General features: G+C 38.5%; 7 protein-coding genes across 19 annotated transcripts in view; 2 read left to right on the top strand and 5 right to left on the bottom strand.

Annotated features, from left to right (window-relative positions):
- The window catches only part of ERCC6L2 (ERCC excision repair 6 like 2), a 67,255-nt gene extending 57,252 nt beyond the window's left edge, over nt 1-10,003 (top strand). For both annotated transcript variants that reach the window (XM_088129860.1, XM_088129861.1), the window contains exons 19-20: nt 4,663-4,850; nt 7,307-10,003. In XM_088129860.1, coding sequence (XP_087985986.1) covers nt 4,663-4,850; nt 7,307-8,237 — 1,119 coding nt within the window. In that variant the 3' untranslated portion in view covers nt 8,238-10,003. The remainder of the gene's footprint in view (nt 1-4,662; nt 4,851-7,306) is intronic.
- A 93,783-nt stretch (nt 10,004-103,786) lies between these two features.
- HSD17B3 (hydroxysteroid 17-beta dehydrogenase 3) lies at nt 103,787-122,786 on the bottom strand. Its single transcript, XM_007439145.2, has 11 exons — nt 122,636-122,786; nt 120,442-120,488; nt 117,580-117,655; nt 116,005-116,112; nt 113,396-113,463; nt 112,476-112,511; nt 107,575-107,609; nt 106,900-106,981; nt 105,634-105,699; nt 105,246-105,395; nt 103,787-103,952 (listed from the first exon to the last, which is right to left on the bottom strand). The coding sequence occupies exons 1-11, from the start codon at nt 122,784-122,786 to the stop codon at nt 103,854-103,856; spliced, it is 918 nt and encodes a 305-aa protein (XP_007439207.2). The 3' UTR covers nt 103,787-103,853.
- Nucleotides 122,787-130,728: 7,942 nt separating this feature from the next.
- Nucleotides 130,729-149,836, bottom strand: SLC35D2 (solute carrier family 35 member D2). Of its 2 annotated transcripts, XR_001560128.3 has the most exons (13): nt 149,582-149,836; nt 147,059-147,092; nt 146,401-146,487; nt 144,099-144,166; nt 142,602-142,673; nt 141,424-141,492; nt 139,732-139,834; nt 138,659-138,751; nt 136,888-136,955; nt 136,207-136,285; nt 133,236-133,318; nt 132,906-133,151; nt 130,729-131,039 (listed from the first exon to the last, which is right to left on the bottom strand). XR_001560128.3 is itself a non-coding variant. In XM_015890032.3 (12 exons), the coding sequence occupies exons 1-12, from the start codon at nt 149,734-149,736 to the stop codon at nt 133,049-133,051; spliced, it is 1,014 nt and encodes a 337-aa protein (XP_015745518.1). In that variant the 5' UTR covers nt 149,737-149,836; the 3' UTR covers nt 130,729-133,048. The 2 variants fall into 2 exon arrangements, 1 of the variants encoding a protein (XP_015745518.1); XM_015890032.3 differs by having other exon boundaries at nt 130,729-133,151.
- A 2,980-nt stretch (nt 149,837-152,816) lies between these two features.
- Nucleotides 152,817-159,237, bottom strand: ZNF367 (zinc finger protein 367). Of its 2 annotated transcripts, XM_088130037.1 has the most exons (5): nt 158,616-159,230; nt 157,624-157,774; nt 156,717-156,836; nt 155,212-155,350; nt 152,827-154,994 (listed from the first exon to the last, which is right to left on the bottom strand). In XM_088130037.1, exons 1-5 carry the CDS (start codon nt 158,985-158,987, stop codon nt 154,757-154,759), a joined length of 1,020 nt encoding a protein of 339 aa, XP_087986163.1. In that variant the 5' UTR covers nt 158,988-159,230; the 3' UTR covers nt 152,827-154,756. The 2 variants fall into 2 exon arrangements, with proteins under 2 accessions (XP_087986164.1, XP_087986163.1); XM_088130038.1 differs by lacking the exon at nt 156,717-156,836 and having other exon boundaries at nt 152,817-154,994; nt 158,616-159,237.
- A 3,955-nt stretch (nt 159,238-163,192) lies between these two features.
- On the top strand, nt 163,193-186,550 carry HABP4 (hyaluronan binding protein 4). Its single transcript, XM_088130022.1, has 8 exons — nt 163,193-163,609; nt 171,018-171,165; nt 176,190-176,351; nt 176,934-177,005; nt 178,283-178,366; nt 182,065-182,233; nt 184,369-184,551; nt 184,984-186,550. The coding sequence occupies exons 1-8, from the start codon at nt 163,315-163,317 to the stop codon at nt 185,038-185,040; spliced, it is 1,170 nt and encodes a 389-aa protein (XP_087986148.1). The 5' UTR covers nt 163,193-163,314; the 3' UTR covers nt 185,041-186,550.
- A 67-nt stretch (nt 186,551-186,617) lies between these two features.
- Nucleotides 186,618-248,568, bottom strand: CDC14B (cell division cycle 14B). 9 transcript variants are annotated; one of them, XM_007429485.4, is made up of 15 exons: nt 248,129-248,567; nt 234,974-235,067; nt 230,219-230,294; nt 227,996-228,088; nt 217,681-217,757; nt 216,448-216,514; nt 215,815-215,877; nt 215,358-215,445; nt 214,883-215,113; nt 213,169-213,307; nt 211,522-211,675; nt 210,990-211,087; nt 200,382-200,498; nt 193,159-193,215; nt 186,618-192,892 (listed from the first exon to the last, which is right to left on the bottom strand). In XM_007429485.4, the coding sequence occupies exons 1-15, from the start codon at nt 248,304-248,306 to the stop codon at nt 192,853-192,855; spliced, it is 1,572 nt and encodes a 523-aa protein (XP_007429547.3). In that variant the 5' UTR covers nt 248,307-248,567; the 3' UTR covers nt 186,618-192,852. The 9 variants fall into 9 exon arrangements, with proteins under 9 accessions (XP_007429547.3, XP_087986147.1, XP_087986146.1 ...); XM_088130021.1 differs by having other exon boundaries at nt 230,219-230,283; nt 248,129-248,268; XM_088130020.1 differs by lacking the exon at nt 248,129-248,567 and adding an exon at nt 236,672-237,431 and having other exon boundaries at nt 230,219-230,283.
- A 1,872-nt stretch (nt 248,569-250,440) lies between these two features.
- Nucleotides 250,441-268,084, bottom strand: PRXL2C (peroxiredoxin like 2C). Of its 2 annotated transcripts, none has more exons than XM_025167473.2 (6): nt 267,696-268,084; nt 266,871-266,939; nt 264,373-264,426; nt 262,288-262,393; nt 260,243-260,374; nt 250,441-250,729 (listed from the first exon to the last, which is right to left on the bottom strand). In XM_025167473.2, the coding sequence occupies exons 1-6, from the start codon at nt 267,867-267,869 to the stop codon at nt 250,698-250,700; spliced, it is 567 nt and encodes a 188-aa protein (XP_025023241.2). In that variant the 5' UTR covers nt 267,870-268,084; the 3' UTR covers nt 250,441-250,697. The 2 variants fall into 2 exon arrangements, with proteins under 2 accessions (XP_025023241.2, XP_007429555.2); XM_007429493.3 differs by lacking the exon at nt 250,441-250,729 and adding an exon at nt 253,728-255,922 and having other exon boundaries at nt 267,696-267,990.
- Nucleotides 268,085-288,358: the final 20,274 nt, after the last annotated feature.

Raw genomic sequence — 288,358 nt, 5'->3', positions numbered from 1 at the left:
GGTTTGAGACCGTCAGCATTTCATACAAGAGGCTCAGCTGTTTTGCTACAGTAAGATAAGCATCTAGAAATTAATTAAAATGATTTTGGAAAGGCATTGACATTCAAGATGTCGATCTCAAATTAATTATCCTTTAGCAAAGGTTCAAACAGCTTGGACAGCTTTTTTTTCCCCCTGATTTGAACTATCAATGTTGCTCTGAAATTTGCTGATTTCAAGCCCTGTTTAAAATAACATCAACAAATTGTTACCTAATATTTTCACTCTTATATAATACTATTTGAAATGTTTGAAAATGTGTTGATCTTTATTTCTTGAAAGTCATTTGTGAACACTTTGCAGATGTTAGCTTGATAGGCTGTCTTTCTTTCAATGTTTGACAAATTCAAATGAACCCAGTATCCCTGCATAGCAGACACAGTTAGTGGGTTTGTTTATCTAGCTGTTTTTTTCTCCCTCCCTTCCAATACTACTTCAGGGATAATTTATGATTGCTTAAGCTTATTCTGCCTTTAGTCTGAAATATATTCTGTTTACAACTTTATTATTTAGCCTTCGGGGAGAAATCTAACAGTTAATTTTGAGAAGTGTCTTTCAAGAAAATACCAGCTTTGCAAGCACATTTGGCAGTCTTTTTTTCCCCCTTCAATTTACAGATCCCATCTGTAATAATTTATTTGTACTAAAAAGAACAGCATTAGTTTTAACAATTTTATTCCCTTAAAGACAAGAAAGATTGTGGCTTCTAGTCTACTTACAAAACTTGGCTATTTTCCAAAAAAATTTTTAAATGCTACTTTTCTGTTTAACAGATGTGTGGGTTGGTAGTGTTTAATGAATAAGGTAAATAAATGACCATTCTGAGGTTTCAGAATTCTTTTAAGAAAGATATGATTATTTAGTATATTTGCTTTCCATTAATTCAGCAATGAGATATTAATATACTTTTACATTCCTCAATGGCTTATCTAAGACTGTAGGAATGAGGAATTGCTATCCTAGTAAAATAGGATTTTGCTCACTAATACCTTTTGATCTACAGAAAATCAGGGTTATAGAACCAACATCCAGCCTAATCAGATTAGTTAGGTTTTCCCATTGTGCCATCTTGCTGATTTTATCATTCTTCTTCTCTGCCTCCAGGAGAGGCAGTACTGGACCAGATGGATCAATAATGCAACTTGTTGTAAGACAGTTTCACATGAACTATTTTAATGATATAAGCCCCTTTCAGCATCTGTGAAATGATAACTGAGGTCCCAAACAAGATAATCAGGGTACTAGTATATTCACAGAAATTTCCTTTGGAACTCACCATGCTTCTTCCTCCACTGGCTTTTTACAGATTTAAAAAGATTTTTTTTAAAAAAAATGGGTTAGCTGGCATGTTGCAAAGCAGAGTTCCAACCTCCTGCACTATCTTTATTTTCATTAATGCCTTTAGGTCCCAAATGGAGCCCACTTGCTTTCTTTAAAAATAAAAATGATATTGTCTGCTAGTTTGTTTTGCCCATCTGCCCAGAAAAAGTGTAAAGGTGTATAGTAAAAGTAAAAAGGTAAAAGACCATCCTGGAAGAGGGAGTGGGACTAGAGATGGTGGGAAGCAGCATTTTGTTAGTGCCCACCTCCATCTGCCATTTTTCATAGCGCCTGCCCTATGGAACAGCCTATCCCCTGCACAGATCTGAAGGGCCCCTACCATCCAGAAGGCCATTAAGACCTGACTGTTCTCCCTGGAATTGGGCCAGGATGGGAGTTGAGCCCAGCATGTGTATATTTGGGATAGAAATGTTATGGTGCCCTGTTTGTGTTAAATGGTTTATTTTTTTGTGTTTTGTTATTTTTGTATGTTGTGAACCACCCAGAGTTATGTTGTATAAGATGGACAGCCCTAAACATCTTTTAAATAAATAAATGCACTTCACAGAAAGATATACTAAGGGGCAGAGATAAGAAAGAACTAAATGATCAGAAACAAATACAAAATAAATGCAAGTAATATATTGAGCAATCATATATAATGTTTGTTACATGGGTGACACAGGATGACAGAAATCTGAAGCAGAGCCAGATTAGAAGACAAGGTAGCATGAGCATGACACGGCTGTCAGAAAGAAAAGGTTCTGAAACTAATTAAATCAGTATCAACAGTAGTAATTACAAAATTATGTAAAAAAATATGGGATCCCAATGAATGGACAAAAGATTGGAAAATGCCAAATACCACCTAATAGTCCTGATACTACATGCTAGCAAAATTTAGTTGGAAATTATGCAACAGCGAGTGGGCCTAATTATGAAAAGTTAGCTGCCTGAAGTACAGGCTGGTTTTAAAAGAGGAAGAAAGACCATGTTGCAAATCTTTGATGGACCATGCAACAAATGTGAATTTCAAAAGTATGTATATTTATTCTACACCATCTATAGCAAAGCTTTTGTGTTGAACATGAAAAATTATGGAAAAGAAATGGGAGTTCCAGAACTGATTCAGTTAATAAAATAATTATATAACCACCAAAAAACCACTATCAGAATAAATTTTGGAGTCACAGTCCAGATCAAAATTGAAAAAAGTGTGTGGCTAGGCTGTATCCTATCCCTATTTCTATTCAATTTCTATTCAGATGCAGTTTTGAAGATTATTCTCCTGGCAGATAAAGAAGAAGATATAAAGCAGCTTATCTTAAAAGTCAAAGCAAAAAGTGAAAAGGCTAGATTTCAACATCAATAAGATTAAAGTAATGACAGCAGTTTGAAATGGTGGCATCAAGATAAAAATTGACACAAAAGGAAATTGAATCAGCCCAGGATTTTATCTCCTCTGGTTCCAAAATCGACAAAACAGGAGGCACTGGACCCAGAATTAAATATGGAATATCACTTGGGTACACTGCAATAACTAGCATGGAAAAGATCTGGAGAAGAATAGGCAGTATATATTAAAAATCAATATATACCAACTGCAGAAAAGCAAATGCTATTGTTTCATTGCCTGTGGCTATGAAAGTTGGACAATAAAAAAGAAAAGTAGACTCCTTCAGATTATGAGTTTGGAGACAGCTATTGCATATACCCTGAAAAGCAAAAATAACAAAAGAGGAGAGTTTAGATTGCATCAAGCCAGAAATCCTACTGCAAACTAAGATTACTAAGCTAAGATTGCCTTCTTTAGGTCATGTCCCCAGTTTCTGGGAAATAGGATAAAGATGCCCTTGAGTGAAGCCCAACCTTTGGTGACTACTTCTATACAGTTCTATTTTATTTTATTCCATACAGTTTTATCTTATTATTAAAAGAGATTTACTACTGCCTTCTTTTACGATGCTTTTTCAACTTTACAGTTTGATCAGCGGCCCCCCAATTTCCCAGATAGTCTACCATCAAATACTAACCAGGCCTAATCCTACTTAACATTTAAAATCAGCTAGGTGTCAACAAGGTCTAGTGTAGATAAGTATTGAAGTCTAAATTGGGTTGGTGTTAGTTGAAAGTAGTTGGGGTGAAAGGCTAGAAACCAGGAGACTATGAGTTCTAGCCCTACCTTAGGCACGAAGCCAACTGGGTGACCTTGGGCCAGTCATTCTCTCTCAACCCTAGGAAAGAGGCAATGTCAAACCACATCTTGCCAAGAAAACTGCAGGGACTTATCCAAGCAGTTGATACTGACTCGAAGCGGGGGAAAATGAAACTAACCTAGACAAGATGTGTTACTCTGGATTCCTACAGGTTCTTTAAAGATGCAGTTTAAGAAGAAACTTCAGTTGGTCTAAAATGTAGCAGGAAAAATATTTCTTCAGAATGTCTATTAGTTTATATTTGCCAATTTTGTTCCTTCTGTTTCTTGCTTGTTTCAGAGATCAGTTTAAAAAGCTGATATTAAAATAGACCGATTAAATGTTGGTCCATTTAAAGTCTTAAGTTGTATGAAAAATGACTTTCTTCATATGGACCAGCCCAAATCCTAAATTTCTATACCACTACCATTGAAAGTATAATGAGCGGGGAAAAGGAATGTTCTCTTTCCAATGGAAGTGGCAAACTGAAATGTTCACAGATCAATTGGGCATCTCGTGATGTAAGGTAGATTTTGGAATTGGCAATCATTCCTGTTTCATCTTCAAATGTCTTTATGATAATTTTAGTTTAATTTTACTTTTTGTGTTTAATGCTACTATTTACTTTTTTGTTTACTATTACTATTCTTGTCTTTTTAAGGTAAGTTTTATTCTATTGTATTGGTTATTGTTTACTGTTGGTATGCTTTATGAGTAGCACTTGCAAAAAAAAGTGGGATATAATTGTACATAACTGATTTCTCAAAAGCTACCTATTTCTTTTTCTTCCCCCTTTGTATATGAGTTTGGGGAACAGCTCTGCTCAGTTTCATTGCAAAGTAAACATTAAGTTCTCATAATTGAAAGTGATAACTTTTCAGAGTGGCTAAGGTTTAGGTGACATGTTAACACCGATTAAAAGTCAATAGTCCAACTTCCCAATAGAAACATCAAACAGATGTTGGTGAATCCTGTGGTAATAAGCTCAAAATCATTTTGTCCTCTGATAAGAAAATTTATAAGGAAAAAAGCAAGCATAATATGAGAAATAGTGCAGGATAAAATAAGATGACAACTATTAAAATATTTTATTTCAAATTTGGTTTAGAAAAGCAGAGAGAGTCCTGAAGACGTTTCATCAAGGAGAAAAAATGTGAAGAAGGATCATTTAGCAAGTAAAACCAGCAGGCCTTCTCTTCTTTATATTACACATCCAGTACACCAGAAGCAGAAGGGGATCCACCAGATAGACTCAATTACCTTCCTGCTTGGAAAGACACCTAGACAAATCCGCAGGTGAGATTACAATGCTGGGTTGTAAAGTTTTAAGTGACCTCAGATTTTCTGAGTTCTGTTTAAATTGTATTGAACAAGATTTTATTCCTGTTCAAGTTTTATTTGGAATCATCACTCATTATATTTTGCAAAGTGTTTAGAAATATTTGTCGTTACAATTATAGCTTTTTGCAAAATAATGCAAGCACCACCAATAGTTTATATCGCTTAATTTCTGGTGATCTTGCTTAACATGCAGGTGCATCCTGAAATTATTCTGTAATAGTTTAGTGTAACAGAATTTTGTCTTTATTGAAACGAATTTAATGTTGATGTTTGGAATTGAAAAATTTTAGAGATTCCTTTATTCCCTCACACATTGTTAATAATATGAATTTATGGCTGTGGCATTGTTTAGTATCCCTTCTCCATTGGTAATAGCTGCAAAGTCTTCTACCAGCAGTATGTAGGAAAAATTCCAGAGATTGAGCTGAGTGAAAAGCCTGCGCTCTAACCCTGAGCAATCGCAGTATAGATATTTAATTATAGCATTTGATCTACCTTTTGGAAAGTGACTGTTGAGAGAAGGCTAGGAAATGGAACACCTCTATTTCATTTATGCTGACCTCATGTGGATTTGGAAGAAACTTCTTATGAAGTCTGCATTGGCTGAGAATGTTGTAGTTCATTTCAGAATCACTGCATCATAAATTTATTAGCCTGATCACTAATGTCTTCTTTTCCTGAAGTGAATTATTCCCGTCCCATCTGAAAATCTCCAAAATTGTTAGGGTAGAAAACAAAGCAAAGTGGTAGCCTTGGAATACTTTCTTTGATGTGGAGATTTTCATATGGGGCAGATTTAGGTTAATGTCCTCCTGTATGGGGCCTTTGTCATTTCAGAAATACAAGTAAGAAATAGCCTTTAGAGGCTTTGTACCTCTCTTCAGCCTTCCATATTCAGGAATCCAGACTGATGCTAGTCTACATAATTGACGGAGATGTTCTTAGCATTCACTGCAGTCAGTAACCTAGTTAAGGAAACATAAGCATTTGAGATCATTAGGTCTTAATGACACTTCTGTAATGAAATAAATTTCTTTCTTGAATTGGACCAATTATATTTTAAAAAGCAATTTGTTTTGTGCAAATTAGGGCGCAAATCATACTTTATTTACTATAAAGTAAATATAGGGCACAAACACTACTAAATTTACTATAATAAATTTAGTAAAAGCAGAATTGTTAAAGTTACAATCAGTATAAATGGTAATAAGATAAAGATAGAAACCAGGTGGAGGGGGAAAAGGCATTTTAGCAGGCGCTTTGATATGCTCTGTGAAACAAATTTGCTGCCAGAAGGCTAGTGGTTGAAAAAAAATTGGCTTGTGTTTCCCTGGGAAAAGTTCTGGAGCTTGGGTTTGCAGAAAATTAGGGAGCTTTTTCATGATATTATTTTAATAAGAAGCAAGAGGAAGATTGTATACTGAGAGATGGGTAAATAAGTTTAAACAAATAGCTCTGTGGTATTTTTGTTCAGCCTGTAGGCTCTAACCACAGAACAGGTATTTTTATATTTCCTAAAAAAGTCTCCCTCCATCTCTCCCCAGTCATTGTTTGAAAGCTGGTTAAAGTTTTGAAATAAGGAAGAAAACTTTTTTCCCCCTCATCTCTTTGACAATTGCAGATCCATATATCATTATTTTTCAGGGCCTGAAAATTTCTGTTCATCATAAGAAAGTTAGTAAAAAAATTCTGCACCAGTTCAAATGCAGCCCCAAACCTCAGCGATCTCACGGCATCACAAAATTTCCCTTGTCGGCCAATTCATGGTATGGTTCTAGCATTTTGCCTAAAACTGATACAGATTTTGGCAGCGTTTACTTACCTACTTGCCAAATCCATTTAGAGTTGTTTTAGGTAATTTGCACAAACATTAGTTTAAATTCCAAACACCAATCTCTAAAGTATAAGCAGTGGCCCAACCCATTTCATTTTTTGTTTTTATTTAAGCAAAATTCCAAAACAATATTTGCTGATTCTAAATTTCAAAGAATGATTTTAAAATTCATCATTTAGTAGCCATTCACACACCTTGGTTTAACACTTAGCATTGCATCTGAATTCTCTATATGATTTTTTTTTATTTTTGGACCAGTCAAGAGAAGTCTTTCCCTTACCTGTTTAATATTAATATCTTTCACTTGACTAGTCTCATAAGTGGAATGATAAAATCACTGAATGATAAATCAAGGAATTCAGACCGTGTTGTTAACTGTATCTCAACCTTTCTCTCTTCCAAAACAACTCACTGACCTAGATATAGTCATAACATCAGCCTATTTACTTTGAGACTATTTTCACTACCCAGTCCTAACCTAGTTTTGAAAGAAGTGTCATTGATTAACCTTGATAATGGTTATCTGGTTTCCCTGCTTTTTGAACGAATTAACTTTTCTTTTCATCAATTGTTGCAGGAAGCAGTTTGGGGAGATGGCAAATCTTTTTCATAAAGCTCCTGTGGAAGAATTTGCAAAGTACATCACTCAAGCTACATCAGAAGAAAGGCAGAAAATGTTGAAAGAATTTTACAGTGCAAAATATCCAGAGTTAAAAGATCTATTAAAAGTTGATGTCCCAGCTTCTGTTTCAAAAGGAAGTAAGAAAGGCAGTGTGTATAAAACCAAGTTCAGGAAAAAAAACTCCATTTGTAACCATGGGCAACTGAAGCCTGATCCTTCCACAGATCTGGGTGATCCAGGTACATCTGATGCAGAAGAAAAACAATTTCAGTATAAGCTTTCTGTACAGACTGCTGGGGGTCAAAATGAGGAAGATAAACAATTGCCGGTTGACACTCTCAAAGACAGCATTAGTGGGAGAAACAGTCAGGCATCCAAAGACTTTATGGCATCTGAGTCACTAATCAGTAAATCAAGAATAATTGAGAGGCTGTCTGCAAGTAGTACTAAAGGACAGCCGAATTTGAAGGGGACACTGTCGCCCAAAAAACTCTTTATGTCTGAGTCAGAAAGCAGACAGGCTCAAATCTGCAAGAAAAATGCTGTTGCAGACTTGCTAGGAGACACCTCTATTTTAAATGACCTCTTCAAAAGTAATGAAAATAGTCCAGCCGAGATACCCAGGAGGCCTCTTAATGGGCCTGCCGAAAAAGCAGCAACCCGATCAAAAGATTTCTGGGACATGCTGAATGAAGAGAATGAGGAGTGTCTCCAAAGACTCACAGATGTGACAGCCATAGAGAAACTGTGTGAAAGAGTGCCTTTTGCTTCTTTGTCCAAAGAGAAAGAAGAGGGTGAGAAATCGCTTTGGAAGGAAAATGACAGTTTTTTATGGAAAATAGATAAGAAACCTGACACAGCTGATGAATCTTTTTCTGGTATATAATGTGGAATTTAAATATTGGGAAAACAAGACAAAAATGTTCACAGGTGTCCTGAAGTTAAGTTTTATTCCCAGAACTGACTTAATGCATTTAATTAATTTAACTTAATTAAATAACTTAATTAATTTCAAGCTTTTTTTAACTTTTTCTTTTTCAAGGATCCCTTCCTTTCAGAAATCTTTCAAAAGAAGATGTATTTACTTATTTTTGAGCCATTTTCTATCTGTTTTGAGGAAGTTGCAAGAAAGAAAAAGAAAAATATTTAAAAAGAATTGAAGAAGCTCCAAAGACATTGAGTGAGGGCATTTCCCCCCCTGTTTTTTGTTTTTTGCATGTGAGCTGGATCAAGTCGATCTGATTTGAAAAGGCAGTTCAATGAACACCCTTTCTGCACATTTGCAGAAAGTGAGTGAATCCCTGGATCAGTTTGAAGGGAATCAATTTCATTTGATTCAAATTGGCAATCCAGTTTCAAAAGTTTATTCTACTTGGAGATTGTACCAAATTGTCTTGTAATTAAGTCTCCACATTGAAATTTTCCCTTGTCTACAAAGTATTAACCTTCCCTGTATGAAAAAGCAGCATCATGAGCAGGCTAAGCAGAATCTCATTTTCTTTGCATGCAAGCTCTGAGGTCGCCCACATTCCTCCCTTTGTACTTGGTTAAGTTACGTGTATTTTGATCATGTATTTAGTGTGGTCAGGACACAACATGAAGAGCAGATATTATAATCTCATGCAATGAGAAACTATATTCTTTTAAATTTGTCATGCTCTGTTGATCTTTGGACCGTAGGGGTTTCTGTTACATTTCTGAAGTTGTCTGCTGCAGTTGAAAATTAGATTGGAACTGCATTGAAAACAATATAGGATGTGTTTGGACTTGAAAATAAAAGCAAAGTTATCTGTAAATACCTGGGAATCAGTGGTTATATATCAACTGAATCTTACTTAGAATAGATTCATCAAAATAATGGGACTTTTACATTTAAATCTGAGCATTGTTAAGTTTGGATACAACTCAAAATGTTTTGAAAGTACTCAGTGAATAATAGGAGATAGTTGTACCCTACAACTCTGAGAATATTTGGATAGACAGAAATTCCACTGCAGTGACTTTCATAGCAGTACAGGGCTGCAGTGCATGAATTACTATTTTTATCTGCTTAAAACTAAAAATTACCAATGTATGAAAGTACAAAGATGGTAACTAGACCCTTGTCACCTTTTATGAAAAAATTGAAGTGTTGTGTTTTAATCAAATTAATTTAAAAGACCTCTTTAAAAAATAAAGTATTTTAATATCTGAAAGGAATAACTATTATTTATGTGAGGGATATCTTCTTGAGCCCATAAGAAATCTGGATGTTAGAGTTTAAAGCATCTTTAAAAGACAAATCTGTCATAAAGTTCTACTATTCATCAAATTTTTATTATTTGAAATATTTGGTAACAGTATGCTTCAATGTCTCATTGAAGTAAATGAAAATCTCTCAGCAACCTTTGCTCAGTGGAGTTCATCCTTTTACCACAATACAGAATTTTTACAAATCAGCAAAAGTCACATTATGACATTGGCTATTTTACTTGTGTGTAAAGTATTTTAAATTTACTTTAAAAATTGCATAACTGCATTTCACCATAGCTGGTACCTGAATTGCCAGGTGGTTGTGACAGGTAAATAAAAGATGATTAGGAAACTTTAACTTGGATAACATTGTTGTAAATCATCTGTTTGAAAATAAAAATATTTCTTGCTTAAAGCCTTTTAAAGTGTAATTGTGTGTCCCCATGAAGTCTGTAAAATGTTTGATTCTTGCATGGTTATTCTTCCACACTATATGATAAAACTGTTTAAAAATATCACTTTTTGCCATTTATAGGCATATAGTCTTCCTTGGGGGAAATAAATTGCACTAAGCTATATACGCATTGAGAGAAGATACATTAAAATACATTGGAATCATCAAATCATATAACTACATCAGGGACTGGCAGCCTAGAGACAACTCTGCATGAGATCTTGCAGATTGCTAAAATCTCTGTGGGAAGAAGTTGAAAGCAGCCTTTGTGTGGGATTGCATGAAGGCACCCAGAACTTCAGGTTGATGAAGTTCAAGATTGGTGATCCCTGGAATACATTCAAAGCTTCCATGTGGAAGATGTGCATGCTAGTTATTTTACTCCCCTAATACTGTGTATGTATATAAGTACATATACATTATATGTAAATATAGTTTGTGTCTCCTTAATTCTGTGGCACAAATAGATTGGTAAATGAAATACAATATACATTACTTGACTCATGAAAATAAATTAATGACACATGGGGAAAAAGTGGAAATTGGGACCAAATTGCTAGAGCACCCCCAATTTTGCAAGTGCCCACCCCAGTTTTTCAGCTGCCATTTCAGGTCTGGAAGAGAAAAGATGCCCAGGGCATGATAACTTACCCAATCATTCAATTTGGGTGCAAAGCATGGTTGAGGGGCCTTAATCACATTTTGTCAAAGGTTCTGTGTTCAAATGGCGCAGTAAATTAAATGGCCTACTATGCAGATGAATGTAGCCCTGTTGTTGGCTGAAGATATAAAGCTCATCAGTACCCAGTCCTCTGAGTAAAGTTCAGTATGAACACAACTCATATCTTTCTATGACACAGAATCTGTTTCACTTTGCCCAGCTTCTGTAGCAGAAAGCTGAATAGACAAAGATGTTCCTTGAAACCAGGAAACTGGCAAACCAATGAGCTATCAAACCTCTAACCTTCCATCATTTTTGAATAACAGAGGAAGAATAATAACCCAACCAACGTGTTTATAAGTTCATATACTACACAAATTTATCTGAGACTACCATCTTATACCCAAGGTATTGTTTGTAATACATTTGCCTAGTTAGAAATAACTGTATTTGACTGATTATGGTATTAAGTGCCACAATGCCCTATTTACTTCAATATTCATTGTGCAGCATAGATCTTAATGGACCGTGTCATGGAAAGACTTCCCTAATGCATAGTTTCTTGAAAGGAAACTGTTTTGATTTATATGGCTCCTGAATGTTTGGCAATTTCAGATTTAATGCTATATTAATACAGGGATTTGTGTGTGTTCTTGTCTTTGAGTTATTTTATGCTAGGGGAAGTTGTTCTGATCCCTGGACATGAAGCTGAACACAACAATACTGTATGAGATTTGCAGTGGATTTTGTGGTCTGGATGAGTGCCCAATTGAAAATATGCTTCAATTTGATCTGTAGCAGATTCTCTTCCAGGTCCTGGGAAGATTTCCTTTTGTCTCTTCATTAACCAGGATGCATTAAAGTTTGCTAAAAATGGAAGAGGTTTAATCCAGGGAAATATTTTCCATATAGTTCAGCCATACCAGGAATTGGGTATATATACTATATATGTAATGAGAAGAAAGCCGTGATGGAGCACTGTTTCTCTGCACAAACGTATTTGCATTTGCTGCATGTAGTAAAATTCATGTGGGACTTAGGTTATTTCCTCATTGGGAGTGAATCGTGACTGGACATGTCTTTGTATATGGTTGCCATTAAATATAGTCAGGCCCGGTGACCCAACTTTACCTTCTCCTTCATAGGAAGGAGAGGATGAGGAGAGAACAAGGGTTCATGGGGACAAGTCTGCCACTGTTACCCCATGGTACGTATAATCACATGCCTATGTTGCTCTGGCCCAGTAGTCTGGCTTAACATGAATAACTTCTGCTGTGTCAATCAAGCTGAAAGAAAAATAGCACTTATGAGGATTAATTCACACTTCCAACTGCTGTTACAACTACTAATTAGTATTTCATTAGAGCAGAGGCTTTTAGCCCTGGCTTATGGCCAGCCAGTAGAAATTATCCTATCCTACCTATGAATTATTCAGAGTGATGGTTTATTTAGGCCTTTGCTGGAAACCCAGTTGGGATTCCTAGCCTCCCAGAAGAGAAAGTAGATAATTAGAGCAAATGGCATCAAGGTTGTTTTATGTGCTAGGGATATTTGTAGAGGTTAAAAAAAAGAAAATAAATCCATATATTGAAATGAAAATTATATGTACGCAGTCATTTTTCTGACACTTATAGCCAGTTTTTGGCAGCTTAAAGGTAGACTACATGGCTCTCCCCTTGCTGCTCCAATTTATCTTCACATGGTTTGGGTTTAAAGGTAGATTAGCCAAAAAAATAGCAATGAGCCATAAACTACCTAATAAGCTACATGGCTGAGTGGGATTCGAATCTGGGTTTCCCCAGTCATCCAACTGCATATACAGTGTATGCTATAGACTGGATGGATAAGATATATTTTTAAACCCAACTAATTTCTTCTCCAAGTTAGAAGAGTCATTATCACCATGAATAACATTAAGATGGGCTATTTGAAGTTACCGTATTTTTCCGACTATAAGACGATACTTTTTTCTAAAATCCTTACCCTAAAAACTGAAGGGTGTCTTATTCAAGGAAGTCAGCCGAGAATCGCGGTTGCAAAACTGTCAAACTTTGTTTCTGCAGAGAGGCTTCTTCCTATTGCTAGCCCCCAATCCCGAGTGAAATAGCTTGTCTCCCAAACAGACTTCCTCCAATCACGAGTCTGATGTAACTGACGTCAGCTGATGCTGAACAAACCAGTTAGAGGAAGGCTGTTTGCAGAGACAAGCTATCGGCAGTTTCACTCGTGCTTGAATGTAATCAGTTATGCAAAAGAGCATGGAAATAGAGCTGCAGAGAGACGGTTTGGACCTCCTCCCACCGAGTGTATCAGGTAAATGTTAACTAATTACTAAATAAAAATGTGTTCTGCACTATCTTTAAAATACTAATTTTTTAATTTTGGGCTGGAAAAGTGGGGGGCGTCTTGTACATGGGGGCGTCTTATTGTTGGAAAAATACGGTATGTAAAATAACCTCTAATGTTTAATTTTGAACTTGTCAGCCCTCTGTGAGTTTCACCAGTAGGAATAACATATAGACCGAGCCCAATGCTGGAAACATATTTATCTTTTCATTGGCTAAGGGAATATTTGTTATTAGTTTCTGCCAAGTCTTGTTTGCCTCACAAACCTAAGTATTGTAATGCTTGTGTTCTGTTGCTGTTCTGTAGTGCTTTAACCCTGATAGGGTCGATTTCTTCCTTGTTTCCTTGTGGGAAGATGTGCTTAAAAAATTGAATTTGACCCACAAGGCTTTTCCTGAAGTCTTTATTCATTCCTGTTTTTTAAAAAATTAATTATAATAATTGGATTAAGAAATGGACTAAAAGTTGATGAAGCTATTACATTTTTTAAAATAGAAACACTTCTCACCCCAAAGACTAAAATTAAATGTCTATGACATTCTGAATAACTCACACATTTTGCTCAGTGTTTGTTTTAGGTGTGGGCCTGAGCCATAAATGGTCCCCAGGACCTCTCTAAATGTCATTACCAAACCATAATTTTAATTACACCCTGTGTACTTTATATTAAATAGGCAGCCATCAGTTAACTGTCATTAATTCATTTTAAATTAAATTAAATTAAATTAAACTAAATTTAGATTTTCTTATGGCAGTAGGATTCAAGATTGGTCTGTAAAAACTAGTCCCCCTCTTTCCTTTATGTGTCTTTTTAGTTTTCAAGCCAGATACCATTATATACCATGTGTCAGGTAGGATACTTTAATACAAAGGTTCTCAAAGTTTGTGATACCAGGACCCCCTAAAGTGATAAAATGAATTTGTATGACCCTTCCAATAAAGCTAATTATTTAAATGGGATTAGGGTTGGGCAAGAAATACACCACTTTTAATCATTAATTTTTTTATCAATATAGCAAATAAAGTTATTATTGTATTTTATTGGAAATAAGCAAATAAAATGTATATTGTTCAATAATAGGAAGAATGAAACAACCATTCTCATTCACCAAAGTTAGGAAAACAAGGAAGAAACAGCTGCTTCCTTACCTTACTCTAAATCAACTTCTCTTCAACTGCTCATAAATGCTGTACTTGCAAAACACAGGCAGTATTTAAGCAGCTTTTAGCACTTTTTCTCCAAGCACAGCCACAGTGAAACAACAGTCATAGCCTCTATGTTCTTCCCCTTCCAACTTGGTGCTTGTGAATCCATCCCTACACACTTGCAATTTCCTCCATTCAGTAGCAATTCTGTTTGCAGACTGAGGGTCAGAGAACCTCCATGCTGTCCAGTCATGATAAATACGGTATGTTACAAACACACACACATTCACACACAAAACAAACACTCAGATTTTATACTGGAACTGGAATGTTGCTTTCCATTCAGCATACGTTTGCATCCAATTTCTAAGGGTGCTCAGAAAGGCACCCTGTGTTGACCCTCTGGCATTTATGATCCATGCTTTTAAGCAATGCTGCTTTAATAGACAATTGCAGTATTCTTTACTAGATCAGTTAAAGCTCCATTGGATTGTGTGACCCTGTTAACCCAGTCAATACTGGAGCAAGATAAGAATTTTTAATCCAAAATTGTACTGGGACTGGTGTAAGTGTATGAACTTAACCCAATCAAATGTAGAGTACTGTAGTGCTTAGGCCTACTTGGTGAGTCCTCTGAAGGAATGAGATGGAGGTGTACCACAGATTAAAAAGACAAGGTGCTCCATTAAAAAAGTCATCGCCAAGGCTTGAGACGCACAGTCTGTTTCCCAAACACTGATCAGATGCAGTGCCTAAGCCACTTCCAATGCTGCCTACCCGGCCAGTGGGGGAAGAGGCATCAATATAATGAAGCCTTACCAATTCTTTTTTGGTTCAAAGGCTCATGAGATACCAGACAAGACTTTAACTATCCTTTGTCTCAGTTTGATTGTGTGCTATCATCTCCAAAAGTTAAGTCATACTAGCTAGTTAGTGCCTAATTAAGCATGTTGTGTGAACCAGGTTTAATTGTCTAAAAAGTGGAATTAAAATATAGCAAATAAATAAATGGGGTTCCAGGAAAAAAAAAAAGAATGGTTCCAGAAAAAAAAAAAGGAAAGAACAGTTCCAGAAAAAGAAAATACACCACCACTTGTTTCCCCCCTGCATATCCCAAGAATGTGAGACTACCTCTAAGAGTCCATAACTGTTCTAACTTAGCTGGTAGCAAATAAGATGGATCATAGCTTAGTTATACAGCAGATGCTGAAAGTCCTAAGTCCAGTCTCCTATTAAAAGGATTAGATAACTGATGCTGAGAAATAATATTAATCTGAATATTGGAATACCTCCTGCCATTTAGAATACACAATACTGAGTAGGTGGTCTAATACCTTGATCCAGCATAAGACAGCTAGCATCTTATTTTCTTACCAGAACTATCCATTTTTCTCCAACTTGAGCTTAACAATACGTCAGAGAAAGGATTTCAGGGGAGGGAGAGGGAGGGAGGGGACTGAATCTTAGAATAGTTAGCACTTCCAGACAATCAGATTCTATTTCCCAGCCCTTCTGAATCCAGTGTAAATGCGTCTGAAATTGATCCAGACAGCTTTACCATTTTCAAAACTATTCAGACACCAGGATACCATAAAGCATGGGCAAGTTAGTTTGTAGAACTTGCAGAGAACCACCAGCTAATCAATGCTTGCAATTTTTGGCCAATCACAGAACAATTAGTCCTCACTTGCTGGCCAGTATATGTTAACTCATAAATAGCCTCCCCCTCTTTACATGAACTAAAGAAAATAAGTTATTAGCATTTCAACTCGTTTTTGTGTTTGCCATAGTCACAAGAGGGCAGTTGCCTTCAAAACTCTTAATGGTGGCAGTTCTGCGTGTGAGTTCCTGCATCTCATCGTGCCAACGTAGTGCTATGTTTGAATCCTGGAATCAGGAGGTGGAGGGAGAACCAAGAATGTCCTCCAGCGAGAGGGCAGAGCGCTCTCCAAACACAAGACAGCAGTAGAATGCCTTTTGGAAAGCATTCTTCACTGCTTTGAAAGAGTGCTTCCCCATCTACGGGTAGAATGCCACCCATTGGGATATATTAAAATTGTTCACAATTGCAAGTCTTCTGGTGATGTAATCATATGATCAGTGGGGGCTTATCTCATGTAAGTGCTGTGCCTTCATTTAAAAGACTTCAGTGATTTAAAAACAATAACATAATACTGAAGGTTACCTTTCTCACCCACTTTTAATTTAGCTTTTGAGAATCTTTTTGTACCTACCTCCAATCCCAACAATGCAGTCTTTCCCTTGCCAGATGATCTTGCCAATGTCATTGAATGCCTTTTTTAAAAAAAAATGTCTATTGTGGAACAAAGTTTCTACATATGGTAATACGATTAGAAAATCCCAGCTTTCCAACACTTGTTTTTACATCTGATAACAGACCACCAAAAGAGAAGGTTGCCTGCTTCTGTTGATTACATCTTGCCCTGAGGGTAAAGAACTGTATTTTTAGAGCAAAACAAGTGGTTATGTATAGTGATAACAGCCTTTTTGTTTTGTTTTCTTTTTTTTTTTCTGGCATGCTTTTTCAATATTCTCATTATTCATAAAATGGTGCAGCTGGAAGAAGGTGACAAAGGTCTATCAAGTAGAAGTGCAGATAAAAACTTCATGTTAGAGCAGCATGTGTTCTCCACGTGCTACATATGGTACAGATCCCATCTTTTAAAAATGCCTTTGAGAGTAGAGCTAAGTCATGTTAGGAGAAGACCTCATTTCTGTGTGCTTCCCATAACCACTGATTTTATTGTCTGCCTGTAGAACTCAGCATTCCCTCAGAATGGCTAAAAACCAACATAAGGAAAGGTTTCTTTTTAGTTTAGTCACCCCTTGACATCAAAGCTGAATCCAAATATCCACTCTTACCTTAACATAAATTTGTCAAGGGAGTATTTAATATGATAATTACACATAGCCAAATTAAATGTGCTTGAAAGCCACCACCACCACCTGCATATAATGCACTTCATTTCCACAATTCTAAAGTTCTCACTATGATACATCCCATAACTCTTTGAAGGGCTGCAGGTTGTTGGGACATTGCCATCAGACTCTGAAGTCATAGGTGACCTGATATTTCAGCATCTTCTTCAACACTGTACAGTTTCTCAACCTCAGCAACTTTAAGAAGTGTGGACTTCAACTCCCAGAATACCCTAGCCAGCATATGCTGGCTGGAGAATTCTGGGAGTTGAAGTCTACATCTCTTAAAGTTGCTGAGGTTGAGAAACACTGTTGTAGGAGGTAGCAAAGGACAGTAAGGACATACAATATACAATATAGGGCTTTGCCTGGGAAATAAATTATCTCCAGTAGAAACCTTACCAGTATGTTGTGAATGGCAAAGTTTGAACTCAAAGATAACTCAATGCTTAGTGAATCTTAAGATGAGTTATGCACTCAGGGAGGCATTCAAATGATAATGTTTTATAGTTATAGGTGATTTCAATAAGTTGAAAGAAAGTTGAAGAAAGCACTAGCATGATCACCAGTGTAATATGTCAAAATAATATTACAAAAGACATGTGAAGGTGTCAAAGGGGTAAATGATCCCATGTCTTTAGGTTTTTAAATGAAGGGATTAGGTATAATTCTCCTCATTTATATATTTTCTATCACTCCTTTTGACAGGAAATGTAGCAAAATCATGAAAGACTTGTATGTGTGTGTGTAGATAGATAGATAGGTATAGGTAGAAAAATAGCCATCTTAGCCACTTTATTGGGGAAAATAGCTTACAAAGTGATAACTTGTAAGACTAGATTGCACTAGTGTGAAGCATGCCTTTCTCCTAGTCTTCTGTGTTGCCCCTTTGTACTGTCAATTTTTCAAGGAGGGAAAAATAGCATTGTCTGGAAAGGGCAAATGACACAAACAGCAGCACCACCTTGAAAGAATAAAACTAGGGAGCACATTGAGTACGTTTTTTAAAGCTATAAGACAAAGGCATTGAGTACCAGGGGAAGCCATTTTCAAACTTGGATTTCTTCTAGGTTGCCTTTACAAATAACCACAAGAAAAGTGCCTGGGTCTCTCCCGTCAACCCCTCCCCTAGCAGTGGATGTACACTTTAAAAGACAACAACAATATACAGATCAGCTGCCTTTTCTTTTGGAAAAAAAAAAGCATGCGGTGGGGAAAGGATTTTGGTGACTTTCCTCTTCACCGTGGCAAGCACATACTGTAGTAATCCATTTTTTCATCAGCTCATTGCTAACAATCAGCCGCCTAAGCTCTGAAAACCTCCTTCTGCCATTCATTGTAGTCGGATGCTTAAAGGATTTAATGTCAGTCATCATCTTGTTTTGTAGGAGAAGCGGGGAGGGAGAATGCAGGGCGGTGGCAGGGAGGTGGAGAGAAGGGCAAAGGGAGTGAGCTGGAGTTCAGCAATTGCCGTGTGTGTGTGTGTGTGTGTGTGTGTGTGTGTGTGTGTGTGGTCTGAGGCCAGTTCCCCATTTTTTACAGAGCAGGATTCGTTCTGAGCTCAAGCAAAACTTGTGCGTTGCTGAATGTATTTCCAGACACTGAAATACTGAAAACGGTTCTGTGGTGGACTGCTACTATCACCCAAAGCGAATAAATAAACTAAGTTATTTAATTCAGGCAGGGTCCCCCCCCCCCTTCCTGGAATGCTTAGATACAATAACTTGAAAGCAACAAATGGTCAGGAAGGAATAAACCTGAATGTTTATTCTAGAAAGGCCAGTTGCGCTTTAAACGTCAGATTACATGGCGTTGGTATCTATAGGAGACTATGAATCATGGTCAGAAAGGAAAGCAGAGGGGAAAGTAGTGTCTGTTAGGAATGAGCTACCTGTATCCAGGAATTCTGGGAGTTGAAGTCCACACATCTTCAAGTGGCCAAGGTTTAGAAACATTGATTTAAACAGACCTTTGACCAAAAGGCTTGGGTGACAAGCCAGTCAGTCAATTTCTCTCACAACCAAACAGATCAACATTTGGTTGATCCAAAAAAAAAAGAAGCAGACCGTGCACCTGTGGGAAAAACGCTAGGAAAAAAAAAGTCTAATAATTTCTTCCTTCTGCTGTACTTAAAACTACAATTTCATGGGAACATCTGGAGGGATAACACCAAAAGCTTTAGAATGCTGCTTCTGGCCACATGGCCTTAGGTTGTACACCACTAATTTGGAGTAACCAAAAGGGAAGACTAAATTATTCAAACTGGGATCAACCTTTGTTTTGTATGTGTGGCATGGAGGAAGGGGAGGTTTAGCAAGAATATTATACTAGGGGAAAGTATTGTAACCCATTCTTCCATTAACTGGGAACTCAGTGTGGACAGGAACATCTTTTTGTTGAAAATTAGCAAGCCTTGGGGTGTTTGAACATGAGTTCAAAAGTTACTGGTGGTGCAACACTCATTGATGGTGCTAACTTCAGTGTGCCAAATAGAAAAATAATGGCCATAAGTTCCAACAAACACTTAAGAAATGCTGTGCATTAAAAAAAAAATACAGCTAGGTTTTTAAGGCACTGACCCTTTTAAAAAATCAGGTTAAGGCCACTAGAGAGCTCAGTGTGATTTTCAGTTTATCCCAGCAAAGCCTTCCTATGATACTCTCCACATGTGTGAAAACTTAAATATATTTAAGATGCATACCTGTTAGAAGTAACGTGACCCTATCATTTAAGCAGTATTGCTTCATTATCATTTGGTGGCATGCATGATGCTCTGGATCTGCTTGAATCAGAATAAATGTTGGTCCAGATATTTAAAGAATTCTAAATTTGGCTGCTTCCCAGAGTATTTCAAGAAACCATAAAGGTGTTTAGAGAGTTTAAAATTTATGTAAATGCTTGAGGGAGAATAAAAATCAGGACAGAAAATAAAGTTTGCTGGGAATCACCAGCCTACCCAGATTTTGCACTTGGATCCTCTCTTTTCTTTTTCTCTTTCTCTCACTCACTCTGTCATATACCCACCTGCATCAGTACATCCTGGTCCTCAAAGGAATGGAAAAAGTTTACCTTGACCAAAATGGGGTGGCAGGCTGGTGCATCTCCATCAGCAATGTTCCCCTCTGTCTTTCTGTAATCTGAAGAAGATGCTGCCCTGCCAAAACTTTCTTCAAGGAAATTGGGAAAATAGGAGAAATCCAGATGTGCTTCTTCTGTCCAAGAAGCAGCCATTGAAGAAGTTGCACTTTGCTTCCTTTGTCCTAATCTTTTGTCTTGGAAGTAAGGTCAAATGGATCTGGAAAGAATCAGGACTGATTGTGCATTCTTCCAAATAATGAACCTCTATTCCAAGGATTTTGCTACTCAGGTGGATGCTTAAGGAAATCATTTTGATTTTGGGACCAGCAGGTGGGAACTGACTTTCTATGGTGCATCCAAGTAGTGAACAGTTTTAATGCAGAATCTCTGCAAAGACCTGAATGGGATCCTTCTGGGCTCCTTGTCATGTACCATGACAAGCTGCACATGATAAGGAACCATTAGCCAAAAATTATGGGGATGTCCATTCAGGGCAACTGTGATTGTGATCTCTTTAGTAATGACTGTCATTGCTGTGAATGTTATTATGTTGATTGCTCCCCTTCCTTACAAATGGAAAATGGGACTGGGCAAATGCTCAGTGTTCAATTAAAAGATGCCTTGTAAGTCCATGCTCATGTTGGGATTTGAACTCTGCTCTCCAGCATGTTATCATACACTAATAATCATAGGCTAGGAACCTAACTTTCTCTTTTTGTAAGCTTATTCTCAATGTAGTTAGTCATGAATGCAAAGGCCACATTCCTTGGCCTTTTTAGGAGAGAATTCAAATGATCAGTCTGTGTGACCATGAGGCACTTTTATCCTGATCATTTGTACCTTTCTTGACCATGAAGGAAACCCTACAGCCAAGCAAAGGGGTTTTATTCATTGCCTGGCTTCTTTAATGTCCAGCTACCAGGTGCCAGACAGTAGTGCCAGACAACCATGGCTCCATCCAAATGAGGTTTTTCAAAGTTGGATGGGTCCCCACATCAATTTCTCCTGTATATAAGTTGTGCCAATTGGAAAGGGAGAAAGAAGGAGAGAATAGCCTCCCTTGTTATAAAATGATTCCACTTCTGAAACCAGCAATCAGCAAAACCTCTCCTTGGAAAAAGATCCGCAATGCTGTTCCTATTATAGCACCTGCAGAGCTGAGCTTAGAGTAGTCAATGACCACAGCCTCTCTCCAGGGAGATTGGGAGCTGAGGCAAAGATGCATGTGAGAAAACACACTGGCACATGTTTTTGAATGCTAGAGGTATTTTAGTAGCCAGTGCCTGGTTCTGATTAATATCCCAGTCCTTCAGATGAATGGAATGTAAACCACATAACAATTATTGGAAACCCATGGAGGAAACTCCCTTTTCTGTCTGTCTGTCTGTCCATCCATCCTTCTTTCTGCCCACCCACAGGACTCTGGCCTCTTTGAAAATGCCTTTGGATGAAAAAGTAGAAAAATCTTCTAGACCCCAAGTTACACTGAGTCCTCAAGACTACAATAAAACCAAAAAGATAGAACTGCAAGTGGAACATTTTATGTTATTTAAAAGTAATCAGAGAGACTTGTTAATTGAAGTAAGGGTCATTTCCCCCCTCTCATGAATAAAAATACAAGGAATAGAATCTTGAAATCTTTAGTTATGTTTTTTTTTTAATCTCCCAAGAAATAGTTTTAATGAATTAGGATCAATGAGATTGATTGCAAAATGAATCTTCACATGAAGTTGTCCCAAATCCAAATTTTCCCAAAATCCTGCTACCACACTGTTCACATCAATTAGAAAAAGCAAAAATGCAAACATCTTTATTCATGTCACCAAAGTATTTTAATGCTGCTACATCATCACGAAGAGCATCCTCATGAACAAAGAAGTCAGCAGGAAGAAATTTTCTTAAGAACTGGGTGATTGTGTGAATGACGTCACAGATCTGTACAATCCTGTTGAATAGGAGCTGTTTCTCATAGTTAAAACTCTGTTCTTAATCTCTGAATGCTTATGGGAGGAAAGATCAGCCAAAAAGGGCTGATAATATCTTACCCTTCCTAGTCTGGGTGTTCCTTATTCTGGCATGAATTTAACCAGATACTTAATTTGAGATAATTTTCCAAGTCCAAATTCATTAGGCTTAGGAGAGTATTATACTTACTTATTTTATATTTACTATAAAGAAGTAAAGTTGCATTCACCTTTGGGGTTCTCCATTGTATCAGTCATAGCAATCTGACCTGATATTCTCTTGTGCAGCTGAAGAAGATGGTGTCTCCTTCAGTGTTCCATTTACAGAAACTGACCAGATGACCGGTTGGTTCTTAGTTCTTTAGTACAGCTGAAATACCATCTTCAGCCACAACATAGGGCAGCAAGCCAGTTTAGGGCATTAGGGCAGGCTATATAGCACACAGAAGACTGTTTTCCAAAAGAGGGAAATGGCAAAGGGCCTTAGGGTTTCATCAGTCCCCCTACTGCCCCATCAGCACCTCTCACTTGAAGTAGAGTACCATTCTGCCTAATGGTACAAGCAGACAGTCCATATTTATTTGTCCATAATCATTGGACCAATAAGCAATGCAAATAATTGATAGTCATAACCAATGCTTGATTATAAATCAGAAATTTGTGCAAGGCCCTAATTTTTTTAAATCAAAGACACCTTACTTATCTACCATCACAAGCTTCCTGGGATCACCACAGATATGGTCCACTAACAATAAATTGCCAGGGTTGCCTGCAGGGAGAAAAAAAAAAAGTCAAGATGGAAGACACGACTGTGTGATCAAAGCCCTGTTCCCTTTCTATATGCACTTGCTCTTGGATGCCCATTTTATCAACGGTTTATTTTATTTCTGTTGCTGAAAATGTGATCCTTTCGCAGCCAGTTAAGGGCAACCTGATCATGGTTAAATAATAGCCTGAGCTGCCTCCCACTGCAGTTTCATGCTAGTTATTCCCTCTGTTGCCAGGACTTTGGGGCTTTATTATTTGTTTGAACAATGGCTAAGAAGAGAGCAGAAAGATTTGTGAATGACCCTCGCTATCTTTGGCATGTAACATAAACCACACATTATAAACATGTTTTCCTTGATGATATTTTGTTTAGATATTATCTAGTGGTCAGAAGGAGGGGAGGAGATTAAAGTGGAGAAATGCAAGCAATGCTATCTGATTTGGGGTCATTAAATTGGGTTTAAGAAGGCTGCAATTCTGCTACATCTTGCCTGAAAATATGTTTTATGAATTATATTGGACTTGCATTTGATATGTGTAACATTGTACTCTGTGAATAACAATTTATCCAAACATTTCAGAGCGGGAAATGTTTCTTTAGATGGTTTTATATTGGCCAGAAAATAAAGAAGTTGGAAGAACCTGCTGCTGTGTTAATTTGTATGTTTTGTATAAGTATTTGTATAAGTTTCTTGTATAGGTTTTCTGAGCCACATCCCCTTCCAAATGATCTGTGAGCCTCTGGCAAGGTACTTTATAACCAGTCTGCTTTTTCTCCAACTTATTCTCATTTGCTTTCAGGAAAATGCATGCCTTCCAATATGGAGATGCAAATGGAGAAATTCTGGCTTCCAGGCATTGCAGAGCACCTGGAATTTTTGTCTGTTTGTGTTGCACCAATACCTAATGCTCCCGTGTGATAGATTTCATTGCTTCACCCTCTGGGAGGATGAGAAAAAGCCATGCTGAACGTAGTGAGGCTCATTTCTAAACAGGCATGAAGAAGAACACCTCTTTCAAATGATGCCCTTGCTTCTCCTGAGTGGATATGAAGGAGAAGGAAGGTAGCTGATGACCTTTCTTCTTTCTGGCAGGATTTTATCCACTTACATTTTGGCTGTAGCAAAACTGCAATTGGGCTGAAAATAATTCTTTATGAAATCATTACTTGAATGCTTTATTTGGTTGCACCCGTGAGAAGAATAACTCTAGAGAGACTAAGAGACAGAATAGGTATTGGAAACAGAGGAGAAAAAGATTTTTATTTGGCATACAAGTGCTTGAGGCACATTGAAATAGTCATGCCCATATTTCTGATTCTGAAATTTGCAGATTATGAGACATCGCTTCTACAAAGCTCTGTTTTCGGTTCATTCTGGACAGATCCCAACAGATCCATCTGCAAGAATCAATGAAGGAAGACCAAACAGAGCATTTCATTTCTAACATCTGTGGCCCTAACAAGGAATAGGATGGTTTTAAATTGCAGCAGTAAGTGCTGTACAAACCAGACAAAAATAAAAACTTAAAAAAGATAAAAACAGGCAGGCCAATCTTGGATAGCTGGCAGAAGCTTGTAATGTAATAAACTGAGTGCAGCAATTCAGGGTTTGCACAGCAGCCATCCCACCTTTCACTGCAGCTGTTTTCTGATACTCTGCTGGCCTCTAGAGGCATATGTAGCATACAGACTGAAGTAGAACTCTGCTAATAGAGTAATAAAATTTAAGTAGCCTGTTTTGTCCTTATATAAGAAACATTACATATGGAGAGTTTAAGTGTAATACTGGGAAATCCTTTAGGAAGCAGGAAGGGAACAGACTTCCAAGGCAATGGGAATTGTTTTTTTCTTAAGCTGTTTTGACTGGGAAAAACTACATGTTCCATTCTCCAAGTTGCCTCACCAGCCCAGGTCATGTTCTTCCCAATGGACCAAAACTGAACAAGGTTGAGAAATATATGACTATTCAAATGTGGTAGAACTGTAGATCTTAGCGTCCCTCATCATTAGTTTGCTAGGAATGTTGGGAATTGTAATTCAGTAGCTTTCAAGGGCCGCAGGGATAAAAAACTGGAGTATTCATACTTGGAATCCATGGTGAAAACTGTGGTACTTAAGGGTAATCTGTCCTAACTTATAGTAACTTCACCATCTGTAGAATAATAAGTTTTCCCCTCATATACACAAGTGCAATCCATTGAGATGTGCAACTTAATGGTGGTCTCCTACCACCTGAATGGGCTGGGTTCTCAGAATAAATGCTGTTCAGGCTCCATTAAGTATTCTGAAAAAATGTGATACATTGGATGATGATTCATTATTGCTTGTTCATCTTACTGATCCACACTGCTGAATTCTGTGATTCAGACCATTAAGCAGCAAGCATTTCAGAGATGAAGAATGGAGGGCCTTGCTCAAAACAACATGGTGAATTCAGCCTTACCCACCTTGGCACCTTCAGCTCCCCTCAAATAAATGCTGGTTGGAAATTTTGGGAGCTGTAGTCCAAATACATCCCAACATGTTAAGAAGGCAGGTTTTGTTCTTCTCATGGGAAAGAGCCCTCAAGCCCTTTACAAAATGGGATGAAAACAGTATGTTTTGAACCTATTCTGGATTGTGCAGAAAAAATGAATTATAAGACTGCTTTATTCCTATAATATTTCCATTCAATGGCTGCAAATAAAATATCCTTTTAAGTAAGAGCTAAAGAAGACATTCATTTGTTAACAATGCAACAATCTTGTATATGTTTACTCAGAAGTAGATTTATATCCCATGTATATTCCCAATTACATTGCAGCTTCTGTGTTCTGGTAAAATAGGCAATCTAAATAAAAGGTATACATTTATTGTTATGTTGTTTTACGCATGATCTTTAAAGTAGCTTTAAGTAACAAAGAATTTCATTAGATCACTACTACGCTGATATCTACATTGGTTCCATTATTGGATAAAAGTGTTCCCCATAACATTGAAGACTCAAAACTTCTTTCAGCAGTTTTAAAAAGAGTTCCTAGTATAGACCTTTTTGGGCATCTTGTGAAGCCATGGTTTGTTAGATAAATCACAATTGGCTGAGTTAGCACAACATGCTAAAAAACCAACCAACCAAATTAAATAATTTAGTCCAATGTTTGAAGAATATCAAATAATCATGCAGTTTCTTTTAATCGGTGTTTTAACATAACTGGTGTAAGGTTATTATTATAGTAATTCAAAGTTTGACAGTCTTCTCAAGAGCTAGGCATCATCTTCATCTTCATCTTCATCTTCATCTTCATCATTATCACCACCATCCAAAAGGAGAAGAAAGCATTTGAGGGTTTAAGCCAAACATGATAGGATGCTTACTCATTTGGGGGGTGGGGAAGAGGGGGGTGGACTTAGTATATACATTTCTCAAGCTTGAGCCTACCTATCTAGGTAAATCTGCTGTTGTTGCACAAGCTGCTTAGTTCCCAGAATTACCAGGAATGTCTCATGTTCTTGAGCTGGTTTTTTTCTTAAATGTGAAACGGCATAAGAGCTACAACTCCTGGAACAATGTACAGTTCAGAGAATGTTTGTGCACTAGAAAATTAAAATCCCTCAGCTTTTCTACCAACACACACACCAACAATCCCATCCCTCACAAGAAGTTTGAAGCTGACTTATGACTATCTGCACCTCTGCTGGCCACAGAACGCAGAGGACACTATTAGCCAATCAGTGCTCTCTCCAGCCAACCAATGGACGAGGGCAATAATCATAATCTAATGAGTGTCCTACACTCTGAGTTACTGCCAACGTCCTTGCCACTGCTCCACACAAAAGGGAAATAAAATACTCTACACAAAAGGGAAATAAAATTGCTAGCAACCACTTCAACCACACATATAAGTTTGACTGGTGGTTTGTAGGTGAAAAGAATTGAGCTGCTTCCACCATTCCTCTATTTCATTTAAAAGCCCCCCAGAATTATAAAAGTAAAATGAAAGCATTGTCAGCAATTATGCAACCAGACAATTTCCCCTGTAACTGTAACCATGATTATATGTTGCTAAAATGACTGGATTGAGGGAGAGAAGAGAGATGTTCTAAATAATACATACAGATAGGCTTCAAGAAAGTTGGGCATGGAGCTTAAGATTTGAGCACTGAAATTTCTAAGAGACAGGAGACTGAAAATAGATGCCTAAGTATTTAAAGGCCTTTACTTGCTCAATTTGGACATTGTTGTTGTCCTAATATGGGGAATGTTAGCATTCTGCTTAGTAAATACAACCATCTTAGCTTTTGCAAAGTTCATTTCCAGTGGTTTAGCTTAATGATGAAATGCTAGCATGTGAAGTCTTTGTCACAACCTCACTTGAGATACAGAAAGAATGACAGCATCACCAGTATGTGTGTGTGTGTGTGCGTGTGTATAAAAATGGAAATTGGGTTGTGAGCTAAAGATGGAGGTGGGATGTGGCTCTAATAAGGGCCTGTATGATGTGATTAATATAGAAGTTAAATAATGGGATGGAGGGCAAGATATATCCCATGGAGGTTTGGAATATTACAAAAAATAGTCAATTTTTTGTAATAACCAGACACACAAGCTGTAAAGGCAACAACTGTGTGCCTGAAGCAATTTTCAGAGCTAAAGTAGTAAGTCTTTGCTATATGGCATGCAGTGCTGTGTGTATGAAGATATCTTTGCACTAGGAGCACTTCAGTCCAAATTTCTGAGATCTTTGCTTCAAGTTCCTTGCTTTACCATTAATGTACTTTTGGAAATAACATTATAACTTGTATTAAATATTTAGTTACTGAACAACAGATCTACAATACTGAACTGTGTTTCATTTTATCAGCTTTTAAATTAATTTAATCCATTTCAGGAATTTCTCTTCCAGAATCACCATGAAACATCAAAACTGATCGAGGGCTGGGGTTAGGGGATTTCTGCATCTCTTCCCTATCACCAAGCGATTGTCCAGATTTTTGCAACCCAGTTCATGCAGTTCTGAACTAGTAAGCAGTTCTAGTAAACAGAACTAGCAAACTAGCAGACTCAACTATATCCATTCCATTTGGAGTATGCATCTAGCTGAATTATGAACACATAAAGGCAAAAAAAAAAAAATTGGGCAGGCAATATGCTATCTATTATATCACTTAATAACTGTTATAGCATTTACATGGCCTCGCATCAAAACACAAATGCTAGGATGTACCTTTTGCCACAAATCTTAGAGGGCTTTCCTCATACAAAAACACTTCTGTCTGTATGAAACTAGATGATAATAACAGCACTCTGAGTAGAAAGTGCAAAAGCTTATCTGTCAGGGCTGCCAGGAATAATCTATGACTTGGGGCTCATTCACACAACAGCCTGCAGCTGTTTATCTCCCATGCTAAATCTAGCTGGAAGTGAATCCAGCTTAAGAAACTGCTGCCTGGATTTCAATCCATTTCTTGGATGTGGCAATGATGCCAGCCAAGTGTTCCACCTGGGCTGTGGTTGCCACAGACCCTGATTGATGGGTACCCCTGTTTTTTTCCCCAATTACATTCCTTTCTGTAGGCAGGTCCTTGTACACAGGTGATTTCTGTTTATTAATGTTTTCTCTGAGGCCCCCATCTGTTCTGGACAGAGGTTTACCAGTGACAGAAGCATATAGATAGTTGTACCATTCTTGCTGTCTCTTGAGTTAGAAGGGGCAACTGACCGAACCCTGGTCAGGTTCACCTCAGGATTTCACTGGTCCACCCCTGTTGTGGGAGAAGTGCAGCTGCAACTTACTAGTCCTCTATGACCAGCTATCGCTTGTCTGGAATGCAATCAGGGTTTATGAGGGAAGGTCCTTTCAGAAGGGAGCCGTCAGCCCAGGTGAAATGGCTCTGGAGGGCAATGACCAATCAGCAGAGGGGAAGAGGCAGGCCTGCTGCTGGACACACTAGACAACTGGCAAAGGTATTTGCCTAAAATGAAATGAAGCAGACTGCACAGCTTTGCTCAAACCAGCAGAAGTGGGGAAATACTTTTTTTGGCATGGAGTAAAAGAAGACAAATAGAGGTCATGTTCACAGCAAGCTTGGGGGAGGGTGACATGTATTCCTGTCACCAGGAATGACAGAGTGACATGTATTCCTGTCCTCAAGAAACAGTTGTCCTCATGTTGGGGCACACAGGACATGCAAGTGAAAACTCAATGCCACCTGCTGTGGATACTATTTTTGCCTAGAACTTCTTCTCTTCCAAATGCATTCAGAAAATGATAGAGAGATGGGGTGATGACACACCCCTGATTTGTTTTTGTGTCCAGTTTTTGTAATGGACATGAAAATGCATGAAAAAAGAGACAGATTTTGGAGAGATACCAAACAGAAGAATGGGAAGGCATGGCGTGGGGAGAGATGAAGAGAAAAGAAAAAGTTAGAGGGAGAAATTTGACCATTTACACTTTGTAACTGTAAAGTTTCTTAAATCTGGCTTTGCTTAAAAACTATATCAGAGACATTTGAATTCTTCTCCCCCCACCACATGTACAGTTTTCACAATTTAAATCACCCAGACTATCTCTAAAAACTCTGAAGTGGTGGTTTTAGAGGAGATTTAATTTTTTTTTAAATGTATCCCAAATAGAAGGTTCAACCTTGTGTGTGTTAACATGATTTGCTTTGTTCACAAAAGGGCTAATTCAGTCTCCTCTTGCTCCTTCATCTTTCTCTAATACATGTCAAGTGATTTCCATGTATTTCCAAACCCTTTTTGTAGGTGCTTAAGCAGCAAAGTCTTTGGAGATGATCTGTCATCAGTACTCTCCTGAGTTCTGTCTTCTATTTTTCAGAAATAGGAAGACTCTAGTACCTCCCAACCTTTTAGCTCCAATCCATCCCCCCTCAACTACACCTGATTTTAAATGCACAGATATTTCACAATACAACCACTCTGAGTTACAGAAAGCCTTTGGTGATTGGCACAAGATGGGCTCTTATGGAACTTTACTTAGTCTCCACCACCCAACCCATATCTTTGCATCAGGATCTGCTCACCTAGTTTACAGGAGTAAAGATTACATTGCATTAATACATTCTCCATTATCCTTACCTGTCAAACAAAAACTCAGAGTTTCAATGACACTGGTACCCTAAAAAGAAATCTAATATTTCAGTCACATAGAAATTAAAAATGGATCAAGGCTTAATTTTCAGGATGCAATTTCAGTCTCCATGAACAGTAAACAAATGGGCACAAAAAGATCGTGAATGAACTTCAATCAAGTGTTGTTGTAAACTCAGTAAATGAAAAAAAAAGTTAGTTTTCTTTTATTGCTAACAACCTGGTAATATCTTAATTTCTAAGAAAAAAACCCCTGCCATCTATCTATCTATCTATCTATCTATCTATCTATCTATCTATCTATCTATCTATCTATCTATCAGATTGTGAAAGAAGACATTAAACATCAAGGGGGGAAAAAGTCAAGATCCCTTGAAAAGGGAATTTCAACCTTATTACAAATTTGGGCTCATTATTTCAGGTAAAATTGCCACTAATTCTCTGGAAGATCCTGTTTAATTTCCAAACTGAGATTGACACCCCACCAGTGTATCCTCAGTATGCTGTGAAGCTTCCAGAGGTCCTTGCAAGCTAAGTTGGTCAACTTTCAGCTTGCTTGCTGCCACAAAGAAAATGCTATGAAGACAGGTTTTGCAGCATTTTTTCTGGAGCTACGGGGTTTGGTTTCACAGTGATGGGAATGATCCACCTCATTCCATTTCTTGGCTCCTGGGAGTTCTACTGTATTTTCCCTCTTGAAGACAAGGCAGAAGGAAGTGTCAGACAGGGAAAGAGGGGGAAATGGGAATGTCAGAAAAGGAAGAAAAAATGGGTTGCAGCAGTATCTTCCCTTACATATTATTCCTAAGAGTGTGTGTGTCTTGAAAGCAACAACGTTTGACCGCCCAGTTGTAGGAGGTGCTGGGTGAGAAAGTTTTGAATGACAGCAACATAGCTTCTCTAAAAAGCCAAGAGTAATTAATACCCTGGAAACGCCCCAGGATTTGTCACTAGAAAGTTCAATAGCAACATCCAACATAAGCACAGCCTCCAAATGAAGCTGAAAAGAAAATCAGTGCTGGCCAGAGGCCAGCTTTTCACACTGTGAACTCTCTGTGACAGAACATGGAGCAAGTTTGTGTCGTTCATTTCATGGCATTGAAGGAGGAAATTGCCATTATCCATCTTAAGCCTTTGGGGATAGAGTAAAGGATATATCAGAACAAATTAGCAATAACCTTTGTTATCTCCTCTGCCACTCTATTTCATCCTGCTTTGCCATCTGCTAACATTCCCCCAAATCAATCCTGCTTCTAGTCCATTTTAGTTTACTCTTGTGACACCTGTCTGTCTTCATGCATTTGAAAAATCACCCTTAATCTTTTTCCATTCTTTTCACACAGGTAACATAATGTGAACCAGAACCAGCTATATGCATTTCAGTTAACCCATTTGTGAAATGAGGTTTTCCAAGATATAATACTCACCCAGGAATTGCACTGTGATATAGTCTGCAGAGCTGTATGTCAACACTGAAATAGAAAGCTGATTCACACTTCCAGCTTGCCCCAGTGTGAGGCTGGGCCACCCACCATCTGGGGCTGGCAGGAATGGAAGACATTAGCTGCCTGGGAAGTGATCTCCACCTGAATTTTCTTGCTGCATATCAAAAATAGTGTTTTCCCCCCCAGCCACTGTGCCAGCAGGGCAGCCCAGCCCACCTATTGCTCTCCCTTCCTGCTCTGGTGGGTGCCCCAGTCCCTGCTCCCTGCCTTGGTCACCCATTCCATACTAGGCTGCTGGGCTGCCTGTCATGCAGGTTGGACCTTGGCTCTTTGTGTTCTGTTCACATTAAGCACCTGTAGTGGAAGCATGAACTACTGGCTGTTTCTGTTTTTTTGTTTTTGACAGGATCAGCAAACTAAAGGTGAAATGGTGGCCATTTCTTTGTTTTTTGCTTTTAGCTGGATAGAATTGACAAGATGTATGCCAGTTTTCCCTTCTAGCCTAAATGACTTGAAGGACTACAGGTGGTCCTTGTTTAACGACCACTCATTCAGCAACTGTTCGAAATTACAACAGCACTGAACAAGTGGTAGTTACAACCAGACCTCAGTGTCCAACAGTCACATGATTGCGATTTGTGATCTTCTGTGCTGGCTCTCCACAAGCAAAGTCAATGGGGAAGCCAGCAGGAAGATGGAAGTCATGGTCACCTGAGATCTTTGCTTAACGACCCATATGTCCTCGTTTAATGATGGCAACTAGGACTGCTGGAGCTGCCATCACTAAGCAGTGTGGTCACATGATTTTTTGACTTATGATCGTGTTGCTTAATGAGTTTCCAGTCCTAATTAGTGTCATTAAACAAGGACTGCTTGTATAAAATTGAGGCTTTTTTGTTGTTTTTTAAACTGGATGAAATTAACAAGAATTCTGCCAAGTTTCCCTTTCTCGTGAAGTGACAGGAAGAACTGTAAAACTAATGTCCTCCCACCCACCCCCAGCCCCCGCCAGATCTCAAAAGACATACCTCATAAAAAGGAAGGCAATTGGAGCTTGCTTTCCTGGCAGAGGTGGGAGGAAAGAAGAAACAAGGGAGTCCACTAGTTGGGGGCCATGTTAACTATGGTCTGGACAGAACACCTGGCCATCACTGTGGCCAGAGTGGAGAACTGGATTCATTTCCAGCTGGTTCACTCACCAGGGACAAACAGCTGAAAGTTGCAATATGGAAAACCCAGGGATGGTCCTATATAGGACACAGAGAAAGGAGCAGAGAGGATTTTCCAATCCTGGACCAATCTATCCTTTGAACAGCTTTCTGATGCCACAAATCCTGTACACGGGCATAGTTAGGGAAACATATTGATAGTCACCAAAACTGACATTAATAACATTCATAATTTAAACAATAGAGAAATCTCAGAAGATTGCAATTCCCATAAAATATCAGTGAACTTGTCTGCAATGCCATGAAACAATGCTGAAATCTCTCAGGAGCTGACTAAAACCTTATGAAATCTCAGTAAAATATTGCAAGGTTTTGTCAATCTCATATGAACTCTGATGAAAATTGAGCTATTCTATGCAAGATCATGAGATTACCAAAATCTTATGAGATTTTGCTATCTTGTGATCAAACAAGACTTTGGAGTATGATCCTTGGTAAGAACAACAGTGTCAACAGAAACCACTGGATCAGTGTGCATATCACTTACGTTGCTGGGAAACCACTTTCATTGAAAAAGCATGGGAAAAAGAGCTTGTAGAAAATAGATTATGTAGGAAGAAATAATGCTAAGGGAATGGGTTGGGAAGTGTGCTGTACATTGCATGAGTGAGCCAACATCTTAATAGTGAGATAAAATGCTCGTATATATTGGACCCAACAAAAAATGCAAAGGGATAGACTTAAAGTCATGAGACCCACGGGATCACTAAAGAGACAAGCTCTGAATTATTTGGGACAGTATGATGCACAGACTTGTTTTTCTCATTTGAAGCAGAGTCGACTGGACTGGATTTCACTGTGTATTAATCAAAGCAATACATGTCTTTATTTTTCTATTTCTCTTTCCAGCTTATTTTACATGGCATTTTCAACAACACCATTCTCTTTTTGACTGTTAATAGTTATTCCACTGTGCCTCTGAAGAACTGGTTCCTTGGTTTTTTTTTTTTTTTTTCCTGTTCCTGTCATTCTTTTATTTACACTGTAATTCTTTGTAAAGTACTACATTAATTTATGGCTCTCATAATTTATACCCATATTTATAGGATATATTTCAATATGGCCCTCAGTGTTATGTTTTTATAGTAGTTAATATCATTCTTATGTCTGTTCTCAGGCATTTTCTTTTTAACTGCTTTTTTTTTTAACTTGATTTTAAAAAAAACATCTCAAAGGAATTTTAAATGGCTTTCTCTCTGCAGTTTGGAAAGTGAGAGATTGAAAAACATTTGTTGTACAGTAGTCCCTGGGTTAAGAACAACTGGCTTAAGGATGACCCACAGTTAAGAACGGAGCCTGTTATAGCAAAATTTGAGTTAAATACACAATGGTTTGAGTTGATTACACAATACTACTTATACAGTATTATAAAATAATACTGCTCCAGCTTACATGCAAATTTAAGTTAAGGACAGACCTTGGGAATGGAACTGGTTCTTAAACAGGAGACTACCTGTATTTTTTTGAATTTGTATTTTGTATTTGTAGCCAGTGGACTGCCTACAGCATTTTGCTTGAGGCGAGACAGAATCTCATACCTAAAGGGACAAAAAACATCATTCTTGCAAGCAACTTTTTGAGTTGTTTGATACAGAATGGGCAGAGCATGAATGTTTTTCCTTAGAAAAGTATTTCAGCACAGCTGCTGCTCTTAACTGTCCCATATGGTTGTATTTTTAAGTATGGCTTGAACTTGAAGCAGTTTCCATTTCTAAAAATTCTTCAGCAAAATCATCTTTCCAATAATAATATTCATATGTGTGCCTTTGCTTCTCATGTTTTCCCCCCTAATTAATTAATCTCTTAAAACATCTTGCCCTTACCCTCCTGCTTTTCTGCACTGGCATTTTTTCTGCCATGATTCTTAATGGCCTTAAGAGTGTGGAAAGGTTAGGCTACCTTGTTTTTATTTCAGAGAACTTAGACCTGTGTTATTATGACAATGTGTATAAAATGTCATGCACCAGATGTGGTGTCTCTCTGCATTACATACTCAGCCTGATTGCTGTATGTTTAATGCACTCATTGAAAGAGATTCCTGGTCTGCTCCATGGCTCTTTGGTTCTCATTGCAAGGTTTAATAAATGGCTGAATGATTAGTGAGTGTTATCATTTGCACAGCTGCCAAGGAATGAAACATATGCTATGCATGGAGGGGTATTCAGGTATATATGATCATCTCCTTTCTCCTTTACCCTCCTTCCTGCCAGAAAACAGAAGTCCATGACACCGTGTGGTTCCCCACCATACTGCTGGCCTGAAACAGGATTGAGAAGGTCCTCCATGCTTTCTGAGCAACCAGTACACATTCTTTACAGAAAAGCTGCTCCCTATATTCAATTTGCACTTCAGCCAGTCAAGATCACATCTGACTTGGGAATGTATGTTCTTAAGAGGGTTGAGATTATTTTCAAGGAAGTTTTCCTCTGCAGCTTCCTCAACTACAGCTGTTAGTAAGAACTGCCATTAAATGTTGTAGGGTGAGATTGTTATGTGCAAGGTGCCAGCCAGCCTTCAACCAAGCCCTCCACCAATAAACTTCCTTGAATTTTCCCTTTTCTGTTTTTGATTCCACTCCCCTTGAGGTTTTTCCTGTCCCTGAAATCTTACTACATTTGCAAGTGCTGGTTTTCCCCTGGACTTGCTGATATCTCTTTCTTGGACATGGATGGTAATGTTTTGGTTATATAAATGCTCACAGATAATTAACAGGTGGCATAGAATTGTTTCCTACAGCATTTCTAGTATAAGGCAGAATATGCTGTAAAATAACAACAAACAGGATATATCATTTTGTTATAAACTTCTCAATAACCCTGCTGACTGGAGAAGAGAAAGAACCACAAATTAATTTGAAGCAACAGGGAAGAGAGAACTCTTTTAACTGTACTAACTTAATCATATCCCAAGTAGAAGGTCCAACCCTGTGTGTGTTAACATGTGCTGCCTCTGTTCACAAAAAGGCTAAATCGGACTGCTTTCGCTCCTCCATCTTTCCCCAGTACATATCAAGCAATTAGCTGCAAATAATTGGGAGGAAAATTTGGTTTGGGGGTGATGGCTTATTTTACCAAATGCTGAAAATGAGAAAGAGCCTGGTAGAACTTTTTAAGAACAACCCATTTTGGTTTTAAGGTATAAAGTCTTAAAATGTGCTACCAGATTTTTTCTGATCTTTGGCTACCCTAGACTAACATAGGTCTCTTTGTTCAATGTCCACCCAATACTGGTAAAAAGTTGCTTTGGTGTTTTTTTTTAGTAAGATGGGTTGCTATTTTCTCTTCTGGTAGATGGGTGTTTTATGACTGTTCATGGCTATCATGGCAGTCATTTTGTGAATAGCCAAGCCATCCTTCAGGACAGACATTTTGTCTATGTGTGAGAGAAATCTCTTAAGATTTAAATATAACAATGTTGAAACCTCTTGCAGTGATGGGCTATTGTACTTATGGCAAATAGTGACAAAGTTTCTCTGCTTAATCAGAGTTAGGGCAGGCAAAGACACAGGATTAAGGAAGCATGGTTAAAGGAGGTAAAGACCTGAGTGGTGGGGCTGATACAGAGCAAAAGACCAGGTAAGATGTGATCAGAGACATTGTGAGATACAACAGATAAACATTACATATGTGTGATGGTGAGGAATTCCTGACACGTTCATGTTGATCTGAAATATGGTATCAGTGGTAAATGAAGGACTGAAAACAAAAGGATTTCTCTCTTTTCTGGAACAAGACAAAAGCGGTCTTCAGAGCCATACTATTTGTCTTAACATGCTGCCTGCACATTTTGTTCATTTTTCTGGGTTCACACAGGGACACAGCAACCATTTCCATAATTTAGTGCCAGCCATTCTCCCCTTGATGCCTTTTAAATATACTGGGTGACAACTCTCACTATCCCCAGCAAACACAGCGGTGATGGGAACTGTAATCCAACATATCTGGAAGGTACCTATATGAAGCTGAAAATTAAAAAGTAACTTATTGGTGAGAATTTAATAGAATGAATTTATCCCATCAAATACATAAGACGAGTTCTTTCTGCTACAAAATTCTGGAAGCACATTGCCGATACAAAGCCAAAACTGCCTAGGGCAGTATATCAGCTACCCTTAAATTCTTTTATTAAGCAGGAGGCCAATTTATGCCTTTGGTTCTAAAACTATTTCAGGCAAGGTATGTGAACCAGTTGCTTTATGTCTTTCAGTTAGGTATTTAAAGACTGTAGATAACTAGAAAGGATGCAATCCAATTTTTTAAAGAAGTATACTATTTCTGCCATGATGCCTGCCAGTTGTAGCCCTCAAAGTGTGCCAAATGAAGCCAAGATTTCATAAACTGAGATGAGGCTATGAGCTAATGTTTTCAGCTTTGCATTCAGATTATTGCTTTCCCCACTGGGGCTTGAATCCTTCAATACATTGGAACAATTTTCAGTATATCTGGGAAGCAACACAGGAGACCAGTGTGATTTTGCAAAGTGAAAGAGATTATTAGTCAGCATATAAAATCTGTTGATATGCAATCCAATTAAAGTAAGCTACCTAGACAATAAAGTCAATATGTGCCCTTTAATAAGGAGAGCTTCACTGAAGCGTTTCACTGATCTTATACTGTCACCTATAGAAAACAGGGCTGTTCAGTGCTTCAGATTCAGTTTAGGAAAGGAGCTTCTGAACACATGGAAACACAAATGTAGCAACTCTCTGTGAGTCATTAAAGCAGCCACATCTATTTTCAGGATTTCAGGCTAGTGGCTACTACTAACAGGAAAGCATTTATAGAAGCAGGTGTTAATATCTTCTGTTGATCCTTTTAGATAGAAGATTCCAGTGCGTTCCATACTCATATAAGACCTGCCCACTTGGAGTAAAAGGTTAATCTCTATCATTCATGTATTGTTTCACTTCACTTATTACAGAGAATTTCATTTAGAAGTTATTGTTCCCTCTTTTAAGATATTAGATAGGACTGAAGATTATCACACTTGCTTTCTTTTAGGAAATTAGGGTTTGAAAGATGAGAGAAAGAAACAAATATTGTGGTTGAGATTATTCAGTTCATAAGGTGATTATACAGATATATACTGTAGTGGCTATTTCTACTGCAGAACAAGATTGGTTGAATTCTGTACTGCATACTGTTTTCCTTCTCTTTTTACATGCTGATCAATGATTGCAAATAAAGTTACCCACTTACCCATCCTTTAGTACAGGGTTCCTCAAGCTCAGCAACTTTAAGATGGGTGGACTTCAACTCCCAGAATTCCCGAGCCACCCATGCTGGCTGGGGAATTCTGGGAGTTGAAGTCCACCCATCTTAAAGTTGCTGAGCTTGAGGAACCCTGCTTTAGTACTGTATATTTGTTCTTCTTTATTCCATTGTGGTAGCTGGCTCTTGTCATTGATTCCATGGAATAAGCATTCTACCATTTCCTAATTTAATCCTTTATGAGACTTGAGTTAATCATTTTATTAAATCGTGGCATCTTTCACAGAATCACAGCTGTATAAGGTATTAGGTGGTCCTCTAGTCTTTGAAACAAACATTTCTTCCCTCATTCCTTATTGAGTTAAAGTGTCTGTGAGATGCATAGTGTTCCCACAGAAGTTAAGAAGTACAAGGCTTATCAAAACCAGTTAGCACTTAATTTCTATGATTTATATCCTCTGTACTTGTTATCCTGTCATTTTAAAGCATGTGGAATCTGTTTTCATGGTCAGTCTTTTCCATAAAAATACAGAATTGTCTTCCATATGCCTTCTGTATATTCTCCTATATATATCACATGTGTTTTAACCTCAAGCCTGGCTTTGAAGAGAGAACCCTGGTTGTTTGCGCAATTGTTCCCTCACCAATGCACAGATGTATGGATATGTTTGTCAGGGCGGCTCTCTCCCTGGAATGTTGCTGTGGACCTCCCAAGGTGTCACTTCTGTGGTCTGTGTGCAAGCCAGGAAACTGAACTGCATGGACAAGTAGCTACAAGCAGCTATATAGGATGGGTACAACTACAGAGACAGCAGCAGCCGCACTGGAAAATATGCTAAGAAACTAAGCCATGCCAATATCCTTGACCGAAATGGGAACAACCACAAAAGCAGTGGCTGTACTTAGAATAATATGCATAAAGGAGGCTTAATTCCAGTATAAACTGTGGCCTGTCCAAGGAACATTTAGAGGAGAAAGTGCTAGGTCAGGTGCGGGAAGTTTGTCCTCCCTATGTTGCTGAACAATAATTCTCAGTAGTGCTGGCCTGCATGACCAATTAAGAATTGTAATTCTGCCATATCTGGAGAGTCACAGATTCCCTTCTCTTCTTCAAAATGATCCAAGAATGACAATAAATAAAGAACTGAAACCTGCCTAAGAATGGAAGACTACCAAGCTAACTGCAAACAGAGGCACTTTTGATATTGTGCTTGCTGATGTTTACACAAGAGGTGGGGAAGCTATTCTTCATATTGTCTTGAACTGCAGCTATCAGCAGTACCAGTCATCATGGTCGATAGTGAGGGTGCTGTGGTCCAACATCTGGAGATTCTTAAGGTTCTCAACCTTGATTTACATCGTCGGACTAATAGCACTTTTGAAGCAGGATATTTTTATGAGGGCTGTGGGGTTAATAGAAAAGTTTAACTCTTTCATCCATACCATGGTCCAGATCCAAATCTAGATCTTTGATTTTGCTTTGATTTTTTTTGAGGGGGGGTGATAATACGATAGGGGAAAGAAAGAAAGAAAGAAAGAAAGAAAGAAAGAAAGAAAGAAAGAAAGAAAGAAAGAAAGAAAGAAAGAAAGAAAGAAAGAAGGCAGGCAGGCAGGCAGGCAGGCAGGAAGGACGGAAGGAAGGAAGGACGGAAGGAAGGAAGGAAGGAAGGAAGGAAGGAAGGAAGGAAGGAAGGAAGGAAGGAAGGAAGGAAGGAAGGAAGGAAGATGTACACATTTAACATTAACTGTTCTTTGCTCCAGAACTATGTTGAGGTTTTGGGACTAATCTAAATTATTCCATAGGCAAACTTGCAACATTTGAGTTTTAAGATTTCTTTGACTTATCATTATGCATATCCTGAAACAATATTTCTTAAGCTATATTGATGAACAATGGATGATTATGACTGTGCTTCATGGTAAAAAAAAAATAGAGGTGATGAATGAAAGATGAACCACCTTTTGACTTACTAAACTAAGGAAAGGGAGCTGGTCTTTGCTGGAATTGTCATTAAAAAGAAGGCAAAGAGCTAATGTTGTTTTCTGCAGGAAATCTTATAGCATTTTAGATTCCTTAGGCAATTAGATGGGGAGCAGGAATCCCCTGGAGCATGGATTCTTTGCAGCTTTCATCAGCCCCTGTGAGCGTAAAATATTCTCACCACTTGGAACGTGGGTATATTTGCCTAAAAAGAATAAATCAGGTGGATGGTTTCATGTGTATAGGTTGGGATGTTCTTTCAGAAGTTATCATTATTCATCCTGCTATAACTTCAGGCATCTTTCTGGGATCACCTAGCCAAACTACATTTTAAAAAGACCACTAAAAATGGCATCTTCAACACATACACACATCTATATCTGTCAAAAGATCATCTACTCCAGTATTAACATCTAATAATCTTTCTCTTCCCAAAGCCTCATGTACATCCAACAAATGTTATGTCTTAAATTCTTCTTTCTTTTCTCAATGACTTCATGTGCTAGCTATCTGACTTCATGAATAACTACAATAAATGTGCAGTGTGGAAATACTGTTATAAGTCTACAAGGGCATTCCCGGGCTTTGTAAAGCATTGCATTGAAAGTAAGTAAAAGGTGTAATTATTCTGAGACATTGAACACAATCCTGTTTTGAACATATTTACCCTGTTGGGTTTTTTTAAACTTTGCTTGGACAGTTATAAGAAAGCGACTCCAAAGATGAAGCACCTTCTATATCATGCTCCGGTGCTTTGAGGGGAAATTCTGATTATCACTGTACATATTGTATATTATTTTTATTACATTTAGCTCATCGTATTTAATTCATTATTTATATAAGATTGAGCTGAGTGGCTTATGTATTATCATCATCATCATCATCATCTTGGCCTCATCGGTTTGCCTAATCTAGTTCTGAACAAATGAATAACGTTCACCATGGTTAAACAACATCATAATTGAAATAATCCAACAAGGACAATACAGATGAGGAAGGGGAAAGACTTTATAAAGCTTTTATGTGCAGTTTTATTGCTGTCATATGACAATCTAAATATTTTTCACACAGCTTCTGCACAAAAATGCTTTTCTGTGTAGGAGTGTTTTCAAAACCCCCACAAGTTTCTCTTTCTGTATCAGGTTATCAACAGCCTGGTCACTTTGCTTGATTCCCTCCCTGACCAAGGGATATAATCTGACTTTTGCAAGCATCAAACTTCTCTCCTTGTTTATTTTGTTGGGAATGCTGCCTTTACAAAATTTCATATATGCATCCTCATAATTGCATTTGGAAATTCAATTTGCTTGGATGCAGCAAACAAGCTGAAGTCAGAGTGAAATGCAAGGAGATTTCCTTCCCTAAATATTTACTTCAATTAGACAGTCTGTTAAATTTGCCTTCCATCCGCTTTGGTGCCAGTCTGTTGCCAATTTGTTTCTCATTATTCAACACAGTGGAAAATTATTACAGTGAGATAAATGTGGAATCCGCAAGTCAGTGATGTATCTGTCATCAATTATAGTTGTTTTCCACAAAATCTAAGCTTTTATGATTTAAAGGGATAAAGAATGAACTGTGCTAGTTTGTACCCCCTAGGAAAAAGAAAAAGGGGGTAGGGGGAGCTAGTCTCTGTTTATTTGCAATGAAGACTGAAATACGGAGTAGTTTTTATATCGGGCAGTAGAGTTTAATGCCATAACATCTGATATGGCAGAATGCTGGAGAAATAGTTAAGAGGCAATCAAATTAGACGAGAGTCACTACCACCCTCTTGACCTTTTGGACCCCCCTGCAGATGCCCCCGGGTGGACATGTGGTTTTGTTATGCATTGATTGCACAGTGATCAACAACCACCTAAGGCACATTGCTCATGTTTAATGTGTGGATCAGGCAGTAGCCTGCATCTATGAAACCAGTCCTTTAAGGTTTCATACATACCTTTTTATTCTTCCCAACCCAACAGAATGTTGGAAAGAAATTATGTAGAGGGGCTAAGTTTCTGCTGTCCATTTGTCAGAAAAAAATTGAATTGAAAGGGACCAAATTTGATATGGAGTGAGAAGCTAGCAAATTCTGCAGAGAGGAAAACAAAGCCAAGCCCAAGAAAAAAAAATCTTTATGCATCTTTATGAGAGAGGCAATCGGGCAATGGCTTGGAATGTTGCCGACTGCTCCATTCTTAAGTCCCCTCCCTCCTTGGATTTACTATGAAGGGGGTGGACAGAATTCCAGAGGCCGTGTGTTGCAGCTTTCCCCACTGTATTTCCCCTGGAGTAAATGGCAATTTTCATAACATGTGATCAAGTCTAAGATCTCAGGGAAGGAATGGAATTCTTTTCATGCATCTAATGCTCCTTTCTGCTCCTTCTCAGCAGAGGGAAGTTACTGTGAGTGCCAATAGGAACAAAACTCCTTTGCCAAATAGCAGGCTTTAATAATGGTGGTGGATTATCATCAGGATTATAAGCAAAAAGAAATGATTGTCCTACTTTCCTGTTGGAATCCTCAGCAATTCCTAATTGCAGGTTTAAAAATGAAAGAAGTGTAATATTAAACCATGTATTTAATGTTGCATGTAATTCAGTGTTAAAATGTGGGGCACATACTACTTTCAAAATGGTGACCTGTAGGCGTTTTCACTGAACTCACAGTGGATGTCATGAGAATTAAAATCTTGAAGGATTTCTTGCTTTTTTAGGGGCTTTAATCAGGGCTGGAACAAGAGGCCAGGATCGCTGAAAAAGATCCAGCTCTCTCAAAAAGCTCATCAACCAAGACTCAACATTGCCAATTTTATTCTCATTTGAGCTACATTCCACAAAATAGCCTTCTTCCACCAGCTTCCTTTTGGACATGTTTGGTGACCATTTCTATCAACCCCACCAGCATGACTTTGCTTTGTGAGTGATGGGAATTTTAGACCAACAGATGTGAATGGCACCAGGTTGGGGAAAGGCGCCATACAATTTTTTTTAATTGACTTTTTTTAAAAAAATGGAATTTCCAGAGTGCTAAGTAAAAGTAGCTTATTTATACTCTTAACAATTGAATGCATTTTAATTAAGGTATTTTAATGTTTTAATATCAGCAGTAAACAACGTGGGCAGTCAACGATAAATATCTATTTAGAATTGTCTTTAACAGTTGGACAGTTTAGTTTCATTGATCTGAGACCAAAGGCCGTGCATACATTTTCCTCTAATTGAAGCAAAAATGGCAAAACTGCAAGAATTTTATTCCCCTTCTCTGGAAGATACAAGCAGTTCTCACAGTTTTTCTCCTCAGTATAAGCATGTATGGTGGGCGGGGGAAGAAAGGAGTTCTGTGTGTCTATGTACATACTGTATAATAGGCTATATCTTTATGTCTGCATATGTAAAGTCCCAGTCACTGTATTTACATGTTGTTAGTTGTAATTCCCAAAGACCTGGCCTTGTACTTGGTGTAGTCTTGGCCCCAAAGTTTGCACATTCTTTCTCTACACAGATCATTATATATGTGATGAAATATATATAACGTGCTTATGGAAGAAATGCTTTCTATTCAAGAAACATATGACAAATGGAAAGACACTGAGTTATGTTCTCAGGGCTGGGAGAAAGGTCTATTGTCTACTGTCCAAAAAGGTTTGTTCTTTTCCCCTGATTCTTTTGTTCCCTGTTAGTGTATTAATGTGGCTTTTCTGTTATTTACCTCTTTGACTCCTGATTGTTCAGAATATTAGTGTTTGAAAAAGTTCCCATTCCAACATATAAGTTACATTTGCACTGGATATTTTCTTCTGATATATCTTTTGACATGTCAGATCACAGCATGACTTTCTGTTCAGAAGACTCAATGGACTTTTTTTAATGCAATTTGTGATAGATTGAGATTTAACATATTAGGTATCCATTGATGCAGATTCAGCTTTGAAATATCATGTTTCCAGATTTGCTAGTCAAATGTTACATTCACATTAAAGAGACCCAGACCCTTTTAGGGAAGGATGGGCCAATAGAACTACTAAAAGGCTATTGTGATATATTAGCTGAGCATGTTGCAGATAAAATCGCTCATATTCACTCAAGGTTAGAAGTTGGCTGGACAGAGTCCCAAAGAGGTGCTCTCTACTTGAGATCACCTTTGCTATCTGTAGACTAAAGGCACTCAAGGCCCTGCCCCACGTGGCCTTGAGTGCAGCCAGAATAGGGATTGGAGGCTGGATCCAGGCTATAATAAACACCATGCTCTGGGAGGGGGGATGGCAATGTTGATGGACTCCCTCCTTAAGGGGCTGATCATGAACCCAGCTAGAGTGGACAACTATGGATCGGTCTACAACCTTTCCCTGTGCAGGTTGTTGAAAAGGTGGTGGGGGAGCAGTCACAAAGGACTCTGAAAGAAGCAGAATACCTAGATCCTTTTCAGTCAAGGTTCAGGTCTGGGCATGAAACAGAAACAGCTTTGCTTCCCCTCATCAGTAATAATGATGATACCCAGTTATATATCTCCAGGCAAATCATGAGATGTGATGAGGAGTCTTGACCTTGTGCATGGCAGCTGCAAGGGACTAAATGAGGAGAAACAGGCTCAAATGTAGCTCAAATAAAATGGAGTGGCTGTTAACTCAAAAGTTGATTGAGTCTGGGATAATATCAACTTTAGCTCTTGAAGGAGTTGTGTACCCCTAGAAAGAGCTGGTGTGGAATTTGGGGGTGCTCCTGAACTATATGCCTCTGCTAGAACAGCAGATTGAGCCTGTTGCCAGAAGAACTTTTGCTAAGCTATGGCTGCTGCCATAGGAGGTGGCTATTCCTGGAACAGGAAGTGCAATGGTCACTTATGTTTGGACTACTGTAATGTGCTCTACATGGGACTACTCTCAAAGGCCATCTAGAAACTACAATTAGTGAGCAATGCAGCAGGCAAAGCAATAACCAGAACTACTTAGTATAGCCAAATAACACCAGTATTGTGGAGAAGAAGTTGAAGTAGTAACAAATTTTGGACTAAGACAACAAATAATTCAATACTAGGAGTAAAGCCAAACTGCTCACAGGAGACATTAATGATGAAGCTAAAGCTTAGTTATTTTGGATATATAATGGAAAGGCAAGAGTCATTTAAAAGACTCTAATGCCTGGAAAAATTGAAGGTAATTGGAAAAGAGGGCAAGCTGGTTAGATGCTATCATTGATGACAGAAGTGTGAACTTACAAGAATTCAAAGAACCAGTTACTGACAGACAATCCTGGCAGAAGTGACTGAACTATAGAGTAATAGAAACTTTAGCTCCAAATTAAAAAAAAAAAAAAAAAGCATTAAAATTCCTGCTGCAGAAACCAGCAGGAACCAAATCTTGATCAAGACATTCTTGAATTATTTGATGGCTGGAATTTTGGAATGGTTTTCATATAAAATTTTACCCTCCATTGCTTATCTTTTCCTGTTAAAGAGCTACTCTATTTTTGTGTGAAAAAATAATAAACCAAAGTTCTGTCACAGCTGTGTCATGCTGTTTTACAAGGTCATAACTTGATCCCCTTGCTGGAATAACATATGAAGTCTTTATTTTTGAAGTCCCTCCATTTGGGGTTTAGATTACTGCTATATAAAACAGCATGATGGTACAGTTCCTCCTAAAAAGTGTTAAGTCACTCAAATATTTATTGTCCAACACTCTGATTTCATGTGATGTAATATTTATATTCTGCAAGTCACCATATAAATGGGTTTGCAATTGTAGCACCTAATAATTTACACGTGTGGAGCAACTACGAATCCTTTAAAAAAATTCTATTGTCTTAATTTATTGCCCACCCCCCCAGCTTATATGGTCTGTCACCTTGTTGGTATTTTAAGCCAAATGCTTACACTGAGAGTTTTAAAGTCTAACAATAGTTTCCAATGGAATCACCTTAGGAAAATGCTGATGCTAAATATTGGCCTGGGAGTTAGTATCACAAGGTTTTCCTGGTGTATTCTTTCTGTAAACTATTGATATTCCACTGGTGAACAGGACAATGAATGGCTGCTTGTTTCCATTCCCACTCAGGAATGAGAACATCTGTTATGATCCTTGGCAATTTCAGTGTTGCATCAGTGAGTGGCTGAACAAAGCAGGCAGGTGTATGTAGAATCTCCCTTGGTTGAGGAGTGAGAGAGCAGAGGACTTGCATACTCTGCCCCTTGGCCATCCATTTCAACAACCATTCTCTTTTGCTTGTTGTTTAAACATGGGAAAGATAAACAGTTACAAGATGAGATGGGACAAGAGAAGTTGATGGAAAAAAATATGAACAAATTATTTAAAAAATACATTGATCTCATGTAGCAAATTGGCTTTAAAAGTAAGATATCTCCCACACTAGCAAAAAGGCATCAAATCTGATATCACCTGCATATAAGTATAGAGGACACCTAGGATATGATGATGGCTTATGAAAACCCATTGTAAAAATCATGAGGATTCATTCATCCATGCATTGAATACAGTTTTGTGCTATGGTAATGCTTTAAATCATAGCTGTGATTTAATCCATAGAAATAAAAGTGATCTATGATTTGATGACACTTTTCAGGGAATCTCCTTTGAAAATTATACAACTCTCAATTATAGAAAATCCAGCTGTGCCTTTTCATTTCCCTGTGTTCCCTGTTTCACCCCTTTCTTCTGCTTTACCTCTTCCTCATTCTGCTTCTCCCCATCACTTTGTTCTCCTCCCATTCTTCTGGCATTTTCACTCCTGCCATCTAGTACTGGAAAAGGTGGACCACGTTTCTGTAGCAAAGGAGCTTGGGTCCTACTAGATGACAGAAATTTTATAATATCATCATGCACTGTTCCATTAAATAAGATTGGACCACAGTAGCTATCACATCTCTATGTGTATAGCAAAAATATTTCTGGAAGAAGGGGATTATTAGGAGTAGTAATGGCAAATTCTTTCACGTTAAACTTCTCTTTTCCAATAATGAGAGAATAAACCCAATGATCTAATTTCTATTTTGTTCCCTCCCTCCCTCCAAGGCTGTGTAATACTCATAGTTTTAAGAGTTGAATTAGAACAAGGATAAGGAGAGTTTGAAGCAAGGTGCAGATTTGGAATTGTGAGGGCACTCACAAAATGGCTTTAATGAGAGAAATGGCAAGTGACAAAACACCCTTTTACCAAAAACTGAAGTAGACTCCAGGATGTTCTCTAGCACTCTAGTGGCACAGTTATGAGGCCCAAAGGCATTACTGTAAATAAATATATTAGGGACTAATGCTTTGTTTTGTAGCTTCCAATTTATTGGTTGATGATTATCTACGATAATGTTTTCAAAAGTTCAGGTGGGATGAAAAGCTTGGTGAGCACCAGAAGAGTTTTCTGGAGGAACATTAGTGTCTGTGAACACCACATTGCCTACACCTGAATTCTGTTCTTTAAACAAAGGTTAGAAATTCTATGTGTTGAAATCCATCATATTTGGGGAGCATGGAGGAAAACTATATCTCTCTAGGTTTGTTTCATGGTAGTTCAGACTGAACAGATTTCTTTCCTGAATTTGACCTTAGTGGTTAATATTCATCATGGAGATTATACTTTGAAAAATGAATTGTGTAACAAAAAGAATTGCAGATGCCATATAACTTTCTGTTGCAGGTCTCTCCAACATTTTGTGGGCACATTTGAGACCATGACACAGATAACCTTGCAAAATGTCTTCTATGGAGTCTCCCTGACCATTTAGAAATTGCTGCCATGAGGGGTGAGACCAGTCATAATTGGCCCAGAAGACAAATAGGTAAGGAAGTCCATCTTGCCTAGTCTTTTCAATAATTTCCAGTTTTCTTTTTCTTTCATGGACAAGGGGGCCTACTTCCAAACAAAGCCATAGACTGTTGCCATCCTCCATTTTTATTTCTAATAATATCTATGGGTCTTATGTGGGGCCCACAGTCTTGAAATGAAAAATAATGCTGGAGGCTGGTACTTTCCTTGCAACGTACAAATTTCCCAATAATGTGTTTTTTGAAAAATCAAAAGAATCTTAAAAAACTGTTGGACAAAGAATATGGTGGAAGCCAAGGGATATATTCATGGACACAGATGTCCATGAGAACCAGGCTGGGGATCCCAGTTATTCTATGCCTGAAAAATGTTTTGTTTTTGTTTTTAATATGAACAACCTGTTTCACATTTCATGTTTTATTTAATTTTTGCATTATTCATAATTGATTTCAGAATACAGCTCAGGTGTGTATGTGCGTGTGTGTGTGCATGTGTGCGTGAGAGGGAGAGATGCTGGAATTAATAATTCTGGGTGAGAGATTGGGGTAGATTTCTCATATTGCTTGTGTTGTGTTGCTTCCATACTGTAATCTGGCTCTCTGCCCTAGAAGGCTCTCTTCCAACAGACAGAATCTTATAGACATGGTGATTCAACTTAAAGCTTCCCACAGCCACTTCTAGCTGACTTGGGAAAAGGAGGCTGAATGCTTTCGCCAGGAAAATATACACAGCTACATTTCCCACATGTGTATTATTATGACATCACATCAATCTGCAAAAGTTTACAACTGATTGGCAATTACAAGAGTTCTTAGACTTCTGCAAAGGACTTGTGCTAGTCTAGTGGAATTTGGGGTGTGTCCTCCTTCAATTTCCTAATCAGTTTGCTATCTAGCATGTGAGGGCTGGATCCAAAAGCATATTTTTGCCAGAAGAATGAATACCAGTGGTGTATTTAACTTTCTACCACTGCAGTCAACCATATATCCCCAAAATTGCTCCAGAGGACACTGTGGAGTAGATTTGGGGAGCATCTATGGGGGGTGGAAATGGGAGAGGCTAGAAAGGGAAACTACTCTTGTGCAAACCTGAATTCCTTCTCACAACACTGTAGTTTGTCCAACAACAACTCTTTAATAAGGGTGAGGAAGTAGCTACCACCCACACAATGGCTCATTTTTAATTTTTTAATATTTGCAAATGCACAATCCGTGCACCAAAAAGATGATGACAGCAGGCTAACACAGCATCTTCTTTTTCTGTGTGTGGGAGTGGGGGCGCAGGGGGATTTGTGTTACTCCAGAAGCTGTAGCAACTTAGGGGTTGGGATACTGAATCTTGTTTTTGGAACTCGCCTGTTGGTCGACTGGAGAGAGAACTCAATAGCTTATAAAGCTCCTTGCCCATTCTCAATTTTTCAAGGCCAGCATAATTATGAGGGGTGGAACAAAAAAAGAAAACTGCAATGTGGAATTGGCTCCAAGGTGAGAGCACCCAACATTTCTGGGTGTAGAGGGCAGAGGGAAAGGCATTGAGGGGCAGGAAGAAGAGCCACTATGAAGACAATGGTCAGATAAAAGAGGATAGAATCTCGGGCAGGGATGTAACCTGAATAAACATCTCAGACAAGCCCCTTCCTAATTCTCACAAAGATAAAGGGAGGGAGAGGGGAAGCACATTTAGACCTGCAAGATTCTGTTACTATAGCTTTACCATAAAAGTAGTACTGACGTACATGACATTGGATTCCTAGTCTGTTCTACCTTGAAGGGCTGACAGAATCACTATTAGAAATAGGGTTTCCCCCCCCTCAGTTTAGCCAGTTGACATGTAATCCGTTGTGTAAATAGCCTTACAATATTTCAAGAGGGAAGGTTTGCTTACTGTGATCTCTTGGGCCCACCTACTGTGATCCTTTGGCTTCATCTGCTATAAAATACTTTCTATGCCTTTAAGATGAATGAGCTTCTCTGGCCATCTCCTTAGTCTATCACTAAAACAATGTTGAAGTGCCATCAGGCTAATGGTTATATATTGGCTGCTACCTGCTATTTCATTGTATGCCTGTGGAACCCCACTGCCCACCCCAAATAGAGATTCTACAGCAGTGTTTCTTAACCTTAGCAACTTTAAGATGTGTGGACTTCAACTCCCAGAGTTCCCCAACCAGCATGCTAAGGTTGAGAGACACTGTTCTAGAAGATTAGTGTTTCTCAGGATTACAGCAGAGACAAGGTGACATAAATTATTGGCACTTCAACAGTACTAGTACTCCATCCTCCAAAGTAGGTTTGAAGAAAACTATGCACAACAATTATCTTTAAACCTACCAACTCTTGGGCATTTGACTCAAACTGAAAATCATCCGTTCCCCAGAAACAAATCACACAGAATCTTTTAAACAAGATTCATTGAAATGAAAGGAATAGGGTTACAAGAAATTTGGTAATGAAAATATTTCCCTCAAGAACCAATTTATCTCCTAATTCATTAGAGCAGGGACTTTGATCATGTCTTTCTCATCATGCCTTTATTATGAACCAGCAAGGAAGCAGGTCTCCTTACTGATAATGGATGAGCCTGCAAGGGCCTATTTACAAAAACGTTTCCAGAATTCTTATCAACATGATAATTCTTACATAGTCTCAAATTGCTGAGAAATGGGAGTGGATAATGCTGCTTTACTCATGTGCCACAGGTTTCATCGTAATAAAATCTCTTCATGTACCCCCTACCCCCTTCATGCAAAAGGGAAATAAAATAAATTGCCTGCACCCTTTTTCCAGGTCCTTCATGTAGTATTTATTTGTCTGGTTTTATGCAAAAAATCCCCCATGATTCTTATGAGTGTGAACTGAAACGGTATCAAAACTCCTTTTCCCTTGAAAGATTAGAAGCTCTGGAGGCAGGAGTTCCTACACACAGAAAAATGGACTGTCCACAGTACTCCATAAAGTTAATTTTTTTTAAAAAAGACTAGTTTTACTAATTTCTAATACTCTGCAGCTGAGCCAGAAATAATTTGGTTCAGTTCTCAAATGCAATTCTCAACCATTTTCTAGGATCACAGAGGTCAAGGGCTACTTACAAATCAGTGCAAAAACTTTATGTGGACATGCCTGCCCTCTATTTTATTGGCCTGGCCCCAGAAAATACTATTTGCAGTTAAAGCAAATATGTGTGGTTTAACATCTCATGTAATTTAGCCTTAGCATATGGCTTTGCTGACACATCTTGGATTTTCTTCTTTTAAAAAATGGAAGGCCTGGGCAGCAAACAGAATGACATTTAACTCCTCCCCAAACCATGCTCATAATACTTTCCCAATTCTTTTTTCAAGAGAAATTGCAGATCACTTGAAACAAATCCACCATTTTTAAAAAAGCTATTTTATTGCATTGAGTGCTCTTCATCCTTCCCTCCCTGCCTTCCTTTTCATTAGCTGTGGCATCAGCCTACTATGGACTGTTTCTTGATGCTCATATACACCAGAGCCATTTATACACTTCTGAGCAGCTAGTAAAAACTGGCTTCAGCACACTCCGCGGCTGCTGGAATCCAGGGGAGTGAGGAAGTTATATTTATGTTATATTTGCATTCCCCCCAAATTGGCATCAGTTCTGAACATTTCATTTCACAAATGAAGATCTGGCCACTGGGTTTGCTTCACTTCCCTCCCCCTTCCCTTTTGATATTTAATGCACCATGATGACAGTAATTACTAAAGCCAAAGGAACATTTGCAAGCTATCAAGAGGGGAAGAGCCACTCATACAATTAAATGGGAAACACTGTTGGGTCTCGGATATTTATAGAAGGCTAACCTGAGTGTCATTTGACTTTACCGGGAGGTCCGCTTGATTACTGATGCTGTGTGCTTAGGCCATGTGGTGCTGTCTATTGCATGCAGTCCTGAGAATCACAGCTTTCCTGCCCCATTTTCTTTTAACTTTATAGCTCACCACAGTAAGTGCAGCCCACCCAGAAAGCTGCTGAATGGTGGTTTTCTGTGTGTGTCCACATGCATATGAAGGTGAATGTTTGGGGAAAGCTCTTATCCATTTCTTTAGGAACCACTGCTATAGCACACAAGAAAGCTAGTTCTCCTTCAATCCATTCCTTCTGTCCTGCTTTCTATAGCTGACATCTGCAAATGTACCGTCTATGATGCTAACAGATTGCTATTTGAAACCAGGAGGCCTTTTTTTGAGGGAGCCACCAGGATGTGCACTATCAATTTTTGTGATCTTTACTTGGAACCTAGTGTGGATTAGTTTGTGTCTGGCTTTTTTTCTCCATACCACATGTTAAGCCACAGTTTGTTTTCTCCACTTGTTTAAAAAATCAAACAAAATGGCTGATCGGACATTGCCACCAAAGAAGGCAATATGTGTCAGTTTGCTTACAACCCACCAACAAAATCTGGAAAGACTACAATTTATACGATGCAATTTTGTTAGGCTGTAAGAGTCAGTTATGTATTATCATCATGGCCAGTGCTAATATACATTTTAAAGGAGTTCTAACCTATAAGGAGTTGCAATGAGATTCATCAGGTTCAAAGTCCAAGTTATTTCCCAAGAATTTTTGAAGAGTTTCAAGAGATCCTACCATGTTTAGCATAAGACTTTAACACTGATGAGATTTTTCTTGCTATAAAATGAAATAGATATGCACCATTCTTCAAATATTATAAATTGTCAGCTGATGAGACTAGATGTTTTTGAAGGGATCACTGAATTGATTCATTTGAAACTAAATTGGTATTTGTTACCATTCCTTTTGGAAAGAACATATTTATTGTTAAGTTTCTAATTCTATCTTCCCATTCCTTGTATTGAATGTATTAATCCCCATGATTAAAAATTACAAGGGTTGGGAAAAGAGGAGCAAGATAAGGGCCAAAAATGGTTTCTTCCTTTTCCAAATTCCTAAAGTAAACTTTGAATGTGGATTTGAGATAAAAGATACAAATTTCTTATTGTCAGGGAGGAATGAACTAACATGAAATTCTGTATAGATTATGCAATATAGTTTGCCAATAGTTATGCATAAATGAAACAGAAAAATTATCCGGCTAATGAAACCAAGTAATAGGCAATGGAACTGGGTGACTAAAGAAATTTAGTCACTTGAAATGCATCAATTTCAACAAGCAATGATAATGAAAAATCTTGCCATGACTTAAATTTTGTTTTTAATATTGGTTTCTTAAAGTAAAAGCTAGGTACATTGGAATTCTGTGTGGGATGAAGGAGAATATTCCAAGACAGGAGACTCAAAGTCTCTACGTTCTATTCAGAAATAAGACTTGCTGAAGTCAGTGGACTATTCAAGGTAAATAGGTATAAGATTACAATATTTATAAAAGAAAGGTGAATTTTAAAAAAATTAAGAAAAAAGAGACATAGAAACATTACAGTAGAAAGACTTACAGTTAGTTGTTTTTAAGGGTAGCCAGGTCTCCTTTCACAGGATCAACCCTCATCCCCAAGTGAAAGAGGAGAAATATTTGGTGAACTTTGGAGGATGAATTTGAATGTCTAAGAACTAGGCTGTGTCAGAAGCCTCGCAATCAATTAAACAGTTAATCAGTTTGCTTGCTTCGTTTCTGCCATTATGGAAAAGGGGGAGAGGGAGAGGACCGTTAAGCGCAGGTAGACTGTTATCGGGTTCTCAGAGACAACCAAGCTCGTACCAGCCTGAGACCCAGGAAGAGCTGAGATCACCAACAAGAAAGGGACAGACTGGGAAAAGGGGGGCAGAAGAAAAGGGAAATAAAGCACGTAGGCTTTTAGTCTTGGCAATGACCTAGAACTGTAGACTGCTCTTAATAAGGAATTCTTCTGTTTTGAAACCAGCCCATGGTTCAGCTGAGAATTTCTTTCATTGGGATCTGAGCCTGGCAGATTCTTACAGGCTGCATCCCACAGTTCAGGGCAGGGGGGAAGAGTCACTGTGGCCACTAGGATCCTGCACTGTGCCATGGGAAAGAGGATATGGAGCATCATCACAGACAGTGCGGACATTGAAGGCACACCTCACGGGATGCCAAAATCTGTTCTATTTTCCAAGACAAGGAGAGGAAAGTTCTTCATTGTTTTCAGTATTACATATGTAATTTGGAACATGGAGCCCAATGGAAATGTTGGTGAAGCTACGGTGAAATACTGTCCCTCACTTGGCCATTCTTAGGTCTCATTACCCATCCTCTGAGGTTTCATTGAGTTTTCAGGTATACTTTCATTGCTCACTTCATGAACTGTTGAACACATAAGCCAGTGATACTTGATCATCGAATGTCAGGGATCTCGGAGATCTTCTAGGACAACCTCCTGCCAATGTAGGAATCCACCACTGCTACATTAACTATGGAATAATATGAAAAAGTTTGGTGTCTGATCTTAAGTATTTTGTTCCTTTTTTCCTATTCCTTTCTTCTTTTGTATCATGGGTCTTTATTAGGAAATGTAAAATTTTTCAGAAATCTGGGAGTTAGTTAATATTTAAATTGTTATTTAGGTTATCTCTGATGATGTCTTTTCTGTACTATATGTCCCTAAAGTAGCTGCTGTTAGGATAGGGGACAGCAACTATTTATCATGAATGCTATCTTCTCTCTGTGTTAGTAATATAAAAGTAAATATAAGAGTAAGTTAGTTATAACAGAGAATGGGTTTATACTGTTAACCAAATCCCCCTTTTTCCAGTATAATTGTTTACTTTTCTATTAACCTCTTGAAGTTCCATAGTTTTTAGAAATTTTGGAGGAATCAGTAAAGGCTTCTAAGCCATTGACTTATTTTTATAAGAAGTAAAAGGAAGTTGATGAAACTCATATTAACTATTTATGGAACCTTTGGAATAATAAGCTTAAATAATTCATTCTTGTAAACCAGTGGGAAGTTACTTTAAAGTAAGTGAAATTAGTTTCTTTTGACCTTAAAATGAGGTTAATATCACAGATAATTCTATTTCAGGGCACCTCAGAGAATATTTAATAAGGGTCAGTTGGAATTGTCATGTTGTTGGAGATGTACATAGAAACTGAAACATTACCTCACAATGGCTGCTGGGTTTGTCTTATTGCATTTTGGCCTGAAATCCTCAAGTCTGATAACATAATGTTAAAGCAATTGTGGATTATTAAGACTTTTTAAGATATCAAGAACTGTGGACCTTTCATGCATTTGGATATGGTCCAAATAATTAACATTTAAGACTGAACTGTTGCCATGTGCTCGCTATCAATACATTTTTATTAGGTTTTTTCCAACAAAGGAACAAGGAGTTATTGATATTTTCCAAGCATTTTCTCCCCCCCCTCCCTCTCTCCCTCCCTCTCTCTGTATATATTTTGTTAATTTGTTTCTTATAAGAAATTAATTTTTAAAAAATAACTTGTTCTTGATAATATATGTATCATAATGAAAAATTATTGCTTTGTGGGAAGGGGGACATTTCCAATATTTTTGGGATACAATTTCTGATTATTATTAAAGTGCATGAATTGCAGACTACCTAAGTTCATTTTACCTATATCCATTGTTAAAGAATGCCAGTATCAAGCTTTCTGTACATATTAAAGGCATACACATCAGAAAATTGCATGGTACAATAGGAGTAGACTACAGTCAGTCAACTATTCTTGCTTAGAGATTTCTGTCATCTGATATCTTTTGGCCTGGTAAGCACATCTGTAATTTTAGGAGCAAGCGGTGGATGCGCCTAAAAAAAAAAAATCACTAAAATGGTGGTTGGGTGTTGTTCCTTCAGAGAAATGGCTGCCAAGATTTGCAGAAAATGGAAAACCACCAATTAGTTAGGTAGGGAGTGTGTCAATTCCAGAGGAAATGAGGGTGGATATAGTACAAGGACCATAGCTGTGTCACCTTCCCCCCCAAAGGAAAATTAAATTATGGTAAATGCAGTTGAATAAGTCTGAAGAGTACCAGCTTGGGGAAGGATGGACTACACCTCTCTCTCTCTTACACACACATACACATACACATTATATAATAAATTTGCCATTAAATTAGTTCTGTTGAATTGGAAATGGGTGGTACAGTAGTGTTACCAAAAGTAGGAATAAAAGGAATTGAAAGTGATAAATATGCCTTTCAATCCTCAAAATTTAAAATAATAGTTGTTCAGCCAGAGTACAGATAATTGTAGACTGATATGGATACCTTTTAGAGATCAGATACAGCCAGATTCATCATTCTCTCTTTTTGTACCTATATCTATATCTTGTTTGTAAACTTTAAACAGCCCCTAGTGCCATAATAAGATTCCAGATAACTGCCTCAGTATTGGTGCATGCTAGCCATCTTTCAAAGGCCCCACCAGATAAATTGACATTCAGATCACTGTGGCTGATATAGATAAATAAAAGACATTGCAATCACCTGTCATAATATCCTACATTGTTACAGGTCAACATGAGAGGCCCCTCTGTGAGGGTGGCTAACTTGCTGTGAGAATTCAAAGGCTGTTTATCTCCATTAGTTAAAGACCTATAATTGCAGCCATTTGACCTCCAGTAAGGTAATTACTCTACAAAAGCGCTCTCCAGGAAACCAGGCATTAGTCTTGGCTAATTAGGCCAACACTGATGTGCTGTCCTTATCGGAAGGCAGTTGGTTGGAAAAAGCATCTATAAATGCTGCATGAGCTGTTTACATAAAACAGTGGTGGTTAAGAGTGGAGTTATTTTCTCCCAGAGAAGGGAGGGAAGGAGGAAGGAAGGAAGGAAGGAAGGAAGGAAGGAAGGAAGGAAGGAAGGAAGGAAGGCAGGCAGGCAGGCAGGCAGGCAGGCAGGCAGGCAGGCAGGCAGGCAGGCAGGCAGGCAGGCAGGCTGACAACCAGAGATCGTAGCTATTTTATATGAAGTTGCATGACTCCATGACAGCCTAAGACTGGAAAAGTCTTCATCTTCTTCATCTATTGTTGTATGCCACCCAGAGTCACTTTTTTTGTGAGATGGGTGGCCATACAAATTTGTTAAATAAATAAATAAATATAAATATTGATATATCAGTGATATTCTAATACATTGTGGAATTGTTCTTAATTTTATTACATTACTTTATGGATGGCCACATGTACATACTGGTACAAACTATATTCATGTCTGTATATTTAGGAAATTCAATTATTTTTTCTTTAGTAATCATGGATGAGTAACTTTAGGAGGACTTACATTCAGAAGACTTTTTTTGCTACATCAGACAGCTAATAAAAAGAACCCATCATTGGTGCTTATGAGTATTGTATTGTCTGAACACAGGAGATATTCCCTTACAGGAATTAACACCAAAGGCACCATACTACTTTGGTAACTGTTTGTACAAATTGTCTTACTTTTTAATTTTTTTTTTCATATTTTCAACTTTCTCATAAATATCTAAAGATAGCTTATCAAAATGGCCAAACAAGTAAGGAAATAAACAGTGCTTTCCATCCTTACACTTTCCAGATGCGTTATCTTTGAACTTCTAGAACTCCTAGCCAGCTTGGCCGACTGGCTGGGAATTCTGGGATGTAAAGACCAACACATTTGGCAAAGAACTAGACTGAGAAAGGTTGATAGAATATCAACATTTATGATAGTGATAAAGTACATAAGTCTCCACGGAGCACAGGGAAGGGGCAATTGACAAAAGGTGCATGATGGTGTCATGATGCCAAATCCATGATCCACATACTTGTGTTGGGCTTTGGAACCCAAGTGAAAAAAGGCAGAGTTTGCATCCTGATGTCATTATGCGTGTGTCATCTTTTTGACTGAATCTTGGTTTGCTGTGGACATCTATGGTTATGTAAAAGTAGCCCAAATACTGCTTGGCCTGTTCTTATGTGGCTGCTCCCTTCATCTTAGTGATTACTGAGCACCTTCAACCATACAAATGCTCTCCTGCAGTCCACCACACAAGTACTATAGTTAAGCTGTTGCTACATCTTTTGGGGACATAGAGAGAAACAGATAGTGGTATTTGAAGTTAATATCGACAGGCTATCCAAAGTACACACCAGGAATATTAGCAGTATCCCCTCAAATGATTTTCAGCAATATGTATATATTTGGGAATATCTATCTATCTATCTATCTATCTATCTATCTATCTATCTATCTATCTATCTATCTATCTCCCCACCCCCAAAAGGACTTTGATGACTACAGGCTGTTGCAACATTGAGCTGCAATGACACTAATACCCAAATTATATTCAAGACACCCACGCATTGCCATTTGTACAATGGTATTTTAAAAAAAATGTTTTTGCCAGAATGCTGGCTCCTCGTGACAGATTCTGAGCAATTTTTAAAATATTCTTCTACTTTATAAGATCATTCCTACATAGCTTATCCACAGCAAACTTTATCCACAAGCAGAATTGATCCTCTTATCCACATACATATGAGACTACCTAAGCAATCTGCACATTGCCAATTTTTTTTAATCCCCCTTGTTAAATACAGGTGGTAGGGAAAACAGAAATAGTGGCTTCTACCTGCTGGAGACAGATATAGGGGTTTATATTGCAACATGTCATATGAGCCCCAGAAGCTGAATCTGTAGTAAATGTTATCTTGGCTAAATTATAGGGTGGGTTTCATAAGAAACCTTTCCACAGCTAGTGCCTTGCTTTCAAAGTGTCTCTGGGCTAATATTTGCCCAAGACTCCTAATTGTTTTGCTCTTTCCCACCATCTCAGTGCCACTGACAAACTGGTTTTGTATGCAAGGTTCCCCAAATCAGTCTGTCATAAAGATACAAGGAGGTCTTCTGCTCCGGGAAAATAACTCAGACATTCACTGGGCATGCCAAGCCTGAAGTAGCTGTTTGGATTCCAGGCATGGTACGTTAAAAGACCCGTAGTCCTGTTTCTTCATCAGAAGTTATTGTATATTAGAAGTCATATTCCTTGTATATTTGACCCAATGTCAGTCCTTTAACAAACATCAGATCCAGCCCATAAAAGACTACTTTACACAGTTTAATTAAGATATTTTATTGAAACCTGGTATATTTATGAGTTCATTTTTGTAAAGGGAGCATGATGTAATCTTGAAAATGTATCAGTTGGTTCATAATGCCATAAGTATATATTAAGAAGATTTATTTAAAGAGGGAGAAGCATGAGTGGGATAAAGATGAATCAAGAATGAGAAATATTAATATCCCCCAGATAAAAGTTTGTTTCAATCCTGCTTTTTTCCTAAAAACAGCAAATAAGGAAAAACCCTCTTTCTTTCTCTAAAAAAATGGTGCCAAACTGAAATTAATATCATTTCTGAACTTGACACAGGAAAAGCGTAAAGAATCACACTCTGCTTTCAAAATGAGATACAGATGGAAGAAAAATGGAGAAGAATAATCTTCTCATCATTTTCTGTAGACTCAATTTCATCTATAATACAATGAACAACAGAGAACTAGATATATGAAGTATGACATTGTGATAGTATAACAATAGTTACATGAATTTATCATTTTTCAGGCTCAAAATATCTTGATGTCTAATCAGATAGGCACCATAGAATCTTATTAGACATCTGGGATTCTTAGTCTAAGAAACATAAATGGAAATGGAAAATATGGTAATGCTGCTTTTTAAAAATAATATGTTTATTTAAATATCATGGTTTACTAGAATGTGGACAAAAATCAGGAGGAGTCTGGTATGACTTTTTTAGACTAACAAATATTATTAAAATGCTTAAGTTTCTATGAAGTACAGCTCAGTTCATCAGCTGCATGGAACAGCTAAATTGATATAGGTGGCAGGGAGGGAAGAGAGAGTAAGACAAGTTGGTTATTTGGGTGCAGGTTACATGTAGAACAGATTACAAGTACCTTATAATTAACAACTGTAATGTGTTTAAAACCATGCTGTTTGTTGAGACCTTCCGAGATAGTTAGAAACTTTTTAACATATATGAGTTCAGCAATCTCTCCCTCAGTCGTGCTGATAGATTTCTTGTTACCAAAATGTCCTGGGAAGTTAAAATGTTCTGATATTATTTTGTCATTGATTTGAGTCCTGATGTTAAACTTGTGTCCATTAATTATTTTGTGCAAATGTTGGTCTGTTTGTCCTATGTAAAGTCTAGAGGGCCATTGTTGGCAGATGATGTCATATATCACATTAGAGGACATGAAGGTTCCTCTGATATTGTGTATGAAGTTGCTGTGGAATGTAATAATATTGTTGATGTTAATTTGGGGGCAAAGTAGATATCTGGGTTTGTTTCAAAGTCTGGTTCCCATACTTTGTTCAGTTGTTTGTTGTTGCTTATGAGAATCTGCAGGCCGAAGATGACAACCAGTAGCGTTCTGTTGTTCTGTTTTCATAGCCTCTCTCTTAATAGATCATCCTTGGGAATTGATCTGGCTCTACTGATTTGTCTATTGATCTCATAGGGTGGCAGCTAGGTCTCCTAAATGCCTGGTTTAATTCCATCAATTAAGCATCTCTGTTAAGTGGGTCAGAACAAATGTGGGTGTGGCGTAGTGCTGGCTATAGATGATCGATTTGGTGGTGTGTTCTGAATGGAAGCTGGAAGCATGTAGGTATGCATAGTAATATGTGGGTGTCCTGTGTAAGGCAGTGTTTATGTGTCTGCTGTGTAATTTTATCATGAATGAGGATGAGAATGAGTATGAGGACAATTTACAGAATGCAAGTTTGTATATAACCTGAAGATGTCTTAGCTGTCATAGCTGAATAAGGCATGTCAGCAATAAAGTGGTGCCAAAAAGAGAGAGAGATTGAGAGATAGCTGGATGCCCATTTTAAAGGCAGATGTTATGCTAATACATCTGAAGGAGCAGGAGCAATGACATAAGTTAAGAAAGCAAAGTAAATGTATCATAATAAGGTATGGCACTTGCATTCAAATCCATGCATAAATCCTAAAGTTTTGTTACCGTACATCAGTTATCTTCTTTGAGATGTATCAAAGTAGTCACCATAGTTTCATATCATTTGTCCTGACTTAGAACAAACCACATGGTTTAATCAGGGCACTTTAGAGGCACCCTCTCACTTTCAGGAGCTCAAACAGTCATCGCTGACTTAAAAGGAGTTCTAAATGTCTTTGAAAAGAAAGAGGGCTTGGTAAAAAAATTAAATTTTATCTTTGTTATGCTAGTATTTTATTTCATCTATTTTATTTTATTTTTGTGTTGTATTTTTTCAAATGTTGTTAGTCATTGACTGAATAAACATTATTTTGAAAGAGTTGGTCAAAAATCTCTATAAAAAGCAAACTGTTGTAGATTCAATCTGAAGAAGGAGCACAACACTGAGGAGAAGAATCATGCTTATTGCAACAATCGTTGGGTGCCTGCTTTACAAGAAAGAGGGAGCATGAACAATGGAAAAGCAAAGATTTTTATAGAAGTTGAGAGCTACAAGGTGGGAAATCCTAGGGATCTGATTTACTGGCCAGTTTGGGGAAGCTGGGTAGGTCCTTGTCAGTGTACTTGGGTTAGTTCTATTGTTAGACAAAATGGACCTCTCAGGAGGGCAGCAGTGCTGAGGAGGTTCATTGTTAAAGGAGGTGGAATGTTGGGGTCATCAGCTGATAGAGGATGGAAGGTTGGGGTTTCTCTAGGTTGCAATTTCCTTATAAGGGCGAGGCTTGGGCTGTACTGTGAGCTGATGAGGAGGCTTTTATTCTTTGGTTCAGATGGGATTGCAGGGGGGCTTTGTCTGGGTCAAGGAGGGTCAGTTTGGGTCTGATGGGATTAGGCAAAGAGATGAACTAGATTTTGACCCTGGTCATATCTAAAAGATAGGGATGAGGTGCAGTCTCCATTTCGTTTGTTAGATTTATTTTTTTCACTACAATATGCATACTTGTCATAAACTGAGTTTGAATTATATCCATTGAAAAAACAACCAGAAAGAAAAATCTTGGATGTAATATTTGATCAAATAATCAGTTTGCTTAATTTAAAAGGTTGTTGATATAAGATTCTAATGCACTGTTACAAAAAGAAACAGCATACATGTACTTACTTTACAGCATCCTCACTGTTTCTCCTCTTTCACTTAAGGTCTAGAGAAGTCTTTCATTAGGAAAGACATCGATCACATGAACCTGTGGTCAGGGGTAAGGTCCTCTTCAAAATTCCTGCCATCTTTCCACACCCAGATTACTGGAGTGGACAGCTCTTCAAACAGATAGCTGGGTGGCATTAAAACTGCCAATCAAAGCATGGCAACGCAGGGACCTCCTCCCAGTTTCTATTCTGGTGGGAGGAGGAAACTAAGGGAAGAGGAATTTGGAAGGAGTAGGTTGAAGGATGGGCCTGGAGGAAGCTTAGAGTCCAAGGCCTAAGAAAACTGCCATTTGTCTGAGGGTCAGGTTTATAAATGTATATTGAGTGCCAGTGAAGGCAAGGATTGATAGCTTATAGAAATTTGCAATATTAAAGGAACCTGTTTAGAACCCAAGTTAAGATATGTAATAAAAGTTAATTCAATTCCTGATTTAAATTGGTTAATTCATTTCCTGGTGCTGTTTTTAACTTTCTCAACTTCCAATTAGTCATGTTACCTCAGAGGTAATAGAAGAGAAGAAAAGAATACATTCTTTAGAGACAAAGAGAAAATCAAAGGAAGGGCACCCTCAACAAGGAGCGTCCCTGAAAGGCTGCTCTTGGCCAAGAAGGAGAGACACCTTATCCAACCAAGCAGCTCTTGAAGATGAAACTCCCGTATCATGCTAGTAGTTTGCAGAGCTTCCACTTCTCATCCCAATCCGAACGTGCAAAAGCATTGTATGATGAATGTGGAAAACTATAATCGGACAAACATATGTTTTAAAAAGGTAAATATTTAAACAACCAAGAAACAGCATCACCAAATGCATTTGTTTCCATTTCCACTCTCAGCTGTTGCCAAGGATGCCTTAGATTTGTACTCATCTGACTTTCAATATGCCATATGTTTTCAAAGCAGCGGAGGACAGTTTCACCATGCGTGTGAAAAAAAAAAGAATCCTTGCAATCGTCCTGGCCGTTTTCCTTCAGCATTTGTTGTTAATTTACAAGTTTCTCGCATCCCTCTGATGATTTCTGTCAGCCTGTTTACATGTTTTGAATTTCCGATGGAATGTACATTGGCCTTGCTGGATCTGCTGCAGATTTTCCATAGGAAGAGTTGATTGAGCACAACTGTACTTTGCTGAACATTACAGAGCACTGACAACATATACCTGGAGTGTTGATGAATGTAGCTTTCCCAAGACAAGGGGCTGGTAGTGTACATCCCCATATCACCAGCAAATATTCAGATAGTGGTACTATTATAAATCTTCTGGAGAATTAAGAATCAAAAAGACTAACAAACTGATTGTGTGAAAAATAAAATCACAAGACCACCTATGTCATTTTTCAATATAACTTTTGAATATATTGTGCACTTTGAGGCTGTTAAGGAGTAAATTTTTTTAGATTTTTTTTATCCTGCCTTTATTATTTTTTATAAATAACTCAAGGCGGCGAACATACCTAATACTCCTTCCTCCTCCTATTTTCCCCATAAAAACAACTCTGTGAGGTGGGTTGGGCTGAGAGACAGTGACTGACTCAAAGTCACCCAGCCGGCTTTATTTCATGCCTAAAGCGGAACTAGAACTCACAGTCTCCTGCTTTCTAGCCTGGTGCCTTAACCACTAGACCAAACTGGCTCCAAACGTTACTTGACATTCAGACTCGGCCATATCCAAATTATGAACCAGACTCAGCTATATCAGATTATATGAACAATCAATTTAGTTGATATTGGTTGAGGAAATATGCTTCCAATGTGCTTATGTTCTTTCATTTTTTATTTGCACCATTTGGACCCTCTATTTTCTCCAAAGGGCTCAAAAGAATTTCCATCAATTAAGTGAGATGACATACAGAAAAAAAAAATCCATGAAACAGCTCACTACTATATTGTCCTCAGGTCCCAATAATAGAAAAAGGAGCAGAAGGAAAAATAAAGACTCTACCTTTGAAAATCTGATTTATTTATTTATTTTACTTTCATTCAATCTCCTTCCCATGGAGCAAATCTATCTATCTATGTAGCCACTAGGAGTAAAAAAATGACTTGATGGCACATAATCAATCAATCAATCAATCAATCAATCAATCTATTTCTTGAAAAATCTTCAGCTGTATTTGTTGTGGATAGATAATAAGGAGAGGGGGGGTTAGATACCTGAAAGAAGTACCAATTCCAGTTGTATGCACAGATATTTCTTTTATTCTACTTTCAGTCCTGGTCAAACAAATTTAGCATGTTGGAAGCAATGCTACAATTTACAGAGCTTGTTTATTAGGGTAAATGCATGATAAGTTTCTACTGCACTTTCAGCAATCTCTTTCTTGCTTTCAACAGTCTGAAAAATATTATCTACGCCAAAAATGTCCTAATCACATTTGCCCCCTCATATATATATATATATATTTACATTCATCTCTTTATTGCTAATGCTTGAATGTCTTAAGAGGCCAGACAATTATGTCAGTGCCATAAAAAATCCATATAATTATATCTTTGATACCACCTAAGAATACATAAGATTCCAAAATAAAATTTGTAGCATGGCCTCATTATTGGCAAATCATTTTTATAATACAATTTTTCAAACTGGCTGCATTATGAGAGCCAGTTTGGTCTAGTGGTTAAGGTTCCAAGCTAGAAACCAGGAGACTGTGAATTCTAGTCCTGCCTTAGGCATGAGATAAAGCTGGCTGGCTGGCTGACTTTGAGCCAGTCACTCTCTCTCAGCCCATGAGGTCAAGCTTGGGCAACAAGCTGGTTGGTCAATTCCTGTTGCAACCAATGGAACAACATTTGGTTGATCTGAAAAAAGTGGACCCTGCACATGCGGGAAAAATGCTAGAAAGAAAAAAAAAAAAGCAGCAACAAGCTTAGACTTTCAGATCTTAGTTTTATGCTGGTGTGATTATTTTATAAATATATGTATATATATACACAGCCTGATAATGGAGTATAATGCCAGTCAGGATAGTCAGTGTGATGGTAGTGGGTGGGGTTTAAAAAAAAAAAAAATAGCTATGACTATGTGATGTACAATGCACATAAAAAAGAGGGGGGCTCAGTTTCTCAGCCATCATCTTGACCCTACCCCACCCTTCTGTGCATGCCTTGCTACTAGTAGTTATTCTGTAATTTACTGTTCTGACTAGGACACAATTAGGACACAAACTAATTAAAATTGCAAAGCCTGTAGTGAACTGTTTCTGGAGTTCTAAATTGAGGAGCAGGTATCCTCCAAAGGCTTGCAAGGCTGTTATAATTTTGATTATGCAAAGTTTTTGAAATAGTATTTTCTCTTCAGTGCCTATCAATCTTCAGACTATTTTTGTAATAACTTGAATTTCTACAGTCGTCATGCTGTTCCTTTTCAGTGTAAGCAACTTTATGCAATGTAGAGAAAAAGACTAAAAAGTAGTGAACTCAATTAATGAAAAGCAAGAGATAAGAGAAAATAAAAGAAAATCTAATTAAACCTAGTTAACAGAAAAACTATTTGCTATACCTTTTCTTACTTTTCTGTCCTTGCAAACCATCCTTATTTTTGTCCATACACCGATTCATATATTGCTTTAAATTATTTAAGGTTGTCACCTCTCTCTTTTAGAGGATCTCACCAACTCCTCTCAGCCACAACTTTCTTATTCTTCCTCTTGCTCCATTCACTTGTCCTACATATACGTGTTTTCTGATTTGATCTTCATTCAAATAACTCATTTGCCAAGAAATGTTTGTTCCAAATAACAATCCAATATTTCACTATCAATTTGGTTATGTATGGAGTTGCAATTTGAATTATTCTTCCCATGTATATCAGGAGAGAATAAAATTACAATTTGATTGTACTGTCATAGTTACAAATCAATCAATCAAACAAATGTAACCACAAATTGTCTTCTAAAATCCCCCCCCCCCAAAGAAATCCTTATTCCAAATGTGACTATTTCCGATTTGACTGAAATGGGTTGCAGGACTAAAAATTCATGCCCTAAAAAGTAAAACAGTTGTCATTTTTTAAAGGAAGTGAATATTGACGTGTGTGTGTGTGTATGCTTCATGGAAGAGAAGGTACTGGCTTTTTGGGAACCAGGCTGCACTCAGTAAGCGCTCTGCTGACGTATTTCTAAAAATACAGTTCTGCAAAAATGTAGACATTGTTATAATAATGCAAGTGGTACCTGTTCAAAATGTTATCCAGAGAAATGGCTGGCATTTGTTGTCATGAGTTCTCTTCATGTCATGGGTCATCTGAATATCAAAAGAGATCATTGGAGGGTAAGGGGTTGAAGAACGGGTCCCAATGACGTTGTCCTTCTTTTCTTTGTTCTCTTAAAACAGAACAGCTAGAGTCAAACCTGCACCCTCAACATAGAAGGAAGCCAAAGGGCGTGCTTGGGAACCAGTCTGGAACTAGTGTAATGTTAATTAAATTGGACTGAGCTCACAAGCACACTCTGCCTTTGCTTGCTATTTGCTTTCTTACATTCAGTTTTCAGAAACTTTTTCCCCCTAATATTTTCCAAAGGCTTTAAAGCCTGAAATCTATTATTGAAGTATCCCAGCTTAAAGATAATGGGTATGATTATTTGGGGGCCATGCCCCATCATCATCTAACTTGCAATCTATTATACTTTTGAAATACAAGTTGGAGTTGTGAAAGGGAAATGCTGGGTAATAGGGCAAAAATGAGGGCCCTGACATGTTATTTCAACACATACTTTGAATTAATAAGAAGTTACATGGGTGTATAGCACTTAGCAAAATTTTGGTTTCATTTTCCAGGAGGTTCTTGGGGGCATATTCATTTTTTTTTAACATTACCATATGAAACAGTCTGTATTTTTAATATTACAATTATACAATTAAATGGGTTGTCCAGTGGTGGAGGTAGAAGTTAAATGTTCTAAGAGATAGTCAAGTCTGCTGTTCTCATATCAGATGTCCTATGAAATTGGCGGCACCAGGAGCACTATAATTAGGGCTACCAAATCAGATCCACCAATATCTGGAGACCCATAGATGGTAGCGAAAATGCACAAAATGATCTTTGTTGCAATCTAGAGATCATCAGAATTTTTCCAAACCATATCTAGTAGCCTTATTATAACCCAAATGTAGCTCCCATCCCCACCCCAGCCATTCTACCCAGGAATTCTGGAAGGTGCAATTGCAAAATATCTGGAGGCCATGAGGGCAGAGGAGACTGTCTCAGGAGCATTTATATGTATCCTCCAATTCAAAGAAATCTGACAAGAACCACCTAGTACTATGGTCCATTTGGCACAGTTTCCAGTAACATGGATTGCATTAAAAAGTGCATTATGATGCTCAGTCACAAAGTGCAGTTCTGAAGTGAGTGCAAGAAAGGTAAGGTTGGAACTTAAAATGTAAGACTGGTGTTCGCAGCATTAATGTTTGAAAGAATTAAATTTATGGTGACAGATGTAAGACGTATCCCTTCCTTGGTAAGCACTGTAAATATATTCTTTTTTTTATATATATAATTTTTATTAAGAAAGAATTTTACATAAGATTAAAAACTACAGAAACATAAAGAGAAAACAAGAAGGAAAAAAAGATATGAAAAGATAAAAGAAAAAGTGAAAACAGTAAAAGTCAAAGAGAGAGAGAGAAAGAGAGAAGGAAAAATCTAAAGAAGCGACTTCTGATCTTTGCAGCAGTTACAAACTGCAAATATATTCTCATGATTCTAGGAGACTCTAGAAACCATTGCACATGCTTATGTTAACATTCATATTCTGAATGTTCTCTCAGAGTGGCTTCTGGAAGCTGTCCTCTCCTTGGTTACAAGGGAAAGAAACCAGGGAACTTTGGCCTGAAAATCTCTGGCCTTTTCATGCCAAAATTTGAAATCTGTTTTGCATTGATGTGGATTATGCATAATGTTCAGTCCAAAATGGATTTTAGAGATAAATTCCAAAAATGTAATGCTTGAACATTCATTCCTCTTCTGATTCTTCTCCACAAGAAATTAAATAGTATTTAATCATGATATGTCCCTAATGGAGGCACTTCAGAGAAGCCAGAAGGCTTGAAAGAAGGAAGACCTAAATTGTTTCCCAGCACCGTCAATCAATGCCTGTGTGGAGGGATTCTGGGTAACTTGCTGGTTCTCTTCTGGATTTCAGTAATCTTTTGGATATCAGGAGTGGAGACAGAAGGCAGGCTTCTAGTTCTTACCTTCAACTCAACATTTCTGTCTTGCCATCTGTTGGACCATGGCTTTGCTGGTTTAGGGGATACTTGGAGTTATACTATATATTACTTGAAGATACTGGGTTGAGGCTGCTTCATAGATTCACTAAACTTTGGTGCAGGACTTAACCTCTGCCTTTTACTATAGCCTAGAGAGTGAATGCTTGATTTCACCAGAATGTTTTTTGGTCTGGAACTCTACCTTCTGCTAAGACAATAAGAATGAGTGAAAGAATGGAGGGCGGAGCTGGCGTCGCGGCGATACGGCGGGCGATCCTGGGCTCCCAGGATCGCAGCCGATATCTCCCCCCCCAGATGGTCCCGATGGACCTAAGCCATCCCGTAGAGACGGTGATCGCAAAGGGCGCGTCCTGCGGATCTCAGGGACACCGCAAGTCCCAGATTGATCCCAGGAGAAGCTCTTGAAGCCGGCGGAGGAGAGGCAGCCATTTAATGACTGCGAAAGCTGGGACAGCTCCAAAGGAAGAAGAAAGAGAGGGGTGTCAACCGGGTGAGATGGACCTTTACTACTCAACTATTCTTAGAGAACACCTTAAGTAACTTAAAGAGATTTTTAAAAGTGAAGAAAAGTGGATTAAGCGGCGAGATTGAGCCTTATAAAAAAAAAGGGGGAAAAAATCTTTGTTTTTTAACTTTCCCTTTTTAGTGGAATTGGCAAGATGTTTTTCTTTTAAAAAAATATATTTTTAACTGGATTGGCTTTTTCTTTTCAATACTCAATAATCTTTTATCTCAAGCTTCTTTTTTGATTAAGATTTTTTTATTGTTATAAGAAACTTATATTTTTTGATTTGGAAATGGGGAAAGTGGAGTTAAGAGAAAGTAAATGAAAGAAAGTTGCACTGCCATCTAGAGGCTTGATATAGTGTTTTTTTTTTTCATTGTGACGTATGCTCAAGGACCTTGGGCTTTCTAAAAAGATAGTGGGATGTGCATGTTTATACAGGTGCCATCGAATAACTATAAATAAGAAAGCGGAGTTGAAAGTGATTTTGAAAATATTCAAGATGGAAAGTTTGAGTTAGTCACAAGAGCCTTGTTTAGTGGCAGTAGCTCTTCTTTCTGGTAGAAGCTTTGCTTTGCTCTCTATCCCCCCTCCAGTTGGACTTTTAAAGAGACCTAGCCTTTCCCCTCCTCTTCTTTTTTTTTTTTCTTTTGCTCTTTTTTTTTCTTTCTCTTGGCAAGAACAAAGATAAAGAATCCTTTGACTTAATGAAGGTCTATACAAGGGGTTTGATAATAGACTATAAGAGAAACACAATGCAGAAAAAGATTTTTAAACTATCGAGGATGACTATAAAAATCTGGAAGAAGAGCTGCAGAAATTCCCGCAAGAAAAAAAAAAAATATCAAAGCTAAAATGGACTTAATTAAACATAAAACGGGATCAATGGAAAAGGAAGAAATAGCACAAGAAATCAGAAACACTAAACAGAACTATTTTGAGGCTTATAAACTGAGAACCAAAAAGGGTTAATCAATTGATAAATGAAGAGGGACAGACTTGTTCTTGGTACTGAGGGTGAGAAAAAGATTATACAAGATTATAATGGAAAATCGTACTAAGAGAATATTTAAAAAGAAGAAGTAAAAAATATTGAAAGAAACTACTCCAGATGCCTAAAGAAAAAACCAGGGGAATACAACAATGATGGAACTGACAGAAGCTTCAAAAAGCAGAATGTTTGAAAGGACATTTATTATTGCTTTCTCTTATCCAATAATATAGAAAAAGGAATAAACAGTTAGATATTTTGGGATATTGAATGAAAAGGGTGAACTTAAAACTATGCAAGCGTTTGAATAAGGTATAAAACTGAGATATACAGTAAAGAATTGTACTTGATTGTAAATGTTTTAAGATATTAGACTAAAATTTATACATGGTTGGACATAGTAACATATAGATTTTAAACTAGAGATATTTTTGTTGAAACATGTAGTGAAGAATTAAGTATGTTTTGATAGTGGTTAGAACTGTAACTTTTAAGAATTGGAAGAATGAAAAAGTACCTATGCAGGAGGAAGTTATTGAAATTATGGAATGTGCAGAGATGAGTTAAATTGATATCTGAAATTAGAGTAAGAAGATAAGCAATTTTATATGACACGGGATTTGTTTTATTAATGGTTGGATGAGAAAATATAGTAATGTAATGGATTAGGAAATTTTATAATAGAAATTTGATATTAATTACTATATATATATATATACATATATAATCGATGGATAAAAATGTATTACTAATCCTATAATGAAAGCTAAAATTTCTTGTAATAAATGATTTTATAGACTAGCTACAAATGATTAATAACTGATAATTGATAAGTATACAAGTATATTTTGAATAGATGATATGAGAATTTATATAAATGAGTGAAGATTATGAAAGGGGCACCAATGATTTGGTAACTGGTTGACACACAGTATAAAATGGAAGATGTTTTTTTTATGCCTTTGTATGTTCTTGTTTGTTTATGTATGTTTTGTGTTTGTTGTAAAGAATAAAAAATTTTATTAAAAAAAAAAGAATGAGTGAAAGAATAATGTGTGTGTGTGTATGTGAACTTGCAACAAAGTCAACAACAAGAGCATGCAAAGCCATCCTTCTCCAATGTAAAGTATTGCTGATGTGTTGGACTGCAACTCCCATAATGTGAAACCAGTCTGCAAAATACAGATAATGTAAGAAGATCACTGGAATTACAGTTCAATACATTTCGAGGCTGCTAGGTCAGAGAAGATTGTGTACGTATCAACTTCATGCCTGTTGTGCGGATTTGATTCATACATGCCATGCTGTATTTAGGACACAAAGTTCCAACAAACTTGCCTCATAATACTGTTCAAAGTAGACCAAAACCAAGATTGCAGCCAACAGTGGTAAGCATGGATTTTTGTGGGGAAATGGATAATCCACGAGAAAGAAAGCTTAGAGTTCAGCTGAATGAACTTTGTACGGGTTAAACTCAATAATTAATAATAATCGCTATTCATTAATGCTTGGAGATAGTGGACCAAGTCTCATTTGAAACCATTCCAACTGTTTGATGGGAATTCACTTTTTTTCTTTTTCTTTTTTAAAGCAAGATACTTTCAAAGTCGTCCTGTGTCTGCCCTGCCTATTAGAAAAGCCAAGCGCTAACAGGACACTGCTGGAACACTACTGACACCATTTGGTCACAAATTGTTTGAAGGTTAGAGCTTAGTGGGTGGCATTGATTCTTTGATTTTTTTTTAGTCATCTTGTAAATCTCCCCCCCCCCTTTTTTTTTACTCTGAAAAAAAAAACAATAACAAATCCCTGGGGATAGTCGGAATGGAGCGTATGTGGTAGGAGGAAAAAGCATTCACAGCTAGCCTGAGATACTGACTGGTTTATTTACTCAAACAGCAAACACTCAGCCATCCAGGAGTGCGGTGACAGAGGGCAGTTCCTGAATTGGGATGAGATAGTGTGTCTTCACAGGCGCCCACCCACATCGGACAGGGCTCGTTCCTTGCCAGGAAATGACAGCTTGAGTCATTTTGTGTGTGTGTGTGTGTGTGTTTGTGTGTAATGCAAAGGATCTCACAGGCTGTTTGCTAATAGCCAAAGCAAAACTCTGCTCCTTATATTCCTCTCCCTCCTCCCTCCCCTGCCTCTCCTCATTCTTCTCACTCTTCTTTGTGCAGCTGGCACAAAGGCCAGAGTGGTCTGGTGGTGGGGAGAAGGGAGAGGGCGGGAGACGCTGGGTAAACAAACATAACAATGAGCTTTCTAAGAGCTGGGCCTAAAAGTGACCTTTTGTTTTATATGGGGGCCACTGGGAACAAAGGACTTCCAGGGCAGCAGGAATTAGGAAGAGGAAAACAACCCCTTGAATATGCGAAACAAAATGTTGAAAGCAAATGGAAAGATGAAAACAAGAAATGGTTTGCTGCTAAGCCCAATTCCTTGATTAGCACTGGGAGACTTTGACTAGTTGCTGGTTGCCAGTCAGGCCCCATCAATTAAGGAAGCTGAAATGTTAGAAAATGCAACATGGACTTAAGAGAGAGAAAGAAGACAGTATTACCCAAACCATGTGAGTTGCCAAAGAAAGCAGAGAAGAACTATTTCATTTCTGCCTTACAGGTCTCTGGGAGGCAGTTGGATTTCCCATTAATAGTTTGTGTGAAGACAGATATAGAAAGGTAGACTAGGGCAAGTGTATGCAAATGACTGAGCCTAGTCCTAAAATATGTGGAGGAGAATGAGGAAGAGGGGGGGGGGGGAGGGAAGGAAGGAAGCAACATCTCCTTTCCTGGACATTTTGATGTGAAATAACCTGATTCTTGATTCTTGGAAGAAATGGTTTTCAAGTTTTATCATATGTGAGAACCTTTGGTCTCATAATTATTGAATATTTGCAGAAACTCTGCAGAGATTGCAGTTGCTATACCTGGGTTTTTTGTCCCTTTGAATCAATGCTGACTCCTGGTAACTGCCAGTTTTCTTGGCAAGATTTTTCGGGAGTGGTTTGCCATTGCCTCCTTCCTGGGGCTGAGAGAGAGTGACTGGCCTAAGCTTACCCAGCCAGCTTTGTGCCTAAGGCAGTACTAGAACTCATGGTCTCCCAGTTTCTAGCCTGGTGCCTTAACAACTGTACCAAGCTGGCTCATGCTGGATATAACTGATATGATTTCCTTAAAATTCTGCCCTGAGTGCCACCATAGTTCAGTACAATGAGCAAAATAATAGCTGAGGACAAGTGCCAGTACACAAAGTATTGAAAGTTCAGGACCCAAAATATTTGAAAGTAATTAACTTTCCTTTGGTGCTAGAGAAAGGCTTTACATCCTGAATATTTAGAAGAAAATAGCAGGGTGCATTTTATATATCTCCAATATCTGCCTTCAGGGTATGTAGTGTGCTTATAGTGCTTTCAACTCAGAAATATCTGGGTGTGGTTATATGCACCCATTAAAGCTGTTTTCTTAAAACTGCGCTTACTTGGAAAAGACATGGAATGTAGAAAAACCTATTTCAAATGGCTTGGGGAAATTTTCAGACATTCCAATAAGTAGAACTTCAGATAAAGATATGCATGCTTCAAATATATTTCAGAGCCAAAACCTGGAAGATAGAATGAATATTTAAGTAGCTTCAACTGATGAATATCTTGAAATCAGTAGTTAATTTATGGAGAAACCAGTCCCTATGAATAATTGTTGGCTCTTTAGGAAATGTAAAATTATAATGTTGGAAGCATGCCATTATTCATTTGGTCCTGTGCTGCCAAGGGATCTTATGTACAGTACCATCTGGAGCTCCTGGAAGAAAAGTGGGTTATAAATCTAAATATTATTGTTACTAATGTATATGAAAAGCACTCTATAGTTTGTGGATTTGTAATATGTAGTACTGTTATTGTAGTAATGTCTGTGTGGAGATTACATAGAGGAGGGCAATTGCTTTCTAGCTCAAGTATAAAAAGAGATACCAAGACCAAGCTTTCCTCTGCTTTCTCTTCCTGAACATTAAAAGAGTCCTCCTGCTTCAGGACACAGTAGACATGGTACTTTAGAAAACACAGCATTTAGAAAGCATTTCCACAGAGGAGGAAATTATTTGATGGGGAACAGAGAAAGAAGGAAGAAACCCCCCAAAGTTAAGGACTAAACAGAGAATCATAGTTATTTTATATAGATGAATAACAAAGAAAGAAGAGCTTTAAAGGAGTGCCACCCTAGCCAAGGAACTAGGTATGATGAGGAAATTGCTACAGTTCAGTAGTGTAAAAATACTCCAAGAAGAGCTTTATGCTGAGTGTGTTTTCTATCCAGTAGCAAGCAATATCTCTACTGCAGCCTTTCAAGGGAGTTCTTTTCATTTGTAAATGTTTACCAGAGTTATTTTCCCAATAGCAGGGATAGTTACATTTGGGTCCCTGAGGAGGGTTAGGGTTAGGTCCCAGTGCAGGGTTAGGCATTTGGAGGCTATGTGTGTACATGAGAACACAGATTCACATCATGTTTAGCAGACTTACACAAACACAAACCTACACATATACACCCCACCTCCATCTATATGCTTAAATACATACTTCCTCTCCCCCCAAACTCAGTACTTTCTCCCACATATACATGTAACTCTGTCCCATCCACCCACTGCCCAATATCCATATATTCTTACTTATGAGCACAACCATTTTCCATCTCCTTCTCTGGTTAGAGAAAGTTTGGGGCAAGTAAGTTCACACTGGAACCCTCAAAAATTATTACAGTAGGAGCCCTTCTCATCACTGATTCTGACATTTCATGGATGCGTCTGAAGGCTTGATTTCTGTAGAAGTGGTGATGGGAGCAAAATCCCTGGGGCTAGGTATGTTGTCCACCTAGCAGATGGGAGACGTCTTCTAGATTGGTGTTTCATTGCTTCTGTAACAAAAAAAAGTGGGGCCTACCCATTAAGGGCAGATGGCTGTCATGACAATCTTTTATCTAGGGGTTTATGGCATTAACTACCTGTAGCAGGTAGTCTATATTGTTCTTAGCCCAATGAAAGCTGGCCATATCTAGATCAGTGCTTCTCAACCTTGGCAACTTTAAGATGGGTGGACTTCAACTCTCAGAATTCCCCAGCCAGCCATGCTGGCTGGGAAATTCTGGGAGTTGAAGTCCACCCATTTTAAAGTTGCCAAGGTTGAGAAACACTGATGTAGAGTGTCATGGTGCACTGATAAGTCCAAATATGCATTTACAAAAGAATTGAACTGCTGAGTAATGAAGTGGCAGCCATTGTTTTGGCCTAATGCTGTCCTCATGTACATCTGCTTCAACAAAGTTCAAGACATAAGCCAGAACTACTGCATTAACCATTTCCACTGGGGACAATTGAAAGCAAGGGAAATAATCAATCTGCCAGAATGAGTCACATGCTGTGTTTAGGAGAAACTATTCTTCAAATCAGCTGTATGATGTCCTTTCCACTTTAGACTCTCATGGAAAATTAAAATATTTTTTGGCTAAATGTTCTAATAATTCCTTTTTGCTGAAAGAAATATTTTATACGAAATGAGTACTTGTTATAAGAGGAGGCCAATAAGATTTAAGGTAAGGTCTCATTGGGAACAGTGGTAACACCAAAATTAGCACAAAGCCGTTTTACTGCTGAGCTAAGGTCTCTTTCCCACTTTTAGCTGAATTGTGACCCAAGGAAATGTATGGTACATTCTAGTTTTACCTGACTGCAGACTGCTCATATAATAAAACCTATTCATGGGTGTGAAATGCTTCGAAAGATCAGCTCACATGGGTGAATGATTTAGCATATAATTATAACATGAAGTGTAGGAAGCAATATAGAGGAAATGTTTGGTGCATAATAGGAAAAGGAATTGGGAGTTTTGTATATGATATCATAGACTCCATCATGTTTTTCCAGGGATGCACAAGCTGTGATGGCAGGACTGCATTCCTAGAATGTAGTTTCCATAGCCCTGAGGAACTTGCACTAGTAAAGATTTTTTAATGTAACATATAATTAATTATTAGGTACATGCAGAATTCCCATATTAACCTTGCTTAATTAAATGTAAAATTAAATGAAATCAAAATTAACTTTTGTCCAAAACCTGACCTAATTTTGGGGTATGGCTGGCCCCTAAAATGCCAGGTGCAGTCCAAATGTAGACAATTGAATCATTGTTTATTGGTTTATTTGTTCTTTTGCTGTTGATAATACAGATGAAATCAAATTTAGATTTTTCTTGTCTCTGGCATCTTCCGTAACATGGCCTTGTTTCTTGTCGAGGTATGCCTCCAATACATTACTCAAAGGTCATATGCAGTTCTCTCTCAGCTTGAAAAATACTTTGCCTCTCTAACTTATAGCTACCCTGCAGATTTTGTAGTTTGTTATAGAAATTCTGAAGCAGGGATGGGCAAAAAGTAGTCCTGATCTATAGTTAAAGGACCCCTCTGTCAATGCCACTCACAGCTATTTGGCAAGGATTTTCTATTTCTAAATGTTGAAATGATGGCCCCTCTCCCCTCAACAAACTACTGAAACAAAGAACTTAGGATATTCAGGAGTGGAGTCTTGTTGGAAAGACCCTGAGTTAAGTTCTGTCAAGTTCTGGTAAAGTCTCTTTCAAGTTGAGCTCAGCTCCAGATGATTTCTTGGATATGTCCATGTAGTTTTCTTGGCAAAAAGATGGAAGTGGCTTGCCATTCCTTCCCTCCTTCTCCTTCTCCTCCTCTCCCCAGTCTAATTTACAGCCCTTGGATTTCTGTGTTCTCCTAAGTTTTGGCCAGATCTGATGTTCCTCAGTTTCTGAGCCCACAGAAGGTCAATCAAGTGCTACTGCCATCTGCTAAGATTCAGAATACATTTCTAATCTAGAATTTTAAAATTTTGAGTATAGGTCCTTTGCATGAGGCTCTTACTGGATCTCAGGTGTTTGTTTACTAAATAAATAAAATGAAGATATCCCATAAGTCTACAGTCTGGCCATCTCTGCTATAACAGGAGACTGGAACAAGTTAACAACTGCTATTAACAAATGCTGAGAAGCAATCTTGGTGAAGGGAAAATCCCTACATAAACTCAGAAGGGTCCTTAATGATCCATACCTGCCTCAGACTAAAAAATCAGAGTAAAGAATGGCAGATCTCTCTTTCACTCTTTGGAAATGTGTTGCCCTTCATCTTTTACTGTGGTTTGTTAAAGAAAGTGGTTTCTTTCTTTGCTCTAATGAAAGGCTATGTAAAAGAGTGGGGGGAGAAAAACCAGACAAAATTGGATGGAAGCAGACACAAAGAGACCCACAAGAGAGCATATTGAACAGCTGCTAGACCCATAGAAGCCACACTATTTCCTGTTATCAATTGTTCAGGGAGCTGAGCTTATTGAAGTCAGGGTGACTTGGAAGAGCTTAGAAGGGAACTGTTGACTGAAGAGCCCCCTTTTGTATGGAACAGCATTATCCAGCAAAAATTTTATGACGGTTCCACTTTTTAACAGGAGGAATTGTAACAAGGAAAGTTTTATTCAAGATCCCTTTATGAAGTGGGTGAGCCCCATCCTACATTTCTCTATAGATTAAGAGCTCTGCTTTAAGAAGCCTGCCTGTATTTAGTGTGCTAAGGAAAGAAAATAAAAGGATCGGTCTGGATTTTTATAGTGCAAAGCGTTTAAGAGGATTTCTCCTTTTTCTTCTTCTTGTTATTATTAGGTGGTCTCTATAGTCTCAAACCTAGGCTTCAAATTGGAAGGCAATCCTCCTACAAGACAGTGGAGATTTCCTGGGTTATTTAATGTTAATCCAGAAACATAGGACAGTTCCTTTAAAGCGGCAGCTACTGTTTCCCTGGCCTGTTTAATGCTATGCATTAGAACATTCTGATTTGCTCCTTGTGCATTTGCTCCTAAATGTGCATTTAGCAGTTATGTGCTCTGGACAAGGACTCTAGTAAATCAAATAAATAAAAATGAACAGATGACTGTATTCATTTCCTTGTTATGGAAACTTCTATGTTCATTTCTATAGAGCAAGATGTTACTAAATGATCACTTGGCAGCCCTAGTGTAGAGGTGCATTTAAAAATAATCTGGACCCTTTAGGGTACATTAGCAAGGTTAGACTCTTTAGGGATTGTTACTTTATAGAAGTAATGGGGCTTACACATCCCAATGACACTATGAGTTATATAATTGGGAGTGAAATAGAATTACAAGTAAAGTTGATGAGATAAATCTCAACAGCCTCAAACATGCTGATGATACCATTCTGATGGCTGGAACAAGAAAAATCTAAGAAATCATTTGCTGAAGGTGAAAGAAGACAGTGGAAAACCTGGTCTGCTGCTTAGTACTAAAAACAGAAAACAAACAAACAAACCCTTAGTTTATGGCAACAGGCAATGACAGCCAAAGAAATGGGAGCAGGAGGAGGAGCTGAAAGCATTATCTTCCTAGGCTCAAAAACTCACAGGGCTGGTGACTGAAGTTATGAAATAAAGAGATGTCTGCTACTTGGGAGAAAGACTATGACAGATGTAGACAAAAAATTAAAGTGCATGTGTGTATTGTCAAGGCCATGTTGTTTTTTTCCCTAGCTGTAACATATGGCTGTAACAGCTGGACCAACAGGAAGTCTGAACAAAGAAAAAAAAATGATGCCTTTGAATTGTTTGGCTGAAAAAAATTGTTGAGAAGATCTTGGACCACAAGAAAAACAAATAATTCAATACTAAATGAAGTAAAAGTAGATTCCTCGTTACAAGCACTAATAATAAACTAAAGTTTGGGTATTTTGGACAGACAATGTGAAAGCAAGAGTAATTGAAGAAAACCCTATTGCTTGGAAAAATGGAAGGCAGTCAAGAAAAGAGACCAACAGAAGAGAAGGTTGCTAGATACCATCACTGATGACATAAGCAAGAATTTCCAAGGAGTCAAAGAAGCAGTCATTAGCAGATACTCCTGATGAAATGATGTCTGTTGGGTGAGAAAGACTCAGAATGGATTAAACAATAAGCAGTTGCTAGAAGAGGCATTGCTGTTTTGGTTTGCCCTGCTTTGTAATATGGGCAAATAGATCTCTTCCTTAGGCTTAGTAATTATGTTTTTCTCTATTGAGGAAGTGAAAAAAAAATGAAACAGGCATTTTTGTGGGTTTTCAACCCACAAAGAATGTACTTACTGGCAAGAGAGCACACAGACTTAAAATACTGAACCATAGATCAGCAGAAGTAACTGGTGCACCCCTTGTTGGACTGCAATGCATCTGAGAACATTGCTCCTGAAAATCCTTGACTATTGAAAATTTAGTATTCTAGAAAAAAGGAATCCTGTCACTCCCACATGTAAGGATGCCTGCAGAGACAGTCAGACATCAAAATGGAGGATGTGACTGGATGATTGAAATCTGATGCCTTTTTACATGTCTATATCATGTCCACAGGATATGATCTTTCAGTAAACAATCCTTTAAGCAAGTTGTTCTGATAGAAAAAAATACATTTTTTTCTCAATATTGTGAAGGCAGAACTCAAAATAAGCATGAAAATCAGAGATTAATCTTTATCAACAATGCACATTCTTTTAGAGTTGCCTTATGTGGAATACCTGAACACTTTGGAAATTAACCTAATTAATTATTTGTTCATTTCTGTTCCTTTCATTTTTCCCCCTTTCAAGATTCTCTGAGAAGAGAACAACTGATGTTTGTCCAGATTTGGGCTGGGGAAGCATGTTGTACTTCCTGATTTAGCCAATTAATCCAATGTTCAGGGATCACACAACACACTTCGAACCATAAATTAATCACAGTTGCTGCGCTGCACAATATGCTAGGTTCAGATATGGCTGACTAGTTTCTGCCTTCAATGTGTCCTACACACACAGTTATTGTCTCAAACAGTGGGACAGTGCTATGACCTCTGAGTCAACCTAAGCAAGGCATTGCTCTGAAATTGTTTTGTCCAATTTTTCTTATGGCAAGAAGAGCTAATTTCACAGAAGGAGCAGCTGACTTTATGCATACAAAAAAGGGTGAGTGTTAGTCAAGATATTTGCTGAAGTTCAGACTCCAGCTGGGGAAGAATAGTTAATTTAGCTGTTAAATATGATGCTCTTCTTGGTACTCCCTCTGCTTCAAAGTTATGCAAATACCTGTCCCCTATGGAAGAATGTAAGAGATGCTGTGCAAAATGATCCATCCACCATAGAAAAGATAAGTTTCATTTGCAGTGCATAGTATTTTGCATTTAAGCCTTCTGGGGAAAGTTATAAAACAATTACTTTTTGTTGTTGTGTTGTTCACAGACTTCATGTGTGTCTTGGAACAGCTGTAGTGTAATTTTTTTCCCCTTTCTTTTAATACTTGGACTTAACATATGTCCTCTCCCTTTCCAGAAGTGGCAAATTCATAGCATTTGAAAGAGACAGCCTAATCTACAGATAACAAAGCTTCGAACAAAACCACCTGTAATTCACAGAAGGCCTGATGCAGAGAAAGATTGATTGAGGGCAGAGACATGGGAGATAATAGCCCCACAAACTCACTAATCTTAGCTGCTGCAAAATGAAGATTATAGTCATTCTGATTTCTGGATCAGATAAATACCATGTTAGTTATCATGCTTGGTGTGTGGTCCTAAAGGAGGGGGATGTTTGCACTTGCAGTGTTGATTAGATTTTCTTCCTCAAAATCCAGATGGCATGTTAGAGCTGAAAAATGCTACTATCGGACTATACTGATATTAAATATTTGTGATTTAGTAAGTAGCCAGTCTGGGAGACAGATCTTATGCATGATGAATACTGTAAAGAAAAGAGGAATCTTAATCTTAGAGAAGGGTGAGGAAATTTAATCTTAGAGCAGGGTGAGGAAATCTGATGCCCTCCACATATTGGGGGCTTCCTTGAGCCCCAACCATCACAACTCATGTTAAGACATTGTGGGAATTGTTTCCGGGGAAGAAATGGTGAACTGAAGATGGCTCCGCAGAGAGCAGAGCTGACGACTGTGGAGAAATGAAGAGCCAGAGCGAAAAGCCAACTCTTCATGACCCCTCTCTGGACAAAGGAGAGGACTGGGATTGCCCACAAGTGCACCAAACAGCTGCTCCTCATGAGGACACCTCAAAATAGTGGCTTCCAGCAGGTTTAGAGCACTGGGAGATGAGGGAATGCCACTGTAGCCCATACCATGGCTCGGCGCCTTTAAAAAGGACACTGGGTTCACATATTTCCTTTTTTAATTACCTTTGGAATATGCTTTTTGCATATTAGGAACCTCCATAACAGCAAATTGTACTAAACTGGGTGAGTTTCCTTCAGCCCTTGGAGAAAGAAGTCTTATACAAGTTTAAGGATTTAAAAAAAAAAAATCTTTTTGGAGGAATAAACAGCTAAATGGTGATTAGAGTGTTGATTTTGGAAAGTTATAAATGGACTAAGGGTCCAGATGGATTTGAAATAAGATTTTGAAATTAATTATAAGAATCCTTCCCGTGGGAAAATGCTATTGTTTTGAATACATTAAAAAATATGATAAAATGGGATTTTGAAGGTTGGACACTAGAGGGAACCAGAAGGAATTAAAGATTACAGTTAAAGGAGAAAAGCACTTGTATTTTACTTACTAATACAGAATGGAGCAAAATACTTTAACGCTGGACATATTCAAAGATATTTCTGAACAATGGACTCAGAAGTTATTTTTTAAAATGTCTGCCATTATAGACAGACGGTGTTAGGAAGATGATATGGAAAAGGAGCAACCTTTACTGGATGGGACTGAGTCTGATTTGAAAGTGGATCTAAAAATGATGGGCTATGGGAATGATGTGGAAGGAGATGCTACACTGGATATACAAATGAAACTGGTTGATGTCTCACCAAACCAAAAAAATGACCTGGATAAACTTCTTATTCTGGACTTACAAATGAGATCTGTTAAAGTTCTGAAGAATTTTGTGAGAAGGGACAAAGAAAAAATGAGAAGAAATCAGGTTCCAGGATGTTATTTGAGGGGGAAGGAATACAAAAAGATCAAGATTGTTAAAAGTAAAAGGAAGGGATATAATATTGGTTTATTTGATCAAGGTTGAAATAGATACATTGCTATCTCTGGTAACTCTTAATGGACTTTCATTGACCAGGACTGAATGATGAAGCTTTAAAGATTTGTTTATATAGATGAGATGAGATATGGAAGAAGAGATCATTTGTTGTATTTTAAGATAAGATGGTAAGTTACTAAAATTGTTTATACTTGTTATGAAGAGGGAAATAATTTCTTTATACATACATATTTCTCTTTCTTCTTTCGTTTCTGCACTTTCTATTTTTTCTTTTTCTTTTTTCTTTTTAGTTTGTATTTTTATCTTTTTAATTATAATGCTCAATAAAAATATTATATAAAAAAGACATTGTGGGAATTGTATCCCAATACATCTAGAGCACAGGACAGTTTTCAAAAAACAGAAAGAAACCATGAAAAGAGGTTAGTGTAAGCCCAAAATAGATGTTACAGATCACATAAAGCTAATGTTTGTTCCAGATTATTGCCTTGTTTGTTTGTTTGCTGGGGAGGGGAGAGCAAGATACCTTGATGTTCTCCTTCCTCAATCTCCTTGCTGCCAGTGAGGCCAACTACCTTGCTGCTATGGTCTCTTACCTACTCATAACCACTATAGTAGAAGGTAAATTAGCAAACAGAGATGAAACCAGAGCAGCAGAGTAGAAGGTTCTCAGTAGTGGGCTGCTCATTAGGACATAGGCTGTACCTTGGCAAGCTTTGATGCCAGCCATGCATGAGATAGATAATATTTATTTCAGTCAGTGACCAGATAAAACAGAACATATATAACTAAATCTTATTAAGTCTCCCATAAAAAGCTCTGAGGGTGGACTATTATATCTGGCTCTGGAGAATAACCTTTGTTGGGCTGGAGAGAGGTAAGAGTTGATGTAGTTGGCTGGTTTCCACCTACCATGGTTAAACCAAGTTTGGACAAAATTTGGGATGAGTCCTCTTTCTGGAATTCAGTGCCATACATGAATTTACTACTGCTCCTGCTCCATATGTCTTTTTTCCCTTTGTAAGAAAGAAAAATAGGGGCCCAGCTAATAGTGGTTGTTCTGTACTAACATCTCCCAAGTCTATCCAAACACTGGATGAAAAAACAAATACTTTAAGAAAGATTGAACTATATTATGGCATGTCTGGCATCCATAAAGCTGGGAGGGACATAACCCCAGAATGTTCAGATTTCATTTAAAAATAAAGATTGATTCCTTATCCTTTCTAGAACTCAAGATACATGGCAAAATATATAGCTACTATCCTACCCATTTTTAGAAGCCTGTTTCTTTTTTTCAAAATCTTTAGCCAATGAATAATACTGCCTGGAGATTTATTTTTTTTTGAAAAACAAACCTGTAGTGATAAGGATCTGTTGCTCCATTAAGCAAAACTCATAAGCCATATATATATATATAGCTGGATGGATGTAGCTGGGTGGGGGCCTGGTTTCCCTTATTTGTTGTATTGTTTTATTGTTGTGTGTATTATTTTTGTTAGCCACCCAGAACTGTGTTTCATGAGATGGCCAGACATATAAACCTCTTAAAATAAATATAAAAAACAGACTTTTGGTATAATTAAGTAGTGGTATGTCTGCCACCCCCCCTGCCTCCCCCCCCCAAAAAAAATATGGGAAGAAAGACAGGAGCTTGTAATATTTCTTAGACTTTTTTTAAAAAAAGTTTTTTTCTGAGTTTCTGAATATATGTTTTAATCCTGTATGACCAATCTCTCAAAAAGACAGCATGCCTTACTGTCCAAATGCTGTTTCTCACCTTCTGCTGCATTGTGGCTAACAGCCCTTTATTTACAGGTTTCCTGGCCACCCCATCCCACCCCCCACCCCCCGCTTCAGACGTGGTCAAGAGGCAGTAGGGATGGCATGACATCTGGGCAATATCACTCATGATCCTCCTGATTGCAAAGTCAAATGCTGCTCTAATCAAGGATACTTTTATTTCTGGTCTGCAGAGATCAGTGAAAAGACAAAATATCTGGAATAACCAGAATTTCTTGTGAGTTACTTAAGGAGCCTAGGAATGGACTGCACATCAGACCAAGTGGCAATATAGAGTTGAAGGAATTAATAAGGAAAGGTTATTTATTTATTTGATGTATATTCCATCTTTCCCTTCAGAATAGTATTCAATTAGCAGTTATTTGATCTGCTTTTTGACTGATCAGCTGAACTTCTATATTATCTGTATTAAGCATCAATTTGTTTTTCTTCATCTAAGCCAGTGTTGTCCAAACTTGGCCACTTTAAGATGAGTGGACTTCAACTCCCAGAATTCCCCAGCCAGCATGGGGAAAGTTATGTGAAGATCAGATTTATTTAAAAAGTGGGAACCATTGCTTTCTTAAGATGGCTTATGTTTCTGTCATTACAGTAAGCAAGGGACTCAAATAAGAAAAACCTGGTGCTACACACTGCAAATTACAATGACAACTTTGCCCTCTCTCCTAGAAAATTCAGGTAGATGTCCATGTGCAATCATTAATATCTCACTACATTCCATTGATGCAATCAAACTCATTGGAAAAGGCAGTTATGCTTGGAATGGTCAGCGGTAAAAGCAAACAAGGCTGCCCCAAAATATGGTGGCTAGACAACATCAAAGACGACACCAGCCACAGCATAAAACAACTAAAAGAAGCCATACAAGATCAGAAAATGTGGAGAGAGCTGGTCCATAGAATCACTGGGAATCAGACACAATTGAATGGATAGCATCATTATCATCATCATCACATTTCATTCAGACCAATCAACCAACTCAGGAAAGGTTAGATCTTAATTGGTCTCAAACTGACCAATCCATAGAACTTCTTGCCCTAGATCAGCAGGTCACTTCCTTTGGTATCAGAGCAAGATGAGAATATGCATGTACATAGTTATCCATATGCAAAGAAACTCATTTGAAGAAGGCTTGATCAGTGAGTGAAGAGAGAGTGTATGATAGTATAGTTATCCCTCTCTAGAAATAAAATAAAAAAGAAAGCCTTCCTTTAGTTCCTGCATCTGTCTGTGTACTGTAAGCACAGCATAAGATACTTGTAATCAGAGTGACCTGGCTAGGTAGAGGGTGGAGCAGAATTTACAGCTGATTTCTTAAACAGGTGTATATAGGATAAAGAAGTAGGAGTGGAAATATGCATCATCACCATCTTGAAGAATTAACTCTGTGAAGAGTAGAAACGAAGACACTGGACTACAAAAGGAAAACAGAAGAGAGTTGTGGCAATCTCAGATAGTGATTGTGCAAAATGCCTTCTGATGCATCACCCCACACCCATTAATCAAGATGAATCTAAGCAAATGCATGATAATGCAGTTGTGTGGAAGTGTGGTACCTAGTAGTTAGGAAAAACTGCCCCATAGAAGACTTTATCATATGCTAGGTATCACTTGGAGGTTACGTCATGTCAGTTATGTGCAAATACGAAGTCAGTGAAATGCCTGAATTAACTACTGTTGAGGAAATGCCCCAAAGCAGTATTTGTTGTGACAGCATTATGTTGTAAGTCTCCCAATCCACCTGACATCATTGATTGGAAGAAGTTGGGTGATGCATAGTGACTACAAAACAGTATCCATTATTTCTGTCAGAATAGCCTTTCCCAGTGAGGGGCCCTTCAGATATATTGGATTTTGATCTACCAGATCTGGGTTTCAAGAATCCAGACCACCATCAAGTGACAGCAAAGAGGTTTCTATATCTGTCAGCCTCCCAGGTAGACCAGACAGAAGAGAGAAGATGAGCTAATTCTACTTTATTGTAAGGCTACATTAATAGAATCTTACAAGTCTGAAAGTACAACTCTCCCGCCTTCTCTTTTTACAGCCTGATAAGTTAGGGCAGATCCTTTCTAAGTTTATTTCTGTGCCCGTTATTCAGATGCGGGCTTCTCCCCCTTTTATCTGATCATTCCCTAGGCACCATCTCTTCCCCTTTGCCTCTCAAGGTCATTCCCACATACCATTACAATATCCTTTCCTGCCTAATAGCAGTCAGGTAGAGTTTTCTTTATCCCTCTGATGGTTTCTAGTAGTTCTCCAGATTTTTGTCCAGACCTGGTAGTTCCAATTGGCCTTCAACTTCACTTACATATTCCTTAATCAATGCCTAACTGCTATGTAAAGATGATGGGAGTTGTAGTCTCATGTTTTTCGAGTATGCCAGATTAGAGAAGGCTATCTTGCACATTTGAAGGAAAAGAATAAACAGACACCCAGTAGTGGAACCCCACACCTTTTTTAAAGCAAGTTTTAACCCCAGATATCAACTTTGGGAATGTAAACAAAGAAAAATTAGAATCACCTATTGTGTTAGGAGACAGGCTTTGTTTTTAATATTAATAATGGTGATGAAGAAAACACTGCCACATAATCCATTGACCGAAATTTGTAAAATGGTTCCAGATTCAATCCCTGGCATTTCCAATGAAAAGGACCAGATAGCTAGTGATAGGAAATTCATGTCTACCTGAGACCCTGAAAAACTGTAATCAGAGGAAAAACACTGGAACAGAATTTAGCTACTAGGCCAATAAATAGTACAACTCCAGATTAGGTAACTTTCTGTGTGCCTAACAGGGAATTACAGCAGAAAGCAACCTGCCTGCCTTCCTTTCCCTGCATATGGCAAACCACACTTCCCTCTGTGCAATGTTCTGTATTCCCCACCCATCACAAATAGATAGATAGATAGATAGATAGATAGATAGATAGATAGATAGATAGATAGATAGATAAATATTCTGAAAGAGTTGTCGTTGCATTTGATTCCCCTAGCAACATCAGGATCTTTATAGGTGTAAATCCAAGGACTGTCATGATATATAGATTCAGAAAAAGGATATATTAATCTCAGTGTCAATATCTCCAAAAGATAAAGCCCCAAATGGTAGCCATGATCTCTATTAGATATGTGAATTTTATTTTACCTCCCCTCTGAAGCATTCTTATTTTTAAACTTTGATATACGAGCATTTTATACAGACTGGATTTTTTTTTTCTCCTAAGGGTTTTGAAACTTTGGAATCCAGGAGAACAAACAGCAACGCCAAACATCTCTCATCACATGAGCCCACCCAATAAGTTATCTTGATGCTGCACAAAATGCCTCACAAGAAAATGTTACTGAGAGCTAGCGTCATCTGAGAACCACAGCAAAATCTTGTCAACACACTAGCCCTCCCCTTGCACCTGAAATAACTGAGCTCCTGGATAGAATTCCATGTGGGTTCTTCCTTCATTAGTCTACACCCAAACACCCATTTGCCTGGAGTCATGTTTAAGAATGTATTTATGAAATTGCACTGACAGGCATGCACGACACAATCAGTACATCCAGAGCTGCAGCATTCCCAAGCTCAGAGTACAGATTTTTCAGATGGAAATCCTGTCTGTCTCTGAGATTCTTCATTTTTGCTTGCTCTTCCCAGTTGACTGGAATAAACTGCTGAGGTAGGACAGCTTGAGTATGTAACCAAGATGACAGTGGTGAATTGGTGCCCATTTTAGTAGGTCTTGTTGAGTAATAGCACTTTAGGAGGCCTGCTGTCTCATTCACATCAGGAAGTCTCTGAGCTGGGCTGTTAAGGAATGCAAGTTATCTTATTAGCATAGTGACAAAAACCACACCTAGAGAACCTGTTTCTCTTACTGCATATGCTTATCCTGGTCAGTGGGAGAGTGTTATAAGAACACCAAAAAGATATATATTAAATAGTCCCCCAGGGTGTTAAATTTTATCCCAGAACAAACCTAGTCATAGTGTTAAATTAACTCGATAGATAAAATGTATAATCCTTAGAAATCTTTTTAATCAAGTTTAGTTCAACAGGTAAGCAATAATCTAGGATATTTGAGTTTGGTCTAGTGGGTTGTGAACCATTGAAGGAACAGATAACCAACATTACTCCAAGTGCTGAACTATAACTCCCAACATCCCTAGGAAGCATAGCAAGTAGCAGGTACTTCAACAGTCTATAGCAGTGTTTCTTAACCTTGGCAACTTTAAGATGTGTGGACTTCAACTCCCAGAATTCCCCAGCCATGCAAAAAGCCCACACATTGGCCACTTTAAGATTGAGAAACACTGGTCTGTAGAATTTATCCTGGCCAAGTGCAATGCATGAACCCAAATCTGGTTGTTTAGTCAACAAACCATAGTTGTAAAAATTCTGGTTTGGTGCAATAGGGGTACCTTGCACAAAGATTTTATTCAGGCTGCTTTGAATAAAAACTCCCATCAAGAACTTCCCTTTCAGTTTGCTGGGCTGCATCCTCAAACCTCATAATAACTGTTTTTCTAACCGCATGCCTTTTCCTAATCATCCTGATTCTTCTGAAGTTTCTTTGCTTATTTTACTTCTCTTCTGGCTCAGCTTCATTGCCAGCTGGCCTACCAGGATCAGCTACTTTTCTTAACCCTCAACTTTGTTGATAATTTAGGTGAGCCTTAAAAGGAAGCATGGTGGAAGTTTGGACGTTTGAGGAAAAAAGAATAGCATGAACTGGCCCAGAGCTCGCCACGTGTGTGATCAAGTGCTGCAAGGGAAGACTATTCCCAAGCTTTCTTTATCCCAGCTGTTTGCCAGCCCCCTTCCTCAAGGTGGTGCTTGTCTCTTTCACATGTGCAACACACATAAAAAACAGGCAGAGCTTTGATTGTACTGTTGCAACTGCCATCTTGACTTTTTGGGCCATGTCCTGTGGACATCCCTGAATACTAGTTGGCATAAATCATGCGTGGACAGAAAAAAGATTTCTGGTTTCCAATTTCTGTTAACGACAGGCAATCTACTTATACCTCTGCTTCTCTAAATGTCATCATTATATAATTTTTTGTTGGCAAGCTGTTAAAGATAAGGAACAGAAGCTGCCCAACAACCAGCAAATGATTAAAAAAGCAGTACTCACTACTTCAGCCATCTAAATGAGACCTTTCAAAAATAAATCTAGCTGGTTAGCACAGCTGCCCTTTTTATAAGTCTTCTGAAAGTGTCAGTACACTGAGCCATAAAGAGATACCTATGAAAAGTCCACTAGCTCTAGAGAACTAGTATTTTTGCACATCCAAATCCTCATCCAGGAGACACTAAAAATAATCCAGAAGTCTTGTTTGTCATTGACCACATAAGAGAGTTTGGACACACTGATGCAAATAGTCACACTGGAATTCTTCAAATGACACACATGTATCTCTTTCTATTCTTATTTATGAAATATGTATTTTACAAGAAATGTTCCTTGAATAGGTTGAGAGGCCAAGAGCTGTCACAGCACAGAACAGCTGTGAATAGATCTTCTGATATTGTTGACACTCCCATGAATGTGACAGAGTAATAATTCCACTGGATTTAATAGAGCTTATTTCCTTGGTCGAGGACTTCAGCTTGCAAGCAGCTTATGGGTTGGGACTCCAATGGAAAAGCCTCATTTAACCATTAGCTCTATGTCATTTTTGCAGGCTAAATCACCCTTATAGCTACAATACAGGTAGTCCTCATTTAGCAACTGCAATTGCAACCAGCAACTCAGTCACTAAGTGATGCAGTCACTAAGTGGAAAATCATTTGACTGCAACTATACTTATGATTTTACTTCAGCTTTCCTTTGTTTTACAGTGTCAGAAGGATACAACCCCAAACAGCCAGGTGAGCCCAAATGACAGGGAAGGTTTCTGGAAGAGTCACTTCTTCATGAGATGGGTGGTATCTAAATTTGAAATATAAACAAACAAACAAACAAACTTGACTCACAAGGAAGCCTGGTAAAAGGGCAAATCTTATAGCCCTTTTCCCCCACTCCCTCACCCTTTGGAATGCTTACTCTGGTACTGGGATAATCAGCAAGAGAACTGATGTTTGTATTTACATTCATTGGAGAGGAAGGGATTAAAAGAGAGTAAGCAAGCACACAATGGGGAATACACATTCTGTAGATATCTTATTAGGAGCTGTTTGCCTAAGAGCTTAGGGCTGTGAGCCCGAAGCCCATTAGGAGGCAAACAAAAGCCCTTAGTGTGAAATTGATTTGTGTCTTGTCAATTTCAGGCAGGGGCTGTCAGTTGGAGGGTTCTAATCAACTAATTAAGGTCACAGAGCTGAGTTTATTAACTTGGGTTAGCACTTTTTAGGGATGAAAAGGAGCTCAGGAAGAGAGAGCTTGTTTGGTGCTGGGGGGGGGAGGGTCAGTCACAGGACAACACCTACTGACTGACTGTAATGGTGAACACATGATTAAGAGAGAGAGGCTGCAAGGTCCTAAATGCAGGCATTGGCCATAAAGTTACTTTTTCATCATCATCTTAACTGTGAACAGTGGCTGTCCAAGGCAATTGCTAAATGAGGGCTCCTTGTACTGGTAAATGTCTTTCCTCTGTGAGTTTACTCATTTTGTCTCTTAATTCCTTCCAGGCATTTCCCCAACATTTGGGGGGTAAGGAGGGGTGCTTCCAGGGGCTTTAAAAGATGTCCTGGTAGGATGAATATGGCCTGAAGATTGTTTTTTCTGCATCTTTGATCTAATAAGATATATGAATAGGAGGAAGAAACGTGGCAAAAGCTGCATGGGACAATACATTAAAGCACCACTTTCCTAGTGCCACCTCTCTAATGAGGTTTTATGCATTTATTTTAAGCATCTATGCTCTGTTTTCAGGCCAAATGTTTACAGATGATTAGACAGTTGGAATACCTTAAAACTGATCATAATCTTGTGATGGACCATAAAGCAGCTTTGTTGACGAAATAAATAAAATTGGACTTCCATCTCTATAAACCCACATACACAGCTCTTTTCAGTTAGAAGTGATTGAAAGATGTGTCTCCCAACCCAAACATCTGCATTCAAATGTGAGCCCCACTGTCATGCTTTCTGGCTGAGTTGCCAAATCGGGATGAAATTGATGTGTGTCCCACTTTCTCCAGCATGGCTAATAAAAACGTGGTGAAACAGAAGCCGTTGCTGCAGGGGATGACTTAATTGGGCCTTTGCCCTGCCTTCTTTGTGGAATTTGACCTGGAGGGGTAGAGAAGATATCCTTCCACCTTTGTTCTTGCCATGAAAAGTCTGGTAGGGAAAAAAAGGCGAAGTAGATGCAGAACATGTTTTCATCAACTTCACAAAGAACTCTTCACTTGGAATTATTTCTGGAATTTGGTTTACATATCTGCATCAATATGCACGCATAGCACAGGAAAAATGTGAACGACCGCAAAAGCATGTGCACGTCAGGCTGATCAGGCTGATGAAAGCAGCGTTGCAATGTCACAAGGCAATTCCCATCAATCTGTATGTGGTTGCGAGGGCACAATGCTGTTTTCATCATTTTGACAAAAGTTGCGAGAGCTTGCAGGCACCCAGGGATGTCTATTTGTTGTCTTTGTGTCTGTGTGTGTTTCTACTTTCCCTTCATATTGTGTACATGTGTTTTTGTGTGTATGGGTGCACTGGGAAGTACAGAGTAAGCTGCATATGGTACACTCTAGGTCAGTGTTTCTCAACCTTGGCCGCTTTAAGATATGTGGACTTCAATTCCCAGAATTCCCCAGCCAGCTATGCTGGCTGGGGAATTCTGGGAGTTGAAGTCCACATATCTTAAAGGGGCCAAGGTTGAGAAACACTGCTCTAGGTCATGTGGACAAGAAGCTTAATATGGAGAAATTGGCAACACTGGGGCCACTGCCCTACTGCCTCTTCAATCTGAACGTATTTGGGGAATCTTTTTTCTTTCTTTTCTTTCCCCATAGCCCCTGGCCAGATTCAGCCTATTTTTTAACTCAATCTTTGTTTTCCTAACTTCTCCTTCCATATCAAATTTGGTCTCATTCTGTTCTGTTTTCAGGCAGTTGGATGGACAAGTGGAAAGAGTCTTGAGCCCGTATCCATAATTTATTTCTACCAGATCATTGGGTTGGAAAGCATAAATATGCATTCTAATGGCAATACATTTCCTTCACCTATCTCATCTCTCTGGTTTGCATGGGGCCTTTATCTTTTAGAGACTGTCGACATCAGTCTGATTTCAGAGAAGAAAAGTTAGGAGTGAAGTCCTGTAGGATTCAATCGAACTTACTCCTAAGCATGTTTGCCTAGAAGCAGCTGAAATTAATGTTTGACACTCATGCATGTGTAAGTACATGGCCCACTTTGGTTTTGCCAGTTTCCATAGGGATTTCTTTAAGCTGAACTTTGCAAAAGATGCCATATTCTGGAGTTATCTTAGGGGGGGAAAAAAAACAGCAGGGGCAGCTTGGGAACATGGGGAGTAAGCAAACTATAATTGCTTGTAGCAGTGGAGTGATTTTCCCTTGGGAAGACTCTGCTTGCCCACCAGGCACAACCAAAGGCATTATGACTTCTCATGTATGCAGAAGATGTTCCACTTATCCCCTGGCTGCCTGGATAGGCGTAACTGAAGTTGAGCCCTCACTGCTATTAAACATTCCTCTTTGTGCTATTACAGAGTTACTGGCCTGGTTTCCTAGCTGATGATATAAGACCGCCAACAGGCATTAATTAACACTCCTGTCTCCTATTTGCCTTTTTCTTTTCTTGCACAGGGGAAGTTATTCAGACCCTGCTGATTGAAAACTTTTGAAGGCATTTCAGATCACTGGTTCTCGGTTCCCATCTGACTCTTCCCAAGGGGACAGAAAGAATTCCTTAATTCCCAAGGAAGTGCCAACCACCTTGGCAAAAGGAGATGTTGAATGATACATCCAGGACAAAGGAACAGCAGCAACAGCAAATCTGTACAGCCTGGATTAAATGTTCACAGCATAGTCCTTAAGTGTCTTCAGATGTCACTGTATAAATGAAGGGGGACATCCACAAAGCTCCCTGCCAGACTTAAAAGTTCTACTGAAAATAATATTATCACTAAATAGCTAGCTATCACACATGTATGATATGTGAAGTCATTTACACAGACCCTTGGAAAAACTTTGTCTAGGCTGATGGAGCAATTCCCCTTGTTTTGACTGCATCCTCTTTTTTCACTCATTCTGTAAAAATAAATGGAAGGAAGATTGTTACTTGCTTGTACTGATATTTGGAAGGAATATATGGTCTCTCCTACCCTCCCACCCCATACACACATACCGTGCTTAGGACAATGAACATGTATTTGCATGCATGTGGTAAGTTCTGTCTTGTGCTGAAACATCACTCAAACCAGCTCCACAGTGCAGAGTGAATGCCAATTTGTTTTCCTTTTCCATTTTGGAAAATCTCCTGCCCTCACACTACCAGGGTGGGCTTGGGCTGGATGATAATCACCTTGCTTTTCAGAATTGCTTCGTCTAGTAAACTGTGCCATCCACTCCCATCTGGAATACAAACTAACTGTTTTGAGGCAACCACTGAGGAAGTCAGTTAAATGTTGAATAATATTCTTTTAATGGGGAATAATCATGTTGGCCTGGCAACGCTCATTCTGAGTCACTCAGCATCTACATATGGCTAGCACATGATCTGCATGCTGTGCTCTGCATCAGATTACTCTGTTAGCTTTGAAAAAGGGTTCAGCCTGGGCGGTTCAGCCGCCAGCCTAAGATTTGTGATACTTTCCTGGAAGAAAGAGAGATCATAGGAGATTGAAATAGAGAAGCACAAATGGAAATGACAGCAGAACAATATTACACCCTGTGCAGTCAGTCTACCTGGGCTGAGCATTTGAACTCAGTCACTGTACAAATGCCACTGAGAAGGTTCTCCTCACACCAAAGTATGTTCCCTTGATGAGTGATGTTTCCACAGACTTACTATATCTTCAATATCTACAGAGTTTCCTTGCTCCATGTTCCTGGTAGGTCTTAGATAGAATGAAAATTCACAACATCTGTGGAGAAAGTTATGTGAGCTGAATTGGTAAGCTTTCCCAATAATTAAAAGGAGGTGGACATGTTTAGCCTGGTGGAGAATAATAGACAGGATATCTGAAGTACTGTCATATAGATAATGGAGCAGATTTGTTGCTCAGGTGGGTAGGACTTGAAATAATGGCTTCAGATAACAAGGTTTTTGACTAAATTTAAGGAAAAACTTCCTGGCTGTACTGGTAGGCTCTTCAGCAATGGAACACAAGTGGTGACCTCTTCATGACAGACTTCCAGCCAGGGTTTGGATGGCTGCCTATCAGTGGTTCTGTAGTAGTACATCAGAAAGAGGTTGAATTTATGAGCATCTGCTGAGATGGGGCAAGTTGGGGGGGGGGGAGACAAGGGAAGTAAAGGACAAAATGAGTGTTGTAGTGCAAGCTGCACTGTGTGCAAGCTGCATTCCTTTTGTATGAGTGTTGTGATATTACACTCATGCTTATAAGGGACAAAGCTTGTACTTAGATGTTACAATGATCATTTTGTTACTCTGATGAAACCATCAGAATCAGGGGATGCCTCTGGTTGGATTTTACAAAGATGGAACTTGTATGCTATCCAAAGCCTACTTTGATTGGAACAGCCTTGTAGATAATTATTGATTGATAGATGATAGATTGATAATTTTGAAGTCTCTATCTGTCCCATGGTTATAGCAGGTAGAAGCATGATCTACATTGGCTGATCTTGAAAAAGCAGGATTCGACCTGCTAGTAATTGGATAGGAGACTAGCAGGAAATCCTAGGGCTGTAGACTAAGTTGGAAATCTATCCCAGAAGAAGGCATTAGGAAATCAGTTCCATGTTGTTACCAAGAATGTCCATGCAGTCATCAGGGGCTGGGCTCAGCTTAAGAGAGACTTTACATTTTAACAACACTATGGCTGGGTTTTCACATTGCAGAAAGACAAAATGTGACAGCTTTGCCTTAGCATGGTGTGTAAACCCAGATAATTGTAGTTGTTACAATAAGCTGATTGTGCATATCATGATTTAGCATAACCTGTAAACCAGACCTGTGATTGCAGGCTGGATAGGACTTTTTCACCATGTGGAAGCCATTTTCAATAGCAGCCTATTTTGATTTTGAGAATTTAAGTTCAGCATTATTTTATGTCCTTCTGGAGGTCATAAGAACTATTACAGATGCTGCTTTGGATGTGGGCTGCCATAATGTGTGTGTGAAAAGGAAAGAGTAGATATTGTTTTGAATTGAATTAGCCGATGCAATCACATACAAGCTTAGAACATTTGAAAGTGACTCAATTTATGTCTTTTTCTATTGAGGTTTAATGGAAACCTTTTAATGAAAACCCAAGATAAACATGGAGAACGTGCTGTATGTGTGTGAGAGAAAGAGGTCCAGTTCTTTCAGTCATGGTTAGAGATACTGGGGGACATGTTCTGCAACATTGCTGATAAACTGCCATTTCAACTTTCAGAACCCTTTGAATACAACACTGCTCACTCATATATGTAGTTCCCAGTATATGGAAAACAAGCTACCAAATAGCCTACTTTTTTTTTTCATGGCATGCCACTGTATATATATATTTAATCTCTTTGCATAAAGAGAACATTTCATCAACTGAGCCTTCACACATGGTCTGAAGTGTTCCAGTCCAGGCACAAGTTCATCACCTACTCCTCTACAGTTTACAAGAACTAGGCCATAGCAGGCAGAGAAAGGAGGAAAAAAACACAAGATTGCCTGAAGAAATATGATGCCATAGTGCCCTCTTGTGGGACCTTTCAAGCAATTCTTGGGAGCCCTTTAAAAAGTGTTATACGATGTAATAAATTTAGCATCAGGGTGGCAGAGTTTACACAAAACATTGGGTGATCCTTTTTACTGAACCAATGTCTCTTTGTCATTAAAACACATGCACACATTTTCCATTCTGGCAAAATACAAAATAAACTTTTACTCTATCAATAAGCAAATATTTTAAACAGTATTTCTGAAGACTGTCTCAGCTAGGAATTGGCAACTCTCTCCATTCTGATTTCACTCCAGTTCTTGCTAAAATAAACTGACTACAAGTTGGTTTTAGCCCATTTCTATGTCTTTCAGGGACAAAGGTTGTTGATCCATTTGTGAGTGACAAAGGTGCAAGTCATTTATTTCTCCTTTGGAGAGTAGGATGAGAGGATTTTTTTGCTGCTGCAAGACAGTGATTTTGTTCGTTGTTCTCTGTTCTCTACATTTTGAGATTGTTGCATTTTCAAGTTGCAAGGGACAATTTAGACTATCTAGTCCAACCCCCTCTTCAGTGCAAGTGTACCCCAACTTAAAGTATCCCCACTGGTATCTGTCTAGCTTCTGCTTGAACACACCCAGTAAAGAGAAGCCTACTACCTCTCTGAATAACTGGTTCCACTCTCAGATTGCTTTTACCATTAGATTTTTTTTTTAATTTCATCCGAAACCACCTTCATGTGACTTAAATGCATTATTTTATGCACTCTGGAATGAAAGAGAACAGGCCCTGACCTTCCGTGTGACATCCTTCTAAGGACTGTGGTAGTGCTAGTATTCCCATCAATCAGTATTCTCTTTCCAAGGCTAAAACATTCCCAATTCCTTCATTCATTCTTGGTGCAACTTTTTTAGTCCCTTGATCATCCTCATTGTTGGCTAATCTGCTCCTGAAGATTTGAACTCATTCAAAGTAAATAGGTATTCTCTGACCATATTTTTATGAATCTCAAACTTCAATCCCATCCCAAAACAGGAGTTAGTAGTTTCACCTTTACTTCATTGGGATTTTAACATTTTCATTTTCATTCTCTGTGTTAGGGAGAACAATCACTTTTCTTCGCATATTGTCTGTTAAAGCTGTCAGAACAGCAAGCAGGTCAGCCTTGTTCCTGAATCAGATGAGTGTTCAGCTATTAGGACAGAACAAATTAGGCCAAGCTCCTTTTGTGTCCTCTTATGGACTGGAGGAAAACACATAAAACTGGCCATCTGCATGTATCCTTGTGCTCTTTACTTCCAGACTTGCCACTGTCGGCTGTCACACTAAATACAGGCCATCGTCATCATCTTCATCATCTACATAATGCTCTTGCCTCCTATTTTCCCTTGTGAGGTTAATTGAGCTCTGAGAGAGTGACTATCATATATATATACCACACTAGACAGGACCCCAGGTGCAGGCTGTGCAGAGAGGCCTCAGAGACAGTCCAACACATAGTGGCAGGGTATAAGATGCAGGCAGGAACAGCATACACTGAATGATACAACCAAGTAGCTGGCATTGTGTACAGGAACATCTGCACAGCATATGGGCTAGACCCTCCCTAGTCCAGGTGGGAGATTCCACAGAAGGTTGTGGAGAAAAACCAGGCTAAGATCCTGCGGGACTTCTAGATCTATATGGACAGGCAGGTACTGGCCAATCAACCCAACACAATGGTAGTAGACAAGGACCAGAAGACAGCAGTGGTGATAGATGTAGCGGTGCCAAGTGACAGCAACATCAGGACGGAGTATGAGAAGCTGGAGGAGTACCAGGGCCTGAAGGAGGAACTAGAGAGAATGTGGAAAGGCTAAAAGTGGTCCCAGTGGTGGTAGGAACACTCAGGGCTGTGACTCCTATGCTGGGAGAGTGGCTCCAACAGATCCCAAGAACAATATCAGAGTTCTCTGTCCAGAAGACTGCAGTGCTAGGAACAGCTAAGATATTGCACAAAGCCCTCAAACTCCCAGGCCTCTGGTAGAGGACCTGAGATTGAGGAAGACACATATCTCCCATAGGGGTGAGAGGAGACTTTGAATCTTGAGTTTGGCACTGGACTGTTTGATCCAACTAGGGACATGCTATGGTCCCATGGAAAATCAATTCCCTAAGTGCCACTATTTGTCCCTAGCCAAATTTGGCTAATCTCAAAATGCTAAGTGGAATAGGGCCCAGTTAGTGTTTGGACTGTAGACCACCAAAAAGTACCCAGGACTATAGACTAAATTGGGAAGTCAAGAAAACATCCTGGAAGAAGACAATGGTAAATTTTCAAGAAACCAACATGGCTATGTCTATTAAGTCACCAAAAGTTCATTTGCCTTTTAAAATGTTTAAAAAATGCTGTTTCAAAGAAGTACACAAACCATGTAAAAGTATTGGGAATGCAACCAGATTTTGCAAGTAATTGCTGAATAATTGATTTGTATAACAGTTTTACTATATCTGTTAATATAATAACGTAACTATCAGTGGTATCTTTACATAATTAGGAAAAAGAGCCAGTTTGGTCTAGTAGTTAAGGCTCCAGGCTAGAAACCAGGAGACTGTGAGTTGGAGTCCCGCCTTAGGCAGGAAAAGCTGGCTGGGTGACTTTGGGCCAGTCACTCTCTCTCAGCCCAACTCACCTCACAGGGTGGTTGTTGTGGGGAAAATAGGAGGAGTATTAGGTATGTTCGCCATCTTGAGTTATTTATAAAAATAATAAAGGTGGGATAAAAAAAATCTAAGAAAATAAACAAACCAATCACTCCAGAATTTTTTTTACTATTCAAAATGTTTGTCGAAGTAGCTAAGTTAGTGATAAGCTCCGCCCATCCCTGGTTGCAAGACTGTTACTACTTTGTTCATCTTTCTCTGACTTGGACTGTGATGGGGTTCAGCTAAAATTTGGATTACTCAAGGTAAGCAGTGTAATTATTAGTCTGCAAAGGTGGGCAATGTCTAGCACCTGTACCCCTTTTTTGTTGCCCCTCCCATGAAATTCAGCAGGCAATGGGTAAAAAACAGTTTCCTGCCATTTGGAACCAGGACAAATACTACAGGCATAAAACTGGCTTTACATGATTTAAAAAACAAAGAAAAGGTCCACCTCTGTTAGCCCTTTGAGGTCGATCAGATCAAGAAACAGGCACAGCAAAGACTCCAGGTATGCTCTTTACTGTAGTAAGATCTTCAAAATTTTGAAAGCCTATCCAAGTTTCTCTCTGTGCCATCTTGGACTAAACAAAATTGAAGTTGGGTTATTTTCAGTTTTTTTCTCACACTTCCTTCTCACAAATGTGTTATCTTTTCTGTGAGTTGGTCATTCCTTCCCTGTCCCCAAGGTCAGTTCTACATTCCTTTACTCCCCCCCCCCAAAAAAAGCTCAAGAAGAAATATCCCCCCCATCAATCCATTTTGTGTCATCATTCAACCCATTGGACACCCTTGAACTGGAGCTATAGAGGCCCTCTATAGTTCAAATCTCTATATGACTATAAAGCTCACTGGATGGTATTTAACTGGTCAACATCTCTCAGAGTTATCGGGAGCATAAAATGTGAATAGGAGAACAAAATGAGAGTGGGTGGATCATATATGATGCCTTAAGCTCCTTGCAAGTAAGGCAAGCTAAAAAAAATTAAATAAAATAAACTGGGGCTTATGGGGGTTGCATTATAAAGTCACCTACATTGGAATGCTGTGAATGTGCAAGTTAGTGGTTCAAATGTTGAACTAGAACTAAGGGGGGATTTCACTTCAAATCCTTACTTGCTTAGCCATGGAGATCACTGAATAATTATGAGGCAGTGACCTGGGGATGGGATGGAGGTCAAATCCTTAATTGAGCCGTTAATTAACTAATGGACCAGAAACTGGAATATTTTCCAGCCCAGAGGCGGCATTTTTTCCTGGATTGGACTGAACTTGGCCTTTGAGGGGCTTCCCAGTAGCTGCACTGTAAAAAGTAAACTCTGGAGTCAGGTCAAAAAGTAAGCTTGATTAGATTTACATTTAATTGAAATTAAATACAGTTAAAATGATTACTCTCCAGTATTTAATCAATTCCCCCTCTGTCACTGTTTTTGAAATATCACAATTTGGTAACAACTTTTGGAGATGTACACAGAAGGTCTACAGAAATGAAGAATGTATTATAATTGTGGTTGTGATGATTTTGCAATAAGAGCCAGCCTTTGGTCCTGTTAAATCCAAGAAGAGTACATCTCTGAGAGCAGAAATTGTTCTTGTAAGACTACACCTCCAATCATATCCAGGCAGCATGATAAATGGGAACAATGGCAACTATTTAGTTCAACCTATCTGGAGGGCAACCAGTTAGAGAAGATTAAAACAGAATAATAGTGGCATTACTTTCATATTATGATAAAGCTTTCTGGCTCTACATCCATTTTCACTAACAAGGTCAAGTGATATGAAGATTTTAGGCTAACGTGAGAAAAGATCAAACTACATTTTTCATTATTTTGTTATAATTGTTATCGTATTTGGCAAGAAATCTGGGCTTAATGTATCCAATTATCAAGTGAAATAGTAGACTGCCTGTCTTGTTAATCCTGCAGTTACTTTTCAGAAGGACTTTTCCAAAAATACATGCAACATTCCACCATCAGGGCCCAAATTCTTGTGATTTTTTTGCAGAGGTTTTTACAAGTAATAGCATGGCAGCACAATAAAGTAGCCACAGGAAACTGTGATGCACGCGTGTGCACACACACACACACAGATACAGTATATTGAACCAGTCAACCTTTTTCTCAGATAGTGAATAACAAATTACCAGCACAGATGGGCTATAACAGAAGATAAATTCCATATGCTGTTTTCATAAATAATTAATCATGTGTGACAAATATCAAAGGAGTAGTGTCCAGGCTCTCATCTGTGTTTTTTCCCCGCATTCCTGGCTTAGCAAATAAACTGGCAATTCACATTACACACAATGTGGTATAGTCTTAAAAGTGCTGGACTAGAACTGGGGAGACTCAGGTTCAAGTCTTCTCCAGCCATGAAGGCTCATGTGTGCACATACATACACAAGGTTAAACAATCTTAAGTGCCTTATAGGTCAATATTTTAAGCCCAGCAGAGATGGTGACAAAGAGCCCAATGAAGTTCTGGTGTCCCAAACATAATGCCTATAAACATGTTTCTTGGGTCTCAAACTCCCTTCCTTCTACTTCCCACCCCTGCTTTTCTTTTCAAATGACTATTGCTATGGCACCATGGCAGCCATTTCATGAATGGACAGTCCTGACTCTTTAAAGGCAGCCCTAATACCCATGAGATGCTTTCAAAATTCCAAACATCCCATTTACCAAAAAACCTGGGGACTGCTGGCTTAGTGAATCCAGTTCAATTAAGGAGTCATTTCCATTCCTTCCATAATTATCTCTCTGGATGCTATATAATTAACATTATTAAATCCACATGAATTTTCAAAATGGTTCTATTTGAACATGAAATTAATAAAACATATGGATGTGATGGGAGTATTCAGACAAGCTGAGCAACTAATAGCTGCAGTTTTGTAGGTTGAATATATTTTGAATATATTAAATATCCATATATCATTGCCAATATATTGTCACTAGCATATGATGCCAAGAATGCATTATATAATGCCATAGTATAGTGGTAATGTATAGCTTTATACAATATATGTCTGTGATTAGACCCATATATAAGGTGGAGTACATGAGATCCACTCAAAGCAGGATATAGATTCAGAAGGATTCTTCTGGAAGAGGTTAGTCTACATAGCATGTAGAGAACTATGACTTCAAAGAAAACACAAGAAGGTGAAAATTATATTCAAAGCAAGAAATATGTCCATGTGAACTGGATGAGGCAATGGAAAAATATCAGCTGGTATGAGAAAAATACCAAGGTGGGTCTGTGCAAAGGTGTATGGGACAAGTAGTCTTTTGAAGCGATTGCATATATTAAATGTTTTATTCAGCCATTCCACCTAAATTCTTCTGGAACTCAAGCCTGGCCTGGCCAGCTAAAATGTGAAATACGCAAGAATGCATGTGTGAATGGAGCTTTTAGTTCAAAAATTGAACAATAAAAGCCATAAGTCTACATTTGTTTCTCTGTGTCTTGAGTCTCTTGATAAAAATCAACAAGTAGCTCTGGAGATGTCATAAAGCTCCTTTTTATGTTCTGTAGTATGACAGGACAGAGCTACAGGATTGGTCTGAATGCCTTCAGTCGATGGCTTCCTTGATAATGTCTTGATTTGTTAAGTATTAGGTGTATGCTGCTAAACAAGTAGAAGGAAGGGAGTTTGAGACCCAAGAAACATGTTTATAGGCATGTTTGGGACAATAAACAAAGGTTTATTGTCCACAGACTATGGGATTCTTTAGCATCATAGAATTAACCACAGTTTAATTAAAATTAAAGACATTACTAGCAGCTACCTCTTTTTTCCATTACTCAAAAATAAGCAGAGATTTTATCTACATTAAAAGTCAAAAATGAGGACTAACGCTCTGTCCCTAGTGTAGTCTCACTCAGCATTGGCTCCCCCACCTATTTTCATGATCTGATTCTATCACATATGCACAGGTCTTGCAAATTATCTTGCCAGGAAAGGATTTAGTTGTCTGAACAGATCTTTTATTGCAAAACCCAATACAGAGCACTGATTTTGTAGCCCCAAACAATTAATGCCCATTTACTGAAAGATACTGATTTCCTCAATGTTTGCTCAGAGGAGGAGGAGGAGGAGGAGGAGGAGGAGGAAAAGAATGGAGGGGCCAGCTATATCTTTAAAGTAGCAAGTCTGACCTTCATTGTACTATCTGAGATACTGAGGTATGTTTATATAAACATTCTCTTACATCTTCACATGTCAGGATGGCAATAAAAGAGACCAATTAATGAAAAAATGGGATAAGTGATTTATGTGTGTGTTGACAGTGTAAAAAAAAAAGGGGGGGAGAGACCTTGAACATTTCCAGTTCCTTAACACTTTTTCCAACCCATTCAACCTAGTGAGTTACAACCATATATTATCTTATGGACACTATGAATTACAGAATTTTCAACCAAGCTACAGCTGAAGACAAGGAAGAATGAACCAACCAACCCAGAAATAGACCTTGATTAAAAAACCCCAACCTAATGCTAATTCTTTCCCAACAGGTATGGATGTTATCAGCACATATCTATTTTAATTATCACTTTGTGTGCTGATTTTTTGGGTTTCAAATGAAAAAAAGAAGTTACAAAAGCAAAAAAGAAAGCAAGTGGCTTGTAATCAATATTTATTAAGCTGCCGAAAATGCATGTGGTCAAGAAAGACTTCATAGGGCATTTCCACCCAGCAATATTTCTACATTCCTAACCCTGCCAAGCATTTTGAAGCTGGCTGCTAATCTTCGTCATCAAAGACCCCAGTATGCGGAAAAAAGGCAGGTCTCAGACAAGATTGTACTTTCACCTTACTTTTGTTTAATTGTTACATCAATAACATGATGATTTGGATTTCCATCCCCCTAAACTGGCAGAAAATCTTATTTCCAGATTACTGAATGCAAATAATATAAGCATGCCTGAGTGCCAAATCTTCCTGTTAGTTATAATCAACAATATATTTTAATACCTGTTATAGATCTTAGACAGGGGGCCCTAAGGTCAGTGGGGCCTTTATATTGGCTCACTGTCCTAGGCTGAAGATATAGGACCTTGGTTTAGTGGAGGTCAGACTACATGGGCAAAATCTGCTGGATCTGAATTTTCAGGCAATAACAGACTTTGTCTCAAACAACAGAAAAGTCAATTGTTTGGCAAATCAGCTTGGACAAAATGTGCTGCCTATTCTCAGTTATGGAGATTCATTGTTATATACTACTTTAAAATAGGTTAAAATAAAAGAAATAAAATTGGAAGATTACAAAATATTTACTTTGTATTGTTGTCTGAAATAACAATACAATATTGTATGCATTACATTGCTTATGCAGTATATAGTGTGATCTTGTTCACCATGTAACAGACATTATGCTTTAACATATACTCTTTTTACCCTATTAATCCATTAAACTGAGGTTTTAATTTATTTGGTCAATTTAATTGAGAGTATTGGTTAAATAAACCAAGGAGATGGTATATTATTTTAAAGAAATAGAAGGACCGCAGATGATAAGTACTATATTTAAAAAGTTATCTCCATTTCTTCTAAAATGATACCTGGAATGAAATATCATTTAAAAAGGTAAGTATTTTCTTTTAGCTTGAATGATCACTTTTGTTCACATACAAATGAAATCAAATAATTGACTAAAATTATATGACAATCAGCTCTGATTTGCTGATAAGACACATACTAAATATTCATTAACCTATTTGCTTTTATTCATATCTAATACACTGTGAACTTTCCCCAAAGTAATTATACACAATTATTTCCCACTAAAGCCATTGTGAAAATCAAATCAACAGTATAGATCATGATGAAAATAGAAGTGCTTAAAAATATGCATCAGCAAATACTGCAAGAAACAAAAATGGATAAGCGAAGCAGAAATTAATACATGATATTTTCTTAAAAAGAGATTGAAGGGCTCTTTTTATGCATATTTAAAAATCTTTCAATTAATCAAGTTTACTGCTGCTATAATTCATACCAGATCATCAAGGCAGGCTCACGCTGAGATGCATAAGGGTTAATCAGGTACTTTTGGAATGTTCCATCAGATGACATATCACAGTTTCTTGTACTTTGTTGCTCTGGAGCAATGAAAAAGGAATACACTGTACAAACCGTGCCTTTATCAAAAGAAGAAGGAGAGGGGAAAAAATTAAGACTCCAGGTATGGTCTTATACTTTTATAAGATAGAACAAGACAACATTTGCTCCACAGTATCAGGATTAAGCTTAAGGCATTTTGTGGTCAGAGGCAGAGCTTCAAATCTCCCATCACAGGCATTGTCATGCATGGCACCCAAATGCAACCAACTTACTGTGGTATATTTAACACCTTTCCCTGGTAGTGAAAATACTTCTAACAATACACTGCAAGGCTTATATTCTTGCTATACTTTCATGATTCAGCTCAGCTCTCAGCAAGCTTCTAACAGATTAGCTGTCTTTCTGGTCCAGCATTGTATATTCTAATTCAAATAGAGACTGGGATAACCTTGTGTCATCGAGATGTTTTGGATTCCCATTGCCATAATACCTAGGCAGCACAGTAAACAATTATGCTGGTTGGCATTTATGGTCATTAAAGTTCATCACATATGGAAAGTATTAAGAAGATGTCTTTCCTATCACTGATAGCCAAGATCCTTCTTTAACTGAAAATGCCAGGAATTGTCTGGCTACAAAGAACCTGGGATTTTCTACATGCAAAGCATATGGCATAAGTTATAGATCCTTCATCATTATAGTGTGATCAACATTCAGATGCAAATCCAATATGGATTCAATGGAGCACCACAAAGATCTAAAGTTTCCTTCAATATGGCACAATACAAAATGTATTATCTAAAGTAAGACTGAGCAACCACAAGCCTCTGCACCATACATGGGTCTCAGCTTTTTTACAGTCCATAAGGGTCCCATCTAATTTTCAGAAGTCTTTTTTTTTTTAACTGAAATAAGAGGCAAGAGGTGATTTTACTTCTGTGATAGGATTCTTCACAAAACTCAATAATCCAATGTGGTTGTATGGCCATATACAACTATATAATATATGGGCAGGCCAGCGGGCTTCTTCCTGAGAAAACATTGGGTAGTTTTGGAATGTGTGTTACTGAAGGCTAAAATTAAAGGGTTAGAGCATCAGTGTCACATATGCTGCTAGCTAAAAATCAGAAGGAATCTCTTGCACCTTTTCAGATTAACAAATTTAATAAAAGGCATGAGCTGCAACTTGCTTCATCAGATGTGATCATCATCTTATGCCTTTTAATAAAATGTATTAGTTGGAAAAAATGCTACCAGACTCCCTCTGGTTTTTGGCTACCATAGACTAACACAGTCTTCCTTCTACAATATGCTGCTAGAGGAAAGCACTAGTAGTTTTGCAATCCAATTCAAGTTCATAACCGAATTACCAGGATTTCATGGGCTAAGCATCCAAACGTCTCATCACCAAATGTAACATAGCTCAATGACTCTCGCGCAAAGTCTTCTGCTGTCTTGGTGATTAGATTGGGCTCCTTATTCATGATCATTGGAGTAGAAACAGCAAAGGGAGTCACTGCCTGAAATGAAGAGCAAAATAACAGCCACAGCTTCACATTCCAGAAGATTTTGTAAATTATACAATGTTCATACTTTATTAGAAAAAAATGTATGAAGACATAAAGAAGAGAAAAGGAGGAGTTCTTATAAGTAGGAGGAAAGAAAAAAATGATAAAAATATCCAAAGCCCCCAACATTAATCTATTCCATTGATTTAATTTGATGCTTATTGCAAAAAGAAAAAAGAAATATTATTACCTGTATCACAATTCCTTTTGGCTTATATTCCACTTGAAGTGCTTTGGAAAATGTATATACAAAAGCCTAGACAGAATTACAGAGAAATCAAGGGACAGATTTAAAAAATACAACTTTAATTGCATGCATTTATCAAATTATTATTTGACAGAACTAAAATCTGATTTCATCCAGGGCCCTTTTTAAAAATCTTGCATTTTTTTCTTCCTATCACTACTCGGTGTTATTGCTGAATAGTTCTTTCCTATTGAGAATAGAGAAAGATTGTCCCCAAGTTCAGTTAACTCAGATATAAATGACCCCTTGAGACATTCACAACAAATATGTGAAGTAGGAACACAGGGATAGTCAGGAATCCCAATCACAAGAGAGCGGAGTATATAAAGATCTGTCATTCTCTCTCTCCAGTCAGCTGGGATTTATCTGTACAGCTAACATGTCCAGGTATTCCAAATGAATGTTTGAAAAAAAGGGTAATAATTTAAGAACTGGCACATGTGAACAAACTGTATTATTATAATAATGCCTGGATCTGGGGAAGAAAGATAAAAGGTTCCAATAGAAGAGAATATATGTAGCTCAGGATTGAACTGTACCCTGAGCTACATAAAAAAGGCTCAAATAAAAGGGCCTAAAATAAAACTCACACAGTTCACCCAATTCTCCCCCTCCAATTTTGGACAAGTCATACTCCTTTTCTGGTAGCTTTTTTTTTTAAAAAGTAGCTTGGGATTAAAACAAAAATACACTTGAGACAGAGTTGCCACCTTTTCTTCTGTCTTGCTCAGTTTGTGCTAGCAGACCGGTAAGTAAATGTGTATGTGGGTGGGTGGGGAGTTGTCCTATGTTCCTATTTCATCCATTTGTGGGAGGAAAATAAAACACTTTCCCTCCCATTGGCTTTAATGGTATATCTTGGACAGACACAATTTTTTCACTCTTCTGAGAGCGTATCAGGGAAAGAGGAGAGCTTTGGATCTGTCACTCCCCCACTCCTTTTCCCTGAATGCCTCCTTTTTGGTTTCTCTAGCGTCAGGACTCTGAATAACCTTTGCAGAGTTCTTCACAGTCTTGCAAAGGAGGTACAGTATATGATGTCTGATCTCAGCTTTTAGAGAAGAACATCAGAAATATTGTATAGCGTTGGGATCTCCCTTTAGGAATCCTAGGATCACAGTCTAACTCCATCCTGGCAATGTATTTTTAGTCTCATAAAACTGATAACAATAGATAAAATCTGAAATACAAAAAACATTAAAGTCATACCTTAGAGGCAGAATAGATTGCATATAAAGGACAAGGAAAGGTGCCAATGGCTGATGAAAGGTTAAGAATCAGACCTTTTTTTCTGCAATATAACATGAAAATAACTTTTAGATATCTTGCATGCAGTAAACTCATATTGTGCTTACACAGGTTTCAGGGATGCCAGTATTTACCCAAGCTCAATTTTCTTAGAAAGTTCATTATAGATTTATAGCGTTTCCTTGAGCTAACAAGTATTTACACTCATATATTTAGATTTCACATAAGGCAAGGACTACAAGATCCCCGTCCTCCATTTGATTTCTGGGGAAATTCATAGTCAAAAACCTACCATATTGTGTATCCTTCAAGGCCAACCTGCAAACTGCTAGAATAACATTACCTAATAGATTCACATTCCTGGTGAATTTGTAGTTAATTAGCAGGGTGCAAATGCTTAATTTATGGAGAGAAGAAAATTCCCATGGAACATCCTTTCTATGATACTGGAAGGGCTACATACATTGCTACTGTGATATGGCCTAATGTCTGGCTCATGATCATGCAGTACTCTGGAAAACTGTGTAATTTATGCCAACCAAAATCAGCCCAAAGTTCATTAAAATCGAAAAGTTTTGCTGAAGAAAAACAATAAACAAGCAAATAAATATATTGTAATATAGGAAATTGCTTTACCTTGCCACCATTTGTTTCAAAACTATTCGCGTCATCTAAAAAAAAAAAAAGTATAGTCAGAACTGTATTGCATAGCTTGTTTGAGACAATGCAGGAAACATTGGCAATACAGCCCCTGCAATGCCCTAAACGGTATAAACTGATGTCCAAAATTAGATACTGACCATGTGTGTATGTGTATATATGTGTGTGTCTCTGTGTGTGTTTTAATTTTTTTCTTTTCTTTTGAAATAAAGTACCTCACTGCCTGAAAATATTTATAGAATTGTTGAGTCACAAGGTCCCATGAAGATCATGCCCTCCTCAATACAAGTCTTTTTTTTATAGTACTTTTATTAAAAATTACAATTAAAAAAAATAAAAACTAATGCAAACTAAAAAAAATAAAAGAATAAAAAGAAAAAATAGAAAGTGCAGAAAAGAAAAAAATAGAAAGAAAAATAGAAAAGAAAAAAAATAAGAATATAGTAAAGAAAAAGAAAAGAAATATATAAAGAAATGGCTTCCTCCTTCATCACAATGTATAAACAATTTTAGAAACTTATCACCTTCTCTTAAAATACAACAAATGCTCTCTTCTTCTATATCCCATCTCTTATCTATAAACAAATCCTTAAAGCCTCGTTGTTTCAGTCCTGATCAGCAAAAGTCCATTAAGGGTTACTAGAGATAACAATGTATCTATTTTAACCTTAATCAAATAAACTAACTTTATATTCCTTCTTTTTACTTCTAATAATCTTGATCTTTAGTCCTTTCAAATAATGTCCTAGAACTCTTTTCTTTTCATTTTTTCTTTGTCCCTTCTCACAAAATTCTTCAAAGCTTTAACAAGTGTCTTTTCTAAATGCAATATAGGAAAATTATCCAGATCACTATCTTGGTTTGTTTTTTGTATATCCCTTTTAATTATTAAGGCATCATTTTCACCAGTTTCATTTGTATGACCAGCATAGCATCTTTCTCCATATCATTCTTGTAGCCTGCCATTTTTAAATCCACTTTCAGATCAGTCTGTTTTCTCTGGTAAAACCTGTTCCTCTTCCATAACATATTTTAAACACAGTCTACCTATACTGGCAGACAGTCTTAAAACTAACTTCTGGGTCCATTGTTCAAAAATATCCTTCAATATGTCCAATGTTAAAATATTTAGCTCCATTCTGTATTAGTAAGTCAAATTTAAGTGTTCTTCTCCTTTAATTATAATATTTATTTAGTTCCTTCTGGTTTCCTTTAGTGTCAAACCTCCAAAGTCTCATCCTATCATGTTTTTCTAAGAGAATTCAAAACAAAAGCATTTACCTACAGGAAGGATTTTTATGATTAATTCCAAAATCTTATTTCAAATCCATCTGCACCCCTAGTCTGTTTGTAACTTTCCAAAATCAAAGTTCTAATCACCCTTTTGCTGTTTATTCCAAAAGAATTTTTTTAAAGTCCTTAAACTTGTATTTAAATCTTCCTTTGTTAAGGATTGAAGGAAACTCACCTGGTGATGTCAAGCTTGTCAATCAAAAGGTTCCTAATAGCTGAAAAGCAGTTACAAGCAATTTCTGAAAGTGATTAGAAAGGGAAGTATGCGAACCCAGTGTCCTTTTGAAGGCAACAAGATGGCTATTCTCTCATCTCCCAGAGATCTAAACCCGCTGGAGACCCGCTGGAGACTACTGTCTGGAGACTACAGAGGAGCAACTGTCTGGAGCCCTTGTGGGTGATTTCAAGTCCTTTCCTTGTCTGGAGAGGAATTATGAAGACTGGTCTACTTGCTGGCTCTTCATTCTGCCGTGGTTGTCAACTCTACTTTTAGTGGAGCCATCTTCAGTTCGCCATTTCTTCCCTGGAAGTCCCTCAATACAAGTCTTTTGAAAGTGCAGCCCCTTTAACAGATGGTCATCCAGCCTCTGTTTACATCATCTTTCCCAAATCTGGGCTATCTGCAAATGTATAGATTGGAATGGCATGGCATGGCATGGCATGGCATGGCATGGCATGGCATGGCATGGCATGGCATGGCATGGCATGGCATGGCATGGCATGGCATGGCATGCCCTTGGTGGCTGGGAAATATCAAGAGCTGAAATCTTTGGAGATTCCTCAAGTTGGGGAAAGAAAGACCATATAATTTATACTCCTTTTGGTTTATGCATATCAGTCACGTATCAAAGCTTCCTTTTTCCTGCTCCTCTATTTGCAAAAAGAAATTGCTGAAGAAGCAAGCCACAAAGAGTGGAGAGAAAACAATCTTAAGTTTTAACTGTAACAATCTTCATTTTTCATGGTTTTTGGAAGCCATGGTATGAGAATGACACCACAAATAGAAACTGAGATTCAACACTAGACAAAACAGAGTAAACGATAGGTTAAAGGTGGGATAGATAATGCAGTGCCCATGGGCATCATTGCCTACAGGTACCTTTGGTTGGTACCTATTAGCCGTCTGTTCCACTGATATATTTTTTACGATATTTTCATATTAAAAAAGGGGGTTGATGGCATGTTACAAAGCAAAGAACCAGTTGCGAGCAATTCTCTCTCTCTCTCTCTTTCTCTCTCTCTCTCTCTCTCTCACACACACACACACACATACACACACACATGCTTCCAAAGCTTATATGGGCCTGATAGGTATTCTTAGAAAATAAAGTTAGTGGGTGACTGCATCCCACTGGTTTTGTAGAAATATGCCCTTCTGCAAACAAAACTAAGCAAAGCAAAACAAAACAAAATGTAGTTGAGAGCATCTTGCGGAGGAAGAGAAAGAGTTGGAGAGCAACATCATTAGTTGTTTTTTTTCCTGGTACATGGTTGTTTTGTGACTGGCCAAGTCCATCATGAAAACCATTGGAGCATCCACAACATTTCTCAACATTTCAGATGTGCCCTCCACCCTAAAAGGTATGGGTTCAAGTAACTAGAAAAGACTCTTATATTCTGGTTAAAGTAAACTAATGAGAAATGATAGTCCAAGCTTTCCATGGATGCTTCCAGATAAGGTTTTTATTGCGCAATTGTTGCCTGCTTTTAAACGTCCAGATTTTCTACTATATTTTTCTTACTAGAAAGAAAAATCAGTTAAGTGAAAAAAGCAGGCTTGGCAACATGGAAGGGCCCTATCTCTAAAAAAAATGCTGTGCTGAATGGCATTTTTGACAATTTGTCGAATCTAAAATCAAAGTGCCTATTTAGAAAGGCATACAGCAACCAAAATGTTTTGCATCTTTCACTGGTTTGGAGTGAAGTGTTTGAACAAATAGCAAACAGCAGCTGTCAGAATCTGTTTAGGGGGGAAAAAAAGCATTTCAAATCACTTAAAGAGGTTTGTGACACCTTGTAAACACAAAGCTTAAGCAGCTTTTCCTGACAGCTCAGAAGGAAGTGTGATAGCAAAGGCTTTAGTGTCATGTTATCAGCTGATACTGCAGTGAACATTATATCAGTTCAGGTTAAGCTGCTGTCCCAAATTACTAAGAAACAAACTCTAGTTTTGCCAGGAAAAAGAGACAATAATTAAATGTTGCATTATAGTACTTCTGGAAGGGAGAAAACCCAGCCAGTGATCTTTCAACTGAAGTAAAGCAATTGTACACAAAGAAAAGACTTAAGACAGATTCACAAGAACAGACTTACTAGTGTCCACTGGCTAAGAAAACTAAAACCAGGACTTCATCTTTACATAAACCTCAGCTGATTAAAGCCAGGGACAAACAATTTGTCTATAGAAGGAGACATGCTTAAAAAAGAAATCTAGCCATTTTGTGTGGGGTTCAGAGGTGAGGTACAGGTTTTAAGCCTGTTGGGGTCTTAAAGCACCTGTTTTGTTTTAAAAAGAACATTGTGAAAAATTATGCCAGTGAAAGTCTACATGTTCTGACACTGCCTACAGCTGAATGATAAACAAGGATACTAATAAACCTATTTTCACATATTTATCACTAAAAATGGCTTCAATTGTATTGATATGATGGGTATGGGTATGTCCAGCTTTAAATGTTTTGTTTTGCTATCACACACTATCCATGTTCAGTTTTGTACACCACTATCCTAGGACAGGGTTCCTCAACCTTGGCAACTTTAAGATGGGTGGATTTCAACTCCCAGAATTCCCCAGCCAGCAAGGAGAATTCTGGAAGTTGAAGTCTACCCGTCTTAAAGTTGCCAAGGTTGAGGAACCCTGTCCTAGGAGGTTACCCGTTCCGATGTCATATATTCCAACATCCAAGGGAGGAAGGAAACAAGCATAAAGAGTTTCCAAAGACAAAGCACAGGACCAGAAAGTCCTTGGATGCCAATGAAACAACAGAAAGAGAAGAGGTGAGTAAGTGCAAGGAGTAGGGCTGGAAAAAAAATGAGATTGGTCTAGCAGGATTGAACCCATCATTAGATAGGCTGAGTTGGGTACTTCAAGAAATGGAAGCTGGGGAAATAGGGAATTGTGAGATTTAGATTAGATTGGATTAGATTAGATTATAGATTAGATTACCCAAAGATAATGGGGAACATATGGCCCATAGGCATCTGCAGATGGCAAGCGAGGCAAGTGACAACATTTGCCTAGTAATGTCACAATGCAAATTATGCCCCTTTGTACTTGTGATTTCACATGCAAGTAAGTAGGGGGCAATGGTTTATCAGGATGTCATGACACTCTTTTTGTCATTTTGATAAAATCTCCGTTTGCTGTGAGCACCCCAATATAGCTCTCCAGATCTTATGAGCAGTCCTTCCTATCAGCCTTAGTCTGCAAGGCCAGTCTCAAGAGATGACAAAGAGCTACAATCCAGTAACTTCTGGAGGGCCAGATATTGTCCATGTCTGTGTTTCTTTATGTTCAGTTCAAATGTTACCCCTTATTTTTTTGGCAAGCAAACATATGAGCTGAGCTAGTCTGTAATACATACCTTAGTGACAGACATGATATTGCAGTTAATGAGGTCCTGTTGAGAACAATAAATGGATTACATGACAGTTTTGATGATTTGAAGAAGACAAGGTACTCAGAAAATTCAGTTTGACCCCAGTTCCTAGAATGAGACATTTAAGAACCTGTTCCCAGCTGAGGTGCAGGAGCCTTCCTACTCTGAGGATTCATTTGCTTGTACAAGATAACCCAACCATTATTTAGCAAGATGGCTTGTCTGGAGCAGCAGAGTTATGACACCAGTGGGCCCCTAACAGTTACATAGGTTAATCTTCCCCAACCTAACACCTTTTCTTTCTATGAAATTGGTGTTTTGTTGCAGAAATAAACATCTTGATTGCCTATAATCCAAAACAGCCATTTTGTGAAGGTCCCATTACACTTCCTCAAACATCCAGTTGTGTTCACAGACCCAAAAGAGACCCTTGTTTGATTCCAATCAAAACTTCATCAAAAAACAAAAAAAGCAAAAAAAAAACACACCCAAATGTGAATCAAGCTTCAATCAAATTTAGAAAACTTGTTTACTGTCTACCTATTTACTTCAACAGAAAGTAGCCCCCTACTGTAGAGAATATAGATGACCTCGACAGAAATATGCAAAAACTGTTACATAGGAAAATTGGGCTGAAATATTCTTTACACCCTGAGAAGCAAGATAATATTTGGGAAGTGGTCCAGGCTTACCCCTCCTTGATTCACTGGGGTATAAGAAGGAGGGGAGGTAAAGCACAATCAGGCTTACAATAGTCTGTTGTTATAGCCTATCTCAATGAAGTATAATTCTATTGTCCCTGTGGAGTTGATTTTCTGGTCTGATCTACCTAGTGGGGCTGATACAACATTCTGTGTGAAAAGACAAACACATGAGCTTTATTACTATCATAGAAGAATCCTTACCTTATCTTTGTCTGGAATATTAAGAAAATGGCATGGAAAGCGATTAGGAAGCATCCCAACATTGTTAACTAACAAAAAAGAAGAGCGGCAATTTAGAATGATGAAGTTAAGTCAGGGTTCCTCAACCTTGGCGACTTGAAGATGTGTGGACTTCAACTCCCAGAATTCCCCAGCCAGCATGGGTGGGTGGGGGGAATTCTAGGAGTTGAAGTCCACACATCTTCAAGTCGCCAAGGTTGAGGAACCCTGAGTTAAGTGGAACCACTAGGACCCCTGGATCACATGCAGCCCAGAGCCCCACTCTTTTGGTCTCCAGAGCTCCTGCCTCCTAGGTTGCATTGGCATTTTTAAAAGACAAAGTCCCAGTTTCTTTCTCTACTGAAAAATGAAAGAGAAGACCTCAACATTTTTGCCCCTGTCTCTTTTGGTGAAATAACCAGCTCACTACACAGGTTCCCAACCCTGGTTTAAGATGCTTTTTCCTGAAGATAGAGTACCCACAGAATTTGTTCAGATAGACATGATTGTTGACTGTTGTCTTCTAATAACACTAATGTCAGATCAACCATGTCTGTCTGCTGAAGACCAATTTAATGGTATGCAAATTTAGAGGATATAAGAAGAGTAACTATCACACACAATGTTTTGCTGAGTAATTTATCTGGACCCTTTTCAGTCAGGATTCAGGCTGGGCTATAGTACTGAGACAGCATTGGCTGCACTTCTGGATGACCTTTGGAGGTCTCGGGATGGGGGTGGTGTGTCCATCCTGGCCCTTTTGGATCTCTCAGCAGTTTTTAATACCATTGACCATGGTATCTTGCTGGACTGGCTCTGGGGGCTGGGAGTGGGGGCACTGTTTTGCAGTGGTTCTCCTCCTTTCTCTGCAGCTGGTACCAGTCAATGCTGGTGGGGGAGGAGAGGTCCAGCCCTAGGTCCCTATTATTTGGGGTGCCTCTGGGCTTAAGTCTCTCTCCCTGCCTATTTAACATCTATATGAAGCTGCTGGGAGAGGACATCTGCTGGTATGGGGTTTGGAATGTTGATAATACCCAATTATACATGTCTACCCCATGCTGGCCAAGTGATGCTGTTCAGGTGTTGGCTCAGTGCTTGGAGGCTATAAGAACCTGGATGGGGAGAAACTGGCTGCGACTCAACCCTAGCAAGATAGAGTGGTTGTAGGTTTTGGCCCCCCAGGTCAGGGGAGTTGACATCTCTGACTCTGGGTGGGGTAACATACTCCCGTACAGATCTGGTGTGCAATTTGGGGGTCCTCTTGGACTCATGGCTCCTGCTGGAAGAGTAGATAGCAGCCGTGGCCAGGGGGTCCTTTGCACAAATCCATCTTGTGCACCAAGTATACCCATTCCTGGACTGGGAGGCCTTGCTCACAGTCACCCATGCCTTAATCACCTCCTGTTTAGATTACTGCAATGCTCTCTACATGGGACTGCCCTTGAAGACCATCCAGAAGTTGCAACTGGTCCAGAATGTAGCAGCACACACACTTTTGGGTTCCCCATGGTTCACCTGAGTAACACCACTGCTGCTTGAGCTGCACTGGCTTCCAGTTGCTTTCTGGGTGCAATTCAAGGTGCTGGTTATTACCTTTAAAGCCCTACATGGCATAGGGCCAGGTTATTTGCAGGACTGCTTGTCCCTGAGGGTATCTGCCTGTCCTACTAGAATAGATGGGGGGGGTGCACTCCAGGTCCCCTCCTGTAAATGTTGCCATCTAATCGGACCTCGGAGGTGTGCCTTCTCAGTGGCCACCCCAGTCTTTTGGAACAGTCTCCCACTGTTCAAAAATCAGAGAGATCCATATCCTTTTAGCCTACTGGAGGGCTGTGAAGACCTGGCTCTTCCCCCAAGCATTGGGCTAGGATGTGGTTTGAGCTGTGAGGATGTTTGGTCTGGCACCTAGGGGGAAGGGTACCTTTGCTTTTAACTATGTTTTATGGATTGTTGTTTGCTGCCTGGACTCATTGTATGAGACAGGTGGCCATATAAGTCCTGTAAATAAATAAATAAATAAATAAATAAAAAAAAATTTAGAAGAGGCCTTCCTGGGAATCCAGTGCAATCACAGTCTTGTGCATAGCACTGCCATGATTCAGTTACTGCTTAACTTGAATTGAGGTGTTTTGTTCTCTGCAATGGACTGAACTCCAATAAGCCTGTGATTGGACAATGTGTGGATGGCATTGTCCATGAGGGGGGACTGACTAAGAGAACCATTTGAAGCCTGCAAATTCCTTGCATTTTGAAATTCAATGGCAACTGCAGCATTTTGGGATAGCTGGGAAAAGGTACAAAGGGCAACTGACAAAATTGGTTTTTCTTAGATTCCCTAACCAAAATATTAGTTAAAAAATCGAATTATTTTGATTTGTCACTGATTCTTTTTAATGATGGATGACTTTAAAAAAAAAAAACTTACCAGGATTTTAATCTTCAAAAAATTGTCACATTTAACTAATTCATAAAAAGGAAAGTGATTCCAGCTTAATTTCTGGTGATTTCATTATTCTTTACTAAATAATAATTCCAAAAATTCATGTAAAAACCTGAAATTACTTCTTTAAAAATATTCTTGGTTAATTTACCCAAAATTCCAATTTCTAATCCTTGAAGATTTTCTTCAATGTTTTCATATATGTCATTTTCTGTGAAGTCAGCTTGTATGATTTTCACAGTTCTCCTAGTAGTTTGTTCTGCATTGTAAAGGAGGAAGAGGAAGAAAAAGGAGAAAAAGAAGATTTTTGTATTCTCTATTAATTTGTCACCTACAAATGCATTAAGTTTAAATAGATTAAATCTGAGCACATGAGAGCAGGGACCTAAACTGGAACATTATATCCATTTTACTTATTCGGAGCCAGTTTACTATTTATGAAAATGGCAGAACCACTAGGAAGCAGTTACTGTATGACTTTATAGCAAATGTTCAATTATTTGATACTTACTGCTGGAAGGCATACAGTGAATAAGAAACAGCTTCCAAAATTCATTGTAGCTTTTACTAAAATATCTAATCTATTTTAGCAAAAGCTACACAGATTTTGTGGCACCTTACTTTAGAGATTAACAGATGAATTATGCTTTAGTAATAATAAATGTTGGTCTTCAGGGTCTCACAATTCTTAGTAAGCAAGAAACTTACGAAGTGTAAGTTCTTCATAAGAACTTACAAAGTATAGTAAGAAGTGATCCTATATTGTGCCATGTATAAATCAATTTCTGTCTGCCAGCAATTTATGGAATTTTGATGTTAGATGTAGTAGCATTTGCTTGGAGAAGATAAATCATGGGACAAGGTTGCCCCTATTGCTGCTGTAAAGCTTCTCTAACTGATGACATGTTAGCTGAATAAAAATAGTTTTAAGATAGTAATCAATTAAAGAATGCAATATTTTGATCTGTTGATCACAATGATATTTGAAACATAATACAGGTAGTCCTTGCTTACTGACCACTCATTCAGAGACTGTTTCAGATTACAATGGTGCTGAAAAGGGAGACTTATGAACAGTTCTTAAGGTTGCGGCCATCACAGCATCTCCACTGTGACATGATAATGATTTGGGCAACCAGTGTGCATTTACAATGGTCACAGCAGCCTGTGGTCGTGTGATCGCCATTTGGGTGCTTCGCAACCAACATACATTTACAACTGTTGCAGCATCCCACAGTCACGTGATCACCATTTGTGACCTTCACAACCAGCTTCTGACAAGCAAAGTCAGTTAGGAAACCAGCAAGAAGTCACAAGTCATGGTCACATGATGTTGCACTTAACAACCTGCAATGATTTGCTTAATGACCGCAGCTGGAACTGCCAGTCCCAAATGTGGATGGTAAGTGAGGACTACCTATACAGAAAGCCATGATGATTCATAAGGAAAAAAAAAGATTCAAATTCCACAATTGCACTTACTTGAATTTAACTGAATTAAGTCTGCCATTCTTATCCACGCATTATTCTAAAACTTAAGGCTTTGTGCCCTCAATATTAAACCAGTACTCCTCTCCATTCCCCTCCTCTAAATGTAATATGCAGTCTGATTAAACTTGAAAGCTTGTTCACTGTTTTGTATCATTTTTGCAGAATTCTCCTGGTGTGAGGCTACAATATGGAGGTGAGATATCTTGGGCAAAGTTCCTGCTTCTTAGGGACTTACCAATTTCAGAGGCTACCTTCTCCAAGTTTTTGAGTGATCGGCTAATCAGAACCACATTTAATCCATGCCTGGCAAGCTGGAAAACAAAATTTAGCAATATTTAAAATTTTATGCTGAATTGATACAGCACCTCGTATGTGAAAAAGTGTACTTCATTTAAGTGCTGTAAAACCAATTCCACCATTAAGAAGAACTGAGCATCTTATTCTTAATAGCTCCCCAGCCATTGGTACTACCCAGTCTTGTGTGTGTACATGTCCTTGTTTACACACGTGTGTGTAGCGGACATAATTCAGCTCTTGAATTAGATTCAGTTCTTGTGCATTATTTTATTCCCACTGCTACACTCTGTGGTTGATTGCTGCATTTGTTTTGTTATCCAGAATTTCGGAGAGTACAGCTGAAGTACAAAGCAACAGCCAGGGTTCTAACTGTGCAGTACAAATCCAGACAGACTGTTCATGCCCACGTGTAAGCTTCTCTCTCTCTCTCTCTCTCTCTCTTTCTCTCTCTCTCTCTCTGTGCGTGTGTGTGTGTGTTTAAAAATATCCCCTCCTACCCCTATGGAAGATACGTGTCTTCCTCAATCTCGGGTCCCCTACCAGAGGCCTGGGAGTTTGAGGGTTCTGCGCAGTATCTTAGCTGCTCCTAGCACTGCACTCTTCTGGACAGAGAACTCTGATGTTGTTCTTGGGATCTGTTGGAGCCTCTCTCCCAGCATAGGAGTCACAGCCGTGACTGCTCCTACCAATACTGAGACCACTTTGGCCTTTACTTCCCACATCCCCTCAAGTTCCTTCTTCAGGCCCTGGTACTTCTCCAGCTTCTCATGCTCCTTCTTTCTGATGTTGCTGTCACTTGGCACCACTACATCTATCACCACCACTGTCTACTACCATGATGTCTGGTTGATTGGCCAGTGCCTGTCTGTCCGTCTGGATCTGGAAGTCCCACAGGATCTTAGCCGTGTTATTCTCCACAACCTTCTGTGGAATCTCCCATCGGGACTTGGGAGGGTCTAGCCCATATGCTGTGCAGCTGTTCCTGTACACCATGCCAGCCACGTGGTTGTGTTATTCAATGTATGCTGTTCCTGCCTGCATCTTACACCCTGCCACTATGTGTTGGACTGTCTCTGAGGGCTCTCTGCACTTCCTGCACCTGGGGTCCTGTCTAGTGTGGTAGATCCCTGCTTTTATGGATCTGGTGCTTAGCGCCTATTCCTATATATATTTATTTGTGGTATAAAATTTAACACGTTTTCTTTGTATGATTTCATGGAGAAAATCTATCTATGTGGTTGCTAGAATTTGAAAATGACTTGATGGCACATAATCAATCAAACTTTGTATGATTATGCTACAGAAATGATCTCAAAATTCTCTTCTCTGTAAACTGGAATACCCAAGACTGTATACACCATAGGGTGGTTACCCAAAACACTTTATTTATTACCTTTTAAAATTTTTAATGTCAGGGAAAAAACCACGTTAAACATGGGAGGCAGACATACCATAAAACAAGTCACTTCAAAGTTCTAAAAACTTTATTAAATGTTAGTTCAACAAGCAAGTAAAATTCAACCAATAGCATACAAGGTACTCACTTAGATTCACACTGCAATGCCCACCATCACGAGCAAGCGGTCAGGTAAGACAGTTTAGCCGTGTGGCCCCGACCCCTTCAGATGCAATCCCTTTTATCCTCAAAAATCACAAACCACAGACATGACTCCTAGGTTTAGCAACTGATTCATAATGTCCTTGGTGCTAATTTTACCATACTTTCCTGTTCTATTCGTCCCTGTCACATCTTTTCCCATCAGCAAGTTTGCTTAGTCTTGCAAGTTTACTTATTTCCTGGTATTGCCCTACAGGTCACATTTTAGCTAACTTGGCTTTATTAAATGCAATCAAAACTAACATTGAAACATATAGAAGGCTACTAATAATTTTCCTCTCACATTAAATATATTCTTTTTCTGGTATAAAAATAAGGTACTATAAGATTTGGTGTTAGATCTACGCAAGAAGCATATTGAGTTCTCACTGGTTTGTTATTGGGACTGCTCCATCAAACATTGGTCCCAGCTTCCTTCAGTTGCAATGGCAAAATCCTATGCAAACAGGCGGCTCCCATCTCACTCCATGGAATCTGATGCTATAGAAAGCATTGGCAACAAGCTCAATTCACTTCCTGAATAGCCAGATTTGAAGCCATGTTTAGTAGCCACCAGCTTGTGTCAAGCTTCTCTGAACCTAGATCATTATTGTAGGCAATTGACTGTCTCTGTGTTAAAGTAAAGGTAATAGTTGTATGCTGAAAATGAATTTTGTATTCCTGTTCTCATGCAACTTGATGGAAAAGAAATTAGCCTTTAAAAGAAAATCCAAAGCAAATGTAAATTTAGATGAATTCTCATGGATAGGTGCAGGGTTAGTTTATGTTGTGCTTGAGCCATGTGGGTGAGTGGCAAGTTTTTCCACCATCCCACCAGTAATCTGTAACCCCTTTGGTTCTCAGATATCAATTAAATGTGAAGAGAAGGGAGGACTTCTTTTTTTCAAATGACTTCACGTGGGCAGGTACCAAGGTGGTAGACAGATTGGTGGAATGATATATAACCAAAAATGCAATCACAGCAGCAGCAGCTACTGGCCCCTTGAAACAATAACATTAGCACCCCACCAATGAAGTAAAAAAAACCTCACACCTCTTTGGCAAGGAAAGAGTTTCAAGAAGTTGGAAGATGAATTTTGGCACAGTATTAAATGATAAACTGTTTACAAAGCATGTATTCTAAGGATATATTCTAAGCTGTCTGAGCCCAATATATTTGATCATGATATACATGTTTACTACCTCTAAGGAGTAGGCTCTTCCAATTCCATCTCCTGCTCCAGTGATCACTAAAAAGAAAGCATATAAACTTTAGTTATCTTATCCTTTTTTTTCCACATCTTAATATGTACACATTTCCCACTCACCTTCATCTTCAGGGATAAAATAGGTAGGGGCCTAGCAAATGCATTTGCTCTAATTCGTATTAGGACAAAGTATTTACTACACTAGCTTTGAAACATCATGGAAAGTAGCAACTGGGGAGTTGGGTGATTTGGTTTTATAATATACATAAATCAAATTGCTTCTCTAAGACTTGTCTAAATTGCAGTCCAAGGTTATATTTGGGAGTGGAAAGACCAACTTCCTTGATTAGAGAAAAGGCAATATCTACATTTATGGCTGACTGGAAACCCCTTATAGACTTTTTGCATCAAATGGAAAAAAATGTACTTATGACTTGTGGTATTGATGATTAGAAAACAAATTAGATAATAGAAAAAAGTAAGCTTTTTTTGTAACCGTCGAGTAAGCAATAACTTTGCAATCATACTTGCATTTGCTGCAAAGACAATTGGAAGCTTCTTTTTTCTATTTCTTTGTATCTTTTCTTTCTGCGCCTTTGACCTTTTCTTTTTCTCTTTCCTCTTCTTTATTTGTTCTCTTTACTCTGTAGTAGTGTTTGTTAGTTTTTATTTTTGCTTTAAAACATTTAATAAAAATTTATATATATAAAACAAACAAAAACGTCAAAAGTTGTCCTAAAACTAGTAAATGTCTGGATACCAAAAATCAGAAGGAAATGAATTATCAATTAATTTCATGCAAGTGGGATGCATCCTGCTTTAGGAGGAGATGGACTCAATAGAACTCAGTGAAAATTCTTCTCCTGCACGTGATAACGGATAATAGCATTCATATCCAAGCTCATGGGCTGTACAGTGCTACAGAAACTCAATATATAGTTAAATTCATGCAAGGAAAATATTCTTATTTATAGAAAATATTGGAAAAATGTATCCAATCACAATATATCTAAAAGTGGAAATCTATGCTTTTTTCACTGTAAAATAAATATTGGTGAATTCAATGGTATTTTATAAAGTCATAGCAAATAACATCTTTGCAAATGCTCTAATTTTTCTTAATGATTGAGAACATCACACTAGGACTTGTTCCTAGGTAAGGACACATAAGATGGCAAACTTAATTTCATGATGCTTATATTTGTTTCCTTCTAAGACCTTACTTTGCAATGGTTTGATAGCAAAGTTTCATACCAAAAAGAAAAAAGAAAAGAAAAAAGCCAAGCCAAGCCAAGCCAAGCCAAGCCAAGCCAAGCCAAGCCAAGCCAAGCCAAGCCAAGCCAAGCCAAGCCAAGCCAAGCCAAGGAAATTGTAAAAGATTAGAAGAAACCCTAGGGCAATTCAGCAATCATAAGCCTTAGATGGCTGTGATGGCAGTCCTACCAACCTCTAATAAGATAAGCTCATTGTTTTTTCTTCTGAGGATACTTACAGATTCGAATGAGAAATTCCAAAAAACCTCCAGTAGTTCTCAACTTTTTACATCTTCTCCAGCCAATCACTCTACCAAAGAATCTAGATGCCACCATCACAACAAAAATCACCACTCTTTCCCCAAGAATTGCATTTATGTGTTTACAGGCAATCTGTGATAATGATCATTAATGGTTAAAATTCCAGTCTTATCCTGTGTCACACTCTAGACTGCCTGTGGGATGCATCCCACCATTAAAGAACTACTGCTTAGACAAGGGCAAATTTATTTGCACATACAAAATGAGGATAACTACAGAATCATACTGGAATGAAAGTATATATACATCATTCTAAAAAACCAGCAACTGCATTATTGAAAAGTAGAAAATTTATTATTAAATTATTATTATGAAATTGCATAACACAAAGGAATGGCCACTTTTAAAATCTCCATGCCATTACTTGTCCAATTTAAACATTTTCCAAATAAAGGGAAATAGTTTTATATGCTCTGCAATAAGAAAAGAAAATGCAATGAACATTGTAGCACTGTATCAAAGCAATGAACAAATTCCCATCTTTTTATTTTGTCTAATTCTCCAGACTTTCAGAGATAAACCATATGGAAAACTTACTTTCTACCACTGCGCTAACGTCTCCCCCCTCCACATTGTCATATAAGAACAAGAAAAGTTCAAGGAAAGTGCCTTTACCTGCCCATTCTCCCATTGAACGAAAATAAGATTGAGGCAAAATATTCCATATGTAAGGAAGAAAATACTTCAGAAACCAAATACACTTTAGCAGGAAAATGGAGCAAAAGATGCCTCCAAGGAGAGCAAGAAGTGGCTGGAATTCATCCATGAGAAACTGATAAAAGGAGAGCTTGGACAAGGTACTGTACTCGCTTCCTGGCAATCTACTACTGCTATGAAGGCTGGGCTGGCAAAGGGGAAATAAATGTGCCTAGTCATAACTTCTCAGTCATTTGAATCTTGTCCCATGGAACGCGCACAGAATAACAAAAGGATGTCTTGTTCCAGATACATAAGATTACAGAAAACAAACAAACCAAAACATGAGTTCCAGAGCCAAGTTGATAATTTTCTTCTTTTACAAAAATGCCAAGGAACACAAATGTTTGGGCTTCTTGGGATAAGCTCACTCCTAACACATGGAAGCCATCAGCTGACTTGATGATGTTCTGGTCTCTCAATTTGTTATTGAGTTTGGGTCACTGTTAGCTCCTTGCTTATGAATGCTTTAATTCTATTTAAGATTTTTATATATAACTATTGAATTTAGTGTTTTTAGGGCAGCGTCACTTGGTGGATTCACAGAGCAATCTTCTACTCAAGAATAAATCCCATTAAATACAATAGGTAGCAAATATAGGATTGCAATCTATATGCCACCTTTCCTCCAGATGGAATGGTTAATAGCATTACTACTACTACTATTACTAATACAACTACCATTGGGGATGAGCAGCGAAGGGGACAGGGTTCAGAAGGAGCACAGTAGAGAACATGAATTTGTGTGTGTTTCCTGAATGTGCATAGATGTGCATGAGAGTTTGAGTATATGTTGCTTTGGCCTAGTCATTGAGTTTTTGAGTCAGTCACTCTTTTTTAATCCAGCCTACCTCATAGAATTGCTATTGGCAAATAAAATGAGGAGATACCATTATAATAATTGTTTTGAAGTTTGTCTAAAAACCAGATTTTTAGAAATCTGAAATATGGTAACACTCTCATCCCCTGATCAACAATGCCAGATACTGATTCATGCTGCCCCAGCTCTTGAATTAAATCTGAATCTTGAATCAAATTAAGATCTTGATGGAACAATGCAGGTTGTCCAGAGCCACAGTGGTTTCAGTAAATTAGCTCAGCTTTCCAACCCCATGGGCAGATTGAGAAGCCAGAGATCCAAAGCCTTTTCCCCACTAGCGTGGGATCCTTATGAGGAGTGGCCAGAGTAAGAAAATGGGCATCAATTTTGATAAGGAAAATAATATTCTGTTTCCTTGCCACAGCCTGACTTTCTGGTAACTGCTTTCAATTTATTAAAAACCACAAAGCCATACACAATGTGGCAGATCTGATCATGGATTTTCCCAAATAATGCTTATCAGGCTCTTTCCCCCATATTGTTGTTGTTGCTGTTCAGTCGTTAAGTCATGTCCGACTCTTCGTGACCCCATGAACCATATTGCGCCAGGCCTTCCTGTCCTTCACTGCCTCCCTGAGTTTGCTCAGTTTCATGCTCATTGCTTCAGTGATGCTATCTAACCATTTCATCCTCTGCCGTCCTCTTCTCCTTTTGCCCTCAATCTTTCCCAGCATCAGGCTCTTTTCCAAAGAGTCCTCTCTTCGCATTAGGTGACCAAAGTATCTGATCCCGAGCTTCCCCCATACTGGACAAGTTCTAATGTATGGATTTCATTTCCAATATTTCTCAGCAATGGCCCTGCTGGCTAGGGTGTAATTCCACACATCTGGAAGTTGCCAAGGTTGAGAAACATTGCTCTAGGCCAGTGGTTCTTAAACTTTTCTCTCTCAGGACCCCTTCCCACTCCAAATTATGGAGGATCCCAAAAGAGCTTTTGTTTGTATGGGTTATAGTCATCAATATTTACCATACTGAAAATTAAAATTGATGCATTTGCTGCCTCTACCGCTTCTCACGATTGTTTGATGGGATTTTAATATTGTATTATTTTTTAACATAGGCTGGCAAATAATTTTGATTTTGTGAACTCCTGAGAAGGTCTTGGGGGACCCCCAGGATCCTAGGACCACACTCCAGATTGTGGAGTTTAGCAAGAAAAGATGGGTAGGCAGAATTTTTGGACCTGCAGTATGTTTGGAAAGACATTCCCCCCCCCAAAAAAAGCAGCCCCTCCAAAAAAACCCCACTAGGCTGCAGTTGTAGCATTCCAATATTTTTACAAATATTTTATGGTTAATGGTTGGGGCCAAGCTGCATTCTTATAGATAAAAATGATTTGTTTTGTTTTTCCAATTTAATTATTCTTTAATTAAACAGTTTAAAAATATTGAATTCGGGTGGGAGAGGAAACCTGACAGACACCAAAGGGAGTTTCTTCAGGGCATATTTGTTTTGCCATAGATGCTACATTGCCTGCCACTGGTGTGTATAAACAAGTTCAGGTTACAGCGTGAATTGTTTTTTGCTGCTACTTTCTGGTTCCTTCTGGATGAGACTTTTATACTACAATTGCCTTGCTTCATTCATAGGTTGTAAAATATATATATGTATGTATGTATGTATGTATGTATGTATGTATGTATGTATTTCCTGCATATAACTTGCAGATGAATTTAACACACAAGGCAAAATCTAAATAGACCTTCAATAAATATTTTTATAGAAAGAGTATGAAGAATCTTTCTCAGGACCTTATTCTAGCAAGTAGAGCTTTGTATAAAATTCAGCTAGCCCATTCTTCCAAAGGATGACCTTCCTACATGGAAAATAGATTATATTGCAATAAAGCATTTAAAACAGGATTACAAAGGCTAGCATTCATAGATTCACTGCCTTCCCCATTTGAACAATGTAAATCTCCAAGCTATCGGTAGAGCGAGTGTTCGTTACTTTTGCATATTTTCCCACCACTTCTGTGAAGTTTTTTTTTTTTTTATTCCTTACCTCAGAACAATCATTAAAGAGAGAAAGACAAAATCGTTGCCTTCGTGTCTTGGAGGCTGCTCTTAGACATGCTCTGGAAGCACCTATGCTTTTTATATTTCTTTAGCTGCTTTGAGGATCCTGCTGGGATTGCAAAAATGAGACAGCAGTTTTAATAATATGCATAAAATGTTTGGATAAATGTAATAAAATCTGGTGGTTATTTTCAGCTTTAAAATGTTGCCTCTAAGGGCTCATCTTCACCTCCCATTCACTAACTGTTTTTAAAGAATATGGCCTCATGACATTGCCATCTTGTTCCCAACCCACCATGGAGGCAGCTAAACTGGTATTTAACTGTTCCAATTTAAAAGTAGTGTTTTCCCTCTTCTCCCAACAAAAGCCTTGCTGTACAAACATTCAGTGACAACTCATTAATTATGCTGCTGATGACATGCTCAGGAGCTGTGCTTTTCCCAGGCTCCTAGTGCCCACTTCAGGCTGTTGCAGGTTTACCGCCCCCCCCCCCCCGTTTCCTCCATAAACTTCTTTTAAAGTGGACAGCATGAACTATTCCTGCAGGAAAATGTTCTTGAGCCTTCATCAGCCTTACTCATGCACTCCTGACATATCTGGAGGGATTCAGACTGAGAAAGCTTTGTCTTGCAGCTGTGCAGGGTTCAGATTTTAAAGGAAAAGAAAAATGTGCTTTGAGAAGGACAGAGGTCATGGGGTTAGGGTTAGGGTAAAGGGGAGCAAATGATGATACCAGCATTGCAATAATGTGATCCATGTTCTGCATATTTTGTACCTGTGTTGTGAGCATCTTGTTTCATCCTCTTCTGGACAATTATGGGATGGTGAATAGAGGATACTTTTCAGAGCCACAGTATACTTCCATTGTATTGTTCTCATGAAATTTTGTGATTAGAGCAAGAAGACATCTGTCAATGGAAGAGGCAGACAGTTTCTCCCAAAGCTTGTTTCTGGGTGTTGAGTTTAATACTGTTTCAAATCTATGAAGGCAATGTGTAATTTTCCTCAAGGGACATCCTGAGCTTCCATCATTTTCCATTTTAGGAGAGCTAAATTTTTCCTCTTAGGAACAATGCCTGGAGACCTACAAAAGCTGCTAGCTCTTTATACCCTATAACTTTCTATTATTCTTTTCCTATTAACCACACACTCTTGGTTAAACCAAGGCTTAGTTATATTTTGGCCCAGGGCTCTTACTAGTAGTTTGATTAATATTAGTAACTGAAAAGTGCTCAACATTGTATTAGCAGGCAGCCCTTTGCAGATGGATGGTCTGATCCCAGCCATGATGTCAAAAAAAGGAGTGGGACATCTGCTGTCCTGTGTTTTTCCGGATGAAGCTTATCCTGGCTCTGAAGCTTCTGGTTATGGAGAGAAACACATATCGCTAATCTTGTAATTAGTGGAAGATAGTCACTATCTGGAAACACTGGAACCAGACCAATAGTAATTTTAATCTTAGTAAGCCGACTATCTTCCTCTGCACCTTTGTGTTCCAACATGGTATTACCCTATCGTCAGCTTTTTTTAAAGCCTTTGGCAGTGCAATTTAGATGACATGCACAACTCTCCATCTTTCAAAACATTTATTGCTCTGTTGGCTTCATGCTGATTACATTTTTGAAGAATCCCTTTATTGAACAAAGTACGCTATAGAGTGGACATTTTTCCTGCCAAATATTGTCTTCCTTGGGGACCATCTATACAAAGACTGCATATTGGCAATGGGTGGGGGCTGGACACACCCCACATTTTTCCTATCATTCCCTTCCTTACATTCACCCTTCATATATAGCCTATTCATAGTACATGTTGTTTCTCTGAAACCCCACTTCCCTCTACTTTGTTTACACTCCTTTTCACCCTAGTTATCCATTTACACACACACACACATACATTCACCATCTTACCCTTTCCCACTTCTATTTAACACAGCACACAACCTATTTATCCACTTTCATGGCTGTACATTAAAATACAAGCCTCAATCACATCTGGAGACAAGAGTAATGAAATGTAACTAAAACTGTAAATAGATTTGCTTTGTATCTTGTTTGCACAATTTTCTTTTATTAAAATGAATAATACATCCTCCTCCTGGGTTTTCTTACCTTCATTTTTTTAACTGGGGGTGCTAAAGTTGAACCCTCTCTACTGAAAGCACATTCTGTCATTCAGCTCCTGCCTGAAAGGTGTGTGTGTGTATATATGTTTATACAATACTCATTTTCCTTCATTTATTTTTGTATTATTAAAAATCAAGGAAAAACCATAAAGGCAATTAATATTTTCATTACAAAAATTTACAAGCCATAAATAAATTTTACTTCCACGATTTAACCAAGTCACATCACTCTTCTAACTGAAATAGATAGCAGTGTTTTCATATTCAATGTTTTATTTCTGTGGTTCATATGTGCTACATTTATGTATTTATTAGACATATCTATAGTACAAGGTGATTCACTTGATTGCCTTAAGTCACTAATGAAAACGTTTCAATATGTTTAAGTTGTTTAGGATGCAATATACGAGGGGGGACCCAAAAAAACCTGGAATTTATTTGTAAAAAATTGTGTATTTATTTTTACACGTTCAAACTTCAGTCACCTTCAAAGTACTCTTTGTTTGATGCAATACACCTATCAAGACGTTTTTTCCACTGCTCAAAACAGGTTTTGAACTCATCGATTTTGATGCCTTTTAGTGCTTCTGCCATTTTTTGTTTCACCTCCTCCACATCGGCAAAACATTTCCCTTCGAGGACTTTTTTCATCCAGGGAAACAAGAAAAAGTCACACGGAGCGAGATCGGGTGAATAGGGAAGGTGGGGTACAAGGGTCATGTTGTTTTTGGTCAAAAACTGCTGAACACTCAGCGCGGTGTGTGCAGGTGCGTTGTCATGGTGGAAGAACCAGTCACCTGTTTGTCACAACTTGGGACATTTCTTCTGCAAATCGTGACGCAGCCTTCTCAAAACTTCCAGATAAAAACTTTGGTTGACAGTTTCACCCAGAGGAACAAATTCTGAGTGCACAATCCCTCTCACATCAAAGAAACAGATGATCATTGTTTTCACGTTCGACTTCACTTGTGCTTTTTTGGGTCATGGGGCTGTGGCAGTTTTCCATTGGCTGAATTGCTCTTCCATTTTGGGGTCGTAGGCGTAGCACCAGATTCATCTCCGGTTATGACTTCCTAAAAAAAATGAGGGTCAGCCTCCAACTGCTCTTTCAAAGCACGGCACGCAGTCAAGCGATTGTCTCTTTGTTCAGGCGTGAGCAACTGAGGCACGAATCACCCATCATGAAATAGGCAAACACGCTGAAAGAGTCTCTAAAAAAAACCTCACTGAAGCTGAACGCAGCCTCTCACAACCACGCAGCTGGTACACCGATGCAGATGGGTTCCTAGGACATTAACCTAGTGGGGGAAGCCTGTACTACAAGGGGCCCGCCCTCCAGAACATCATTCCCGATTTTTTTGCCCCCCCCCCCCCCCGTATCTACAGTCTGAAATTCTGAAGTTTAGAATAAGGGTAGTTAAACTAAATATTAGAAGAAATATTTTCCAAAATTTCCCCAGAAGAAACAATTGTGAAATCTCACCTTGTTTGATTGATTTGTGACACAGAGATAAGATCTAGAACCCTAAAGCAACTAGTCCTAAATGTATTATTCTTCCACAAGGAATGATAAGAATGTAATAACTAGTTCCAGCTTGGACAAAACACTCTTCATAGATGCACTTTGCTATTTTTTCTGAACTGCAATTTTTGGTATGTCTAGAAATGGGTATTAAAAGAAGCACACTGCTAAACAGTCCACAAAGAAATAAAAATTAACAGAAACCAAATATGAAACCAGAGAGAGTTGTGAAAGGATTGCAGCTGTTGATTGCAATCCCAAGTTAAGTATTTATCTATCAGTACTGAAATGTAGCTGTTCTGACCTTTTGTCTTTCCACTTCAAATTAGAATATGGGTAAACGTTCACTAAGGGAAAACAGCATGCTTTATTTTTCTTGGAATGACTAAATGTTCTGGTGGTTACAAGCTGCAAACACCCAAGAAAAATCCAATGGCATTTATACCTGAGAAAGATGTAATTGCCCCAACTCTTCCTTGCTCCACAGGTAAGAGCCATCAACTGGCTGTTCTGTCCTAGGTCAAACACTGCAGTGTAAGTAGTGTATTAAACAAGTCAGCACTAAGTATTCGCAACAGAGCCAATAGGCAAGAGGGTGATCAAAATCTGGTCCAGAACTCAATGCTCACACATCAAGACAAAAAAAATGTAAAATATAAGTGCAGTTGCAGGCCAAAAACGATTGGCACCCAGAGCTAGAGAGCTTCTAAAGAAGCCAATGAGTTCTTAGCTTCCTAGAATACCTGCTCAACTAGTCACTTATGCAAACACAAAAGCCTGCCATACAGTGCAAATGTCTCTCTCTCTGTGTGTGTATACAACACACACATACACATACACACAGAGGATGTACCAAAAGTCAGGCCCCACAGACAATTGATTATATAAATTGCATTAAATGTTCAAATCAGTTGCTGTTTGCTTCTAAACACTTCCTTATTCATTTGACTCATGACCTTCAAACATTTCTAAGAATAGTAACATTTTCTCTGAAAAAAATTAATAAAATTAATAGATCATATTGTGGTCGGCCTATGTACTTCTGGTACATCCTGTATATACACAAATCTTCATGCCAGATCAAAGATACATGTGATAGCACTGTTTCCTTAAAGAAGCCTGAAGATGGCCAAAGAAAACTTTCAGAAGCTCAATGCCCAAGTAGGCCTTTTCCAGAACCAACAGGTAACACTCTCTTTTAGTATTTTACATCCATAACTGCTGTCCTGCCTTGATTTTCCAAGGAGCAAGTCTCCACTGGAAATTTCTTGTTTCGTCTCCATGCCTAGAACAAAGATAGCTGTGCATACCTGCATCCTTATACATGAAAACTTTAGCCTTAACACAGAATTCAAGGGGGAAAAACCATATACTTTGTCAGTTTATGCGTATAGCACTTTCCCCAAAATAGTCCTTTTAAATACAACGAATAGTAAATCTATTACAAAAATAGGGGCTCATTTAAGTCAAAGGCATTTATTTATTTATTTGTTGAGTGGGCATAGACCAAAACAATCAAAAACATATCAACAGGCCAGTGAACAGAATTTAGTACAAATCATATCAATGTGATATCAACTCTTCATATTAAGTAGGTCTATAACATTAAGATTCCTTCTCAAGATCTGACAGGCAAAGACAGAAAGATATAAACAGAAGGTCCTTTGAACAGCCTGCCTTTTGACAAGAGAGAGAGTTCATCTTCTTTGCCAGCGTCTCAAGTTCTGAGCTGAAAGAACTAGATGGCAATGTCTGTCCTGGCTGTTTCTGACCAGCACTGAAAAACACAGCACAGAAAGTAGTACAAACCACTTGATACCATGGTATTTGCTCATAATAACCTAAGCACATAAAAGTGCATGTAGTTCCTTCATAACTCCTTCGAGCAGCAATTTCATGAGCTAGGGTTGGAGGAATGTACTCTAATGCAAGAAACATGTTTCTCTAAGTGGTGGAGAAATGTACTCTAATGCAAGAAACATGTTTCATGGTATATTGCTCTCTTTCTCTCTTTCCCAATCTCTTCTTAATAGCTATCTTATAGAGGGAACAGAATCCAGAAGCTGCTAAATACAACTTTCACCAACTCTATCGATAGTTTAAGTACTTCTAGAGGGTCACAAGTGCTCTCTCTGCTCTGTCGGTCATTCATGGCTTTTTGTAGTTAATTCAACAGCTGATTTTTAGAAGATCCATCCATGATTATATAACAAAAGATATACAGAAGCAGCTTTTGAACTCACTATTCTATTCACGGAAATAAAGAACCACCAACTAAGCCTGTAGTTCTTATTTTAGGCACAGATTATGTTTATTCAATCTGTAGATTACCGAATGGGCAATGCATCAGAAGGCTGTAGATGCCACTAGAGGTCTTTTTTTTGTCGTCTGCGCTCAGTCATTACTGACCCTGCAGTGACTGCTTTGGACGAGTCCTTTGCAGTTTTCAAGGCAATTGTTTTGGAAGCGGTTTGCCAGAGCCTCCTTCCTAGAGCAGAGCCCAGCTGGCGAGCGCAGGAGGCGGGGTTTCCGTTGCTTTGCGCCCTTTTCGGGCACGCGCGGTTTTTTGCGCTTACCGGCAACTGCTCCCAACTCCTTTTTGCAAGGCGCCGCCAGCATTTTTCCTCCCACCGGAGTGAGAGTCCCCATTTATCTACTCACGTGAGTTTTCGAACTGTTGGGTTGACAGGAGCTGGGGAGGAAACAGGAGCTCACCCTGTTTAGCACGAAGGCTGGACTCGAACCGCTGAAGCATCGACCATTTCTGGCCGGCAACTTTGAGCGTCATTAAGCCGCTCTGCCACCTAGACACTCACAAACTGGTGTGAATGTTTATGAGGTCATAATTGGCTTTTCAATCGAATGGCTGGTTTTTCTGGCAGTTTTAGCTTGCCTCAGGAAGACTATCCCTGCCCCTCCAAAGGACAAATGCTCTATTTTCTGTAACATTATCAAGCTTCGTGGAACTAGAAGGGCATCTAATACAATCTCCTGTTTTGATAGGTGGATAATCCTCACAATTCAGGTTGGCCATGAAGAATACAGCTCTTTTTAAGAATCAGGGGCATATTCAAAAGACGAATGAGTCACCAATATTTTGCAGACTACAATCCAGAGCTAGTCAAAATAAAAAGAATGCCAGGGATCCATAAACACAGGCAAGGCAAGCAGTGCTATATCAACATGTACAGTACCGACAGGAGGCCTGGATTACTCAAGGCTCATTTAATTTGGCCAATCCCACAGATTCTCAGTGGAGATTCACTGACCCCTGCCATTCATTGCAATATTACTTACAGTTAGTTTTGGTCCATAAATTACCAAATACATCTGCAATCTACTGCTTTCTATTTTTTACTTTAACTGCTGGATTTTCTATTTCCAAAAAAGGGGAGGCCAACAAATATTGGCCTTTTTCTACTTCCTAGCAAATTTTGGTGCAGGTTAATGCTACTTTTGTACCTGATAGGATGCCTTTGAATGTCTGCAATTTATTTTCACACACCATCTGAAGCCTGGTGCAGACACAATCTAAACACAGTCCATATTTTATTTACCCTGGTTTTTTTTCCTTGGATTTTTAACCATTATATCTCATGAGCAATTCTTGGAAACTCAAAAGCTGGCAAACTATTTTGTGTACCTTGAGGACTGCTTTAATATGACAAGTTTATTTTCAGATGCATTTTTGATGTGTTCCAATTATCATCTTCTGTCCAAGGACATGTCTTAGCCTAAGTTTGCCTAAGTTGACATCTTCAGATCTTTTCATGTTGTTTGCTTCAGTTAGCTCTTGGAACCTGGATTTGCTTTTTCTTCATCTATGGGACAATCAGGATTGTCCTGTCCGCGTATTGCCAGGAATGAATATCTCAGCCCTCCTGCCATGCTAGAGGAGGAAAGAAAAGAACAGACACAGTCACAAAACTATTATCTCTGTTGAGACTGTGGTATGCTTTCAAAACTCACTTACCTGATATTGAGTCCAATGAAGTTCAACATATTAAACATGTAATCTCCACCAAACAGCATGCCAATATAAGCAATGGACACATTCTATAAAGAAAAAGCAGTGTGTGTAATTGCTACAGATACCCACTATGGTAAGCTATAAAGCATGGTTAGCACAAATACATCCACTGACTTCTCTCTCCTGAGGGGCTTGGCTACTGAATCACAATTCCTCATTTCTTTATTGTTAATGAGAACATTTGAACCTAGAACATTTGCTACTCCTATCTACAATTAAATATAAAAAGTAACCATGGCTTGCTTATACCTACTTTCAATGTTTCGTCCCATATGAAAGCAGCATGTGCTGCATTGGGTAACACACTTGTAAACAAGCAACAGATGAGTGAATTGGTAGAGAAAGAGGCACTAGGTACATTGCTACATACCAAGCCTGGTGGTTTACCATGTCATGCAAATCTTATCTCAGTATCCTAATAGAACATAAGGCAAGAACTATGAAGGAACAACCCTGATCTTGCATGATTTCATGGGTAGCGGAAGATGGAAAGTACAGTCAGGTCCAGAAATATTGGGACATCGACACAATTCTAACATCTTTGGCTCTATACACCACCACAATGGATTTGGAATGAAACAAACACAATGTGCTTTAACTGCAGACTGTCAGCTTTAACTTGAGGGTATGTACATCCAACTCAGGTGAACGGTGTAGGAATTACAACAGTTTGCATATGTGCCTCCCACTTGTTAAGGGACCAAAAGTAATGGGACAGAATAATAATCATAAATCAAACTTTCCCTTTTTAATACTTGGTTGCAAATCCGTTGCAGTCAATCACAGCCTGAAGCCTGGAACGCATAGACATCACCAGACGCTGGGTTTCATCCCTGGTGATGCTCTGCCAGGCCTCTACTGCAACTGTCTTCAGTTCCTGCTTGTTCTTGGGGCATTTTCCCTTCAGTTTTGTCTTCAGCAAGTGAAATGCATGCTCAATGGGATTCAGGTCAGATGATTGACTTGGCCATTGCATAACATTCCACTTCTGTCCCTTCAAAAACTCTTTGGTTGCTTTTGCAGTATGCTTTGGGTCATTGTCCATCTGTACTGTGAAGCGCCGTCCAATGAGTTCTGCAGCATTTGGCTGAATGTGAGCAGATAATATTGCCCGAAACACTGCAGAAGTCATCCTGCTGCATTTGTCAGCAGTCACATCATCAATAAATACAAGAGAACCAGTTCCATTGGCAGCCATACATGCCCACGCCATGACACTACCACCACCATGCTTCACTGATGAGGTGGTATGCTTAGGATCACGAGCAGTTCCTTTCCTTCTCCATACTCTTCTCTTCCCATCACTCTGGTACAAGTTGATCTTGGTCTCATCTGTCCATAGGATGTTGTTCCAGAACTGTGAAGGCTTTTTTAGATGTCGTTTGGCAAACTCTAATTTGGCCTTCCTGTGTTTGAGGCTCACCAATGGTTTACATCTTGTGGTGAACCCTCTGTATTCACTCTGGTGAAGTCTTCTTTTGATTGTTGACTTTGACACACATACACCTACCTCCTGGAGAGTGTTCTTGATCTGGCCAACTGTTGTGAAGGGTGTTTTCTTCACCAGGGAAAGGATTCTTTGGTCATCCACCACAGTTGTTTTCCGTTGACTCCCGGGTCTTTTGGTGTTGCTGAGCTCACTGGTGCGTTCCTTCTTTTTGAGAATGTTCCAAACAGTTGTTTTGGCCACGCCTAATGTTCTTGCTATCTCTCTGATGGGTTTGTCTTGTTTTTTCAGCCTAATGATGGCTTGCTTCACTGATAGTGACAGCTCTTTGGATCTCATCTTGAGAGTTGACAGCAACAGATTCCAAATGCAAATAGCACACTTGAAATGAACTCTGGGCCTTTTATCTGCACATTGTAATTGGGGTACTCAGGGAATATCACACACCTGGCCATGGAACAGCTGAGAAGCCAATTGTCCCATTACTTTTGGTCCCTTAACAAGTGGGAGGCACATATGCAAACTGTTGTAATTCCTACACCGTTAACCTGAGTTGGATGTACATACCCTCAAATTAAAGCTGACAGTCTGCAGTTACGGCACATTGTGTTTGTTTCATTCCAAATCCATTGTGGTGGTGTATAGAGCCAAAGATGTTAGAATTGTGTCGATGTCCCAATATTTCTGGACCTGACTGTACATCATGCTATTCTGTCCTGAGCCCCCTTCAGTCATTTATCTGAACAACTGAGAGCTTGAAAGTAAGTAAAGGATGGGGCCATGCATGCAGCCTGACTCCTATTCTCTCTAACCTCTGTGCGTTGAACCAAGAGACTCATATTTCTTTGAACGTAAATATATCTCACCACATATTTCTTTGAATGTAAGTATAGTCATATTTCTTGAATGTAAGTATATCTTACCACGATCTGCTACTTGTGCCCACGCTGTCCTCTATCTATTTTCAAGCCCTTATGCCTTGAAGAGGGACCCTACTTTTACTTGATACATCTCTTGATGTTCTTGGAAAAACTAAAAATGACTCTGCAAGTAACATTTGTCTGAACATAATTGGATGAATTATTCCTGGCCTCTTTAGAAATCTAAGGATCTTCACATTTTTCTATGTTCCCAATACTCATGTTAGGAAAAGTTTTACAAAAACTGCTACCAAGACATTCATATAGATGAGATACAGGTTAAAACTGTAATCAAGACACGGGATTATCTTTTGCAGGTGGTTTTAACACTGGCTGGGTTCATACATCACACATGTAATTATTAACCATGGTTTATAGGTTAACAATCCTTAGCAACCCCGCTCAGACATACACTATGATATACAACACTAAATAACTAGATTCATACATCATACTAAAGCCAAAGCAAACAATCCACATTGATGGTTTGGTGTAATGTGTGTACTCAGCTACTGTTACCCAATATCAACTCCCTTTGGTTACTTACTTTTATAGCACCAACCACTGCAGTTGTTAGAGCAGAATTATAATGGCTGCAGAGAACTGTAGAATACATCAGAAGAAACCTACCATTAAAAATAAGAAGGAATGCATTATTTGGTTTCCTGCTTTTTATCAAATAAACAAATTATAAATGCCATAATTCTACATCGATATTCACTGCCCTATTTTATGCAGAGTTTCAGTATTTAAAACAGCCTAAGGATAACCTAAAACCAGCTACATTTGAAGATCTAATATAAAATTAGGCAAACTAAAACTGAGCTCCTACTGATTCCACCATTTTCACAAGGCAACAAGTATCCTCTGGAAACTATCACCTGATCTGCAGGATTTAAATGTGCCAAATTATCAAAGGACTCCTGCTCTCGTTCTTTTGAAGTAGTCAATGAAAGTGACAGAAAGAAAGCAATGCTGAGAAAGAATCTAAGAGTACGTGGAAGTTTTTTGCTCCTTAATAAAAGAGATGGTTCTCAAGATGTGGTGCAGCGTGATACAAAAGACAGACAATGAGAACACTGCACGAATCAACTGGATCTCCCTTCTTCTTATGTTGTTGCTTTCATTTTTAGTGTTATCTCATTTGCTAATTATACAGAAGGAGCAGGATTTGCAAGATGCAAACCTATGCCACTCATTACTTGATTATTTGTCCAAGATTTCTTACCCCAGCACACAAGAAAGAAGAAACTGAAAGATAAAAAAAACATTTGTCCACTGCTTGAAATTGGTGGCCTGTACAAATAAAAAAGATAAGATTTTAGGTATAGTTTAGATAAATTCACAATTTATTTATTGAAAAATCCAAAAATCCAGGAGGAGAGGCTTCTCTGCCATTAACCCCGCCCTTTGGAATATTCTCCCCCCAGAGGTGCAGCAGGCCCCTACCCTCCCGGCTTTCCGGAAAGAATTAAAGACCAGGCTCTGCCAATTTGCATGGGGTCTTTACCCAATCCTGGGGGTGGCTGGCACCTTGATGATGTTCCCTGAGTGACTGCCAATTTTATATCTATCCTTGGATCTATTTATTTTCTATTTATTAAGTTTATTGTATATTGTTATTTTAATTGATTTTAACCAGGGGTCCTCAAACTTTTTAAATAGGGGGCCAGTTCACGGTCCCTCAGAATGTTGGTGGGCTGGACTATAGTTTGAAAAAAACATGAACAAATTCCTATGCACATAGAGGATCCCTCCTGCGGAGTATGAGGAGAGGAGGAGAGCCGCCGGATCCAGCATACCTGTCATGTAGAATAGTCTGGCTCTGCGATCTCCCTCCTCGTGCATCGCCTGCAGCTCCCGACACAGCCCCGACACTTCCGCTTCTGACAGACAGCAGTGGCGGCCAATCAGGTGGGCGGGCTGGATAAATGACCCTGGTGGGCCGTATCCGGCCCGTGGGCCGTACTTTGAGAACCCCTGATTTTAACCATTTTGTAAACCGCCCACAGTTGTTTCAACGAGATGGGCAGTGACAAATTTGTTATACACACACACACACACACACACACACAATGTGTGTGTGTGTGTGTGTGTAAAATTCACAAAGATAATTGAATCTAAGAAAAAAAATCCTTTACTCAGTTGTATCTACCTGAACTTTAGAAACCACACCAAGTGTTTGTTCTGCTGAGGTTCTAAAGATATTGTTAAGATCCCTATCAACATGTCATGGATGGAAGACACCATTTGCACATCCATTTGACTTTCATCCATGCGGTCAGGACACATTTTATCTACATATACGATTTTAGATCATACAGCAAGGTTTATCATTCTGCATAATGAAGACACATAAAACAGAGAATGCTAGGCACTGCTTCATAGTTACAGAATTCCTTTTCCTTGTAAATTACTAATTATTGATTTTGGGTATTTTCTCTCTCTCTCTGAATTGTCAAGAAGCATGCATGCAGATTCCCACAGTCTTCGCAAGTAGCCATTAAGGACACAAGGCATTGGAGGGTTTAGGTAATGCCCAACAATATTAATTTAGGGAAGAGAGAGAGGGTATAGACCTTCCTTCCAGGAGTTCTCCCTGCAAACCCTCCCCCCCAAAAACAAACAGAGGGAGCCATTTAAAAGACACATAATGTATGAAGGTTCTGAGGGAAAAATAGCTCTTCTTGATCAACACCATATAACAGCCAGGATAACTTGAACTTTTAGGACAGATAAAGATTTTGGAGGAATAATATTCCCCATGAATCTCCTATTCTGTTCCTAACTCACCAGAATGAGGTTTCATATCTGATACTACACCATTACTTGCAATAACTCCAATGTTATAAAATCAGTCACCTTTTAGGGGGTGAAATCCTAAATTTTTGCTTCATGAGCAAAAGGATCCAAGACTCCTACCATTCAAGGAATAGAAATGTAGGACCCAAACCAATAAAAGCATTATTGTACCTGGTTGGTTCCTAAGCTCTACTTACCTGCTGGAAATCTCCAGTGAAGAAACTGATGAGAACTGTAGGAATTACCATAAAGCAGGCATTATAAAAAATTACTCCATATCTTCCCAGCTCCTGTATAAACAGATATATCTGTTAAAAAAAACTGGTAGAGGATTACTTGTGAGTGCCTGGAGGATTAAGCATTGAAATATCTATGGTAGCATAGATAGAAACCAGTGAATGAAATGATACATCTTGAAGATTCTGTTTGAAAGACCTGTAAGCCAGGATAATATAAGCTGTTTACCAAATAAGATTCTATGTGGAAAAATGTTTGGGGGAACAATAGGATGGTAATGACTGAACTGGTTATGCTTAACCAAAATAGAACAAGGAGCCAGTGGCATGAATCTTCTGAAATAAAGGTCTAGCCAGGTGGAAGGTAATATGTAGGGCCAGAAGCATGGGGTACAACTATCAGAGTCTGGAACAGCAACTGGCTTAAAACAGGGTTGCAAAACCTTTTTCAAACCAATGATGAAACTTGAGTCCTTGACTGTCAAGCTTAGATCACACTCCTGAAAGCTAGCTCAGGCAGAACAAAACTTAATTTGATTTACATTTAAATTCAGTTAAAATTACATTAATTAAATACAATTTCAAGAAATACAGGTGCATCAAATACCTGCATGTACTTACATGTACTAATTTTCCCTTTAAAATGTCAATTTGTCAACTACTTTTTAAAGCCCTGAGATCATAGGTTATATACTACTCACTTATAAGAAGCAGAGCAATCAGCTACAGAACTATTTTTTTTAGTTGACAGAATATCAAGATTTAAGATTTAAGAGTGGATGTTTTATGACCTTCTGAAAGGAGGCATATAAAAGGTGGTCTACAAATAATTTTTTAAAAAACCCATATATTCCACTACACCAGCCATTTTATGGGTATTAAGAAAATTAAATGACACCTAAACTTTAAGCTGACTTTGAAATCTACTTTTCCAGACTTGATGGAAGCTGCTTATGAAAACTACATATAAAATTACAGAAAACTCTGTGTTTAAAAAATGCAAAGAAGAACACATAAAATCTCTGCATAGTTACCTTAGGGTCAATTTTTTGTTTGGTATAAACACCATTTGCTGCTGTGAAGACATCATTCAGCAAAACAGAAGCATAGCCTTCCAAGCTGAAAGCTAAATCTGATCTGGAAAACAAAATATGGAAAGATAGACTAATTTAAATAGGCAGAACATACAGAGCTTTCTTTGTGCAGGGACGTAGTCTGTCTGCTCTCCAAATTGTGTCCATATTACAAATCAGTGAACAACAGATAAATATGTTAAAAACTCTGGGAAAAAAATCCCTCTAGTCTTGTTTATTTAACGAATAAAGTATTGAGAAAATCCAAAGCTTACATTAAAGTCACTTGGTCATTTTATAAAATATAATATATATAAGTGGGTTTGCCATTTAAAGTATATTTACAGTGTAAGAGTTTATTCAGAGAACAATTACACTCAGTCTAAAATATTTTGATGGAATTGTTGAAATTACAGTGGGATAAGACGTGGGCTATACCTAATAGAGAGAAATTTTCACAGAATCTTACCATATGAGCACAAAACATACACATACGCAACAAGAAATAATAATATTATAGTCCTTACAATATGTGTTTCATATTCAAGTGTTTTGAAAATATACTTGCTCTGTTTGGCAGGAAATGATTAGAAGCTGTAATTCTCCCAGGCCTCTGTTATTACAGGTAGTCCTCGACTTACCACCACAACACGGACTGGAAAATTCATTGTTAAGTGGTGCAGTCATTAAATGAGGTATCACATGACCGCACCAATTTTATGACCTTTTTGCTACGGTCGTTAAGCAAATCACTGCAGTCATTAAGTGAGACATCACGTGACCACGACTTGCAACCTTCCCAGCCAGTTTCCCCATTGGCTTTGCTTGTCGGAAGCCAGCTGGGAAGGTCACAAATGGCGATCATGTGACTGCAGGACATTGCAACCGTTGTAAATGCGCGATGGTTGCCAAGTGCCTGAATCACAATCGCATGACCATGGAGACACTGCAATGGTCGCAAGTGCGAGATCCAGTTGTAAGTCACTTTTTCAGCACCGTCATAACTTTGAACGGTTGCTAAAGGAATGGTTGTAAGTTGAGGACTACCTATAATACTCCCCATTCTACTAGGACACTTTTATCACACAATATAATGCATGATTTATTGTGAGACCTTCAGTATGATTAACTATGGACTCAGGCCATTTTGATTCCACTAATTAACTCACTCCATCATCCTCCCTTTGTAAGCGATGAACTGGAATAATTCCCCCACCTCACTTCCAAATTCTGAATTCATGTGCAATAGTCACATCAAGTCATTTTGGATCATTTTTGTCTATGGAAAGAATTTCAATTGCATGTTAGTTATTGTGTTTTGCAGCACAAAGTCAGGATCCTTTGCAGATAAATTCCAGATCACTTTCATTGCTGATCTAGAGCACCTTTCCATTCCAATGTTCTCTGAATGTGCTATGATTCTATCTCCTGGAACTCCCAGCCAGCTGGCCATGCTAGCTAGGAATACTGGGAGTTGAAATGCCACCTATTTTTAAGGCACTAGGTTGGGGAAGACTGCTACAGAAGACTGCAGTGTACAAATATTTTACAGTAGCTACTCATTCTTCCAAATAATGACCTACAAAGGAATACTCTTCTTCACAGATGTCAAGATACAAAGATGCAGTTCTAAAGGAAACTTTAAAATCTTACCCTGCTGCTATGAAGGCCCCCAAAATGACTGCAAACACGCTGATTATAATGCTCAAAGAAAAGCGTTTCCTGTAAAAATAAATGATATCCCTCTAAATGTATATTCAGGAATTAAGACAAGAAGATTCCAGAATGAGTGAGAGTTATTTGTTTTACTTGATCCATAGGAAAAAAAAAGTCACATTTTCATCCCAAAGGATTTGAAGGCCTCCTTTAAAGGGCCTTAATTCAAAGGCAGAACCTTCTCTGCATCTAGAAGGTCCAAATACAATTCTTGATATCTCCAGAAAGAGTTGGGAAAATTCTTTGTTCCAAAAACATAGAACTGTCAATAAGAACTGGACTAGACAGTACAGAACTATATGGCCCAATGGCCCAATCTGGTATAAAACAGCTGCCTATAAATCTATCCTCATTCACTAACTAATTGGTCAATCAAAGCCAGTATTTACTTTTACACCCTTCTAGAGGTTAAGCGGTGATGTGGAACAACTTACTCCACAAATGCTATCAAATTCTAAGAAGAGAAAAACATTGTTTTTCCAAAAAACCCCCAGAACATTCATATATCTCACAAACTCTAGTTACAGGGAAAGTACTGAAGTTTCTAAAATGCAGCATTAAGAAAAAGATAGAAGAGGAAGACAAGGAACACCTTGTGTTCAGCAGCAGAAGAAATAGGAGCAGGGGGCAGGGTTATTAGATCTTGGCTTCAAAAACACAGACAATCACTAGATGGAAGCAAAGACGTACAGAAAACTCTTTGCCCTCTAGGGGTCATCCGAATTTTGGCAGTCCAGAACTGGCAGGATGAGGATAGGAAAGACACAAGGTAAAGGGAAGGAAACAAAGAAGGCAGCCAAACAGAAATCGGGAAAACACTGGCTTATGAAGAAATGGTGAAAGGAAGAGCCAAGAGAAAGGATGGGCTTGACGAACTACAGAGAGTGAGAAGACACTGGACATAAAGTGAGAAGAGCTGCCTTGAGCTGAAACTACAACCTAAATCTTTGGCCCCAGATTTCTACTATTCATATAATGGAATTTATTTGCCCCTGCAAATTTTAAAGCAGTCCAAATTGTCTCTTCAAATTCTTCTTAGTCAACAAAATATGTTGTATCATTATGTCACCTGATAAGCCATTCTGGTATTTCAGAAATGAGAGGCAAATACTCACCCAAGAATAATAACTTCCAGCAGTAATGTAAGAGGAATGGTAAACTTCCTCAGGACTGTAAACATTGGCAAACTGTATTTAAAGAGAGAGAGAGTGACAGGCCGTGTCAGTGGCAAACTCCTTTATGAATGCTTATCTATCTCCACTACTGAGTTCATCCTCAGCTTTGACTGTCATTAAGAATGTGCCTAAATAAATTTTCGGTTGCACAGCCAAATGTCAGTCTGACACCAAAGAATGATTAGACAGTAGAACAGTTGGAAGTGAGAATTTAAAAAAAAAAAACCTTGGCATCTGTATGGTACAATCTGTTTTCATTAATTTCCTCTTAACTGGATTAGAAAACAGTTATCGAGAAATCAGCAATATGGTATTCTCCATGAGCAGCTGTTTATATGCTGAGAATCAAGGAAACTATGGAAAAGGTTTTGGTAGGCCAGGTTAGAAACTAATAAATAGTCTTCTCTAACCTTGACTGGAAGCCTCCATGCTGGGAAGGGCTCCTACATGATCACTAAGGTTGAGCTGCATAACCCTTTCCATATTAACACAGAAGAATGTCCCAACATTACTGTACTAGATTAATAGATAATTACAAATCCATAGGGTGTCTAAGTCAAATGCAAATTCCAAATACCTTATTCTTAGCTCCAAAAACCCAAGGCAAAATATTATTTAATAATTGGCTGGAAGACAAAACAAGCACACATGCCTACAGTGAATACACTAGTGTGTTTCCTTCAGGGTGTGAAATGATCAGTGCATGCATTTCTGCTCGCCCAGGAGTAAAGGCTAGCAACCTTTTCAGATATCTCCACACAACTGTATGCAATGTTGCAGACATCAAACAAATAATTCTGGCAAAAGCTTGTGAGATCAGCAAATATGAGTGTTGTGCATGTCTTAGAACCCTAAATACCAAGTTACTTGCTCAAAAGCATTGCTTTAGGTATTGTTCCTTGATGTACTTACGGAGATATCTAAATTTGTACATTGTGATTCACCTACAAATCTGTTAAGCACTGGGATATCACTGGAGTACCAGATGAAAAATAAAACTATTACGTGATATGCAATTATCTATTCAGGCAACAGACTGCCCAAGCAATGCATTTTAACTACCCACCCAACTTCTCACACAATGGCCCACTGTCTGAAACTCTGATCCATGTTCATTTTCAGCAGTCATAGATCAAGGACGTATCTATCCCCAAAAGGCAAGGAGGAAAATATCAAAACATGTGGATAGAAAGTAGAATGGCTAGTTGTATACTCTCTTTGTGAAGAAAAGGTATTAGTATTTCTTAAGCCCAGCACTTACCTTGTAAACAGATTTTACACACTGAAATGTCCAAAGCAATGCTTTGGCTTGATGAGGATGCTTTCATGCAAAAATATAGTCCATCTTTAACAGTCTTGGATAAAAGTCTGAAATTTACAAAGGGTTAAATAAAAGGAAACTATCAGTTTAAGTCTACCACCTGGATTTTACTGTACCTTAGCTTGCCTATGCTTGATAATCCACTTATATGATTTCCAACATAAATCAGAGGAAGTGGAAACAGCTGTAATAAAATAAATGCATCATTCAGATTATGCTGTTTCACTCCACTCTGGAAAAAATCTATTCAAACTAATTCATAAATCATCTACCGTTGAAACAGACATACAAAGTAACAGGCTTTAGCCTCGGGATCTCCTGGTGATCTCCCATCCGAGCACTAACAAACCCTGCATTATTTTATGAGATAAACCAAGTTTGGCTAAGCTACCACCTACTGAGAGCAATGGAATTTTCTAATATTTATTATTATTATTAATCAAATTTATACGCTGCCCGTCTCACTGTATAAGTGGCTCTAGGCAGCTTATCATAAACATCTTGGCTCTGTGAGATTGATCTAGAATCAAAACCTTCAGGAGCTGAGATGTTAGATTAGCAGAGGTTTTTTTTCCCAAACAATTTATCTGGAGACCCCACTCTATCCCAAGCCCCACAATCTGCAATATTTTGTGGGTCTGATCTTTATTCAGAAACAACTGTCACTGGACAATTCACATACATAATCTGTAAAGCTTTAGCAACTGAGTTGTATATCACTGGGTTTATTTTAGGAAGGATGTAGGATGGAAAACAATGAACATGTGGGAAGAATCTAGCAATTCTACCATGCAAATTCCAGGTAAGGGTAAAATGAGTGGCAGTGACTTCTTTATGTAGAGAGGTTGCAAGTGTCAGAAAGTAAACACTGGATCCAACCAAGAAGCAAGGAGACTGATTCAAGGACAGGCCTTTACAACAAATACTGTCTCCTTTGAAGCTTCAGTCAGTCAAATAATTAGATCCACTTACAACTGAAGGGATAAGCCATCTTGCAGTAGGAATGCCTGTCCTTTGGTCTCTCCCTCCCCTTGGCAAGCGCTGGCTCCCTTGCTGTCCAGCTGGCATCCCTTTTAGAGGGAAGAGCCTAGTTCTCGGTCAAGGAAGGGAGCTGTTCCAAGGCCAGGCCTCTTTGAGGAGTCAGGAGAGTTTGACAGGTGGGAGCAGATAAGGCCCGCAGCTGCTTCTTCGGCCTTTTGCGTTCTTTCAGCTTGTGCTCATCTCTCCATCTTCCTTTGTCTCCCTCCCCAAAAGGGCCCCCACCCCACTCTCAGTCTTTAAGCACTTATGCACTGCCTGCAAACAGTCCTTGGTGATGAGGGTTACTTCCCTTCACCATAAAATGGCATCTTGGCTTTAGTCAATTTGTGCCTTGGACAAAAACAGCCAGGGCATCCATGGGGGGGGGGGAGGTCAGAAAAGTCAAATGGCTGACATGACTGCAGCCCCGCTTCCCTTTACATACATGCAGTGTGTGTGATGCACATTTAAAAGAGGTGGGGCTTTAATCCACTGGTTGTGCCTGCTCTGTTTGTTTGTTTTTACCCACCCCAACAGATGCCCCTGGAGTCAGCTACTGTTGGATTAGTACTGGATTTCAATTAATTAGGTTACAGATGTACCTTAAGCCTTGTTTCTCCCCACCCCAAAATCAGATGGATTTTTCCCATTGGGGGGATTTTAAGGGGCACAAAGGGTGCCACAAGCCTCTGCAATTTTGTTGGTTATACCCACTCACACGGATGTGGAAACTGCAGCTCTCCCACCTCAATGATGCAACTTTCCCAGCCATGACCCTCTGTCTGAGACAGGGCCACAAGGGAAAACACAGTCCCAGGCTGAAACAGGTCACCTACCCATTGCTTTTTTAATGGCTTGCTGAATAAACCTCAACGGCCAACAAAGTAAGCTATGATTTCTATGGTTTTGGCTTTAAAAAATGTGTGACTCCAATCACAGTGGCACCGTTGAGGATGACTTTTCAGCATTATTACTATAACTCACTTACCGTGCACAGCTAGAGCAGGAATTGACAACTGTTTAGTGACCAATTTAGCTCTAATTTGGTGGCTGGAGACTGAGATGTCTAAATGAAATGGACTGGTCAGAAGTCAACATAACATGTGAAAATCAAAATACTTAAGTTACCCTACATATTTCCATAACTGTTACAGGGAAATGCTGATGAACAACATGGAGAAACATTGTTGACTTACTCTGAGTAGCTGAATTCTCTAATAAAGTAGATAACATTAGGGAAAAATGCAGTATAGCTACCAATTAACCTTAGAGTAGCAATGCCCTGATGTTTTGTCGTGCAAGCACAACACTGGATCACTTGCATGCGCCAACAGAATTTAGGAACATTCTTTTCACTTTGTCATATTAAAACACACGCAAGGAATTAGTCATTCTTACCTTTTTAGGGATGCTTTTGTCAAGATCAGGGAAATGAATGATTTTATTTAATTTTGACACATATAAGACGAGAATAGTGGTTACCATCTAAAAGGGAGAGAAAACAATCACACACAGCAGCAAAATATCATTTCCAATATGCATCTGGGGTGGACTACTGGTCTTACACTGCTGGTCTGAAGAAGACCCGTATTGCATTCTCTTTTTAATGATCCCAACAGGCTTGTGAATTACGCCAGTGAACACAGAACCCCAACTTGACCTGGATGGTGTTTTCAAACATTTTTGTGTCCCCCCCCCCACCATGGTGATTACCAAAAATTAGCAGCATGCTTCAAAATATAAATCCTAAAGTAGCATTGTTTAAAAAGAGAGATAAAATCCCCTCTCCCAAGGAACATCTTGGACTTGCTCATTTTGTATCATGATGCCCACCTGTGTCTCTGAGCCTCCAAAATACTACCTGTAGTTTCAGTCACCAGAAGATGACCCATCCCTGTTACAATCCTACTTTATAAAAACCCTTGAGATAGGCATCAGCAAACAGAACAATCTCAAGAGGAAGCAAATGATCTGCATTTCATCCTTCAACCACTGGAAAACCTGTATTTGTAAATTCGAATATTTATCATTTAATCTCTTTTATCTCTGAACATACCTGTCCTACTCCAAGAAACACTGGAGACGGGAATCTAGAAAGAAAAAAAAAGTGACATTTATTTATGCATGCACATGTTTGTGTGAGAGTCTGTGTGTGTGTATGAATGTGTGTGTGTATACATACACACATGAATGATTCCATTGTATATTTCAGCTTACAAAGAAAGGGCATATATATGCAAACATGCACATATCAGAAGCTATCAAAATGGCAATTGTGAAAACTCTGCAACTTGCTTAGACAAAAAAATAAACTGATGGGTTCAAAAGTTAAATCATAAAGGCTAATGCAAATTAATATTGGGGTAGTTATGGTGAAAATATGAAAACTGTTGGTTCTCCAATGCAATACAGTCATGTATGGATTACTTGTGTGTAATGCAATCCTCAACATACATTATGGAAGCAAATCAAGCCCATATCTCCAATTATATACAACATTAACAAAATAAGATACAGAATATACAAAAAGGGTTGGTGGATACCAAGGCTATACAAGACCATACAATAAAAACAGCCATAAAATGGCAGGAATAGCACACCAAACCTGCAAGAGAAGTGTCAGACTACAAAGTGATAGGTGTTCCCTAACAACCAGGATAGAAAGCCAGTAACATGCATGCTTGTTGCTAATCAATTCTAAGGGTCTGTCTTGCAAAGAAGCTACTCTACTCTGTTCTATGCATGTGCCATTCTACAGACCTGTTTCCTTATGCCGGTGTTGTCCAAACTTGGCCACTTCGAGTGGACTTCAACTCCCAGAATTCCCCAGCCAGCATGGCTTGCTAGGGAATTCTGGGAGTTGAAGTCTACTCATCTTAAAGTGGCCAAGTTTGGCCAACACTGCCTTATGCTAATCTGTTTCACTAAAGACCTGCAGGCTCTACCTGCTGGCCTAGAGCTAATACCACATTTCCCTTCCTACTGTGCTGGCCTCAAAGCCCTTCCACAGCCTAATATACAATCATGACCTGGCTGGAAATATGGCCTGGCTGGTAAGGGACTTGGGTTTTGGCCAAATAGAATCCTGACATCCAGTCTTCTCTGTTGGCTGCCAAACCTGAGGTCCTTATTCACCTGGGTTAGTTATTATCAATTCATCCTTAATTAAGGGTTAATCCTTGCTGCCCACTGCTGGGTTCAGGTTCTTAATGTGGATGGTAAGTTGGGGAGGGTCAACATGCCTGAAATGTATTCATGCAAAAAAGCCATGTTCACTCATCACAGTAAGTCATAAATCATGGATTACAACCTTGAACAACAAAATTCATGTGTTGTGCAAAGCCACCAAAATGCAATTTAGGGCTACAAGATCTGGACTGCAAGAATCAGATTAACTGCTAGATGGCCACAAAGAGTTAGAAATGTTTGTAGAGCTTGCAACCCATACATGTACATAGTTTGGTGTGATGTATGAACCCTATCTCAGTGTGCAGTTATGGCTCCAAAGATTTCTCTCGCTGCTAGCAAAATGCTGCTTCTGCTCAGAGAATAACTGCTTCCTTTGTACATCAAGACTTTTTAATGGTCCACAGATGTTCAGCTGCTATAGCCTCAATGTACAAATTCTCAACTTGTAATCTTCAAAAGTACAACACAAATTATTTTTCTCCTTCTGGCTGATCACAGGACTTTGCACCTGCATCTGAGAGATTGAGTAGCTTAGTTATCCTAGAGCAATACAAGAGCAATTAAATATCCTAGACCAATTAAAGGAATAGTAAACTGTAATCACCTTGAGGCACATTTCTTGGAAAAGATCTTGCTTCTAGGTTACAATAATAGTAAGACTGGTAGTAAAATGGCTTAATGTTTAATTTACTGATCTAATAAAAAAATTGTAAAAATAAATGAAAACATTTATTTGAATCACAAAAGCCATTACTGTTGGCAAGGACTACAAAACTCAGGACAACCACTAAATAGCAAGAATGTTCTGTATCTCTTTACTACTGTCAGCTAAATATTACAGCCCAGATCTGGATCGTCTGGGCCTTGGCTAAACAACTGTGATTGAAGAATGCATTCCCTTATGTCCAATTCCCCTTTCTACCTGCTTCGATTGTATTATGAGCTGAGCAAGAACTTTGGAATCAAACCTTTGGAACCAGATCTTGTGTGACAACAGATGGCATTTCTTGGGCCACCAATTAAAAGCAACTTTTTAAAATGCATCGGTAAGTTTGGGAAGAGCTGAGGACATTCTTACGCCCATCGAGCTAAAGAAGTGTTTCTCTTCAAGGCAGGGCATAGAACCCCTCCAGAGAATGAGGGAGCAGAAGGACTAGCCCAAGACGCTTCAATATAGTCGATAAGAAGCGGGGTCCTGTCTGAAGGCGGGGAAGGAAGACCACGCACCATTCCAATCACGATCGCATTTGCTACAGGTCAGACGCTGGGAAAAACACCCTCCGCACAGAGAGGGACAAAGGGAAGTAAGGCGTGGCTTTGTCCCGTTGGCGGTGGGCTGATTTGGAGCCCGCCCGCAGGCTTGCGAAGCAAGTTCTTCCTCTGGTCTCACCTGTAAACTGTCAGCACTGTCTTGTTTACCAAAACGATTAAGAAAGAGCAGGTCCCGTAGAAAAGGGCGGAGAGCAGCTTGGGCAGCGGGGACTGGGCAGGGGCAAGCAACTCCTGATCCGGCTGCTTGGCTTTCATCGTTTCGCACCGGTGCATTAGGTCCCCAACTGCCGGTTCCACGAAATGACATCCCTGCCGGCCAGGCAAAGGGCAATTTCAGCCCTTCCTCGCTAAAGGAAACAAGGCCAAACAGGAAGAAGCTTGCACCCGCCTTGCCTGTCCCCACCCACTCGGTTGCAACGCCCCCTCTTTCTCCAGTTGAAATGCCTCGGAAGCTGGGCGGCCAAGGGCGAGGTTCAGGCGTCCCCCCGAACAAGTTTGCTTTATTCGGCGACTTCTGGACTCCACAGGATCGGCACGCGCTTTTTGCTCTTCTTGCTTCCCTGCCGTGTTCGAGCAAGGAGAACAAGGGGGAGCATCTAAGTCGCCATTATGGCCTGCAAGAAACCAGCTTTCTCCAGCCCAGTGTCCTCCAGCTGTGTGGCTGCTGAGAAATCTGGAAGTTGTGGTCCCAGCACACGTGGAAGATAGAAAGTTGGGAAGGTTGAGCTAGCCTAGATCACAACATTTCCCTCTTTCAGAAGAAGTGTTTCTCTCCGAATTTCATCTATCAGAGACACTGTTGTTATCTGACAGGTTCCTCCTTGTGTGCTCCCCCATCCTAAAAAGGAGATGTGACAGTTCAGGTCACCCTTCTTCTGCTAGTGATGATCTAGAACAGCTTGTTGGAAGCAAGTTGCTAGGTGGTTGCTAACAGCCACCTCTTATGTCCATGGAAAACAACAACAAAAACCTTTCTTCTACCATATAAATACTATGTTCCAGTAAATTCCCTGAGTTTGAAAAAGGCAAATAAAAGCATTTTTTGTCAGAGCAACCTCCCTGTTAGTTTCCAGTCAGGTGACTGGATGTGCAGCTATCCAGAAGTAGTTTTTAAAAATGGTCTTTTCACATCTGTTTTAATATCAAGCAAAAAAAAGGCTTTCTTTCCCATTGCAAGTACAATTAGCACAACAAAACTAGGAAGGTCATCTTATTACCAGTTACTGCTGTTAGGAAAGGCTACTACCTCCATCATCTCAGCATTTGCTAGATATATCAGAATGTCTTTTTTTACATCAGATCCCCCCTTGGTTCCACAGTTTAAACTTCTCTTCTTCTCTACCTCTTGAATGAATCACTGCAACAGTAACTATATTTTCCTCTAAGATGCTGTCAACCCTTTGAGGTAGGCCAAGTCAAGAAACAGATGCCATAGGGATTCCAGTAATGCTACTTCACTGTTGGAAGGTATATTAAGAGAATCTTGAAAGCTTGTCCAAGTTTCTTTCTGTCCCATCTTATACTAAACAAAATCAAGGCAAAAGTTTCTTTCTCACACTTCCTTCTGTTTTTGGCCTGTGCAACCTCTTCTGCAAGTCCCTCCTTAAAGTCTCACTCTTTCCTTCTCCCCTTAATGAGTCTCTCATTCTTTTCCCAAATACAGCTTTACATTCCATCCCAGAGGCTATGGCTTATGGGAGTCATTGGTTGAATCTGCACATTGTGATAAACTATAGGTATAGTTTGCATGATGATGATTCACTGAATACTGTAAATAAAAGTAGCTAGATTTAACGATGACCTTTATTTTTCTAGAATTGCATGGCTAAGGCAAGGTTGACAAATAAAAAACAATTATTTATGAAAAGATACATCCAAGTAATCAGATCTTGTTTACTGAAGTTAAAGAATCTGAGTTCAGTGAAATTTTACTTCCATTTAAATGCAGACAAGATTGCATCCATGTAACCATTTTTTCATACATAACTATTTTACCTTGCAATTGATCTGTACTAGGGGTGTATGTAGAACATGTGACCCAATTCAGTGACCCAATTATTCTACTTATTCCAGAACTAATCCAATTCAATACCTGGTTCCTGTAAGAGATTGAGAAAAAATAGAGCTCCCTAAAACAGAATTCTGTTGTCCAGTAGTTAAGTGTGAGAAAACCAAATGTACAGTCACCTGGAACTTTTTTAGGTTTTCAGCAAAATGCAACGAAACTGACAGGAAAACTATGTTAGATATAAATATGTGCTAAATTTCATAGACATAGGTACAAATGGCTTCTTTAATATAAAGAACTTCCATTGGTCCTCTTTTGCTGGGAGCAAGTAGTAAGCTTGCAGAAAGCATGTTTGATCAGTAAATGCTCTAATTCAGGGATGTGAAAATGGCAAAACACACATATAGCTTGTTTCAGGCTTTAAACATTCCAATCATTTTAGGTTCAGAGCAAAACATCTAGTGAGTTGTTTCCAGCTTGAGAAAACACTGGTTTTTTTGTCTTTAGAACAGAAAATTACTATTTGGAGCAGTATTAGTTCAAGTTTTCCAGCCATTCTTAACATGCTTTTTGGCCTTCTCATTAATATTTATGCAAGATCTTTCAAAACCTATGGAAATTTTAAAAAATTTAAAATAATCTTCATGGCCAATTTTTCTGTAGGTTGGGCAACATATCCAAGAGTCCACATAGACTATCATCCCCCCCCCCTTTTTTTAAGGTGATCCTGAGGTGGAAGAGGCTTGTTCCAAGCTTCCAAGAGCCAGAAGAGTTTTGACCCACTGAAACATAGCCAACTCGGAACATTTTGATGGAATGTTTTGTAGGACTTTCTGTTCCCAGAGGTATTTCCTGTTTTTTTGTATATCCCTAATATGATGTGCCTAAGTTTTCCTATACCATAAGCTTTTGCTATCAAAACTCTACCAGCCAGTTCTAAATACTGAAAAAATAGAATTCACTGTGTTCACCTCAAAATTTCTAAAATACCATTTTAATATTTCTAATGGCCCCTATGAGAGCCAGTTTGGTGTAGTGGTTAAGGCACTGGACTAGGAAGTGAGAGACTGAGTTCTAGTCCTGCCTTAGAGATGAAGCTAGCTGGGTGACTTTGGGCCATTCACTCTATCAGCCCTAGGAAGGAGGCAATAGCAAACCACTTCTGAAATCTTGTCAAGAAAACTGCAGGAACATGTCCAGGCAGTCGTCAGGAGTCAACAATGACTCAAAGGCGTGCGTGCACACGCACACACACACACACACAAAGGCCCCTACACCACAATGAGAATCCATGCCATTACCATGAATACAAATTTAAAATTCAGGCATTTTATTCAAAGCTTATTAGAATTACAGCATTTTAACTCATGCCAGAAGTACAGTTTAATCATACACAGCAGAGAATTCTTGAACGTTCACTTTTTAAAACCTAACTTTTTACAAATGGTTATCTGGAGTTTTTTTTCCCCAAAGATGTATTTTATACATAATTGGTAAAGCAGCTTGATATGCCTATAGCTAGGCAAAATGTGTTTTAAGTAAATACATATTTTCAATATGCATTCAGTGTAAATAAAATATTGGATTGGGGGAAAATATTTGTGCATCATCAAACTAGACCTTGTTTTCATAGCTAGGCAATATAAATTTACTCCTACAATGGTATCAATTGGATTCCATGAAGTGCAAATGTCTTCCTCTACTGCTAAATCAGATTCAGAGAAAGCATTAAAGTTTACATTGATTTTCTAAACAATTTAATATAACTAAGTGTAGCCCAAAAGTCAAAATTGAAGTGCTTTGTTTTAAGGATGAAGGTGTCAGAATAACCTAACAGCCCCAAAAGTAAAAAATTTGATTCAAATCTATAAACTGCACTACCTGTTTTATAGCCATTTGCCAATATTAATATGTAACTGTAGGATATATCAAAATATATCTGGAACTAGGAAGAAATTCCATCCAGTACTGGACTGGATATTGAAAAAAATTATTTGGATAAAGATCAATGATTTCATATACTTATGCCAGAAGCCTTTACTCTTCCTAAAATGAGAATTATGTTAGCCTATAATGCACTTGTACTCATTTTGCGTACAGACAGCTAGCAAGGCACACATCTGGCATATGATAAATTACTTAAAACTATTTCTAATGTATTCTGCTAACTTTTGTTTTCTTTTCAGTGATCGAAACTACTAAGTGCTGTACTATATCTTCACTTATGGAAAGAATACAGCCTAAACATCCCACACTTGTAACTACTGCTGAAAGCTACAATTAGTGAAAACAAACTTGGCTTGTAAGTTTCAGGTTAAGTAATAAGGTGGTATCACGCAAAAAAAAAAAAAAAAAAAAAAAAAAAAAACTATCTGCAGGAAAATGTTCTGAAGCAGTATTTTAGTGTTTGCTAGTGAAATTCTAAAATACATTTAAAATCCAACGCTACCCTGTAAATATCCCCATGAACAAAACACAAATGCCATTGTTGCAGGGTTTAAGAGCTTTGATAAAAACCCATACTTGAAGTGATGTTACCACAATGCCTAGAATTTGCAAGAGTAATCACTCAGTTATAGAAGAATCCAACAATGTGCAAATATTCCCACATTTATACTGGGAACACTAAGTGCTGCTCAGCCAAAAAGACCTTTAAGGTATCTGTCCATAAAAGCAAAGTCAGCTTCCATGTCAGCAGTCACAGAGAAGATTCTGAATGAAAATTTACCCAATTCTTCTATGTTGCCATAACATTAAGACATTCTAGCATCTGTCAGTAATATTAGATAAAATATCTTCAAAACAGCATGGGTACATCACTGATTACATCCAATTAAAAAAATCTATTATTTTTCTTTGAATGTATGTACCATTATTCCCATACAAGTTCAGAAAGTGCTTCCTGTGAGAACTGAAACAAAGAATGACTGGCGTCCCAATTTTAAACACTGTTTTTATGGAGGCAAATTTCACTGATTGCAGTGACTTACTTCCATACAACTGTGATTAAAAGCACAGCCCTAACCTTGCAAATTTAGCTTTCTGTAAAATGATCACGTTTCACACTGCATTACACAATCTCCTATTTACAAAATACTTTAAAAGCTTTACCATATAAAAAGTGCAAATCTTTTACCCTATTTTCTAGGGTACCAACATTCTTCATAAATTCTACATAATAGCAGCCTATGGAAGCCAATAAGGTGCTTAGCTTATGCCAGAAGCTAACTGGTTTAAGTAACAAAACTCAGTACAGTTTGTTAATCCTCAGCTCCAGTTCTTCTATTACTGTCGCAGTGGGGCTCCAGCCAAATTTGCAAGCTCAATGAGTGCCAGTGCCCCATGTAAGCGTTCACGCTGTTCTTGAAGGCGGCTACAAAGGGATGAATGAGCAGTATTTTTTTCCTCTTCTTCCTCATCTTCAGACTGAAGATATTCCATGGGATCTTGCTGTTCCTGGTCAGGCTTGTGAATAGATTTACTTTTCAACACAGGAGTGCGTTGTTCTCTCATTTCCCAATATCTGTTAGTAAAGATACAACTAAACATTACAAAATATTATAGCCAGCTAGTTCCTACACTAAGACAAGAATTGGTTCAGTGAAGGCAACTCCCCTCTTTCACCCCCACGGTGGTAAAGAATAGGAAGCTTTTATTAGCATCCTGGCCAGTGTTGCATGGAATACAGGACTATTGCTTAACAAGTGACTGTCCAATCTGCCTCAGTTCTTAATACTTACTTTGCCAGCCATTCAGCAACAGCTTTGTTGTCTGCAGTTTGCTTTTTGTTCAGTCTATCTGTAGGTTCTTCTCGTCTTAATTTTGCATATGGATGCTTGGGACAATGTCGGTTTGCATGTGTGAATCTGCTTATGCATCCTTAATTTAAGAAAATATCAGTCAGAAACAAAGCTATTGCATGATTGCCCATATGTTTAAAATGGTAATCTTATTTGGCTCGGAATACTAATATAAAACATAGCTAGTACGTTTTTATAAAGTAAGTGTACAACTATGGACTCAGGATTACAAGTGCTCCCCCAACTTTGGCTGCGGCCACCTTAACGTAACCAAAAGCCTTTGTTGGTTTGTAGGCTTGGATGTGATAGGGGAAATTATTATATACATTAAAAGTTATATCAACTGAATCTAATTTAATTTTACATTAAAATTAAATGAAATTTAGTTTTTGTGCTGGCTATATCCATCCTTTTGTTCTTTCCTCACGTTTTGGAGTTTGATTCCTGACATACCACTCAAAGGTCAGTTACAACCTCCGGCTCACAAGAGATCACATAGAACTGTTTTATATACCGTATTTTTCCGACTATAAGACGATACTTTTTTCTAAAATCCTTACCCTAAAAACTGAAGGGCGTCTTATTCAAGGAAGTCAGCCGAGAATCGCGGTTGCAAAACTGCCAAACTTTGTTTCTGCAGAGAGGCTTCTTCCTATTGCTAGCCTCCAATCACGAGTGAAATAGCTTGTCTCCCAAACAGACTTCCTCCAATCATGAGCCTGATGTAACTGACATCAGCTGATGCTGAACAAACCAATTAGAGGAAGGCTGTTTGCAGAGACAAGCTATCGGCAGTTTCACTCTGCTTGAATGTAATCAGTTATGCAAAAGAGCCTGGAAATAGAGCTGCAGAGAGACGGTTTGGACCTCCTCCCACCAAGTGTATCAGGTAAATGTTAACTAATTACTAAATAAAAATGTGTTCTGCACTACCTTTAAAATACTGATTTTTTAATTTTGGGCTGGAAAAGTGGGGGGTGTCTTATTGTCGGAAAAATACGGTATGTAGTAGTTTTATTTTTTTATTAGTATGTTCTAATAAATAAATATGAAGCTTGTTTCCCAGCTTCTTGCGTGTAATAACATTTATATTCTCTCACATACCTAAATAAATAGAATCCTTTCTATTTCTAGGAAGGACATAGACAAATAAGTAAGGGAGATATTAGAGAGGAATTTCTCTGTCCTCCCTGGTCAGTTTATTTGATTTCTGCTGGAATACAGAAGGGTGACCTTATCCCTGAACTCTGCCCCTTGCCAACTTACTTAGTAAAAAGCTTTAAAAAATTTTTTTAACTATACTGCTTAGAAGCTATTCATGGCTAAACACAGGATACCTGGTTCTGGTAAAATAAAATAAGATGAAAACTAGGAATTTTTATTGGCATATTTTCAAGACTGTTATTCATAGCAGTTTGAGCGAAAGCAATTTCCTCATGGCTCACCATTTTCTGCACAGACAAAAGGTTTCTCTCCTGTATGGAGACGCTGATGTGTTTTAAGTTGCCCACTCTGAACAAAAGCTTTCCCACACTCTGGGTAATCACACAAATAAGGTCTTTCACCTAAGGGGGGAAAAATCATATTCTGAGCTTCTTCCAGGGATTTCTTGCATAAAATAAACTAAGTCCTTCTCAGTTTGCTAAAGTTTGCCAGAACTTGCCTGAATTATGTTATTTTTTAACTTTATTTCATTACTTTGAAAGGATGCTAAAAATTTGAGACAGCCCAGCTACAGTTTTTTGGCAAACATGCTGCTTGGCTATACTCCTTTTCTAGACAGTTTAAAAACCTTTACTGCAAAACAAACTTCCTACCAGTTTCACACCTTCTTGAAAGAAATGTTGCATTTATATACAATGTTTACTTAGGAAGGGACAAGATTCCAAATTCAGATTCAACAGATTCAACAGAATAAATTTCAAGTTAATGCATACATTTAGTTGAAACATTAAGTATATATTAAGTAAGTGAGCTGCCTAGAGTCACCCTCTGGGGGAGATGGGCGGCATATAAATTTAATAAATAAATAAATAAATAAATAAAGTACAACATTAATTCTTGTGATAGTGTTTAGAAGTATTTAGCCAGCTCCTTAATGGCTACAAATTCTAAGGAACTAAGAAGAAATTCAGTGGGATTAATGCTTCTCCCTATTAAGATAAATGGAAAAACACAATCCACACATGATACCCTAATATTTCATGGGCATCTAATAAAAACATAACACGGCTAATATAGATCTTAATCTCTTGAAGTGAAAGTCTGAGGGCTGCAGCATGTGCAGAATTAGGTTGTTGCAAAATTGCCACTGCATGACAAATCAACGTGTTGTTTATCCATTCTACTTACCAGTATGAGTTCTTTTGTGTGCCTGCAAAGACTTCTCTCGAGGGAAAACTCTGTTGCAGACATTACAACGTATTCTGCTAGATGAATGCTCTCCCTCATTTATTAGATCTCGGACTGTCTCTGCTCTTGGTCGACCTCTTCTAATCCCATCCTAGTAAATTAAAAGTGTATTATCAATCTAAAACAATGATTTCTCAAAAACTACTATACAGAGTGGGGGCAGAAAAAGGGGGGATAGGGAAGAAAGATAATTCTCATTTTCTAAGCCATAAAGAGTATTGAGCGCAACTCTAGATAGCTCATTATCTGGGATGTACTGCTAATTCAGGGGGCACTTATCTGAGGAAGGGACTGTATATATAAGTCTACTTTAGTCCTTGTGATTCTAAAGGACCTGCTGCCGCCCTCTTGGCACGGAGCTGTTTTTAATTAGGATTCTTTTACGATACTAAAAAAAAATCTCTGGTTGAAATGACACTCCTGCTTCTTGTTGCTTTCCCCGTATGTATTCAGAAGGAATTTTCAGCGGGCGGCAACTTTTAACAGCCTGTCTTAACTACCGCACATTTTAGGTTACCCTTTAGGACGAAGCGCATCCACCCAGAATGTAAGTGAGCCCCGGTAAACCAAGGGGAGGTCCCAGAATGAAGACCAGGGGAAAGAGCAGGGGGCCAAGGGCGCGGGCAGCATCACCCGCCTGGCCGGAGGACCGGGAGCACCTGGGGCGCGCTGGCGCTCGCGGCCGACATTTAAAGAAAAGTCTGTTTTTGGCGCGCGGAGGTGTCGTCATTGGGAGGGTGAATCACCCGCGGAAGTGACTTAACTGCAACCCTGAGAGACGCTCGGGAGCGAGGGGCGGGGGCCCTCGGGCTCCAAATAAGGATCCTTTTAAACTAAAGCCCTTTTCCTCAACCGTTGCTGCCCGCGCTGTCCTCCCCACACCCGGCCAGCAGCCTCTGCTTTCAACCTCGCCGCCTCCCGTGCTCGCTCACCCTCAAGTGCCCGCTGCTCCCAATGCCGCTGTCCGGGCTGCCCGCTTCTTCGTCCTCTCCGGCGGAACGCCCAACGGCACCTCGGGGCCCGCCGCCGTTGCCTCCTCCCTCGCGGAGGGGCTGAGATGCGGCGGGCGGCGGGCTGAGGGTGACGTTGTGCGCGTTCTCCCCCCAGCGCCAGGGGTAGACCATGAAGTCGCTGAAGCCCGGGCTGGTAGGGATGGGCGGCGGCGGCGCGGGGACGCGGGCGGGATCCTCGCTGCTGACGAGCGGCGGCTTGACTGGGGTGGTTTTGATGACCGAGACCAAGACGCGCTTCGGGGAGTTTCCCGAACACACGATGACGGCCGGAGGGCCTGGCCGCTCAGACATCCTGCGCCAGTCCGAGATGCTTGCTTCTTGATCCGCGGTGGTTGGTACCGCCAGCACTTCCGCGGGCGCTTCACTTGGCTTTTTCTTTGGGGGCCGAAAAGGAACGCCTCAGGTGTGCATGGCAGGAAGACTCCTTCGTGGAGATGCCAATCCCATGCAGTCTCTGCCCGGCTCTCTGAAGCAATCGCAGCTTCTCACCATCAGCAGCAGCAGCAACCCCGACCACCACTACCGAGCCCCAGACTTTCCCGCGTTACATTTCGCGCCTGGGCGGAACCAATTGTCGAGTCAGCTGTAGACGTCAGGGGAGTGACGGGCCCTTCCAGCCAATCACTAAGAAAGGCAACACCCACCCTCCTCCGTTCAAAGGCTGGACGCTTAGAAAAGAGACGCGTTGGGTGGGGCTTCGGCGTATTCGGGTTCGCCCATTGGCTAACATTTTATGACGCTAGCCAACAGAATTCGAAAGTTGTCTGGGAGGGTGGGCCGCCGGTATTCATCAAAGCCGGCCTCCATCTTTCCTCATGCGAACGGTTTGGTTATTAGCGATAGGTCCCGGCTGGAGGGAGCCGCGTCTCTTGCTGGCGGTAAAATATTCTGCAAACGTGCTTCGAAGAGAGAGGGGATGTTTAGCGTCCAGCCTTTTGCAAACACCAACTCAGCCCAGCTTCCTAGGCGCGCTGTGCGGAGCACCATCTGATCTCTTATCATGTGATGTATTTAAAGAGCAGAGTGCGGGAACGGTAAACATGAATTGCAGCTTCAGAAGCCGTTCGGTTTACGAGAAGAACCGAATACCTGAAAGACACTGGAGTTAAGTCTCCCGTCATCATAAGTATCCTGTGTAAACTATACAAATGTGCTCAGAGCTAGAAACGTGCCCATGGACCGTAAGGTTGTCTTGTCCTTGTCTAGTGCACGAAGTGAGGTGCTTGACATCATTTTGGCTCAGCTGTCCACACTTAACCTTTCTCATCCAGTCATCTAAAATGACTTTGTCCAGAATGTGTTGATATCTGAGATAAGATCTAGCTAAGCTGACATATGCCCTGGTTACATAAAAACTGGATTATTGGAATGTGTTCTATTTGGAGCTACTTTTGAAGAATTTTTGGAAACTGCGACACAGTCAGAATGAAAACAGCCTTTAAAAGGCTGGCTCTGTGCTTGCAGGATCATATTAAAATTTGCCTTGCCAACATTGCTGATTACTTACCTGTTTTGGGGCACAGTTTTTTTTAATAAACTTTGAAGCCATAAGGAGTTAGATCCTGAACATTTTATTGACACCTTTTCTCATAATAGTCTTGCTGCTCTCTAGTATTGGATGAAAATTCTTCTATTTTTTCTAACAAGATAGTAAGACTAACGCTACCTTGCTGGATGAGGCCAAAGCCCATGTTATTCCTGTATTTTATTTCTCATATTGGCCAATCATGCCTCTGGGGTGCTTGAAAGCAGAAGATGGAGACTTACCACTTGTTGCTCTCCAACTGATACTTGGAAGCATGCTGCAGAGGAGAGAAAACAGCAGCTACAACCATGTGATTGAAGTCTTGCTCCTTATGTGTGTGTATGCTCCAACCCAGGTGTAAGGATGAGTCTAACAGCTCTTGTTAGATGTTTCCTCCACAAATTTATCCAGTCACTCTCAATTATGGCACATAGCTTTTTGATGGCCATAGCCATCCACAGGTCATTGCAATGATGAAGAAATTGTGTGCATGCAGTGACATCACAATGCAAACCCCAGCCTTTTGTATTTGTATTTGATTTAAAATGCAAGTAAGTAGATCATATACTTTGTCTTGTGATGCCATGACACACATTTCCTCACTTCCTCCCCCTGGATACCTGTGTTGATGGTCTTTTGCAGCTTGTTGGACCTTTTTGTTCATGAAGGCATTTGTTTAACAAATAAATATAAAAATATATTTAATCCCCCATTTCCTTTTTTTAAAAAAAATCCCCCCCCCCTTTTTGTATTTTCATGATTCCGGTTGCAGATAACTGCTGTGAGTTGCATGTTAACCTCAGAAGGGCAGGATATAAATAATTATATAATAAAATCTCAATTTAACATGCTACATTTTAACATATTTCAGGGGTAATGGACATCCACTCCAAATTATTATTTCCATTAAAATAATTTCATTAAATAAACTAGCATTTTTAATACTTCTGGGAAGATTAAGGGAATGGGTGTGCCAGTGGGAAGATTAGAGGCAGTAAAGCCAGTGAAAAGATTGTGTTGGTGGGTACAGTCTGATATTCTGCACATGACATTGGTGCAATAGCAGTGGGAAGGTGCTTTCCTTAACTTCCATCCACAGTGCAGGGAGGTGGCTTAGGCTTGATTTCCTGGAGGCTGCACAAGTCTTTTCTGCTCCCTTAGAGCAAGTAACCTGGTTTTTCCTGGCTGTCTCCATACCAATTGAAGGAGGTGCTGGACGAGATGGCAGCTATAGAGCCAAGCCTTGTTGGTTTGGAAGAACCAGGAGGCCTAATGCATACTTTTAAGTACATGCAAAATGGCATATGGGCTAAAGAAGCATGAACAGAAGTACCTTTAAGATTTAATGGACCTTCACATTTAATAGAAACTCCTTCCTCTCAACAGATTTTTAAATTGAGATTTAACTGTATAAATGAATAAATCTCGTGCAAGCTGGTTGGCATAATAATAGGGGATATTTGGGCTTAAGTGTATAACTGATTTTGGTTGATCTCAAACTGAGGGCCACGTGTTTAGTGCTTATTTACTACAGCATACTAATAGTTTGCGGTTAAGTTTCAAGAGGATGTGGTTGTGCAACAGGTATCTGACAGTAGATGGAAAGTTATTGTACTTTGAAAAGGAGAAGAGGACTGGTTTTGAGATATCCAGAAACCACTGAGTGACCTTGTTATGAGACCACCTGTGACCCTAGTGTAATCTAAAGCTAATTAACATAGCAAAACACATACCCCTAAGGTAGAAATTTTAGAAAACATAGAACATGCTACGCTTATTATAGGATGTTAGTATGTAATATGGAATCAAGTGCATCTGTGCCCTATTTTTGAAAAGTATAAAGATTGATGTAAAATGTTACTCAAGGTTCCTCCCCTTGGAGAGATGGAACGTTTCTGCTGAAGCGCTTCAATAAAAAGAATAAAAGGACTCGGTGTGTTGATTGGACCTTATGTGCCGGGTAGATGAATGTGCCACTCTTTTGTGGCCAACAAAAAAACTAAGCAAAGTCAGATCTGGTTAATACTTAAACATATGATGAGCAGGAAATGTTAGGATTGTAAGATAAACTGGTATCTATCTGTCAATCAATCCTGGAAGAAGGGAATGGCAAGCCTCTTCAGTACTATTGCCAAGGAAAATACATGGACATATCTACAGTATTAACTTGCCATAGTGTCTGTATATATCTGGTGAGTTAAGCTCATTATGTACATTTTTAATATCCTTTCAAATAGCAAATCATATATGGCTAAAAATTACTTCTTGAACTTGTCTTCTTAGGTCCAAAAAACAAATCACCATGAAATGCTTTTGACTAGTTTGAGGAAGGCTATGGATTTTATATTGCCAATCTGTTACGATAGAGACATCCTAAAGCAAAAGCTGAAAGGCACAGCTTAGTCATTTGGGAACAGTTTGCATAAAACTATATGCTTTGAATGAATTTTGCTCTACCTTTAACACAATTTTTTTTTGCTCTTCACGCTTGCACATTAATATCATGTCCATACGTGCATAGGAGCCAGGGTGCAATGTAGTCGTTAAGATGTTGGACTAAAACCAGAGAGATTCAAGACCACCTTCAGTCATTGGACCAGTCAGTTTCTTCACCTAGAGTGGTTTATTGTTGTTTCAGTATTAGTATCAGTGTTGCCATAGTAGTTAAGCAACAGTCAAATCTTTTCCCCCCAGACAGAACTTTGATAACACCGTACTGAAAACGCCCCCCGACTCAAGGCTCCAGCACGTGACGCCACAGACGCTCTACGTCATCGGCCAGCGGCGTGGGAAATTTTTGAGCGGAGGGAATCCCGTGTTTTCGTTGGTTGACTGAGGCGGAATTGCGGATGCTGATTGGTTAATAACGCTACACGTTTGTGAGGCGCATTATTGGGTAGGGCGATAAGCAGCGGAGCGTGTGGATTGGTTGATCAGGCAGGACTGGAGGCATTACTGGCTCGTCGATTGGGCAGTGCAGTCGGACGGGGCGGGCGAGTGGTCATGGCGTGGTTACTTGGGCCGCGCTGAGGAGGACTTGCTTCTTTCTGTCGCATTCGGGAAGGGGTAGCTGCCGCTGCGGCTGCCACCACAATGAAAGGCGTGCTGGCCAGCCCTGTGGCCGCCGCCACAACTATGCAGGAGAGCTTTGGCTGTGCCGTCGCCAACCGCTTCCACCAGCTGCTCGACGACGAGTCCGACCCTTTCGACATCCTCCGCGAGGCAGAGCGGCGCAAGCAGCAGAGCAAGAAGCGCGAAGAAGCGGCTGTTTCAACCGGCAGAAAGACCGGCCCTGGAGGAGTCGCTGCTGCCACCGCTGTCAAAAGAGAATCCCAGAAGGAGCGAAAAGGCTCCCCGTTCTTTCAGTCGGAGAGCCCCCCAGCACCTGGTATGAAGCGGGAGGGGGCTTGCATGGACCAGGGATGGTAAGCAGTTGATTCCGCCGGGAGTGGGAAAGTGGCCAATGGCGCAGACTGAATTCGGCGAGCTTGCTTGGAAATAAGCATCCTTTGATCGCTCCCCTTGCCCGTAGAGTCCGTGACTCGCATTGTAGCATCAGATGTGCCTTTTCCCGAGTAAATCTCATTAATTTCCATTAAACTCACTTATAGGTAAATGGGCAGAGACTTGCAGGCTTACACGGACATTTGCTTCACGGCACACTTAAATTGGGCGTTCATTAAAGTAGGTCTCTCCCAGTCTGTTCAAAGCGATGCGTCAAAGAACAAGAGAAGGAATAAGAATCAGTCTGTCAGTTATTAAAAGTCTGAAGGCGGGTAGTCCTAGTTTGGATCAATGAAGGCGGTGTGCCTGGACTAGGAGCCCGCGCCGGTCCTGGCCCTTTCCGGACGCACGTGCGTTCTTCCCTCTCTTTCTGCCTTTCTGTCGCCGGCGCTTCCCGCCTGAAGATACCGCGAACGAAAAGGGGCATCTTTATGGCTTGGAATGGAAGTGGAGGAGGGTGAAGCAGCCACCTGCCGGCCTTGCGCCTAGCTCGCGGCTCCTCTCTGGGCGGGCCGGGGCGAGTCTCCGATCTGGGACCGGAGTGGGAGGGTCATCCGCGTAAGGGCGCGAGCTATTGTGGCGTCTGGCGGAGAGGTTTTTTTTCCCAGCGGCGTTTACCGCAGGTGGTGCATGTGCTGAAAGCGAAGGGCGGCTCTAACTTCCCGTTGTGTTCGGCCTCCGCCTTCAGACCTAATTAACAGGGCTAGTCGGCGCCAAGAGATAGCGAAAGCCTCCCCGCCCATCGCTTCATCAGCGGAAAGGCGCTTTCCACCAAGCTGGGTTTGCTGTCTTCGGGACTCTTGTACAGTACATGTGAACTGGCTGCGTCTCCCTACATCCTTAAACCGAACCGGAAAAGTGATGCCAGCTTGCTTTAGCGGAGACAATTTCATAATACTTTGATGCTTTTCTCTTTTGAAATGATTTTCACACAACTCAGATTCATACATTTATTGAATCATTGTTTAAAACTGCCTTTCACCTATTGGGGACTGTATCCTTCCCCAATCTTTGCCCACTGGCCATACTGGAGTCATGCCGAGTTGTAGTAGATTATCACTTAAAAAAAGATTAAATGTATGAACGAAACAGGTTAAAAAGGAGGTACGTAGTAAGGTGTGTGCCGTGAGAAATATGCCAGAAATATTTTTGATGGTCATTTTCTCTTTCATTGTAAATTATAATGAAGCATAGTGCTCTCTGGACCAGTTAAATCCCTAAGTATTTATTATCCACATACCATTGGCTTGAACCTGAATTACTGTACTGGGTTGAGCCAGAGTGTGCAGTTTTAGCAGTGTAGTCCTGACTGCCTTAGGAACCACAGAAATGAGTGGTATTTTGTGTACATATATACACATACATTAAATTCTCAGAGATATCTCACAGGGTGGTTGTTGTGGGGAAAATAGGAGGAGGAAGTAGTATATATGTTTACTGCCTTGAGTTACTTATTAAAAAAAATACAGATGGGATAAAAATCTAATAAATATTTTCCAGCAGAAAGATGGTATGTCTGTAGATTATACTTATAGGTCTGTATGAGGTAGCTTGGCTTCATCTCCGTGAGGACTTTGGTGCCATAGTAGTGACCTATAGAGCTGTACAGTTGTTTGGATTTGATAGGGAAAAGGTGCTTTTGCTGGTGGGCAAATCATGTAACATCTCTTGGCAGTTTTTTAAACTAAATGCAACACTCACATTATTATTATTACTGTTGTTCCACTTTTTTTAAATATATAAAACATACCTAATACTCCTGTCTCCTGATTTACCCACAACAAGAGCCCTGTGAGGTAGGTTGGGCTGAGTGACTGGCCCAGAGTCACCCAGCCGGCTTTCATGCCTAAAGGAGGCCTAGAACCCCCAGTCTTCCTGGTTTCTTGGCCAGCACTTTAACCATTACACCAAACTGGCTTTATACAATATATCAAATTACATAGCTGCTTTAAGGAGTTGCAGACAGATGAAACGTCTGGACCCTTAAGCAATCCAAAGGGCTTTTTTTCCTTTGAATCTCAAGTGCTCCAAAACCCTAGTAAGTTTCATGACTCTGCAAATTAAATTGAGGTATATTATGTAGACAGTACACCTGAAGTGGCCCTTTCTTTTTGTCCCTTATTTTTCCTGTTCATTTAGGGAAAACTAAAATGAACAAGGAAGGAATAAGAGTATATGCTGTTCTTTAAGGTATGTGCATATTTTGGTCTAAACCACAATATCATCCCCAAGTCAACAGAACAGCATCTTTTCCTCAGTCAGGATCTGGCCGTCTATTGAATAGGATATGGATATTTGGCTCTATAGGAAGAGATTTTGTGATCTCTCTACAACAAAGATTAGCAGCCTATGGACTTCATTAAGCCTCTCCAGCATCACCTTTGTGGCTTCTAGATTCCCCAAATGGACAAGGCTAAAGTATGTGGGTGTACCGGAATCTAACATGTTGCTACAAAATATTTTCTAACAATCCCATGTGGAGGTATGCAAAACTAATTGATTTGAATTGGTAAATTTTGTGTAAATGTAGTCTCATGTCTGTATATGGCAGCTACAGTTACCAATTTTGTACAAGCTCTTGCAGGAAGTTCAGTCTAAATAACTTATCAAGTGCTTGCATTTGTTTTTATTCTTTAAGAATTCTCAAACTCAAACTGACATAAAGTAGCTGCTTCCCTGTCTCAGATTATCTTACTTTTTCCAGAGATAGTATTCTGGTGTATGAAGCCACTTTGTCTCCAGAGCCACTTTGTGTTTACAAAAATGTACATTATGTCACAATGCACCTATAAATCCTTCATTTTCTAATGTAAGATGCCTTATTGCTCTTGGTCTCCAAATTGAAACCATCTACTAAAGTTGAGAAAGATTGAGTTTCTTATAGATAATGAAGAACATGGGTTGATTTGCTCTTATTTTTCCATAGTTTGTTAAATTGTTTTTAGTGTACCTTTTTTTTTTCAGAAATTAACTTGAGAAATGGAAATATATATCTATATATCTATATCTATATATCTATATCTGCGTGTTTTCAAACTTGAGATGATGTTGTTTTTGTAAGGGAAAAATGTTACTTTCCTAATGGACATTTTGATGAAGTTAAGTTTAAGTTGATTTATAAGGTCTATATTCCAAATACGTTGTTTTAATTTTGTATTGGGCCATAATGAGTCATGTAAAATCTTTGGGGTGCATACACATTTTAATAAATATAAATGATCCTTCATGAAATAGGTGTGTTCAATTTATATGTAAATGTTGATTATATTTTGTTGTTACATCACGTAAATATTTATTTATTACAAAACTTATATCCCACCCCACATGATTGATTCTGGGTGCCTCATAGTCATCAAAACAATATATTAAAATAACATAACCAAAATGAACATCAGTATATAGGAACTGATGTCATGTTCTTTGAAAAAAGGAGGAGGGAAAAAAAGAAGCTAATGTTAAAACTACTAATCCTATATGTTAATACCAACATATTTTGTTAGAATTTATAACTGATACAATTCTGAAGGTTCTACTATAATTTTAGTTTTAAAAATGTATTGTTCACCCTGTAGCAGATAGCATGCTTGATGCAACAAATAGAATCTTAAATTCCATAGGCAGTAAATCAGAATACAGCTCTGTTCAGCGAAGCCAAAATGTAAGTAAAGTGGAAATTAACTGCATAGAATGTGAAAAGATACCAGAATCAGACTTTAATACAACATAAAAAATGTATATGAAGATTAAAGAACCAAAGAATAAATAGGTGTTTGCCTGCAGCAGATAGAACAGTAGGCATTTGGCAGACCTGTTTCAAGGTTATTCCATAACATAATTCCATATATTATTTATCCATTGAGACAACTATGGATAACTATAGCTCATTAATGGGTTATTATTGAAAGTATCCCTTGCTGGCTGAGCAGATGTACCTCAATCTGTGGAACAGCATCTCTGATGACCTGTGGACTAGTTTAGGAATATATGAGAAATATTTAGCTCAATCTGGGTAATTTCCAGGTGGGTTGATTTCAGCTCCTAGAATTCTCTGCCATAGCTACTCTGGCTAGGAATTCTTAGCATTGAAATATGTACTTTTGGAGGTTTCCACCTCTGGTTGGGAAACAGTTTTAGAGTTGAATTATGAAGGGCTTTATACGGAAGTTACTGAAGGTGATGCAATATTTGTATGATGCGCTATCATGCTCAGTGATAAAAAAAACTACTGAGAAGTGGGAGAATGAACAGGATTATAATCCATGTCTCTTTCCTGCCATAGATCATTGCACAGAGCAACTAAGATAGTTTTAGTTCTAAAATCAGGGTTAAACTCTGATTTAAATGGATGCAAACAACATTTTTATTCAGGAATACTTCGATCTGATTAGCAGACCTACAAAATTTCTTACACTGAAATAATTTTTATAGTAATTCTGTTTACAAGAGTTATTGGCGGGTGTTCTATGGCTATGAAATTCCATATCCTTTGGAATGTCCCTTCAAATCCTTTGTTTAGCATCCTTTTAAGTGAAACTATTTTGAACATCGTAGAATAGGCTTTTTTCATATACAGGTAGTCCCCAGGTTACGAACGCCTGGTTTACGGATGACCCATAGTTAGGAATGGAGCCTATTGTAGCAAAATTTGAGTTAAATACACAATGATTCAAGTTAAATACACAGTGGTTTGAGTTAATTACACAATACTACTTATACAGAATTATACAAATATTCCTGCCTACATACAAATTCAACTTAAGGACAGACCTTGGGAATGGAACTCATTCTTAAACTGGGGCCTACCTATATATATTTCAGTGTAGTTAAATGTGTGAAGTCTAATCCTTCTGAAGGTTTTTTCTGTTGTTTATACTGTAAGGAAAGTTGCCTTGCTTGGTTATGTCTTATGTAGACATACATACATAACAGCTTGACAAACTTTTCTTCAGTGTGTTGAAGTTGCCTTAAGGGCTCTCAAGACTAATCTCTTTACTTCAAAGCAGTATTAATTTCTTGTTGTCTTTCAGTATTTTTCATGTGTGTGAAACTTGGGGTGGAGCTCCAGCCTATTAAATTATATAAAAGTCTATATAGCAGAAATGTATTTTTTCTGTCTTGTTTGCTACCACAGCAGCATTGTAATGACTTCACTGGATAAGGCATTTTGTGCCACTCTACTTTCATTGCAATGCCACTCATGTTGACAATGATATTTTCTTTTAAAATATTGTTATAGTACTTGTTCTGCTTCATAGAGTATTGGACTATGCACAACCATTTTTCTAAAAGAATACAGACTACAAAAGCAATTGTGTAAGTGTTCTGAGGAAGCACATTCCATAGTGTGGGAGTCTGTATACATGCCTTGCACTGAAGTTTCCTGTTTGACCATCTGTTTAAGCATTCCACTCTGATTAATAACAGCTATCTGGAATCTCCACCAAAGCGTTGTTTTTGGATATACTACATGTATCTGTAGTCAAACATTTCTCATGAATGGATTTTGGAAACTTTCTTCATGAAAGAAATGTATTGATAAACTTTGGTCAGGTTATTTACCATGCTGATTCTGTGAGATGTACTGTTTTTACCCTTTCACTCAAAATGAGTCTTTTGCAAAGCTTCAAGCTCAGTGGTTACATGGTAAAACTGAATCCTGGAAACCTGAATTAAAAGAAACTCTGATAGTAATTTAATTTGAATAACAACTTGGGATATTTTCTAACTTCTGTGCAAATAAACTTTTCAGTACAATGTTGGGTTGGTTAACACAAACAGAATTGATGAAGGGCTTTTGATAGCTGGCGTGATCTGATGTTCTTTCTTTTTAACACTTGGTTTGTTTGCTTTATGTCCTTTAATTCCCTTTGCAAACATCTCCCTACAATATCAGTCATTTAAAGAGACTGTGATTTTGTTTGGACATAGCAATGTATCCTTACACCTTGGAAGAATATTCTGCCACCTTTGAATTTAACAGTGTGCATCAGAATTATGGAATCTTGGTATAAATTAAAAGTATATAGTGTGATAATATGATTGGTATCAGCTGTGCAACCACATTCACTAAAATTTATAATGCAAAGTTACCCCCCCATTCTTTTTTTTTTTTTCTAAGAAACAGCACGTACTGTTGTAATAGTTGCATCCAGTCATGGTGTGAATGTTAGCCTAAAGTTGACTTGAGAGCTTTGCTTCATTGAAATCTAATTTGTGAGTACGGTATGCTGGCAAATTCAGAGATCTTTTTAAATGTTCCATAACTGTTTGTGTGTTGCTTTAATCTAGCATGGTTAACTTTTGTTTCTGATCAAAGTTGTTATCTTCTACTCTTAGGGAAATCCACAATAGATTATGCATCTTAGGGCCTCAAGCTCTGTTCCAGTTTGGGACACAAAAGGGATAATGAAGTGGTATTGCACAAGCTTCCAGGGATTCATCCTTATGATTCTAGGAAAAAATAAAGTTCACAAGCCTGAAGCCTGGCCATTATATATACAGGTAGTCCTCGGTTAACAACCACTCATTCAGTGACCGTTCAAAGTTATGATGATGCTGAACGAAAGTCCTCGAAGTTCCAGCTGTCCCAGCAACCCCATGGTCATGTGATTGCAATCTGGGTGCTTGGCAACCAGCTCGCACTTATGACGGTTGCAGCATCCCACAGTCATGTGATTGACATTTGTGACCTTCCCTGACAGCTTCCCACAAGCAAAGTCAATGGGGAAGCTGGCAGGGAAGGTTGCAAGTCACTCAGGTAAGTCTCCCCACACTGTGCACCCTTCCCCAGCTGCCAGGGACTTGCAGCTTCCTGCCAGTTTCCCTACCGTCTTTGGTTGTGGGAAGCCGGCAGGAAGTTGCGAGGAGGTCCTTGCTTAACAACCTGAGAACTTCATTTAAGATCAGCAGCTGGACTGCAGGGATTGCTGTTGCTAAGCAATGCAGTCATGTGACATCTCACTTTATGACCACATCGCTTAGCAACAGAAATTCATGTCCCAATTACTGTCATTAAGCAAAGACTACCTGTATAGTGAAGTTAAGATTATTGCTGTGCCAGCAATAGATAGCTGTTGTTTTCTTGTTCATATATTGAGATTTCCAAGGAAGTTCTCTATCACTTTGGTATCTTTTGCTACTCTGAGTTGCCTTATGATCAAAGACATTGATTGAAACAGAAAGGAAATAGCATCAAAGGCAATAGGATTGGGTGATTATAGTAAATGTGAGGTAATGAAATTTGTTTTAAATGTAACTAATGCCACTAATCTAAATATGTTGGTTTTCCATAGGCCAAAAGCGAGCTCCAAAAAGAGGAGAACAACAGGGTTGGAATGAAAACAGAGGTACGGACATAAAGCAAGATAAAGCTGAATGGAAACCTTTCAGGGAATACTGTCCTCATGAAATGGAAAGACAAGCAGAGTTTACATTTGAAAGGTATGTGCTATTGAAGGCATTATTATATGTCATAACTCTGGAAAATGCAAAATCAATTACTGTTCATCGAAGAAAAATTACACAAAAAATTAACATCTTGTTAACAATGAGAGATATAATAGAATAGAATAGAAATCTTTATTGTCATTGTACTACTTGTACATCGAAATTAAATGCCACCCCAGTGCAGCTTTAAAAATATAAAAACCATAGAACACATAAAACACATATCACACATAAAACATATAACACAACCTTCACATTCCATATTGCACAACCCCTGATGCTGCATTAATACTGCACTATACGATAGAATTCACTATAGTTACAGCTCTAAGATGGAAGCTATTCTTCAGCCTATTCGTCCTTGTTTTTATTATCCTGTACCGTCTGCCAGATGGTAATAGTTCAAAGAAAGAATGTCCCGGGTGGGATGGATCCTTAAGAATGTTTTGAGCCTTCTTAAGGCAGTGGGAACTATAAAGTTCTTCCAAAGAGGGGAGAGGGCAACCAATGATCCTCTGGGCAGTGATGGTAACCCTCTGGAGTGCTTTCCTATCTGCCACTGTGCAGTTAGCAAACCATACACAGTTGCAGTAGGTCAAAATGCTCTCAGTGGTACAGCGGTAGAAGGTCACCAGCAGTTTTTCATTCAGTTGTTGTTTCCTGAGAAGTCTCAGGTAGTATAATCTCTGCTGGGCCCTCTTAACCAAGGCTGCAATATGAGCACCCCAGGTCAAGTCCTCCTTTATAGTAACACCCAGAAACTTAAAACTGGCCACCCGCTCCACTCGGTCTCCATTGATAACCAGGGGCTGGACATCTAATCTATTCCTCCTATAGTCCACTATAAGCTCCTTGGTCTTACTGATATTAAGAGCCAAATTATTGTCTCCGCACCATGAAAGCAACCGGTCCACCTCATCCCGGTAGGCAGACTCATCTCCTTTGGAGATAAGCCCCACCACTGTTGTATCATCTGTGAATTTAATGATAATATTGCTGAAGTGAGTGGGGGTACAGTCATATGTATAAAGAGTGTAAAGTAAGGGACTCAACACGCAGCCCTGTGGTGAACCAGTGTTGAGAGTAAGAGCTGAGGAGATATAATTGCCTAATCTAACCCTCTGGGAGCGGCCAGACAGGAAGTCCAAAATCCAAGAGCAGATTGAATATGGAAGCTCAAGATCCATAAGTTTAGACACCAGTCTATGTGGAAGGATTGTATTGAATGCAGAGATAAAGTCTACAAAAAGCATCCTCACATAGGTTCCCCGCTGTTCCAGATGAGTCAGAGCAGTGTGGAGAGTGATGGCTATAGCATCCTCTGTGGATCTATTAGTTCTATATGCAAACTGATGTTTATCAAATGTACAGTGGGGCAAAAAAGTATTTAGTCAGCCACCAATTGTGCAAGTTCTCCCACTTAAAAAGATGAGAGAGGCCTGTAATTTTCATCATAGGTATACCTCAACTATGAGAGACAAAATGGGGGAAAAAATCCAGAAAATCACATTGTCTGATTTTTAAAGAATTTATTTGCAAATCATGGTGGAAAATAAGTATTTGGTCAATATCAAAAGTTCATCTCAATACTTTGTTATATATCCTTTGTTGGCAATGACAGAGGTCAAACGTTTTCTGTAAATCTTCACAAAGTTTTCACACATTGTTGCTGGTATTTTGGCCCATTCCTCCATGCAGATCTCCTCTAGAGCAGTGATGTTTTGGGGCTGTCGCTGGGCAACACGGACTTTCAACTCCCTCCAAAGGTTTTCCATGGGGTTACGATCTGGAGACTGGCTAGGCCACTCCAGGACCTTGAAATGCTTCTTATGAAGCCACTCCTTCGTTGCCATGCTGAAAGACCCAGCCATGTTTCATCTTCAATGCCCTTGCTGATGGAAGGAGGTGTTCACTCAAAATCTCACGATACATGGCCCCATTCATTCTTTCCTTTACACGGATCCCATCCTGGTCCCTTTGCAGAAAAACAGCCCCAAAGCATGATGTTTCCACCCCCATGCTTCACAGTAGGTATGGTGTTCTTTGGATGCAACTCAGCATTCTCTCTCCTCCAAACACGACAAATTGAGTTTAGACCAAAACATTCTACTTTGGTTTCATCTGACCATATGACATTCTCCCAACCCTCTTCTGGATCATCCAAATGCTCTCTAGCAAACTTCAGACGGGCCCGGACATGTATTGGCTTAAGCAGGGGGACACATCTGGCACTGCAGGATTTGAGTCCCTGGTGGCATAGTGTGTTACTGATGGTAGCCTTTGTTACTTTGGTCCCAGCTCTCTGCAGGTCATTCACTAGGTCCCCCCATGTGGTTCTGGGATTTTTGCTCACCATTCTTGTGATCATTTTGACCCCACAGGGTGAGATCTTGCATGGAGCCCCATATCAAGGGAGATTATCAGTGGTCCTGTATGTCTTCCATTTTCTAATTATTGCTCCCACAGTTGATTTCTTCACACCAAGCTGCTTGCCTATTGCAGATTCAGTCTTCCCAGCCTGGTACAGGTCTACAATTTTGTTTCTGGTGTCCTTCAACAGCTCTTTGGTCTTGGCCATAGTGGAGTTTGGAGTGTGACTGTTTGAGGTTGTGGACAGGTGTCTTTTATACTGATAACAAGGTCAAACAGGTGCCATTACTACAGGTAACGAGTGGAGGACAGAGGAGCCTCTTAAAGAAGTAGTTACAGGTCTGTGAGAGCCAGACATCTTGCTTGTTTGTAGGTGACCAAATACTTATTTTCCACCATGATTTGCAAATAAATTCTTTAAAAATCAGACAATGTGATTTTCTGGATTTTTTTTCTCATTTTGTCTCTCATAGTTGAGGTATACCTATGATGAAAATTACAGGCCTCTCTCATCTTTTTAAGTGGGAGAACTTGCACAATTGGTGGCTGACTAAATACTTTTTTGCCCCACTGTATATGGGTCTGCATCTAACAGTCATATACTCCAGATCCATAGAGCAGTGGCTGTCTACAGTCTTTGTATTGGTACACCAGCTTTTGTTCACATAAAGACTTAACACCCCCCCTCGCTAAGTGATGCGGTTGTAAAGCATGATGTCATGTGACCATATTGCTTAGTGACAGCAATCCTGGCAGTCCTGATTGCCATCAAAACCCCAGGACTGTATGGACCTTTAAGTAGGAATAGGTGGGAGTCCCAGGCAAGAAGCATGAGGGTGCTGCAGGCGGGCTGGAGGGGGCCATGGGTGGGTCCTGCCTGTGTGGGCAAGGGCCGTGGGCGGGTGCTATGGAGCATGGGCAGGAGCTGCAGGTGGGCGTTATGGAGCATGGGTGGGCTGGTGGCCATGGGCATGCGCTACAGACTGCGGGCAGATGGGAAGGTGCTACAGAGTACAAGATCCCTGGGACCCCTGAGATCCCTGGGATCTCATACTCCATAGTGGGGGTCCTCAGGAGAAAAAGCAGTGGGAGCAACTTATGGGAGTGATTTGCGACCTTCCCTGCTGGCTTCCCCATTGACTTGCTTTTGGGAAGCTAGCAGGGAAGGTTGCAAATGGTGATCACATGACCGCAGGACGCTGCAATTGTCATAAGTGCAAGCTGGTTGTCAAGTGCTTGAACCGTGATCATGTGATTGGGGAGTGCTGCAATAGCTGGAACTTTGAGGACCAGTCATAAGTACCATTTGTTCAGCACCATCATAACTTTGAATAGTTGCTGAATGAGTGTCATAACTCAAGGACTACCTGTAAAAAGACATGTCAAAAATACAACAGGGTAAAATACAAATAGTAAGATTCAGGTAACTAAATAAGGCATCTAAAATGTCATGGAGATTATAGTTTTCCAATATATCATTAATTACTTATAAAATTATAAAATATTATATCACTTAAAAATTTAAAAATCACTGTTAACTTTAAGCTAAGAATACGTATTAGGAACCATATTAACACAGTATAAATCACTGACTAAAATTATAAGCTGTAATAATTTGAATCACTACCAGGAATCTAACTTCCTGTAAAGTTGAAGCATAAACTCTATACATAGAAAAATTTGGGATTGGTACAAATCCATGTATTAGATTGTAGTCTAGGAATGGTTTCCAATTATAATGGAATTCTGCATCCTTTATCTAAGATTGAATGTCCTAAAGGCAGAAGTTTGTGGCACCATTCTGAGCTGGGAGCGTCTTTGGAATTGGCATAATTATTGATTTAATTTCTATTTAAAACTGGCATCTATTTTTATTGCTTTTTGGTTGTTTTTTATTATCTGTGGGTTAATGGGGGGGGGGCTGTTTATTGCTTGCTGTTCTGTAACTGTACCATGGATGTTTTAGTGTTATGATTGTAACCTGCTGAGTATGATGGAATGGACTTATGAAGGCCAGGTTCAGGGAGATAAGCATGTTCTTAGCCCCCAACAGGAGCGTGGGAAGTTCAAGAAGATGAGGCTGGCACCTCCCTAAGGAATTCACGGTGTTGTGGCTGGCTGGCTTGGGAACTAGGGTTCAGTCTGGTGAGATTTCTGTCTTGAGGTTGAAGCTAATAAATGCAACAGAACTGTATTTGCATTGTCTCTTGGAGTTCTTTGGGCTGAACCTGACATCAATCTCACCAGACTGAACCCTAGTTCCCAAGCCAACCAGCCACAACATCGTGAATTCCTTAGGGAGGTGCCAGCCTCATCTTCTTGAACTTCCCACGCTCCTGTTGGGGGCTAAGAACATGCTTATCTCCCTGAGCCTGGCCTTCATAAGTCCATTCCATCACACTGAGTCTCTCAAGTACAGAATGAATGAATGGATGGATGGATGGATGGATGGATGGATGAATGAATGAATGAATGAATGAATGAACTGAAATTACAAACTTGTCCAGTGCTGGGATTGGAACATTGAGATAGCTTATTGAGAAAGACTTTTAGTATTCTAGATAATGACAACAGATCTGAGAACCAAAGTGCAGTAATATTATCTTTGATTTAGTAAACAACTAAAGGATCATTCATTTTGTTTTCAGACCGATAGAGCGCTTTGATCGGGAAAGGCCAGTGAGAGGTCGTGGAGGAGGAAGAGGTGGGATGCAGGGCAGAGGCCGAGGTGGTGGAATGAACAGGACCTTCAATGGCTTTGATCAAAGAGGGAAGCGGGAATTTGATCGGCAGAGTGGGAGTGACAAAACGTGAGTGCTGCTTTGGATGTGCATTTTCAGTTTCTTAATCAGTCTTGGATTTTGAACAAATTGCTCATTTTTTAATGTGAAGCTGGCTCCCTGTCTATTATCCTTTTGTCAACAAACAAAATATTTATATTCAGGCAGGAGTTTGGCATGAAAATTGGCTTTGCTGTTCTGAGTTTTAATTAGTTGATTTCTGTTTCTTTTTCATGCATTTGTTTCATTAATGCATGAAACTTTTAATAACTTTTGGCTGCTGTCCTGGACGTCAGCTGGTCCAAAAGGTGGGTTTTATATTTACAAAATAAATAATAGACCTATAATAACGATTCTGAGCAAAAGTGGTGGGGAATGCTAATGCTTTTGTAGAATTTCATCTTTTGTACCTCAGCTTTTTCTAGACTTGATGCTCTCCAGATATGGACTTCAGCTCTCAGAATTCTCAGAAATAACCATGTTGGCTGCAGAATTCTGAGAATGGAATTCTACACATCGGGTCAGGAAGTGATCTCAAATTGGTAAAAACCTGTTTAATTCTGTGTATATACATGATTTAATTTCTAAGAAAACTGAATTTTCTATCTATAGAGGAGTCCGTGCAGAAGATAAAAGGGGTGGAAGTGGACCACGTAACTGGGGAGCTGCTAAGGATGATCTGAGGTATGAGAAATGTGTTTGCAGCTTTCCTAGACTTGATATTATTGAGAGCATCATTTCCAGGTCTTACATAACATTAAAGTTACTTATTTTAACTATCAGAAGCTCACTGAAGAGAAGTATCCTGTCCCTTCCCTATCCTTTTGAAAAGTCTTTTTCAGAGAGTTCAGTGCACATCTGAATAATGTGAGATGTATGGGGTCACTTGTAATGTAATGCATGAGGACCATTGGGGAAGGAAAGGGATGAAAAATTGTTATTGGTGAATTTCCTTAAATAAACTCACCTTAGGGCCAGCCTGAATTTTAGGCTGTTCCTCCTTTACTCTTGCCCTTCCCCCACAGCCTCTTGCATCCCTTTCTAGGTTGAAACATTCATTTAGACTAATCTTGCTGCAGCAAGCGGTGCAGAATTTATTTTTCCCTAAGGCCTCTTTTTCAAGGGGCTTTGGCAGAACTGAGACACATCTGTCTTTTTTTGTCTTAGTTTCTTTCTCAGCTCTTATAATCCTCGAACATTTGGATATTTTATTCAGCTTTAATCTACTGTATCCTTTCCTCTGCATTTGGAAGCTACGATTTGAACAGAAAGACATGCCTGGTCTTGTTTTGCTAAAAAACCTGAAGTTCCTGTAATAAAAGGAAATAGCCTTGTGGTTACATTTATGTGTGGGGGTTCTTGTTAAATGTTCTCTCATGCAAGAGCCAGAAAAATCCTCTACTCCAGACCCTGAAGATGGATGGTTTTCTTAAGTTCCAGCTCAAATAATTCAGTATGAAAGATTGTAATGCAGGAAGGAAAAGTAAAGATTTGTATACGCTATGTCTGTGGCAAAATGAAATGGTTAAAATGTAAATAGAAAAATGACCTCTAGCTATATTGGTCAATGGTAACTGTCTTGAAAAAAGGGGTATCGATGACAGAAGCTAAATGCTTGTATCTCTTTGTTGGCTTTGGGCTACAGGAATGGACTAAGGAAGAAGAGTGGGCATGTATTTTCTGTGTTTTCATGTGATGAGATTTGTGTAGCCTCTGTTAAGTTGATGACATACTATTCCTGAGATTCAGACATGCATAATGCAGCATGCTATTTGCAGGTGTTTATATTTTGTGAGCCCAACCCTAGACTGTGAGGCAGCTTTCCCCAGCCTAGTGATATGAGAGGATGTAGTTATAGAAGGGTGAGGAATTACATTTTTGTTTAGGCCATATTAAGAATCCTGGCTACTGTAGCTTTTGTATTTCAGGTGGTTTCACTCTGTGCTTTAATATTTCTGCAGTGAGCTGGAACAGACTGCTCCTATGGAAGAGACTGCAGAAACAGAAGACACCCCAGGAGCACCTGAGGGAGAACCTCCAATGAAGTATGGACTGGTTTTGAGAATCTTGCTTTTGTTACTCCTTAAATATGTATCAGAACATCTGGCCACTTGCATGGAAGTTTATTCCAACTGTATGCCAAGTGGACCTGATTTCAGCACGGCTGCTAGAAAATGGAATTGATCCTGGTGCATTATAACAGTGCTTTAATGATGTCAGTTGTAGACTGAACTTTAGAAGTTGTTGGAATGGTTGAAAAATATGTTGTGGTTTGCACAGATGGTTAGTAAAATGGTTTATATCAGGCTTTGCCAGCTGGTATGCCATGCTGTCAAACAACTAATAGGCTGTAGTTTTCTTGGATAGACTGCAAAACATATCTGTTAAACCATGATAGGCTACCATATATGAGCCTTAAGAAAGCTAGGTAGGACTCTAGAAGCAGAACATTGTGTCCAGTGAAGCCTTTTCAGTGTCCTTTACTGGCCAACCAGTGCATGGCCATCCAGTGCATGGACACTTACTCTGGCATTGTTCTGATTATTTGTTTCACAGAATCCCTGCAGTTGTTGTCTCTCCATCCTTTGTTTTGCTACGTGATCCACTTGCCTCACATGGCTGTGTTGAACTGAAAGAAAGTTCTGGGGTGAAATCCGGTGTTACGTATTATAAAATTAGAATTGGCTAAATAGAATATTTGGATGATTTTTTTTCATAACAGTTGCTGCAGATAGTTCCATCAGACCACCTAACAGTAATTTGCATGTCTATTTCCTTATCTAAACTATGTTTTATATATAGATAATTTATATAGATATATATAAAATTATAATGCACGTAATTTTCTTGGCATCTGAAATCAAGAATCTGATTTATTTGTTCTAAAGATTTTCTTGGTAATGAGAAAACTAACAAAAGTTCAAGGCACAGGTTTCCCTGGAGGGCAGAGTACATTTACCACACCTTCCCTGGCCTCTGTTGCCCTCTACAACTGTTGCAAACAATTGAAGTGGGGAATTTTGGAAAGTGGAATCCAAGGTATCTAGTGAGTACCAGGTTGAGGAAGGCTGTATTTGCATATTATTTTGACCACTTTTCAAAAATTAATTTCCTTTTAATTTAATTTTAATCTTGTTGAATGAAAAATAAGGGCAAATAAGAAACCTGAATCAACCCTCTATGTCCATCTTTGAATGAGACATTTTTCTTTTCAGTTGTGAGAAAATGTTCTAATTACTGCCTGAAGCCAGTGTTAAGAGTTCTAGTTTATTGGGATGGCTTGTAAATACATGGATGGATGGATGGATGAATATGGTACAAGATATAGATAAGTTATGCTGAGTGTTTCTTGTATGTAGCTATGAAATAGGGGTGGGGGGGTTGGCTGTTGAGTTTATGCTATTTGTAATGTAGTATGCCAAATAACATGAACATCAGTATAAGCTCCAGACTTTGTGTGCTAATTGAATCCATTTCAGTATATGGGAACTGTCTGCTTCATTTCAGTTTGTATTTTTTTCCTGTACTGTATGCTTCTGTTAATCTTCACCTATGCTATCATTTTTCTACAATGGAGATGAGTTTTTAATTCAAATATCAAATATTTCTTTGATTTTCCTATCTCATTTGTTCTGCCACTGATATCTTCTTAATATTTGTTTTTGCTTTAATCTGCATTTATATTACCTTTTTTTTTTTTTTGCCATCATGGTAAGAAAAGAAAAGAAGGAATAGCAAGAGCCCCAATAGAAAACTCTGCTCTCCGTATAAATGAATTCGGCATTGAATTGGTAACAGAATGGTTGCCACAGCTGTAAAATGTCTGTATTATTTTAAATTTAGACTGTATGCCACCCAGAGTCATGATGGAATTGGATAGATTTCTAGAAAGCGTATATATTTATCAGGATATATTGGTCTCATAGTTTGTTTGAAATAAGAATTGGTTCTTTTTTTCTTTTGTTTGACAAATGTCTGGCCTTGTTTATACATGAGATATGAGGCAGGGAGGCTAGTAAAATGTTTGTAGGCCAGCAGCCCTCTTGGATTTATTTCAAGACAGGGATCTATCTCTAGTGTGAGCTACGCCATACATAAATGGAGATTGGTTTTGATCATACATCTTGAATGTACTATGGCAAAATTAAGTAGCAAGGTTCCATGTTTACTCACTTCCTGCATTTATAATCACATCTTTTGTCTGAGAGTTTAAAGCACAGTATATTGGAGACTTCTGCAGTATTATCTCTCTGATAGCACCTATGAAGTATATTAGTCTGAAAAAGAGCAATTGGCTCAGAGTCACCTGCTGAGTTTTGCAACCAAGTGTAAATTTGAATCTGTGTTTCCCAAGATCCTATTCAGCACCTTAACCATAATTTTGCAGAAGTTCTGTATTAAACTGTGGAAAATTTCTCAATCTTTAGAAGTTGTACATTATAGGTCTTATGAGTCCCAGCCTGAATGGTCAACAATAAGACAATCTAAGACAATCATAGAGTTTCTAAATATCTAGATGGACCTGGGTTGAGGAAGGCTGCTAGGGCATAGTAATGGAAGACATATTCTAAGTCCTAAACATTTCAGCCTGCCAAAGGTGGGAGATGATGTACCAGGGTTGCTAAGATCAGTTTAGAACATGTGTCCAAATTATATTTGATCCCCGAAGACATGCAAGGAGCAGATAGCAAAACTGTAGTGTAATTTTTGATATATACCCAACAAAATGTAGACCAGAATGACTGGTCTAAATAGGCCATTATTAGGCTTAACTTTTACTATTTTGGCACATAACAAAGTATGTTTAGCAAGAAGGCACATTTTAGGATGCAAACATTTATAAGTGCTATGCTAATGCAGCTGTAGGCAACATGGTGCACTATGGACATTTGCCAGTCTAACTCCTCTACATTGCTTTCATTTCTTTCTTCTTTTTTGAATGCATGAATGAAGCTGGTATGCTGTAAAACAAAGTGGTAGTCTCTTTGGCATCATCTTCATCTTGGTCTGCCTGGTCTCCCTCTGGCTTCAGACAACTGTTTTGTTAGGAAATGTGTCCAGCTGCCCAGGAAAACAGTTGAGGTGATAAGATGCATCCTTAGGAGTTAGGGAGAAGGGGAATAATTCCATCCCATTACTATCTATCTTTAGCTATGTCTAACAAAACCAACCAGTTTGAATAAGCAAGTCCTCCTTCCATGGCAGTTGTGTTGTTAAGAGTCCCCACATGCTTTCAAAATTCTGAATGTGTTGATCCACTCCAGAACGTGGTTTGCTGTGTGCTATGTTCTTATGGCTGTGTTATCAAAAGAGGTTGTTGAGAAATGAAATGTCTCGAGCATGCTTAGAAAAGGTTCAAAATTACAAAAGTGAGGGATGGGAGGAAAGCATCTTATTGAGGAAAAGTTTTGTCTCCCAACCAACCCAAATAGTATAATGCAGACTGATCATAGAGTGAACTGCAAACACTGAATATCTGGTCTGAAGTGGATAGGGATTAGAATACGTTTGAAGAGGGCATGCCTGGCTGGTTGGAACATTGAATAGAAGCCCTCCAAGCTGCAGCACCTAGTTGCAGGTTGCATTTCTATGAGCTTGGCAAACCATCGTGTGGAAAAAAAGGAACCACTTTTAGTGTTCAATAGAAATCCAAATAGCTGCCTTCATTTAAGTTGTATTCTGCCTTTCCCTCACTGGCGTTTCACAGGCTAATGGTTTTTACTTTACAACTATAAACCCTTAGAATTGCTGAAGGAGAGCCAGTGGAAGAAGTAGTTCAAGAGATGACGTTGGATGAGTGGAAAAATCTTCAGGAACAAAGTCGACCAAAGCCTGAGTTCAACATCCGGAAGCCTGAAACCACTGTTCCATCCAAAGCAGTGGTAATTCACAAGTCAAAATATAGAGATGATGTAAGCATTACATTAGAATTCAGAGGATTCTTCCTTTCAACTCTGTGTTAATATTTCTAGCTGTACTACATTGAAATTTATACCTAGGCACTGCATAGATTGAAAAACACTATTAGAACTTACCCCAGCCACGGTCCATTTTTTAAAATGTCCAGAACACAGACTTAATTTTTCTTTTTTCTGTACTTCATTTGTAGTGATTAGAGAAGCATTTTTGCTGCTGTTTCTAATTTGTGGTTCTTATTACTTGTTCAGTTTCCGTTTCTAGGTTACAGTCTACTACTGAGTCCATTCTTTCATTGAGCAGGATGTTCAGCAGGCAGAAAGGGAGAATAAGCAATGGATTCTACTCAGACTGCATTGTGTTCACATGAAGGAATGGAGCCCTGTGCACAGGATAGACTGCACAGAGCTGCATTTATGCAGCGTGACGACATAAATGTTAGACTGGATTGAACCTCTTTCTTTCCTACTCGGGTGAATTTGTGAAGGATCCTCTAGATACTTTTTCCATACACATACTTACGTATACACATACACATAGTCACAAGAAAGTTCGTAGACAAAGGCCTGTTTTTATTTGGTCACATCTATTTTCTGCACATCACTATATCCAAAGTGATATTTTGACTGTGGAACAAAAGTTTGCAAATAGAAATATTCACATTTCTGAAGCTTTGCTGGCCAGGTGTGACTGTGTTTCAGAAGTGTCTAAAAGTCAGCTAATGAAAGTAATGAGTGGACATGTACCGGCAGCTGCTTTCTTAACTCATCAAAGGGCAATTTTTTGAGAAAGTCTCTCCAGAGAATCACTATCCCTGGAGAATGGCTTTTATGTTGTGTTTCACTTCTGTTGGGAGATGAGTCATAGAGGGAGCATAGTTTCTCTGTGGCAGTTCTATTGTCTTTAGAATGCCCTGCCCATGAAGATTTGCTTAGGAGCCTGTCTATGAAGCCTGTCTAATGTCCTCTATCTTTCCAGGGCATTTTTTTATATTAAAAGACCTCGTCTGGCCCTTGATGCACTGTTTCTAGTTGAAGATCTTGATAATATATTAGGTTTAATCATATTTCATTCTGAAGTGTGTTTGCTTTGAATGTAATTGTGTAGAAATGTGATTCATGTGCTTGGGGAAATACAATGTGGTGTTTAGATACAGTGGTTCTGAATTATCTGTTTAGTACTAATTTGTCTGAAGAAAAAGTTGACTCATAAAGCTGCAGAGGACTGAGTGACAGAAAAAATAAGAATAAAGTTAACCAGAAATCTCCCATCTTTCAGCTCAAAAGAGGCAAGCAGCTTGCTCTACAAAGGTAGTAACATGCACAGTAGTTTGGTGATTTAAGTTAATTATCTTCTGTTTGAACAACTGTTTCAAATTATTGAAGGACTTAGGAAGAAAAAAAAGCATTGTATTAATACAAATTATATTCTTCCAATATGTGTGGTGAAAAGTATATAAAAACAGCATTGGGCACACAGATATGGCATCTTTGCAAAATACTGTGGTTTCTGCAATTTTTTATAAAGAACTAGTTGCTTGGAAAAAAAATCCAAATCTTAAGAAGTGTACTATACTTTGTTCTCTCCATATTACATAGAAAGCAGTTCATTCAATCTGCTGGAGAATTAGTATTAACAATCTCAACATACTTCATAAAATAATTTCTCACTGGGATTAGCAACTTCAGAAGATAGCCAAGGACCATCTTGTTTATTCCGTTCATACTTCAAAATCATCATTAGAAGTCCTTGCCTTGGTTTCTCTGCCTTTTTTAATATTGGTGGTTGATGCCCTGGGATTGAGTTGCTTCAGCAGTGACATTAATGTGACATTCACTTCTTGCTTCTATTTTAAAATGGTTGGCTATTTTTTAAGATACATTTTTTTGCTATTTGCTGCCTTCCTTTGATGGTTACTTTTTTGTTGTTGCATGTATTTTGTTTTGAATTTGTAATTCAGTAGGTAAGACACTTTATTTAAGACATTTAATTACTGGATTAAATAAATAATCCAATAATCTTTTAGAAATCTTTAACCAATATACTTTTCCTGCACCTTCTAGCAAGTCTTCAATGCTGCTTTTGGCATTTAAGCATGCTTTTTTAAAAATGTGGATACATTTTGTTATAGGTGCTGAAGGAAGATTTTGAGGATGATTCTCACTTTTCCCGAAAAGCAGCAAATGACATCACTTCTCAGCTGGACATTAACTTTGGGAATCTGCCTCGTCCTGGACGAGGAGCCAGAGGAGCACGAGGTGGTCGTGGGCGTGTCCGAAGAGTTGAGGACTCAGGGCCAAGACCAGAAGTGATGGTAATTACACGTGCTAATTCTAATCTCTGGCTACTTCATTGTAGCAATTCAGTTTATACATCTGCCTAATCAAAATGGCAGTGTCCATGGGCAAAAAGAAGGCAATAGAAATCACAGAATTTGTAGATGTACCAAAAAAACCCTATATATATATATAATTTTTTTTGCAGCAGGACCCACTCCTACCTAAGAAACTACTTGGATCCATTGAATGTAAATTCTGAGTCCCTGAATTTTTAAAAGCTTGGATTCAGTAAATCAAAGGGTATAGCTAGGAAAAAATAGGATAGGATAAACTTAACAGTAAATTAGTACATGGACTATTGAAGCAACAGTAATGAACAAAGCCAAAATCATGTGCATCTTAGTAAACAGATAAATAGCTAGTTCTTACCTAACTCATCTGGTTTTGCTTTGTGCTTTTCCTTTTAGATGCACATCACTGCTCCAAACCCAGATGACCCTGAGGATTTTCCTGCTTTGTCTTGAAAGAACTCAATGACACCTCCAAAAATAGCTGTGGAGATACTATGTTGCTGTAGAAGAGAATCATCCGAGTCTACAGAGAGAAATGACTTTTGTGTGTGAATTTTGCACTTCTGTGTGTTAAGACATACCCAGTGGGTTTGGAGGCAAGTTCCAGTACCACTGTTTTTGGATTAGCTGTGTGAAGGCTTATGGTATCATACATGAGGAATTTCAAATAAAAATTCAGGATGATGGTGTCAAACAGGTACAGATGGATGAGTCTTTGTCCCTTTTATCACAAATGTAAGCATACAAGGTGGTTTGTTTGGGGACAGCAAACCATAGATGTTTGGACTACTTGTTCTCTGATTTCATTGAGTGAATTATACCTTTGCCATACTTGTTACTGCATAATTTTCAGAAGTTGGGCAATAAAACAAGATGCTCTCACTGGATGAGGTCAGGGGTGCTATTTTTATATCATTTATTTTTTAATCATTTAATACTGGAAGCTGCAAACTGTAGATTTTTGTAGTTACAATTTGGAAGTTAAAGTTTATTTGAAGAATGAGGTAAGTTACAAATAAATCATAGAATGAATAGTATTTTGGAAGAAAAGTTGGCAAACTATGGAATGGCTTGCTTTCTCACTAGTTGATTTTCATATGTATGGAAAACTTTTTATCAGGAAGACTTGATTAAAATAGTAATTCTTCATAGAACAGCATTAAATAGAATAAATTTTAGGGAAACCATAAACCTGATACTTGTATCCTCCACCTGCCACACCTTGCCACACCAAAGTTCAATTGCATTCTTAATTTATCATTGTAGAATCTTCTTAATGTATTGGTTTGCTATTAGCTTGAACATTTTGTACATCACAGACAAAAAGCATAGTTTAGATCTTTAAAAGACCCATGGTAAAGCAATTTATGCTTGTGGTGTCGTATGTGGACATTGTATCAGGGTGCAAAATGTCGCATCAAAGCTCAATTTGTACCATTTTATCAATCTGTGACTTGACTCAGCTTCTCCCCTAAGCCTGCTTCACCAACCCGTTGGTGCTTCTGCAGGAGTGCTGGCAGGTTTGGATCTGCAGGTGGCCATGCCTGGCATGTTCATTGATTGAAGGTCTTAATGCATGGCTTATGGTTGACTTGGTTCATTTGATATACAAAGTTGATTTTTCAGCAACAAAGAACGTTAGAAGTACTATCTTGCAAAGGATGAATGGGTGGAGTCAAGTTGTGGGTTAAAAGGTACCAAAGAGTGTGTCCCCCAAGGTACCATCTGGCCTGTAAGGCCACAAGCATGGGAAGCTATACTTTGTTCTGTAGCTATATCCAGTTCCCCATATTGCTGTATAAGGAGTTAAATGATGGGAAGAATGCACAATAGTACCTGTTGGCACTTTCTTAAAGAAGCTGCATATTTTCCTGGGATTGCACAACTGATAATTTATGGAAAAGACAGCAGCTTTTGGTTTAAGGAGTTGCTGAAAGGCGTTACCTGCGTACCCATGCATAAGCTGAAGCACCTTTCCTTTGAATCAGATGTGCTACACAGCCCCCAATTAAGTGTTTTCCACATTTGGGTAGTCTCGTATAAGCAATAGATTTTATTTGTACACATTTCTCTTACAAGTTAGTCCAGATTTATATAATCCAATTACACTGATGAAAAATACATACTATCAAATTAAAATTTAAACACAGTATCAAGTTTATCCCTGCTATACATTAACAAAATAATTTGATCTGAGCAGTATTGATTATACCACATGGTTTGAACAAATTATTTGTACATGTTTTGAAGACAGTACATATAAAACCTAAAAACTTGTAACTGGGACCTACAAGTAACAACTCTGAAAGTTTTGTTTTAAGCTTTTCCACAGCATGGCTGTCAATATAGCAATGAATATTTGGGTACAACTTTATTTTAAATTGATGGAAAATAAATTGTGCTAACCAGTATGGAATCATAATAGTTCCATGTGAGTATGTAAATGAATCAGACTATTTATTTTGCTTATCCATTACAAAGAAAGTTTAAGAACTGGGAGCCTTTGGTTTACAAGCCTAAAAAAATTAAATATATCTTTTGACTTCTAAAACACCTAAATATTGAATATTTTTCTGGCCTGATACTAGTACTCTTCTACCTAGAACTAAATCTAAGAGATGGTTTAATGCATTTAACTTATACCTTGCCTTTCTATCAAAAAATGACATTCTGTGGGAGCACTGCTTTTTCAGTGGTAGACTGGCTCAACATGATTGTGACCATTTAAGAATGGCTTTGCATGGTTGATTTGTGTATATATCATTAACAACTCAGTCAGTGGTTTCATATTCAAATAATCTTGGTTCTCATATCTAAAATAGCAGATGTTGCAATTCTGTGCACATATAACAAGTAACTACTGTTGGTACTAGTAAAGCTTCTGAGCCAAAATATAAATAGATTTCCTCCATGCTAATCAGAGCATTCTGAGCTGCCTTGACACTTAGTAACCAAGATTGAGGGAGGTAGAAACAAGTGGTATGTATACATACACTCCCAAATAATAACTATATTCTATCACAAACCTTTTAATCTGAGGTTCAAGCATAATCCTATCAAGAATAAACTGGTAAATGGCACTTAACAGTTATTCACATATCTATGGCAACTGAAATAACGTTTTGTATGCTGACTATAAATTAGCATAGTTTTATGAGATGGCTAGAAATGACTGAGTTTACAGAATTAGGAATGGGTATTGCATAAACAAACAGTAACTGGCTATTAAGGGGGGAATTTAGCAAATAATTGAGATATAGGTAAGTGAATCTTTTGTCCTTCATGATACAGAAATAATTGGTGGAAGTAGTTTATCAACAATCATGAAAGTGACATCTATCTCAGTTCATGTACCAAATGTCTATTTGAACTTTAATCCATCAGGTGCACAAATTAAAATACCGTGACTCTTGCTGCTTGAATTTTAGGATGTAGGCCAAATAAAATCTCAAATGTTGAACAATGAGGCTGATTTGATTGTTTGAGGTCCTGTTAGAACAAATATTAATTTAACTGATTTGAAATCACACCATCTTGAAAAATCTCCTGCAAAATACAGGAAACACTCTAAGGTAGGATATATTTATTAAGATCAAAGTCAGTATCTGTATTGTTAGTGAAAATAGCATGAACAATACAGAAATACTTCTGAAACAACAAAATCCGTACCAAACGTGATCCTGGAACTTCCTGTTAAATGTAGGTTACATTTTATAAAGCTGACTAAAATCAATTGTTAAGGGACTATGTGAGCATGTCCTTCAGTAACCATGTGGCATTCACTTTCATGGTGGATGAAGTAGAACAAGATTAAACCAATCAAAAACTTCATGTATTCCAATAAATATAAATGAAGAACTCTTGTCTATAACGCAACTGCTGTTAAGTAAATGAGCTATAACTGAATGGCAAAGAAGCTCCTGTATAAGCAACCTAAATCTTTAAAAATAAACACCAAATATAGGTTTAATTTCATAAGTGAATGTCTGCACAGAATGATCTATAGTAAGCTTCCTTATTAAAAAAAGTGTCATGACCAATATTGGTTTGTGTTGGATTCTTCTTAGAAAATCAGCAATGAAGGGGAAAAAAATGACTACAGCCCATTAAACATGATGATAAAGAGTTCATAGTGAGGATTTAAGTTCAAACTACACCACCAAATCTGGAGAATGACATACTGGGCAACAGATTGGACAAGGGCAATCTACATACCAACACCAAAGGAGACTTAACTTAAATTGAAAACTATGCTGTTTGTATACAGCACACTTATTTTAGGGAAAGTTAGGCAATAACAAAGGCAGACTATAGGACTGTATAGTCTAGGATACTGAAATGAATCAGGAAAACTTACAATTTCTGCCAGTCTAATTACAACTTCATGCTAACACATTCCTCGAACAACCAAAACAAAGTCTGTATACATGGACGTTATCAGATGAATTACATAGAAATCAATTTGACTACGTTACTGGTTCAAGGTGGTGGAAGAGTTGTGTGAGAACAGCAAAGTCATAGCCAAGGACTGATTATGGAACTGATAACAAACAACTCATATGCAAGTTCCAAGTCAAGCTAAAGTGGAAGAAAACCAACCAGTTTCAATAATACAATCTTGAGCATATTCCTACCATTTTCAAGAACAGGAATTGTCTGAAGCCCAGAACCTCATTGATAGGGAACCAGAGAAATTGTGGAATGAAATTAAAGAAGTTGTTAAGGATGAATATGAAAAGAGACTGCCAAAAATCAAGTGACAGAAGAAACCAAACTGGATGTGAGAATAAATGGCAGAAACTGCCAAGAGAAAAGAAGCCAAAGCCCAGAAAGATAAAGATCTCAGGAAGGAACTTAACACATTTTAGAGGGCTGTTAGAAGAGGCAAGCAATATTATAGCAATATCTGTAAAGACATTGGACAGAGACAAGAAAAAACACAGAAGTCTCTGAACTCAAAAGGAGGTTCCAACCTTGAACTGGTATGCTAAGAGATGCCAATGGACAGGTAGTAACTGATACAAACAGGATCAAAGGAAGCTGGAAGAAGCATACTGAAATTCTGTACAGTAGAAATGTCAATATCCATGATACTTTAGAAAACATTCCCTATTTATAAAAACCTCTAGTACTAGAAGATGAGGTTAGATCAGCACTCCAGTCATTACCAAGTTGGAAGGCTACTAGAATTGATGGAATAACTGTAGAAATAAGGCAAGCAATAGAAGAATCAATCAAGATTCTAAACAAACTACACCAACAAATCTGGAGAATGACATACTGGGCAACAGATTGGACAAGGGCAATCTATATACCAATACCAAAGGACACTTAACAGAGTATGCAAACCTATCATACGATATTGTTGATTTCATGTGAAAGCAAAATAATGCTTAGGATCTTCCAACACAGATTACAGCCCTACACGAAAAATAAAATTCCAAATGTTCAAGCGGATTTTTAAAAAATCCAAGGACCGAGGGACATTATTGTTGATAACTTCTAGATAATTGAGAAAGTCAAAGAATATCAAAAAGAAGTCAATACATGTTTCATTGATTATAAAAAGTCCTTCAATTGTGTCAAACATATCAAGCTGTGGAATGGCCTTCAAAAATTGGGAATCCCGGAATATCTCACTGTTCTTGTGCAAAACCTATATACAAGATAGGAAGCCACAGTATGAAAACATGGTGAAACAGACTGGCTCCAGGTTAGTAAAGAAGTGAGAAGGCTGTATACTCTGTCATTTATTCAACCCACATGTTAAGGGAGGCTGGATTGGAAGATGGGTGTGGTTTCAAAACTGGAGAAAGAAACATCAATAACCTGCACTATGCTGAAAATGCAAATGATCTGTGAGCTCTGGTAATGAAAGTCAATGAACACAGTGAAAAAAATGGAACTAAGATTAAAGAAGACTAAATAACAGATGGAACAAACAGCCTTAAAATTGACAATGAAGATAGTCAATGAAATGGTGGATAGCTTTTGCTTTTTAGGATCAACTATCAATAGTAAAAGAACCAACAGTCAAGAAATATACCACAGACTAGCACTTGGCAGGGTAGCAATGAAGGCCTTATGAAAAATATTCAGATGCCATTATGTGTCTATACCTACAAAGATCAGATCATGTAGACTGTGACATTCTATAGAAGCAGAAGTTGGATTTTGAAGAAACAGGATAAAAAGAGTACTGACACTTGTGAATTTTGGTGCTGGAAGACTCTTGAGATTATAATAGATAGCCAAGAAAACAAATAAATGGATCACAGAGCAAATCAATCCAGAATTCTCATTTGAAGCACAAGTAACTACACTTATCATATTTTGGACACATTGTGTGAAGACTTTGTTCTCTTGAGAAGTTTATAATGCTGGGGAAAGAGGAAAGGAGAACCATCAGCAGCAAGATAGATAGACTCAATTACAATGGCAATGAGTGCATCAATAAAAGATCTGAAGGGCCAGGGTGGGGACAGATTATCCTGGAGAAGGTCTCTTGTGTAGCTCCTAAGATTTGATGAGAGACTTAATGGTAGGAATTTATTAAAGTAGCTGTGAGGATCAACATGGCTATCAGCCCTAAAACACGGCCCAGTTCTCTTCAGTACTAGTGCTATGTGACTTTCTAAAAAATCCATATTCCTAAAATTTAACAATACTCCTAACAAGGTAGCTGTTCAAGACAAAATCCCAATGCTCTTATCTACTCTTATTGGCATGATTAGTTACAGATATTTTGGGCTTCAGGTACAGCAAGCATTTTCTAAATTTTTATTTTTTACATAGCTCTTCTTTTCTAAAGGAATATAGAGCAGACTATAGCAAAGCCTCTATACCAGTGATGGGCAAACTTTAGCCTTCCAGATACTGGACAGCAATTCTTAACTTCAGTCATGTTGGCTAGGGCTAAAAGGAGTCACAACCCAACATCAGGATGACCTGCATTAGCCACAACTAATAAAATTTTCCTTGGGTAAAGTTGTTTCCCCAGACTGGAAAGAGCTAAATTGCAAAGGTGCAGAGAAACACCTGATACTCCTGAACAAGGAGGACTTCTGAAGTCCAAACGGGACAAGAGAATAGTTACAGTTCTCGCTTAGTTTCTGAAGACTAAGAATGGCAATAATTATAATCCACAATGCTTTCTCTACATTTCAGTACAGATCTGCTGCTGCTTCTGCACTGAAAGGTAAGTGTATAACTGTAACTTTGTAATTTTAATGAATTTGACATGGTAGATATAGAGAAATGGCAAATGCAACTCCTTCCCCTATCCAACCTATCGACATGTCATTAGAATCAAAACACTGATATGCCACATACTTTGCATACAGAAGAACACCAATTCAATCCCCTATTTCTGCAAACAGAGCTAAAATGAATGTCTAAATATTAGCAGAACTATTACCATGCAATATTTAATTCTAGGAAAGGGTGGTGTCTAAGAACAGGTTCTCAGGGCAAGGGGAGCTGATTTGCAAGCAGTGCTAGCATTCCTTTTAGTGAGAATGGGGTAAATGTGTAAGTACATAGAGGGGATATGAAAAGCCATGCTTTGTTAGTGCATTTTGTCCAATTATTATTTGTATTAGCTATACAGTAAGTTTTAATTCACTAGTAGCTTAACAATTAAGACTGTGGTATTAAAACAGCACATATTTGTTGCAATTCTTCCCAGCTGTTTCTGTTAATTAAAAGTAGTAAGTAACACTTTAGGTAGTGGTATAATTTGCAAAACTAGGAGCTAAATCTATGAAAATAAAGCACTCTTTGGTGGATAGTGATTTAGAAATATATGATAAAAATCCTAATATAATTAGGGTAGTTAATGTATGCAAACAGCAATCATATTATTGGGTGGTGAAGGGAAGAAGACTACACCTTCCCAATTTCTCCATTTCCATCATAAGAGAAAACCAATTTGGGATGAAAATTTATACACCAAACAGATAATGTATGTACCCCCCCCATCACTTCTTTATATTGGACAGAAGATTAAATGATTGCCATCACATTTTGTCCCTAAGCATTGTACAAAAAAAAGTTCTCTTGATAAAAGAGATATTTAGACAAAAGGCTAAAATTTACAGGCCATTATTAAAGCGGTAAAAAAATCATTATTGTAGTGATAATAAATTAACACTCTTGTACAAGAGTTAAAATAGACCACTTTTTAAAAGAAAAAAAATCAATCTTCAATGTTTTAATTGAAAACAATGTCCCTTTTTTTTCTGCATTCTCTTGAATTCTCATTGTTCAACGCAGCACACTTCTGGTTCTTGGATTAGTGGCAGTGCTGAAATGATAAAGAGGTTTATGGGACATAAAATACATAAGATGCATATATAAATACCAATTAGAAACAAACAATTTAGCCATCATAACAACCAGTTAAAATTAAGCCAGCAAATAAACCAAAAAGTCATTAGAGGAGGGAGGGGGTGATTCAAAGGCTAAATTTCTGAAAATAATACAACCTCAACAATAAAGGTCTGCCACTCAGATTACATTATTAGAAAACGAGCTGAGATTCATAAAGAGAAAGCAGTGGGATCAAAGTACCATAAGCGTATTTGTTGTAAAGCATCCCTTTTCCTTCTTTCCCTCTGAGGCATCAGACTGTGGGAAAAGTAGAAAAAAAGTAAAGAAAATTGTTTTAAGTGGTTAGGATTAAATAGATGATGCTCTGTCACTTCATTCAGCTTCCAATTTAAATCTGGAAGTCAAGTGTAACTGACAGTGTTAGAAGCAAGTGGTGGGCTTGGAAAGGTACATAAAAGTTAAAAAATACCTTTCTAAACTGTTATTTTAAAAATACTAAAGTAAGTGAAAAACAGCTTTTACTATTTAAATAATAGGGTAACACTTACTGTGTTTTTGCTCCTATTCGCCAAGTCTCTTTTAAAATCCATCCTCTCTCCACTCATTGTGTCAACATAATATCTTGTTCCCTAAAGTGCTAACTGAAGCAACAAGGGGTGACTCTTTCATTTGCAGTATAGGTTCCAGCCAATTTCAAGAGAAAGAGGGTAGGGAGTTACTTAATACTCTTGAAAATTCTGTTCCATGAGCTAAAGATCCCATTTTTAGAACTGGCTGATGCATCTATACACCTCTGAGGGTTTCATCTTATATTAGTACTACTTGTGAACAACCCCCATGTAGCAGTCATATCTAAAGCACTCTGCTACATTAATCTGCTCCTAATGGATGAGAGAATCTGTAAGTTGACATCAACCAAACTCTCTTATCATAAAAACAGCATTTCCCTTTCAACAGGACTGAGCTTTTTTCTAAGCATCAGTAAACATTCATGATTATCCATGAATAAACTCATAAATTAGTTTGGGTAGGAGAGAAGACAACTACCCCCTTTGAAAGAAACACACCATGTTTTTCTAGAGACTTTAGTGCTAGAGTTGCATGACACAGCACTAAAGCTAATACATGGAATGTCTGTGTGACTACCCATTCAGTGGCTGTTTATGTTTCCATGCTTTATCCTATTTTTATCTGCATTTATCTGCTTTATGGGAATCTATCTGAATAACTTCAGAATGTATGGATGTCTTAGTAATGATAACTTTTTGGACCAATATGATATAAGTACACAAATTCACAATATATAATACATTCAGGAAGTTCATGGCTGAGAAATGCTTCAAGCTTTAAAATGAGGAGCGCTATTTTTTCTCCTTTCTAGACAGAAAGAAATGGTATTCTTTAGTTTTAAATTCCAGAGAGAGAATGAGAGAGAGGGGAAAAAAAAGAATACTAGTAAGGTCTACATGAAATAACAGAAGCTTCAAAAGAATAATTAATTTTCAACAGTTTTCCAAACACAAAGTTACTTGCTTTTTCTAATTCTCAGTTTCTTTATATATAAAACAGTGTTCTGTAAGCCCATTTTAAATCATGGTTGACAGATTCATTACTGTTTACTTGAATTGAGCATCCAGGTAAACTATTGCTAGAAAAAATGTGGCAATGTGTAAGTTTGCAATACATTCCTAATCTGCCAAACCAAAGGTAAAGCACACAATCAAGTCAATTGCTACTCTCCACTACATCTTCCTCTATTAAGGCTGGAGAGAACTGTTCTCAGCATCTAGGTGAAAAATGAAGTTTTCTCCATAATGGAGTCAGCTGAGATGATCACACAGAAGAAAAGCACCCTGCATGGGAAGGTCTGGGATGATCCCCATCTTCCTCTGCAGAGAGCTTTGCCTAGGAAGCATCTGGTAATGCTGAGGAGAAGACCTTGGCACTCCCAAATGAAGCATTATGAAGCCAGAGCTGCCTATTTTCAATCAGTTATCCACTAGGAGTGCTTTTCCTCTCCAAACAAGTTTGTTCACACTAATTCCTGCTCTGAACTTTTTCTATGAGGGTCCTCATTCAAGATCCTGTAGATGAAGTGGCCAGAGGTCCCATCTCTTTTCCAGGCCCTAGCTGAAATGCAATATCACAGAAGACTGTAGCATAAAATGTCATTTCTGATTTGCCTTATATGGCAGACCTACACATAAAAGTGTATATAGAAAAATCTAACAATTAACTTTTGCTACCTTCTTATATATGATTTTTAAGGATTTTCAGGACCTGGGAAGCAAAAGCAAACATAATTTGGAAATCCATCAGAGTCATACGTTTAAATCCAAAATTCGCTCTACTCTCCAAATCATCTATTGGGTGATTCATTATGTTCTAGAGTAGGTTAAGTCATACAGCAAAATGTAGTATTGGAATGTTCTTTCAATGCAGCTGCAAAGGTGTGCTGTTCAATATAAACTAGCTAGCATTTTCTCAGACTTTGACCAGCATTCATACAACAGACTTTGTAGATAGAAGTATAAAAGATGAGCAATTGCCCAGAATGTAGGCATATGAATTTATGCCATACGACATCTACTGATATACAATTAAAGGATGTAAGAAAGAAAAACTGTAACAATAATGAACAGCCTGCTCCGTCATCCTTTGCTGTTAAGCAGCCAGTTGCATTTTGTTCAACTCTATACAAAAGATTGCTATAGACTGTAGCTGATGCATGGCTAGTCAGATTTCCAAATGCACAGAATCCACTTATTTACAATATTTTTACACTGCCAACTTCATAAGAATCCTAGTGGTTTATGAACAATATAAATCCAAAAAATCATAAATACTTAAAACAAACAACCCCCTCCTCTTCTGTAAAAAAGCTTCTGGAAAATATGTGTAACATTCCTTTAAGACTGAAAAGTAGCAACAGTCTTTCAGCAGAAGGAGTGGGGAATCTTCTACTAAAAATGTCTGTGATTCCTTGCACTGACTGAAGTTGACCCTGATAGGACTTTTTGATTAATGTAGTTGTAATTATGTGTGAGGAAAGCTTATAAAACTGTAGGCATACATTTCAATCAGACTTTCCCTAAAATGTGCAGTTATTTAGCTGTGAATGCTGTGCTTGTACACTGCCCAGCGTCACACTGGCAGCCATATAAATTTGTTAAATAAATAATTAAATACATCTTTCTAACTTCTGTTTAAAAAAAGTCAGTACTATGACACTAGCATATTAGACTGATGAAGGCAAGGTGTTTTACATCTTTTAAGAAGTTACCAAATGCAGAGGATCAATTTCTTCCACAGAAATGGTAACCTAAAATTCTTTTAACCCTGGTACATTAAATCCAAAAAATACAATTATAGCTGAAGATGAGATGCTGCAGTGGGATGTTTAGTCAACATACTTGATTAGTTAGCCAATTTTCCATTATACTGAAAACTAACACATTCGGAACATATTAGGATATAAACCTACTGGAAACACTCAAAAAGAAGAAAATATGTATACAATGCAACTCACGATGTATCTGAAGCAGTCCAAGGGGAAAGAATGGAGGTTAACAAAAGGAGCCAGCATGGCAAATTTAGTGTAGATTGAAAATAAAAAAGAACACATATACTGTAAAACATAAAGAAGGCCAAGCCACAAAAATATATCACACACAGGTAGCCTAGATCTGAAAAGATGCTGTCAGCAACCAAAAGCTCAGGATGAACTGAAGTTAGCAATGAATGCTAGGAACAACAAAAGGTGTTTTTCTTTTGGTAGGTTAAAAATAAAAGGAAAAGTATGTTTGTTCAACAAGGAAGGCAAAATATTAGCATGTATAGTAACAATAATAAAAGACAGAGTTTTTTTACTCTTATTTTGCTTCAGTCTTCAACAACAGCAAAATAACTTTTCATTCTACCAGGAAACTGTGAATGTCTCAATCTCCAGGACCAGATGAATTGCATCCTGGGGCCCTGGAAGAACTAGCTGATAGTCTGGCTGGACCCCTATGTATTATCTCTGATAAATTGTGGACAAATAAAATGCCAGATGATTGGAAATGGGCAAATGTCCCTATCTTCATAAACAACCAACCACAAACCAGTGTTATTGACATTTGAGAAGGTACTTAATTAAAAAATAGATCTGTAACCATTTTAAAAATTACCAGAAGTCAGGATCTTATCTATTTTTTTTAATCTTTACTAGATTGTGGGAATGCTGTAGATATTATATACCTGTACTACCTGTACCGCAAAGCATTTGATAAAGTACCCCATGCCATGCTGTGCATAACACAAGAATTAACTGGATACTCAACTGGCTCAAAAATTGTACTCGGGGAAAGTTTATTACTGGTTCTGCATTAGATAAGTGGGGTACCATAAACATCACTATTTTCACTAATTATTTGGATGAAGAGGTGGATAGAATGCTTATCAAATTTGCAGATGATACAAAATTGAGTGGGATGGCTAATACCCTAGAAGACAGAGATAAAATCTGAGAATATTTTTTGGAGGAAAGAACTGGTTAGAGAAAATTGTTAACGAGAACAGAGTAAAATTTAATAGAGCCAAGTGCAACAAAATGATTATGAGCTAGCAGTGGCTCCATAATTATTCTATCCTGTTCTATTCTGTTATGGTTAAAGTACTGTGTCCAGTTCTGGGCACCACACTTAAGACAATGAAGATCATCAGACTAGAAATGAAGCCCTCTGAAGAATGACTGAAGGAGCTGGGTATGTACAACCTTGAGAAAGGACAACTGAGGGCAATACTACAGCACTTTTCAAATACCTGAAGGTTATCACAAGAAGATCAAAGCTGTTTTTTTCTTGTTCCATAGCACAAAAGATGGAACACTGGATTTAAGTTATAGGAGATAAAAATTCCTAACAGCAAAAGCAGTTCAGGAGCAGAACAAATTATCAAGAGATGATGGGCTTCCTTTCATTAGATCTGTAGCTACATAATAATCTGCCTGGGATACTTTAATTTGGATTCCTGCACTGAGCAGGAGGTTGGACTTGATGGCCTAAATACCCTCTTCCAGCCTTGTGATTTTATAATTCTGTAATTTTCACTGAATAGTATGAGAATTGAAGGTTCTGCGTAATTGAGATTTATTAAGTCATGATGGAAATGGAACAAATAATATTAAAGTGCAAAGAATTACACATATTGATGCATCAAGGGTAACAGGAAAAGCATTGAGAAACATTATTAGAAATGTCAGAATGAACAATGAATCCTTGACAAGCTTCCTGATTAAGTAGCAAATGATCTATGATAATCAATTATGAATTTGAAATGCCCAGTTAGGCAAGATTTTGTGAAATACTAACAAATTTCATGAACACAGATATATTTACTAAACCTGTCTTTGTTTGGTGACTGAGAAAATTTGCTGTCTTAGCACCATGGGAAGTACCACCCAAGGGAAATAATAGCAGGGAAAGGCTTTCTTACTAATATTTCATACAGAGAAATTAAACCTTTGTTTCAGAAAGGTCAACCTAGCTTTGGAATTACATCGTGGGCAGCAGGATATAAATGCTGACTACTAAAAATCTCTTCTGCAATGATACCTTTAAAAATGCCTGATCAATAATTGCATTTACATACATATTAAATATGTATGTGTGAGGTCTGATGTATTTTCTAACCTTGAATATTATCTGTTATCACTATCCATCCTTCAGATCATCTGTTATCTCTATCTGTCCTTTAAATTAATTAGCAGCCAGTCCAGGAACTCTTTCTGGTTCTTTGTCATGCATGAACTTTTAGGTGGCTGAAGAAATAAAGAGGCTGAATTAAAGTCTTATGGTCAGCAGAACCACCAGGAAGGCAAAGATACTTCTACACTAGAATCACTTTCACAGTGGGCGAAGAGATGCTCTGTACAGGTAGTTCTTGACTTATGATGGCAGTTGGGACCGGAATTTCCATTGCTAAGCGATATGGTTGTAATGTGCAACTGCACTGCTTAGCAACAGCAATCCCTGCAGTCCCAGTTGCCTAGCGATGGCAGTCCCTGCAGTCCCAGTTGCCATCGTTAACCAAATCCCACAGTGGTTAGGCAAGGCAACTTCCTGCCGGCTTCCCACAAGCAAAGTCAGTGGGGAAGCTGGCAGGAAGTTGCAAATCCCAGGCTGGCAGGCAGGTAAATGGCTGCTGCCAGGTGGGGAAGGGAATGAGGGGGTACATGGAGGTGTGCCAAGGAGGGTGTGTGAGGATGTGAGGGATGTGAGGGAGAGTGCACAAGGGAGGTTGCAAGGGGGTATATGAGAGGCGCGGTGTGGGTTGACAAGGGTGTGCAGCGTGGATCGGGAAGCTACAACCGGTCGTAAGTGCAAACCAGCTGCCAAGCCCAGATTGTGACCATGTGACCACACAGGTGCTGGGATGGCTGGAATTCTGAGGACCGGTCATAACCACCATTTGTTCAGTGCCATCATAACTTTGAACGGTCACTGAATGGTTGTAGGTCGAGGATTACCTGTATAGTACTGTATTTAGGGAAGAAGAGAAATGCCACTGCAGAGACTAATCTGCGCAATATTGGACTATGCCCTTAGTTTATTAATTACTGACAAACTGAATTGTCAACTTAGATTTGCATAAATTTTCATAGAGTGAAAACAAGAATTAAAACAGAAAAAAAAATAACATACACAGTCTAAAGTATTTTAGATGCCTGTGTTACAGCTTTGAAAGAAACACTGTTTTCAACTTGACACAGAACATAATGCTTTTTCTAATAAGATACTAGCCATCTGCAGTATCTGAGTTGAGTCCAAAAGTGGTGCCTCCTGACAGAAAGGCATCTACCATCAGTAGGGATTTTTTCATCTACCTCTATTCTCAAAAACTGAGCATGGCGAGAGACTGAACTCCTTTTCCATGAATAGTTTACTAACAAAGCACTGGAAGTAGCTCTTTGTACGAAATTGTATTATTACAGTCATTCAAAATATTCAACTAAAAATATAGATACTTCTCCTGCTCTATCTAATCAAATCTGAAAAAGGATTTATTTCATTCTCTAAACTGTTCCTTGGAAGAATATTTTCTAACTCCTTTTTATTAGACTTGCTTTTGTAAGGAAGAATGATAATCTATAAAACTTTGACATCTTTTGACAGGATACAGAAATTCTTCAGATTGTTCAGATATTCACTTAGTGTTCCAGTCATATGCAAAGAATATGCTGAACTGATTCAGATATAACATGTAATCATGATTTAACTTTGCATTCACATCAGCAATCTTATGCCTGCACATTAATTCTTTTCTGTGCCTACCATGAAATGCGTACGGTTGTGGTTCCTTTTTACTAGTCTAAATTATGGTTTAGCACCACAGCCAAAAAAGGATTTTAAATGAATCATGAAGTGTAAAAATTCAACCTTCATTAATTGACAGTGTTTGGAATTCAGGACAGTAATGCTCACCTTTTAAAACTGCTTTTTCTTGCAGTAGACCTGGTAGTTCTTTTAGTAAGACCTGCACTGTCAGAAATGCTAGGTTCAGACTGTTTACTTTTCTGAACACTGGATTGCAGAATTACTCTGGAAAGAGTGGGAAAAAGGTATTACATCAAACAAGTTAAAAACATATAATGCACAATAAGATTGATATGCTATATGGATTTCCACAAACATCTAAAAATTAGGGTCTTGTGAACAGATTTATTTGATCTTCATGGTTTCTTTTTAAGTCTTTTAAGTCTTCAGTGAAAGCATTAGTATTTCCAACTTGTTTGGTTTAGGGCTTCTGGGAGAGAGAAATAAGTTTTGTTTTTTTTTAATGTACCAGAAAGGGTTATAGAAGATCAAGAATCACTATATGCACACCCATATACTCATCTATCAAAATGGACTGGTGAGTGGAAAAAACCCCCACTGAGATCCTTAGTTGTGTGCCTGCAGAGAAATGCATCAACACACTGATTACATATTTACATATTTCACAGAAAGGCAAAATGAATTGATGTGCTACACTCTTGAAAGTTGTAAGCTATTAGAGTAGAGTTTACACTAAACTTTTTCCAAAAAATTCCCTCCTCCCTCCCAAATGTCAGTGGAAAGTAAGGTAATTAACAAAGGAATGTTTGCATCATCTGAAATCTGGAATAAGAAGAAATTATGTAGAAAAATTAAGTACTTGTAAAAGTTTCCATCCGCCATACATCACCAGTTTACATACAACAAATTCACTGTGAATGTCCACACAAAGGTACTATGAATTCAAAAGGTAAACTCAAAATCAGTTCCCTAGTTTTCACAGGTAATGGGAGTAAAATCACAAATTCAATAATACTATAGGCAGATGGAAGAGTAGCAGTTTCTGATGACTTCCCCTCCTACTTGCACCTACTATGCACCTGAAAATTTGCCTCCAAAATTTATTCTTTCTGCTAATGTGAATAAACGATTTTTTCCCCATTTGCAGAATGTCCATTCTGAATCTAGCCCAGCCTATCCAATATTGAAACCTTCCATGTGTGTTGACTCAAACTCCTGGAATTCTCCAGCCATTATGCCCACTGCTGAGAATTCCAGAATCTGAAGATCACACACCCAGAGGGCATCAAGTCTGAGGAAGGCTGGTCTAACTTATTATCCAGTGAAACAACTCTTTTAGAAGATCACTGCTGCCTTGCTATCCCATTGTTTTATTTTGTGTTACCCTCAACTTGAGAAGCAGGAAGAACTTTCTTCATTTTTTTTTCCAGCCACAAGAAAGGAATGGTAAAAAAATCCCTCTCATCAGCATATCTTACCAGATTAGTTTCCTTCACTCCTTGACTATATATGCTCATTATACTATACACTTTTATTCAAGACACTTCAGAATATTTTGCTATGGTAGGGTGTTTCAGTCTATTTATGTGAACAATTAAATAGGTAGAAAGCAAAAGTCTCTTCAGAAAAAAAAAATCCAGATGAATGGAGGACAGGCAGTTTTTGATTAAAAAAGAAAAGCTTCACACTTATTTCTATTGGTGTGTGTTTAATTTCTAGGTCCTGATAACCATTTCAAATGTAGAGAAAATCTATATCTAAATTTACTATTTACAAATTTCAGTACAGAATACTTTGGGTAGTAGATCTCTCTCTACAGGACGTCTTGGGAAGAAATGGCAAACTGAAGACAGCTCCACTGAGAGCAGAGCTGACGACTGTGGCAGAATGAAGAGCTGGTGAGTGAACTGGCTCTTCTGGACGAGGAGAGGACTTGGGATTGCCCACAAGTGCTCCAGACAGTTGCTCCTTGCGAGGAAACTGTAAGAGAGCAGTCGCCAGCAGTTTGAGAGCTCTGGATGATGAGGGAATGCCATCTTAGCCCAAATGATGGTTGGCGCCTTTATGGACCCAGGGTTCACATACTTTTCTAATCACTTTTGGAAATTGCTTATTAATTGCTTCTCAGCTATTAGGAACCTTTGGAATGACAAGTTTTTTTACAACATTGGGTGAGTCTCCTTTGAATCTTCATGAAAGGAAATTTAAATATAGGCTTAAGGACTTTAAAAAAAATTTTGGGGGGGGGAATAAACAGCAAAAGGGTGATTAGAACGTTGATTTCAGAAAGTTACAAATGGACTAAGGTCAAGATGAATTTGAATTAAGATTTTGAAATAAAAATCCTTCCCGTGGGAAAATACTGTTGTTCTGAATCTATATACTACTAAAACTCTCATGTCTGTAACCTTCAACCAGGTGAAACAGTGCGTCATAGGGCAACAATTTTTGAACCAAGGTACCTCAAATGGGCTAATTTACAGAATACATCCAAAATCCAGGACCCATGACTCCCATGGAATTGAAATTTATGGCCACTTCAGCACTGCTGTGCCGCTGCGGTGAGCCCAGGTCATATGATCATCATAGGCATATCCCAGACCTCTTTCCCACCTCCCTCTGTCCCCTGTGCCAAATCAGCTGGCAGCAAGGCCTGACAGGCAAGCAGCAATTGGCTGCTTTGGAAACAATGCAAACATCTGAAATTTCTTAACAATGGTGGGTGTTGAGGGAAGGATGAGGGAGCGACTTGGATGCCTGCTAGTGAGATAAGGGGGCGCCAGCAGTCGATGGGTGAGCCCTCTTCCTCCCTTGAGGGAGGGGGCTTTGGGGACACACCAGAATGAGTAGCAGGGGTACAATTTTCCTTGCAGTCCACAGCTCCCTTTGTTCCAGCTCCTCCCAGCAAAGTGATAGCAGTTCCCCTGGTCAGCCGAGGAGGAGGCGGCTTCACCAGGGCTCTCCTGAGGGTTGTGAGGGGAGGGCAAATGGTGCAAGCCTATAATGATTTTGTAAACCGCCCAGAGTCATTCAACAAGATGGGCGGTGACAAATTTGATATATATATATATTGCCCACAAGTGCTCCAGACAGTTGCTCCTTGCGAGGAAACTGTAAGAGAGCAGTCGCCAGCAGTTTGAGAGCTCTGGATGATGAGGGAATGCCATCTTAGCCCAAACGACGGTTGGCGCCTTTATATATATATGAAAATAAAATAAAATAAAATAAAATATTATATGTGGGAAGGAAGGGAGGGAGGGGGAGAAGATTTCTGATGCTCCCTGCCAGCTTTCCACAAGCAAAATCAACAGGGCAGGTGGCAGCAAGTTGTAAGTCACTCATACTCCCACTGCTTTTTTGCCCTTGGTCGTTCTGTTTCTCTGTTTACGTAAGGAAATATCTCTGAAACCATGACCTAATGGGTCACGGGTTGTCTTGTTCTTACACTAAAAACATGATAGGACGTGACTTTGAAGGTTGGACAGTAGAAGGAACCAGAAGGGATAAAGATTACAATTAAAGGAGAAGAATACTTAAATTTGACTTACTAATACAGAATGGAGCAAAATACTTTAACATTGGACATATTGAGGGATATTTGTGAACAATGGACCCAGAAGTTAATTTTAAAAGTGTCTGCTGTTATAGACAGATAGTTTTTAAAAGATGTTATGGAAGAGGAACATGTTTTACTTGATAAGACTGAGACTAATCTGAAAGTGGATTTAAAAATGATAGGCTACAAGAATGATATAGAAAAAGTTGCTACACTGGATATACAAATGAAACTGGCCGATGTCTTAATAATTAAAAGGGATACCAATAGAAGAGAATATGTGTAGTTCAGGGTTGAACTGTGGAGTACTTGGGGTTTTCTGAGCTTGGTTGTTTTCTTGCAAACATTTCGTTACCTGGCTAGGTAACACCTTCAGTGCTAGAAAGGAATGGGGTTTGCTCTCTGTTTATATACTGTGGCATGCCTTGCCAGTGTTGGTGGGGGTGGGGGTTTTATTTTTTTCCCCTTGGTAGTTCCTTGATTAGGGTATTGTTTACTGCTTGATTGTATGTCTGGTGATAATTTTGGTGTTAATCTCTGCTTATCTGGGTGATGACTGCTGATGAGGAGATGTTCTGGTCTTTTGTTTTTCTTTCTATTGTCAATTTTGAATAGTGTGTAGATGTTGTTTATTTCCATTATAGAGATATTATAGAGATAATTACATATACTATATATTATAGAGAAACTTTTGCAAGAAAACAACCAAGCTCAGAGAACCCCAAGGACTCCACAATTAAAAGGGATATACAAATAACAAACCAAAAGAGTGACCTGGACAACTTTCCTATATTGGATTTACAAAAGAGGCTTGGTAAAGCTTTGAAGAATTTTGTGAGAAGGGACAAATAAAAAATGAAAAGAAATCAAGTTCTAGGACATTATTTGAAGGGATTAAAGATCATGATTGTTAAAAATAAAAGGAAGGAAGAGGATTTATTTGATCAAGGTTAAAATAGATATGTTATCTCTGGAAACCCTAAATGGACTTTTGCTGACTAGGACTGAATGATGACTTTTTTTTAAAATAACTTTATTAAATTTTAAAATAGAAACAGTAAAAACTAACTAAAACTAAACTTCCTTTAAGGAAGAAAATAAGAAAAAGAAAGGAAAATTAGAAAAAAGAATGTCCAAGGTCAAAAGTGCAAAAAAACAAAGATAAAAAAAAAAGAATTGACTTCCGATCTTCTTCACAACAGATACAACTGACAGTATACATCAATCTCTTGCCCTAAGTTTACAACATAACTTTCATTATTACTATAAACCCATATTATTTCTAATAATCAAATCCAAACAACATAATTTCATTTTTTCCTGTTTCCCACAGAAAGTCCAAAAAAAGGTTTCCAATTAACATTAAAATTACACAATATCTTTTCTCAAATCAAAGCCATCAATTTCACCATCTCAGCCAACTCCATCAGCTTCACCATCCCTTCTTCCATTGTAGGTAATGTCTTATTTTTCCACCTTTCTACATATAAAAAAAACCTTACTGTAGTTATCATATATAAGAACAAAAATTCCGTAAATAGCAAATATATTTTAACCTTAGTCAAAAATAAATCCATTTTATAATCCAATTTAGCATTTTCTCTAAAAATAGGCAAATGAAATCTCTCCCCCTTTATACACAAATCCTTAAAACCTCGTCATTCAATCCTGGTCAGACAAAGGTTCCCGTTAATAACTACCAAAAACCTCAACATATATATTAACCATAATCAAATAAATTCAGATTGTAAACCTTCTGTTCAGTTTTAAAAAGCTTAATCTTTAATCCTTTCAAATAGGGTCCCACAAGTTGATTCCCCATCATTCTCTCATCTTCTCGCAGAAACAGCCCAGAAATTTCTTTGTCTCTTCCCAGGAACAGCCTCACCAATTCAACATTCCTTTTGCAAATCCAAGATAAAAAGTCTTTCCAAGTCAATCTTCTTTTCCATTATTTGTATGTCCCTTTTAATCAGGGTGACATCAGTTGGTTTCATCTGTAAATCCATTCTAGCATTCTTTTGCATATCACTCTTATCCTCTGGCATTTTTAATCCATTTTCGGATCCACATCTTGTTCATATCACTTTTGTAATCCAGCATTTTTTTAAACTCCAAATCCACATTCAAGTCAATCTCTACCTCCATTTCAAAATTAATCATCTTATCCAATCTTTCTTCTATCTTTTTTTTAAGGGACTTGAATTTAGCTCCTAATTCATCAAACACTGATTGGAGTAAGCTTAAAGATGTTTTACCTTCTAATGGCTGCTCCAAAGGGCCTCTTCTAGCCAATTTTTTTTCTTCCCCCCAAAGCAAGCAACTGTAGATATTGTATAAGTGAAAGTAAGCAGACACTTCACGCCCTCTGGTGCCTTTCAAGCTGTAATTGCGGGCACGTGCCAACAGGGAATACACAAAAAGCTCAAATTACTATCTTCTTTTGTCTTGAAAATCCAGCCAATTAACAGGCATATCACAGAAAAACAAAGTTTTCCCATAGAAAAATCAAATCCAATTAATACCGATGGAATTTCATATAATTAAACTTATAACAAATAAATCTTCCCCTTCCAGCATAAGCAACTTTTATATCTTTTTTTTATCTTCCAGCTTTTTGTGAGTTGTTCATATCACAATACTCTAATTCTATTGAACTTTTAGTCCCAGAAATAAAGAAAAAACACCAAGAGAATTACTTATCTGTTACAAAGGAAGGTCTCTCTTTTGTTAAAAAATAGTTATATTCCAAAGTGGGTTGGAAATGGGGTTTGGCCAGCTCTAGTGTCTGTATTTAGGCTGCACCACAACTGTGAACAAAGATGGATCCCCTGCCTCCCAGCCGCTCGCTCACAAGCTGTTCACAGAAGCTTCCATTTCTGCGAATGGTTTATGAGGAATGGCTGTCCCTGGGACCATTTGGGTTGATTTCTCCCTTCCTCCTTGATCTGGAGCAAGTTGGGCAGCCAGCACTTACTGTGAGCCATTGATCTAGCTGTGGTGCTATCCCCCCTCTCATGGAGAGATGACTATGCCACCACTGTCCCCGCTGGAAGTCAAATGATGAGGTTTTAAGGATTTCTTTTAGATAAGAGATATGGGGAAAAGAGTTCGCTTGTTGCATTTCAAGAGAAGGTGATAAGTTACTAAAATTGTTCATAGTTGTTGTGATGAAGGGGGAAGTCATTTCTTTTTTTCTTTACTATATTCTTGTTTTTTCTTTCTGTTCTAATTTTCTTATTTTTGGTACTATTTTTTATTTTTCTTTTTTCTTAGTTTGTATTAGTTTTTATCATTTTAATTGTAATGTTTCATAAAATTACTATTAAAAAAAGACCTCCCTCAACAAAGTAACAAAAATTACATTTGGAAGGGAAATTGGAGATGGTAATAGTTTTCTTCCAACAATAAACTACAGTATTTCATCTCCCACATTCTGTTAATTTTCAGATGAACAACATCTACTGTATGACTATCACTGTAATGAAAATTGCAAAGAATAGTTTAATGACTAAATGACTCATCTTCTTGGTTACATGTGTCACCATCCAATAATTCATCTCACTGAGTTGGAGTGAATAGTTTATTATTGCTATAGTCAAGAATGAAAAATTGAGAATTATTCATCCCCAGGAACCTTGATGACACAAGTGTTTCAAGCACCTTATGGATGATACATCTATGACAATATATACAGTACAAATGTCACATATTTTGTGATTTTTAAAATAAAAATAGAGTGTGCTATCGTTCAGTAATTATAATTCAGATTAAATGATGGGCAATTTTCTCAAGCTGAATATGATCTTGTTCAGAGCTAAACACTACAATAAAACATAAGCTGGTAAACGCAAGATTCTAAGAGAAATATAGAGAAATGTGAAATATTCTTAAGGATCACTAGGAGGCATAATGTCCAATGCCTAATATGCCTAATGTAATCCAAATAATTATACTGTTCTGATAACCGTATTTCATTACCATCCAAATTAAAGCCAAGAAGAAACAATGTTAAGATAGGTAGAAAGATAGAAAACATTTAGAAGGTGGTCAGCAACCTACAGTCTAGAGGCCACACGTGGCTCTTGTTGGTAACAACTGTGGCTCTGTGTCCCACTGAATAGCTGAGAAATTAATGGCAGGAAATTTAAGGTCTCAGATTATCTGCAGCAGGACACTGCAGAGGAAGGGAAGGGTATAAATGTGTCTATGACAACAATGTATGAGCATGTAAGCGAGTTGGAAATGTGTACAGAACAGAAAAGGCTGGAAAGATACGGGTGGAGAAACACAGGCTCAGATTGAATGTTAGCCAAGAATGAGTGATTGTGTATTTGATAGCTAACAGAATCTAGAAATATTCTAATACTAGATAAGGCTGCACTGCCCTGAACAGAGTTGGCTGGCAATTTGGGAATTTTCCCAGATTCACAGTTCCTGCTGAAACAGCTCATGGAGGCTGTGGGTAGCAGATTCTTTGTTCAAATTGGACCTTGTGCATTAAGTGCAGCCATTTCAGTATCACAAAGTTTTGTACATAGTCACTTAATCATTTTGCAGATGGAATACTGCATTTCCTCTGCATGGGCTATCTCTGAAGATCATTCAGAAACTTCAACTGGTACAGCATGCAGCTGCCCATGTAATTGTGGGTGCATCAAAATTTATCCATGTGATACCACTTCTTCAACAGCTGCAATGCCTGCCAATTAGCTTTCAGATGCAACTCAAGATGCTAGTTGTCACCTTTAAAACCCTTTGTGGCTCAGACTTGGATATGTATGAGACCATTTTCTCTGGATTAAATTTGTTCATCCAGTGAAATTAGGTAATAAGGGCTTTCTGAAGGTCCCTTCTTTGAGGATGCCACTGACCCTGGGGATGAGCCCTCTTGGCGATGACCTCCCTTTTCTTGGAATAGCTTACCCTGGATATCTGGTGGTCCTCCACCATACTGGGCTTCTAAAAGACTGTAAAGACCTGGATCTTTGGGAAGGTATTTGGGAATGTGGAGATTCTGCCTAACACCATGGGATGGCATTTCACCTGCTGTTTTGGGGGGTGTTTATACATTTGATTTTTTTTTTTAATTTTTAACATTTGTTGTGGTGGTTTGTAAACTTTTACAGCCTATGGGAATTTAGCAGCACAGAAGCCTCAGTCAGTCAGTCAGTCAGTCAGTCAGTCAGTCAGTCAGTCAGTCAGTCAGTCAGTCAATAAATATTAATAGGCTTGTAGCCTTGACCTCTCACTTAGTATTCTATATGCCCCCAAGACTGAAAAGACTGCCTACTGATGGCCTAGAACAGCAGCACACTAAAAAATGTTTACCTTTTTCTTTAATTTAATTACTATTAGAGCCAAATACTATGTTTACTAATTGGAATGCTTCCATTACTTCTAAGTATTCATGGAAATGGGGGAAGAGGGGAAGGAAAAGGACATACACCCACTCCTTGTTTAGTAACTACCTTGGCTGGCAACTATTTGCAAATACGATAGTAATAGAAAATTCATTTTCTGACCAATGTGTGCATTTATGACCAAATTTCATGCACCTGACAATGCACGCCAGAGTGAGAATAATGCTGGCACAGCTGTATGAGAGAACTTTATCTGAATGAGAATGCAGCAACCAGTGATCTTCATGTCTCTGTCACTTAATAACCATTTTGCTTAACGACCTGGTCATTGGAAAGGAATTTGGTCGCTAAATGAGAAGTGAGTGTATAACAGAACTGTAGCACTGAATGCCTAGACTAAGTGCTTACTTGTCTACAGGTCTTCACACTTACGAAATGAAAATATAAATGTAAAACACAAGCAAGGTTTAACCTCAAAGGATTCCAGAAAGAGACTAAATTCCTTTCACATGCTGAAAAGGAAGCCATCCCACCATACATTCAAAATAGCACTGCATATAAAGGTTTTCTGCACAAAATATATGGATCAACCCACAGAACAGAAGAGACTTCCATCTCAAAGGAAAATTCTAAGACAGGTAAATTACCCCTTGTACTATATCCCCTTTTGCTTGTAAAAGTAGCTAGAGATTAAATGAAGGGGGGTGGGGGGGAGATGGTAATAAAAGCTAGATGCAATGCGTTTATGAATAAGGCAAGAAAATGAGCTACTGAAGAGATTGTAATAGGGACACTTACACAGTGGCTCTCCCAAGGGAGGTTCTGATGGACCTACGTTCTTAAACCATCTAGACAGAATAGCAGGTTGGGAAGAAGGGAGCCACACACAATCCACCAGATGACAATGCTACTCAGAGCAGAGGCCAGTATAGCTAGGAGACATCTAAAAAGGAGCGAGGGTGGGGAGGAAGAGATGAACATGAAGTCAAAGGGGGTGGGAAAATCAAGAATTTTGCAGATGAGTGGTACATTTCAGCCAGTTGCAATTTTAAAAGAAAATAAACGTCTATTAATTTTCAGTACAGAAAATGTTTTCCGCTCACTGAGCAAAGGCCAACTGTTTTTAAGGAGCACCTTTGCAATGATTCTGCAACTCACTTTCACCTTAAAGTATGAATTAACCCTAGACTGGTTCAAGTACTATTTAAATAAAATGCACAAGAACAACCTTGTTTGCAAAATGGCGTACCAATATTACATACATTCTGTGGGTGGATTAACAGATTAAATCTGTTTTACATGTTTTAGGATGTACTCACAAAATGTAGCACTGAGGAAACTGTTGTTTTTCAATATTCAAATGTTTATGTTAAAAGCATGGCATTTTTAACCAGTTATGCTTTTTTTTTCTAACCCCAATAAAAACAAACTTATCATACCCATTTAAAGATATAGCACAACCCATCACAAGGGCTTATACTGGCAACAGCTTCCTAAACAAAGATCCCTAGACAGAAGGTTGTTCTGACTAAAATGATGAGTCTGACCTTTCATCGAGGAGTCTTTTTCAATACTATTGACATTGATAATGTAATACAAAAAAGCTTTGAGATGTTGGTGTAATATCCAGTTTAAAGAAGCATTTGAGAAAGGTCATGAGTACCTTTTAGTGAAGGACAAAAGAATCTGGTGATAACGAAATGAGATAATGAGAAGGCTTGTAAGTGATTCAATCACAAGAAATTAGAATGAGCTTTTTTAAGTAACATGGAACATAACCAAATAAATTCCAAAAATGGTGTTTGTATTTACAAAATCAAAATAAAATTAACTTACGTTAGTGGAACTGAATATGCTTTTGCCTGCCTTTTACTTTTAAGGGCACGGAGCTTGTCCCCTTGTGTTACTGTGTGTGTTTCTTCTTCATCACTGTACTGTAAATAAATGGTAAGCCATTGAAATTATTTATAACAAATCTTCCAAGTCTTACTATTGAAGAATCATATTTAGCACAGTACCTGATAGGGATGGATTGTTTTACCCCAGTGATAACAGATCTTACAAGTGTTCTGAGCATTTTATTTTAATTTTTGTTAATGCAGCTGTCAAATCAGTAAGACAAAAGGTAAACCTGAGCAGCAGAAAAGAGGCATTTCGGCAAAAAATACTATTATGCCTATACTTCCCTTGCAGAATGTCCTTTCAAACAGGCTCATCTGTTCATTATTCTCTCTACTCTTGGAATGCTTAACAGGAACAGAAATACGGAACAGCATACAAATGAATCCAACCACTCTTGCTTTATTATACCCACATTTAAAAAAAAACAGTCCTAAGATTTCCAACAGCACACCATGCGGATGATTACCGGTTCAGAATCTTTTCTGCTGGCATTCTGATTTTTTGAATCATTAATTGAAATGTCATCTACTCCTGAAACGATTTTTGTAACTGCAAGCTTCTGAGTCTTCTTTAGCTTTGAACGGAAAATATCACCTTCCAGCCAAAGTTCTGACTGTTTCCTATAATAGAGAGAAAATGAGTTAGAAACCAGCTAAATTCAATTTATGACCATATTTATAATTCAAATCAAGTCATTTCAGTATGGGACATTAATAGTTGCACGGGCACTGATACAGCATCAGTTCTACTTCTAGCACTGTATGCTTCTTAGAAATCATACGATGCCTCTCCTGGGTTGCATACAACTATTTCTATCGTCTATCTGGAGAAGGGCTCTCACTCTAACAGAAGTGTCTGCTAATGGAAAAGGCCATGACTGTCACTCATCCTCCTTCCCTACGTAGCTCTTTGTGCCTCTTCCAAAATGTTGAGCTATTGGGACACTATTGAGAGGCAGCCCGGTGGGATGCAGAGAGGCTCAGCAAAAACCACCTTCATCCCTAATCAGCAGAAACATGGCGCTTGTGGGTAAAAAGACCTACCAGGAAAGACAAAGGCACACCTAATGAAACTCGTAATTTTGAAAACAAATGCTAAATTTTACTTTTATGCATTAATGGATTGGCTTTCAAAGAGAACAGGTTTAGTGAGCACAACTGACCATTTGGAATCATACACTTGGAACTATAGATCTAATTTAGGCTAACATACTGACTAAACTATGATCTTATTATGCATGGTAAATCATAATGCCTTTTCCCTTTTGTGCTAAGTTATAAATCATGATGTAGAAATCACAATGACTGGATTCATATAACTTGTTAAGCCACAAATAGACAAACAACATTGTGGGTTTAATATAATGCGTGGACCCAGCATTTTTAACCTAATAAAGTAAAAAACATTCAGTCGCTGAATAGATATGGGCAATTCTGACTAACAGCAGCAACTGCAGGTTGTTTGTAATGCAGTGTCTCATTCCATTCAGATCTTAAAGTGATAAGAATGATCAATGTCCTTAAAAAGCAAACAACTAGTAACTCTCTACCTGGCTATATGGTTGAAACATACAAACACATACAATGATATATATAATATACACAAGTAGTCCTTGTTTAGCGACTGCCTTTTTTCAGTGACCATTTGCGTTACAATAGTGATGAAAAAGTAACTTTATGACCAATCCTCACATTTACAACCTTCGCAGGTCTGAAAAGCAAAGGAAAGCTGAGGTAAGATCATAAGCACAGTTGCAGTTTCTCTTAGCAACCACTTCACTTAATGACCAAGTTGCTGGTCCCAATTGTAGTCATTAAATGAGGACTACCTGTATGTGGGTACACCAACACCTACCTACTATGTATGTATGCATGAAAATAGGACAACTATTATACATTTGAGTGAAGCTAGGGCCTAGGGTAGCTTTCTTTAAACCTGGTACTTTCCAGATATGATGAACTGTAATTCCTTTCATCAATGGTCAGGCTAGACCACATATCTGGAGGACACCAGATTAGAGAAGTCTGGCTTGGGTACAGCAAACTACTACTAGATTTAACACTTAATCATCCTGCTATTACATACATGCATACATATTTAAATGTATACCTACTCCAACAAGAAGTGCTGCTGAGCTCCAATCACAGAGCCAGGTCTACAAATTCTAATCCAGGCAACAGTTTCAGCAGCAGTCATCCTGTAATGCTTCATAATGTAACAGGCTATAAGTGTACCAGTTCTGCCAAGTCCAGCTGTATAAAAACACAAGGAAATTTACTTTTATTTGGGTTTTAATAAGGAGGCCTTCAATTAAAAATTTTAAAAATAGGACAACCTCAAAAACTGTTGTTCAAAAAGCTAAGGGGGTTGAATTTGCTAATAGGAAAAAATCCTAAAAATCTTTGTTAAGCCAATTCAAGATGACAAAAACAATATGCAACATTTGGGGGGTTTCGAAGTTTTTCATAAGCAGTATCCTGGATCTACTCTATGTTATCACTCATTTATGCCGATAATTTGAGTTGAAAATACTTGGAGCAATCGCATGCAGCCCACTGGAAAATTAGGCTTTTAGTGGCACATATTAACATTTCATAACCTGTCTCAAGCATATTAGATTAGCATGCTTTCATACAGATAATGGCAAAGACAGGGTCATCAGATTTGTAGCAAGAGGCCACAGTAGTTGTAGCTTAAGACAGAATAACCTCTTCTATCCTAAGAATGAGAAAAAAGTACCCTCTAGTATAAGTAGTTTCAGCTTTTTGAGTGAAATGACCTAATTTTGATCAAGCCAATTAAAAATACATTCTGAGGCAGTATTCAGGTAACCAATTCTGATGAGTTCCTCAGGGGTTGGTAAGACATGTTGTAAACACAGTTATAAATATAAATTATTCATTATATTTGTTATTAAATTATGTATTATAATGTATATTTATTAGTATTTATTTATTAATAATTAATCATTTATTTGGAAAAGACCCTGATGCTGGGAAAGATTGAAGGCAAAAGGAGAAGAGGACGGCAGAGGGTGAGATGGTGAGATAGCATCACTGAAGCAATGAGCATGAAACTGAGCAAACTCAGGGAGGCAGTGAAGGACAGGAAGGCCTGGCGCAATATGGTTCATGGGGTCACGAAGAGTCGGACATGACTTAATGACTGAACAACAAAAAATCATTTATTAGTAATGATTAATTAGTTATTAATAAATACTAATATACATTATAATACATAATTTAATGTGTATTTATAAATTAAAAATATAAATATATAAAAGGTTCGACAGGTAAGGCATGTTAAGGACCCTGTCGGCTAGAGAATTTCGACTGGTGGGTTCTAGGAGAGTCTTTTCTGCCGTTGCCCCCACCCTGTGGAACATCTTGCACCTTGAGGTGAGACTGGCCTCCACTCTTCACCTTCCGGAAGAGCATCAAGACCTGGGTCTGTCAACTGGCACTGGGACCCAATGGGGGTTCACAGTACTGGGGGTGATTGGTGGCTTGAGGACACACTCTGCCTTTTAGCTTTGTATACTTTTGTAAAGATTTTAATAGCTTTTTTTATCACTTGTAAACCACCTAAAGTCACTTATACAGTGAGATGGACAGCATATAAATTTGATTAATAAAGTAAATAAACAGACATTAATTTTCCTTTTCCTTTTATTTCTGTAAATGTGTACTGGTATAGCTTTTAATTGTATATCTATTTATTGTTTTAATATGTTGTGAGCTACCCAGAGTCCCCCACTGGACGGAGATGGGCAGGGACAAGTTTAATAAATAAATAAAATAAATTATCTGAATTCATCACTTTTATACCTTTGCAATGAACTGCTATAGCACCTTCAGCATTCTCACAAATGTTCAGAAATGCTTTGATGATAGCATCATTAGGTATACTTCCATCAGCAAAGAAGAGATCATAATGGTCAAACCCTGCATCTTTAAATCTTCTAGAATCATACATCTTTTTATTCAGGCGGATTACAGTGGTAACATTATGTCTTCTGAAGTATGGAAAATAGGCCTCAGGAGCATGATGTGGATACCCTTGAAGGAAAAAAGCACATGCAGAAAATTATGTCAAGTACAACTCACTGGAAAAAGAGCAATCAAATCTATACAAGGCTATTTTCCTCCCTCAAATATTCATTCTGATAATTAATGATTACATTAAGGGAATCTTCTGCCCTAAATCTTGGGCAGCTGCAGCTACTAGATTAACCAACAGTCTGATTCGGTATATGGTAGTTTCCTACAGCATGTCATAATGTTCTTTGTCATTTAAACATACCATTTTCAATTCTACTTCTTGAGTGAGGTCCGCTGAAGGCAATGATTTTTTTGGGTATTATCCAATTGAAGTCTCCATTTTCTGCCCTCTGTTAAGAAAACAACACAATTTTCACTTCATTTCTGACATATCCTTAGCATTAGATTGTATCTGTTTTGGTGAACAAAGCGAAGGTTTTGTAGTGTTCAAGAATATATACTTCCAATTTCATCTGGGACTATAGACCACGTGCTATCACACATTTGATCTTAGCCAAAAGGCTGAGAAGCCACCTCGGTCTGTCATGTGAGTTTTAAGTGTACCTAAACATATTTTGGTTACTTACTTTCTCCACTCCACTCCACTTATTTAGATTTAAAAAAAAATTCAAGAGTTGTAAGTAATGCATGCCAATTTTATGCAAATGTAGTCTCAACAGTAACTGTAAGTAGTTACTAGAAAAGTGAATGATGCCTACCTCATAATGTTCATATTCATCTACATCAAATGTATTGAAATCAAGGAAGCCATACTGCAATGCCTAAAATCCATAAGAGAATGAATTTAACATGTAGAAACCTGGTAGGGTAGATGATAAACATGTTCTTTCTAAATATTTTATTTACCAATCATCAGTATAGTAACTTCTCTTACTTAAATACTCCTACCAGAAGCCTTCCAGATGAGCTGTGCATCAACTTCTGTATTCTAGCAAGCATGGTAAATTCAAATCCAACACACCCAATCCAAGTTGGAGACTCTGAACACTTAAAAAGCGTTTTTTAAGAGCTATTACTGCTTAAATGCTATTCAGCTTTACAATGAAGCTTTTATCACAGAAGTTAAATGCAGACAGCAGACACTCTAACTGGACCATGAAAATATTGAGGGTCAGAATGCTTGAATAATATAGAATGGAACTCAGAGGCAGGAAAGGTGTCCACAGAAGATTTGAGGGGGTCTTCTTGCATATTCACTCCTGGAACTATCTCAGAATTTGACATCTCCCTGAATTGTCTAATTTCAAAGATAAAATTTCTTCAGGATTCCAACAGTTGAAATAAAGAATAGTCTTTATATATTACACTAACCTGAAATGTATTTTACTAACCTTATTTATTGCATGGAAACAGTCAAGCAAAGTTAGATGAAAACTGCAGGTACCAAATGCAGCATCCCTGTAAGGAGTATATATATGAGCTCAAATTCAGTTTGCAAGACAAAACAGCTGATGTTTTTCATTTGCCTATACTTCTGTATACTCATTTTCATTACATCAACACTAAGTGGTTTAATAAGGACTGAAAGACCACCAGCTGTTCTCCAATTCTTTAGCATCCACTTATTGCTTTTCTGGAATGTTATACTGAACTATTATGCTAGAGTTGACTTGTAAATAAGGCTGTTAAAATGATAAAATCTGACACATCAAAGAGCAACAGTAGTAAAGCAGTGCACATAATGGGCATAACCTCTATTCAATGGCATTTTTAAGTGCAGACCTTTATTAAGGCTGCTGATCCAAAAAGAAGAAACAAATTCCATTCCACCAAGAGGTGGAAGAGGGAGAGAAGAAAATGGGTACCATCTATCATCTTGAGAAACAGTTCCATCAGACTTTTCCATCATCCAAACCCATTCCATCAGCAGGAAAACAGATTTAATAGCCTTGTAATATTAAGAATTCATATCAAACTATTCCCCTTTTCCTTTTCCCATCCCATCCTTTTACCTGTTGGAGTTGTATCTTTTAGAGTGTATGTTTGAGAACAGGGAGTCTCTCTTTTTACAGACCTGAGTTCAAGTATTACATAAGGTCACAATGTGTTTGTTTGATATATATTTTAAATTTAACATGAGGTGCTAAGAGGGTTGCCAAATAGTTAACTGTCTTATAGCAATAAGCTAATTTGAAATAATAGCTTACATTTTGCTTATTCATTATGCTAAGCCATGGGTGCAAACTGCAATTAGGGGGGGACTGATTATTTATGGTTCTCTCTCTTGTTCTTAGTTACTTTTGTTCCTTGCCAAGTTCACAGAAAACACACACACACAAATTAAGAATTAAATTAACAAGGTATAAATACTTTGCTCATCTGCAAGACTGCATATTTATGGAACAGCTACTCAACTGCAGCATAAGAAATACAGCCACTATAGAAAACCTTAATACAATATATGGAATTCAACTCCCTGAATCCCACGGCTAAAATAGCCATTGCTAAGAATACTAGGAGTTGAAGTTCACATATCTCAAAATTCCCAAGGTGAACAACACTGATCTACATATTCCAAAGGGTCAGGGGATCAGTGTAAAAATTTTTTGCATACTTTTATTTACCTGAAAGGAAGATAGGACACATTTCCAAATAATAAATGCCTGTACACACTTTCTGGAGATTCCCTCAGGTATATTATCTGTTTCAAGAAAGAAAACAAAAAACAGTCTTAGGGAATTTTAAGGAATTCATGATTAAATTATCTGTATTTCTACCCCCTAAACAAGCAAGACACACAGTTGGAGAATAGAACTGAAAGTACAACATATTGGCCAGCATGAAGGCAGTAATAAGGTAACTGAAATTGAACAAAAAGTCATACAAATAAGAATACTTTCCAAGCTCCATAAAGTGTCACTGTAGGAAATCTACAACTCAAAATTAGTTACTCATTCTTTTAACATTCACTTCCCAAGCCAGAAACATGCTTCAAAAAACTAGTTATTTCATACATGAACAAGAATGGTTAAATCAAGGTCTGAAGAAGCACAACAACATTCTGGCACTTAAGCAGCCAGATCCAGGGTTGTAATTATTTGGTAACTATTAATGCAATCATTTGGGTGCTACTTTATATAAATTGCTTTTACCAGTACCTGAATACTCAGAGGAAACTGCACCACACTCATACTACATTTTATTAGCCCAAGAGTGACATAGAACTCCCACCAGTCATAAAGGATTTGATTTCCATTAATTCTATCTGTATTGTTTACTTAAAAGTACAATAAACAGAAGACTTCCAGCAACATGTTAAAGACTTTATATTGTACTGTGATTACTTAATCACTCCCCATCAACCCAGGTATTCATATCACCCATTTAACAGTTAACTATTAAAAATAAAATAATAAAATCACAGATACCTACTCTGATTACTAAAAAATTAAAGCAAGAAAAAGACAGCTCAATGATTAGCAATTACTAACAAATTTCAACCCCAATTTTAGGCTAAAAACATTCTAAAAACTAAGTAATACAAATTTTCTTTCTCCCAAAATGTCTGGATTCTCCTAGGAGGTGAAATAAAGGCTAAAATTATAGGTGAAACATAATTCTATGGCTCCAAGTCTTTATTATCCAATTAGCATTCCCAAGACAATATAGCTGTACACAAAGTAATTATCCATTACACAGATTAAAATGGCAGGTCCTGTTTCAAGAACATCCAAATTTTGTTTTGATGAATAGATGCTATGCTCTCATGAACACAACTAGCTATTATCACAAAACTTGAAGGAGAGAGTCACAGGCCATGTTAATTAATATAGTTAATGTAAGAGATCAGCTTCAAGAAAATTTAGTAATTAGAAACTGCACTGAAAAACTATACTGACAATAACTACAAAATGTTAATGTTAGTATTTCAAATACAAGGAATACTCAACCTTAATACTTCAAACACTTAACCTTTACATAAATGTAAAACACTTTGTAGAAACATGCAAGCAGATCAGCATTCATATAAAATGGGGGTGGGGAATACTTTATAAAATAACATCATTTCCAAACATCAAATTTCAAGAGTAATAGTTTCATTTGACCTCCTGGCTAGAAATTTTGAGGACTAGATTGAAAAGGTTGCCCTAAGATGAAAATATACCTTTCATTCCAACTGTATTCTACAGGTGGTCCTTGCTTAACGACCACTCATTCAGCAACTGTTCAAACTTGTGATGGCGCTGAATGAGTGGTACTTACGATTGGTCCTTGGAAGTTCTGGCCATTGCATTGCCCCTGTGGTCACATGATCATGATCCAGATGCTCAACAACCAGCCCAGATTTCAGAATGTCGCAGTGTCCCACGGTCAAGTGATCATGATTTGCGACCTTCCCTGCCGGCTTCCCACAAGCAGAGTCAGTGGGGAAGCTGGCAGGAAGTCAGAAGTCACAATCATGTGAGGTCCTCACTTAACAATGGTAACTGGGGATTGCCATTGCTAAGTGGCGCGGTCATGTGATGTTGCCCTTCATGACCATATTGCGGTGACAGAATTTCTGGTCCCAATTACTGTGGCTAAGCAAGGACTACCTGTATTTCCTTTACTAGCATGTTGGGCTGCATAATTTGTAGCCCAGAAATGGTGTGTCCCCCACCCCACCCAAAGCTATTTGAAAACCCTTTTGCCAATTCTGTTGAGTAAATTAAAATGAGTGATTTTAATGTCAGATGCAGCAGGAACATAGACGAGGAAGAATTAGTGTGGTGTAGTGGTTAAATTGCTGCACTAGGGGTGGGGAAACAACCTCATCTGGAGAAGGTCACTGGATGACTTTGGGCCAGTCACACTCCTTGGCCTATCCTGCCCATGGGGAAAAAAGAACAGGGAGCACTATGTACATCACTTGAATTCTTGAAAGGAATGCGGTATTTAAATCTAATAAAATATATTTCTGAGAAAAAAATGTGATGATTTCCAAGATGTTGGTTTTTATAACTACCTTCTTACTCCTCCAAGTAGGTGCACTGCAGCACATTCTACAAGACTTATACACAACCTTTAATTTATGGTATAGTTAACACAGCCATTCAGTTCTCTTCAGACTTCAGAATGTTGTATTTTTCATAACACAACATGCAAGGTTAGATGAAGTATCCCTTTCACACTGATGGTCTTTCTACAGCACATAACTCCTATGCTCCACAGCAAATCTGAGTGATCTGTATCCAGGAAGAATGCGAGTACACATATTCATATATTCCAGCTGTAATGGAATTATGATTGCTGTTCCTTTTCCTTCCAGGCGCAAAACAGACGAAGATGGTGCTCAATCCTGCTGTATTCACCATGCTGGATAAATGCAATTAACTTGCAAAATGCAGTCTTATACTTCCTCTCCCTAGAGACAAGCAAAGCTGTACCAAGCAGTACTACATTCTCCACTTAGGCAAATATAATGGATGCAATTAAGAAAAATTCGTTCCTTGGATTCTACTTTTAAAAGACAGTAAACTACTTTTAAACAGAAAGGAGAATAAAACACTCTCATCTTGGTTCTGTAAGGAGGATTATAGTTTCTGAGAGGAAGACAGAGGACATTTACTATTAAGAAAATATGAGAGAATAGTATAGTACATACAGGTAGTCCTCGAGTTACGATTGCAACTGGGACCAGGATTGCTGTTGCTATGTGATGCGGTCAAAAAGTGCGATGTCACATCATTGCAGAGGGTGGGGGAGGTTCTGGGAGGCCTGGTGCAGGCCACCTGTGAGTCAGGAAGGGGGGGCGTGCAGGTTGCATGCAAGCGTAGCTAGACCTGGGAAGGAGGGCGCTGGTGGGTATGTACGTGTGTGCAAGTGAAAACCGGAGAAAGAGGTGTGGGGTGTGTACATGCAAGCACAAGGAGAACGAGTGCAGGGTGCGCATGTGCGTGCAAAGGGAGGCCAGGAAAGAGGGTGCGAGGTGTGTCCTTGCATTTGTGTGAGTGCAGGGAGGCTGGAGAAAGAAGGCACAGGGTGTATGCGAGTGAGCGCAGGGAGGCTGGGGAAAGAGGGTGCAGGGTGTGTGAGAGTGCAGAGAGGCTGGGGAAAGAGGCCATGGAGTGTGTATGAGTGAAGGGGAGTGGTGGTGTGTGTGAGGGAAGAAAGGCGGGAGTGGGCTTACCTGAGCAACTTGCAACCTTCCCCAACAGCTTCCTCATTGACTTTGCTTGTGGGAAGCCAGTAGGGAAGGTTGCAAATTGCGACCATGTAACTGTGAGACGCTGCAATTGGTTGTAAGTGTGAGCTGGTTGGCAAGTGCCCAAAGTTTGTTCACATGACTGTGGGGGCACTGCAACAGCAGGAACTTGGAAGACCAGCCATAAGTCCTTTCGTTCAATGCTGTTATAACTTAGAACAGTCACTGAATGAATGGTCGTAACTTGAGGACTACCAGTAAATTAAGAAAGACATGGATTATAGCTGAAAAACAATTCTTGCATTTCAATAGTTAGCTTCTTTGAAATGCTCTATATTTTTTTAAAAATAGTATTTAATATTCTTTTAAACATTGATTTAATGTAATCAAAACTAACATTTACTATGAAGAAGATATTTCATCCCAATTTGTATTACACATGATGCTCACAGTCTCCTTCCCAGATACTGATCAGTCCATACTTATTTAATTATAACAATGTTTTAGCAATGGATTCCACCAGTTTAATCACTGACAATCATTAATTGTTATACAGCTTTTATTTTTTTTCCACAGCTAGGTGTAAGCAATACAAAACTTCAGAACAAGTTTTGCTTTAACAGCACTGGATTAATCTGCAATACAAATCTATATATATTCACAATTCTCCTTGTGTGATACTAAGAAACAGAATCCTTATTTTCTTCTGACATTTATCTGAAGATTCAGTACAGGCACAATGAGAGCTGGCTGCAATCATATTAAAAAAATTAAGAACAGGTCGTGGATTTCATTTTCTCTCCCCCAACCTAGGAGTGAATTCTTCCAGTCAATTACTTTTAATATTGATGGAGATGTAACACTGAATTATTGTGAAGGAAGGATCTTGAACTCAAATGAAGGAAGTAAGCACCCGTAACCAGGTTAACAGTTGGGTAACAGTTTGTCTGCAGCATCCAAAGTAGCTTATTTATAGAATATATGTAAATCTCTGTTACTCATATTCTGGTTGAAAACATGCAATGAAGTTGAATTAAAGTTAAAACAGCTGCCCTGAAGTGTAGGAGAGAGGGAGACCTGTAAAGTTAAGCACATTTTTAGGAAAAGCAGAAATCAAGACCTGCTGGTCTAAGGACAGTTTAATTCTCCAGCAGTTTACTTTATTTAAAAAGCACCTTTTCATAAGTTTATAAAAAAGAAAAAAAAGAGGCTATCCTTACAAAAGTCACAATCGTAAGCCGGTGAACAAACATTAACTTATCAATTAATGCAAAATTAAAGGCAACAGAAATTTCTTAAACCATGTAAAAGGGAAAAAAAAATCTTTTCAGTGGAAAGTAAAACTTGACAATTAATATGCGATAAAGACAAGGTAATATATCATCCCTTGGATAAAATACACACAAGAGTATTGTATGAAATACACAATCAGAGAGAAAGAGAACATTGTAAGAAGCAAAAGAAAAATGCCAGCAGCCACATAAAATTTGAAAAACACATTTTAAAAAAATAAAGAAATGCCTATGAAAACCTACACACTGAACATGAAACATACTTCTGGCATTACTTTTTATGCATTAACCTAGAAATTAAAACTGATTTTAATGGCATATATTTAATTTCATCTAGTTTCAAACTACTAATGGGAAAGAAATTAAATATTTGAAAGCTACATCAGAGATGATGTTTCTGCTTCAACAGCGCCATCTAAAACAGGGTTATAACTAGAAATGTTGAAACCTAGGAAGGATTTTTAGGAAAAAAAAAAAAAAAAGGGAGCACAAGAGGTGAAGGAAACTGCTTACCCTGAAGGAAGAAGATGAGAAAATAAAGTACACAGAGATGAGTCCTGGAGAAGATCACCTGAATTACAGCAATTCTTGGGGGTAGGACCCAAGAACGGTTGCCCTCCAAACATAATTAGTGCCAAGCCTGAGAAAAAGAAACACTGTTACTAAGTTAATGCAGGGTTGGGAAGGAAGAAGTGAGATGGAGGCAGAAGGCAAAGAAAGAAGAGGAGGACAAGACATACAGAAGCTATTTCTAAATTAAGACACGTAAAGGGAAACAGAAGAAAGGACATTCTCTGTTAATCCTTGTAATATTAGTAGACTGAAAACATCTACTGCAGAAGTTTAGTGTGATAATATGAAGAATTCTAAGTTTCTTCCCACACAGTGCTCCCTTTTAAGACAAAATTGGCATATTAGTGTTCAGTTAAACAAAATGAAAACCATGGCATCTTATTTCTAATTGCTACTTCTATTCATTTCCTCAAAATTTCCTATATGCCTTTCCAGCAGCACAAGTCCAAGTTTATACATTCTAATTACTTCAGTACCGCTCTGTATATAAGAAATGTCAATGTTATATAGAGATGAGAAATGTTTAGAAAAGACTCAAAACCAGATTACTAAGAAAATCTACAGGGTCTTAAGGAATTTTGCAATCCCTTTATGTTATTTCAAACACTTTCTTCTCCTGCAGAATTTTACATAGTTAAACATTTTCTGTGTATGAAATTCTTACTGAATGTGGTAGGAAAGTAAAGGACTTGACAGGATTTAACAAAAAATAGGTGTGTCACCAGGAAGACGAGAAACATCCATAAAATAAAAATCCCTGTCATTACAATGTTTTATAACCTTGATGGAGCAGAAAAAGCAAGCAGCACTCTTTTGGTCCCGCATACACATTTTCATAAAGTGTTATTGATAGCGTTATGAAAAAAACACACTTTAGGCTTCATCTTCTTTGCCCAAGTTTACATGTGATATTCTAAACTGGGCCCCAAAACCAATTAAACATATAAGAGCCACTGACCTCAAAGCTTATCTAACTTTCTCTGAATTGTGTAATAAAGGATGAGTTTGTACGGAACTGTTTATTTCTAAAATTAAACTTAAAAATATATTTTATAATTGTGATGCACTATAAAACCTGAAAATATTATTTTGACAGTTATATTTTGAGGAACACAATAACAATTAGAAAAAATGCATTTATTGTAATACATTACTGAAAGAATATACTAAATGGATTTTAAACAAAATTACCATACTACCAAAAGATTTATATAAACTCTTGTAAAACCTATTGTAAAAGATATCCAATAATATTAGCTATACTACATTAGGTGCTTTAAAATATTAACATTCAATTGATAGCCACTAGATGAGTTATTAAATTCAATGCTATTGTAACCCAGGTAATTTACACCAGAACTTGCACTGTAAAAATGGTTAAAAGCTCTGTACCAACAGAACAGAGTATGTGTAGCTCAGGGTTGAACTGTGGAGTCCTTGGGGTTCTCTGAGCTTGGTTGTTTTCTTGCAAAGGTTTCATTACCCGGCTAGGTAACATCTTCAGTGCTAGAAAGGAATGGGGTTTGCTCTCTGTTTATATATAGCGGCTTGCCTCCGCCAGTGTTGGTGTCTCCCCCCCCCCCCAATTCCTTGATTAGGGTATTGTTTGCTGCTAGATTGTATGTCTGGTGATACTCTTGGTGTTAATCTCTGCTTATCTGGGTGATGATTGCTGGTGAGGAGCTGTTCTGGTCTTTTGTTTCCTTTTTATTGTCTCTTTTGATTACTGTGTAGATGTTGTTTATCTCTATGTGCCTTTTGATGGCTATCTTCTCTGAATACCAAGCTTCCAGGAAATCCCTCACATTTTTGGATTTAGCTTGGTCTAAGATGTTGACAGTTTCCCAGGTGAAACTATGGTTATGTCTGTCCATGTGTTGTGAGATTAAGGAGTTTTCATCATGTCTTCTGGATGCGCTCTGCTAGCCTTCTGCCTGTCTGTCCTACATAGTGGTTAACATAACTCTTCATATTTAATATTCCTTGCAATCTTACTAAAGGTTTTCAAACATCTAACCTCTACAAACATCTAATACAACTTCAAACACAGACTAGAATTGCAAGGCTATTAACAACCATCACAAGTTCTTTGAAAAAGAGATTTAGCATTGAGCAATATGATTATTTCTATCTTAAATACCACTACTTCCATCCTTAAGGGCAACAGCCACAGAGCACCAGAATTCAAAAATAAAATATAATCCAGACTATTCATTCTTATCCTGTATAGTCTGCCCAAGGCATTTGGGCCTTCAACTTGAAAAGACCAGATCAATTGATTGATCTCTCTCTTTCTCTCTTACACAGACGCGCAGACAGGGGGAAATAAATTTGTAAAAACATTTTTTTAAAGAAGAGGAAATTCCTGTTTGGAAAGGCATTATATATCAAGATAATGTTGATATGAGTAAGAAAAATCACAAGATTTTAATTATATCGTCAGCTAAATAAACATGCAGATATTTTATATGAATAAAACCACTGGTTTGAAGAAAAATGTATTTTGTTTTAAGATGTTACACATATGTGTAACATTTTACACCTTATAATACATATATTACTTATCCTAGTAAAGGTATTTTATTGTGTGCACAAAAGTGAGAAAACCTCTAAGAAAACTGCAGTTCAAGTTTTCATGTTACATAAAATGTACTATCCAATTAATTTATATCAACATTCTAGTTGATTAAACTATTTTAAAACAATCTTTTTGGATTAACTAATCCAGCCAACTAAATATTTAAATTCTTTTTAGAGTATCAATTCTGAGAAATCTATAGTACATTTGGAATTGCAATGAAAACAGATGAGGCTATACTTCTGTTAAAATAAAGATGATTTTATCCACATTCTTCTGCTATAATAACAGAGTGATAAATCAGCTTTGACAATGTTAGATGTTATAAATTAGAGGTGGACAAGCAATGGCGCAATGGCTGCGTACAGCTCTCATTAACAAAGCCCCAGAGCATTCCCAGTTCACATAAAAACACTATTTTATGATTGCATGATTTCTTCTATTTAAATCTTACAATCCACCCCAAATCAACCAAAACTAGCCTCTTGGGTGATATTATAATGTCACAGATCAAGTCAGTGAGGCCCAAAAATAATTAATAGAAAAAGGATTCCGCCCTCCTCAGTTGCTAGCAACAACGGAATTGGACTAGAAGAATGTCTGTGTACTGCAGGACAATTAAATAAGCAAGTGTGAATAGTGTGATTCTCTGAATAAAAACTCTGCGCTACACTGCACAATAATAACATACTAGATTGAGTTGAACAATGCTGCATCCACCATATGGCTCTCAGGAGCAGTCTTCAAAACCATGACACCAATCTCCCTTCATGGATAGGAGAAAATAATTATGATCGCTACTGTCCTTGATCTTACTTTAAGAATGGCTTAAAAAAAGTTTTTGTGTGTTATTAACAAATGCATGGATACCACAAGAACAATTTTATGAAAAATATTAAAATCACAATTCCAAACGCCATTAATATAATTGGTTCACTGAATAGCAAGGACTTTCATAAGGGCTATTATTTTTGGATAATCAGATCAGAATCAGTGGACCACGCCACTTACTCTTCATAAAATGAGTGTGCCTTAACATGTATCCTATACAGGTAGCATGAAAAAAGATCATGATGAAGCAAACATCTTCATGGTCAGGAGCCCACTCACTTTCCCATCCTGCCCTCACTGGTTGATCCCTGCAGTTACATGAATGAAATCACTTTTTACACAAAAATTATAACTACACCCTCTCCTCATTTAGCATTCCAGTGACTTTGTTGTTAAGCGAAATGGTTGCTAAGTGAACATGTGACTGAGAGAAAGAGAGAGAGATGCTGCAAAGATCACTGGTTGCTGCTGTCTCATTCAAATAAAGTTCTCTTGTACAGGGTCCTGTGCTTGATCCATTCCCCGCTCCCCCTTTTTTTTTGCCTCCTTGCAGGGTGAAGAGATTGCTTAAACAAGCTATCTCTCCCTGAGCTGCTTTTCTCTGCAGTACAAATTTCCCTAAAAAGTGCTAACTGCAAGTGGACAAGCTCAGCTCTTTGACCTTAATTAGTTGATTACAACCCTCATGCTGCTGCCTGAAACTGACCAGACCTTAATCACTTTCACACTGAAGACTTTTGTTGTCAGCAGCAGAAAATTTGGTTGTAAATGTCCGCATAGGTCAGAAAATGAATTATTACCATTTATTGCTATTGTATTTGTGGATGGTTGCTTACTGAGGTAGTTGCTAAATGAGGAGTGGCTGTAATTAATAAAGACAGAAATTAAAATAAGGCTGTAATCCCAAACTTGCGTACTTCAAGGCTATCAAAATCAGTGTGAGTAACTTCACAGAAACTACATTTAAGAGTGCTGATACAAAATATGCCATTATTTCTTTTTTTAAACAGTGAATGTCATGGGATAGTGGGCCATGAAACCAAACTGGGATTGCTCTCTCCCACTCTTTATAGCCCCTGATATGCTCACTAGCACCAGGCTTTTCTCCCCCCCCCCCCCCGGTTTGGGAATATGTTTCTAACCCCCCCTTTCTTTCAAACAAGCATTTTGCTCTCCCCCGCTTTATTGCCACTCAGATTGAGTCACCTCTGTGTCTGCCATTTCAAAATCTTCTGTTTTTCAATTCTGTTTTATTTAAATAATTTCTGTAACTTTGAAAATCTAGAGAATGTATACAGAAGCCTTTTGATGAAAGAAAATGAACATAGGAGTATAACTCTTTGACCTTTCAAACACAAAAGAATATGTTTCTACTTATACACTGCATATAAAAGCAGATAACCTGCAACCTATCTCCAACTCCAACGCTGAATAAAAGTCAAGTTTGTGAGCCTTGCCAATTTAGATGTTAAAATACTTACTGTGTAAGACCCTATGAGGAAAGCTGCATTGGCTTGCTTTTTCTGATCCAAACCACAATAATGAACAATCTTCTTCCTTAACATGGTAAAGGACTGCATCAAGAAATGAACAAAGTTATAATTGGACTCCTTGGATTTTAAACGTATTAATTAATGAACTTAAATAGTCCAAATACATCAGATAACATGCAGAGATACTGCATTTAAGAAGTAACACAGTGGCAGTTCCATGACAACATCTACTATAAAAAAAGAACATGGCATTTGGACTCTTATACATAACAAAGAGATAACAAGAGAAAAATTAACATTAGAATTAATATTTTAAGACAGTGTTTCTTAAAGTGTGGTCTGAGGCCCCCTGGAAGCCCCCCCCAGACCCTCTCAGAGGTCTGCAAAATCAAAATTATTTGCCAGATATTAAAGATATTTGCAAACATTTTAAACAATGTAACTCTTCTCATTATTATTTATTTGTTTTAAAAAATAGCATTTTTCCACGAAAAATATTTTATTTATGTTAATATCTAATGGATTTAATATTGTTGTTTTTACATGATTCAATAAATAAACATTTTACAAATACATCAATTTTAATTATTAATATGGTAAATATCAATAAATACAATCCATACAAACAACAGTTCTTTTGGGGTCATCCATAATTTTTAAAAGTGGGAAGGGGTCCTGAGAGCAAAAAGTTTAAGAAGCACCGTTTTAAGCTAATACGTAGTTTAATGAAATAATTTAGAAGGTTCCAACATGCTTGACTGATTGGCTCATTCAATATTTTTGATCAATTCAATTATAGAATGAAGTTATTATAGAACAATGTTTCTCAGCTTTGCTGGTTTAAAAAATCCAATTAATTTACACAGTGGTTTAAGATGTATAATTCTTTTCCTGCCTGTGAGAAATCATTATTCGTTTACAGCAGAAAGGGTGCAACATAACCTAGAACATACAGTGTCCATATCCCTGAAGACATGTATCTACAAAACATCCAGCTCTTAAGGACACTAAATCACTGAAAGCATAATTACCATGAAATGGAGTTTTGCAGAGTAATTTGAATAATATAATTCAAGAATTAGGCCGCCACATAATATTTTAAATTCCAGACTGACAACTCATCATCTGCAAAGTGTTTAATCTCAAGAGTATAGCTATGTGTTGAGTAAGATTTTGAGTTTCATATTTCAATAGAATTTCAAAAGCTGAATACTTTATTACACAGACATCTGCCAAATAGGCTTTTATATTTTCTTTAATATTAGACAGATTAATACTAAGTAATTGGAAGCTGCATGAAACATCTGGAAAATCATTTGAATTGTGTTTTGTTGATACTACTGCATTTTAGAAGTTCCAATGGTTTTCACAATGCCACATATCATGATAGTGTCAACTATGACTGACACTACTGGATACTGCTTTTATACTTGCCTGAAAATAACTGGCTAGTTACCATATAGCTCAGTCAGCTGTTACATGTGATTACTTACAATGAAAAAAAAAGAGATAAATCACAAGCTATTTATTTGTATCATGACACATTTGATAAAAACAAGCACAGTAACTAAAAATTATTTCACTTTCAAAGAAATCATGAAAACTAAGCAGATATTGTTGCTGCTATTTATTCATACATTAAAGCACATCCCCAAAGAATATTGGGACTGTATTTTCAGTATTATGCTTTATATAATAAGTTGACTAAAGTGTGACAGTACTACCATTTTCAGGAACATGAAGAACCATGAATATGGATAAGCTGTTAAAAAAATACATATTAAAGAAATATGCTTCTGTAACTAAAGGCCAGACATTGTTAAGTAACCAGTACAATGCATTCCAGGGAAGGGAGGGCACATCAATCCCACAGTTCAAGTTTCTTCTGCTCCTGATATTACTAGGACTAAGTTTTGTATGTTTGTGTTTCTACCTTTAATCATTAGCCACATTATGAATTCCCAATTATGAATACTCTGAAATAAAAAAAGTAAAACTTATCACACTTATTTTCCCACCCTTCTGGCAAACACATTCTCCTTCACTAGGGTAACAACATGAGTAGCAAAATAAATCTTAAGAGTTTATTACTTCATCTGGGAGGTGGGTATGAAATAATTAAAAGGTGCATACTGGACAAACAGAAAAGAATGTTCACTCCTTCTAACATTTTATAAAGAAACTCAGAATGACCGAACTATTAGATTTTACCTTTAATTTTTTATTTAGCTTGCAACAGTATCTGTAAATCATTGCCAGATTGAGTGGGCCAAAATCTGCATAGAAGCTTGGAAAAAGGGGAGGGAGAAGGAGAAGAGAAGGACAGGGAAGGAAAAAAAAAGACCTTATTGAAACGTCTGTTCAAAAAACCACATTCTCTCCACATGCTCCCACTGCACTGCTTAAATTACAATAAGCAGGCATGATAACTGGCATCGTATTTTCCCCCCAATCTCTTTCTAGTTAACCGTTGAAACACGCTGTAACTATTGGTGGGAAAAAAATTATGCGAGGCTTACATTCATTGTCAAATAGGTCTACAGTGCCTCCTAGATTATAAAGTCAATAAACGGTGAAACCACTTTAGAACTTGTAATACAATATTTTGTAGACACATCTTAGATTAAAAGGTAAAGTAAAGGTGACTAATTCAATAATATACACATAATGTGCTGCAAATAGATTAGACAATTAAGGGTACATATAAGGCTAAAGTATCAACTCACAAAGAGAGCTGATTGATTCAACTCTGCATGATTCATTGATCTGGCCTTGCTTCTCTCTATAAGCCAGTACTCTTGGGGTTCTAACTGATCCAGTTCTTCACTGGATGTAACTGAAGAAGAGCCAACAGATGCGGAGACAAAATCAGACTGCTCATCATGGCTAAATAGGACATTGCCTGTTGTATTTTTAAATACATCTCTACTCTGAACTAACTTTTTAACCAATATTTATGTATTAATTCATTCATAATATTTATAACCTACCCACCATTCAGAGGATCTTATGGCAGGTTACACTGACAGAGAGGCACCATAAGGACAACCAATGTGATTGGACTATGGTTGCTAAATGTGAGATTATAAGTGTGTGTTGTAAGCCGCCCAGAGTCCCCCATTGTGGGGAGATGGGCGGGGACAAATTAAATAAATAAATAAATAAATAAATAAATAAATAAATAAATAAATAAAATTATAAAGCCAGGTCATCATTTGCACCATCTTGAACTCCAGGAGAATACAAAGAAACATATCTATGACTCATGCAGAAACAGAAGACACATATCCTGATTGAAACTTTTATGAATGAACAGATGCTTAAATGTAGGTGCTCTCTTCAGAATTCCAATCAACACATCCATATAAAATAGTTGGGAACAAAGCCAGTCCAAACATGAAATACCTAAGTTAGAATGACTTTATAGTTTTGCTTCCCATTCATGATGGATACATCTTCTGTAAACAATGTGCAAGGAATAACATGAAAATTCTTAGTCAACTAGTGCTATCTAGGGGAAAACAGCTAAGATTATTATTTCACAGCCAAGAAATATCTAAATCTAGGGCAGCATTTCCCAATTTTTTCCTTCAGATCTTTTGTGTTTAACTCCCAGAACTTCCAAAATAATTGGACGGAACTAGAATAGGGAAGACTGCCCTAGAGGAAGACAAATCAACATCTAAACATTTGAGGCACATAGACAGCAATTTCTTTTAAGCTCTGGCAGCCAAAGACCCAAACAACTTGAAAACTAAACAACCATTTCCCCTTAGCACAGTGAAATGTTATGAGAAAACCTTTTAGACAGGTGCATAAAATTGACACCTACATACCAATTCCCCTGGACTGCAAGATTATTCTAATATAATTCAACTGATTCATATCATTAAAATGAATTGAAGTCTCTAGCTTTAACCCAGTAATCTATTTCAACCATCTCAAGGTAAATACGAAATTGTTGCTCACAATAACTCCCTAATGCTATGGTGAGATACCATGGAAAGATGACAGGAAATGTTTTTGAGTCTATCCACCATAAATAGCACTGCAACTCCATTTTCATTTGCAATAATTGCAGTAAAGAAGGCTATAGGTTCCCATATTTAGTGCTTTGGATTGATATTTGTAACTTCTGGAGGATTCTCTGCAGGCCTTTAATGAGAATGCTGCATACCAGTGACGGCAAACCTGGTATACAGCATTTTAGGTGACCCGACAACTATTTTCCCTGCTTGAGTGACCAAAGGAACTGAGTTTGTTTTACTCGTATTTCATTTTTGTAATTATTTGACGTTTCTTTATATAATACATAGCACCACACATGATTGGACTGTATTTTTTTAAATAAATGAATATGTAAAGAATTATTTCACTTTTGTTCAGGGGGTGGCACGCCAGCAGAATCCAGTTAGGCATTTTCCGAATTTTGGACATGCCAAGCTCAAAAGGTTCACCATCACTACTGTACACCAACATAATATCTCCTTCTCTTTATTTCAACTGCTTTTCATTCAGTGATGCACTGTCCAAGCCACTTTTCCCTACTTGGGGCTCTCTAGATGTACTGGATATCCACTGCCATTATTGTTAACCTCTCACTAGAGCTAAGAATTCTAGAACATCTGGTAGGCCACAAGTTTCCCAGTGTAAATTCATGAAATGTGGATCTTTCAAGTATTTTTAGCCACAATAATTAATCAATGAAGCATGCTTAGCCTCCATACTAGAAAATGCACTGCCCAACTGACCTTTTTCGGCTTGGAAACAAAGAAGGAATGGACCTGATTAATACTTGGATGGGATACAATTGCGGTATTACATTAAGTTGTAAGCTAGACTGGGAAGTCAAAAAACATCCTGGAAGAATGCAGTGGCAAATTATTTCCATTTTGCTGTCAAGAAAACTACACGGAAATGTTTATGAAGTCACCAGAAGTAAGAGCTCAACTCAATGGAGACTCTGAGGACAGGGACATTTATCTTTATTTTTCAATTCAACATGAATCATGTTTCTTCAACATGAATTATGCTTCAGATCAGTTAAATGTAATAATGCAAAATATAAAACATCAAGATATTTATACAGTTAAAGAAATAAATATATCAATTTGCTTCCAAGTTTAAACTTTAGAAAAAGATCTTAACATTCTTAAACTCCTGGGAATTTGTTTAAATTTTTGCCTGGTATCTCTAGGAAGAACATCATAAAGTTAAAGACCCCCAACTTAAAATGCTCTTTCCCACTTCCAGCATTCCATTTTTTGGTTCTTGGAAAACACTGATGGATATAGATGCTAGATTCTTGCAGCAATATAATGACTTCTGTTTTAAATAAACTTTCTCTACCTCCATCTAATTTTCATTTATAAAAATGATATACATACTACAAAAGTTTTAAACAAGCTTCAACCAATCTCATAATAAAAATCAAATAGTGTTTGCAAAACAGAGGCTGTGCGTTCTCAGTAGCAGTAAGGAAAGGGAACAAATCACTATTTACTGTGTTCCTTTTATTTAGTCCCAATGAAATGAAGTAAAAATACATTTCCTTATATTAACATCTTATCTTCTTCCTTCCCTTTTCACTGCCACTAATTTTAGCTGCTAATTGTTCCAACTGTATTTTACAAAATTACTTCTTCTGAACTACGCGATGCACTTTGGCACTTCAAGACACTCCCTAGGTTCCTGCCAAGTCCTTCTGACATTTGCTTTTTATTTTAAAAAATTAGGAAAGGAAATAAATATGCGGGGCAACTGAATACTCTACTTTTCAGACAGTTCAGTCAGCTTAAAGCTATCTTTGTAGTAAGCCAGCACATTACTATATTTTGGGAGAGCAAGTATTCTCAGACTGTATTCCTATTTCATCACCTCATTCTTTGCAACCAGGCAATCCCTCTATGTAGAGCCAGTTTGGTGTAGTGGTTAAGGTATCAGGCTACAAACCAGGAGACCTTACGTTCTAGCCCCATTTTAGGCATGAACCAGCTGGGTGACCTTGGGCCAGTCACTCTCTCTCAGCCTAGGACGCAGATAATGGCAAACCACTTCTGAAATCTTGCCAAGAAAACTGCAGGGATTTGTCCAGGCAGTCGCCAGGAGTGAACACTGACTTGAAGGCACACACACATAAAAAACCCTCTAGACAGACTATTTTAATGATGTTCACAGCACTCCAGATATTTTGAGAAACCTGAAAATCTCCTACTTTAGTACATTTTAGTAGTTAAGCATTTCCTATCATGGTACTAGAAAGTAGGACTCTAGGAAGATTCAGTTCAAAGCAGACTTGACTGAATTTTCAATCTGAATAAATTATCTGTTGAAAGCAACAAATCAATCAAGCTTCTTGTTTTGGTTTCAATTACTGAACTAATTCAACCTATTTAAATAGATTGAGATATATACCATGGCCACCCAATGAAGCTGAATGCTGGGAAATTCAGGACAAAAAAATAGGAAGTAATTTCCTGTGTAGAGAGCCAGTTTGGTATAGGCTTAAAGGCATCAGGCTAGAAACCACAGCCGGGTAACTTTGGGGCAGTAATGGGAAGAAGGCAATAGCAAAAAAGTTCTGAAAATGTTACCAAGAAAATTGCATGGATTTGTCCGAGCTATCATCAGGAGTCCAGACTGACATGAAGGCAAATATATAAAATTTACACATACCAACATGTAAGGTATAGAGAAATCATGCCATGATTCCTTGTCACAAGTAGTGGTGGTCAACAATTTAGACTACATGAGTCAAACTTATGGAGAATAAGGCTATGAGTTACTAGACACAATATATATACTACTTCTAGGATCAAAGGTGTCTGACAGGCCCCAGCTGGCCAATGATAGAAGACTAGATATCTATATTTATTTTATGAGAAAGTTTCTCAATGTATTCTTTAAATATGCTGTTGCTCATATTTATTTCCGTCTTACAGAACAAGGGAAGAATATTATACTTACTTTTCATACACAAATTCATCATCTATGCAGAAATAGTGTGTACTTGTACTACTGCTTTTTGGTTTATGGAACAGAATGGCAAAATAAAGACGATCTGAAATTGAAACAAACAAAAACACCGAACTAGTATTTATAATGAACACAAAAACAATTGTAGAAAATGTGCTGATAGATTTATGTAATTTTTTTAGCCAAGTTACAACTGCAAAAATAAAAACCTCCATTCAAAATCTGAGGCTATTTTCAGGAGATTGGCAATATAAGCATTAATAACTATTCAATATGGTGTAGAGGATGAATTGTTAAATTTGGATATGAGAAATTCATATTCATACCCTGAGTTGTCAAAGACAAGTCTAAACTACTGCACTGAAAGTACAATCCTTTTCTCTGCCACATTAAAATAATTATTAAAGAGCCATTCACACATGTGAATCATGTGAAGGAACATTACATGTTAATACAGTACAGCTGTATTTATGGCCTATCGCTGAAATTACTGGCCTCACTTCCTAATACATAAGTTAGAAATGGAGTTATGCAATATATATCTCATCACAGTGTTTTCTAATCTTGGCAATTTCCTTGTTTGGGGACTTTTAAGTTCCAAAACATGAAGAAAGCCCACTGCTGGTAGGTACTCATGTATAGACTTTCTCTTGCAGATATATTCATGTTACTCATGGACACTAAATATGAGGTGAATAACTTAACATGGTCTCTAAGCAGAGTTGCAGAAGGGGCACAGTCCTGTTCTTCCCATGACTAATTTTTATGCAACATACGCAGTCGGAGATCTTAAATTATTACTATCTGTGACAGTTAGATTTCTTAAACAAAGGAAAAAATCAGTTAAAAGGCTGGTGGGAAATATAGATAAAAGTAGTGGCTAGGACATAATTCATCTCTAATTGGTTGGTAAAGCTCTGAAATTAAACTGGGGAAAGAACATAGTTATTTTTACAACTCTCTTTTGAAAGCAAAGAAGCTTTTGTACATTGCACAAAAGCCAAAACTGTGAACAATGCTAACTTAATTCTTTCTGAATAAAAAATTTCAAGGGACTGCTACATCATTTGTTACATTTGTAAAACAACTAGCCCAATGCTATACTAACAACACTTGAGATGTCCTATTATGTCCCAATGAATTTATTTCCATGTAAATATGCTTATTCCACAACTGTTCAGTACAATCACAAGACTGTTGAAAAAAACTTCAGCCTACATATCTTACCACAAAATGTGGAAGTCCTAATGAATGCAAGTGTTTGTTGCCCACACTTCAATTAAAATGGCAAAAATTTGTGTATGTGTAGGCAAAGAGGCTAGTAGACACACCACCAATTACTGGAAGTCTGCAATTTGGGGAGTTTTGGGGAAGAGGCTAAAAACTTTAGACACAATCATTTCCACTTACTCCTAAAATTTAAATGGCTTACAGATTAGGTTTCGAGAAAGAGAGGCAGAAAAATTCTTTGTTATGCAGCATACCTGCTGTACTGCTGTTTTGTTTTAAACCACTTATCAATGTATCATATATCAAGAAAAGGCCTGAAAACCCCCACCCGAGGAACTAATTGGCTTCTCTCCCCACTTGCAAAAAACTGCTGCCTGTTCCGTCGAAATTTTAAACGCACAACACGGGGACACCATTCCCCTGCCCGCATTTTTTTTTAAAGCTCCGCTGTTTCCTTACCTTTAACCAACTCCACGCAGAAGGGCAAGCGCTTGGCGGCGTTCATCCCTGTTTATCAACATTTAACCTAGAAACCAGGGACTGGGCGAGGAGCACGGAGCTGCTGGAAATGGCTGCTGCGGAGGTCGCTCCTGACTTTTAGAGCCGCGGACAGAAACTCCTAAGGCTCTCCCCTTCCTTGGAGTTACTAACCGCAGCGTCCCTATTCTATTTTCCAAGGGGGAAAAGGAGCGTTTCCCGCGCCAAGGCGAACACCAGAACGAGGGGCGCTCCGAAAAAGGCGCCACAATTCTCGTCCATTAGCCCTTTCCCTCTGCTTTACCGCGGCTCCCTCCTTCAGCAGGCAGTCTCGAGGGTGCCGCCAGCCCTTCCCGCGCGCTTTCTTGAGCCCCCTACGCCAGCCCCTTCTTGAGCCCAAGGAGTAATTTCCAAACGCCGGACCGCCGTGCCTGCCTGCAAGGGGCCTCAAGAGCAACGCGCGGCAGGCGCCCCAACTCGCTGTTCTGAACGCGACGCCAGCTCCTCTGTTTCTGGGCCAAAGGACGCCTTGACTACAGTTTTCCAACAATCATTAACGCGTCCCCTTCCTTCAGTCAAAGGCGGCTCTCGAAGACTTCACGCCGAGCAGCAGCCATTGGCTGGCAAAGCAAGCAGAGCCCCTCCTTGCCAGCCACTCGCCACTGCTGCCCTTCTCACTGTAAGGAACCGCTCTTGCCCAGTCCAGGAGCCTCCCTGAAACCTCGGCCTAGCCTAGCTGCTGATGGGAGGAATGGAAGATTTTGATCACCGCCTGGCAGGCCGGCCTCTGTTCTTTCCTGGCCGCCTGGTGTGTTTCTCTTGCCATTCTGGCAAAAACCATTCCCACTCCACCGCAATCGCGCTTGGCAACACCATACCGACCCTGTCGCCACCAACATCGCATGTGGAACCAGGCCGAATTGTAAAGGCACTTGTAAAATGGTCACAGGGCACATCTTAACTCTCACTGCATCCAAGTGCTGCCTGCCCACGAACCACAAGCACTTTCTGCATTTTTTGTTGGCCATACTACGCCCAGCTAATCTCAATAGTTGAACAAGCACTGGTAACATGTTATACAGGTTGCTATTTGATCATCCTATATGAAAAGTGCTAGGTATTTTATTAAAAATCACTTATTTTTCATGGGCTTTTAAAGGGGAAGGGAAAAAAGCAATGCTAAATTTGTTTAGAACTCTCTGCAAAATCAAACAGGGATTTATTTTTTTGTGTGTTTAAGGTTACAACCTGAGCTAGAACTGTCACTAAACCAACATTGGGCAGGCTCAGGCCCTATCTGCAGAATAGGGTCAGTAATCCTGATCTTGCAGAATCTGTACAATTCTTGTAATGATAACATGAAGGGCTTTAAACTGCTCATAACAATACCTGAAAACAAAGTAACTTTTGGGTATCTTGTATGCAAAATAGTGCAAATGTCATAGTTATATAGGATAGTTCATTCATATCACAGATGCAATCACAGATGTGTTGCAATAGCATGTCAGATGTGTCCATGGAATAAATCTAATGTTTTATTTTCTAGTTACAACAATGCTCACAAGTAGACAACTTTCCCAATACCAGTATTAATACATTATGAAACTCTCATCCCTAGCAGTCTCCATGAACTCTGAATGTAAAAAGAATTTGCACACACAAGAGTTTCTACGACTGTAATGGAAAGTATAATACAATAGTCAGTTTATCATAAGTAAAGGTAACAGACTTATAGTATATGTTGTTATGCTTTCCAGTCATAACTGCAGCTTTAACATTTTATTCAGTAATTCAGAGAGATGAGGGATCTATAGAGAAATGCACTGAAGTTTGATATGGCAAATGGTCAACAAAGCATTCAGAATCCCCCTTTACTACAGTGTAAAGACTAACGTATTTATTACAGCATTAATAAATTTTACAGAATGGAATTCACATCACCTAATGCATTCTGTATTTCAAGTATGTATAGATCTAACCCAAAAATGTCAGAGGGAAATGGAAATATACTTACAGTAATAATGATCAATTAACTGATCATCCAAAAAACAGTTGTTGGATAATATAAAGTAAGTTTCCTTGCTTTGTTTACACAGTAGTTAATTTTGTGTTGAAAAATCAGTTTCAATGGACTATAAATATTAAGAGATTTGGCCTGCACTAATACAGATGACCACTAGAGGGCGGCCAGGTGTTAGCATTTTTTGTTTGTTGCCATCTAGTGGTCATCTGTTTTTGTGCAGCCCAGATCTAGTAACCATAATTATTAGATTCCACAAAAACTTTTGCAAAGGATGGAAATGTTTTCATTCATTTTATGGAGTGGTAGGAGAAGAAAATGGTGTGTGGTCCCAGTTCCCCAAAATAAAACTGTTTAAAATAATGTTTTTAACATTCTGCATAATTTTATCATGTACTTCTCACTATTTTAATAATCTGGCAAGCAATAATGCTTGAATACAGAAAAACATATTTATTTATTTATGCCTGAAGCTCTCTTCCTTGTCAAAAAAAGTGGTACAGTAATAGGAAGTTAGTCATAGTATATTTAAGATGCTATGTGTAGGGAATGGAGGAGTTTCAGGGTGCAAATTTTTAAAAACACTCATAGATCATTTTTTAAATCTGTTAATATACCTATTGCTATGAAGGAAACCCAGTAATTTTGTTATCTTTTTTTAAGTACACCATAACAATTGCAGTTGAGCTCTGAGGAACTTCCAAGTTCTGGACTTCACAGATATGACATATTTCTCTAACAAGATCAAATCTTGCTCCTCCCAGTAGTAAATCTTGCTTCTCCCAGTAGTAGTGCCAGGCTTTGCACCCAGCTACAGGAAGTCATGAGGCACATGTGCAAGGCACAGCTAGGCACATTGGTTCACTGAAGTGCCAACCAGTCCTGGGAAGGAAAAAGAAGCTATGTAAGTCTTGTCATAGTTTAGATGACTGTTACTTGTTTGTGCAAAGCCACTCTTACTATTTTCTTTTGACAGTTACATGAAGAGTCAGATGAGCTTTGTCACTACTAACTGAAAAACCTTTGGATTTCACAGGATGACAGCTGAACCTGAGCACAGCCAATATAGAATAGCATGAAAGGTGATCACTATCTTTGCCCTCCTTTCTTTCAGAAAAAGAAAAGACCAAGCTACCACTGCAGATTGAGGTGATATTTCTTGAAGGTAATACCTGGCTCTCCTTCAAGGCAAAGTGTTAAAATACAACAATCCCTGGAAGACTTCTGAAAGGTTAAGCTCATGCAGTCAAGGTACATATTGTGATTCTGGAAATTTTGCCCAGGAGGGTTGATGAGTGGGGTGGAATAATCCCTAATGCAAAGATATCTGCTTGTTCTTCACTGCCTAGGTTGGATGTAGCATAGCATACTTCATCTTAAAGCAAGGTACCATCCCAGTCTCTTCCATATTTGCAACAATTTCTTAAAAGCTAATATAACTATTCTTATTTCATAGCTTCAATATGGTTTACATATAATCACTGTTCTATATTACATACCACAGTCCACTGTCAAGATTCATATATTGTTTAGTTCTGACTTACTGATTAAACCACAGCGACTGATACACACTTAATGCTAAGTCATGGTTTATAAACCACAATGGCTAGATTCATGTATCATGCAAAGGCAAAAACCAATCGAACCCCATTATTGTTAGTATTTGAATCGAGTCACTGTGTTAATGCTATAAATCTGTGGTCTTAATCTTTTAATAACTGTAACTATAGTACTTATATGCCAAATACAGGTAGACCTCACTTAATGACTGTGCTGTTTAGTGACCATCTGAAGTTACGACAGTGCTGAAAAAGTAACTTTACAACTGGTCCTCGCACTTACGACCATTGCAGTGTCCTGCAGTCACATGATCACCATTTGCATGCTTCACAACTGGCTTCTGACAAGCAGAGTCAATGGAGAAGCCAGCAGTAAAATCATGGTCACATGATGTCTTGTTTAATAACCTGTGACTTGCTTAACAACCAAATGGGAAGTGACATTGTAAGTCTGTTGCAGTCATGTGATGATTTGCTTAGCGACTGCGGCACTTAGCGACACAGTTGTCAATTCCAATTGTGGTTGCTAAGCAAGGACTACCTGTAATTAAAACAATGATAAAATCTTACCATAAAGTATATTTTATTTCTTTGTCCTATGTTTACTTCCTTACTAGAATAGATCATTCAAGTTAAAAATAACTTCTTTGAATTCAATACACATCAAGAGACTCCTGCAACTTTGTAAATCAATTATCAATATTTGCAGAGTAATAACTGGAGTTAGAGAGTGTTTAATGTTTCATGAAAAAGCTTTGCAATAATCAGAACAGACAATGTAGAGCAATTTCCTTGAGTAATGGAATACTTTGTATTAAGTAATGGGAAATGTACATTAAACAACATAAGTTAGATTCAATATTGTGTATACTTAAGTGAAAGTAAGCAAATAGAGTTTATGGGCCTTATTTCTGAATTAACAATGCATAGGACTGCATATTTTCATTTGTTTTCTTGAGGGCCAATACTGCTATTAAATGTTAAAAAAAAAATACTGTACTGGACTCATTTCTTTTCTTTCAGTAAGAACACCAGCTTTTGTAGTTCACTTGCAACTTTAGCTAGAATTTAATTCAGCCCTGTTTTCTTCTCTTATTAAATGGGCATTGCTAGTCTAATACACATGCTTCCTAGTTTTAAGATGATGAAAAAAAGCCCCATCACCTGCAGTATAATCTACTCTCCCATCCTTCCCTTGCCCAGGCTTCCAGTAGGTTCCTCCAATCCAGATCTATAAAAGTCAGTGGAAACATTTCTATTTATTTCAACAAATTGGTTGTTGGACTCTAATACTGACTTGTTAAAGGTAAAGTATCTCAGATTGGGACAAATGGCACCAGTGCTCTGGTCTAATAGCACGTCTATTCCATTTGGATTTCTGGATAAAGGATATCTTCTGTGCTAAGCTCTAACAATGTAGTTCTCTAATATAAAAGGCCAACTAGGAAACCCTATACATCTATAATTCCCTTCATTCTGATCACCTTACTTCGTCTGCTCCAGAAACTGACCCCAACCTGGTTCAACGACCTCATCTGCCTATGGTGATTTTGTTGCTTGCATCTAAAGTAGGTCATCAACCTGGGGCCAGTGTGGTGTAGTGGTTAAGGTGCTGGCCTAGAAACCAGGATACTATGAGTTCTAGGCCTCCCTTAGGTATGAAAGCTGGATGGGTGACTTTGGGCCAGTCACTCTCTCTCAGCCCAACCTACCTCACAGGTTTGCTGTTGTAAGAAAAATAGGAGGCAGCAGCATTAGGTATGTTCGCCTCCTTGAGTTATATATGAAAAAGGTAGGATAAAAATCTAACAACAACTGTGAACTATTCAACTCTAAAGTGGCGCAAGGCCAAAAATTAATAATTCCAATTAAGTATAGTTCAGTTAATATTTATTTTTTAATCAATTTATATCTGGCTGTAGTCCAAGTGACCTTGGACATCTTACATTTATATAGCAATATCAAAATATCCATGGTAAGTCTTAAAAAACAATAAACATGATTATTGTCCTATTTGGTACTTAACCCTTTTCTCCTAATATCACATTAAAAATTACAATTTGTGACAACTTTTGAAGGGGATAGGAGGCACACCTGAAATTTTTGGAGGCTGCATATGGGCCTTCACCACCATACACATTCTGTAAAATATCTGGACCCCTCTATAAATAGCTGTGATTTGCTTAGCCACAAAGAATATTGTCCATAACCAAATGGAGCAAACACGTTACCATTTGAAAAGCCTATTATAATTTTCATGAAGATGAATGTATTAAAAATTGATTCAAGGAGTGATCATTCATATAGACATCAATATTTAATTTTGAATAAAACAAAAATGAAATCTTGTGAGATTTTCTCTTTGGAATAGCCAAAAACACCTCATTAGTTCCAGCATCTTCAACGAATAGTATAGTTCAAAAGGAATTACAAAAAACAAGGTGGATTTGACTTAATTTAGAAAACTTTTCAACAAAATTCAGAACACCTGTTGGGACTTAAATGACAATGGATATACAATAGTGGGAATACCAATGGAAGATAAATATCAAATTTATTGTGAATATGACATTAGAGAAAACTGGAGCAAGACTTTTTCCCCTTTGGTATATTACTCCATTGCTGATTGTCCAAATAGATGATCATATTAATAGATAATTCATATTAAAATATTGCTGGAAATGCAATCATTATGTTGGATAATTTTTTTTTCACACTTGATGACAATGTCATGAAGCTCAACAATTCTGGAAGCTGATTCACCAAAGAATGAAATACTGACTTTTCTTTCCTGAGAGCTGTTTTTCTACTAAACATTACTAAGCCTTATATTCCTACGACGTATACAGAGTTAGCTCTGTATATGATAACAGCTGTCAGGATACTTTATGCTTGTTACCAGAAATTATGCATAATTGCTTCTTTAGAAGAATGGCAGACTAAGGTATGGGAGTACATATCAATGTAAAAAATGACTTTGTATTTAAAAAAACAAGCCTGATATGGAATTTAAGCCGGAAACCATTTATGGACTATAATTCTGCACATGGACTTGTGCTGTATCCAAAATGGTCTTCTCTTGACATAAGGCTTTAAAATATTTATTTTAGTAGGGACTTGATCAAATCAGAAACTTTTCTTATTTATTCTGATTGATGATTCTTATTATATCTTTGCTAATTAATGATTATTGATTTGATTTCAGTAATAGTTAAAGCTGATATTTTTATATGTAGTATTATTCTAATGCTTTGAAAATCCTTGTTCAATTTTACATAGCCTGTAAATTTCCTTTATATTTCTTTTTTATTCCTTTATTTCTTTTTTTCCTAGTTGTATTTTTAAATAACTGTTAAAATAAAATGGAAAATAAATAGTCTATGATGATGGCTTTTGGTATAACAATTATTAGTATTATTTCTCAAAGTTAATTCTGCTTATTCAGAGAATAGGAATATATAATACAATGCCACTGAAGGCATGTATGTTTCTCAAATACATTGTGCTGTAATTAACATTGCATTGTAATTAACATTACCTCTATGCCTCCTTAGATAGCTTCTCTTTTGCATTTTTCCTGCTTTCTGTGTCTCCCCCTTTACAAATCTGCATTAGCAAACCACAAAGCTTCTGATTCAGACTTCCAGCTCCTCTGTACATGGAGGAGGAGGAGGAGGAGGAGGAGGAGGAGGAGGAGGAGGAGGAGGAGGAATAATAATAATAATAATAATAATAATAATAATAATAATAATAATAATAAAAAAACCTGTACGCTGCTTGTCTCTCAATGACTCTGGGTGGCTTACAACAATAATTTGGTAATATTAGCTTTCCAAAGCAAAGATTAATTAATCTGGGTACATGAAGTACATATTGCACACATATTACATATGATGATGATGATCTGCCATCTTGTATTTATTATGCTCTTTCTACAAATAGTTTATGTATCAGGTAGACAGCTGTTGATGGTGGATATTTTTGTGGCACTACCACTGATATAATGCTGTACCACTAGAAAATTGTGTTCCTGCATGGAAACTCCAGACTGAAGAGTTCTTCTGTTCAAGCAGTCCTTCAGAGTGTATTATTTAATATTCAATAGGACAAGTTTGCCAAGTACATTTCAACAGATACACATACGCATTACAATTCTCTTCCATCCTCCTAGTATCCCTACAGAGCTACTGACTACTATTCCATTTGTATGGATGGACAGTTATTTCTTGACAAAGCAAGTTACATTCTGACAACATTTCTCTCTAAGGATTGTTCTATGCATTACCCAAGCAATTGTAAATCTTTTAATATAAATATCTTTTGGGAAGCTGCAACTGAGTCACCAAAAGTTTTTGAACACTGAACATATTTTCCTCCCATAATATAGCAGAATAAGCAAGTCAAACATCTCTTCTTAAGAATTAAGGGCTTGTAAAGGATTACCATTTGGATACTTGGGAAATGCTTAATAATATAAAATTGGTGAGTTCTGGGATGAAATAGCTGGTTGACACATTGAAGTAAGCCATAATCTGTAGTTTGATTTGGGGTTAAATGATGTATGAATCCAACCACTGTTGCCAAGCATGATGTGTGAGCCCAGCCAAATGTAGCTTTTGCTGATTAAGTTCCAAGGCACCACTGTTATGATACATCTGTTCTATTTCCCACTGCAAACACTTGGAACTACAAAGGGGTTTAAAAGAGATCTGATTTGACTGTGAATACAAGTCTTGTTTTACTTAACTAATAGTAAATAATAGTGGACGGTGCATATATTTTTCAATTATAATTGTAAAATTATATGTAATACTGATGGCATGCTATACTACAAGGAAGCTGTTGCATGACAATACAAGAAAACATCACCCCAATTAACAACCAACACATGAAGCTGACATGTGGACCAGAATTACAATACATACAGGCTTTAAGAATTTTTGAAATGAAAAAAAAAAAGACTAAAATATAGTTAAGGGTGTGTTAGTGGCACCTTCTTTGATTTATTAACTGTAATATAACTGTTGAATTTGCATATTCATAATATATATTCCCTTTTATACTATTGCCACTTCTATTTTATATTATTAGCAGTTAAAAGATTTGATGTGAAAGACTGATTTCAAAGGGGGAAGGGAAAATGTCATAAAATATCCATAAGAAAACATGAATCATCTTTTTTGATTGAGTATTCTTTTTCTGTTCAACTGTAACAATCTAGTCTGGATAGTTTTTCTCTACACATAATGCTTTTTATGTCAAGATTCAGAGCAATACTGACTTTACATACATTGTGCGCAGGTTGGATTAAATCAAGGCAACTTGAACTGCCAATTTAAATAAATTATTTAAACCACCAAGAAAAATGAATCAAATAATTGATTTCAGACAATTTTATGCATTTTTTAACAAATAGTGATCCTAATCTTGTTTTGTATTAATTGAAAACATACCACAATATAGAGCTTATGCATAGTTCAAAAACTCTAGCAATGTAATCTACAAAACTTTGCAATAAAGAATTTATATTTTAAGAAAAAACAAACTGCCAATTGGCTCTAGACATATGTAAAAATAATTTACTCAAGACTTGGCTTTGGTGACAGTATGGTAATAATACAGGCAAATGATTCCCTTGGGAAGTGGGGTTATATAAATTTCAGGCTTGTCTTTCTTTTGGGTAAACACATTACAAGGAAGTTCATTGACTTGAAAACTAAAACCAAAATCAGTCTTTCAGCCATAATTATCCTGTAGGGATCTGGCCACAATGGCCACAGTTTCCTGGAGTTGAACCAAGACAATCATATAGAAACCAGTGTACCAAACAGAGTTGTCTCCTTTATTTTTTGCGACAGCTTTCTAAGTCCCCTTAACCATTCTTAAGAACCTGGAGAGCTTCTGTCTTTTAAAATGGCTTGAGATCTAGTGCAGGAGTCTGTTGCTGAAAGAGGAACTTCAGGTATCAAAAAGCCCTTTTTGAACTGCTTTCATTTAAGAATATAGGCCTACCAAGCTGAAACGTTTCAGGCTGGGGCCTACTCTCCCTTTTGGTTTACCTTATTGGACAAGAGGGATCGTGCCAGTAATGGATGGGGCCCCTCAGTAGGAAGGACCAAAAGAAAAAACAAGTGCAGAGCCCCCCCCCCGCAACATAAACTTCCATTGCCACATAACAGGTAACACATTGATAGCAGACACCCACTGTATTTTAATTTAAATGATCTGAATAGTCAAGGCCATATTCATTCAGATAGGGGGTTTTGTCCCAATCCATTGTAATGAATAGATGGGAAATCACTATGGTGTCTAGTCACCTCATGTCTCTCACAAGTAGTATCTGTTCCTTATGCATCCATCAACTTTCTTTTTTCACATAGCTTTTACCTAGAAAAGTCTCAGCTACAGGAAACTACTGCTGACATAAAGGTGGGACTGCCCCCCCCCCCCGCCCGCCAATCCCTGGACACCTCCTCAGGCTAAACAGTGTCAATGAATGTGCCCAAATCACCACTAATCAGCATAACATAGTTTTCAGGAAGTTGGCTTTGCACATCTCTTTCTTGTCTCAACAGGGATAGCAAAAGGGCATGCAAATACTTGAGGACAAAGATGGGGAGGGGAGGACTAAGTGGTCCAAGTGGAAGCCTTGGATGAGGACAGGAGGTCTGACAAGTCAAATTTAGCTCATAATTCATCCTGTCCCATCCCATTTTTATCCCTGTCCCAATTCCTAAATAGTTTATCTACAGAAATAAAATGGGCAGAATTCAATGACATTTAAGTCTTTTAAAAATTTAATGGGAAAGTAATTTTGCTTATTAAAAAGCAGTTGTATTTAATTTCTCCTTAGCATCCTATTTGAAAATTAATCTCTGTACTGTGATGCATTATATTTCATATATTATACTTTAATGTTATGTAAGACACAAAATATCTGATAATATGCAGGCTAAGAAATATGTATGAAATTTAAAATACAAAGGAGAAGAGGAGGAGGAGGACACCATAGCTGCCTATTGAGATAGTCCCTGCTGATATCTGATGTCTAATAGTATCCAAAAAGGCTCAGAAATATTACTCCAAGCAGTGGTACAATACTTCCCATCACATTTCCCACAGTAAACACAACTCAAACACAATGGGACGTATTGGCAAAACAATCTAGATGTCCTTTTTATCCATTATTTTTTAATGTCAAGTCAGTATTGAATCATAAGCTTTTTGCAAAACAGTAGCCAGAAAAATAGATCCATTAAGCAAAAAATAAAAGTTCTGTTTCCCCACACTTACATACCAATCCTGCAGAAGCTAGCACAAGCAAAAGTGAAAGAAAGGTTCGTCTGTTTCAAACTGCACCTTCATGCGTAAGGCATGAAGTTATTTTCCAAGGTTGGACCAATAATTAGGATAAGATATGATCTGAGTACTAGGGAAAAGAATGCTTTCCTCAGACAATTACAGCAATTTTTCAGAGGGACAGACACGGGGATTAGGAATCTTCTCTCAAAAATATATTCCCTGAGATTTTCCTTCGGTTTTAATCCCAAAGACTCGGAGGCATCTCAAACGAGAAACGGATCCAGACGCTCGCGCCCGTTTACGGGTCGCCACCGACCCCCGAGCACTGCAAACAACCTGCCACAATCAAAGCCCCACATCTGAGCAACCAAGACGCACTTCTGGAAACTAACTCAACGTGAGTTGTTTACTGGAATTAGGATCGGATGGGGCCCCGAATTCCTCACTCACGAGACGGAGAAATCAGCCGCCCGCAGACACGCCTGTATGAACCGCCGCGCTAGTTGGGGTTCAGTCGCCACGATCCCCGCAGCGCCCCGTTCTCCTGTTACTCCTCACCTGTGATCTGCAGGCAGATTTCGCGCTTGAGAGACCGGGGGGAATGCTCCTCTGCTTCGCCCAGCATCGGCAGGGTGGCGGAGCTCCGAGTTTTCTTGACTGCTGGCGGCGGCGTGGCCAGCACAGTAGCCGGGGCCGAGTGTCGCCGGCCCCCCACCCCCGAGGTCTTCCGCTTCATGGCGGCGGTGGTAGCGGAGGAGGCGGCGGCGGCTGCAGGGCACCCGGGCTCATCCCCGCCGCTTCGCCCCCGGTAGGGGTGTAAGCAGCCCAACGGGAGCAAGAGCAGGAGGAGGAGCAGGAGGACCTCAGGAGGAGGAGGAAGAGGAGGGAAGGCAGTTGCGGTCGCTTCCCGAAGCGCCGCCCCCGATCTGCTCCCAACCTGCCACTTGCCGCCGCTGCTCCCGCTCTCAGCCACCTCTCCCTCTTCTTCGGCCTCCCCTCACGCTCGCTTCTCATTGGACTGGGGCAGTGTGATGTCACAATCGCAGAGCCTCTGACAGAGTGATATCATAGTGATACACCTGAGCACCTGCGTCACAAAGGAGAACTAGTCCTAAGAGTGCATGTATCGCGGCTGCATTCTCCCCCCGAACATTAGATTGCATAGAGGACGACTTAATTTATCACGATGTTTCCTCCCCCACCGCCCGACACATTAATACTGTATATTCCATTCTGAGCGGTGGCCCCAAGTCTCACGGGTTGAAAACGCGCTTGTCAACTCTAAAGTGATAAAATACATTGAGGCTTTGTAATATGCCAAACAAAAAGTGAAACTTAGCATAAAGGAGACATAGTTAAGATCTTATTTTTGTTGCCTGCCTGGACAGCAGAAACAAGAGTTGTTAAATATCTGGAAAGCCACAATTCACACGGAGATGAGTCTCTTCTGCATGCAAGCAGACGGCATATTAAAAGTGACTTCTGCAGAATTAGGATTGTAGGCTTATTTTCTGCCTGTTATTTAGCAGGAACTAGCACGGAACTGATTAATGATTTCCAGGAAATTGTTGAGTTTCATGACTGTCATTAGAGGGTAGCTTTCAGCTAGTTTTTATCTTGTTTCATGACACCTTGTACTGAGTAGTTAAAATAAGCATTAGACTATAACTGTGAATCTCTCTCAGTTTTACATTTTTTGAATTGCCTTAAATTTTGCTGGATAGGTAGAGAACCAGGCTGACAGACAACTGAAAATTGATTAAAAACAAGAAAGTAATCTAGTAATGACTAGTAATGATAAGATATACCCACACATAGCAGTGTTTGTTCAGTCCCAAATATATTAGCCTCCAGGAATTCTCACTGAAAACAATTCCAACATTCATCTTTTGGAAAATTCTGCCTATCCAATAAACCTAGAGGGACAATATGAATAGTTCTACTTCCCTTGCTTAAAGCTATGACTGTTGATGATTACACAGATGTGAGGAAAGAGCAATTAGAAAAGTATAATTGAGTCTAGGCAAACTGGTTTTGAACATGACTCATAATTTGCATGGAGTTTTTGCCTTACAAAAAAAGTGCATCTCTAAAAGGTTAGCAGTTGTGCTCTTCCTTCTCAATTTCCCTCCCTGTTTTTTTTGGAGTGGGGGGTGCATCCACATACAGTACATGTACTTACTGTTGTGGCTTCCCTTTGGGGTAAGTGTGCCATCTGCTGGATATTCATATTCTAACATTTTTAAAGCCCATCATTTTTATGCCCTTATGTCCATTAAGAGCCTTCACTAGCAAAGAAAGTCAGGACAGTAGGACCTTAGGAAGGCAATTGTTTCTAGTGCCACAGTGAAAACAAGATCCTGCAAAGGATAGGTTTGGTTCCACCAATTTAGCTATAGGTTAATCCAGGGTTTTTCAAACAGTGTTTTGTGGAACCCTAGGATTCCAAGAGAACTTGATGGGGTTCTGTTAGAAATGAAGGGGGGGAAAACTCGCTTGAATGCAGCCAATTTTCTATAATTACAGCTTTATCACTTGAATAGAGGTTCCAGGAATTTTTTTTTTTTTAAACTACCAGGTTCCATGGCCTGAAAAACTTTGAAAACTCCTGGGTTAATTTGTTCAAGTAAGAAACAAAAAGGAATCATGCTAAATCTTAAAAAGTTAACACGTCTTGCAGTGTAATTCAGCCTGTATGGATGTATCCCACAGAATTTTGTGAGGGGTACTTCCATATAGGAAGGTCACATGTGGGGAATGCAGCCGAAAGATCAGGAAAAACAAGTGGTTGCCTGTGAAATTTATATCGTACAGCATTCAAGTGCCTGACTGGCCAGTCACAACAGTGATCAGTCATACCTTACCCTTAGCCGTGTTTTCCCAAAAGCAGGTCTGGCATCTGCATCTTGGTTATCCCACGAACTCTCAATCCTGTAAGTTGCTTTTATATTCTTGGTCACAGAGCTTTCCAATCAGTTGCAGAAAGGCATTCTGTTCAGGCCTGCAAGATGTTCCAGTGGTGGTACTGATTGGAGTACTGCCATGTGACATAGCACTGATGTTATGCCATCTTTATTTCGTCCCTTGTATCTTTTAACTCCCGTCCCTCCAGTCCTGTTGTGCTGCCTCATCGTGGCGGGTGGGGGGTGGGAGGTGTTCCTGGGAGGGATGAGTGAAGAAAATGTTGGGAGTGTATGCCAAGAGCATATGTTCCTAGAAGGCTTACCCAAAGTATAAAGGTCATCCCAGCTGCCCAGCTAAAGCAAGCAGATAGCTATATTGGGCAGCAGCGATATAGGAAGATGCTGTAGGCAAATGGTCATTTTAGTGACAATAGCGAAGGCATAATTTCATACTGTGCGGGAAAAGGCAATGGTAAACCACTCCTGCATTTTTACCAAGAAAACCATATGGGAAGAAAATATAAAATGACTTATGATATAGTGCTGGATGATGGGCCCCTCAGGTTGGATGGGACTCAACATGCTACTGGGGAAGAGCTAAGGATCTTTCAGAGTACTAATGCTGTTTATGATATGGCTAGATTAAAGCCTTTGGGATGTCTAGTTGCTGATGTTGCCATACAGGAAAAGAAAATCCAAAGCTGCAAGGACAGAATTACAATGGGAACATGGAACGTAAAAAGTGCAAACACAGGAAAGCTCAACACGGTGAAAGTCGAAATGAAAAGACTACAAATGGACATCTTAGGCATCAGCGAATTGAGGTGGACTAGGACTGGATAAGAAAGGTATTGCTTTTATAGTTAGGAAGGGTATAGTAAGAATACTGTACCATTGTAGTATTTGGCTACAATGCAATCAATGACTGAATAATATCAATTAGACTTTGTGGACAACCTTTAATGTGACAATAATACAAGTTTATGCTCTAACCAGTGATGCAGATGAAGAGGAGGTTGATGATTTTTATGATCAAGTTCAATTTGAAACTGACAGAACATGCAAGCAAGATGTGCTGCTTATGAATGGAGACATGAATGCCAAAGCTGAAAAGATTAAAGAGGAAAATGTAGTTGGATACTGTAGTATGGCTTAAGAAACCAAAATGAAGCAGAAGAATGACATCAATTTTTGCCACTCCGATGATTTCTTCATAGCTAACACTATCTTCAAACAACCAAAATGATGTCTCTATACATGGACATCACCAGATGGAGAACACAGAAATCAAATTGACTATATTACTGCTAAAAAGAGGTGGAAGAGCTCAATTAAAGCATCAAAGACATGGCCAGGTGCTGACTATGGAACAGATTATGAACTGCTCATGTACAAATTCCAAGTTAAGCTAAAGAAGGAAGAGAAAGCCAACCAGTTTCCACAATATGATCTTGAGCGTATACCCATCATTTTCAAGGAGAACATGAGGAATTGCTTTGAAGTCCTGAAGCTCATTGATAGAGAACCAGAGGAATTATGGAGTGAACTTAAATAAGTTGTTAAGGATGAATGTAAAAAAAGACTGCCAAAAAGAAGAAAGAGAAAAAGGCAAACTAGATGTCAGAACAAACTGTGGAAATTGCCAAAAAGAGAAGAGAAGTCTGAGCCAAGAAAGACAAAAATCTCAGGAAGGAACTTAACAAAGAGTTTCAGAGAACTATTAGAAGAGACAAGAAGCAGTATTACAACAATTTCTGTAAAGACATCGAAGATGGAATCAAACATGGAAAAATAAGGAAAGTCTTTCAAAAGATTTCCGAAAGAAGAAGGTTCTAACCTTGAATTGGTATGCTTAAGAATGTCAATGGACAGATAGTAACTGATTCAATAAATATCAAAGAAAGATGGAAGGAATGTATTGAAATACTGTATAGTAGAGATGTCAACATCCAAGATAACTCAGAAGATATTCCCTACTTAAAAAAACTTCTAGGACTCGAAGATAAAGTTAGATGAGCAGTGTGATCATTACCAAGTTGGAAGGCTACAGGAACTGATGAAATATCCACAGAAATATGGCAAGCAACAGAAGAAGAATCAGTAAAGGTTCTAACCAAGCTGTGCCAGCAAACCTGGAGAACAATACAGTGGTTAATAGGTTGGAAGAGGTCAATCTACATTCCAATATGAGAAAGAGAGAGAGAGGCAGGGAGGGAGGGAGGGAGAGACAGAGAGAGAAACTTAACAGAGTGTGCAAACTATAATATAATATCCTTAATTTCACACACTAGCAAAATAATGCTTAGGATCATCCAATGCAGATTAGAGCCCTACATGGGAAAAAGGATGCCAGATGTTCAAGCTGGCTTTAGAAAAGGCAGAGGGACAAGACATATTATTGCTGATGCACACTGGATAATTGAGGAAAAAAAGTCAATATGTGCTTCATTGATTATAGAAGCGCCTTGGATTGTGTTGATCTTGTCAAGTTGTGGAATGTGCTTAGAAAAATGGGAATCCCAGAACATCTCATTGTCCTCATGAGAAACCTCCTGAGAATAACATGGACAGCCAAGATAACAAACAGATCATCAAACAAGTCAACCTAGAGTTTTCATTCAAGGCACAAATGACCAGGCTCAAATTATCCTACTTTGGACACATTATGCAAAGACCTAGCTCCTTGGAGAACTCTCTAATGATGGGAAAGGTGGAAGGAAAGAGAAAACGATGATGACTAGCAGCAAGGAGAATGGTCTCAGTTACAGTGGCGATGGGGGCACCATTGGAAGACCTGATGGGCCAGACTGGGGGCAGATCTTCCTGGAGAAAAGCTATCTATGTCGTCACTAAGATTTGACACCAACTTGATGGCACATAATCAATCAATCAATCAATCAATCAATCAATCTTTGAACTTCTACCTGAAATTGTAATGTGAGGTCATCTGGCAATTATGCTTTGTTTCTTTTCTATCAAAGTTATTAAACATGTAAAGGCTTGATCTCTGGGGACATTATAGATATGGCTATGTAGTTTCTCGGCAACAATGCAGAAGTGTTTGCCATTGCTTTTTTCAGCATTGTTTCCCAACTTTTCAATATTCCCTAGGAGTCTCCCATCCAAGTGCTATCCAGGTTCAACCCTGCTTGGCTTCCAAGTCCAGAGCAGGTCAGCGGTCACCCAGTGAGCTATTTAAACAAGATATAAAGAATAGACACAATTTCTTTTTATAAAGAATAGACTAACTTTTAAAATGTATATGGTGAGGTGCCATTGATAGAAAATGTCTAATTAGTGACAAAATTATCTGTTCTAGATGGGATTGCACATTAAATGATAAAGCACATAATTTGGGAATAAAGATCAAATCTTATTTTTATTGCTCAAACTTCAGAAGAGAGTCAATATGGTGTAGTGGTTAAGGTATTGGGCCAGAAGCTGGGAGACCCAGAATCTAGTCCATCTTCAGCCATGGAAGTCATTGTCTCTCAGCCCAATCTATTGCAAAGGGTTGTTATTGGGAAAATATAAAGCAGAACATAAAGCAGAACCCAAGAAATGAATAAACTATCAAGCCTCATGGAAATTAATCCTTAGGTAGGGCATTCGGGGATTGTCTGGAATAATGGTATTGTAAACAATAGCTCAAATTAACCCACGATTTACCGCTGGGGCCACCAACATTTTTTAGTGTGTATGAACCTGATCATGTCCCTTGTGTAATTTAGCCTTTACCAATTTACTACTTGGTAAAGGCTAAATTACATAAAATATGTTGTTAGAGAAAATTCTTAGGCTAAAAGTCCCTTGTTAAAATTTGACTGTTGCTAGGGTTTTTTTCTGGGGTGGGAGGATTATAACATATTGAAAAAAATAATATTTTAATAAAATCTATGTCTGGCTAAAGTAGTTGGCAGCTATGAAAATTGCTAGTTACAGAACACATGTATATACAGTGGTACCTTGGGTTACAAACGCCTCTGCTAATGAACTTTTCGGGTTGTGACCAGCTCCGGCCGCAAAAATTTACCTCGGGTTACGAACCCCGCCTTGGGTTACGAACCGGATCCGCGTCCATTTTCCGCCGTGACATGTGGTCCGCGGCCATTTTCCGCCTGTTCCACGTGGTCCACGGCCATTTTTCTGCCCGTTCCACGTGGTCCGTGGCCGTTTTTCTGCCCTGCCGCATGGTCCGCAGCCGTTTTTCTGCCCCTGACGCGTGGTCCGCGGACGCCGGAACGGATTAACGGTAATTACATTGAACCTTATGGGAAAATTTGCTTCGGGTTGCGACCAAATCGGGTTGCGACCAGAGTCACAGAACGGATTAAGATTGTAACCCGAGATTCCACTGTATATGTGTTTTGCCCTTACATCATCGCCAATGTCAGGCTAAATAAAACACTAGATCTACATATTATACACATTTTGCATATTCAATTTTGCAAGTTTTTCTTTATGTCCTCATAAATTATCTTAGGGTATCAAAGGTGGAGAATCTATGGTCCTCTATAGATTCTTCATAATTATAGTTTAGTCAATGTTTCTAGAACTCCTATTATCATTGCTGAGGAATTCTGGTTAACTGTAGTTCAACAGCATTTGCATGGCTATGATTTTCCCACCTCTGCAATATGTGATTGAACTTTCCTCTTTTGAACTCTGAGGATCAAAGAGAGCAAAAGTGTGAAAACTATAATCCAAAACATTTGCATTACTGAGTGCAACACTGATTGTTCTTTTGCATGTACCTCAACAAAATACTGCAGAAAAATATGCAGGTAACTTTTAATTCAAGATTGGTGGGATGTCATGCCTAAAAATAAAGATTACACAGTCAGGAGTTTGCCATGAAATTAATTCTCTAAGCACTTTTCCCCAGTTAACCTCTAGCTTACAGAGTTCAGGCCAACATTCATACTACTTTGCCTCCCAAGAAAGCAATTACAGACAATTGAAATTTGCAGGTTTGTTTCGATCTGAGGTCTTTTTTTTTTTTTTTATTAAATACTGATGTTGTCCATACATTTCAATCACTGAAACAAAACAGTTAAATTTTAAGTGATATAGTGTGATTGAAATAAATCCTCCATAAAATCATTATTTTTGTGCAGCAGGTTTAATGGCTTGTTTTCTTGTTAAGTGAGCTATTGTATTCTGGCCACAATATTAAGTTTAAAGACCTTTTTTTTTTTAATTCATCTATTCTGGAACTATTTCTATTTTATTAATTTACAGTAACCTCATTATGGGTGAATTACCACAATGGACTGTTGATATATATCACTTCTTGGCAGCCAAATTTTTCTTCTGAAAAGTCATACATCAATAACCTGAGATCTGTAGGTAAAATCTACTGTTTGAACTCCAGCAAGCTGCAGAAGAGTATTAATGGGAACATGGTCCAACCTGTTTTGGTCAAGGTGCATAAAGTGTATTTCATTACCTGGAACAAATGGGAAACAAACAATATTAACACCTTTATCTCCACAAAACATTAGTTCAGCATCTGCATGTTATCTGGCCTATATGGACTATGTTCCTTGAGTACTGAAACTGGACAAAACACCCCTTTCATCAAGAAATCCTATTGTTATGCTTGGGAGTAAGGATAAAAAGGAGCTGTTGCTACATCAATATAAAGGTAATTGAATTGGTTGTGATAAAATTTTAAAAAAGGTAAAAACTCTCAAATAGAACTTGTCTCCTGATAACTACAGATATGTAGTCCTCTTGCGTGTGCGTGCACATACAGAAGTGATTTGCCTTCTTCTGGGATGATTTTTTTCAGTTTCCCTTTTTAGCCTCAGAGGTTCCTGGTAGTCTCCTATCCAAGTATTAACTAGATCATACCTTGCTTAGATTTTTAAAATCAGCCCAAATCATTTAGGTTCTGCCACCTGTTTGACCATTAGCCAAGAATGAAAGTAGAACATTCTGACTGATGAAAATTCACCAGCTAAGTCACTGAAAAACCTGTGTCCATGTGCAACTCAAACACAGAAGAAACCAATTTATTAGGGAGAGCCCCTACCACCACCACTAACCTCCCCACACTACAAAGTCTTGAGCCAATATTAAGTGGGAGTAGGTAAATTAGTGGCAGAAGAATGATGGCAGAGGTTATAAAATATGGAACTTTCAGGTGGTCCTCACTTTCTGACTACTTGTTCAGCAACCATTTGAAGTTACAACAGCGCTGAAAAAGGAGACTTACAACTGGTCCTCGAAGTTGTGGCTGTTGCAGCATCCCTGCAGTGTTACTGCAGTCATGTGATCTTGGCAACGGGTGCTTGGCAACTGGCACGCATTTATAATGGTTGCAGCATCCCATGGTCACGTGATCGCCATTTGCATCCTTCACAGCCAGCTTCTGACAAGCCAAGTCAATGGCAAAAACAGCAGGAAGCTGCAAGTTGTGGTCACGTGATACTGCACTTAAATACCCGCAATGATTCGGAACTGACAAACTGTCGTCATAAGTCGGGCATGGTCATGTGACTTTTCAATTTACAGCCATGTTGCTTAGTGACAGAGTTGCCAGTCCCAATTGTGGTTAGTAAGTGAGGACTACCTGTGATGTTCTCTGTCTTACTCATAAGCTACCATTTTATATCTGTTCCACTGGTATATCCTTTCCAGCCAACAGCAGCACTAATAGTGTTCTAGTAGATTATCCAGGGAAATGACATCAACATAGACTTTGTGGCTCAGAATTCTGCTGGCATAATTGAGTGTTGGTCATATCCGATAGCCTTGCAGTTGGCATAATTTTAGTATGGAATTACACACTCATAAATTAAAGTTAATACTACTAGTAATCTAATCTATTTCACTGTAAGCAGGAAGCCATACTTGGATGAAATAGTCTTATCAAGAGATGCTCAAGTTTAGTAAGGGAAATTGTGTCCTATAGACTTAGAAAGCAGTAAGACTGCAGCAATCAACAAAGGCAGAAGCAAGATCCACTGGAAATCTTAGTACAGTCTCACTTTCATTTCCCTTCCTCCCATTAAATGCTATTTATCTCAGTAGTAGAATGCGTATCTAAGGATTAGTAAAAAGTGGAAACAAATTAAAAAACAAAACAAGAACATACATATAATAAAAGAGAAACAAACAACTACTAATCAAAGGCAGCCTGCAGACCATTAGGCCCCAAGCACTTGGTAGAACTGCTGGGTCAAGCCATTTGTAAAAAGAAAGAAGAGTACAGTAAGGGCATTTTGTATTTCAGGGGACCAGGTTTCCAAATCATGGGGGCCATTATAAAGAAGACATGTGGTTAGGCCCCTACTCCCTTGAATTCACATGGGATGGGGATTCTCAGTAAAATGGCCCTGCAAGAATCTTAATGGGAAAGATGGTCCAGGTAAGGCTTTAAAAATGACAACCAGCACTCTGAACTGAACCTGGAAACAAATCAGTAATCAATGCAGGATCTGTGTTACATGTTAGGTGGCTAAATCTGCTACCTTTGGTTAGCAGACAGACTGCTGCACTTTGAATCAACTGAAGCATGTAGGTCATTGTTCCAGGCAGCCTCATGTAGAGTGTGTTGCAGTAATATAATCATGAGGTACCAAGAGTGTCATTGGCAAGGTGTTCTAAACCAGATAAGCCAGCAATTGTTGAACAGCCATGGCTTCTACCTGCTCCAGAAGGAGCCATGAGTCCAGAAAGGAGAAGCATGAATCTATCAAGAACTACAGCTGAAGCCAGGACTATCACTAATCAACAGCAATTTTGCCTTGCAGGGATTTAATCTACGCTTGTTTTGATCCTCGCAGCCTCTATACACTGAGTCAGTATTTCTACAACATCCATGGCTCCAAGTGGGATGACAATGTTCAGTTCAAAACCAGGAACATAGGGATGATATATCTACCCAAACTGATGGATGACCTTTCTCAACAGCTTCACGTAGATGTTAAATAGCACAGAGGAGAGGAAAGAGCCCTATGACAACCCAAAAGAAATGACTGTCTCTTCCTCCATGCATACTGTACCAACTGAAGCTGCTTGCTAAGGAAGGAACAGAACCATTGCAAAAGAGCATCTCCAAACCCCAATCTTTGCAGGCACTCTACAAGGATACCAGGAATGACAGTATGAAAGGCTACTGAGAGGTCTAACAGGATGAGGAAGGGCGCATTCCCTCCCTCCAGCCCCCAACAAAGGTAATTCACAAAAACAACAGTGCTGTTTCCTGAAAAGAATCTAGAAAATCTGTTTCCTCTAGAATTCTTTGCAACTAAAGTTCCACCAACTTTTTCAGGAACTTCTACAAGAAGGGAATGTTGGATTTTGGTCAGCAGTTATCAAAGTCATTTGGATCAGAGGAGGCACTGCCTTCTCTTTCAAAACTGATGGCACTACTGCCTTCCCTCACAGAAGTATTAACCAACTTTCAAATCTAATCACACACACTCTGTCCAGCCATACGAATCATCCAGGCAGGGCATGGGTCCATCTTGAAGGCGGCAGAGCCACAAAGGGTGCTTTCTGCTTCCTCAGCTTCCATAAGATAAAAAAAAAAAAACCAGCTAACTTCAGCAGACGTTATCTGAGCCACCTCACTAAGCCATGCCCAGTGAGTCCAGCTCTGAGCAAATGCAAGCTATTTTATCTGCAAAATACCTTGCAAAAATCTCATAGTAGCCTACAGGAGCTTCTCATTGTCACCTGCATAAAGGAATGGGTAACCTTGAAAACACCTGCTGGACCTGAATCTGTAGATACAATAGGAGTATCCACACTTTGTCACTCTTATTGCTTTGGTATACTCCTGAATATGAGTACGTAATCATGCATGGTCACGTTCACCCTTCATCCTTCTTGACCACTGTAGTAGGCATCTCTTTACCTGCTTAACTTCCCAAAGCTCCTAGGAAAACCAAGGAGTCTACTGGGATCTGTGGGGGATGAAAGGTTGCCAGAGGATAATCTAATCCAGTGTCCTTGCCAACTCCAGAGATCTGTTGAATGCATAGCAGAACTGCTTACAATAATAACTGGAGAACTCTCCAAGTGTCCTGCAAAGACCCAGAGAGTCCTTTAGGCACTTGGGTGGATATTCTTAGCCTGTCCATAGCTCATATGAAGTTCAGCATCCCAGCGATGTGCATACAGACCAGAAAGTATCCTGACCACAAGAATGGACTGATCACAATGTCTTCCATTACTAGATCACATGGCCTCTGCTCTGAGCTAATGGCCCTTCCAAGATGTGCCTGCTTGTATTTTTAGAGCCTAGATCACCCAGGACAGACCCATAGTTATCATGAACCCCTGAGTCCATCTTGACTCTCCCAACAGGACACGAAAGTTAAAGTTCCTGAGCCATAAAAGTCTTGGGAGGGTTCTACCAACAGTCACAAAACGAGATTGAGAACTGCTACTGGGGAGCAGTGCAGTCAGTACACCAGCAGCAACTTCATTGTGTCCCTAAGTCCTAATGTAACACAGGCATCATACCACCTCCATGATAGTGCTTCTGGACACAGCTAAGATCTCACAAACAATCATTGCACACCTCCTCCCTGTTCATGGCATCAAGGTAGCTAGAATTACAGTGGCTATATTCATTACTGACCAGCTTCTTTTTTGTTGGACCTCATCAGGCAAAGGTAGCCCCTTTAAGTTAGGTCTTATATATATCATATTCAACCCTTTACCAGGACTTAAACTCATATGCCTTATGCTTTGACGACTATAAAACAGATTGTCTAGCTAACAAAAAGCTGTAAGTTTATAGTGACCTTACCTGGTCCCAAAATGAAAGTGCCTCCCTGCTGAGCTGGATCACCCTGAAAATCAAACGCAGGGCTTGCCATTGCCCTCCACATGCTTTTAACACTTCCTAATAGCAAACTGGATTTAACATGAGGGCTGAGCACTGAAGAATGAAAACAGAAGAAGTAGTTTATTTGGCAAAAAGCATATATTAGCTCTGTTGGCATAATGAATATTTTAGACTACCATCCTATGGGCAGTTACTGGCAAGTAATTTCACTGAAATCATCAGACTTAAGTGCAAAGCAAAGAAATGTGCTTTGGGTCAAAGTACCTCAGAATCTAGTACATGCTACGTGGGAAACATTTCTGCATGATTTTGCACTGCCTGGGATTTTCCACAGTTAGAGAATGTATTCAGGTTTGAATCAAAGTCTGATGCTAATGGAAGAGGTCAGCAAAAATGAGGGTAACTGAGAGGAAAAGAAATTGGGATGAAGAAAAAGAGATGGTGGATCTATATTGAATGAGTGAAGAGTAAAATGGATTTGTGGGTTGCAAATAAAATAAAATGAAGAGAGTGGTAAGCAATAACAGGAGGAAAAATTAGAGAACCAAAAGGCAGATTAAAATTGAGGCCAAAGCAAAAGCACGATTTCCCATTTCCATAACCCATCAGAAACATATTTTTCTTTCTATACAACCTGTAGTTTCAAAATGCAAGGTTAAAAGTTTCCTTAGAACTAAGTCCATGAAATAAAATACATCTATAGGACCACAGCTTTTTTCATATGGTGCATTTTCTAGAATTATTTCTGCAAAAGAATTCTATACCTATATAGTGATGAATAAAGTAATATACGAAGAACTTATCTTAGTTCTTTCCTGTGAACTCTATTAATTCCACAAACCTGCGGTCTATACACTAATAGGACAGGAATCCACAACTGTTTATTTATTTATTTATATTTCAAATTTAGTCACCGCCCATCTCACTCAAAGAGTGACTATTACTTTTGTTCATAAGTTCCTCTCAACACAAAGCACTTTTTTGTTAATTGTGTTATTGACCTGGTGTACATACTGTATCACACTAAGCTATTATTTGCTACTAACTATGGTATACTGAAGAAACTACAGTTGGCTAAGTTCACATTTCAAGCTAAGCCATGAGTTCAGTTTAGTGTGCTGTGTAACCCAATCACTATGGCTTATTAAGCAAACCATGGTTAAACAAACCTTTTTTTTTAACGTGTGATTCACTTCACTAGGATTGACAGCAAAGTACAGATCAGTCAATAACAAATCTTGCCTCATATTTTGATTGGGTAACTTTCTTCATAGACTGTGGGAACACTGTAGACACTGTATATCTCTGACTTCAGCAAAGCATCTGGCAAAGTACCTTAAAGGAAGGTTTGATTGGCTATCTGGAGAAAAAGATATTGGTAGTTGATTGCTAACCGAATATGAACCAACAGTGAAATGTAGTTGTATTCCACGTTCCATTCTATTTTGTTTTGCTCAGACCAGACCAGCTCTGGGCACCACACTTTAAGGATTTAGAGATATCTGAACAGGTTCAAAGGCAGTGAAGATGATCAAGCTAAGCCCTATGGAAAGAGATTGAAGGAGTTGGGCAAGCTCAGTCTTGAGAAAAGATGACTAAGGGAGGGCATGATAGCAGTCTTCAAATTTCTCAAAATAGATCAATAGAACCTGTTCATTCCAGAATCCAGGGCACAGTTTCTTAAGCTTAGCTTACAGGAAAGCAGGGTTACAATAAGAGCAGTTTGGCAGAGCAACAAACTTCTAAGGGATGTGGTGAGCTTTCCTTCAACAGATGCTTTCTAGTAGAGGCTAGACAACCATCTGATTGAGATTCTTTCATTTGGATTCCTGCACTGAGCAGTGGGTTATACAATGGCCAACATGGCCCCTTCCAACTCTATAATCGTATGAGATCTGAATGGCATTCTTGATTTTTTATTTAAAAGAATCAGCTTTCAGTTTACACATCATTAGATAAACATCTATTGGTAGTTTCTGATACCGAAAGTCAGTAGTACAACCCACCTACAGAGCTGGAGGCTTCCCCACTTTTCATGCCAAGGATGCTATAAATTTCTCTTCCAGGATCTACATACATTTCATGATGATAACCTGTCAGATTACAAAATGGCTGCAAACGACAGATGTAAGTATCAGTGTAATACACAATGCAGTTCTATTTTTGAAAGCCAATGGTGCAATTCTGGTCACCCCTACTTTTAATTAAGTCCCATTCCACTGAGTGGGATTTTCTTCCAATTAAACATATTTAATCTGGGCTTTGGCAACTCTAAGCACATATAATGGAAGTATGTCCTACTAAAATGAATGGGGATAATTTCCAAGCGACCTGGAAGGAAGCCTTCAAAGTAGATTCAGTGCCTATTTTATTTAAGCAGTCTTATTTATACAGGTAGTCACAGCTGTTGTAATGCCCACGTGATCACGATCTGGGTGCTTGGCAACCCGTTCACATTTACAACCGGTTGCCAAGCACCCTGCGATCATGTGATCACCATGTGCAACCTTCCCTGCCGGCTTCCCACAAGCAAAGTCAATGGGGAAGCTGGCAGGGGAGGTCGCAAGTCACTGGGGTAAGTCCCTTCCACCCACCACAGCTTTTCTTTGCTTGAACACACAGCACCCTCCTTCCCCCCTTTGCTTACATGCACTGCACCCTCCTTCCCCTTTGGCTCACTCACACACATCAGTGACCTCATTGCCCCTTCGCTTGCTTGCATGCATGCACACCTGCACTGCACCCTCCTTCCTCCATCACTCCAGGACACTGGTATGTGCAAGCAAGCAAAGGAGGGAAAGAGGGTGCTGGGGTGTGCGAGTGAGTGAAGGAAGGAAAGAAGGCGTAGTGCATGCATGTGAGTGAGCAAAGGGGAAGGAGGGTGCTGGTGTGTGCGAGTGAAGGGGGAAGGAGAGTGCTGGTGTGTGTAAGCGAGCGAAGGGGGAAGGAGGGTGCTGGTGTGTGCAAGCGAGTGAAGGGGGAAGGAGGGTGCTGGGGTGTGCGAGTGAGTGAAGAAGGGAAAGAAGGCGTAGTGCATGCATGTGAGTGAGCAAAGGGGAAAGAGGGTGCTGGTGTGTGCAAGCGAGCGAAGGGGGAAGGAGGGTGCTGGGGTGTGCGAGTGAGTGAAGGAGGGAAAGGCGGCATAGTGCATGCATGTGAGTGAGCAAAGGGGAAGGAGGGTGGTGTGTGCAAGTGAGCGAAGGGGAAGAAGAGTGCTGGGGTGTGCAAGCAAGCAAAGGGGGAAGGAGGGTGCTGGGGTGTGCGAATGAGTGAAGAAGGGAAAGAAGGCGTAGTGCATGCGAGTGAGCAAAGGGGAAGGAGGGTGCTGATGTGTGCAAGCGAGCGAAGGGGGAAGGAGGGTGCTGGGGTGTGCAAGTGAGCGAAGGGGGAAGGAGGGTGCTGGGGTGTGCGAGTGAGTGAAGGAGGGAAAGAAGGTGTAGTGCATGCATGTGCATGAGCAAAGGGGAAGGAGGGTGTTGGTGTGTGCAAGTGAGCAAAGGCAGGAGGGAGGGCGTAGTGCATCCATGCGAAGGGGTGGAGGGTGCTAGTGCACGTGAGTGAGCAAAGGAGGGAAGGAGGGCCAAGAAACCACTAAGCTGCCGCGCGGCAAGCAGCCCCAGAGCCTGCTAGTTCTGGAGCTGCTTGGTGCCCTGCAAGGCAGGGTGCAGGGTGGCCAAAAGGCAGAGGTGGGGAGAGATATGCAGGTGGGTGGAGTTGGAAGCAGTCCCTTACCTTACTGAGGCTCAAGGCTTGGAGGGACCAAGCCTGGAATGACTTGGACTGGGGTGGGTCCTCAGCTAATGACTGGTGGAATTTGCTTAACAACGCAATGGGGAGTGCCAGGATTGCCATCACTAAGCAGTGTGGTCATGTGACATCTTGCTTTACAATCTCATCGCTTAATGATGGAAATTCTGGTCCCAATTGTGGTCATAAGTCAAGGACTATCTGTATTGGGATATGCACGCATGTACATATATATGAGTGAATGTGTTTATGGGTGGATATGCTTAAAAGTGCAAAGACTGAAGCAAAAGAGCTGCATTTAGAACTACATCAACAGAAGATACTGGATTTTCACTTGAACTTACTTTAATATGATGGTGTGCTGATTGCCCAATAACCACAAGTCTAACATTTGCATCCTAAAAGAAGAAAAACAGACAGAATATCAACCTTAGTACTGCTCACCAACACTTAACAATTCAAGCTCTATGCAAGACTAAAAATCAGATTTGTGCAAATCTTTGAAGCAATTTTTGCTTTAAAAAAAGCTTGGGCTCCCTTCCTTTAAAGCAGCTTCATAAAATGGCATGGCCTCCACTTTTAAATAACAGAGTGGAACAGCTGTATCAGCTTGCTACAGGAAATGAGCTTCTGTACATATGCAGCAGCCCATTTCTGGCTGAGAAAAGCACCGGAAGCCCCTTTTAACAAAAAGCAATGGGTTCCCACATCAATGTCTTGACAACAGAGGGCAGAACAAATTACTTTTTCAGTATGAAGTGTTCTGTTGAGGCAAACCCTGCCTGTTTTGTACAGTAACACTAGACGTTTGGAGTCCATAGCAGCTCATGCATCATGTAATTAAAGACCTAATGCCTGCATTGTCTTGTACAATGTATAATATATTAAGTTACCTTAGAGTTAAATTTGGGTAGAATATTTGTTTGGCATGGCAGACTGTACGAACTTAGCTTCTGTGGTTAGTTTGTAATCCAATGAATTGTGCAAACCCAGACAATGAGTTAACCCAGTAACCTAGTCCAGCCCATGTCCCTAAACCAGTGTTTCTCAAACTTGGCAGCTTAAAGATGTGTGGACTTCAACTCCTAGAATTCCCCGGCCAGCAAGAGAAGTTCTGGGAGTTGAAGTCCACACATCTTAGAGTTGCCAAGTGAGAAACACTGCCCCAAACATTAATGGTGTTCTAGGAATTTACAACGAATTTTCATTAGTGGAGATAGATATGCTGATAGAAATATTTTTGGATCACAGAGTTAATTGCATAATGTTATTGATTACACTATTAATATTTTAGAATATTTATTTGAATGTTAGCCATTTAGTGATAATTAAATCAACATCCCCATGACAAAATCACAGTGCATCATTGTTGCTAATGCTAGAGGCTGTAAAAATTTGAGATAGCATTAATAACATTTACTATAGGACCCCAGCTGAACAGTTCCAGTGGAGGTTACCGGGGCCTGGTCTTGTGATGTGATCTGCAATCATTTTGAGTTTCTGAGTCCTGAGGAAGTGGATAGGGCCTTCTGCAGTGTTTATTCTGCCACTTCTGAGTTGTCAAGTCAAGTCAAAGTTTATTTCGGTCAAAGACCAATATAAAACAAAACAATTAACAAACCGTTTAAAAGTAAGAGGAGGAGGACCAGATATAAAACACAAGCTATAGGAATAATACAAAATATTATTGTCATTATTATTACCAGTGTAAGCTACATCTCTAGAACTAAGAAACAGAAAGTCATTTGTCTAAAACTAAGACACTGAACTAAAATTCTAAGATAGAAGTAGATTAAAATAAAATAAAATAAAGTGACATCTATCTATCATCTATTTATCCATCCATCCATCCATCCATCCATCCATCCATCCATCCATCCATCCTTATTTAGTGTATACTTCTCAGCTGTATTACACTATTAACTTTTAAGATATTTTGGGATCTTAGCTTTCTTTGTTTAAAGGTATTCCTAGTGGCTTATCAAGGAGTTTAAAATCACCAACATTGCTGTAAAACAATAAGAAGTAATAGGAATGGCTAAGCAATGTTTTCAAATATACAGTATGTCAGAACATCTAAAAGACCCAGAGTTTAGCTAGCAATGAAAAGTTATCAGCTACCTGCTTTGCAGAACATCTCAGAGCCAAATGGCAAAACTGAAATAGCCTCATCCTATCATCTATCTAACCTCCAAGGCAGGGCAACTTTGAGAAAGATCTGAGATTCCTATGGGAAAAGCCAACCTTTAAACCCTCTAATGGTTCCCAAGTCATTTAGGCCTTTAAAAATTAAGTGTTCTATAAACTGACAAGGAGACATGTAGCTGTAAGTATCTTCCATATACCTGATCCCAAAGTCTATACAGCCTTCAAGGGAGCTCCATATATTTCAAGATTCTATTTGGTTTTCTGACCTCAAAGGTACTTCAGCCTTCAGATAGCCAAAGCATTATATGATTCTTTATGGAGAGATTAGCTGCATCTAGAACTTCATCTTGAGGACATATGAACTTTCCATAGTGGATGATCAGCTGAACCACACGTTAATGGATTTTCTCCGAATCTGTATAACCTGGTAATAATGACTTCTACAGTAAGCTGTATTAATCAACATCCAGCATCTTAAAAGTATGTTTCAAAGGTTGACAATCTTGAGCATGCACTTCTAAGACTATAATATAGGCGTATTTTCTTGGGAGTCAACTTCAATAGACAACCCCAGGTAATCATTCTTTTTCTAACACAAGCACGTATAAAAACAAATTCACAGTATGTAACTTCAGGGAGACTGCAAACTTCTATGTTAGTAACCATATTATATATAGCTTTTGTTTGTACTTACTTGTAAAAAATTACTGGGAATTTTGCCCAGATCCTCCACATATTCTTTACAGACATAGCACAAAAAATGCTGGAAAAAAACAACAGGGGGGTCAGATCATACATTTGCAAGATAATCTTCTGTTTATTGAAGTCTGTACTATTTGCTCCTGTGTGTTGAATTCATAAACACCAGGGCATCACAAAGCAAGAAATAAGTTAAATGTTCTACAACGTTCAGACACAGTGCTGATCCAGTTTGTTTACCAACTTTACTGACTAAATTACAACGAGGTGTGTTCACAGAACATCCTAAGCCACAAGCTACAGGGCAGCCTTAATGTGGTTGCTTTGGTTCTGCCTTTGTGTAAACCATATCCGAATTACTGCTCAAGTAACTTAGCATTACCTCGCGCGTTTGCAGGACGCGTGTGGTCGAAGCCTACGCACGCTTATTCGGAAGTAGGCCTCGCCCGCTAAACGCGCAAATCGCGCGGCTGCGTGAAGCGCAGGCGAAATCTCCCCACCCCAAGTTCCGAACCAGCATGCAGAGTATCCTCCTCTTATGCAGTTTGCAGTATTGTGTGTCCGCTCTCTCAGCTGTCAATCATAGCGGGCTAACCTTACTAACAGCGATCCTAGTTGCCTGTTTACAAGCCGAGGATTGGTAATATTGTAGCACAGGCTTAGCCGGGAAAGCTTTCAATCAACTTGGAGGCTGCTTTCCCTGCGTGGAGCCCTTCGGCCCTTTCAGCCTAAACTTTTCCCGGCATGTAAACGCAACGGCGATGTCACTCTCCAGCCCAATCGTTTGGGGTGTTGCAGCCAGGCCGGGCGCCTCCCTCACCCGCACGAAGATCACGATCGTCTTCTGTTCTTTGTAAAGAGCCCCAAAGGGGATCCTGTTCCCCTCCGCGTCCTCCACCAGGCGCTGGGCGGCGTCTCGCAGTTCCGCCGGGTCCTCCCCGGCGCGCTGCCAATCAGTTCGAGCGCCGATCTGCTCTGTGACCGGGTCTGCCATGCCGCAACGGCCCAACCCAAACCGATCCCGGCGAACGGAGCCAAGAGGGATGTGCAGATACTGAGGGAGTGGTTTTCTTTCCCGTTGCGGGATGAGCTCCTCCTCCAGTGGAAGCAGCAGAAGCGCTAAAGGGAGGGAGAGGAGAAAAACCAAGCCTTTGGAAGTTTCCTTGCACCCGGAGAAGTCAGATAGGGGAAGTGCAGGGTGTTGGCTTTTCCAACAGTGGGGCTTTATTCTTTAGGGTCATCCGTGTTGCATTCGTAGTCGCTTTTCTTTCCGGATCTCTTCCAGTTTTTCCCTCTGGAACAGCGACAGAAGACGACGAAGCGCTCTCAAGGAACGCTATTTGCGCGTGTCTCACATCGTCTCAGAATGGTGACCCTAAGCCAGTGTTTCTCAACCTTGGCAGCTTTAAGATGTTACACATGTGGGCGTATCCTCTGTTGAATTAGTCTTTCCTAAAACTTTCCTAAAACTGGTTAGTATCACCTTCAATAGCACCAGAGAATTGTTAGTATTACCCTAAGTAAGTGTTCCTCAACCTTGGCAACTTTAAGATATGTGGACTTCAACTCCCAGAATTCCCCAGCCAACCATGTTGGCTGGGGAATTCTGCGAGTTGAAGTCCACATATCTTAAAGTTGCCACGGTTGAGGAACCCTGCCCTAAGTAACAGTGTCACTCTTCTACAAAGCTTGAGTCATTTTGTTTGTGAGATATCTTTCACAGTCTTTGTTCCCACAGTAAAGTGGCATTTGGTACACTGATATTGATCACTTTCAGGACTTGATAAGAATAAGGCTGATCAAGTTTTTATAACAACTGCAAGTTGTCAACCTTCACTTGTACAAATCTGTACTTGTAAATTTCCTTGCAATGGATCCAGGGTTCTTGCAGCCTGATCATAAAACTGTTTTTGTATATCCAAAGGTCTTTGTGAGACCCATTGTGGTATAGTAGTTAAAAATGCTGGACTAGAAGGCAGGACACTGAGTTTTAGTCCTGCCTTAGGCATGGAAGTTAGCTAAGTGACTTTGGGCTGGTCACTCTCAGCCCTAAGAAGAAGGCAGTGGCAAATCACTTCTAAAAATGTAGCTAAGAAAACTGCATAGATTTGTCAATGAGTCATAACTGATTGGAAGCCACACACACACCACCTCCAAATATCCAGACATTGCTGGATAACAGCTCCCAGAAGGCATCTGAAGCATATGGTAAAAATGAAGATGGCAGCCATGATGGTGCAACTGGAACTCTGCCCTTTTTGATGTGTATCACACATAAAAATAGGTGGAGCTTCAATTAACCATCATGGCTATCATCTTGACCTTTTTTTAATCATACCCCATGGACACCCCTGGCTCCCAGCATGCTTTACCGTTAGTCATGCTGATGGGGGTTGCAGGGAGTTATGGTTCAGCTTCTGGAAAGCCACAGGTGCCCAGCCCTGCTCCACTAAGTTTGATTTTGGTTATTCACAGTCCGTCTTCAACTTGAAGCTCTCCAGAGAGATTGAGCTACAGCTCTCATAACTGAGGGCAGCCGTAGCCCTGACAGCTGGAAATTATGACCATGGTAGCCCAACATATTTGGAGAATGCTAATTTGGAAAAGCTATCTAGGATTGTGACATAAAAATGAAAGATGCTTTTATGAGGTCATCAGACTTGGTACCAACGATTTCCAGCGCAGCCACGGATGGTTGGAGGATGTGGAAAAATATCCTGCAACTTTATTGGCTGACCGCTGGGTGTCAGAGATGCATTGTGCTCCTGAGCCAGCTTTCTAAAAATCAGACTATTTGCTGATTGTAGCAATAGCTTTCACATTCATTTTGGAGATGCTACTTGCCAACACACTGCCCTATCATTTTTATTCTGATTTCCATTTTCTCTGACATATCCTGCATGGCTCATCAGTTTCCATTTCTTTTTCTTACCTTCCTTTTTTTTATCTGTATGTCCCCGAATGCTAAAAACAATACTAACTATGCGGCTGTCTGACAGGAAATGCTAATAAAAGATGTATTTGCCTCCCTTAGGGATGTTCTGCATTCTCATAATTAGGCCTGGATGGGGTAAAAAAAATCTACCCAAACAGTTTTCAGATAGAAAATATTTTTTTTTCCTGCTAAAATGGTAAATCCCATTATGAAAATATTGGCTTTGACTATGTTTCCCTTCAGTAATACCATCACTTCTGGTCAGCAAACTGTGTAGAAACTTTTTTTTAAAAAAGTTTCCATTTCTTGACTGAATCAAATTATTTGCAGGTTTTTGAATGACAATAATTTGAACTTTTGACCCAAGGCTGGCATCACTGAAACTGGAGCCAAGTACTGAGCAGTAAAACTGAACCAAACCTTGACAGCTTCTCTGTGAAGGTGTATACATTTTAATGTTGATCATGGGGTTAGAGCAGGGGGTCCTGTTTTCCCTGATTCTTCTTCCTAAAGAGGCATTTTTCATCTGTGATGATGCCAGGGGGGAGATGGAGGCCGAGGCCTCTCTGTTGGAGGGCACAGCAGGGCTTGATGCTCTCTGTGCTCCTGTTTAACATCTACATGAAGCTGCTGGGTGAGGTCACCAACCAGCAGGGGCCAAGTACGATCAGTCTGCAGATGATACCCAACTTTACATCTTGATTCCAGGCCAAACAAATGTTATAGTCAAGGTGCTGTCCTGGTTACTGGAGGCTATTAGAGTCTGGAAGGAATAGGTTAGGCTCAGTCCAAACAAGATGGAGTGGTTTTAGGTTTGGAAGCCATCTGATTCCAGAGAGATTCTTTTTTTAGTTCTGGAGAGGGTTGTGTTCCCCCATACAGAACTGGCTCATAATCTGAGGGTCATTTTTGATTCATGGCTCTTGCTCAAGAAGGAGGTGGAAGTTCGGGCTAGAAGAGTCTTTGCACAGCTTCATCTTGCGTGCCAGTGACAATCCCTCCTGGACAGAAGGCTGTCCTCACATGAATCGTGCCCTATTCTTCTCCCATTTGGACTACTGCAGTGTACTATATATGAGGCTGTCCTTAAAGACCACACAGAAGTTATAGCTGGTTCACAATGCAGCAGCTCAGGTAGTTATGAATGCATTTTGGTTTACTCATATCATACTGCTACTTTGGGAGCTGAATTGGCTTCTGGGCACAATTAATCTGAGTATCCTTGGGATTGCCTCCCAATTCTGGATGATAAAATGGGCTTCCTCCAAATACTTTCTCTCAGGAATGTCATCAGCAGGGACTACAGATAGACTTTGTTTATCAACCACAATTGGGACCAGCAACTTGGTCATTAAGCGAAGCGGTCACTAAGTGACACTGACTGTGCTTATGATTTTACTTCAGCTTTCCTTTGCTTTACAGACCTGCAAAGGTCATAAATGCCAAGAGTGGTTGTAAAGTTACTTTTGTCGCTGTCATAACTGCAAACGGTCACTAAATCAGGACTACCAGTACAGCGGTGGGCCTTTTCAGTTGCTGCCATGAGGTTTTTTTTTTTTTTTTTTTTGCACATCAGTGTCTTTTATTGTTTGATTTGTTGCTTTCTTTTTTGAAATTTTTTAATTGAATTTTTTGGTAAACACAGTAAAAACTAATACAAATTAAACTGGACGAAAAAAGAAAAACAAAAGTGCAGAAAAAAGAAAAAAGAAAAAGAAAAGAAAAAAGAAGAGAAAAGACAAAGGCAACAAAGACAATAATAAAGAAGTGGCTTCCATCCTTCATCACACCAAGCATAAGCTAATATAGTAATATTTCACCCTCTTTTAAAGTTACATATAAAAAAACTCTTCTCCCCATAGCCTAACATTTATCTATACGCAATCCAGAAATCATGATCTTTTCAGTCCTAATTCAGCAAAAAGTCCAGTAGGAGTTACCAGAAATATCAAACAAATAGTTTATCCCTGGTCAAATAGTCCAATCTTATATTCCTTCTTTTTGCTCTGCACAATCTTGACTTTTGAATCATTCCTATGGCATCACAGAATTTGATCTTTCATCATGCTTTGGCATTTAAAAGGAGTCTTCAAAACTTTCATCAGCCGACTTTGTAAATCCCATAAAGAGGCATTGTCCAGGATTTCTTGTTGCACCTGTTCCATGTCCAGATCCTCTTCTTGATTTGTCTTTTGAATTCCCATTTTGGTAATCTCAATTTTGTTGCCTTCCATGACTTCAAATTCTCTGTTTATGTCAGACAAGTTTTTTAACGTTTTTCTCATCATCTTCTAAAAGTTTATCCATTGAAATCTGTATTCTTTCTGAGATATTAGTCATTAATATCTCAGTTCAGTTTTCAAAAAAACTTCTTAAGATAAGAAGTTACAGCCAGCTTAGCCATTTTAACTCTTTTCTGCCTGGTCCTTCAGTTCCCTCCAGTGTCTGTTTGCAACCTTCATCAAGCCTCAGTCCCTAATATGGATTTAGTTCCATTTCAGTCATTTCCCATATTATTTAATTATATAGTTGTTTTTCAAATCTAACAGCAAAATGACCAGTATTTCAAATCTCTCTGGTCTCCTAGTCTATTTAAAACTGTCTTAAATCAAAATCCTTTTTTTTTTAACTTTTTGCCAATTGTATATTAATTTAAATTCTTAAGTGTTTAAAATTTCTTAAAACCAAAGAAGGTGTCAAATTAAGCTCACTGTTTTGGAAGTCTGTGATATTCATAAAGTGGTTAATTGAACATTTCCAAATGTGATCAGAAAGTGAGTTCTGTTGGCTTAGTGTCCTTATTAAAGGCTCTGCCTCTGCCGAGAGCAAAGTTGTCATCTCCTTCGACTCTTGGTGCTCAATCCCACAGGAGACCACTGTTTTATGGTCTCCTTGTGAGGAGCTGCCATTCAGAGCACTTGTGGTGATCTTCCGTTTCCTCCTTCTACATAGATCTTCAAAGGACTGGTCTACTCACCGGTCTTTCGTTCTTCACAGCAGTCACCGTCTCTGCTCATTCGTGGAGACATCTTCAGTCAGCCATGGCTCACACTGGAAGCCAGTTGCTCCCCTCTTCTGTTGAATAGGATTCCCCTGGAGATTTAAATGGCCCCGTGAAAATGTGGCTGTTCCAGGTTGGGGTTGGGATGTTGTAATGTTTCACCTCTTGAATGGGGTTTCTGCTTGATTATTGTGATTTATGTTCTTTGATGTGTAAGTATAGATGATACAGATGTTATAGCACTTTGTTACTATTTATTATTATTGTCGTTGTCATAATGTTGTATTTTAACCTGATTATGGATGTTGAGTATGTACCTTGCTCAAAGTTACTAATGACTGGAGCTGCATAGAAGCCCAGTAAATTAAATAAATAAAAATATATGTTTGTGTTAAATTGGATGTTTTTCTCTTATGGGCTGAAGCTGAAGACTGTGTATGTGTTACTTTCTTTCTATAGTTAGTTTTTGATTTATTGTTCTCTAATAAATAGTTTCTGGGTTGAGCTTAGTAAATTTGAGGTTTAATTAGAAGCAGAGATCTTAACAATGGCAACAAGGAAATCTTAATATGGTCTCTTTGGGGAAAATTGAGGAGTTAATCCAGACTCAGGGGACTGGCTGAAATATGTGGAGTAATTGGGCTGTTATTTTCTGGCTAATGAGATTGCTGATGGGGACAAGCAAAAAACCCTATTTCTCAGTGTGTGTGGCAGTAATACATACGTTGTCTTGAGAGGTTTGTTGCAGCCACAAATGCCAGAGGACCACAGTTTGCAGAGCTGCAAATGCTCCTGTCTGAGAATTGTACATCCAAACCAAATATAATAATGGGATATTTCATTCCACAACTGGAGAAAGGAAGAATGATGATTTTGGATTAGAAGATACTGCTGAGTTTTGTTTTGTTTTTTAAACTCACAGAACACTGATCTTTTGGAAAAGTTCTAGAGTATATGTTGTGTGACAGATGTGTTTGTGAAATGGAGGATATTACTATCCAAAGTAAATTATTGGCTGAGGGGAATTTGGTCTGGAACAAAACTATACAGATAGCAACTGCTATGAAAGCAGCAGTGAAAAATGTACAGGATGTACAGTTAAATAAAAAAGATTCTGCGGGAGCCATTAAGGAAGTGGAAGACCACATATCTAAAATTTAGAGCAATGATTCTCAACCTTTTTATAATTATGGACCACTAATTAAACATTAGGAAAATAGGGGAGGGGGCACTCATTAAAAAATATGAGTGTAATGTAATGTAATGTAATGTTGTATGTAACATGTTACATGTAACATGTAATGTTGTATGTAACATATTGGACCTAGACCGAAGTAAATTTAAGAGTAGCCACATTGAAATCAAGGGAACTTAATTTAGGCATGACTAAACCTGGCTTAAGCTCAGTGTTTTATCTTACCTTCTACCTTATCTTTATTTTAAAGCCAAACTTAGAATGGCTATACCATATCATTCTTTACAAATATGTTGTCTAGGTTAGTCCCGCTGAAATGTACAGCACTGAACTTATATAACTGTATTAGACTGCAATCAGGATTCTGCAAGATATTGGGGGAATATCTGCAAGATATTGGGGGATATCCTTCGTTCTTTAAGAGCATGGGAGCTCATATTTTTTTGGAATAAGATAATGATTATTGTTGCATTTGTATATATCTTCCCATCCCCTCCCTTTTTAAGCTAGCTGAGTTTAAGAATTTATATACCACTTGTATTATATTAGGTACCTGATGTCATAATAACAATTCGTAGTGCCAGTATGCTGATCAAGAATGTTCTTTAGTAGAAATCTCTAATACTAAGGAGCTATGGGTGAGTGGATTTCAGAGTGATAAAATCCCATTTTTAATTGCACATCATATTTCCTATTTGTATCTTCTTTTTGGATTACTAATGTGCATTCAGTTTCATTTAGCATAGCATATTGCACACTTTCAGTCAGTGACTATATTTGAGATCTGTTCACTATTGTCATTTTTCTGAATTTAAGTACTCACATTTGGGGCGGGGGGTGCATTTGAGTCAGTGTTGACTCTTGGCAACTTCCTGGACAAATCCCTGCAGTTTTCTTGGCAAGACTGCAGAAGTGATTTGCCATTGCCTCCTTCCTAGAATCAAGAAGTAGTGACTGGCCCAAGGTCACCCATCAGGCTTCGTGTCTGAGGCAGGACTAGAACTCACAGTCTTCCAATTTCTAGCCTGGTGCCTGAACCACTAGACCAGTGTTGTCCAAACTTGGCCACTTTAAGATGAGTGGACTTCAACTCCCAGACTTCCCTAGCCAGCCATGCTGGGAGTTGAAGTCCACTCATCTTAAAGTGGCCAAGTTTGGACAACACTGCACTAGACCAAAGAGGGTTTCAGTTTGCTCAGTACTGCACTCCCATTGCTGCTAGTATTATTAGCTATGGGCTTCAGTAAGTCAGTTTTCTGCCCATTAGCTATGGGCTTCAGTAAGTCAGTTTTCTGCCACTGATCCATTCTTTGAGAACTAGCTGAGTGCTGGAGCATGGGCTAAGATACCTAAAGGTTAGGGTATGAAATGGGCTTCCACACCTGGTTGTTGCCACACACAGGGAGGTGTGGCAGAAATAGTGAGCTGGCCCTCACTAGCTGACAGCACATGTAAGGGGTGGGGCTGAGGCACCGAACAAGTTCTTGCCAGCTGATGGCACATGTGGAGAGGTGGAACTCAGCTGGTGAACATGCCCATGAATGTGGTGAGGCTATAGCAGACCACTGGGTGGACATTTACAAATCACTGATGGTTTGTAAACTGTACTTCAAGAATCACTGGTTTAGAAAATTGAAAATGTGTTTCTGTTGTCGAGAGCTGCACACTGTTAACAGTCTGCAAGCATTAAACGCCCATCTTTTCCAAGCAGGTCGTTTGCAAACAGAACATGCACTGGAATTTGTTTTACCTGAAATCAATGGGGTTTTACAAAATAGGTTAAACAACCACCATTATTGCTAACGTTCTACTGTTTCATTATGTGATTAATTATTTTGCCTCATTTTAATTGTTAGCTGCTCTGTTAAATTATTTTAGGGCTAAAGAGCATGGTATTAATATCTGCAATTAAAATAACTAGCCAACAAAGCATAGTCATATACTTTTATAAATATAAAAGTATATTCATAGACATAGGTGATTCTTATGTCCCTTTCCAAAATCTTCTGTATTGCTGTTTCCTATGCCAAATCTAAGTTAATGGGAGGCAATGTGAAAAGATAGCTTTACTACGGCCAATAGAATGTGTGTTTGGAAAGAAATAAAGTCATATGTCTTCCCATGTATTCTTAGTATCTCAGACCTTGTTTCTGTTGGAAGCTATTCAAATGGGCTATACAGTACATGAGAATAGGCTCTCTGACCAGAGAGATATGGCTGTTATTATGTCACCTGATTTCTGTTCCCCCTCTTGGAGTGGGTGGGAGGAGAAGAATTTCTCTATATTTTACACAGAGCATATCCTGTGTGGTGTTTTCAGTTACAGGAACCACCAGGAAGCGGTGCCTGACCAGATTCATCCTTAGAAATCTTCAGACATACACAATCAGATGTTATTCTATAGGATTCAAACTCTCTACAGTATCGGAAACTGAACTCACAGACCTTTTCACTTTAGATGACATTAACTTTAGGAGCTACCCGGGTCCTGGTGCTCCGTTGTGCTGAAGGAACAAATATACAGTACGGAAGCTATTTGAATGGTATATACACCTTCATTTAGGCTCTCAGAGCAGAGAGATACAGATGTTACATTATGTCCATCGGCCACCATTTGCTTTAGGAGAAGGACTCTTCCTCCTTGTTTTTAAATCTTTAATTGTGATGTTGTTAATAACTATTTATGTGTTGCAGTAAGCCAATTTGCAAGGATTTGTTTGACTAAAAGGTGGGCTATGCAAAATTGAAATAAACAAACTAACAAATGATATCGATAAGTATGGAAGAGTGATATAATCTTGCAATTATGCATACTCTGTTCTTCCTTTACTGTTATATATGACATATTTTTAAAATGTATTTAATCCTAAAGGAAAACAAAATACATTTTTAAATATATGGGGAAGAAGAGGGGTAGGATGATTTTTCTTCTTTTCTTACCTTTCTTCACACTCCACCTTAATCTGATTAAGCAGAACCAGGTATGGAAACAGGGGTTTTCACACAAATTGGGAGTTGTGGAGGGATATAGAACGTGCAAACAAATACAGGTTAAAGCATGGATGCAGCCAGGGTATGCTAAATTAAGTCCAGTGATCTTCAAGTACTAAGTTCTGTACAAGTAAGTGAGAATATAGTGTCCGTATGGAATGTGCATTTTTAAAGCACCATTTTAGGTTTCAAATTCAATCCCTCACTTAAGCCTGTTTTCAAAGAGGCTTGATGTGACACACACAATGCATGTGATAATATAGCCCTGGGGTAAAGAAATAAAATCTGAATGCATGACATTTTCAGGACACATTTCTGCTTCCTATTGATAATCTACACTCAACTTTGACATACGCTTTCAGGAGACTCAGGAAATATGTAAATTAATTATAACAGCGCTACATTCTGTTAGGATTGAAATATTGCAATGAAATCTATATGTGTGGAAGAATTCTGGCACTAACACGATCCATTGCATCAGTTTTCCGCAAGCTGGAGGGGAGAACAGGTAGAAAACGCTGCAGTGCTCTGATCTAAAGTGAGGATATTTCAGTGTATTCAGTATATTACCCAAATTAATTCAAGTTTCAAAAACTGAAGACTCTGTTAGTTAAGAGACCATACAGGACAGGAAAAATGGACATAAATAAAATCTACCATGTTGCTTTGAAATCACTGAAATAATTTTATGCATTTTGGCTCTTGATTATAGGAAAAAAATGGGTTTAGCGTTCTGAACTGCAAAGTCTTATTTGGATTTAGCATCCTGAATGGCAAAGTCTTAGATCCACTAGATGGTGGTATTTGTTAAGAAGATACGTTGTTCTGTATAGTGGAGGACAAGTTTAAAATTTCCTACCACTTTTGCTGGGAAAAACTATATGGGAATGATTCATCACAAAACCATTAATTCAATCAATCCTGATTATGTTGCACAATGAATATTTGATACGGACATATTTTAACAGATATGTGCTTACAGAACTGGTGATTTTGCAAAATTCGTTTAAAAACTTTATGGATCTATAGTGTTACAGCATCAACTCTGTATTACAGCAGCGGCTTCAGAATCATGGTTAAAGAGCCATTATAACTGAAATGGAACATCAGCTATATAAAAACAAGCAACTAAGTTATTTTACAGTTTAAGGTTCAGAAAATTAACAGTGAAAAAGCCTTGGAAAGTGGGAGAGGGGAAGATATATTTAAAGTAGGGCAACTCAAAATTCTGGCCAGAAGCTTGGGAATCAGGTGATCTAGGGGAAATCAGTCATCAGGAACATCCTATGACACTTCAGACAGTGAAAATAGTACCCATTCTCTCACTGACACTGAATGTTAGTAGCACCCTCCATCTCATCTGAAGATGGCTAACTTGGGATATGCAGGCAAGGGGACATGTCTCAATAGAGGGAATGGCCAGAATCAGAATCTAATCTTCTCCCTTCTGACAATTGATAATTCTGCCCCATTCTAAGTCAGTCTCAACAGATGGATGACGATTCTCTTATTTCTATAAGAACCTGCCATCCCTGACAGGAAGATGATGCCAGCTGTTCTACTATACCAGCAACAATCCATGAAGACCTTCCATGGGGCTACCACACTGGGGCTGCAAAAAACCCAGATGATCACAGGAGGGCAGCCAAGAGTTAGGTTTTCGTATGTATGTATGTATGTATTTTCCAAATTTGTCACCACCCATCTCACTTTCTTCTTCTCTTTGCTTTATTGGTTGTCTGGATTTTTACATTCTAGATCTGATCAGCTTAGTTTTCCTTTCCAAGTTATCTGGGCAAATTATAGATCAGTCTGTGGCTCAGCTTGGTTGCTGCCTCTTTTCCAGCTATTTGTTTCTCATGTCTGTTTCCAGATGTGGCAATTGCTCCCATTTCTCCTCTCTAAGAAGTCCCTGGCACTACCGCAAAATATGATTTCTTAGGTTTTGCTTTAGTGTAATTGGGAACCAAGTCAGTGTGATTTACAGACTTTGGTTTATGGTGTTAGCATGATATGCAAAGAAGTCCACTGTGGCTTGTTCAGAAAAGAAACCATGGCCTAGCATGAGGGCTGAATTTAGGATGTCTGCATGTGTGTGTGGGGAGAGGCAGAGAGAGAAACCCTTTTTGTGGTATTGGTAGCATGCTGCAAAACACTGATACAATTTCTCTGAAGGTTTTCAAGCATTTAAACAGTCTTTAAAATATTTATGTACTCAGCAAACACCCCTATGATCTTTAATTTGAGATTTGATTTCTCAAAAGGTGTTCTGTCCTCTACCCAGCCCCTTAAACACACACACAATTTTGCAATCACTCATTCAGAGATATACTGCTGGTTTTCTGCCTTATAGTTGTGTCCAAAGGAAAACAGGCAGCATGCCAGCCATCAACCCAAAAGCAGAAGCTTTAATTTACAGTTGAAAATGATGCAGCTTCAAAAGCACAGGCAACATATGTTGCTGAGCATATGAATAAATCAAATAACATCCTCAACTAATGAAACACGCTCCAATATGCTTAACACAAATTACTTTTGATTAAACAGCTTACTGGGGAGACAAATGTAAACCACTGTTAGGTGTGCTCTCTTCAGAATTATGTGCTGAATCTAATTTGAAATGGATAAGAACTAACAATTCATTTTCTCTGCATATTTTTTAAAAAATATAAACAGCAATTTCAAGTATGCCATTCAAAGTATGCTGAGATTATTAGTACAGCCTGTATGGTTAGCACAAGTCATCATGCAAATGAAGTTGAAATGATTTAATATGCTTACAGTCACAGATAGATAACTTGATCAATAGTGTATTTACAGTTATGGAACAAACAGGCTATGTCAGAAAAACATTTTAAAGCTATTATATTCTCAGCATATGTTCAATGCAGGATATGTAATATATCTATATCTATCTAATTATATCTATCACCTATCTATCATCTATCTTTCTGTCTATCTTTCTATCTTCAAACTGGAAAATATGATGAAAAGCTTTTTAATTTTTTTTCAGTAACAACATTAATTAAAGGAACTTCAGTAATTGCAGGATTGTAAGGAACTGGTCAAGACAGTAGAAAAAAAAATACTTGGACATAGTGTATTTTAATAGGTCACCTTCCTTAGTTAGCCCAGTACATAGTGGTGCCTTTGAGATAGATAGATAGATAGATAGATAGATAGATAGATAGATAGATAGATAGATAGATAGATAGATAGATCTTTTGTGCTAATTGGAATTAGGAAAAAAAACACATCAGAATTTCAAAAGGAGCTTTACATTGGAAAGTTGGCATCAAAACTACTAAAATCTGGTTCCCTTTGGGCTATGATTATTGGACAACTAGTGGTGATATAAACAGAGACTGGCCAGGATAACTATATCCTTCCAAATATCAGTGACATCAGGCTAACCATCAGCCATTTACCTGCCACAGCCAGTAGGCAGAAAGTACACATATGACTAAGTTGACATGTTAAAATATGGCTTGAATGAATTTCCGTGCAATCTTGGAATAGACTGGAAAAAATTCTGGGAAATGTGTGGTTTGTAAAAGCAGCTGTTTAGCATCTTAAGTTTCTGGATGATGCTATTTGAGAACAGCCAATACCCTTTTATGGATTTGCCTGTTTCCCATCCTTTGAACCTGTGCTATAAACTTTATTATTATTATTTTTAAAAAATGTCAAAATTGAAGGTTGTTTTTCACAAAGAAATTGGCTGATTAAAGCTGCCCTTGAACTTCCTATCCCAAGCAGCAAGCAATAAAATGCTCTGGGGATGGAAATAAACAATAGACATAGGTTAATATTAGCCATATATTGCACAGGAATGGGAAATAAGTTTTAGTCTCCACCACTACACCCGCTGTCTTTCAGTTATAACTGTTGGAAACCTTTATTATGCCCTAATAAAAATGAAAGAGTATGTTCCTTTATAGCTATGTTTATTACTTTCTTTTTACTATGTTATTTTATAAAAAATACTTGTCTTTGAGTTAAATGTTCAATTTAAAATCTTAGCATAAATCTTTTCACAACTATCTGGAAAGTATAAGCCATAAAGGCATTAAAACTTTTTCAGGAATTAGTGTCTTTGAACCCTTTGCCAAAATTGCTCAAGTTGTGATTCTTCTAGCAGAAAACAAGTGATTGAAATGGATGGCCTATTTTAATTCCTTTGCTGTTTTGTTCCTTGGCTCTCTGTTTTGTTACCTAATATAATGACTATCTGTGAATACCAGAGGTGGACAACTTTGCAAGCCTCAGGTTAATTTAAAAAATCCTCTGACAGTGATTAATACAGACCTCTGGCAGGAAAAGCTTCTCCCTGGCAGGGAGGAAGATGGAAACGGGATGAAGTAAAGAGGAAAAGGTAATGAAGGGTGGGAGAGAGATAGACCCACTTTGGCTCTGATCACATCCAGGACCAGAGCTTAAGCTGTCTACTGTATACAGATATGTGGCTCCTTATCAAATTACTCATGGGGGAATGCAATCCTTGAAAGATGGAAGGTTTTTCACCTTCCAGTGTTGATTAAACTTTAAGCCATGAAAGGCTAAACTGAAATCCCAAGTCAGTCATGATCACATTAAGGGTACCACCACGTTAAAGTACAATCCACAAAGCCTTGAGTTGGCAGGAAAGTATCAATTGTGCTGTCCTGATGGCTGAGCCCTATTCTGTATCAGTGAAGTGGCTGGTGACTGTTACTGTTATTATTTCTTTATTGTGAGACACATTAAGGAAAGCAATTGGGGGATTTCTCTGGCTTCGTTTCCCTTCCCATTGAGTGTCACCTCCTGGTGGGAGAAACATCTACCAATTGCTCTTCTTAACATGGTAGGCAGAGCTGGGTGAATGTAGGCGGGTACTTTGAATGGGGGGTTTAGCTCCCCTGCTATATTGCCCAATCCTAGATTGTCACAGGTGTGGAGGTGGTGCTGTGAGGAGCATTGAGGGCATTCCTTCCTCCTTTATCTCACTAGGTGCTAAATAGATGAAGCTCTCTTTCCAAAGAATGCTAGGCCTGTGTATAATGAGGAGTCTGCATTAGTCCTGAGAAGAGCTTCAGAAAGCACTGGTGAGGTACTTTGTGGGCAGTGCTTCTATGGAAACCAGATTTATTGTCTGTCCTGTAACCCAACCAAAGTAGCCACAAGAGGTGTACTCATAGCAGCCTAAACTGGCCAATAGAAACTGGATAGATCCTGATCCCTGATTGCCCGCCTCTCCTATGAAGCTTGCTAGATTGTGTCCATGGCAGAAATTATGTGAAGAGAAGAGGGAATACACTCACACTGCATTACAACTGGAGCAGCTGAAGATGAGTTTAACCATTTTAGCATAGGATGGGGGTGAGATGAAGATGATGTCATAAGGATGTATCATATAAAAAAAGGTTACTAAAGCATTTGGAGCCACGGTTAGGGAAATGTCATGATGAGATGAAAAAGCTCCCTAGAAAAAGGGGGAAAATGGGCTTTAACACAGATGGAGCTAAGGATGACTTAAGTCTGCATCTTCCTAAGGCATTTATAGCATAATAACCATACAATTTGATATCATATGTATTAATATATTACCGCTAAAACATTTTTTAAAAATCAGTAGTAATAAAGCTAAATTTTAAAATTGGCAGAGACAAATATCCTAAAAAATCTGCTCTTTGAACTTTTGTTTGGCACAATATGAAGACATATTTAAATAGAATTTGGCAAAATATCAGCCACAACATGGTATTAGAAAAGCAGACAGGAAAGGGAATGACTTTCTTCTGTTATTGTTCTATTTTCATCTTTCTCTTTTGCCTTATTAAAGAAAATGCTTTATAATAATTGGGTAACAGTTTATAAACTGCAACTGATACTTAATTGATTAGTCAAGTCACAGAGTAAAATAGAATAGTCTGTCAGCCTTTCTTTGCAGATGGTTTAACTAGGGAACCCACCTGCAGAAGTTTTCTTCTATTAGACAAAAATGTAATGAAAATACTGGAATTATAAAGGGTTGGATCAAGATTTGGTTATAGTTAGACTGGACCCAATTAAATCAAGGGCACTTATGTTAATCCTGACTTAATAAGTCCCATCAATTTCAGTAGATTTGCTTTAAATATGACATAATCCAGCCTGTAGATTTTAATACTCTTTTATTTTTTGTTAGGAGATGATTATCTTTTATGACAGTATAATAAACTGTAATTACCCTTGTTTTCTGTATTTCTTCACATTGCTTATGGCATTCAGAGTTTTCCACAGAATAATTTTATCAGTGTGGTTGTCTTTAGCAGCCAGCACTTCCTATGTATTTTCTTAGGACTTTCCCCAACTTGCCCATGACCATGGCACAATCATGACTAGGGAACCTGCTTTTTCTGCCATGTTCCCATAACATTATTTTCACCTTGTCCCCAACCCATGAGTAAGACAGCCTGAAATTGTACCAGTGCTAAAGTAATATTTTTGCTCTTATTCTGACACTGTCCAAAGGCAGCCTCAAGGTATGCAAAATCTGTTAGACTTAGTCACTCAAAATCTTGGACAGAATTCAGGTGGCTCTGGTGTCTTGAATTAGAGGTGATATGGGTAGGAGTGGGATCAATAATGGGGACATAATGTCATACTGGTCTTGTTTTCTGCTGACTCAAGGATAGTTGGAGAGCAATGCAACTCACCAATAGAAAAAGGCTCTTTATAAATCAATAATAAGGAAAGGTCCATAGTGTCATGCTGCTTTATAAGAGAAATCAGATGAGGGACCACAAGAAAGAAGACGCTTTCATGAAAGTCATGTTTTCAGTTAGCCCCACATGGCTTCTTTATCCATTTATTCCCAAAGTAGCTCAGAATAAATTCACAAGGAACTGATTCCCATGCATCCTATGACTGTCAGTACATTTCACTTACCTCTTAGTGAATTAGTATGTTGGCTTGCAAGGTAGTCTCTAGACTGAAGACCCTAGCTTGCATGATGATGTTAGACATGTTAGTTGGGGACATGAGTTGAATGTACATGTACTTTTGCCTGCAGGTGATGCCATACTGTTGGCTAAGAACTCAGATGAACTAACAACTTCCTCATTCCTTCAAGCTCTATTTGGGAGGCATTGGAGGAGTGGAATTGATTCCATAATGCCATTATTTGCTATTGTAGCCTTGTGCTAAATATTAAGGCACACAGAATTAAAACACTTAGTTATGCTGGCTGAGCAATTAAACTCCATTGCATAATAAAGTTTGTGGGTTCCATTGGAAAACCTGAAAGACTTGGTTAGGGATAGATCATTATGGAGAAATCTATATGGTTGCTAAGAGTCAATACCAACTTGATGGCTCATAATCAACCAGTCAATCAATTCCAGTTTTTAGGAGACAGCATCAGAATGGTGGCAGATGAGGCTCCCCAGGGACCAGAATGGGGTTGCCCAGATTAGCTTGAAACAGGATTAAGCACATCTCTAGCCTTATTAGGCACTGACTTAACCTCTGATTTAATAGTGAGTGAAACATGACATACTGCATTTCAGTGAATTTTTTTTCCCTTAGTCTCTCATGGATTCCCATAAAATTTTTGCAGAATCCTAGGGTTTTGCAGAACACAGTTGGACAAACCCTGGCCTATGACATTTTTTTTGTCATTGCATTCAAAGCACGTAGATTCAAAGTGTGCCTGTGTGCATGCACACATAAATGATGTCCAAGCCTTTTGGGAGAAAGTAGCATGTAAAATTATAAATTAAATAAATAAAGGAATGGGTGAACACCCAGAGAAATGCTCTATCCTGCTTTTGTATCATAATGTGCTTTTCACTTCCTATAGTGATGAGGACTAACATTATAATGTTTTATTTCTGTTTGGGTGAAAGAACACTGGAAGCTGAATATATCCTTTTCATGCTTGTTTTAATTACCAACACAGCTTTCTGGAAATAAGCAGACAGACTTTCTATGGCAGGCTGCAGTTCCATTAGATGCTGCAGTAGATTTCCAGAGGACAGCTGTTGTCACTCCCTCTCCCAAGGCTGCACTTTGGTTGAGCTAACTTCAGCAGCTAGATTCGCAGCTCTGCCTTCTCCAAATTAAAACTGAGCATCTGTTCATTTAACAGATTGTTAGAAACACGTTCCATGTGTTGCTAATAGCTGCTGCCATTGGTAGCTGATCACTTGTCTTCCCATCACACCCCTTGGTAGAGAAAGAGACTAGGGAAACACAGCCAAAAAGCAGGGGTCACTTTACTTTTCAATCTTCCTGTCCTCTAAAAGCCCTCTGTTCAGAAAACCTACATATTGATACCCAGCATGAAGCTGGGCAAGATACACACTTAAGGATCAGTCATCTCAGTGTTGAGTGTCTCGACTGCATACAGCTCCCCAAAAAATAGAAGAGCGGCATATTACAAAAAGATGCATTCAAACGACTGTCTCATGTCCTTTTATCACATAAATGAAAATAGTATGGAGGAGAGACAAGGAAAGTAGAAACACGTTACTGAAAGATGCAGGGCAAGTCCTTGAGCTGGCAGAAAAGTCTGCCGGCACAAGATTTGCTTACTGCAGAGTCCTGTTCTGCTGCAGGAACAAGGTGGCAACTGTTACTGTCATTATTGTTGTAATATAGGACTAGTTAAGGAAAGCAGTTGTTTGGGGCATTCTGGGAGTTGAAGTCCACACATCTTAAAGTTGGCAAAGTTGAAAAACACTGATCTAGATAGCCTGATTACTAATTATCACCCAAGGCAGTATCTTCTACTATTAAAAGTCATTTAAGTAATTTTTATCTCTGCACTTTCCAGTCACAAAGCCACTGGTTCTAGCCTAGTCTGTGGAGCAACAGAGACCATGTGTACTTTGCATGCCTCCTTAGGGTTCAGCTCCTTTTTCCCCCTGAGCATACTGCTCATCTACATCTAATTTTTCAGCCCAAGAACATAAAACTATCTACCATATTCAGTTCTTTGCTTTAAGTTGTTAAGTTCACTAAGCAGCCTGGTTGACTTTACCTTTGTCTTCTTAATATTCACACATCATGCTAAGCAGTATCATGCTTTCTTGGATTCTGATTTATTGTGATTTCTGAATTCAGCCACTGCGATTTATAGACCATGTTTTATGGCTTGGTGCAATGTAGCTGATTCAACATACACTAGATAAAGAAACATAGCTTAACACAATATGAACTCAGCCACTGATACTAAATATTAATTATGTAGACAAACATGAAAATAAACATACAGTATGTATGCACATTCTTTATTTTCCATATATCTGATGTTTTCAAAAACACATGTCATAAATTGAGGGTGACTTTTATGCCTACCACACAGAATCATAACTGATTTTCTCCCTCTCACAACACAGCATTTCATTGATGGATTTCTTTATTATTAAAAAGAGGGTGTTTTAAATGTAAGAATTAATTCTGCTGAAATAAATAGAAAATAAAGCTTTCAATGCTTTTACAAACTGCAGACAAGTCCAGAATCTACAGATTTGTATCTATAGTTCATGTATGAAAATGAATAGATTTGTTATATTTAAAAAAAAATCCAAGAAGGATTTGGAATATGCAAAAGTGAACACAGATGTATACTTAAAGAGATGAGATAGGCGGTCTGGACTGAAACAACAAAAAGTCATGATTAGCATTGGGCTCACTTCCAAAATAAATTTATGAGCAGCATCTAAAATGGCTATTTCTGCAATGAAACACAAGAATGAATTTCGTATTTAAGGATTATAAAATGCATTTCATCAGGACCATTCTCAGCAATTTGCAATCTTACATTTTCTAGACAAGAAAGCCAGTGAATTGGAGGCAGGTGATTTCTGAACCGACCATACAGTGAAGTTGCTTTGTGTGTGTTGTGTGGGACTCAGTGTGAGACTCTCACTTAATGGTTCTAAAAAGTGTGCTTTTCCTTTGTTTCTATTTTATTACATCTTTCCTTTTCCAGGACCATGAGTGAGACACGGGATGAGCAAGGAAGGGTAGCAATTGCCAAGGGATACAGAGGATTAAATACAATGGGTCAAACATGCTTTATGCCAGTATGTGCTTGGTACTCTGATTCTTCTTTGGGCCAGCCTCAGAATAAGGAGAGAGCCCGTTTGGGGTAGTGGCTGAGGTACTAGGCTAGAAATCAGGAGACTGTGCATTCTAGTCCTGCCTTAGGCACAAAGCTAGCTGGGTGACCGTAGGCCAGTCACTCTCTCTCAGCCCTATGAAGAAGAAGACAGTGGCAAGCCGCTTCTGAAATCTTGCCAAGAAAACTGCAGGGACTTTTCCAGGCAGTCACCAGGAATCAACATTAACTCAAAGGCAGAATAAAGAATCCTGATTTTTTTAAACAGGCCATCAATAAAAGGTCTCTGAATTTTAACACTGACTGGAGACGCATGGAGAAAATGGGAATGGTTGTCTGTGAATGTTTGCAAGCCCCGCTTCTCAGAATGTTTGATTATTAAATAAATGACTTTATCTGATGAAAACATGAAAATGACAGGGTTGGGGTTAGGATCAATGTAAATCAGAGTTTTGCTGAAAGAAAATCTGTCACAGGTGAGGTTTCTGTCATGATGCAGAAGTGATGATGAAAAGTAATAACTGTCCATTTTTCTTTTCTACATATCTGGAATAAGGAGGTTTTCCTGTGGCAGTTTTTCTTAGGCTTGTACAGATTAGGCTAAGGTCATTTTTCTTTATCACCATCTTTAACCAGGAACACAATTAGAGATCTACTCAACCAAATAGCTGCCTTGCTGTCAACCCTGTTATTAGCATTCTAAGTCTTCAGGTTTTGTCTTGGTGAGGCCTAAAATACAATCCTATAGTTGCCTACTTAAAAATAAGTCTTACAGAGCTCAGAGGAGCTTACTCCAAGGAAACCAGTTGTAGGATTCTTAGCTATGTTAATCATTTTTGGTGGTTTACCATAAAATGCAAAAAATTAAACAGCTTTAAAATGCCTTACTCTCAACCTAATATGTGGACTTCCTTCTTTCAGTAAGCAGTATGAGAAAATGGGTTACTCAAGCCAACAAATTCTCATGTTCTACCATAGGTGGTTTTCATGAGAAACTAAGTTGTATGAAGAAAAAGATGACTTTCCTCCAAAAGCTTTTAGACTTTTTCCTTGCTATGCCCTTCAAATGACTTCTTTTGGAGAAAGCGCTTCACAATATTTTAACACCAGCTGTATTTGTGTTGATGAGTCTGTCATTTGGAGTGGAATGACCCTGAAGCTGAATGGCTTCTCATGAACTTTATTTTTAGCAGTCCAGTGAAGATTTTTGTCTTATCAGAGGCCTTTAGAGAGAGTTGTTACTGAAGGATTATAATCCTAAATTAAAGCATACA

This window comes from Python bivittatus, unplaced genomic scaffold, assembly GCF_059951505.1.
Source record: "Python bivittatus isolate LINGU-HERP-01145 unplaced genomic scaffold, Pbiv_v1 ctg000850_np1212, whole genome shotgun sequence".
In the NCBI taxonomy this organism is placed as follows: domain Eukaryota; kingdom Metazoa; phylum Chordata; class Lepidosauria; order Squamata; family Pythonidae; genus Python; species Python bivittatus.
This window is presented reverse-complemented; position numbering and strand designations above follow the sequence as displayed.

Excerpts from the sequence above, each read along its gene's own strand:
- ZNF367 (XM_088130037.1), bottom strand. The coding sequence starts at position 158,987 with ATGTCTGAGCGGCCAGGCCCTCCGGCCGTCATCGTGTGTTCGGGAAAC. Across the intron at positions 156,837-157,623 it reads ACACAAAAGAACTCATACTG|GTGAAAGACCTTATTTGTGT; the intron begins GTAAGTAGAATG and ends TTCCCCCCTTAG. Across the intron at positions 155,351-156,716 it reads TTTTGTCTGTGCAGAAAATG|GATGCATAAGCAGATTCACA; the intron begins GTGAGCCATGAG and ends TCTTAAATTAAG.
- CDC14B (XM_007429485.4), bottom strand. The coding sequence starts at position 248,306 with ATGAAGCGGAAGACCTCGGGGGTGGGGGGCCGGCGACACTCGGCCCCG. Across the intron at positions 230,295-234,973 it reads GATGAATTTGTGTATGAAAA|CTTCTATGCAGATTTTGGCC; the intron begins GTAAGTATAATA and ends CCTTTTTCCAAG. Across the intron at positions 211,676-213,168 it reads CAGCAGCACTTCTTGTTGGA|GAAACAGTCAGAACTTTGGC; the intron begins GTAGGTATACAT and ends TCTCTATTATAG.
- HSD17B3 (XM_007439145.2), bottom strand. The coding sequence starts at position 122,786 with ATGGATGAATTCCAGCCACTTCTTGCTCTCCTTGGAGGCATCTTTTGC. Across the intron at positions 107,610-112,475 it reads ATATCATGTCTGTCACTAAG|ATGACGCGAATAGTTTTGAA; the intron begins GTATGTATTACA and ends TTTTTTTTTTAG. Across the intron at positions 105,396-105,633 it reads CAAAAGGAATTGTGATACAG|GCAGTGACTCCCTTTGCTGT; the intron begins GTAATAATATTT and ends TCTTCATTTCAG.
- HABP4 (XM_088130022.1), top strand. The coding sequence starts at position 163,315 with ATGAAAGGCGTGCTGGCCAGCCCTGTGGCCGCCGCCACAACTATGCAG. Across the intron at positions 171,166-176,189 it reads GCAGAGTTTACATTTGAAAG|ACCGATAGAGCGCTTTGATC; the intron begins GTATGTGCTATT and ends TTTTGTTTTCAG. Across the intron at positions 182,234-184,368 it reads AGTCAAAATATAGAGATGAT|GTGCTGAAGGAAGATTTTGA; the intron begins GTAAGCATTACA and ends ATTTTGTTATAG.
- PRXL2C (XM_007429493.3), bottom strand. The coding sequence starts at position 267,869 with ATGGCAGACCCGGTCACAGAGCAGATCGGCGCTCGAACTGATTGGCAG. Across the intron at positions 264,427-266,870 it reads TTCCCAGTAATTTTTTACAA|GATGCAAATGTTAGACTTGT; the intron begins GTAAGTACAAAC and ends TTCTTCTTTTAG. Across the intron at positions 255,923-260,242 it reads CACTTTCATTTTGGGACCAG|GTAATGAAATACACTTTATG; the intron begins GTAAGGTCACTA and ends CATTTGTTCCAG.
- SLC35D2 (XM_015890032.3), bottom strand. The coding sequence starts at position 149,736 with ATGCACCGGTGCGAAACGATGAAAGCCAAGCAGCCGGATCAGGAGTTG. Across the intron at positions 141,493-142,601 it reads CTGGAAGTTATTATTCTTGG|GAAACGCTTTTCTTTGAGCA; the intron begins GTGAGTATTTGC and ends TTATTTTTACAG. Across the intron at positions 136,286-136,887 it reads CTTCTTTCTTGTGTGCTGGG|GTTTCTTCTGATGTATTCTA; the intron begins GTAAGAAATCTT and ends TTTTAATGGTAG.